Below are 244,336 nucleotides of genomic sequence, written 5' to 3'. Positions count from 1 at the left end.
AAACAAATGACTTGGGGGAGAAAGATGGAAGTGGGTGCAAGGCAAACAGCAAGCAGATGGAAAAACAGTCTGTTTCAGCCCAACGCGTTGTTTGGAAATAGGGTCACGGGTCTTCAGAGGAACCCATGAGCACCAGCTGACTTTTTCATCACAGCCACACACTGATAGACACACACACACACACACACACACACACACATACTTCTTAGACTCTGCCTTAGGGCAGTGCTGATACACAAACACTCTTTGTCCTCTCTCCTTTTGAACAAGCAATTTCTTCTCCTCTACTGCTCTGATCTGGCTAACTTTTACCCATCCTTAAACACTTAGTTCAAGCAACCCTGCCTTCTCTGGGTCACTCCCCCATTCCTCCCACCCTCACTCAAACGGTGCCACATACCCCTCCTCCGTGTTCCCACACAACTCGGATGTCGTGCTCTACAAAGTGCCTTTCGTACTGCACAGCAGTTGGCGGTCTCCCCTCAAGGGACCATAAGCTGCTCGAGGACAGGGACCTCATCTGTCCTCTTTATATCCCAGTACCGAACACTGGGCCTGCAACACGTTAGTGACTATGTGAGTTCATCCATTGAGAGGATGATCACGGAGCATCTGCTTTGTGCTAGCCACGTACGAGCTCCTGGAGGCACAGCAGTGGGCGAGATACAGACAGTCCCTACCCTCATGGTACTTGTAGCCTATCAAGGGACCTTGACACTCCAAAAGCATCTCTGCAGAAATGATATTTAACATGATGGCTGAATGTCAGATCAGTCTGATATATATAAATCATTTCCTATCCTGCAGTATTGTCCTACTTCCGTTTAAAATAGACTCGAGGAGAAACACTGATTAGGATTAGCGTTTCCTTAGGTAAGCTAAATCGTACAAAGATTGCTAACAGAGAGACAACATAGACAAACTGGCCTGAGGCTGGTTACTAGCAACACCTAAAAAGACTGGCATTATATTCCTACAGTAGAATAAAGACAGTCACAGCCAAACCCTACTTAACTGAATTCTGCTAATTTTGAATCTGTGAATTACTTAGAAATTTGGCTGACCTATACTTTGACACTGCATTCAGAGAATTAGACTTCCCGAGAAAACTAATAATAACAAACCCGTATATAGCTCTTCAAAGTTTATGTCTTTCACACACAACATCTGGTCTGATAATGAGACTGTAGCAATTTCCACCTTTGGGATCTTTACCTGTGAGTTTTAGCCACTCTCAGTAGGATGTAGTAAAGAATCTGAAGTTTGATGAATCACTGCCCGATATGAAGTGAGTAACTCGGCCATGACTCAGGTACGAACACTCACTTCAGGTGATGTTCCAGGCACTGGCTCCACTGTCACACCATTCACAGGGACTCCACAGGTTCTGGTTTGAAATATTAAGTTTTTACTAAAATGTAGACCCCTGCCTTTAAGAATAGAGCTGAGGAATCTTAATTCACACTTCTTTTATCTCACCAGGTCCAGATCTTTAGGAAAAATACCTCTTCAACATAAGAGTAGCAGAATGTTAAAACAGACTTTTCAGCTGAGACACCAAGGCAATAGCTATTTGATTCCAAAGGAATTTTCAAGATAGACCACCCTACAGGAATCTTTCAGTGGATATCTAAAAAATTGGTAGCATGGCTCTTAAAAACCCTTTACCCATATTAAAAGTATAAAAGGAGCAAATTGTGGAAAAAGGAGAAGAATTTGTAGCAAAATTTTCTTGCAGAAAATTGTGCTGTGATTCTCTCTCCTACCCCCCTTAGGGCAGTGGAGGGTACTTCTCCCTTTATATCAGGTGAAGAAAGAAGAAACACAGTGAACTGGTGCCTGATTCCCACCTGGAAAAACCCCAAGCCAGAGAAGGGCTGGCATCAGATCTGGAAGTGAGATAAGGATAGTGGGGGTGTAGGGGAGTGGCTGCTCGGGGTGGCCATGCTCCCAGAGAGTGTCAGAACAGAGGATGCTTGAGCATTCTGAAGAACCACTGTGGCCCTCTCAGTAGAGAGCCTGCCTGGAGCCATATTGGACCTGGCCCCAGAGGACCACATGAAGGAAGGAAAGACAGCAGAAGACAAGAGTCTATATGGAGCAAACCCCTGAAAAACCAGAGAAAGAACTGGCCAACCTGTGGAAAACATCACAGGAAAGGCAGCCCAGTGTTCCCAGGGGCTGCCTCCAAAGAACCTGGGAAGAGTCCCATGAAAGAAACCGTCAGCCAGAAACATCTGCCAGACCCAGAGCTGTAAAGTCATCTTCCAAGTCTATCAGTCAAATAAGAACTTTCCTGCAGTGCTGTACCAAGCCATATTGGAGCCTGCGGCCATAGGAAAAATCTGCACCCCTATATACACTTATCAAATTATCCTCCCATATGTTGAACCAAGTGGAAAAGTTAATAAAGATTTTACAATCTAAAAACAGGATGACATATGAAGTCCTGGGTTGCCCAGTCTGTTCTCCCACCATTGTAAACCCTCATAAACATACTCACTGGGGGACACGATGACCCGGTGGCCCTTGAACTACAAGCTGATGATTAGAAACACTGTTCCCATTGCACAATAACTCAAGGTCATAAAACAAACAAAAAACGACAGCCTGTCTTTATTTACATTTTTGGTGTGCTGTTTCATGCTGGATTTTTTGCATTCAGTTTTTTAAAACATTGCATTAATATTTACCTTGATTACTGATGCCCTTTAAATTTTGCACCTGAGGCAAGCACCTTCCTTCCAACCCTGCTTTCCAGCTGTTTTTCTTCTTTTTTCACCCCTTCAACCTCTGAGAACCCAGAAATCTTGGTTATTTAGCAAGTTGAAGGGGAGGGGTGGAAGCATAAAGTGAAGAAGGATTTCCATCTACAGATGGTCTTAGCTAGAGGAGAGAAACAGTGGAAAGCCAAAATAAAGATGCAGTCTCTGATTACTTTCCCTTAAGATTTTCTTATTCAATGTACAGGTCATGTGAAGTTACATACCAGCTTCAAAACAAAATCACACAGATGCCTGGAAGGTGGGACTTTAATTGGGGATGGATAGAGAAACCTCCAGCATGATATAGTGAAAGAACTTGGGATTTGAAGTCAAAGGCCACGGTTCTACTCCTGCCTCCTTTACACATAAGTTTGGGAAAATACTATGGTAGTCTCAGCACCTCATCTATAAGTTCAGTGAATGTTATTGAAAACTTTCAGTATGCTAGGAAGACATGATTAAATCTTTGGGGGAGACATAGGCAAACAGCCAATCGCTTTCTATTCAATAAGCCTTATGGTAGAGCTATCTGCTGGGTGTTTCTGCAACGGAGCCCAGAGGTAGAGCAACCTTCCCACCTAGGGAGCTTAGGAAGGTGACAGCAGAGCTAAGTAGAGCAGAAAAAATAGAGATGGGTCACGTGAAGCTACAGGAAAAGAATGCCTCAGCCAGAGGGAACTGCATACATAAAAGCACAGAGGAGAGCGGAATCTAAAAGAGCCAAACTCGGGACTTCCCTGGTGGTCCAGCGGTTGAGTCCATCTTGCAACACAGGTGATGCCAGTTTGATCTCTGGTCAGAGAACTAGGATCCCGCATGTCACAGGGCAACTAAGCCCGTGCGCCACAACTAGAGAGAAGCCCGTGAGTCGCAACTAAGACCTGACGCAGCCAATAAACAAAGAAACAAACAAACAAACAAATAAATAAATAAAATAGGCAAACTCATAGAAGCAGAGAGTAGATGGTGGTGGCCAGGGACTGAGGGAGAGAAAAATGGGGAGCTGGTGGTTAAGGGGCACAAAGTTTCAGTTAGATGAGATGAGATCTTGCAGATTGTTCTGGAGATCTAATGTACAGCATTGTGACTAGAGTCAACAATACCGTATTGTTGATTTGCTAAGAGGGAAAATCTTACGTGTTTTCACCAAAAAAACCCAAAAAACAAAAAACAAACAAAACAGAGAGAGAGAGAAAAGAACAGGAAAATGGTAACTATGTGAGGTGATGAATATGTTAATTAGCTTGATTGCAGCAATTATTGCCCAACGTAAACATATATCAAAGCAGCAAGTTGTACACCTTAAATATATACAATTTTTGTTTGTCAATTATTCCTCAGTAAAGATGGGGGTGGGAGAGCCTGAAGGAGAACCAAAGTATCATCCCCGGTTTTATGTTCAGATTTGATGAGACATTCTAGCTAAATCTCACACACAGAAGGTGCCACAGAATGTTAATTATCCTCCTCATTACTTCTGTCCTGTTGTTACTATATATCTGCCGGCCAAGAACCCAGGCTGCTAAGGACATTGGTGCTGGTTACACTCTGTACACTAGGGTGTGCCTTTCACATACTGTAGTTTTTATGAATGGCGGGCCCTGGAATTGTGCAGCCAAAGACAGTGGTCCTGCCAAGATTTTATTTCAAGGATAAAGTCTTAAAAGCTTCCTATGTCTTTAAGAGCATGGTAAAATATGTAGGCTTACATCTCTTAGGAGTAAAACTTTATAGTCCTCTCGGATCTTTGATCTTCCCAGCAAAAAATTTATAAAATCTAGGCAATGGGCCTCAGGATCCTCAGGGTCAAAGCTGCCTCTGGCATGGAGGGGGTAAGGTGATGAAAAGACAGGTAATACCCAGCAGGTGAGAAACACTAATTAACAGGAAGCCTTTGGATCAGGATTTCTCCTGTGAACATAGCTCAGCCTGTGCAGACAGAACCTGCCCATCCTGACCATGGTCTATTTGAGTTGAACAGGACCTATAAAGCAGAATGCCACAACATGTGAATGTGGCCTGTCCAAGGGTGGCTGCCAACCCAGAGGACACAGGGTCTGGAATGTTTGGCATTGTCTTCATCTGATCTCTTACCCACCAAATGCAATTGTCCAGAAATGAAAGACAGGGCCTAAGAAAAAGCTTTAGTACAATTTCTGGGCCAGTATTGTGGAACCTTGCCTTAGGTGGAAACAATCGCACTTCCTCAGTTAATCATGGTAAGCCCACACAGTGACATATTACATTAAAATCTTAAATAATTATGAAGACTCTAGAGACAGAAAATTCTTGCAATGTAAAGTAAGACCATCATAAGGTATACAAAATGTCAGGTACACCATGATTATAATTGGATAAAAATGTGTATGTATCCGGCTAAGGGCCAAACGGAATCTCAAACTAAAAATGATTCTAGTAGGTTGCTAATAGGTATAGGGTTTCTTTTGGGGGTGATGAAAATTTTCTAAAATTAGATTGTGGTGATGGTTGCATGACTCTGAATATACTAAAAACCACTGAATTGTACATTTAAATGGGTGAGTTTTATTGAATGTAGATTATATCTCAATAAAGCTGTCGTTTTTTTTTTTTCAAAAGTACTTGCATACAAAAAAATTTTTTTTCAGCGAGGTAAGATTATGAGTCTTCCTCCTTTAAAAAAAGTGGTTTTTTTGGAAATGGTTTTTTTGGGGAAACGTTAACAGGAATAACATGTAAATAAGAAGGAGCAAGTCACTCCTCTTTTCTCCAGCTTTCCAGTCTACTTCCAGGGTCCCTTGTTGGCGAAGCCTAACAGGGAGCCAGGAGACAAAGGAGACATGTGGTTTGCAAAGTCTCAGGCCCAGCATCACAGAGCAAAGAGTGGATTTTGAGCTAGAAGACAATAACCTAAAAATCAGTACAAATGCCCTTCAGCAAAAGAAGGGGGAATCTTAGAGAAAATCATAGAATCAATAAGTAACAGAAAGTCCATGGGACTTCCCTGGTGGTCCAGTGGTAAAGAATCCACCTTACAATGCAGGGGATGCAGGTTCAATCCCTGGTCAGGGAACTAAGATCCCACATGCTGTGGGGCAACTAAGCCCGTGTGCCATAACTACTGAGCTCACGGGCCTCAGCTAGAGCCCGCATGCCACAAACCTCAGAGCTCAAGTGCCCTGGAGCCTGCTCGCCACAACTAGAGAAGAGAAAACCAGCATGCCACAACTAGAGAGAAGCCCGCGTGACGCAAAGAAATATTCGCATGCCTCAACGAAGATCCCGCGTGCCGCAACTAAGACCTGACCCAGCCCAAAATAAATTAAATAAGTAAATAATAATAAATCTTTAAAAATAAATAAATAAATAACAGAAAGCCCAGAAATTGATAAAAATTGATTTTTTAAAAAGTTGGTAAATTTAAATATAACTACTAATGGTAACTTACAAATAACTAATTTCTTTGTGTTTAAGAAAGACAACTTAAAGCTGTTCAAAAATTAGAAGATGGAGGAGGATATCTTATGGTTAAACTGTGCAAGATCTGTATTGTTTTGGGAGAAGGATAAGAATACTGAATAACTCTAGACATTGTTAAAATAATATATATTAACTATGTATTTTAACAGTGTGGTGCTGGCATAAAGACAGACATACAGACCAACATAATAGAATAGATAGCCCAGAAATAAATCCTTGCATATGTGGTCAAATGATTTTTGACAAGGATACCAAGACCATTCAATGGGGAAAGGACAGTCTTTTCAACAAATGGTATAGGGAAAACTGGATAGCCACATGCAAAAGAGTGAAGTTGGACTCTTACCTTACACCATATATAAAAATTAACTCAGAATGGATTAAAGACCTAAACATAAGAGTGAAAACTATAACACTTTAAGGAAAAGACACAGGAGGAATGCTTCTTGATATTAAATTTGACCATGATTTCTTGGAATGACACCAAAGCACAGGCAACAAAAGTGAAAATAGATAAACAGGACTGCATCAAGATTAAAAACTTCTGTGCATTAAAAGACACAGAGTAAAAAGTCAACCCACAGAATGGGAGAAAATACAAACCAAATATCTGTTAAAGGGTTAATATCCAGAATATATAAAGAACTCCTACAACCGAACAACAAAAACAAAAACCCCCAAGCAACATGATTAAAACATGGGCAAAGGACTTAAATAGACATTTCTCAAAAAAAAGATATACAGGACTTCCCTGGTGGTGCAGTGGTTAAGAATCCACTTGCCAATGCAGGGCACACATGTTCGAGCCCTGGTCCGGGAAGATCCCACATGCCGCGGAGCAACTAAGCCCGTGCGCCACAACTACTGAGCCTGCGCTCTGGAGCCCGTGAGCCACAGCTATTGAAGCCCGCGTGCTGCAACTACTGAAGCCCATGCACCTAGAGCCCGTGCTGCGCAACAAGAGAAGCCACCGCAACGAGAGGCCCACGCACCGCAACGAAGAGTAGCCCCCGCTCGCCGCAACTAGACAAAGCCCGCGCGCAGCAACGAAGACCCAAGGCAGCCAAAAAAAAAAAAAAAAGATATACAAATGCCAACAAGGACATGAAAAGATGCCCAACATCACTAGTCATTAGGGAAATGCAAATCAAAACCACAATGCGATACCATCTCATACCCATTAGGATGACCACTACTACTACAAAAAAAATTTCTTGGCGAGGGTGGGGAGAAATTGGAACCCTTGTGCACCGTTGGTGGGAATGTAAAATGGTGCAGCCAAAACAGCATGGTGGTTCCTCAAATAAATAAATAAAATAACCCAACAATTCCACTTTAGGATACATACCCCAAAGAGTTGAAAGCAAGGTCTTGAAGAGACACTTGTACACCCATATTCATAGCAGCATTATTCACAGTAGCCAAAAGGTAGAAGCAACCCAAATGTCCATTTACCACTGATGGAGGAATAGATAAGCAAAATGTGGTCTATATGTACAAAAGGAATATTATTCAGCCTTAAAAATGAAGGAAATGTTGTCACATGCTACAACATGGATGAACCTTGAGGACATTATGCTAAATGAAATCAGCCAGTCACAAAAGGACAAATATTGCATGATTCCACTTACATCAGATCCTAGAGTAGTTGAATTCATAGAGACAGAAAGTAGAATGGTGGTCGCCAGGGGTTGGGGGCAGGCGGAGAATGGAGAGTTAGTATTTAATGGGTATAGAGTTTAAGCTGAGAAAGATGAAAAAGTTCTGATAATGGTTGCACAACAGTGTGAATGTATTTAATGTCACTGAACTGTACACTTAAAAATAGTTAAGATGGTAAATTTATGTGTATTTTACCACACTTTTTAAAAAATGAATGAATGAATGGTAGAAACTATTTGTAATGCATAAAATCAACAAAGAATTAACATTCCAATTATACAGTGTGCCCCTAAAAATTAATGAGGTAGTGATAAATAACCCAGTAGAAAAAATAGGCATAATGTATAAATAGCACTTCACAGAAGAGAAAAACACTGACAGACTTTTCTGTTTACCTAATAGCCATTCACCTCTTCTTCCTCATTAACAGAGCCCAGATTTCGTCCCAGGTAGCAATGTTTCCAGCTAAAAATATTCACTGTCTACAATTTTCTCGCATATTGAAGAGGCCATGTGACACAGTTCTGGCCATGAAGAAAAAAATGAAAGTGCTGAGGATTTCTGGAAAAGTTTTTCATTATTGATACAGCTAATGCCCTTTCTTCCTTCCTCTTGCTTAAATGTGTGTCCAAAGCATGGAGATGCAGCAGCTGTATTGTGTCTAACAGGAAACCATCATGGGGACACAGGCCAAAACACCAAAGTGTGGGAAGACGGAGAAGCCTGGACCCAGTGAATTCACTGCACCAAACCTGGACTACCTACCTATCCCCCAATTTCTTGTGATTTGAGACAAATAATCCTCCATCTATTTAACAACCACACTGAAGTTTTTGATTACTTGCAGGTGAAAGTATTCCTGACTGATTATGACTTTTATCAGAAATGAGAAACCACAAGAGTAAGAAAACTAAATTGTGGAATTGGCTGAGCGGAAGTAGGTCAGAGAGTACCAAGGAATCAATCATTTCAGGCTGAAAAGGTGGTGAAATTTGATATGTGGTAATGAAATATCTGGGCAGAATATCATCTGTCATACCTTGTCATATAATGTGCAGTCTACAAAGTACTATGGGAAAAAAATTAGCAAAGTAAAGGAGATAAGGGAGTTCTACAGATGGGAGCTGCTTTTATATGAGTTGGTCAAAAAGGCTACTGTGATAATGTGAAAGGTAGGCAGGGACCTCAAGGAAGTGAGAGAGAGAGCCATGAGGCTACCTGGATGACACTGTCCAAGCTGTGGGAATAGGAGGGGTATCACTGGAGTGTTCCTGGAAGACTAAGGAGACAAAGAAAAGGAGGATAGTAAAAAATGATGTAGAGGGGTGTGTCGTAGGGGAGGGGAGTGAGAGCATGGAAGGCCTTGGGGCCACTGTAAGGACTCTGAGTGTGCTGGAAACCAAATGCCTTGCCACTTTCAGCAAAGGATCTCTAAAAGAGGAGTGAACTGAGACTCAAGTTAGCGGGATGCAAACACAGAGGCAAGGGAATGTGGAAAACTTCAGGGCTAAGAGGGGCTCTGTCTGCAGACGCCGGAAGTCCTGGTGTTGGGATACTTGTGAGGCTGAAAACGTCAACTGCTTCAATACCTCACCCTGCGGTCCAAGCCAGCAGGGCTGTGAAGCAACAGGCCAGCAGGGCAGAAGGCTGGGAGCCCAGAACTTTACCCAGTACCTTCACACTTAATAATTCTTTGCCAGACAAGACTTCCCTGGTGACGCAGTGGTTGAGAATCCGCCTGCCAATACAGGGCACACGGGTTCGAGCCCTGGTCCGGGAAGATCTCAAATGCCGCAGAGCAACTAAGCCCGTGCGCCACAACTACTGAAGCCCGCGTGCCTGGAGCCCGTGCTCCGCAACAAGAGAAGCCACCGCAATGAGAAGCCCGTGCACAGCAATGAAGAGTAGCCCCCGCTCACCGCAACTAGAGAAAGCCTGTGCACAGCAACGAAGACCCAACACAGCCAAAAATCAATCAATCAATCAATCAATCAATTTATTAAAAAAAAAAATTCTTTGCCAGACAAAGAAGGAATGCCCGTGGAAGAAGATGGGATTAAGGGTGTTGTTTTCCTGCCTTTGCTTAAAAAGTGCCACAAGCCTGGGGCCGTTAAATTCTGGGAGTGGGGGGACTGACAGAGCACAAAGGCTGGCCTGAGAGCCAAAAATTCTCAGGCTCAAAGACTCTCTAGAAAAAAGTCTTGACTGTGGTTACTTGCACATAGAATTAATTGGAAATAGATCATCCAAAAACCTACTAGGTTTAGGAGAGGACTGTGATGATTGAAAAACAAAACAAAACACAAAGCATGGTAACAGCCTATGGCTGTTGAACTCTAAAGCAATCTCTGGGTCCCCAAGTAGTACCAGGAAGAAGAGAAGGGCATTATCTCCAAAGATGGAGGGAGACACAGGTTTACCCCAGGGAGAAGACTAGGGGCTGCCAGAGTGGCACATTAAGGAACTTACTTCTCTATCAGGGCAGGGAGTCCTCACTGCTCCTGTCCAGTAGGATTCAGTAATTGTCTAGCAGGATTTGATATTTTCTAAAGGTTGGTAACTGCTGTAATTTCCCATTTTCCCCTTTCTCTAAGTGGGAGTTTTATTGCCATTATCCTGGTCTTCTCACCACTGTATATTAGGTATCCTGGACACAAGCAATTTGTCGTTAAGCTTGCGGGTTGCAGGACTACCAGAGCCATGTTCATACGTGATGGAGAGGATGGTACTCCTTCAGAGATCTGGGGTGTCAAGCTGGACACAGTCTGTGGATGAGACTTTGTGGTTGTCTCCCTTAGGGGGAGGCAAATGTGCCTCTCCACCAAAAGGGAAGAAGGGCGTGTACAGAGAGATGTGAGGTAGCAATCAGAGGAAGTCTGACCCTGTCTCAACCTCTAACTCCTTATCTCTTGCCTGATGTACTATAGAGGCTCTGGTCTTCCTTGATGTTAGGGTGGCCATTGAAGGGGAGAAGAAATCATTTTTCCTCTACCCTTCTAGACTCTTGACTGAGGCTCCCCTGTAATAAAGAGACATTAATGGGAGAAAAACGAATTTAATTACATGTGTATGCATGGGAGTCCCATAAAGATATGAGGCTCAAAGAAGCGACCAGAGGAGGATGCCTTTATACCTTGTAAATAAAGAAACAATAAATCTGTAAAGAATTGACAAGACAAAGGCGTTTGAGCTAGTGGTAAAATGGTGAAGAAGTAACAATGTTTCTTTATACAGCCTTCTTGGCCCTAAATTCCCTATCTCTAGTGATAAGGATGCCTTTCTACCCTCCTGCTACAAGGAGTGTACTTTTCACATGGGAGATTTTTCTTCTGCTTTCGGGGGGTCAAAGGAGGGTCAGAGTGACCTTTTTGCACTGGCTGTTTCTCAAGTATCTTTAATTCAAAATAATATGCCATAGTGTCTAATTTGGGGTGACATACTCTGAACCCCTACACCATGTAACTAAGATTTGACTGAAATATAAGTAGGAATCCACTGGGGACTTTAGAAAGGTTTTTGCTTTCTTGATACATGCTTCCTGTTCCTCTTTCTTCCACTCTAGAGTCCAGACTTAAAGCTGGAGGTGGAACAGCCATCTAGCTCCCAACCACGTGCAACAAGATCAGGACAAAAGCCAACATACTAGCAATGCTGGGGAAGAAAGGGATAGAAGAAAACACAAGGAAAAAAAGAAAGAAAGGGCAAGCTAAGCCTGAGTCCTAAATGGCTATTAAACAGATGTACCAGCCCAGGATACCTTACCCGTGAACTTGTTTTATGAAAAACACAACAACAACGATAAATATACATGTTTAAACCTAGTAAATCTGTATGTTTAACACGAATAATCAGGGAAATGTAAATGAAAATGGTGAGATACCCTTTTATGTTCATCAGATAGGCAGAACGTGTAACATCTGATATGAAGTGTTGGCAAGGAAATGGAGAAACGCGGACATTCATACATTGCTGGTAAAGGGTACATTGGTGCAATCACTTTGGAGAGCAACTTGGAAGAAGCTAGTACAGTTGAAGATGGGCATAACAATTCCAATTCTAGATATAAATTCCAATCCTAGACCCTTGATATTTAGTGTATGGTCTGTGGAGTACAAGAATCCCTTGCACTTGTGCACAGGAGGCATAGAAAAGCATATTCCTTGCAGTGTTGTTTGTAACAGAAGAAAAAAAGGGAGAGGGGAGATGTCTATCAACAAAAGGATAAACAGATAAATGTTGTTATACTCATATGACAATTAAAATGCATGTACTAGAGCTTCATAAATCAACATGTATAAATCTCAAAAAGATACTGTTTACCTAAAAAAAGCAAGTTACAAGGTAATAAATATAGTATATCATCATTTATATAAATTTTTTTAAACTGTAAAATGATTATTTTGTTTATGAATATTTATATATATGAAATACAAGTACAAAAATGCATGATTGTAATAAACATGAATTCAGGGTAGTGGTTACCTCTGGAGAAGGGAGGAAAGTAACAGCCTAGGGGGTTCAACTATGTTTTTATTTATTTTTTAATGTAAATTTGAAGCAAAAAGTAAAATGGTAACATTTGATAAAGCTTGGTTATGGGTGCCCTTGTGATTTTATTATTCTATTTTTCTCTGTGTTGGTAGTATTTCACGATTTTCAAAGAAAAGAAAGAAAGGAAAAGAGATTCAAAGCAAATACTAGAACAAGAGCAAGATACCGTCAAAAAGAAAACTAGACACAGGTTGTCAAATGGAAAGAAACATACTGATTGGGAGAAGGACAATCATAGGCTTCAAATGCTGCTGCTTTAAATGCTGCCGAAGTACTGCAAATCACTGTCTGCCTTCCAGTTAATCAACCCAGTCTCTTTCTGTGATTTGCTAGGTCAGAGAGATGAAGAAAGGCCTTTTGATGCTAAACTTATTTAAGCCCCAAAATACTTGAGGCATGAACATGCCTAGGGGGCGGTGGGGGTTATAGATTCAATTCTCTATTTAACAAACTTGATAACTAACATTTATTTCATGCCCATTATGTTCCAGGCACCATGCTAAGAACTTCGTATGGATTATCTCATTCCACCTTCGCAACACCCTTATGTGATAGATAGTATAATTACTCCTTATATCACAAATGAGGAAACCAAGCTAGTCACAGGTATGTGATAGAGCTGTGATTTATACCTGAGCAGTTTTGCCGCCAGAGGCCTCATTTTATCCACCTTGCAACATGCCAGGTGCTGTTAGATGCTGAGGGTACAGGACTCCATAGACTTGCAAGCAATAGACAACTTTATTGACATCCAATTCTATTCCATGCATTCCTGCTTGTTCAATGCAGTAGTTACATAAAGATTTTTTTGGGGGGCCATGACGCACAGCTTGCAGGATCTTAGTTCCCTGACCAGGGACTGAACCCGCGCCCTCGGCAGCGAAAGTGTGGAGTCCTAACCACTGGACCGCCAGGGAATTCCCGTACATAAAGTTTTAAAATGTGCAAAGAAATGCCATAATATTTAACAATGCACATGTAGTGATAGAACAAAGAAGTGCAATGAAATGAACTTCATTTAAGTTAAAGTTTCTCTTCTCCCACAGGTGGAAGGTTGCTGTGAAAAAAGGTGACCCTGGGTGACTCCTGTTTTTCCACTTTGTCCTATTTTGCTCCCTACTCAATTAGATGTGGTTTGTGGCCCCTCCAAGGTTGGGGTAAGAAGGAGGAAGGGAAAAGTGGTAAAAGACAAGAGAGATCTTACGTAGTACTGTAACTAGCATCTTAATGTATAACAATCTAGTTCACATTAGTACCAACTTAATTTCAATTGTATATGAAAAACTTTGCTCCTATAAGCTCCATTCCCTTCCTGCTCCTTTGTGCTATTACTGTCATACAATATACATTGTATGTGCATCAACACAGATTTATAATTGTTGCTTTATGTATCTGTTTTTAAATCAGGGGAAATAAAGAATTACAAGCAAAAAATACATTCATATTGCTTTTAATATTTACCTATGCAGTTACTTTTACCACTGCACTTTACTTCTTCACATGAATTCAAGTTACTCTCTAGTATCTTTTTATTTCAGCTTGAAGGACTCTCTTTAGTGTTTCTTATAAGGGCAGGTCTGCTAGCAATAAATTCTCTCCATTTTTGCTTATCTAGGAACGTCTTATTTCTCCTTTATCTTTGAAAGATAGGTTTTTTGGTTGTTGTTGTTTGTTTGGGTATAGAATTCTTTTTTTAAAAATAAATTTATTTATTTATTTATTTTTGGCTGCGTTGGGTCTTCGTTGCTGCGTGCAGGCTTTCTCTAGTTGCGACGAACGGGGGCTACTCTTAGTTGCGGTACGCGGGCTTCTCATTGTGGTGGCTTCTCTTGTTGCGGAGCATGGGCTCTAGGTGCACGGGCTTCAGTAGTTGTGGTGCACGGGCTCTAGAGCACAGACTCAGTAGTTGTGGCTCAGTAGTTGTGGTACACAGGCTTAGTTGCTCCGCAGCATGGGAGATCTTCCCAGATCAGGGATCGAACCCATGTCCCCTGCATTGGCAGGCAGATTCTTAACCACTGCGCCACCAGGGAAGTCCCTGTTTGGGTATAGAATTCTTAATTGACAGTATTTTTCTTTCAGCCTTTTGAATATGTGATCCCAATGCCTTCTGGCCTCCATAGTTTCTATGAGAAATCAAATAATCTTATGGAAGATCCCTTGTATGTGATGAGTCACTTTGCTCTTGTTGCTTTCAAGATTCTCTGGGGACTTCCCTGGTGACACAGTGGTTAAGAATCCTCCTGCCAATGCAGGAGACACAGGTTTGAGCCCTGGTCCAAGAAGATCTCACATGCCACAGAGCAACTAAGCTCGTGTGCCATAACTACTGAAGCCCACGCGCCTACAGTCTGTGCTCTGCAACAAGAGAAGCCACTGCGATGAGAAGCCCACGCACCACAACAAAGAGTAGCCCCCACTCACCACAACTAGCGAAAGCCCGCGCACAGCAACAAAGATCTAACGCAGCAATAAATAAATAAATATTCTCTTTGTCTAACTTTTGATAGTTTGATTATGATGTGTCGAGGTCTGACTCTCTTCTTGTTTATCCTACTTGGAGTTTGTTGAACTTCCTGGATGTGTATAATAATGTCTGACATCAAATTTGGGAAGTTCAGGACTATTATGTTATTTTCAAATCCTCTTTCTGCCCTTTCTCTGACTCTTTGTCTGAGAGTCCCATTAGGCATATGTTGGTACACTTAATGATGTCCTACAGTCTCTAGTGCTGTCTTCATTTTTCTTCATTCTTTTTTTTTTTTTTCCTTTCTGTTCCTCACACTGGATAATCTCTCTAACTTTAAAATTCACTGATTCTTTTTTCTGCATGTTCAAATCTACTGTTGAGCTCTTCAAGTTAAATTTTCATTTCAGTTAGTGTACTTTTATCTCCAGGATTGCTACTTGTACATTATTGTTAACTATAGTTTACATTAGGTATCCAGAACTTATTCATCTTATAACTAAAATTTTGTACTTTTTGATTAATATCTGCCCTTTTCCAATCTATTCTTTTATGGCTAGATAAGTCTGTGTTCTAAAAACTTTGTTTAACCACAAGTCACAAAGATATTCTCCTATCTTTTAGATGCTTTATAGTTTTAGCTTTTATGTTTAGGTTTATGACTAATTCAGCATTAATTTTTATGTATGATGTGAGATAGTTGTTAAGGATTTTCTATATTGATATCCAGTTGTTCTAGCATAATTTGTTGAAAAGATTTTCCTTTCCTCATTGGATTGCTTTGACATCTTTGTTGAAAATCGAATGATTATATGTGTGTCTGTTTCTGGGATTTTTCTTCAGTTCTATTCATCTATTAGTTGATCCCTATAACAGTACTATGCCGCCTTGATTATTTTACATTTATTGTAAATACTGAATTCAAGTAATGTTAGTCCTCCAACTTTGTTCTTATTTTGCAAGATTGCTTTAGATATTCTAGGCCATTTCTGCTTCCATACAAATTTTACTTCTTTTTTTGTTTGTTTGTTTATTTGTTTGTTTTGACAGCACCATGAGGCATGTGAGATCTTAGTTCCCTGACCAGGGATCGAACCCGTGCCTCCTGCATTGGTAGCGTGGAGTCTTAACCACTGGACTGCCAAGGAAGTCCCCATACAAATTTTAGAATGAGCCTTTCAGTTAAAAAAAAAAAAAGTCTAGTGGACTTATGATTGAGACTGCATTGAATCTATAGATGTATTAACAATATTGAATCAGCCAATCCATGTGATTAGGAAAAGCCCAATCCTCCTCAGGTGTGTCCCTCCTTTACATTCACACTACTACCATGCTCACAACACTTCTGACACCAGATGCGTGGGGTTTTTTCTCACATCAAGCGATTTTCTGTGACACCAGTTGGGTGTCCTACAATTTAACTCAATTCTTATACTATTCACCTGGAGTTAGCAACAGATCCCACAAGTTAAGGGCTCATTATCATGAGACTGCCCCCACTCAGCTGCCAACTGCTAGTAGGTCCCCAGGTTACCAACAACTTCCGGCTAACTTGGCTACAGTTCAGAGGTTCCCATGATCTCCTCCCCCTTGGATTCGATTATTTGCTAGAACAGCTCACAGAATTCAGGTAAATACTTGCTTACATTTACCTGTTTATTGTATAATAAGGGATAATGTAAAGGATACAGATGAACATCCAGATGAAGAGATACACAGGGCAAGGTTTGGGAGGGTCCCAAACACGGGAGCTTCTGTCCCTGTGGAATGGGGATCTGTCACCTTCCCAGTACGTGGATGTGTTCACCAATGTAGAAGCTTTACCAACCCCATACTGTTGGGATTTTAATGGAGGCTTCATCATGTAGGCATGGTCAATTATTAACTCCATTTTCAGCCCCTCTCCCCTCTCTTAGAGAATGAGGGAGTGGGGCTGAAAATTCTAAGCTTCTAATCATGGCTTGGTCTTTCTGGTGACCAGCCCTGATCCAGGATCGTCCAGGAGCCCATCCAGAGTCACCTCATTAGAACAAAAGACACTCCTATCACCCAGGAAATTCCAACGGATTCAGAAGCCCTGTGTCAGGAACTGGGGTCAGAGACCAAGTATTAGAACAAAAGATGCTCCCAGTGCTCTTATCACTTGGAAATTACAAGAGTTTTAGAATCTCCATGCCAGGAACTGGGGTCAAAGATTAAATGTAAGAACAAAAGATTCTTCTAGCATCCCTATCAACAAGGGTTGCAGGAACCCTGTGTCAGGGACGAGGGATAGAGACCAATATATATATTCCTTATTATTTTATACCATGAAGAAGGTATATTTCATCATTTATTTAGATTTTACTTAATTTCTCTTGGCAATGTTTAATAATTGTTAGTGTAGTTACATGTCTTTTGTTAAATTTATTTCTAAGTATTTATGTTTTCTAAAATTATTATAAATGGAGTGTTTTTTCATTTTCCAACTTTTTGCTATGGTATATAAATATACCACTGATTTTTATGTATAACCTTATATCCTGGGACCTTGCTAAATTCACTTAATAGTCGTGGTGGTTGCTTTGTGGAATCCATAGGATTTTCCTCACATTCAGTCATATTATCTGCAAATAGAGACACTGACTTGACACTTTATATCCCATCAATATAGCAATCACTTCTAAATTTATATCTCTAGTATGACCTCTTCCCTGGGCTCCAGACTTGCATATATACCAATTCTTAACATTCTCCCTAGTCATTTTTTATTTTGCAATGTTTTTAGGTAAAATTTTATGATATAACATTTACCATTTTAAAGTGTGCAATTCAGTGGTTTTCAGCATATTCACAAGGTTATGCAATCATCACCATTATCTATCTCCAGAACATTTTTTTCACTCCAAAAAGATACCTTGTCTACCCATTAGTAGACATTCCCCATTCTTCTTCCCCTCAACTACTGGCAACCACTAATCCTTCTGTCTCTACATATTTACCTATTCTGGACATGTTATATAAATGGAATCATACAATATGCAGCCTTTTAAGACTGCCTTCTCTCACTTAGCATAATGCTTTCTTGGTTCATCCATGTTGAAACATGGATCAGTACTACATTCCTTTAAATGGCTGAATAATATTCCATTGTAAGAGTATATAACATTTTGTTTATCCATTCATCAGTTGATGAATATTTGGATTGTTTTCTGGCTATTATAAAAATAATACTGCTATGGACATCCATGCACAAGTTTTCACATGAACATATGTTTTCGATTTTTTTTTTTTTTGGCCGCACCGTGCTGCATGTGGGATCTTAGTTCCCCCACCAGGGATCAAACCTGGGCCCCCTGCAGTGGAAGCGCGGAGACTTGACCACTGGACCACCAGGGAAGTCCCAACATATGTTTTCAATTATCTTGGGTATAAACCTAGAAGTAGAATTGCTGGGTCATATGGTAAACTTATTAGAAAGTTTATAGATTTGTTATTTGGTTTAGAACAAAGTTGTTACCAAATTCAACCTACTTATCTACTGATAAGGATTTTAATTTAAAAATTAAACTCTTTGACAACAAAATAAGAAGAACCAAACACTATTCCCCACAGTACTCTGAGACAAGACACCTTGGTAACTGTGGAAACATTTTCTTTCTCAGTATAAGTTTGACTGCACTTTCCCCCCAAGGTAAAGAGTACTCTTAGCAAGGTACATATGCTTAAGTGAACACATCTATTTGTTAAAGGCATGAGCATTTATTTTAAAAGTTTCACTCTGAGTTCACAAATGACAACGAAGATAATTATACTTAACTCATATGTATTTCTCATGTTTCTCTCCATTATTTTCCGTCTGCTGTATAATTGCCTACTTTGCCTATTTTGTGGCTTTTTAAATTTTATTTTTATTATTATTATTTAAATATTTATTTATTTAGGCTGTGCCTGGTCTTAGATGCAGCACGCGGGATCCTCGCTGCACCATGCGTGATCTTTAAATGTGGCATGCGGACTCTTAGTTGCGGCACGCGTACGGGATCTAGTTCCCCGACCAGGGATTGAACCTGGGCCCCCTGCATTGGGAGCACGGAGTCTTACCCACTGGACCACTAAGGAAGTCCCATGGCTTTAAAAAATTTTTTTAATTTTGTTTATTTATTTTTGGCCTCGCCACATGGCATGAGGGACCTTAGTTCCCCGACCAGGGATCAAACCCGTGCCCCCTGCAGTGGAAGTGTGGAGCCCTAACCACTGGACTCCCAGGGAATTCCCTTTGTGGCTTTTTTTTAAAGTTTCTTTGAGATTTCTTCTGGGGAAAAATACTGTCCCTCTTCATCATCAAAGACAATTGGGAGATGTATGATGCTTTTTTTAAAAATTAATTAATTTATTTGGTTGCTCCTGGTCATAGTTGCGGCAGGTGGGCTCCTTAGTTGTGGCATGAGAACTCTGAGTTGCGGCACGCATGTGGGATATAGTTCCCCGACCAGGGATCGGACCCAGGCCCCCTGCATTGGGAGCGAGGAGTCTTAGCCACCAGGGAAGTCCCTGCATGATGCTTTATAACTTCAAGTACTCTCTTTTAATAACATAAAACACATTTCTAATAAATAATAATATTAATAAACTTTTATGAGTCTAATTAGGGACAAATAAAGGGAATAAAAATATACAAGATTAGGAATGAGATAGAAGACATACCAGAGATAGAGTGATTAAAAGAATTCTAAGAGAATACCATATACAGCTTTACGTCAATACGTTTGAAAACTGGGGATAAATAGATGATTTCCTATATAAACAAAACCTACCCAAGAAAGATGATAAACATGAACAGAACAATAACTGTAGATGGAATTTGAAAAGTGTTGAACTCTAACGTTGTAAATTGTACCAGAACCCGATGCGTTCCTAGCTGATTTTTATCTATTCTTTAAAGAGCATAAAATTTCAATGTGATTTAAACTATTCTAAGCTATTAATGAAAAGATAGGAACCCCAGTAGTTCATTTTACAAAGTCAGCGAACTTTAAATCTAAACTGGATAAAGACAATACAAAAAACAGGAAACTGTAGACCAGTCTCATTCATGAGTACAGACATACATTTCCAAGTTTATAAAGTTAGTTGCATGGTTCCAAACAATTACATTTAATCCAGTAATGTAATCAAGTATTTTAGAGGTGGTTCAATAATAAGAATTTTTTCAGTATAATCCATTTTATCAACAAATTTAAGGAGAAAAACTATATAATCATGTCAATAGGTGCTGAAAAGATTTTTGATAAAATCCAGTAGCTATTCCTAATAAAAATTCTACATAAAATAGGAGGAAACCCTTCATACAATAGACTATTTACTAAAGCCCAATAGAAAGTATCCTAAATAGCAAAATACCAAAACCATTTCATTAAAATCAATAAGTACTCAGGGATGCTATGTCAGTATTATTAAACATTGTCTTGGACAGTCTAGTACATTCAGTGAGACAGGAAAAATGGTATAAATATTAGGAGAAAAGGAGATAAAACTCAAGAGATACAGGTAAAAGAAAAGAAAACTAAGATAAGATGCCTGAAGACAAGATCAATATATAGGAGTTAATAGCTTTCCTCTTTTTTAAAAAAAATAAATTTATTTATTTTATTTATTTATTTTTGGTTGCATTGGGTCTTCGTTGCTGCGTGTGGGCTTTCTCTAGTTGCGGCGAGCGGGGGCTACTCTTAGTTGTGGTACACGGGCTTCTCATTGTGGTGGCTTCTCTTGTTGTGGAGCACAGGCTCTAGGCACGCGGGCTTCAGTAGTTGTGGTGCGTGGGCTCAGTAGTTGTGGCTCGCGGGCTCTAGAACACAGGCTCAGTAATTGTGGCGCACTGGCTTTGTTGCTCCACAGCATGTGGGATCATTCCGGACCAGGGCTCGAACCTGTGTCCCCTGCATTGGCAGGCAGATTCTTAACCACTGTGCCACCAGGGAAGCCCTGGCTTTCCTCTTTTAATAAGCATTTAGAAAAGGAAATGAGGTTAAAAATGCTACTCGGGCTTCCCTGGTGGCGCAGTGGTTGAGAATCCGCCTGCCAACTCAGGGTACACGGGTTCGAGCCCTAGTCAGGGAGGATCCCACGTGCCGCGGAGCAACTGGACCCGTGCGCCACGGCTACTGAGCCTGCGCTCTGGAGCCCGCGGGCCACGACTACTGGGCCCGCGTGCTGCAGCTGCTGGGTCCCGTGCGCCTGGAGCCCGTGTTCCGCAACAAGAGAGGCCACCGCGACGAGGGGCCCACGCACCGCAGCGAGGAGTGGCCCCCGCTCGCCGCAACCGGAGGGAGCCCATGCGCAGCAACGAAGACCCAACGCAGCCAAAATAAATAAATTAATTAATTTAAAAAAAAAACTAAAAAAAAAAAGACACCTGTTGTTTGAATTAAATCTCTTACATTTATTAAAAAAAAAATGCTACTCACAATAGGAGAAAAACATATAAATTACTTAGAGATAAATTTGACAAGAAAAGCACAGCACTTAAATGAAGAAAATAATAACATCTTATTTCAGAACATAAAGCACACGCTGAACAAAAGGAAAAGCATTCATGTTCTTGGATGAGGACATTAATATTAAAAAAGTCAATTTTCTCAAAACAATGTATAAATTTAATAAAATTTCAATTACTACTCTAATAGGGTATGGATGTAGGTTGGAATTAGATAAAATACCTGTAAAGGTTATATAGAAAAATAAATGACTGAGTATAGCAAAATAAACAGTGAAGGAAGACTTAGCAGATATTAGAACACACTGAAAAGTCACTGTTATCAAATCATTACAGAACTCTAAATTAGACAAACATATCAATGGAACGGAATAAGAATCCAGAAAGAGATTTCAGCATATATGTGAAAAGTAATATGTGATAAAGGTGGGTGGAATCACTGTAGGAAAGATGAATTATATAATAAATGGTGCTAGCACAACTAGCTATTGTGATAGATATAAAAAAATACAGATGGATAAAATGGATGGATGAAATACTTAAAAATCAATCAAACAAACAAAATCTTTGAGGGAAAAAATCTAGGAAAAATATATATTTAATCAACAAGTAGAAGGCACTGGAAAGCCAGAAGGTATAAAAGAAAAAAAAAAAGACAAATATGACTCTAAAAAATTTTAAACTTTTGTATGAATAAATACGGAAGAGATATCATAATTTAAACTAATAGACAACAGATTCAGAGAAAATATTTATAATACAGAAGAGGATAAATATTCAATAACGATAATAATGAGCTCTTACAAACTAAGGCAGGAGTAAGAAACTAGTAGAAAATTAGGCAAAAGATATGAACAGATAATTCATAAAAGAAAAAAAATGTAATAACCAATAGACACATAAAAATACTGTATCAGGGAAATATAAATTAAAGTAACTATGAGATATCACTTTAAATCTATTTTTAAAAAAATTTTTGAAGTGATAATGTCTAGTATTGGCAAGAATGTGGGGAGGAGATTCTCCTATATTGTTGGTGGAAATAGGAAGTATTGGAGCCTTTTTGTGAAACAGTTGGCAGTATCTATTCAAATTACATTTATTTGTACATTTTTCAAGCCACACCTGCTTTTTTTTTTTTTTGCTGCGTCACACAGTTTGTGGGGATCTCAGTTCCCTGACCAGGGATCGGACCCATGCCATGGCAGTTGACTTTGAGGGATTACCAGGTATTTTTAGTATTATTGAGTAAGAAAAGTAAGATGTCTAGTGTGGTCAATTTGTCACCAAGTGACCAATTGGTCTCCTCAATAAACGGTGCAGTACCAAGGGCTCAGCCTTGGTCTCTGTGGCTGGCAGGATGGCAGCAGTAGCTAGAGCCACCTTGGCAAGTGGGAGGCCAGGCTGGGGGGCCATGAGTAACCTCAGTGTCTGCTCCCACAGCCAATTTGCTCATGTGCCCATTGTGCCAGCACTGGGATGTCTTATGACATAGGCTGGCTGACATCAACTGGCCTAACCATTTTGTCTCTTTGGTTGTTTAATGCCTTATCCACGGTGGATGCTTTCTGGTGGACGTTAACATTTGATATAAAGATTTGCTCACTGGTGCCAACTCTCATAGTCTACTCACAAGGCTTTTCCCTAGATTTCCTTGTACAGAACTGTCAGTCTCTTCCTTCTAGGCCCCTGATCATTGACCACGGCCCAAGAATCTGCATATATTCTTCTCTTGGCCCACTTCTCCTTCCGTAAAGTGCGTGACCAGTTGTTCAACTCATAGTCCAACTCATAGGGAAGTTCAGATCATAGGGAAGATTTTCCCTACCTACTATTGTTCAAGGCCATCCCTAAAAGTGGACATAATGCAGCCATAATCATATTCAGTTTTCACCCATGTACCTAGTTAACACATCTGTGACCCACGTTTGGCCTTTTCCCTCCTCCTTTAGCTGGTTTTAGAGGACCTCCCATGACAAGGCAGTCGTAAGTATGAGTGAGGAAAGAGGTACCTGTGCATCTGTGGTGGGTGACAAGGAGGTCTAGGTTCCCTGTTCTGCCCTCTGGTCCTACTTGATTTCACTCTTTTGATGGATTGCTGCTGGGCCCATCTGACCTTATAACTTGGCAGGTCTGACAAAACCCCTAATGAGCATTTCTGGACCCACGGCCCCTTAACTCCCCATAGTCTAATATTCTGTCTCTATCAGGGCCCAGTGATATGCCAGCAAATGTTTCTCAAAGGTGTGTAATTCTCTTCTTCAGATGGCATGGCCTCACTCCAGAATGGTCAGCTCTGTGATTCTCCCACTGGAGCTTGCTCCATACTGAACAGATTTAACTTTTTACAGATTTACCTCAAAACTCAGGTATGGGGACTTCCCTGGTGGCACAGTGGTTAAGAATCCACCTGCCAATGCAGGGGACACGGGCTCGAGCCCTGGTCTGGGAAGATCCCACATGCCGCAGAGCAACTAAGCCCATGTGCCACAACTACTGAGCCTGCGCTCTAGAGCCCGCAAGCCACAACTACTGAAGCCCGCGCACCTAGAGCCCGTGCTCTGCAACAAGAGAAGTCACCGCAATGAGAAGCCCATGCACCGCAATGAAGAGCACCCCCCGCTTGCTGCAACTAGAGAAAGCCCGTGCGCAGCAACGAATACCCAACGCAGCCAAAAATAAAATAATTAATTAAAAAAACAAGAAACAAAAAAAAACCCTCAGGTATGAGTGAGAGCTGTGGGAATGGAGAACAATTTAAATAATAGATAATATACTATTATGAGAATCGCTCTATTCAACACTGGTTCATGTTCCTTGATCCATCTACAAGGCACTCCAATCCCTCATGTAAATGGGCTGCTGGCAGGCATGTCCCACCAGTCCTCCAAATACACTTGGATCTGGAACACTGCTGAGACTCCAGCTGGGTCCCTGCTATAAGAGAACATAACAATATCTGGCAAGAGTGTATAAACTAAGCAATCCAAATTCCCAGATATTATCAGACCAAATGAATAAAATGAGGATATATTAACTCAAAACTCAAAATCACAATGGTTTGGGTCCCTACCAGTTTGATAGTTTGAAACCTCAGCAGCCCATTTAAGGCAGCCTATAATTATTTCTGGGAACCTGCAAAAGGGATGCTTCCCAGGATCAGACAGCCACCTTGCCCAATTCCAGGGGGTACAATTGACATTGTATCCTGGGTGAACGTCACTCCCTGGAGCACAACTGAGATTCACAGTAAGTAAAATGTGAACAGTGTCCCTGGAATGGTGTAGCATTGACCCTGTGCCTTTCAGGTGTTCACAAACCAACTCCCACTCAGGACCTACTATGTTCTTCCTCTTCTGCTTCAGGTGCCCCTGGCCACTGTTGACTGTCCTTGACATTGCCTGAAGGAGAACCACTGATACTAATGTTGAGGACACCCTTCGCAGGCTCCCCACTACTCATGCCAAGGATGCAGCCCCTTAATAATCCCAGCCCAATTGTTTGCACATTTCCAGATCAGGCCTGGGTTCTGTGCAGATATGAGGAGAAAGGCCTGCTCCCTACATCCACGGTACTTTGCTTCTCAGGTGCTCAAGCCCAAACCTTATGAAGTCTCTCACCAAAGTGTGCCATCAGCTTCCCCTCTCCATTCATTTTTCATCTCCTGCAAGCAACTCTCAACATTATCCCCTACCAAAAGTTTGCCTTAGCCATGGAATAAGCAACTGGTTTTGGGTAATCTGCCTCAATGCATAATACATCAACATCTCCATATGCCTTCTCCAACCTCCATCCAAAAGGACAAAGAAGCATATATCTAAATCAGAACACCTAATATCTGTGGTTATTTAATGGTGATTGTATGTGTGTATGTATGTATGCATGTATGTATTTAGAGGAAAAAGGGACTGGGTACTTGCTTTATATCTAGACCCATTCTAGAAATAAAACTTTGTAACTTTTAAATTTTAAAAATCTTTAATTTACTGAGTATATTTAACATTTCCAAACTATTTTCCTATGATCTATTTTCCCACAGAGAATAATTAAATAAACCACATCCAAAGATGTGCAATTAACTCTACGCTGAAAACTTGACAATGAAATAAGTCTTCAGGGACAGAGAAAGGAAAACTGGTTTTACACCTTCCATAACTTCAAGTTTCCAACATCCAGCAAGGCCAAATTACAAGGACAAGTGTCTTGAGGAAAACTATAATGGCCTTGAAGAAATTGTTCCTGTTCCACATTATCAAGAAAATTGTAATATTGTTTATAGCTCACAAACACCTCGTAACTGGCAGGTCAATTCAACAAAGGGCATAAATAGATACATTCAGACTTAGTCAAAATAAGCTAGTTAAGAAGATGGATGATCCTCACTTTGGATACTTCAGTACTTAGCCATGCCAATTCTTTTGGCGAAAGGCTTTTATTTTATTTATTTATAAATTTATTTATTTATTTATTTGTTTATTTATTTATTTTATTTTTGGCTGCATTGAGCCTTCGTTGCTGCTCTGGTTGCGGCGAGCGGGGGCTACTCTCTGTTGTGATGCGCGGGCTTCTCACTGCGGTGGCTTCTCTTGTTGTGGAGCACGGGTTCTAGGCTCGCGGGCTTCAGTACTTGCAGAGGCAGGCTCAGTAGTTGTGGCTCGTGGGCTCTAGAGCGCAGGCTCAGTAGTTGTGGCACATGGGCTTAGCTGCTCTGCGGCATGTGGGATCTTCCCAGACCAGGGCTCAAACCCGTGTCCCCTGCATTGGCAGGTGGATTCTTAAACACTGCGCCACCAGGGAAGCCCCATAGCAAAAGGTTTTAAATTTCTTCATTGTGTCAGTTTTGCCTTTAACTTGTTCATTTTTAGCTGAGACCTCTCTAAGCATCCTTCCATATAGGGTTGGGAGTTCCAACCTCGATCTATATATTTTAAAACTTCTAAAGGTAGAGTAAAATTATGAAGCTGCTGTCTGCATTTATCAGCATCCTGTAACCCAATAGCGGTAAAATTCAGCTTCTGGTTGAGTCCAGCCTGGTTGTCTGCCACCACTACAGCTCTGCTCCCTCTGACAGTCTCCTGCTTATAAGTTTTATGGCAGTTTTAACTGTATTTTCTCTTCAGTGTTTCAAAAATCTTTGGGCCTAGTCTCATCCAGAGCAATCCACCACACTTATAGTATGTTTCAAAGGTATCAAACAGCATGAAATGCAAATATGATAAAATATTCAACCTTCTCATTAAAGTAACAGTGTTCTTGGCACCTTAATTTCCTAACATCTAACTTCTTTCATTCTTTTAGCAACTAATAACATTTCCTAGAGAGTGAATTATTGTCCTGTACAAAATCATGGAAGATATACTTGTATTCATACAAGAAAAATTCTTATATGAAAAGTGCTACCTACAAAACCACACTAATTCTGAACAGTGTGAAAGGGTCTGAATAATTAGGATATTTGCTTCCCAAAGCAATAATGTTAAATTTGGCTTAAATTATCTAATATTGAGGCGTTAAAATAAAAGTGCCGAGAAGTGATCATGGCAGATGCTGAAATCAGAAACCAGGAGTAAAAAAGACAGCTAAAAATTTATCAGAGTAATAAATAAAAGAATTTTAAAAGAGAAAAATCCAGATTTTTCAGGGGAGGACACCTAAAATGGAAAAGATGTGAAGGTGAAGAGACATACATTTACCAATCTATTGTTAAAATACTTCAGAAGTAGCTGAATTCAATTACTTAAAAAGGATTACAGAAATCAACTCAAAGATTTGTTATATCTACATCAGAGAAAAAAGTATGTATTTAGTAATTATATTTAAATTAAAAAGTCAAAAGGTGGTGCCATCAATTGAGATTTTTAAAAAATATACAGGATGAGCAGCTGTTGAAGCAGAACGTGGGATTGTAGAGCTCAGTTTGGTACTTGTGGAGTTTGCAGTGTCTATGACACACTCAAGTGAAGACATCTAGTAGGTAGTTGGATAAAGAAGGTTGAGGCCAGGTGGAGATACCTACACTGTGATATAGATGTAGAAGTCATCATTGCAAATAAAACCAATGGAATTGATAAGAGGATAAAATGAGTTCCATGAGAAAAAAAATTGGCAGAATATGGAAGCCCGGGTTATACCTACAGTTAAATTGCAGATGGTGAAAGCTGACCCCAAAAAGGAAACCAAGAAAGAACTGACCTTTTATGAGGAGTACTGGAAATGTGTGGAGTCATGGAATCTAAGGCAATAGAGATTTTTTTTTTATAAAGTATTTTTTTAAATTTTTATTTATTTTATTTTTGGCTGCGTTGGGTCTTTGTTGCTGCGCATGGGCTTTTCTCTGGTTGTGGTGAGCGGGGGCTACTCTTCACTGCGGTGCACAGGCTTCTCATTGTAGTGGCTTCTCTTGTTATGGAGCACGGGCTCTAGGCACACAGGCTTCAGAAGTTGTGGCACACGGGCTCAGTAGTTGTGGCACATGGGCTTAGTTGCTCCGCGACATGTGGGGTCTTCCCAGCCCAGGGCTCAAACCCGTGTCCCCTGCATTGGCAGGCGGGTTCTTAACCACTGTGCCACCAGGGAAGCGTGCAATAGAGATTTTTGAGAAAAAGGAGACAGCCAACAGTATCAATGTGTAAATGAGGAGCGGCACTTCATACTGTGAGGTAGGGAAGGTGATGAGAATGAATAAAAATGCATAGCAGTTCCCACTTGGGGGAAACTAAAGAGTTCATGCCTTAAAGCCTCTATTTTCTCTGTGAAGTAGGAAGCAAGATCCCGTAGAAAGGTTTCTATACCCAAGAATCAAAGACAAAAGCAAAACACAGATTTGAAAATCAGCATTAGAGACATTAAATACCAAAAAACAGTAATAGAAGTGCTGATGTCTCTAACGTTGGGTACTATTAGAGATTTGCTTTTTAACTATCTACTGTATACGAGGCTCTTCCAGAGCAATGGTAAGTGTTAAAACAAACAAACCAAAATCTAAGACTCTCATTATTGTTCAGATTACATAAAAGCCTAGTGCAGTGTTTGGCACCAAGTAGGTATGCAGTAAGTATTTGTGGAGTGAATGAATAAATGAAGATACGAACTATGAGACATCATAAAAATATCTTAAGAACAAGAAAATACTAGGACAGGTTTTGCTGCAAATATTTAAAATAAAAAATATGTACGGGTTTCCCTGGTGGCGCAGTGGTTAAGAATCCGCCTGCCAATGCAGGGGACACAGGTTCGAGCCCTGGTCCGGGAAGATCCCACATGCTGTGGAGCAACTAAGCCCGTGCGCCACAACTACTGAGCCTGCGCTCTAGAGCCCGCGAGCCACAACTACTGAAGCCCGTGTGCCACAACTACTGAAGCCCGCGCGCCTAGAGCCTGTGCTCTGCAACAAGAGAAGCCACCACAATGAGAAGCCTGCGCCCCACAACAAAGAGTAGCCCCCGCTCGCTGCAACTAGAGAAAGCCCGCGTGCAGCAGCAAAGACCCAATGCAGCCAAAAATTAAATAAATTAATAAATAAATAAATTTAAAAAAATATATATGTACTCCAAACACACACTTAGATTAACATAACAACATTTAGGTGAGAGAAAATTCTCACTTGATAGGTAGAGATATATTATAGGGTCTTATTAAAACCTGAGCAAGATACAGCAGAACTTTGTTTCATGACTCTTATTGTCTATAAATTATGATACAAAATGGTTTAATTCCAGTGTATCAGAAAATAAAAAGTATTATCAAACTAGATTTATCAGGAATAATCTTAGGCAGGTAATGTAAGAAGGTAAAACTTAATGTAATATTAATAGATGCCTTACCAGTTTTTCATTGCCTGAAAAAAAATTCCTTTGGAAACTTACCACAATGTTTTATTATACCATAGGTACATATTACTTTTATATAGAAAATGTTTCTTCCAACATCTTTGGAAAAATTTCAAATGTACAGAAAAGTTAAAAGAATAGTATTACAAACACATTACTATATCCGTCTAGGTTCCCCCTTTTCTTTATCTCTATCTCCATTTTTTTCTGAGCCATTTTAAAATAAGTTGCAGATATAATGACATTTCAGCCCTAAACACTTCACCACTCATCTCATAGGAATAAGAATATTAACATTAATTAAATTAATTAACTTAATTCACAATTACTATTTAACATACAGCCCATATTTAAATTTTCCCAACTGTCCCCAAAATATCTCTTATAGTTTATTTTCTTATCCGGGATTCAGTTAAGTTTCATGTACTGCATTTGGTTGTTGTATCTCTTTACTCTGTTTTAAACTAGAATAGTCCTCTGCCCTTGACTTTTTTTTGTTTTTCACAATATTGAATTCTTAAAGAGTTAGAGTCGGTTGTCTTATATAACGTCCCACGTTCTGGATTTGATTGTCTCCTCATGATTACATTCAGGTTAAACATATTTGGGCCCAAATACTACATAGACTATGTACTGCATCAGGACTTACATAATGCTGAAGTGTTCCCCTATTGGTGGTGCTAAATTTTATTACTTGGTTAATACAGTGGCTGCCAGATCTCTCCACTGTAAATATACACTTCCCCTTTATAATTAGTAAGAGGTCTGTGCGGTGGTGTTATGAAACCATGAGACGGTCCTGTTCCCCAACAGTCTTTTACCCAATAATAGTTTTAGCAATTATTCATGGTCCTGACTTGGAATAATGATTACACTGCTGGTTGCAAAATGGTAATTTTTCTAATTCTATCATATCCTTGCTCTTGCATATACCAAGGCACATCCTGTGCAAGCTCATTTTATACATTTACTTCCCTAGATCTGGATCAACCATTTCTTAAAGCCCGTGTTACTTTTCGTGGAGAATGCCCTTTCAAAACCAAGATCCAGGCACCAGATATACTTACTACTACTCCTAGGCACTTCTTTCAGCGGGCAGAGCTAAGAACCTATGAATCTACATCTATATCTATATCTATATCTATATAGACTACATATAAACATAAGTATTTATATATTGTACTATTTATTATTTATATTATTTTTAATATATTAAAATATATAATTATATATTTATATAGTGTATATATTAAAATAATTATAATTATTATATAGTATATATTTTTAATACATTAAAATAATATATTAAAATAATATATGAATATTATTCATATTATTTTAATATATTAAAATATATAATATTATATATAATATAATAATACATTATTATATATAATATTATTTATTATTTATAATATTATTTATAATACTGCTATTGGGTTGGCCAAAAAGTTCGTTCGGCTTTTTCTGTTTAAAAAAATATTATATATCTACATAAGTATATACATAATTCTTAAGTACTTATATATATATATACACACACACACACATAAGTAGTTATGTAGTATACACATATATTCTACATAGGTATAGCCATAGACACAAATATATAGATTATATACTTATAAGTATATACTGTTGACTTCTTTTGTTTTCTTTTTGGCCGTATGGCATGGCATGCAGAACTTCCCAGACTAGGGATCAAACCCGTGCCCCCTGCAGGGGAAGTGCAGAATCTTAACCACTGGACCACCAGGGAAGTCCCTACAGTTGACTCTTGAACAATGCAGGGGTTAGGGGCACTGACCCGCCTCGCAGTTGAAAATCCATGTATAACTTACAGTTAGTCCGCTGTATACACAGTTCCTCCGTATACGCAGTTCTGCATCTGTGGATTCAACCAACCTCGGATCATGTAGTACTGTAGTATTTACTATTGAAAAAGACCTATGTATAAGCAGACCCATGCAGCTCCAACCTGTGTTATTCAAGGGACAACTGTATACACTTTTATAGCATATGTACTTATATAGTACATGCGTGTTCTTAACGCAATATATATACTTACTAGTATGTATTTTCCTAATTGTATCATTCCTTCTCTGTATATTAACTAGCATATATTCTTTTAAAAATTATACAGTATGTCTGTGTGTGTGTTTGTGTGTGTGTGTATATTTATAGTATGTGTATATATACATATATTTTTCCCCCTAAATCTTATGTTAATACTGCTACTTCCAATTCAAATCCAACACCACAGGGTTCTTCTTCAACTTCCCCTGTTCCATATGTATTTCTACTTTTTCCACAGAAAGAACCCCGATTCCCAATATCAACATATGTACTCATTTGCTCTATGCCACAATAATGACAAATTGTTGCAGAATTACAAAACCAAGATGACTACCAATAATAAATCTAAATAAAGTTGAAGATTTATTTGTAGTTAATTTTGCTTTTAGCATCTATTCCAGTCAGTATGTAATCAGAAGCAGAAGCCCTAGGAAATGTAAATAACAAGGAATTTACTATAGGGATTTGATCTTCTGCAGTTGTGGAGGTGTTTAAGCAGTCTCTGTGAGGCCAGTGTTTCTGGGTCTGCTGCTGGAACCTGTGAGGAGGGACTGCAGTGTAAGTCAGACGCTCACTACCTGAGGTTCTCATGGCAACTCCAGTGATGGGGGTCCTGCAGGAGACGCCAGCGCCCGCCACCACAGTTAAAAGCCCACTCCACCGAAATGGTATTGCTTATTGTCAGCTCTGTCTTACGGAAGGGAGTCACCACAGAGCTCGAAGAGTTACCCTCACACATCCGTTTCTTACATCTTTGGTGAAGGGAGTGTGTTTTGGACACTTTCATGGGATATATTTAAGGAGATGGTGAGCAGGTCTTACAGGATGGAAGAGGATTCTGGGAAACAAGTCCAGTTTAGCTAATATAACACAGTGTAAATCCACCATAGTCTACAGTCAGAAAACTATATTCAGAAGCTACTTGAATTAACCATTTTCTCTGTGTAGTTATGTTATCAATTTGATGTACAATTAGGTTCATTTGGTTAGATTTTACTTTTTCATTTATTTACATGTCTCATAAAGTAAAACTATATTAGAAGGTATACTCAGAGAAGTCTCACTCCCACACTATCTCCTCCACCCTGCTCTGACCCATCCCTTATCAGGTACTATTTTCACTATATAGATATAGTTTTCCATATACATATATATATATATGGAAAACTACACCTTGCAATAAAAGCAAACTTAAAAAATTTAATACCCCAAATTACCAAATTCACAAAGAATATTTCAAAGAACTCTGTATCTTATTAACACACCAAAGGATAGTATAAGCAAGATGTTATAAGATGAAATAACATATTGATATAAACATCCTTTGGTAAATGTTATAAATATAATATCTAACAAATTTTGTGAATTAAAAAGCAAGGTCTTCCTTCAAGAATTAAAGTCTGAGAAATGTGAGTTCAGTGGAAGAGATGTCCAATGCTAAAAAGACTGAAAATCTAGACTTGATACAATAGCATTTTATTTAAAAAACAACAAAGGTTTTTTTGTTGACTGTAACCTTCATATGTATCAATAATGTGTGCTTATATGATTTTTAATTATATTAACAGAAGCATGGTTCCTAGGTTATTGCAATGAGAGATTCTATTCTTTGTTGGTTGGATCAAATCTGGAACAGTGTTTAACTCATGGGACCACGTTTTAACAGGAACATTGAAAAAAGTACGCAGAAAGATGAGAAAATGCTTTGAGAGAACTCCCTTCAAATATTTGAAAGCAGTTACACAGAATAAGAAACAAACTCATCTTGTGTTCCTCTATAAGGCGAAACTCAGATCAGAATATAGATGTCATAAAGAGGAGGATTTCAAGTTAACTTCAGAAAAAAAAAGTCACAGTTGAATGTACTGTATTAGTGAGGTCCCTACCACTAAAGTATTTGGTAGAGTTTAAAATTCCACAGAGGAGATTCCAAGTATCTCCCAGTGGGAAGATTGTAGGAAATCAACTCTATGATTCTGTTTTCCATTCACACCTAAATAGCTTCTGAGAGTAGCCCACTATTAAACAATATAGAATGTGTTATTTGTAATGATGACCTTGATTCATAAAGAAAATATTAAACTGTGATTAGCTCTACAGCATTGAACATGGTTGGAGCTATAGAAGCTTCCTAGCGGCTGCTTACCTGTTTTCGAGCAGTTGACCAATTCGTGTGGGATCAGACCTGGCTGGGCAAGTCTGGCTGATGGGTGGGACTATCCAGTGTCTACAGAATGCAGGATTCAGGTTAGAAACACCAGTCGGAAATAAACTTATCTCCAGGGAAGAGAGGGTCAGGCCTATCAGCAAGGCTTTGTAACAGTGTCTCAGCCATCATCTGGAGCAATGTTCGGAGTAGCGCTTCTCACCTAGATTTGTTTTCCAGCTTCCTGTGAATACATGAATGCCCTAGGGGAAAAGGGGATGCTGAGAAAAAGCTAAAAGAACTGTGTTGACTAAAATGTCTGTAAGACTTTAAAATGCAAGATAAGACTGCTTTGATGCCCATGTGGCATGCTATAACACAAAAGGGAGGTGTTATTCCTGTTTCTGCTCAACACAAACTGGCTTGGCTCATTAGAGGCTCCAAGAACACAGTGCCACTGTTTTGTGTAGAGGGTTTCAGCACATCAACACTACCAAATCCCATCAGCATTGGGATCTGGGGGGAAATGCCCAAGAGGAGAGAGTTAGGATGTGTCCAATAGCCAAGGACCTGCATTTAGTTTTGCAGGCAGTGGGGGCCTCAGAATCTAAAGAAAGAAGGTAAGGCCTTCTTCAGTACCATACTGAGATATGTCTTGGTGATTCTCAGTAATAAAAGGGGGAGAGTTCAACTGTAGAATCCCCTTGGGAGAAGGTGAGGATAAGCAGCCATTTCTACAGAGTAGCTAGTTCATTACTCTAAACACAATCTGTCTGTACATTAAATATGTCTGTAAATTCTTTGACACGTCTTTCATTGAGAGGTGGGTTCTATAGTCTCTCTCCATGAATTTGGGCTGGACTTTGTGACTTACCTGTATCCAATAAAATACAGCAGAAGTGATGCTGTGTGACTTAGGAAGCTAGGTCATGAAATGCAATACAGCTTCCACCTTGCTTACAGGAACCCTAGTATATGGAGCCCTCAGCCGCCTTGTTACAAGTCTGACCACCCTGAGGCAGCCATGCTAGGAGGAAGCTCAGGCCACGTGAAGAGAGTATTTAGGCATCCTGGCTGACTGCCTTACCTGAGGTCCCAGCTTCAACCACCTGACATATGAGGAAATCAGCCTCCAGGTGATTCCAGACCCCCATGACTGAGACACCTCCAGGCATTCAGTCTTCTCAGCTGAGGTCACAGACATCATGGAGCAGAAATAAGCCATGTCTGCTATGCTTTGTCTGAATTCTAACCAAGAGGGTAACTTTATATTTCACAAAGGGCAAACCTATAATGTTTGATCCTCACAATGATACAGATAGATAGGACTGGCATTATGACTCCTCTCGTTTTACAGATTGAAACAACAAACAGGTATTTGTGCTTACCAGCCTTGAGATTATATAGCCAAGATGTGGCGTGGTGACACTAAAATCCTGATCTTTGGAGTCCAAAGTTTATGCTTTCTCTGTATTTTCCCATGTGGATCCTGTGGGTCTTTAGAATGGCCTAGGGAAATCAGTAAGATATATCCAGAATTTGAAGACGAAGTCAGAAAATGTTTTATTTATTTATTTGGCTGCGCCAAGTCTTAGTTGAGGCATGCAGGATCTTCGTTGGAGCACGTGGGCTCTTAGTTGCGGCATGTGGGATCTAGTTCCCCGACCAGGGATGGAACCCGTGCCCCCTGCATTGGGAGTGCAGAGTCTTAATCACTGGACCACCAGGGAAGTCCCCAGAAAATGATGAATAAATGAAAGCTAACAAGAATCAATATTAAATTGATGAGATCAGCCATCCTGTGGAGAAAAAATATCACGTAAAATATTGTGGCTGATAAAGAAAACTATACTTGTGGATATTGAAGAATCCTTGCATCCTTGGGATAAATCCCTATAAAATAGATAACTAATAAGAACACAGGGAACTGTGTATAGCACAGGGAACTCTACTCAATACTCTGTAATGGCCTATATGGGAAAAGAATCTAAAAAAAAAAAAAAAGAGTGGATATATGTATACGTATAACTGATTCACTTTGCTGTATACCTGAGGCTAACACAACATTGTAAATCGACTATACACCAATAAAAATTAAAAAAAAAAAGAAGGCTATACTTTAAAATGAAACCAATGGAATAAAAATCTTAGGAGTTTTAAATGTTATGAAGAAGTGTTATAATGATATAATATTTCTAGGGGCTGATTTTTAGAAAATGAAATAGGACTGTTAGAGAATAAAAAAAACTCTGCTAATTGTATTTCTGATGGTATCAAGGGGAAAAGGTGCCATGACTGGCTGCTGGTTCTATGTTTGTCTGCTTAGATTTCCTTATAGTAAAGAAGGGTGCTTCAGACTAGTATAGCTTGATGACATTATCCCTTAGGATAATCTTCATTTACACTACTTTTGTCAAGCCACCTTTTGATTTAAATTTAGTGTCTCAAGGAGACTTCTGTACTTGGAAGGGAAAGTACAAAGAAGCTAACAAAGCATACCATGCTCATTCTATAGGTGGTATTTTGTATTTTTCAATGTAGGGTAATATTAATATTCTGATTAAACAAACAGTCTCATACACAACTCCTTACCTTGGGAGTAAGGATCTGCTCCTGGGCTCATGGTAACTTTATCCATACACAGACATTCTGCTTCAGAGGTCAGTAGGACGGCTTTCTATCTCCTGAATCATGGTGAATAGAAGAAGGTCACTGGTGACTTTCCCCCTATGGGTAGTACACTTAAAGCTTCTCATGACTTGATGTTTACGTTACTTTGTGATTAACTGCACACCATCTGGAGCTCACAGTAACTTCCACTGTTTCTCACTCCTATTTCTCCCTTCCTTAAATTTTTTCCCTTTCATATTCCCCTTTCCTTTCACATACATGTGTTTTTAATAATAAATTGGGTTTCTTTAATTCCATTCTGTAATTGGGCCTCTCAAAGGTAATTTACCTCTCTTCTCTTGTTTTCATGCATATTTGGCATAAAGAATTCCTTGGAATATTGTTTATGAGCAGGACAAAAGTATTTAAAATATTTTGAATGATTTTCTTAAAAATAAAAATGATTCAAGTTTGGATGCTTCAAATGTCTAGAATGCTCCATGCCTTGTGCAGGCCCTAGCACATAGAAAGCGACCTTTGACATTTGTTGAATGAAGCTGGAAAAAGAAAAATAGACTAAACATTTTATTCCTGAACGATGAAGCAAAAAAAAAAAAAAGCTTTTAGACTTCCATTTAGACCCACTTTAACAGGCCATATCGTTTAATGAAAAGGATCCAAGCATCATTCTCGTAACTTGGCTTTTCCTACATATATATATATATATATATATTTTTTAAATAAATTTATTTATTTATTTTTGGCTGTGTTGGGTCTTCGTTTCTGTGCGAGGGCTTTCTCTAGTTGCGGCGAGCGGGGGCCACTCTTCATCGCGGTGCGCGGGCCTCTCACTATCGCAGCCTCTCTTGTTGCGGAGCACAGGCTCCAGACGCGCAGGCTCAGTAGTTGCGGCTCACGGGCCCAGTTGCTCCGCGGCATGTGGGATCCTCCCAGACCAGGGCTCGAACCCGTGTCCCCTGCATTGGCAGGCAGATTCTCAACCACTGTGCCACCCGGGAAGCCCCCTAAATATATTTCTATTAAATTCTGCCTGACTGTTGCAACCTCGGGGTTTCAAGTCTTATTTTTATGACACGGAGACGTTCGTTATAATGGAAATAACACAAGTAGTATGGGCTTCCCGTCTTTCTCCCTCTAGGATTTCAACTTCTTCTCGAACACCATCCTCCTCTTCTAGTAAATCCTACATTACAGAACAGGCTTAGGACGGAGGAGAAGAGAATTAATCGGAGCCATGGAAACGGCCGAGCGGAGGAAACGTGTGAGCAGGGGGGTGGGCAGGCGGGGAACGTACCATCCCCTGACGACGGCGCCAGGGCGCTCCGAGGATCACGTCACGCACCTCAGGTGACGTCACGACCGTGACACGCGGGTGACGCCGTTGCCGCGGCGACTTCCAGTCGTCTCCGCCCCCTGCCCCCGCCCCCCGCCTAGCGTCCTTCCCCCAATCCCCTCAGGCTCAGCTGTGCAGGGGGCAGCAGGCCGGTTCCCGAGGTGGCCCAGGCGCCCTCCCGCCGCCGGCGCCGCCCGGGCCGTCCCTCCCCGCCGCCCCCCGCCCTCCGCCTCCGCCTCCCCCCGCCCTCCGCCTCCCTTCCCCCTCCCCGCCCAGCAGCGGTCGCTGGGGCCAGGCTCTCGGTTATAAGATGGCGGCGCTGAGCGGCGGCGGCGGCGGCGCGGAGCAGGGCCAGGCTCTGTTCAACGGGGACATGGAGCCCGAGGCCGGCGCCGCGGCCTCTTCGGCTGCGGACCCGGCCATTCCCGAGGAGGTGAGTGCCGGCGCGCCCTGCACCCCTCCCGTCTCGGGGCTCGGCTGGCTGGTGTTTATTTTGGGGAGAGAGGTGGCGGTGGGGGCTCTGGTGCCCTCAGCCACCTTCCCTTCTGGGCGCTGCGGGCTGGGAGACGGGCATTCCCCTCCTGTGCCTCTCCGTCATGCAGCTCTTCGCTACGTAAACACACACAATGGCCCACGGGGGTTTCCCTGGCCCGCATTTGGGGCTTGAGGGATTCGGGCAGCGGTGGTGGAGCAGGAGGCTATCAATAGGGGGCGAGACTCAGGGTTGGTCCGAGAAGGTCACGGCTGGCTGAAGGTAGCCAGCCTCGCGTCTGCTGGATGTTTTCTTTATTTTGGGTTGGGGGCGGGGGAGGCTGGCGGCGGCATCTGGGTGGAAGATGTCGGTCAGTAGCCGGGGCCGGGACCCCAGCCAGAGTTAGCGTTGTATGTAATTATTACACGGTCACGGTGATGATGGGGCGATCATTCCCTCTCTACTCTCCCTGACTCTGCCTCTTTTCAGGCCGCTGCCCTCCCATACACTTCTCTACTTGTTAGGGGAGATTGCTCTTCACCTGTTTTAACCAGCGGATGGTCTTTACTTTTTCAACCCTAAATGCCACTGTTTCCGTTCTTTCTCCCATCCCGGTCTCAGGCCCCCGATTCCTAATGTTTGTCAGTATTCTGTCGCCGACCGGTAACCCCCATGCCAGTTCCATCTGCCGCCCCGCTCCTTTGCCAGTGGTCGGACCTGCCTGCCTTCTAACCTCAGCTTCTACTTAAGACCATTTTTGCACCTCTCTTATCTTAGTCCTGTTGAGGCCTTCTAGTTCATTTCACCGCTCGCTAACGTTGTTATCGTCACAAATCCTTCTGAACGCTTTGGAGCTACTTACTTTCTGAATCGTGAAGCTGTCAAGATTCCGTCAGGTTTCACTTGCACTTCCATTGTGCATCCACACCTCTTTGTTTATTCCTACCCTTTTTTTTTTTTTTTTAATAGGTGTGATTGATTTCTTTCCGTTGTCTTCCTTTTTGTCCCAATTTTTTTCTTTTACTTTTTCGTCTTTAGTCCTTGCTTCTCTCATACATTATTTAGCCTCTTATCACCTTGTCAAATGACTTTATTTACATTTTGGTTTTTGTTACGTAAAATTTATTACATTTAGTGTTTGGTATTGTATTACATAAAATAATACACTTTATTGTACTTTACAAATAATGAGATAATATATGGTATAATAACTGTGCTTTACAATTATTGATTAGATAATGTGACTGGCTCCGTTGACTTTGCTCAAAGTTCTTTCCTTCCTACTACAGTACTTACATTTTGTTTCCCAATTCTCATAACGTCTCGTTCTTCTGTCAATGCAGTTCTTTTTCCTGCTTCATCATCTTTACTTTGGAAATTCATTAGATATGGTTGCTCTATTCAGTATCAGTTTGTTCACAATAATATTTGTTTTCCATTCTCTTATACCACTTCCATCTATGCCCAAGATGTGTTCTGTACCATCATTTGATCTCATCTAAATTTCTCATGTATACATACATATATATATCTTTTATGAATATATATATCTTTTACACCACTTTCCGCTTACTTTTCTGTTTGCATTTCTGCTCAGATCAGTTTCCTCTAATATCTGTTCATTTCCCCCAACTTCTTGGATTTTAAGGATAGCACTCTTTCCTTCTTCCATTTCCTAGTTTATTCTGTTTTCCTTGTCCCCAGTTGCCATTCATTCTGCCTTGTTTCCTGGCTTTTGGTACTTACTTGCTGAAGCTTCCTCTTGTCTTCCCCACACCTCCACATTCCTTCTTATTTATAAACAGCTTTGTTCCGTTGACATGGAAATTTATTTTTAGGATACATTGTTTTTAATGGATAAATACTAGGGGTCACATCTGCTGTCTATTTTTTCCATGAATCGGATATGCCTTTGTCTTACTCTGCACAGGTGCCTCTAGGCTTGCTTTACTCTGTAGTGCATGTGTGGCTTTATTGAATTGTATCTAGAAGAATGGGTAAATTAATGGGCATGGGTTATGAAATCGTAATTCTCTGATTATAATTGTTTTCGTTGAGAACTTTGTTTCAGAGTTATTAGAACAGTTTGTAATGATATAGAGAAGCCTTTTGTTAAGTACAATGTCCGCTACCTTATTTGAAAGGGCCAGATTATTTGAGCTCTACTCTCTGAAGATTCTGATTCAGTAGGTGAGAGCTAGGGCCATGAGTTTCTGTATTTGGCACACTTCCTGGGCAGTTATCATGTATCAATAGTTGAGAACCTCTAGGCTAGATGAATTTAAACCTCAAGTTTAAATTGGCAATAACTGGAAAGCATATTAGTATCTCTTGAAACCAGAAGGATACTCAACTAATTTTAATTACTTAGAAGTGTTTCCCACTGCCTCCTCCACCCAGGTTTTAATGGTTAATGATGAATAGTAGTTTTTCCTCCATATTTTCTTACAGGAACTTATAATAAATGTATTTGACTGGGGGAGGGGGGAGTAAAGGGTTAAAAATGAATCTCTTTCTAATATAGATATCAGTGTTATGGATGGTAGAATAAGTTACTCCAAGAAATAATTTTAAGTTTGAAGTTGGTATCTGTTTATCCACTGGAAACTGAAATGTACTGTGGTCTTTTAATTGAACTGTCTTCTATGCACTTAAAGAGATATAATTGTCAAGTGCATGGAAAGAAATGAAAAAAATGTGTCTAAAGAATTACCTTACTTGAAAATACAGGTTTTAAAAAGTTTCTCAGAGTAAAAGCACATTTATTATTGAAAAATTAGAAAAATGTAAGTACAAAAAGTTCTAGAAAATTATCTGTAATCTTGCCACTAAGATATAATTACTATAAACATTTTAGTTTATATCCATATACTCCTTTTTTATGCTTGTGTAATGTATGTGGTTTTGTAATATTTTTAAACTTAGCGAGGTAGTAAAACATTTTACTTATCAGATACACTGTGATTTTAACAATTTTTTTATATTAGGTTGTTTCTAATTTTTTTTATTCTTGTTATCAAACATCTTGAACACAGAATGTAGATTTAGTTTTTATTTTTATTTTTTTTATTTTTTTATTTTTTTTTTTTAGATTTAGTTTTTAAAATTACGTTGGGAAGTGAACAAATTTTAAGTCCTGTATTTGTAAGTATTACTTTGTAGATGCTCAAAATAGAATATTCTGGTAAATGACAGGAGCTTATTAAATATTTATCAAATAAATGTGCTTATACTTTCGGCATTAAACGTTTACTTCTGACCATTTATATTTCCCTGATGTTACTTTCTTTCTGTGACAATATGGTATAATAAGGGACAATGTGACCATATGGTATAAAAATACATTTATTTAAAAAAATGTGTTATGCCAGGGTGTGATGTTTATTAACTGTTCTTCTTGTATTTCTGTAGAAGGGTGCCTCTTACAATTAAAATTGTATTGTTTTCAAGATCTCTTATCACCAATCTTAGTTAAGCTGTGTAATTATAATAATGCATCGACTAAGTAGTATTCTGGGATGGAATATCCTTTATAATGAGGTCCACTGTATTAAAACACATCTTTATGAATCACGCCAAGCCAGGTTGGATTACATCATGCTTTTAAAAAGTGGTAGGCCCACTAAACTTTGTGTTTCTGCAGTTCTGGCTATTGCTGTTAATACTTGTTAAGATACATTCGAAGGTGGACAAAACATGCCTGTTAGGTAAAACCATAAAATAACTGTGTGTCTTTGGTGTTTCTAGCGTTCCCTTTCTGTAGTCTTTCTCTCTTATCATTTAATAAACTCCCTCTTTTAGGCATCTGCTCACCTCTTCCTTTATTTAGAAATTTTTCTGATATCAGTCACTTATATATGCTGACTATTAAAGGAATTGATTGTCAGTAAACGGATTAAGAAAGGAACGTTGGAACTGAGTACTTGAATCCTTGAATGTAGTAGAACCCGAAAGCAAACTTGATTTAATTGTATTTAGATAATAGGCCAGAAAAATTATATTAAGATAACAGGCTAGAGAAGTCTGATTTATCTTGATTCCCTGTCTCTGGCTTTCCTGTTTAGGAAGCTGATCAGGTCTTAACAACTGGAAACCTATGTTCTGTGAATGGTAGGGAAGAAAGGGAGGGAGCAGGCTACATTGCTTTGTTAGCATTTTCTAAGACTTGATGCTTACCTTGTTAAAGAATGAGACAGCTCTTAAGTGTTCTTCGTGTTTCTCCAACCATAAAGCTGTTTTTCTCCTTTAGAAATGCAAACGTGCATTTTTTTAATTTGACATCTTGATATTAATTTAGCTGAGTACTTAGTGAACATTTTGTGTCATAATCCTCTTTTATGAAATTCAGTATGTTCCTATGCTTCCTATATTTCTGCCTCAAATTATCTTTGAAATAAGCTTTATAGTCAGTGGCTCTTACTGGATTTTGTCTTCCTCAAAAGTTGAATTGTTTTAAGTCCTTTACTCATTCTCTTTGTCCAGTTCATCTACATTGGTTATTCTGTAAAGTCAGGATCAGCAATAGTTATACAACTTCTGAATTCAAAATGGATGAGCCTGTTGAGGAGCTTTTCTGTTTCGTAAGCAGCGCTTTTGTAGCCATAATGTTGTAGATACTTAATATAAGAACCAAAATCTAGCCTCATTTCTTCCATTCCTTCCTTAAATATTTGGTGGAGAGACATTGACATGTTCTGGGAGGTAGTTTTTATTTTTCAGCTTTCTTTTGTCTACCAACCCAATTTGCTGTTATGCATAATTAGCAGGGTAGTCAGAAGAAACTCTTTAATACAGCCTCCACCCTAACAGTAAGCAGTTATTTTTTTTTCCCCTCTACCCTCTGAGATTATTTTGGTTTCCATGTTTTCTCTTGGTCTTAAAAAACTATTATTCTTGTTCCTTCCCATATCAGGACTATGCTTATAGAGGGAAAGTGATGCTCAATAACATTACATTTCTTTCTGGGTCCTGGGAATGCCCTTGATAAAGAATATAAAAATTGCTCGGAACTCAATTAACTTTATATCTTCTGGAAGCTCTGTAACATCAAATGAAACATCATTTTCATTCTTGTAATGTAGCTGCAGTTATTGACAGCACTTTGGGAACAAATGTACCGTAGGGCGGTGGTTTTCCAATTACTATAGCGCTCTAGCACCGTTTTTAAAAAACACGTTAGCACTGTAAGAAATACAGATTTTGAGTTGCTCTAATACCTATATACATGAAGCAGTTTTTGTCTGTTTTGTACATTTTTTTAATTCTCATTTGGCACATACATACTCAGATAGTGAAAGAGTTAATGTGTACAAAACAGAGAATATAGCCAATATTTTATAGTAACTTTATTTATTTATCTTAATTTTTTTATTTTTGGCTGTGTTGGGTCTTCATTGCTGCGCGCGGGCTTTCTCTAGGTGCGGCGAGCAGGGGCTACTCTTCGTTTCGCGCGGGCTTCTCACTGCGGTGGCTTCTCTTGTTGCGGAGCACGGGCTCTAGGCGCACGGGCTTCAGTAGTTGTGGCTCGTGGGCTCTAGAGCACAGGCTCAGTAGTTGTGGTGCATAGGCTTAGTTGCTCTGCGGCATGTGGGATCTTCCCAGACCAGAGCTCGAACCCGTGTGCCCTGCATAGGCAGGCGGATTCTTAACCACTGCGCCACCAGGGAAGCCCTCTAGTAACTTTAAATGGAGTAAAATCTGTAAAATTTTTGCATCACTATGTTGTACACCTGAAACTAATATAATATTGTAAATCAACTATACCTTAGTTAAAAAAAATTTTTTTTAAATAATTAGTGAATGAAACCCTATTAGATATGGTACACTCTGATTTTTCTATACCATTCAGTTCTCTTTTTTTTAAAGCTACTCATAAAATCAATTTATTAAATTGACAACCACCTAGTTGCAACAGACAGTTGGAAAAACACTGTTTTGAGGCTATCAAGGACTTTCTTCAGAGGTTACCTGAAGTCTCTATTTAGTCCCACTACACCTTAATTGTTGAAGTTCTTCATTTATCTGCATTACATGTTGGTTTCCTTGAAGAAAAAAAAAAAGGCTTAATGGCTGTAAAAATTTTAGAGCTACTGTGTATGGAAGGGAGATTTGTGCTGACATGAATCTTCCTAAATGTAATAATCTGTGTAGAAAATTTCAACAACTTGTGTTTAAGGCAGTGGTCAGCAGACTTGTGTAAAGGGTCAAGTGGTAAATATTTTAGTTATTGTGGGTCTAACTGCTCTGTCTCTGTCACAAGGACTGAACAGACTCAAAAATGGTATTGCAGCGTAAAAGCAGCTAATAGACAATATGTAAATGAATGAGTGTGACTGTGTTCCAATAAAACTTATTTATGGACACTGAAATTTGAATGTGTCATGAAATATTCTTTTTTTTTTTTTCATTTAAAGATGTAAAAACCATTCTTTGTTTGTGAGCTGTACAAAAAACAGGTGGTGGACCATATTTAGTTCATGGGCCAAAGTTTTCAGACTCCTGGTCTAGGGGAGACTAAGTATATCATATTTGAGGTTCTGAAATTAAGGTGTGGGTTAGAGTTCTATAGAAAGTTCATAACCGCTTTTTAAAAATCGGGTTTATTGGGATATAATTTACACATACTATAATGTACCATTTTAAACACACAGTTTGATGAGTTTTGACAAATGTATATAGTCATGTAACTACTGCCACAATCAAGAGATAGAACTTTTGATGGAAAAGTTCCCCAGTTCCTCTTTGCATTCATTTTCCTCCCCACCCCACCTCCAGCCCCTGGCAAACACTGGTCTGATCTCTAGCTTTGCCTTTTCTAGAAAGTGATATACATGAAATCATACAGTATGTGGTCTTATGTATTTGGCTTCTTTCATTTAGTTTGATATTTTTGAGATTCACCCATGTTGTTGCATGTATCAGTAATTAGTTTCTGTTTATTGCTTAGTAGTATCGTGTGGATGTAGCATGACTTATTTCTACATTTACCAGTTGATGAGTAGTAGGGTTCTTTCTAGTTTTCAGCAGTTATTAAGGTTGCTATAAATGTTTGGGTTCGGGTTTTGTGTGGACACTCGTTTTTATTTCTCTTGAGTAAGGACCTAGAGTTTGGACTGATGGGTCGTATGGTAAGTCTATATTGATATTTAACTTTATAAGAAAGTGCCAAACTTTTCTAAAGCAATAGAAACCATTTTGCATTGCCACCCACAATGAATGAGAGTTCCAAACTCTATCCTTGTCATGTCAGTCTTGTTAGTTTTAACCATTCTAGTATGTATGCAGTATTGTGGTTTTAATTTGCATTTTCCTAATGACTAATGATGTTGGACATCTGTATATATGCTTATTTACTACCCATATATTTTCTTTGGTGCAGTATTCATTCACATCTTTTTATTCTGTATTTACCTTCTTATTATGGAGTTGTAAGAGTACTATATATATACTCTAGATACAAGTTCTTTGTATCAGATATGTGTTTTGCACATGCCTCCCAGTCTATGGCTTGTCTTTTCATTTTCCTAAGTGTCCTTTGAAGAGTAGAAGTTTTATTTTTGATGAAATCCAATTTATCAATTTTTTCTTTTAGGTTTCAGGCTTTTTTTGTCCTACCCAGTATATCTTTGCCTAACTTAAGGTCATAAAAATTTCTCCCATGTTTTCTTCTAGAAGTTTTACAGTTTTAGCTTTTACATTTAGGTCTGTCATCCATTTGGAGTTATTTTTTATATGTATTGTGAGGTAAGGGTTAAGGTTTGTTCATTCTTTTTTGTATGGATGTCCAGTTGTTTCACCTTTTTTGAAGAGACTAACCTTTTTCTGTTGAATTACCTTGGCACTTTTATTGAAATCAGTTGATTATGTTTGTGAGTTTTATACTCTGTTTTATTGACGTATATGTCTCTTCTTTGGCTGGTACCACACTGTCTTGATTGCTTTATAGTTCAGTCATTTTTTTTTAATTTTAATATTTGTTTATTTATTTATTTATTTGGTTGTGCTGCGTCTTGGTTGCGGCAGGCGGGCTCCTTAGTTGTAGCTCACTAGCTCCTTAGTTGCGACATGTGGGGTCCTTAGTTTTGGCATGCGAACTCTTAGTTGCAGCATGCATGTGGGATTTAGTTCCCTGACCAGGGATCGAACCCGGGACCCCTGCATTGGGAGCTCGGAGTCTTATCCGCTGCGCCACCAGGGAAGTCCCTATGGTTCAGTCTTAAAATTAGGTAGATCCAGTTCATAGGATTTTTAGAACTTTAAAATTTGATTTTTAAAATTTTTTGTGCTATTGTCTTTTGAAAGGACAGGGTTCATAATTTGCTTCCAGTTCTCAAAGGTGTCTTCTACTCAAAAAAAACTTAAGACTCACTGTGGTATATAGTTAACACACCCCTATCTTGAATCATTTGGTGGAGAGGTTGTGAAAAGTGGCAGGTAAAGAAACATGTTTCATCCAAAATTAATTTTTTTATAAGAAATGAAGGCGATATCCTAATAGGTGGCACCAAAAAGTCAATAATGTCTTTTTTTGTCATCATATTTCAAAAATGTTAACTGTAATCAAGATACGTTTAGGTGAAAGTGAATATGCTAAGATATTTATTCACCAAAAAAGACATGGAAAATGTCAATCAGGTGGTGGGGGATACTAGTTTATAATACTAGCTGTGTCATTTTCCATCTTCAGCATGAGTTTTTCCATTTGAAACCTATGTCATGTTCTGTGATGTTCCAGAATTAGCACCTTTATTACGCTTAGAGGCATCATTAAATTGTTGTTACTAAGGATAAGCATATGATGGTTGTTGGTCATATTTCTGCCTTTTTCATTTGGACCCATAGGACCCTTTACCTTATTTTAAATTACAATGGTAGTAGCTTTTCACTGCTTAGCCTGGAGGGCTTCCCTACAATATAAAATGATATTTCTAGTTATGATTTTTGCTTAAGAATTATGAACATGTTTCCTGATTTTTTTGTTTTTTAAGTTTCCTTATGAAGGAAGGAAGACTTAAGTCTTAAAAATGAGCATAAGTCTTGAATATCTGACAAGTACAGAGTCATGTGACAATTGGGAAGGTATATACTGTTCAGGCTTTCGTTCATGTTGTAAGTAGTAGTATTCTAATTGTATTTGGCTACCTTGCAAATTTGGAAATGGCACTTACAGGGAGAGAGAACCATAACATTTTGGAGACTATTTTCAACTGTTGTTCCAAAATTAGTGTGTTTAAAAAAAAGTATGCATCTCCTTATTGTAAAAGATGCCTTGTGTTTAAATTAAGAAATACTCTACTCTTGTTTTACGTTTTTTCTTTCACTAAATATATAACCTTTAAGTTAATAACACCAGAAAAATTTGACTTTTTATTTCCAGAACAGCTTAAATTAAATAAAATTTTAGGATGCTTTGAATTAGTCACTTACCTTTAAACAGGTAAGTATTTTGAAACAGTTTAAAATACTGCTTGGGGTTGTTCCTCCATTGACCTAGGATTTTTAAACTGTATTTGCTACATTACAGAACTTATTTTGCAAAGTAAATTTCTTTTTTTTTTTAATTAATTTATTTTTGGCAGCATTGGGTCTTTGTTGCGGTGCGCGGGCTTCTCATTGCGGTGGCTTGTTATTGCGGAGCATGGGCTCTAGGCGCGCGGGCTTTAGAGCGCAGGCTCGTAGTTGTGGCTCACGGGCTTAGTTGCTCCGCGGAATGTAGGATATTCCCAGACCAGGACTCGAACCTGTGTCCCCTACATTGGCAGGCAGATTCTTAACCACTGTGCCACCAGGGAAGCCCACAAAGTAAATTTCTGTTTGAGTTTATAGATGTGCTCTATTAAAGGGGATCACTAGGTCCAGCAGTAACATTGTAAATAGTTATTAGAACCTCTGTTTTTTGTTTGTTTGTTTTGTTTTGTCACCTTGGATCTAATCCCATTTTGTCTGTTTTAAAGTTTATACTCTCTACTTAGAAATCCGTCTGTAGCATGGAGGGAAAAAACCCCAACAGTTACTAATTTGAGAATTTTATTTTTAAAGTGTTCTTATTAGCATAATTTCTGGTAATGTTGTATGAAGGTAATTTAATTCCCATTTATTATTTTTTTAAAATCCTATCTTTTCTATGAATCCCAAACAATTATTGCCTTTGTAGCTTTTTTTTACTATAAAAAGTTAAAGAACTATTGTGAATTATTCCTAAATAACTCAGAATTCATTTCTTACACATTATATTACTGTATTTCCATGGGAATGGTGTCAGAGAACTTCAGATAGGAAAGACATTATGATTCAGTGTAGTCCTTACATTCCTGTTTTACAACCACTGAAAGTGTTCATTTCATCTTAGTTTTTACATGCTTTCTTCTAAGATTTGAAATATTCTACCCATATATTTTTCCTGCACATGTCTTCTCATGTTAACAATAAATTACACAATCTTAAGTTTCATTATACATAAGAATTTAGTTCAGTGTAACTTCTGATAACTCTATTGCAGATGATTTTTCTACTACTGAGTTTGGCACTTAATTTAAGTTTCTATATGAATTTATGAATCAAACTTTTGGTTATTGGTTATCATGGATGGCTATTTGAGAGAAAAGTTTAGTCATAAAGTCATAACTATTCTATGTCATAGCCATTCATATGCTGCTTGCTTTTCACTGGTAACTCTTGATCCTTCTCCTCCTGCTGCTAGGTTAAGTAAGATAAAGACTAAGAATTTAATACTCTAGTTAAGGTATTAGTGGTATTGATGATTTACACAAGAAGATGCTGAGAGAGATATTCTGATTGAGTGATATTAAGAGAGAAGAGGAGGGGAAGTGAAGATAGTGAAGACTTTTCCTATAAAGGGAAAAGAGAAATGGGGCCATAGGTAGTGAAGGAGATGGGGTCAAGGCATTTTTTTTGATGAAAAAAATAAGGGCATGTATTGTAAGAATGAACCATTAGGGAGTAAAAATGTGATTTCAGGAGAGAGAGAGAAGAATTGCTGGAGCAATGTCTGAAGAGGCAAAAGGGAGAGGGATTTGGTGTACAAGTGGAAGGGTTGGCTCTCAGTAGGAGCATAGACACTTTATCTTTGATAATAAGTGGTAAGGGAGAATATGTGGAATAGTGATGCTGATAGGTAGATAGATGTGATGCTGGGGATCTGTACATGTTCTCTTCCAGTCGCTTCATTTTTTTTTTCGGTGAAGTAAGACTCAAGGTTATCAGTGAAGAGTAAGTCCTGGGGATATGGTGTTGTAAGGAGAAAGATGAAGGTGTTAAAAGTTGTTAGGGAGCATGTGAGAGTGAATGGACTAGGAACAAATAGTGAAATTGATAGGCAATATTAGGTTATGTTACTTAATATTTTACTTGCTGAGGTGCAGACAGCATTGTGGGCCTCCTAACTTGTCCTCAGGTCAAAGTTCATTGTAACTTGCCAAAGCAATTTAATAATTGATACAAGTCATTCTCATTTTGACTCACAAACATAGAAGCATTGGGAAATAGAACATGAATTATTACTTCTTCATGAAGTATCTGCCATTATCCTGCTATGAATGTAAGCTAAATTTGGAGAGGTCTGGTTGCTAATTTTCTTTTTAAAGATAATTCTTTCTTTATTGAAATTTTTTTGAATATTTATTGTTTTGTCTATGTAGAATAGCATCCCCACCATTGTAGTCTAATTTTTATACTGTATAGTGAAGCAATTGCTATCCTGTTATTTTCTTTTAAAAACTCTCCAAATTTGACCTGTCTTTGCTCATGCTTTTCCTGCTGCCTGAAATATAGATTCCTTCCCCGTACCCATTCCCCAAACCTTTCAGACTTAGTTCACTTATTGTAGGAAGCCTTCCTTATTAACCTCTTTCCAAGACCTAGTTAGGTGCTTCTACTTTGTGCTTTTATAGCATCCTGAGGTATACCTATATCATTTTACTTTCTACATTGTGTTATAGGTTTTTTGTTGGTATCCGTCTACTCCCTCTAGACCAGCACTGTTCAGTCAAAATATCTGTCATGATGGAAATGTTCCCTGCTGTCCAGTATGTCCACATGTGGCTATGTGTACTCAAAATGTGTATAGTAGGACTGAGGAACTGGCTTTTAAATTTTATTTGATTTAAATTAATTTAAATTTAGTCACACTTAGCTAGTGGCTACCTTGATCAGTACAGTTCTAGACCTTTTAAAAGTCAAGGCTTACTTATTTACAAAACAGAAATAGAGTCACAGACATAGAAAACAAACTTATGGTCACCAAAGGGGAAAAGAGAGGGGGAGGGAGGGAGAAATTAGGAGTTTGGGATTAACAGATACACACTACTGTATATAAAATAGATAAACAACAAGGACCTACTGTATAGCACAGGGAACTATATTCAATATCTTGTAATAACCTATAATGGAAAAGAATCTGGAAAATAATGTATATATATTATGTATATGTATACACATACACACATAACTGAATCACTTTGCTGTGTACTCGAAACTAAGACATTGTAAATCAGCTATACTTCAGTAAAATAGATAAGTAGTCAAGGCTCGTGTGGGATTCATGTTTATTTTCTCATTGCTTACCAAGAGTACTTAATCCTACTTAAATGATTGCATTCTTTTTCAGTGCTCTTAGTCCAGATAGTTCTCACTCACCTGGAATGTGGCAGTTTTCTTCTCTAGACTTTTGTTCTTAACCACAGCTTTCCAGTTTGTTTTCAGAATTATTTTGAAGCCCTGAGTTCTTCAGTCCTGTAAAACTAGGGTTTTTTTGGTTTTGTTTTCCTCTTTAGAAATGAACACCTGGGTGCTGTAAGGTTACCTCGGAGACTTTCTCAGGGGTGGGGAGTGTGGCAAGGAAGAGCTCAGTGAAAGGTTTGGGGGGTTAAGGAGGCAGTTTCTGCTGCAGCCAAAGTAGTTACACTTCGTAAGTTAATGTATTGGAATTGTGCTTAAGATTTCTTTTGGAGGGAAAAAAAGACTTGTAAAAGGTAAGAACACTCTTAACTGAGTATGAGGACATGCACGTGGCATTATGTAATTAAGTGTCAGAGCGGGTGATGGAGAACAATAAATGCAGGAGGAATTCAGACATGGAAGGTTATTATAGGCTAATAAGGTCTTGATGGAAGTTAGTGTTTAACCTAGGCAGGTAGAAGGAAGGAAAACGGATGTAATAGGCAGTGGGAATAGAATTTGAAAAAAATTAGAGATGGAGATACATAAGGTAGTTTTGTTGAAGGAACAGAACAATCTGAGTATAGTTGGCCTTTATACCTCTCCTTGTTTGGTCACTAGATGTGGGCTGCAGTTGAGGTAGACCTTGAAGGAGGTGACATTTGGAGGCTGTCTGCTGACTGTACTCACAGCTGGGCAGCAATTCCTTCCATGAAGGGAGAGCTTGGTGGTGCATCTCTGTGTTTTCTATAGCCAGAGGGTTTGCATGTGGGCAGTTCTTCCCCAGAGGAAAGGTTTTAAATACTTGGAGGTGTTTTGGTTTTTACAAAGATGGGGGAAAAGGGTACTTACTAGCATTTAATGAGCAAGGACCAGGGAAGTCAGCCATCCCACAGTGTTCCAGACAGTCTGCACATTTAAAAATTTTTCAAATAAGCACATGACTTAGAATGAGTTGCTGGACTTTGATGTAGGGGAAAAAAGTGATCGTAATGATCTGAGCTTAGAAACTAACTTTGTTTTATGTATGAGGCATTATTTTCATAGAGTACACCAGAAGCTTCAGGAATTCAGTTGTCACGTAAATTGGAGGAATATTAAAGTTTTCAATCAGAACTTTATCAAGAGTTCTTTACCACTTCAGAAAATCACATAATTGATGGCAGTGCCACTCGTACAGTAATTGATGACTCAAACACTCTTCCCCTCAGTCTACAGTTGTAACCACCACAGTCACAGTGATTCTGTGTATAGATGCAAGCACCTGATGCCCTCATTATGTTGTTTATTATAGTAATTGCTTTCACATTTTGAAGTAAATATTATTTATTATAAATTAATTTCTTTCATAGGATTGAAAGCACAATTAGGAAATTATATTGACTTTTAAAGTTGTGCTTATGTACATTATCACTGAATTTCAAGAAGTATTACAAAATGGTTGTTATAAAAGGGGGAAATTGACTTGTTTTCAGTAATGGTGGATTGGGTTATTTGGACAAACTCTTTTGATAAAAACAACTAAAAATCTTGGAAACATTATTTTTAAAAATCTTAAAGCATGAAGAGCTGAAAAGATAGTGGAGAGTTGCCAGGCCAAATTATAGAAAAAAAGCAGAAACCCGAAGAAATAAGTAGATGATGAAGTAGCTTTTGCCCTAGGGGCAGTTGCCAGTCTGTTTGAATTTGGGCTTTAGTTTTGGTGGACTTCGTGGGGGTGAAGAGGACAGAATTCAAGGCCTAGAGTTCATCCAGAATGAGAGTCAAAAAGAGAACAACTCCATTTGAAGATGGTACCCAAGAACTTCATCATTAGGTTAAGGGTGAAAGAGAACTGTCTACCAATTCCAATATCTAGGGGATTGTAGGGTTGATTGGAGCAGGGCAAGAAAAGGGAAATTAATTAAAATAAACTTTTCAAGTTGTGACCATAGTTTTAGCCCTCACACTGATTGGCAGTTAGATTTGTCCTGCCTGGGTGATCCAGGCACCCTTTTATTATGGTTCCTGTTTCCGACTGGTAGTACTCCCAAGGTCTGGCAGAAGGAAAGGCAAATCATCTGTAGAGAAAGTCCTCTTCATTCTGAGGGAATTGCCACCAGTAATGTTTCAGGGACAAAGAACAGTACATTGCCACAAGTAACCAAGCATAGTTTAAAAAAAAAAAAAACCAAAATTATATGAAATATGATGTAGAATTCAAGTAATATAGTTAAGATTTGGGTAGTTTTAAAATTGAAATATAATTGATATATAACTGTGGTTTTTCTTTATGTACATATACCTCGAGGTAAGTTTTTTATTTTTTAAATTTTTCATAAATTTATTTGTTTATTTATTTATGGCTGCATTGGGTCTTCATTGCTGCGCACGGGCTTTCTCTAATTGCGGTGAGTGGGGGCTACTCTTCGTTGCGGTGCACGGGCTTCTCATTGCAGTGGCTTCTCTTGTTGCGGAGCATGGGCTCTAGGCACCCGGGCTTCAGTAGTTGTGGCACATGGGCTCAGTAGTTGTGTCTCGCAGGCTCCAGAGCGGAGGCTCGGTAGTTGTGGCACACGGGCTTACTTGCTCTGTGGCATGTGGGATCTTCCCGGACCAGGGATCGAACCCGTGTCCCCTGCATTGGCAGGCAGATTCTTAACCACTGAGCCACCAGGGAAGTCCCTCGAGGTAAGTTTTTTAAAAAGAAAAATATAGTAACATGCATGGAAATGGCACTGTGAATAAGAACTACAGAGCATAAATGGATCCACAAAATTCTCAGATATCGCAAATTTCGGAGTTAAAACAGTTGCTTTTTGTTACGTTTAAAGAATTAAAGACATATTTGAAGACGAGCAGGGAACGAGCGATAAAAACCAAATAGAAATTTCAGAAACGAAACTATGCCAAATATACCTAAGGGGAAAATTTAACAAATTATGCCTAGCTGAAGAAAGAATTAGTTACCTGGAAGGTAAGGCAGAAGAAACGTTCCGGAATGCACCACTGAGAGTCAAAGATATGGAAAATATTGGAGAGGTTAAGTGGCGTGCAAGACAGAGTGAGATCTAACATAATTAAATCAGAGCTCCAGAAAGTGAAGAAAGAGATTGATACCGAGGTAATATTTGTAAAGTAATTTCTGGCTGAAAAATTTCTAGTTTTGATGAGAAACCAGTTGATAGATTTAAGAAACTCAGTGAATTTCTAACAGTATAAATAAAAAGCAGTCTGCACCCAGACAGATCACATAGTGAAACGGCATAAACCCAAATACGAAGAGAAAAACCTTAGAAGCAGCCAGAGGAAGAATTTCTTTCAAAGGAGCAGCCGTGGACTGACAGCTGACTTCTCAACAGAAAATCATGTATATTGTCAAAATAACTGCCAGTTTATGCTTATAAAGTCTATACTTAAAAAAAAAATACCCCTCAAGGATGAGGGTAAAATAAACATCTAGTTGAACAAAATCCATCAGCCCTTTGTAAAGAAAATTGAAGGGAATTTAGTTTTCTACTTTAGGCAGAAAGATTCCAAATAAAGGTCTGAGGTATAAGATGGAATGAAGAGTAAAGAGAGTGACAGATACGTGGATGTGTTGAATTAAACATTGTATAAAATATTAGTAAGGCCTTAATTAAAATATATGACAAAAGAAGGCTGTGTTCTGAGATCTTCTGTTTTCTGGGAGAAAGACAGTGTATTAATTGACTTGACTGATAATTGCATGTTTTAATTTCTAGGCTAAATATGAGTCTAAAAACTAGACTTATAACTCCTAGGAGAGGAGAAACATGGAATAAAAAAAAATTTATCCCAAAGAAAGCAAGAAAGGTAACAAAAAGCAGGTAGGACAAGTAGCACAAAGTAAGATGGGTAGATTTAAATCTGAACATAGCACCAATTATATTAAGTACTAAATGAATTTAATGCTTCACTTAAAAGCCGAAGATTGTTAGACCAAATTAAAAAAAAAATTAGTTATGTGGGTTTTATCTGGGACCTAAGTAAAAGTTGTAGTAAGATAAATCATGCATATTTTAACAAAGTGAATATGGTACGGTTATATTAATATCAGACAAAGTAGACATTAAGGCAGAAAGCATTATTGGCAATCAGGAGAGTCCCTTCAAAATGTAAAGTGAGCGATTCACTAGGAAGATTTAATAATCTTAATCATATAGGATAGCCAGAAATATAGCTTCAGAATACATATAGCAAAAATTAACAAAACTACAAGAAGTAGACAGATTTGTAGTCTTAATGGGATGTTTTTAAACATTTCTCTCGTTACTTGATATAAGAAGCAGACAGGTTAGGTAGGATTTAAAATATTTGAACAACGCAATGAATGAACTTAACCCAGCTGATGTATGGAACCTATTGCACGCAGTGGTAGAAGACTACACATCATTTTCAGGCACATATGGATATTTGTGGGGAAAATTATATACTAGGTCTAAAACAACTTTCAACAAATTTCAAAAGATTGAAATAAAAGAGCATCTTTTCTTTCCATAATGCATTTTTATTAAAAATTGTCAGTAGGGTAATTTTAAAAGCATCATGTGTTTATAAATTGTGTAACTACTTTGAATTAATCCATGCATCAAGGAAGAAATCACAATGGAAATTAGAAAGTACCTTGAACTGGATGAATACAAAATTTTGATGTCAAGTTGTGTAATTTGATCAATCTCAGATCATTTAAAACGGGATAATCAGACGTTATGTCCCTCACATGTAAAGGATCTTGACCAAAAAAAAAGTAGGAAATACCCAGCACCAGGCTATGAAAGATTCTTGATTGGAAAAAAAAAGATTGCGTCTCATAAAATCTTTAGATCAAACCTCTAGATCTAACTGGCTTATGGGAAATACAGGAACAAGGTAAGTGACCCATGAGAAAGCAATCAACCAAATCCAGAAAGTGGGACTTCCTACAGTATACATGACGTTTTTTCCTAACAAATCAATGTCATAGTAAAGGAAAGAAGGACAGGGAAAAGGAAAAGGAAAGGATAGATAGGTGTACTATTAGAATAAAAGTTTTGATAACTATAACAGTCACTCCCCCCAATGGAAACAAAATTAAAAAGTTATAGAATGCAGCTAAATAGTGCATGGAGAGGAATTCAGAGTCTTAAATGTGTACAACTACGAAATAAGAAATTTCATTAATTGTCAACTTCAATATCCATTTATCACAGGAATTTAATTTTGACAAACACCTGGAAAATAAAGGAGGAAACAAATAATGCAGAGGAGAGTCATACAGTAGAAAACATTATCAAAGCCAGAATTGATTTTTTAAAAAGAGGAATGGATAAATCTCGAATGAATAGTGATCAAGAAAAAAAGTCATAGAATAACCAAGAGCAAGGAGCAAAAAAGAAGGGGGCTCGGGGGGAACATCATTACATACCCTAAAGACATTTTAAAAGATCATAAGACAGAATTATGAATGGCTTTAAGCCAACTAATTAGAAAACTTAACAGAAATGGACAAATTCTTGGAAAAATAACACCAAAGCTGACTCTTAGAATATTCAGAAAACTCGAAAGTAGTATCACAGCTTAAAACCAGTAGTCAAGGGAGTCCAGTGGTTGGGACTTCGTCTTCCAGTGCAGGGGGTGCAGGTTCAGTCCGTGGTCGGGGAGCTAAGATCCCACATGCCTCGCGGCCAAAAAACCAAAAAACATAAAACAGAAGCTATATTGTAACAAATTCAATAAAGACTTTAAAAATGGTTCACATAAAAAAAAAATCTTAAAAAAAAAAAAAAACAGTAGTCAAAGCTTTCCCCCAAAGAAAACTAGTAATTCTGCCATTCATTCAAGGAAGAAAATTTCTGTCTTGCATATGTTCTTCCGGAGACGAGGGAGAGAGAAAATGTTCTCAACTTCTTCAAAGTTAGCACAACTTTGATTCCAAAGCAAGACAAGAAGAAATGATAAAAGAAAATTACCAGGTTACTTTCATTCATGAACACGGATGTAAAATTTCTAAGCAAGATATTAGGATATCTGTCTATCTAAATAAAACAAGATTGCATTATGACCAAGTTGGATTTATCCTAGGAATGTAAGATTTAATGCCAGAAAAATAAATTTATGTTTGTGTTGCCATCTTAACAGGTTAGAAGAGAAGAAACATATGATCTGCTGAGTAGTTGCAAACAGTGCTTGATAAAATTGAGCATTCATTAGTCATAAAACCTGAGACAAATCTAATGTGATAGGGGGTCTGGGCAAGATGGCGGAAGAGTAAGACGCGGAGATCACCTTCCTCCCCACAGGTACATCAGAAATACATCTACACGTGGAACTGCTCCTATAGAACACCCACTGAACGCTGGCAGACGATGTCAGACATCCCAAAAGGCAAGAAACTCCCCACGTACCTGGGTAGGGCAAAAGAAAAAAGAAATAACAGAGACAAAAGAATAGGGACGGGACCTGCACCAGTGGGAGGGAGCTGTGAAGAAGGAAAGGTGTCCACACACTAGGAAGCCCCTTCGCGGGCGGAGACTGCGGGTGGCGGAGGGGGGAAGCTTCGGAGCCACGGAGGAGAGCGCAGCCACAGGGGTGCGGAGAGCAAAGCGGAGAGATTCCTGCATGGAGGATCGGTGCCGACCAGCACTCACCAGCCCGAGAGGCTTGTCTGCTCACCCGCCGGGGCGGGCGGGGGCTGGGAGCTGAGGCTCGAGCTTCGGAGGTCGGATCCCAGGGAGAGGACTGGGGTTGGCTGCGTGAACACAGCCTGAAGGGGGTAAGTGCACCACAGCTAGCTGGGAGGGAGTCCGGGAAAAGGTCTGGAGCTGCTGAACAGGCAAGAGACTTTTTCTTGCCTCTTTGTTTCCTGGTGCGCGAGGAGAGGGGAGTCAGAGCGCCGCCTAAACGAGCTCCAGAGACCGGCGCGAGCCGCAGCTATCAGCGCGGACCCCAGAGACGGGCATGAGACGCTAAGGCTGCTGCTGCCGCCACCAAGAAGCCTGTGTGCGAGCACAGGTCACTATCCACACCGCGCCTCCCGGGAGCCTGTGCAGCCCGCCACTGCCAGCGTCGCGTGATCCAGGGACAACTTCCCTGGGAGAACGCGCGGTGCGCCTCAGGTTGGTGCAACGTCACGCCGGCCTCTGCCGCCTCAGGCTCGCCCCGCATCTGTACCCCTCCCTCCCCCCGGCCTGAGTGAGCCAGAGCCCCCGAAGCAGCTGCTCCTTTAACCCCGTCCTGTGTGAGCGAAGAACAGACGCCCTCAGGCGACCTACACGCAGAGGCGGGTCCAAATCCAAAGCTGAACCCCGGGAGCTGTGCGAACAAAGAAGAGAAAGGGAAATCTCTCCCAGCAGCCTCAGAAGCAGCGGATTAAAGCTCCACAACCAACTTGATGTACCTGCATCTGTTGAATACCTGAACAGACAATGAATCATCCCAAATTGAGGAGGTGGACTTTGGGAGCAGGATATATTATTTTTTCCCCTTTTCCTCTTTTTGTGAGTGTGTATGTGTATGCTTCTGTCTGAGATTTTGTCTGTATAGCTTTGCTTTCACCATTTGTCCTAGGGTTCTGTCCGTCCATTTTTTTTTTTTTTACTTAAAAATTTTTTTTTTCTTAATAATTTTTTTCTTATTTTTTATTTTAAAAAAATTTAAAATTTTATTTTAAAAAATTAAAATTTTTTTCTTAATAATTTTTTATTTTTTATTTTATTTTATTTTATTTTATCCTCTTTTTTTCTTTCTTTCTATTTTTTCTCCCTTTTATTCTGAGCCGTGTGGATGAAAGGCTCTTGGTGCTCCAGCCAGGCATCAGGGCTGTGCCTCTGAGGTGGGAGAGCCAACTTCAGGACACTGGTCCACAAGAGACCTCCCAGCGCCACGTAATACCAAACGGCGAAAATCTCTCAGAGATCTCCATCTCAACACCAAGACCCAGCTTCACTCAACGACCAGCAAGCTACAGTGCTGGACACCCTATGCCAAACAACTAGCAAGACAGGAACACAGCCCCATCCATTAGCAGAGAGGCTGCCTAAAATCATAATAAGGCTACAAACACCCCAAAACACACCACCAGACGTGGATGTGCCCACCAGAAAGACAAGATCCAGCCTTATCCACCAGAACACAGGCACTAGTCCCCTCCACCAGGAAGCCTACACAACCCACTGAACCAACCTTAGCCACTGGGGACAGATACCAAAAACAACAGGAACTACGAACCTGCAGCCTGTGAAAAGGAGACCCCAAACACAGTAAGATAAGCAAAATGAGAAGACAGAAAGACACACAGCAGATGAAAGAGCAAGGTAAAAACACACCAGACCTAACAAATGAAGAGGAAATAGGCAGTCTACCTGAAAAAGAAGTCAGAATAATGATAGTAAAGATGATCCAAAATCTTGGAAATAGAATAGACAAAATGCAAGAAACATTTAACAAGGACGTAGAAGAACTACAGAGGAACCAAGCAACGATGAAAAACACAATAAATGAAATTAAAAATACTCTAGAAGGGATCAATAGCAGAATAACTGAGGCAGAAGAACGGGTAAGTGACCTGGAAGATAAAATAGTGGAAATAACTACTGCAGAGCAGAATAAAGAAAAAAGAATGAAAAGAACTGAGGACAGTCTCAGAGACCTCTGGGACAACATTAAACGCACCAACATTCGAATTATAGGGGTCCCAGAAGAAGAAGAGAAAAAGAAAGGGACTGAGAAAATATTTGAAGAGATTATAGTTGAAAACTTCCCTAATATGGGAAAGGAAATAGTTAATCAAGTCCTGGAAGCACAGAGAGTCCCATACAGGATAAATCCAAGGAGAAACATGCCAAGACACATATTAATCAAACTATCAAAAATTAAATGTAAAGAAAACATATTAAAAGCAGCAAGGGAAAAACAACAAATAACACACAAGGGAACCCCCATAAGGTTAACAGCTGATCTTTCAGCAGAAACTCTGCAAGCCAGAAGGGAGTGGCAGGATATACTTAAAGTGATGAAGGAGAAAAACCTACAACCAAGGTTACTCTTCCCAGCAAGGATCTCATTCAGATTTGATGGAGAAATTAAAACCTTTACAGACAAGCAAAAGCTGAGAGAGTTCAGCACCACCAAACCAGCGCTACAACAAATGCTAAAGGATACTCTAAGTGGGAAACACAAGAGAAGAAAAGGACCTACAAAAACAAACCCAAAACAATTAAGAAAATGGTCATAGGAACATACATATTGATAATTACCTTAAATGTAAATGGATTAAATGCTGTCATCAAAAGACACAGACTGGCTGAATGGATACAAAAACAAGACCCATATATATGCTGTCTACAAGAGACCCACTTCAGACTTAGGGACACATACAGACTGAAAGTGAGGGGATGGAAAAAGATAGTCCATGCAAATGGAAATCAAAAGAAAGCTGGAGTAGCAATTCTCATATCAGACAAAATAGACTTTAAAATAAAGACTATTACAAGAGACAAAGAAGGACAGTATATAATGATCAAGGGATCGATCCAAGAGGAAGGTATAACAATTGTAAATATTTATGCACCCAACATAGGAGCACCTCAATACATAAGGCAAATACTAACAGCCATAAAAGGGGAAATCGACAGCAACACAATCATAGTAGGGGACTTTAACACCCCACTTTCACCAATGGACAGATCATCCAAAATGAAAATAAATACGGAAACACAAGCTTTAAATGATACATTAAACAAGATGGAGTTAATATTTATAGGACATTCCACCCAAAAACAACAGAATACACATTTTTCTCAAGTGCTCATGGAACATTCTCCAGGATAGATCATATCTTGGGTCACAAATCAAGCCTTGGTAAATTTAAGAAAATTGAAATCGTATCAAGTATCTTTTCTGACCACAACGCTATGAGACTAGATATCAATTACAGGAAAAGGTCTGTAAAAAATACAAACACATGGAGGCTACACAATACACTACTTAATAACGAAGTGATCACTGAAGAAATCAAAGGGGAAATCAAAAAATACCTAGAAACAAATGACAATGGAGACACGACGACCCAAAACATATGGGATGCAGTAAAAGCAGTTCTAAGAGGGAAGTTTATAGCAGTACAAGCCTACATCAAGAAACAGGAAACATCTCGAATAAACAACCTAACCTTGCACCTAAAGCAATTAGAGAAAGAAGAACAAAAAACCCCCAAAGCTAGTAGAAGGAAAGAAATCATAAAGATCAGATCAGAAATAAATGAAAAAGAAATGAAGGAGACAATAGCAAAGATCAATAAAACTAAAAGCTGGTTCTTTGAGAAGATAAACAAAATTGATAAACCATTAGCCAGACTCATCAAGAGAAAAAGGGAGAAGACTCAAATCAATGGAATTAGAAATGAAAAAGGAGAAGTAACCACTGACACTGCAGAAATACAACTGATCATGAGAGATTACTACAAGCAACTCTATGCCAATAAAATGGACAACCTGGAAGAAATGGACAGATTCTTAGAAATGCACAACCTGCCGAGACTGAACCAGGAAGAAATAGAAAATATGAACAGACCAATCACAAGAAATGAAATTGAAACTGTGATTAAAAATCTTCCAACACACAAAAGCCCAGGACCAGATGGCTTCACAGGCGAATTCTATCAAACATTTAGAGAAGAGCTAACACCTGTCCTTCTCAAACTCTTCCAAAATATTGCAGAGGGAGGAACACTCCGTAACTCATTCTACGAGGCCACCATCACTCTGATACCAAAACCAGACAAAGATGTCACAAAGAAAACTACAGGCCAATATCACTGATGAACATAGATGCAAAAATCCTCAACAAAATACTAGCAAACAGAATCCACCAGCACATTAAAAGGATCATACACCATGATCAAGTGGGGTTTATTGCAGGAATGCAAGGATTCTTCAATATACGCAAATCAATCATGATACACCATATTAACAAATTGAAGGAGAAAAACCATATGATCATCTCAATAGATGCAGAGAAAGCTTTTGACAAAATTCAACACCCATTTATGATAAAAGCCCTGCAGAAAGTAGGCATAGAGGGAACTTTCCTCAACATAATGAAGGCCATATATGACAAACCCACAGCCAACATTGTCCTCAATGGCGAAAAACTGAAACCATTTCCACTAAGATCAGGAACAAGACAAGGTTGCCCACTCTCACCACTATTATTCAACATAGTTTTGGAAGTGTTAGCCACAGCAATCAGAGAAGAAAAAGAAATAAAAGGAATCCAAATCGGAAAAGAAGAAGTAAAGCTGTCACTGTTTGCAGATGACATGATACTATACATAGAGAATCCTAAAGATGCTACCAGAAAACTACTAGAGCTAATCAATGAATTTGGTAAAGTAGCAGGATACAAAATTAATGCACAGAAATCTCTTGCATTCCTATATACTAATGATGAAAAATCTGAAAGTGAAATTAAGAAAACACTCCCATTTACCACTGCAACAAAAAGAATAAAATATCTAGGAATAAACCTACCTAAGGAGACAAAAGACCTGTATGCAGAAAATTATAAGACACTGATGAAAGAAATTAAAGATGATACAAATAGATGGAGAGATATACCATGTTCTTGGACTGGAAGAATCAACATTGTGAAAATGACTCTACTACCCAAAGCAATCTACAGATTCAATGCAATCCCTATCAAACTACCACTGGCATTTTTCACAGAACTAGAACAAAAAATTTCACAATTTGTATGGAAACACAGAAGACCCCGAATAGCCAAAGCAATCTTGAGAACGAAAAATGGAGCTGGAGGAATCAGGCTCCCTGACTTCAGACTATATTACAAAGCTACAGTAATCAAGACAGTTTGGTACTGGCACAAAAACAGAAACATAGATCAATGGAACAGGATAGAAAGCCCAGAGATAAGCCCACGTACATATGGTCACCTTTGATAAAGGACGCAAGCATATACAGTGGAGAAAAGACAGCTTCTTCAATAAGTGGTGCTGGGAACACTGGACGGCTACGTGTAGAAGTATGAAATCAGAACACTCCCTAACACCATACACAAAAATAAACTCAAAATGGATTAAAGACCTAAATGTAAGGCCAGACACTATCAAACTCTTAGAGGAAAACATAGGCAGAACACTCTATGACATAAATCACAGCAAGATCCTTTTTGACCCAGCTCCTAGAGAAATGGAAATAAAAACACAAATAAACAAATGGGACCTAATGAAACTTCAAAGCTTTTGCACAGCAAAGGAAACCATAAACAAGATGAAAAGACAACCCTCAGAATGGGAGAAAATATTTGCAAATGAAGCAGCTGACAAAGGATTAATTTCCAAGATTTACAAGCAGCTCATGCAGGTCAATAACAAAAAAGTAAACAACCCAATGCAAAAATGGGCAGAAGACCTAAATAGACATTTCTCCAAAGAAGAGATACAGATTACCAACAAACACATGAAAGAATGCTCAACATCATTAATCAGTAGAGAAATGCAAATCAAAACTACAATGAGATATCATCTCACACCGGTCAGAATGGCCATCATCAAAAAATCTAGAAACAATAAATGCTGGAGTGGGTGTGGAGAAAAGGGAACACTCTTGCACTGTTGATGGGAATGTAAATTGATACAGCCACTATGGTGAACAGTATGGAGGTTCCTTAAAAAACTAAAAATAGAACTACCATACGACCCAGCAATCCCACTACTGGGCATATACCCTGAGAAAACCATAATTCAAATAGAGTCATGTACCAAAATGTTCATTGCAGCTCTATTTACAATAGCCAGGACATGGAAGCAACCTAGGTGTCCATCAACAGATGAATGGATAAAGAAGATGTGGCACATATATACAATGGACTATTACTCAGCCATAAAAAGAAACGAAATGGAGTTATTTGTAGTGAGGTGGATGGAGTTAGAGTCTGTCATACAGAGTGAAGTAAGTCAGAAAGAGAAAAACAAATACAGTATGCTAACACATATATATGGAATCTAAGGGAAAAAAAAAAAAGGTCATGAAGAACCTAGTGGCAAGACGGGAATAAAGACACAGACCTACTAGAGAATGGACTTGAGGATATGGGGAGGGGAAAGGGTAAGATGTGACAAAGAGAGAGAGTGGCATGGACATGTATACACTACCAAACGTAAAATAGATAGCTAGTGGGAAGCAACCGCATAGCACAGGGAGATCAGCTCTGTGCTTTGTGACCACCTAGAGGTGTGGGATAGGGAGAGTGGGAGGGAGGGAGATGCAAGAGGGAAGAGATATGGGATCATATGTATAGGTATAACTGATTCACTTTGTTATAAAGCAGAAACTAACACACCATTGTAAAGCAATTATACTCCAATAAAGATGTTAAAAAAAAATTCTAATGTGATAAAGGGTATCTACTTCAAAAAAAATCAAGTTTCATAATTAATGTTGAAATATTGAAAGCTTTCTCTCTGAGATTGGGAGAGAGACAAGATTGTCCATTATAACTACTTCTAGTCAAAGTTATACTAAAAGTCGTGACCTTCACTAAAACAAGAAAAAGAAATTTTAAAAACCTGAGAATTGGAAAGGAAGAAATAAAACTATCACTATTCACAGACTTAACATGAGTATGTATTTAGAAAATCTAAAAATATCTGCAAATTGTTAAAAACTATAAGAGTTTAACAAGATTGCTGATTAGGAAAATGAAAGATCATTTTTATTACTATATTCTAGCAAATAGGAAAGGAAAATCTAAAACAGTATAATTTTACAATAGAATAGAAAATATGTACTCAGAAATAAGTCTAAAAAACAGTCTAAGACTTATAGGAGCCTTGTTGAAATAAATTATAGAAGACCTACTGTTAGGAGCAAAATACCATGTATTTATATGGATTGATAGACTTGATATTGCATAGATATTATTCTCCCCAAATGGATTTATATATTTAATACAGTTCCAATCAAAACATTAGTAGGGTTTTTGTTTGTTTCGGTGGAACTTAAAAAACTGGTTCTAAAATTATATGGAAAATCCAAAAAGGGCCAAAGTAGCCAATACACTCTCAAAGAAGGCAATATGGGAGGACTAACTTTTCCAGTTTTTGAGACATTACAAAGTATAGTAATTAAGACATTGTCATCAGTAGTCTAGTGATAGATGGAGGACCAGTGGAACAAAACAGAATAAAACCTATATTTATAGGTTACTTGATATATGACAGATAGATGTTGGAAATTAGAAAAGAATGCCCTTTTCAATAAATCGTGCTGGAAAAATAAATTTGGATTTTTACCTCACAGTATTCACAAATTCTGGGTAGATTAAATGCATGGATGTGAAATGCAAAAATATAAAGATTTTAGAAGATAATATGAGAACATGTTTTTATTTGGAAGGTTTTAGAGCTTTTTTTTTTTAATTTGGGAGCTAAAGTTACATTTTTCATTAAATTTAAGATGTAATTGGTTCTTAGATTCACCATTATTTTTGCATTTCTGAAATAAAATATTGCTAGTTAACCATGATATGCTATTGATTGTAAAATGCATCCCAATTTTCACTTTTTCAAAATGCTTTAACATCTTACAAATGATGAAGTTCAGTGCATTTCCTGAACTCCCTCCCATCAAATGTGGATGCAGTTTAGGTTCTTTCAGTTAGATGAATTCCCACAATTTGGAAGCCAGATTGGACAGGGAAGCTTTCTTTTTGCTGCTGTTCTGGCTGGTTAGCAGAGTTGTGAAATCTGAGTAAATAGAAGCAGTTGAGGTGTCTGGACTGGGCATTCCTGTGTTTACAAGCTTCATGGATATGTAGAGGCAGTAGTAGCAAACAGTTTTTGGACCTTTGACTTGCAGTGTATCCTTTAACTCCTTAGTCCAGTGGCTGCTCCTTATTCCCAGTCCTTCCATATGTTGAATGATAGGCATCTTAGTCCTTGTATTTAATGCTTTACTGGTTGCAATATCTAAATGATATGTATTTTTTTCTTTTCTGCATTGGGTCCTGATTAATGAATTTTTATTGGCTCAAGGAATCATTTAATGTTTAATGTTTTAAAAATTTGTGTTAGCATATACATAACATAGTATTTGTCATTATAACCACTCATAAGTATATAATTCAGTGGCATTCAAAATACTGTATCACCATCATCATTATCTATACCTCCAATTTTTCAGCATCCCCAACAAAAACTACCCATTAAAAAATAATTCCTTCATTCTCCCTTTCCCAACCCCTGGTAACCTCCATACTACTTTATGTCTTTATGGATTTGCCTATTCTAGGTACCTCATATAAGTGAAATCGTACATTATTTGTCATTCTGTGCCTGTCTTATTTCACTAAGCTTAATGTTTTCAAGGTCCATCCTTGTGGTGACATATATCAAAAAAAAACGCCAAATTGTTTTCCTACCAGCATTCCATTTACATTCTCACCAACAACGAGGATTCCAATTTCTCCACATCCTGTAAGCATTGGTGGTTCAGTGGTAGAATTCTTGCCTGCCAATTTTTCCACATCCTTACCAACATTTGCTGTTTTTCTTTTTTTTAATCGCGGCATGTGGGATCTTAGTTCCCTGACTAGGGATCAAACCCATGCCCCCTGCAGTGGAAGTGTGGATTCTTAACCACTGTATCCAAAGGATTATTTACGTTTAGAATTAGATGATAATGCATCTAAGGACTAAGCATATTATTGTGCCCAGCACATAGAAGGTACTCAATAAATGGTAGTTCTTTTCCTTGTGATAGTTTATACTTTATATTAATTGATTATATTTATTCATTCTTTTGTTTAAAGTTTAAAAATATTGAGCTGCCTTGTGCTGATTGCTAGGTGCTGTGATATAGAAATGAATGATAGTCCCTGTCCTTTAGAGGTTTATAGTCTAGTGGTAGAAGCAGACAAATAAATCAAGAATTAAAGACAGTATACTATGTTTAAAGTGTGCCCCAGGTGCAGAGGAATCACAGAAGAGGAGCATATAATCCAAAATGGTTGCGGGGGATAGAGGACAGAAAGATTTTCTAGAAAAGGAGATACTTAAACTGCATTCTAAATATGTAAGATGTATAAGACCTTTATAAAGACAAGTAATTAAACTTTATTTAGAGACATAAAGGAAGACCTAAATTAATGGAGTTACATACCATATACTGAGGATGGATTGGAAGACTGAATGGTAAAACTGTCAGTTTTTCTCAGATTGATCAGTAACTTTATTGAAATCCACACCTCTGTAGGTTTTTCTGTGGAACTTGACAACTTGATTAACAGTTTCTATTGAAGTAAAAAGAGGCAAGAATTGCCATGATATCCTTAAAGAACAGTAAGATGAGACAACTTCTTTAATCCATTTTTTCAGTCAACAAATTTGAATGCTTGCTATACGTGAGGCACTGCTGGGCCCTGGTTATTACCTTGGTGAATATGACATGTGGCTCCCACCAAAGGTCACATTCAAATTCACTTCTAGAGATATCTGGGGGTTTTAACAGACCACTTCCTAAAATATCAGATGAGTGCCAGGACTACCAACAAACTTATCACTCTAATTTTAGTATCTGATTTTTATATTTAAAAATTTTCTTCGTTGTATATGTTTTTTGTTTATATTTCCTTTTATTAATTTCTTTTAATGGTAGAAAGCCTAGAAGTAGACAGGTTTTTTTAAAATAGATCTTTAAGAATGTCAGTTGGATTACAGTCTTGTTAGAGAGGCAGGAGAGGATGGGGATCTGCTGCTGAGTGATGTCCAGAGCAGTTACCTGACCTTGGGGAGCAAGGGAGAATGACTTTGAGGGTTCCACAGGCATGGGTTTTGAGGCCTAACCAGCGGGGTGTCTTAGGAGCCTATAAGAAGAAAAGGGAAGATGAATAACAAAATGACAGGTGATACTATATAAGTAGAGGTTGCTAATGAATTTTATATGCTTTTATGGGGGTAGGTGGGTGGATGCATGCTTAATGGTAAATTAGTTGCTTATTGTATTAAATAAATGAAGCTGTACCCCCACCTCTTAATATGCATAAAAATTAATTACTAGTGGATTGAAGGTTAAATACAAAAAGACAAACTCAGAAAGCTTTTTAGAAGAGGGGACATACTTTTATGAGCTCAAGGCAGGGAAGGATTTCTTAAGACTGAAAAACACCATAAAAATTGATGAAGTTTTGACTATATTAAGAATAGAAACCCTGTTGAGATCCCTGTAAGAGGCTAAAAGGCAAGGCACAGATGGAAGATATCTGCAAGACAAGCAGTAGCTACCTGCTGCTGTGTAATAAACTATCCCTAAAGTTAGCAGCTGAAAACAACAAACATTTATCTCTCTGTTTCTGTGGGTCAGGAATCTGAGAGCAACCTAGCTTGGTGGTTCTTGCTCAGGGTCTCTCATGAGGCTGCAGTCAAGGTGTCAGCCGGGCCTGCAGTTATCTCAAGGCTGGACTGAGGGAGGACCTAATTCTGTGATCCCTCATGTGCATGTTGCAAGCCTCAGGAGATCCACTTCCAAATTCACTCACATGGGCCTCTTTATAGGGCCACCTCACAACATGGCAGCTGGCTTTTCCCAGAATGAAAGATCCAGAAGAGAGTGAGACTTTCTAAGGTGGAAGCCACAGTCTTTTTTTTTTTTTAAATCTGTATTCCCTGTGCTGATCAATATATCCTTGTAGCTTATTTATTTTATACATAGTAGTTTGTACCTCTTAATCCCCTACCTCTATTTTGACCCCCCACCTTCACTCTCCCCACTGGTAACCATGAGTCTGTTTTCTAATTTCTGTGACTCTGTTTCTGTTTTGTTATATTTTTTCACTTGTTTTATTTCTTAGATCCCACATATGTGGTAACAGAGTATTTGTCTTTCTCTGTCTAACTTATTTCACTAAGCATGATACCCTCCAAGTACATCTGTATTGTTGCAGATGGCAAAATTTCATTCTTTTTTATGGCTGAGTAGTATTCCATTGTATATCTATCTATAGATATCTGTAGATATCTATATTTATAGATATAGATATACCACATCTTCTTTACCATTCGTCTGTTGATGGACACTTAGGTTGACGGTCTTCTTAAAACTTAATCTTAAAAGTCACATCCCATCACTTCTGCCATATTCTATTAAGTAGCAACTCAGTAAGCCCAGCCCACACTCAAGGAGGGGAGGTTGTACAAGGGCATGAATACCAAGAGGTGAGAATCATTGGGGCCATTTTAGAAGTTACATACCACAACATATAATGAATGGACAACTGTTATGAATCACTAAGATAAAGAACACCAAGTAGAAAAAGGGCAAAAAAGTCTGAGAAGGCATTTGATGATAAAAGAAATTTAAATGACTAGTTAACATATGAAAAGATCGTTATTCTCATTCACAGTTAGGAGAATAGAAATTAAAACCACAAGAGACCATTTTATAGACTAAATTGACAGAAATAAATATGTGACAGCATCAAGCATTGGTAAGGATATGGAGCAGTGGGAGCTCTTCCACTGCTGGTAGGAGTGTGAATTGGAAGAACCACTTTGGAAATTAATAGTTTTCTACAACCTGCAATACTACTCCTAGGCAGTTAACCTAGACCAGTGGTTGTGAGACTTGAGTGTGTATCAGAATCACCTGGAAGGCTTCTGAAGCCAGATGGCTGGGCCCACCCCCAGAGTTTCTGATTCAGTAGGAATGGGGTGGAGCCTGGTAATTTGTATTACTATCAAGTTCCCAGGTGATGCTGGTGTTGCTGGCTCAGGAATCATACTTTGAGAACCAACCATTGTCCTAGAGAAATGTGTCAATATGTGGACTAGGAAGCTTATGTATAGAAGAATGTTCATAGCAGCATTACTCCTGTTAACCCCGAAATACACAGACACAAAATTCAGATGTCCATCAGTAGTGGATTGGATAAATAAATCATGGTATATTCACTTATGGAATAAAAATATTGTTCAGATAGATTAGAAAAAACCACAGACGGCTCCTTCATCAATCGGTATGAATCTCCCAAACATAATTTAGTCAAACATTAGAAAATCACAAAAGGCTACATGCAACATGATTCTATTCAAAAACAGTTCGAAAACAAATGGAATTAACTATATTGTTCAGGAATGCAAATTATAGATACTAGAATTATAAGGAAAATCAAGGGAATAATCACAAAAATAAAGTGATAGTGATAATTTTAGGGATGACAAAGTGGATGTGATTGAGGAGGACGCATGGATGCTTTTAAGATACTAGCGGTGCTCTGTTTTTTGGGTTGTGATTATGTAAGGTTTGCTTTAATTTACAGTTATTCTTTAAACTATAGATATGTTTTGTAAACTCTTCTCTACATAATTTTATAATAAAAGAAAAAATTTAACTTTAATTTCTATCCCTGATTATTACTGGTGTTGAGTATGTTTTTATATGTTTATTTGCCTTTGGATTTTTTCTTTTTGAATTATTTGTGGACATCTTCTGCCCATTTATGTATTGTGCTTATTTTGTTTTTAAAATTTATTTTTAAGTGTTTTGTTTTTAAAATTTATTTTTAAGTGTTCTATTTTATATTATGGATATTATTTTTAATCTATTATGTGTCAAAAATATTTTCTTCCAAGCTTTTGTTATGAAGAAGTTTGTTGTTATTGTTTATGTGGTCAAACTTATCCATCTTTTCCTTTTTTTTTGCTTTCTTGTCTAGAAATCTTCCTGTACCCAGGATTTAAAAAGATATTACCTTATTTTGTCTTTTGATAAATTTAAAGTTTTTAAAATTTTTGTAGGTATTTAAGTGGTCTGGTATTTATTATGTGAAGATATGAAGATATTTGGGGGGATATAATTATCCAAACACCATTTGCATACATGTGAGTGGTCTTTTTTCCTCTTTCTGTTTTGTGACGCCATCTCTAATATATACCAGCTTTCCGTGGGTCTGTTTCTGGGCTATCTCTTGATTTGTTTGTCTGTAATAGCACTAGGTCTGCACTGCTACTTTATACTGTATCTTGCATTTTGATAATGCCAGTCTCTTCTCTTTGTTCATTTTGTACAAACATATGCTCATTTACTCTTCCATGTGACTATTAGAATCAGGTTGTCAAGTTCTATAAAAAGTCCTACTGGGATTTTGATAGTGATTGTATCAAATTTATATATTAATATAGGGACATATATATTAGATATTTACAAATTGAGTTTTCCCATTCATGAACATGGTCTTTATCTTCATTTATTTAGGTCCATTATTTCCTTAGATAAATGTTTATAGTTTTCTATATAATATTCTCATACTTTGGGGAATGGGGGATTAGTTTTATTCCTGAGAATCTTTTGTGCTTTTGCAAATGGGATAAAAAAAAAAACTTATTGTTTGGTATGTAAGGAACCTATTGTTTCTTTTGTACGTTGATTTTTGTATCTGGTTCTTATAGAACTCTTGTTACTTCTCAAGTTCATCAGTGGATTGTCCTGGATTTTTAAGTGACAATCATATGTACGAGTAATGATTATTTTATTTTTTTCCTTTCCCATGCTTATGTCTTTTTTTTTTTTTTTTCTTGTTCTAGTACACTGCCTAGGGCGTTCCATACAATATTTGATAGTTGTAGTGATCTGTATCACTATATCTTTATTTCTCCTGTCTTTAATGGGAATGCTTCTATATGCTTGGTGATTGAATTTCTAGTTTGAGAGGTTTGTGTTTTTGTTTTTTTTATTACCATAAATGGGTATTGAATTTTGTCAGATATTTTTTCCTACATCTGTTGAGGTGATTGTATGGGTTTTTTTCTTTCTTCTACTAATGTAAGTAATTATATACGCAGACATCCTAGTTTTGAGAAACTCATTATTACTTATGGAATACATTTTATCACAGTGTGTGTTCTTTTAATTTGTTGTTGAATTCCATTTGCTAATACAGGTTTTTACTTAGGGCTTTTCCATCTGTGTTTATAAATAAGATTAGTCTGTAGCTCTCTTGTGCTGTTCTACCCAGTTTTGGTATCAGGATTATTTGTGTTGTTAGAAAGAGCTGATTAGTTTTCTCGGATTTTTCATGGTCTTGAACAGTTTTTATACCAAACCAGAGAAAATGTTTCTTGAAATAACTTAAAATAAAATGGTTAAGGTTTTATCATTGCTTTTGATTCCCTGATTTAACTAACCTTCTCAATTAACCAACTATTTGACTTTATTACATTGAATAAAGGGGCTTCTCTTGCACCCACTTCAGTATTACAATTGTGATGATTTACTTTGTAGAGTTGGGATTACAGTTTCTCTCAGCACCTTACTTTTCTGGTCATCTAAACTCATAGCTGAATTATTAGACAAAAAGTTTTCAAACTTTCTCTTTTGGAATGGCCATTTACTCTCTCAGAACCTTAACTTCTTCCTTGCTACCCTGCAGGGTTGTGGTAGGATATTAAATTGATCAACAGTAGTTCAGACTCTCATTACTTCTTGCTGATAATTATAGCACGCTTTTAATGGGACTCTCTGCCTCTAGTACCTCTCTGACTTGTTAGTTAACCTAAACATTGTTGCCAGAGTAAACATCCTAAAATGTATGTCTAATCAGATCAAAAGCCATTTATAACAACAAAAACTGCATTTAAAAAATTATGCTATGTGCTGGCTTAGATGTAGTCTCTGCCATTAGCTGTCCTTTACAAAATTATTTTAAAAATACATATATACACATAAATTCTGAATTGTGATTATCTGCTGTGAGAGTTTGAGTATCCACTATAGATTGGGAGGAGGGTAATGAGGAAAGGCCGCTGGGAGGAAGTGAAATCTAAAGATCTTTTCTATCTGAATAAGCTGTGCTAGTTTGGAAAAGTGCTGAGCAAAGAGTTTTCCAGGAAGAAGGAATAGCATGTGAAAAGGTTTGCTGCTGGAACTCCGTTGTGGTTGAGTTTATTGAATAAGGGATGGAGAGAATAGTGCCTGATGAGGCAGGAGGTAGGCAGGAACAAAATCATTTAGGATCTTGTATTCTTTGCTAAGAAGTTTAGGTTTTATTCTGAGTCATTGGGGAGCCATTAAAGGTTTAAGCAAGGAGAATGATGTGATCAGATTTGTGTTTTAGGGATTTCACTCTGACTGTGGAGAATGGATGTGAGAGGAATGGAAGTAGGACAAAAGAAGTGGGGGAACCAGTTAGGATGCCTTTGTAAGTAGTAGTTCAGGGAGAAAGGATAATAGTTTAGAGTAATGATAGTAAACAAGGTAACACATGAAATGATTGTCTCATAAAACCATTAAAATAACCTATGAAGTAAGAGCAGAATAAGATTTGGAATAAATTGATCCAAGCCCATCTAGTAAATGGTGGTATAGAATTGAAACCAAAGGTGTTGACCATTTGGCCGTGTCTTTAAAATAAAAGCCAAACTCCACTGTTGATTTTTCAGCCTACCTTTATTACCTTTATCTCCTCCTAAACACTTATTCACTTATGCTGTAGCCAAACCAAACTATTGCAATAGTTATCATTAACATACCTTGTACCTTGATGCCACTGATTGTTTACTATGACTGGAATACTCTTACCCCATATACTTAATAAAGTTCTAACTATCCTTTAGGATCCAGGTCAAATATGAAGGCTTCCAAGTGTGCCTCCTGACACATGTTGTCCTTTTACCTTCTTTTAACCAGAGTAGTTTCTTTGTATTGTTGTAGTATGTTAATTCAGCAGATTTATGTGATGACTGTGTGCTGGGCACTATGTGTATACATTGTGGACGTTGAACAAAATCTGTGCACACATATATGTAATTATAAATTTTGAAAGGTGATATGAAGGAATAGTAAAGAGTACCTGTGGGTTATTGAGACCCTTAGAGGGTCCTTGAGGTCAAAACTATTTTCATAATACTAAGACATTATCTGCCTTTTGACTCTCATTCTCTTGTGAGTATATGGTGATGTGATGTGTGATAGTGCAGCAGATTGAATGCAGAAGATGATATGAGAATTCAGATGTCTTTTGTTAAGGTAGCTATTAATTAGTATTGTAAAAAATGCCACTTTTCATTTTCACTGTTTTTTATTGTTTTGGAAAATGTAGTTATTTTTTCATAAAAAAATAGATGATTTGTGTTAATGAGTTTGTAATTTTTTAATGAATTAGGTATAAAAATTTCTTGGATATAATTTTTAATATGAATATTGATAGCTATAACCTGCATGAATAAAGGCTGTGTGGAGTCCTCAGGAAATTTTAAGACTATAAAGGGATCTTGAAACTGGGAAGTTTAAGAATCTCTGTAATGGGGACCTGACTTAAATTGGCAGCTTCTGGAGAAGTAAAAGATATCTTATGTCTCCTTTTAAATTCTCATGTTTTTCTAAAAAGTAGAGTCTGGTTATCTCCATATCTCTAAAGCCTATAATTATTTGCATATAATGGGTATGTTGGTTAAATTTCATTGTCAAGGTCTCCTGTAGATGGTCATTCTTCATTGGATTTGTGATTTGTTTGAAGCCTTTGTTGAAATACTGTCATTTCTCATTATAAAGGAGATGGATCTGGGTTCAGATACTTCTTGTTATGAATATGGGCAAGTTACTTAACCTTGCTGAACCTTACCACTCATCGGTAAATTGGAGTACATATTATCTTACTCTGTTGTAACAGTTTAATGAGTTAATGTATGTAACCTGATTAGTAAGTGATAGTTAACCATTTTATTGCGTGCCTCTGTGCCTATTTTTATTTTACATAGCACACACATACTGGGCTTAGCTTAGTTAGTAGGGAGGTCTGTGAATAAATCAGTATATAAATTTAAAAAATCACCATTTGAGTACATATAACAGTTTATCAGGAGGGGAGAAAGCCAAAATAATCTATTGTGTGGTTATTCATCTTTTTTTAAAAAAAATAAATTTATTTATTTTGGGCTTCGTTGGGTCTTCGTTGATGCATGCGGGCTTTCTCTAGCTGCGGCGAGCAGGGGCTACTCTTCGTTGTGGTGCGCGAGCTTCTCATTGCAGTGGCTTCTCTTGTTGTGGAGCACGGGCTCTAGGCTCGCGGGCTTCAGTAGTTGTGGCACATGGGCTTCAGTAGTTGTGGCTCACGGGCTCTAGAGTGCAGGCTCAGTAGTTGTGGCACATGGGCTCAGTAGTTGTGATGCACGGGCTTAGTTGCTCCGTGGCATGTGGGATCTTCCAGGACCAGGGCTTGAACCCGTGTCCCCTGCATTGGCAGGCAGATTCTTAATCACTGCGCCACCAGGGAAGTCCCGGTTATTCATCTTTAGAAAAGGGAACTGAAACAAAATGTGGGCTTGGAATAGTTTAAGTAACTCCCTTACACTATAAGGATAGGGACAGTGCCTCACATTTACGGAATATTTGAACAGTATTAAATAGCTACAGATACTTAAGAACACATTTTAGAAGCCTTGAAAAATATGTACTATAGATTAAAGGTTAAGCCCTAAAATATCTCAGATGGCTAACTGGAAAAGTAAATAAAGGTACCCTGGAAGAAAAACAGAATGGCCCTGTGGGAATAATATGATTTGCAAGATGTAACTAAATACGATCTAGTAAGATAAGAGAACATAGGACATCCTGCCTGTGGTGGATTCCAAATTCGGTGGTTAAAATCCTAACTATATTAAAGGTAGACTTCTTAAGATAACAGTGCAGAATGTTTGCCAAGGGATGACCAGGAAATAGTTAGGAAGATCAAGTGACTGCTTTGCTTTGCTTTTCATAGCAGAAAACTATAGGAAAATTATCCTTTATAGTATCTTTTGAAGCAGATAGTTCAGTTGTGCTTAAAAATAAAAAAGAAAAAGAAATAATACTGTTTTTTCTTATATGAGATAAAAATTAAAGTTGGTTTAAGTTCTAGGTTTGGACCTAGAACTTGCTTACATTTTAAATAGAAAGGGTTGTAGACGTTCTGTTCTTTGTACAACTGTGAAGCTTTCTAGGATACGTGTGTGTGTGTGTGTGTATCCTAGATATACACACACACACAAATGTATTCATAGTATTTCTTTGTTGTTTGAAGATTTTATCAATTTAAGGTTTATTTGATTTTTCATTGATTATTGCTGTGTATTATCTCCATAGCTGTGATCTTTGAACTTATAGTCCATTAGGTTGTGATGTCATTTGTATTAAAAGCAAATAAAAAGCTATCTTGCTATTTATGTTTGCCATTTAAGTTGATGCTTATATCATGCAGTCAGTGCCAGTTAATTGAAAATGGTTAAAATGGAAAATTATTTAAGGAAAGAAGGAGATACATATTTCATTTTAATTGAAAGCATATAAATATATTCTCATATGACTATATTTTGTTATAGGGCTTAAGTATTTTGTTTGATTAATGGTACTCTGAGTGGAGTTACATGTTGTTTTTAATGCCACAACCATACCCATAATGCATTATCCACAATTTCCTGTTTTCTTTTTCTTTCCTTTCATTTATTTTTCATAATAAATTTGTTAATTAATTAATTAATTAATTATTTTTGGCTGCGTTGGGTCTTTGTTGCTGCGCGCGGGCTTTCTCTAGTTGTGGCAAGCGGGGGCTACTCTTCGTTGAGGTGCGCGGGCTTCTCATTGTGGTGGCTTCTCTTGTTGCGGAGCACAGACTCTAGGTGTGCGGGCTTCAGTAGTTGTGGCATGTGGGCTCAGTAGTTGTGCCATGTGGGCTCTAGAACGCAGGCTCAGTAGCTGTGGCACATGGGCTTAGTTACTCCACGGCATGTGGGATCTTTCCGGACCAGGGCTCGAACCCTTGTCCCCTGCATTGGCAGGCGGATTCTTAACTACTGCACCACCAGGGAAGTCCTCTTTTTATTTTAATCATCTGTGAGTTCAGTAAATAAATCGGTGGAGATTCTGGGGGAGAGATGATGGTAGTTTGGACTGGAGTGATAGAAGGGGAAGTGGTAAGTCATCTGATACAGGATATATTTCAAACATGGAGCCAAGATAATTTCCTCTTGGACTAATTTCCAAATGTATAACTTCTGAAGACAAACTGAAAAAGAGAAACCACTGCTCAGAACGGAATTTGTGTTCTGGAAGACCAAGTAAAATCTTTTTTTCTTCACATCCAAAATCCACTATTCCAGTGAGTGCCATTGGCTCTACCTTTGAAATACCTCTTGAACCAGATAACTTCTCACTATTTTCTTTGCCACCATCTTAGTCCTAGCTACTATCATCTCCCCAGTTATTGCAGTAACCTTCCAGCTGGTCTTGCCCCCTTATATTTTGTTCTCTACATAGCAGTGGGAGTGATTATTTAAAATATAATTTATATTATGTTATTCCTTTGCTTAGAAAACTACACTTAAAACAAAAGCCAAACTTTAAACTATGGTTTCAAGTTTTATGTAATCTGGCCCCCGCCAGCCTCTGTAACTTCATCTTCTATACCAGTGATTCTCAAAATGTGGTCCAGGGACAGCTGTTCAGAAGAGCCAAAAGGCCAAAACTATCTTTATAATAATAGTGGGATGATATTTACCTTTTTCTCTCTCATTCTCCTGAGTATAGAATGGATTTTCCAGATGCTGCATTATATGTATTTTTGCTACAGGTTAATGTAGAAACAGATATGAGAATCCAGCTACCCTCTGTTAAACTAGTCATTGAAGAGAATTGCAAAAATGTAAAACAGTGCCATTCTTCTCACTAAATTCTTTTTTTGTTTGTTTTGGACAGTGGACTTATTTTTTTATTAAAAAAAGCTATCTGTGTTAAACATAATGGATTTATTATTAAATTAATACTTTATCAATTTCTCAGTCTTATTTCTTAATATGGCAAATATCATTAGATACAGCCCACGTAAAAAACAGTTTTTGGGATCCTCAGTAATTTTTAAGAGTGTAGAGGGATCCTGAGAGCAAAAAATTTGAGAGCTGTTGTTTTGCACTATCTGCATTTTCTTCACATCATCTACACTGGCTTTCTTGTTCTCAGAGTACTCCAAGCATACTTGTAACGTAGGGTTTTTTTCATTAGTTGCTATTTTTTCTCTGCGTGGAGAATATTTCCCCCAGCTTTCTCACTTCATTCTCATATCTGTTCAGATGTTACCACCTCTTTGACAAGACCTTTCCTAACCACAAACTACTCTTTCTAAAAGAACCTTCTCGGGACTTCCCTGGCGGTCCAGTAGTTAAGACTCTGCACTTCCACTGCAGGGGGCATGTCTTCAATCCCTGGTCAGGGAACTAAGATCCCACACACCGGGAGGTGCGGTGTGGCCAAAAATAAATAAACAAATAAATAAATTTTAAAAATAAATAAAATAAAAGCCTTCTTCCTACTCTCTGTCTCTTACCTTGATTGAATTTTCTACAAAGCATTGATCACTGCTGGAAATTATACATTTGTTTTCTTGTTTGTTTGTTCCCCTAATAGAATGTGTACTCTATGAGGGCAGGGACTTTATTTGTTACATGCCTAAAGCCTAAAATAGTGTGTTTGGTACATAACCCGTTAATCAGTAAAAAAAGAGAAACACACAAAATGGAATTCATTAGTAAAAATGTAAGTGACTTAGAAGATAGACTCAGGAACTCTAACACGAATTAACAGATTTCTAGAAGGAAAAAAGAAGCAGAGAAGTAATAATTAATTAAATAATAGAAAACTATATCCTGAGCTGAAGAAAGACTTGAATCTGTATATTGAAAGGCAGAATAACAAGCAAAAGTTACATTTCCTGGTGAAATTACTGAGTATTAGGGATAAAGATGATCATAAGCTTCTATATAGAACAGAAAGGAAAGATAATCAGGTGAACAATGGCAACATTGAGAGAAAAATAAAGCTGTGATTAAGAATCCCATACCTGGCCAAGGTATTTTCAGACACTAAAGGAACCAAAGTATATATATCACCCCTATACACTATTTGTACATTCAAGAGAGATGATTAATAAAACTGGAAATCAACAATATCTATTGAAAACTGATCCCATATCCTTTAACATAGCTTTTAAGAAATTAAGAAACATTCTTTTAAATAAATCGTTCTCAAAGTGTGGTACCCATACCAGCAGTGGCAGCATTACCTGGGATTCTGTTTAAAAATGCAGACTCTACCTTAGACCTACTGAATCAGAAACTCCGAGCATGAGGCTCTGCAGTCTGTATTTTAACAAGCCCTCTGTGTGATTCTGATGCATATTTAAAGTGAGTTACTTGTAGACACTGTGTATTTAGGTATTTTTTCATCCCTTCTGATGATCTTTGTCTTTTAATTTGTATCTGTAGACCATTTACATTTAATATAGTTATTGATAAGTTTGGATTTAGGTTGACCAGTTTAGTAATTTGTTTTCTATTAGTTTTCTCTGTTTTTCATTACTCTGTTTCTCCTTTCCTGCCTTCTCTTAGGTTATTAAGCATTTTTTTAGTATTCCATTTTAAATTTGCCTAGTGTGGTTATTTTCTTTAATTATGTTTCTCTATAGTTTCTTTAGTGATTGTTCTAGAGATTACAATATACATACTAAAGTTTTCACTCTCTGCTTAGAATAAATTCTCTACTCCCTTAAGTGGATTATAGAAATATAGTTACCACTATATAGGTGTCTTTATCTCCGCCACCCCACCCCTTTCTGTTATTCTTGTCTTGCATATTACATTTTCCTTTATGGAAAGCCTCGTTAGGAAATGTTATAAATTTTCCTTTCAACTATTAAACATATTTAAAGAATGTAAGAAGAGAGGATTAGTGTGTTATGTTTACCCAGATATTTACCATTTCTGTTGTTTTTCATTCCTGCTCTTTCAAGTTTCCTTCTGATATCATTTCTCTTCTGTGTGAAGAATTTCTTTCAGTAATTCTTTTAGAGCAGGTCTGTTGGCAGCAAATTTTCTTAGTTTTTATTTATCTGAAGATATATTTATTTTACTTCATTGCTGAGAGATATTTTACTAGATAAAATACTAGGCTGACAGTTCTTTCAACACTTTAAAATGTTGTAGTACTTCTTTCTGCCTTCATTTTTTTTTATTATTTTAAATTTATTTGTTTTATTTATTTATTTTTGGCTGAGTTGGGCCTTTGTTGCCATGCACAGGCTTTCTCTAGTTGCGGCAAGCGGGGTCTACTCTTCGTTGCGGTACGTGGGCTTCTCATTGCCGTGGCTTCTCTTGTTGCGGAGCACAGGCTCTAGGCATGTGGGCTTCAGTAGTTATAGCACGCGGGCTCAGTAGTTGTGGCGCACGGGCTTAGTTGCTCCGCGGCATGTGGGATCTTCCCAGACCAGGGCTCGAACCCATGTCCCCTGCATTGGCAGGCGGATTCTTAACCACTATGCCACCAGGGAAGCCCTGCCTTCATGGTTTCTTTTGAGAAATCTGTAGTCATCTGAAATGTTGTTCCATTATAGTTCATGGGTCATTTTTCTCTGCTTTCAAGATAATGGCTTTGTTTTTAGTTTTCAACACTTAATGATGTGTGTGGGTGTGTATTTCTATATATTTATCCATTTGGGGATTCACTGACCTTTCTGAATCTGTAGTTTTATGCGTTTTGTCAAATTTGGGGAGATTTCAACCAGTATTTCTTCATATAATTTTTATTGCTTCACTCTCCTCTCCTTTTGGAAGTTCAGTGACACAAATGTTAGACCTATTGTTGTTGTCCCATAGAACCCCAATTTTTAAAAAAAAATTTCAATCCTTTTTCTTTCTGCTGTTAAGATTGGATAATTTCTATTGATCTGCCTTCATGTTCACTGACTCCTCTATCTTCATTCTGCTGTTGAGCCCATCCATTGAGTTCTTAAATTTCTGTTACTGTAATTTTCTGTATTCTCTTGCTTTGCTGGGACTCTCTAGTTTTCCATTTGCTTCAAGATTATTTTTGATTGCTTGTTGAAGCACTTTTATTAAAGTTGCTTAAAGTTTTTGTCAGATAACTCCAACATCTGGGTCATGTTGGGGTTTGTAACTTTTGCTTGTCTTTTCCATGTGAGTTGGAGGTTTTCCTGGTTCTTTGTATTCTGAGTAATTTTGAATTGTTTGCTGGACATTTTGAATATTATGTTAAGAGAATTAATCTGACTAGGGAATGATAGTCATATAAGTTCACAGTGAAGCTTAGAAATGCTACTGAGATATTCATCACTGCTTTTCCATGCTCAGATGTGAAGATTCACATACAGTGATGATTACTCTTCCCTTCCCTTTACCCTTCACCTCTGTCTTTCTCTCTCTTTTTCTTCTTTTTTGGTTGAATCTATGTAAATGAGATCTATTGAATATATCAAGTTTCACAAGAAGTTACCTTCTTGTGTTGAAAGTTTTGTCTTTTTTAACGTATACTTGGTAACTTGATTATGGCTACTTGAATTTATAAGGCTTATTGCTGATCAGATTTTTAAAAATCATTAACACAGGTAATTTCTGTTCATAACATGTTGAATAGAACTAGTTATATAACCTTTTGCATGATCAGAAAGGGAAATTGGATACCTCTAGCATATGGATATTTCTTTCATGTGTTTATTTTTCAGTGTTACTCAATTTGAGTCTTTTATCTGGGCTTTCCAGCCAATCTCAGAATTCATTATGCAGCTTGGATTAGATGGGCATGTTTGTAGCCAGATACATTTTTTCCTAGTTTTCATGCCATCTACAGGGAACCTGTTCTTCTGGTGTTCTTCAGCCAATGGACACTGAAACCAAATTCTTCTTTTAAATATATTATTTGGCACAAACAGTGTTGGTCAGAACAGAAACTTAACTCAATCCAGCTTAATCAAAAAAAGGGAAATTTATGGGAAGTATACTAACTAGTTGAGCTGCAGGAATCAGTCAAGGCAGGACCTTAGGTTGTCAAACATCAGTGGTATTCTATTTTCCACCTTTCTTTGCTTGTTTCTAAATATTTGCTCCTTTTTTTCTTTGGAGATAGGTTTCCCCCCATGGTGGGGAGCATGGCTGTAAGTAGCCCTAGATTCATTTGCTTCCACTTACGTGACTGTAGTCAAATGTATATAGCTAAGAACGTATAGTCACACATATATAGTCAGGAAAGATAAATTTCAGGAAAATTCCTGGGAAAATATTTAATTGTTTATGACTGGAATCATTTGCCCATAATACCCAATTGCCCAGTCTGGTGGGTTGAAGTACGCGATTGGTCCATCTTGTATAACACGTCCTTCCCGTGGCCAGGTGGCAGTGTCTATTATCAGAAGTAAGGTGTTATAGAATTATTATGGATCTCAAGGAACACCCTAATTTATATTTATAATTTCTTCTTTATAGATAGCCGTTTTACTTCCTAATTTTTCCTCTTTTATCACTGGGAGAAGAGAACAACATTAAATTTCAAATCTTTCAGTTTCCTGGCCAAATATTGGAATTTAAAATTATATCCCAGATTTCTTATGATTGTACTGTTTGTTTCTATATGAATCAGCTTAAGTATGTGCTAATCAGTGTGTTTGGGGCTTACAGTTTTTGTTCACATTAAAGACTTTAGGGGAAAAATACCTAGTTCCCTATTTGACTGAATTGTGTGGGTAATGGAAGAAAAGAATGTTCTAGCAGAAGGGTCAGCGTATTCAAAGACCCTTAAAATGTGGATAGTGTTTGATAGATGTAATGTGTTTCTTCATTTCTTCCATGGCATCTAGTAATCATTCTTTCTAAGCCAAAGTCTCAGACTGTTTTCTACAGTTTTCTTGTATCTATGGATTTCTAGATAAATTAGCCTTCCCTGGTAGTCATTTGTGCGCCTTACCCACATCCAGCTTTCCTATTCCGATCACACAGAAGGCCACGTGACTAGTTCTATTCATTGTGCTATGAACAGATATGACCTGTGTCATCTCATGTCCTATGTCTAATTGCCAGTGTCAGGCCCTCCAGAGTTTTTTTTTCTATCCAGCCTGGTGATTGGCATTTTTAAAAATAGTGACTGCTGCTCTATCAACCTGCATCCTGTGTGACTGCAATAAACAGGGCTTCCCTGCCTGCCTGAAATGGACATATAGCATGAATGAAAACTAAACCTTTTTTGTTTTAAGGCAAAGAGACTGCGGAGTGTAATGTAGCCTTCCTGGCTGGCACACCTTCCCTGGAAAATGGCCCATTGATGGAACTTCTGTCATAAGCCTTTAAACATTTGATGATAACATTAGTAACTAATAATTGTATTTTCAATTACGTCTTAAGCAATCTGCTCAGTGCTTTATAAAATATCTCACTAAATTTTAGCAATTTTCCTGTGAGGATAGAACTATGATTAGGTAGGAACTTGCCCTATCTCTTCTTTTCTCTATCTACTGTCACTTCCCTGGTAATCTAATTCATTTTCGTAATTTTAAGTATCATCTGTCATTTTTCACTGAATTTAAGATACTGTTGATTGTAAGATGCATTGTTGCTTTATGTACCACCAAAAAAATAGTCTATTTTAGTGCTTATTTTCACTTAACATTTTTATTTCATACTTACTGTTGTAGCCTGTTGACTGATTGATTGAAGTATAGTTGATTTACAATTTTGTGTTAGTTTCAGGTGTACAGCAAAGTGGTATTCTTTTCCAGATTCTTTTCCGTTACAGGTTATTACAAGATACTGAATATAGTTCCCAATGCTATACAGTAGGCCCTTGTTGTTTATCTATTTTATATATAGTAGTGTGTATCTGTTAATCCCAAATTCCTAATTTATCCCTCCCCTCCAGTAACTCTAAATTTGTTTTCTATGTCTGTGAGTCTGTTTCTGTTTTGTGAATAAGTTCATTTGTATCATTTTTTAAGATTCCACATATAAGTGATATCATATGGTATTTGTCTTTCTCTGTCTGACTTCATTTAGTATGATAATCTCTAGGGCCAACTGTATTGCTGCACATGGCATTATTTCATTCTTTTTTATGGCTGAGTAATATTCCATTGTGTGTGTGTGTGTGTCTGTGTATGTGTATGTATATATATGTACACAGACACACACACGCACACATATATACCACATCTTCTTTATCCATTCATCCGTCGATGGACACTTAGGTTGCTTCCATGTTTTGGCTATTGTAAACAGTGCTGCGATGAACATTGGGGTGCATTTATCTTTTTGAATTAGAACTTTCATCTTTTCTGGATATATACCCAGTAGTGGGATTGCTGGATCATATGGTAACTCTATTTTTAGTTTTTTTAAGAAAGCTCCGTACTGTTCTCCATAGTGACTGCACCAATTTACACTCCCACCAACAGTATAGGAGGGTTCCCTTTTCTCCAAACCCTCTCCAACATTTAGTATTTGTAGACTTTTTTTTTTTTAATATTTATTGATTTATTTATTTGGCTGCATTGGGTCTTAGTTATGACACGTGGGATCTTTGTTGTGGCATGCGGGATCTTTCATTGTGGTGCATGGGCTCTTCGTTACAGCGGGCAGGCTTCTCTCTAGTTGTAGCACGTGGGCTCAGTACTTGCGGCGTGCGGGCTCTCTAGTTACAGTGCACGGGCTCTAGAGCACATGGGCTTAGTTGCCCCATGGCATGTGAGATCTTAGTTCCCCAACTGGGGATCGAACCCGCATCCCCTGCATTGGAAGGCAGATTCTTAACCACTGGACCACCAGGGAAGTCCCTTGTAGACTTTTTGATGATGGCCGTTCTAACTGGTGTGAGGTGATACCTCACTGTAGTTTTGATTTGCATTTCTCTACTAACTAGCAATGTTGAGCATCTTTTCATGTGCCTGTTGGCCATCTGTATGTCTTCTTTGGAGAAATGTCTGTTTAGGTCTTCTGCCCATTTTTTGGTTGGGTTTTTTTTTTTTTTTTTTTTTTAAATATTGAGCTGTATGAACTGTTTGTATATTTTGGAAATTAAGCCCTTGTCAGTCACATCATTTGCAGATATTTTATCCCAGATATAGCCTGTTTAGGCTTATTTGCTTTATCAATATCAAATTTATGCTTGGCATCTCTATATGTCTTTCTGCATCTATAATAACTTTTGTTTCAGTATGGAGTCATGTTATAATCTTAGTGGCAGTTAATCTCAACATACGCAATACCAACAATGCACATAACTTACTTGACTGACAACAGTGTGAATAGCCTTGACCAAATTGTACATCCTCAGGCAATGGTAACTATATCATGCCCACCACGTGGGCAGCAGCAATTTTAAGATGTCATCAATTGTAAGATTGCATTCTGTTGTTATAATGAGCATGTGTGTGTGGTGGGGGGTAGTCTCTTAGAATGAGTGAAAAACATGTTATTTCTCAACTTCCAAATTTATATCTCCAGCCCAGACATCTTATTTAATTCTAGATGTGAATACTCAGCTCCTATTTAATGTCTTTACTCTGGTTGTTTAATAGGCATGTCAGGATGTTTAAAATAAAATTCCTAATTCCACATGTTGTGCCTTTTTCTCCTATCCCCAGTGTTCCTTCTGCAGTCTTTTTGATTTGGGGCTCTTATATTCTTTGACTTAGGTTAAAAACTGCAGAGTCAAAGATGATTGCTGGGCTTCCCTGGTGGCGCAGTGGTTGAGAATCTGCCTGCCAATGCAGGGGACACGGGTTCGAGCCCTGGTCTGGGAAGATCCCACATGCCGCGGAGCAACTAGGCCCGTGAGCCACAACTACTGAGCCTGCGCGTCTGGAGCTTGTGCTCTGCAACAAGAGAGGCCGCGATAGTGAGAGGCCCGCGCACCATGATGAAAAGTGGCCCCCACTTGCCGCAACTAGAGAAAGCCCTCGCACAGAAACAAAGACCCAACACAGCCATAAATAAATAAATAAATAAAATAAATAAACCCCAAAGTTAAAAAAACCTGTCATCTTTAAAAAAAAAAAAAAAAAGATGATTGCTTTCCATCATACCCCACATTCAATTCATCAGCAAATCCTGTTGACTCCACCTTTATACTATATCCAGAATCTGACGCATTTTACCACCTCTGCCAGTATAAATTTGGTAAAAAGCACCATCATCTTTCCTTTGGCAGTCATCTCCCATCTGGTTTCTTGGCATCGACTCTTGCTCCCACTATGGTCCATTTTCAATGTAGCAGCCATTCAAAAAATCTAAGTGGTCATGTTACTTTCTTTTTAAAAAACTAATCTCTATAGATATATAGTTTACATACTATATTAATCACCCATTTAATGTGTAATTCAATGGCTTTTCACATGTTTACAGACTTGTGCAAAAACCCTCACCAAAATCAACTTTAGGATATTTTCATCACTCCAAAGAAGAAACCCACACTCTTAGCTCTCATCCCTCAATCCCTTTATTCTCCCCAGTCTTAGGCAACCAGTAGTCTAGTTTCTGCCTCTGTGGATTTCCCTATTCTGGACATTTTATGTAAATGGAAATACACAATTTGTGGTCCTTTGTAACTGGCTTCTTTCATTCAGTATTTAAGGTTTGTTCATGTTGTAGCGTATATTTTTATTGCCAAATATATACATTGAATGGATATACACCACATTTTATTTATTATCAGTTGATGAACGTTTGGATTGTTTCCCCTTTCTGGTTATTATGCATAACGCTGCTATGAACATTCATGTACAATTTTTTGTATGTTTTGTTGTATGTCACTGTTCCTCTAACACAATGTATTATCTATTGTGTCTCAAGCCACTCCAAAGCTTAGTACTTAAAACAATCACTATGAGTCTATGAGCAGTCTTACTTTGGCTAGACTATGTTTTTATGACCAGCTGGTGGTTCTAGGTAGGCTGGCTGGTCTAGGATGGCCTTGAATGGCACTTGGTTCTGTCAGGCTAGCCCACGCATGTTCTCATAGCAAGGCGGGAGTGTAAGAGCAAGCAAGTTCAGTTGTGCAGGAGGGCAAGAAGAAGTGTATATTTGCATTTTAAGCCTCTGCTTGGATCATGTTTGCTAATAACCTGTTGCCCAAAGTGAGTCACTTGGAGAAGCCAAGGGTCAGAGTGGAAAGGGGACTACAAAGTTATGACTCAGAAGGTATGTCTACAGGGAAACCATTAATTGGGGTCTTGAATGCAGTCAGCCTGTCTATCACACACACTAGTTTTGCTCCTACCTTAATACCTTTGCCTTTGTTTCCCCTCTGGTCTCCTTTTTATATAGCTGCATGGTGAGCTTGCTCCCTCATTTTCTCAGGTCTCTGTTCGTATATCATCTTATCATTGAGACCTTCAAGTCTGAGCACTGTCCAAAATTAATAGCCACCTACCTCTCTCCTGTTTCCTGGCTCTATTTTTCTTTGTAACTTTTTATCACCATCTGACATATTATGTATTCTCTTTGTTTAGTGCTTGTCTTCCCTCAACTAGAATGTATGCTCTGTGAGGTCAGGGACTTGGTTTAATTGCACTGTATTCATTGCCTAGAACCCTGCCATATAGTAGGCAATTATTAAATATTTGTTGAATGAAGAAATGAATCTACATTGAACCACTTTTACTTAAATTCAAATTTTCTCAAAAGTTCTCACCTGCCTTATGTTGGAGACTGTGTAAACGGTCAGCTGTTCTTGGTTAGAATATCTAATGATGGAATATTTCTTCTGCTTCTTATAAACACATAGACTGTGTAGTATATGAGTAGTTTTGCCACTTATTAGCCGTCTGTCCTGGGCCAGTTTTTTTTTTCATCTCTATTTTCTCATCTGTAAATTAAGGATAACAATAGTTTCAATCTCACTGAGGCGTTGGGAGGAGTTGAACAATTTAATATAAAGTGTGTAAACAGTGCCTTGTTCAACAATTACTGCATAATATTCCTGTCACCCACTTGTTATGTACATGGCACAGGGAAAATGGAACTGGAAGCTGGAGAGATCTTACATTGATGGAGAATTTGTGAGGTCTTTGAAAACTGGCAGTATATTTTTTTGGAAGTGGAAAGCACAGCAGAAATAATAGCCAGGTGATATTTTTCCAGTGTGTGTATGGTTACATTGTATTCTTAAAACATTCACATACCACGAAGTGCTCTTCACAAAATATTATGTGTTGTTCCAGGGTTTACAAAAAAAATGCCTAAAACTAGTGAGCATTCGTTTTTATTCTTGTCTCACTTGGGAGTCTTCTAAGTACTATTCTAGATATATCGGAGACAGGGTAGTTCATTACTTACACTGGATGCCTTGGGGCATGAGAACTTAATTCTCTCATGGAACCCCAGCTGAAAAAGAAAGAAAATATCTTGACTAAGGTGGCTGCTACTTCTCTGACCTCAGTTGAACCCTCTTGAATATGATTTAATAAGTCTGCTCTGAGCTTACCCAGAGTATAGAGTTTTTATATTTTCGTGCAGCCAGCACCTATAAAATACCTGCTTCTTGCCAGTATACTTAAGTGCTAGGAATAAAACAGTGATCGATGTGTTACAGATCTCAACTTTACTGAACTTACAGCCCTAATAGGCCATTATGGCCCCAGTTATTTACTTGTGACAGTGTTTTTCCACAAATCTTTGTGACAGTGATTTTAGAATTGTAGGATGTGGTGCTCAGAAGTGTTTCCCATGGTTTTGGAAAACAGAGAGTGACTTGGGATAGGAGGTTACAATGGAAGAAAATTATGACCTGGGGGTTGTACCAAAATTAATAGCAGGAAACATGATAATGTTGTTAAGATGTGTAAAAATATTTGCACCTGAAAGTCCTGAATCTGTACTGCATCTGTTTCACATGATATAAATCTGCATTTTCATCCAATTTTATTCCTACTCCAAATACAGTTCTGTTTAACTCAGTTATATGTATGTGGCAAAAATTTGATCTGTTTACTGAAGACCCTTTTGAATAGTAGTGGTGAGTAGTTGTTGAATTTTTTAAAGTTACGTAAATTTAGTGGACAATTTTATGGACAGTTTAAAATGGTTCATTTATGGTGCTGTTTTCTTTTGTGTTTTGTCGGAATCCTTGAAACGTTAGGATTTACTTGCTCTTAATCAACCAAAAAATATTTTGATCCTCTTATTCCATTTCAGATAATTTTAAATTAATTTCCAAGTTTAACTCAAAGTCAGGATATATTCTGTTACTGATTTCTTGAATACCACTTTCCTATTTTTATTTATTACTGTCTACTGGCCAAAGTAATTGTGGAACTACGATCAACAAACTCTTAAATCCTCAGCCTCTTTCTTAACCTGAAAGGTTCCAGACACCTGTCTGGCCCTTGATTATAGCCGTTCTTCAGCCTTCTCAAGTAAAACTGTTTCTTCACAACTCACAGACTTCAGGACTAAGATATTAGTAAGGAATGACTATAAGAATTAATAATATCCTTGGGGAGGGGGTGGGAGGAATTGGGAGATTGGGATTGACACATATACACTATTGATACTATGTATAAAATAGATAAGTAATGAGAACTTACTGTATAGCACAGGGAACTCTGCATAATGCACTGTGGTGACCTAAATGGGAAGGAAATCCAAAAAAGGGGATGTATGTATATGTATAGCTGATTCATTTTGCTGTACAGTAGACACTAACACAACAATGTAAAGCAACTATAGCCCAATAAAAATTAATTTAAAAAAAGAAAAATATCCTTGGCTCTCTAGTCCGCCTCCCCTTTTATGGGCGGAATAAATATTGATACCAGCTGCCCAGCGTCTCTCTGCCTGCACTCAGGCAGTTGAATGTACTGCTCTAAATTTATGCCATGAACCTCAGCAGGGCTTCAGCAGTGTCTGGCAGTGCTGCTCCTTCTTCACTTTCCCTATTAAGACTGCATTTTCACTCATGGCAAACCTCTCACAGCCCCCATTCTCATCTGTGGACTTCACCTCAAACTTTATTGAGAAATTGGATGCAGCTGTCATCATCTTCGCATCACCATATCTGCAGACCTATCTGCATTGGTCTTCATGTTCTCAGTCTTCCTTTCTCTTGTTATCAGAGACCTACCATGACAGTCTAGTCTAATTCCTCTTCTTGTGACTCAGGTTCCATCTCTTCTTACTGTCTCTAGGGCTTCCTTCCTGCAGTTAGCTTCTGTTTTCCACATCATGAATTTCTCTCTATTGGATTTTCCCTTCAGCCTACAAACATACTCTGTTATCTGCCAGCCCTGATACATATGCAAATATATGTAAATATGATGATCAAAGATGTACAGTTATATAGATTTCATCCTTCCTAGTGTCTTTTATCCACTATTTCTTGTTCCTATTCTTATCCAATAAATTATCTTCATTGAATAGTTTTTCTCCTACCTCAGTGTCTGTTTCTTCTCAACCATTTTTGTGGACTCTATTCTTTACCAATCCTCTAAATATTGGTGGGCTCTAAGGTTGAGTCTTCTTTGCCTACACTCCCTTGGAAATTTGCTTATTAAAGTACTGTGACACCCAAATGTATCTCCTGCCTCATAGCTCTTCCTGAGTGCTAAAATGCATAGCTAGCTGCCTCCTTGATCATTTAATTATCCTCTCTTGTGGGTGATATAATACTTGATTTCTTCTCCTCGAGATTCCCCACTTCAGTAAATGGCATCACCGTCCACCCTGTTACTTAGTCAAAATCTTGGGGTGAGCCTTGATTCTTATTTCTCTCTCTCACCCTTCTCCCATGTCTAATTTATTAGTGAGTTTCATTTTCCTACCTCTAAAATATATACCAGATGCACCAGTTTTTCTCCATCTCCACTGCTTCCACTTTAGTCCAAGCAATCGTCTCTTGCTTAGCCTACAACTGTAGTCTCACTGGTCTTCTCTGCATCCATTCTTGCCCTTCCTATAATCTCTTCTCCACTAAAGTGATATTTGAGGCACTATAATATATACTGCTTTGGATTTACATTGTCTAGAATTAAATTCTGACTTCATTGTTTACCAGCTTTGTGGCTTTGAGCAAAATACTTAACACCTCTGTGCCACAATATTCTCATCTATAAAATGGGATAATAATTGTCAATAATAATAAAATATCAATCAGGTTGTGTCACACACACACACACACACACACACACACCCACCCCTCCACTTTTGAAACTTTGAATTCTCCTATCTTAGAATAAAATCAAAGCTACTCACCATGGCTTTCAGGATGCTTCATAACCTGGCCCTTTGCATAATTGTTCTGACCGCTTTTTGTTATCATTCTTAATATCTTTAACTCTCTACTTTGAAACATGACTTTTTATGGAATATCTTTTTTTTGGTGGGGGAGCAACTTAGGTTTTTGTTTTGTGTTTGTTTTGTTGTATGTAAAGATAGTGCCAAATTTTTAAAAATCAGTTGATGTTTTTTCACCTGGTGAATCATTTATCTTTATAAAAGACCTACTATGTTTTCTAGTTTTGTGGGAGACTGGTAAAATTCCTAGAAGTGGAACTGCTAAGTCAAAAGGTAGGAGTGTTTTCAGAACTATAAGTCCTGTTGAGGTAAATTTTTGAGACCTTACGTGACCAAAAAGTTTCATTTACCCTCATGCTTGATTGGTAGTTTCCTGGAGGGTAAAGTTCTAGGTTCAAATCGTTTTTATTCAGGGCAATGAAAACATTACTCCATTGTCTTTTCTGTTCAAAGCTTTATTGAGATATAATTCACATATCATAGAATGCACCCATTTAAAGAGTACACTTCAGTAGTTTTTAATACATTCCCAGAGTTGTGCAATCGTTATCACAATCCATTGTAGAAAATTTTTATCACCCCAAAGAGAATCCCCCAGATAGCATTCATTCCCCATTCCCACTAACCCCCCAGCCTTAGGCAATAAGTTAATCCATTTTCTGTTTCCATTCTCTTTTCATGTTGCTGATGAAAAGTCTAATATCAATTCTAGTTATTCGGTAGGAAACATTTAGGGTTTTCTTCTCAGCTTTGAGTGTCTGAAGTTTATTCATGGAAACTAGGATTTATTCAGACATTTTTTTTTACTCATCTATCTTAGCCCTCACTGAGCATTTTCAGTCAGAATGCGGATGTTTTTCCTTAGGTCAAAATATTTTAAAATTTTTATTTCTTCTATTTTCATTCATTTAGAGTTTTTATTAAATGAATTTTGAACTTCCCAGATATGTTCTTAATATCCCAACTATTTACTTGTGTTATGCACCTCTGTTTTTTCCTTTGTTTTGCTTTGCTTTACTTTCTGGGAAGTTCCTTTAACTTTATATTGCAGATCACTGCCATGGTCTTTACCAATGCTCATTCTGTTATTTACCCCTTCTAAATTTTTTTCCCAATAATAATATTTCCATTTTCTCCTTACCCAGTCATTCTGTTTGTTCATGATCTTTCTCTTTCTTCCTGTTGGATTTTCAGTGTCTTCTTTTTTTTTTGATTGAGATATAATTGACATATAACATTATATTAGTTTCAGGTATACAACATAATGATTTGATATTTGTGTATATTGAGAAATGATCACCACAATAAGTTAGTTAACATCCATTGCCACACAAAGAATTTTTTTTACCCCTTAGGATGAGAACTTTTAAGATCTACTCTCTTAGCAACTTTCAAATATACAGTACAGTATTATTAACTATAGTCACCATGCTGTACATGTCTTGTGAATCTTTTTTTTTTTTAATTATTTATTTATGGCTGTGTTGGGTTTTCGTTTCTGTGCGAGGGCTTTCTCTAGTTGTGGCAAGCGGGGGCCACTCTTCATCGCGGTGCGCGGGCCTCTCACTATCGCGGCCTCTCTTGTTGCGGAGCACAGGCTCCAGACGTGCAGGCTCAGTAATTGTGGCTCATGGGCCCAGCTGCTCCGCGGCATGTGGGATCTTCCCAGACCAGGGCTCGAACCCGTGTCCCCTGCATTGGCAGGCAGATTCTCAACCACTGCGCCACCAGGGAAGCCCTCTTGTGAATCTTGACTGTCTATTCATACTTATGAATAAAAGACTGAGTTAATTACAGTAGAGAACTTTGTAGTTATACAGATCTAGATTTCTTTTCTAAATGGGAAGTCTGATCGTGGGTTTTCCATAAGTCTTTTGTGTTCATTGGTTGGTTTCTTTTAGGGCACAGGGATTGGAGTAGGCAGGTTTAGGGCTGCCCCAGTTACAAAAGTAAGGACAAGTTTAGTGTGGAAGGAGCTAACCAACTCACCAGGTCAATTTATTTATTTCCTTCCTTCTTTCCTTCCTTCCTTCCCTTTTCAAGCATATAGAAAATTGTAGAGAATAATATGACCATCCATGTATCCATTACCCAACTGTGTTGAATCATGTCTTTTTTCCTTCAGATTTTTAAAATATATAAGAAAATTATAGAAACAATAATCAAAGAGATCATATAGATAATCAAAGGTTACCTTTGAATCTATTCCCTGCCCTCTCTCTTTTCAGAGGTAACCATTATCCTGAATTTAGTGTTTATCATACCCATGCATGTTTCTATATTTTTGCTGTGGGTATATATCCATAAACAATGTCGGTTCCATGTTTAAAGCTGTACATGCCCTGGAATTTGCTTTTTTCACTCAGTATTGTGTTTTTGAGATGTGTTCATATTGATATATTTAGCTTTAGTTCTTCATTTTGACTTCTATCTAGTATTCCATTTCACAAATATATTGGAGTTTGCCCTTTTTTCTCTTAGGGAATATTTGACTTGGTTCCAATATTTTGCTATTATAAACATTATTGCAATGAATATGTCTTGTGCCTATGTTAATATGTAATAGCTAGATGATAGCTTAATGGCCATCTTCAACTTTACTAGATATTGCCAGTTTATTCTCAGACATTTACATTATACCTGCCTGAGAATAGAAGAGCATCTATTGCTGTACATGGTTGGTGCTGAATTTTTTGCCAGTCCCATGGGTGTGAAATGGTTTCTCATTTTAATTTTCATTTCTTTGATTACTAATGAGGTCGTTTATTTTATCATGTATTTATTGGATATTCTGAATTCTCTTCAGTGAACTCTTATTCATAAACCCTTTGCTCTGTTTTCTTTTGGATTATTTGACCTTTTCTAAAGAGATAACCAGTTACCCCAGCATTATTTATTATACACTCAATTTTGTTCCCCACTAAATTATAATGCCAACACAAACCATATGCCATGTATATAAATACCTGTGCCTACTCAGCCATAAAAAAGAATGAAATAATGCCATTTGCATCAACATGGATGGACCTAGAGATTATCATACTAAGTGAAGTAAGTCAGACAAAGACAAATATCATATGATATCACTTATATGTAGAATCTAAAAAAAAAAATGGGAGAGTAGGGGCAAGATGGCGAAGAGTAAGACGCGGAGATCACCTTCCTTCCCACAGATACAGTAGAAATACATCTACACGTGGAACTGCTCCTACACAACACCCACTGAACGCTGGCAGAAGACGTCAGACCTCCCAAAAGGCAAGAAAATCCCCACGTACTTGGGTAGGGCAAAAGAAAAAAGAAATAACAGAGACAAAAGAATAGGGACGGGACCTGCACCAGTGGGAAGGAGCCGTGAAGGAGGAAAGGTTTCCACACACTAGGAAGCCCCTTCGCGGGCGGAGACTGCGGGTGGCTGAGGGGGGAAGCTTCGGAGCCACGGAGGAGAGCACAGCCACAGGGGTGCGGAGGGCAAAGCGGAGAGATTCCCGCACGGAGGATCGGCGCCGAGCAGAACTCACCAGCCTGAGAGGCTTGTCTGCTCACCTGCCGGGGCGGGCGGGGGCTGGGAGCTGAGGCTCGGGCTTCGGTCGGATCGCAGGGAGAGGACTGGGGTTGGCGGCGTGAACACAGCCTGAAGGGGCTAGCGCACCACAGCTAGCCGGGAGGGAGCCCGAGAAAAAGTCTGCAGCTGCCGAAGAGGCAAGAGACTTTTTCTTGCCTCTTTGTTTCGCGGCGCGCAAGGAGAGGGGATTCAGAGCGCCGCTTAAACGAACTCCAGAGACGGGCGCGAGCCGCGGCTATCAGCGCGGACCCCAGAGGCGGGTGCGAGCCGCGGCTATCAGCGCAGACCCCAGAGACGCTAAGGCTGCTGCTGCCGCCACCAAAAAGCCTGTGTGCAAGCACAGGTCACTATCCACACCGCCCCTCCCGGGAGCCAGTGCAGCCCGCCACGGCCAGGCTCCCGTAATCTGGGGACAACTTCCCCGGGACAGCGCACGGTGCGCCTCAGGCTGCTGCAACGTCACGCCGGCTTCTGCCACCGCAGGCTCACCCCGCCTCCTCCGTACCGCTCCCTCCCCCCAGCCTGACTGAGCCAGAGCCCCCGAATCAGCTGCTCCTTTAACCCCGTTCTGTCTGGGCGGGGAACAGACGCCCTCAGGCGACCTACATGCAGAGGCGGGTCCAAATCCAAAGCTGAACCCCGGGAGCTGTACGAACAAAGAAGAGAAAGGGAAATTTCTCTCAGCAGCCTCAGAAGCAGCGGATTAAAGCTCCACAAACAACTTGATGTGCCTGCATCTGTTGAATACCTGAATAGACAACGAATCATCCCATATTTAGGAGGTGGACTTTGGGAGCAGGATATATTAACTTTTCCCCTTTTCCTTTTTTTGTGAGTGTATATGTGTATGCTTCTGGGTGAGATTTTGTCTGTATAGCTTTGCTCTCACCGTTAGTTCTAGGGTTAGGTCCGTCCGTTTTTGTTTTTTTTTTTACTTAAAAAAAATTTTTTTTCCCTAATAAATGTTTTCTTAATAATTTTTTCCTTATTTTCTATTTTTAAAAAATTAAAAAAAATTTTTAATAAGTTTTTTCATATTTTTCATTTTAAAAAATTAAAAAATTTTTTTCTTGTAAATTTTTTCCTTAATTTTTTTCTCATTTTTTATTATAAAAAATTAATAAATCTATTTTTAAAAATTAAAAAAAATTTTTCATAATAAATTTATTCATAATAATTTTTTTCTTATTTTTTATTATAATACCTTTATTTTATTTTATTTTATCCTCTTTCTTTCTTTCTTTCTATTTTTTTCTCCCTTTTATTCTGAGCCGTGTGGATGAAAGGCTCTTGGTGCTCCAGCCAGGCATCAGGGCTGTGCCTCTGAGGTGGGCGAGCCAACTTCAGGACACTGGTCCACAAGAGACCTCCCAGCGCCACGTAATACCAAATGGCGAAAATCTCTCAGAGATCTCCATCTCAACATCAAGACCCAGCTTCACTCAACGACCAGCAAGCTACAGTGCTGGACACCCTATGCCAAACAACTAGCAAGACAGGAACACAGCCCCATCCATTAGCAGAGAGGCTGCCTAAAATCATAATAAGGCCACAAACACCCCAAAACACACCACCAGACGTGGACGTGCCCACCAGAAAGACAAGATCCAACCTCATCCACCAGAACACAGGCACTAGTCCCCTCCACCAGGAAGCCTACACAACCCACAGAACCAACCTTAGCCACTGGGGACAGATACCAAAAACAACGGGAACTACGAACCTGCAGCCTGTGAAAAGGAGACCCCAAACACAGTAAGATAAGCAAAATGAGAAGACAAAAAAACACACAGCAGGTGAAGGAGCAGGGTCAAAACACACCAGACCTAACAAATGAAGAGGAAATAGGCAGTCTACCTGAAAAAGAATTCAGAATAATGATAGTAAAGATGATCCAAAATCTTGGAAATAGAATAGACAAAATGCAAGAAACATTTAACAAGGACGTAGAAGAACTAAAGAGGAGCCAAGCAACGATGAAAAACACAATAAATGAAATTAAAAACACTCTAGACGGGATTAATAGCAGAATAACTGAGGCAGAAGAACAGATAAGTGACCTGGAAGATAAAATAGTGGAAATAACTACTGCAGACCAGAATAAAGAAAAAAGAATGAAAAAACTGAGGACAGTCTCAGAGACCTCTGGGACAACATTAAACGCACCAACATTCGAATCATAGGGGTCCCAGAAGAAGAAGAGAAAAAGAAAGGGACTGAGAAAATATTTGAAGAGATTATAGTTGAAAACTTCCCTAATATGGGAAAGGAAATAGTTAATCAAGTCCTGGAAGCACAGAGAGTCCCATACAGGATAAATCCAAGGAGAAACACACCAAGACACATATTAATCAAACTATCAAAAATTAAATATAAAGAAAACATATTAAAAGCAGCAAGGGAAAAACAACAAATAACACACAAGGGAACCCCCATAAGGTTAACAGCTGATCTTTCAGCAGAAACTCTGCAAGCCAGAAGGGAGTGGCAGGATATACTTAAAGTGATGAAGGAGAAAAACCTACAACCAAGGTTACTCTACCCAGCAAGGATCTCATTCAGATTTGATGGAGAAATTAAAACCTTTACAGACAAGCAAAAGCTGAGAGAGTTCAGCACCACCAAACCAGCTTTACAACAAATGCTAAAGGAAGTTCTCTAGGCAAGAAACACAAGAGAAGGAAAACACCTACAATGACAAACCCAAAACATTTAAGAAAATGGGAATAGGAAAATACATATCGATAATTACCTTAAATGTAAATGGATTAAATGCTCCCACCAAAAGACACAGACTGGCTGAATGGATACAAAAACAAGACCCATATATATGCTGTCTACAAGAGACCCACTTCAGACCTAGGGACACATACAGACTGAAAGTGAGGGGATGGAAAAAGATATTCCATGCAAATGGAAATCAAAAGAAAGCTGGAGTAGCAATTCTCATATCAGACAAAATAGATTTTAAAATAAAGACTATTACAAGAGACAAAGAAGGACAGTATATAATGATCAAGGGATCGATCCAAGAGGAAGGTATAACAATTGTAAATATTTATGCACCCAACATAGGAGCACCTCAATACATAAGGCAAATACTAACAGCCATAAAAGGGGAAATCGACAGCAACACAATCATAGTAGGGGACTTTAACACCCCACTTTCACCAATGGACAGATCATCCAAAATGAAAATAAATAAGGAAACACAAGCTTTAAATGATACATTAAACAAGATGGACTTAATTGATATTTATAGGACATTCCACCCAAAAACAACAGAATACACATTTTTCTCAAGTGCTCATGGAACATTCTCCAGGATAGATCATATCTTGGGTCACAAATCAAGCCTTGGTAAATTTAAGAAAATTGAAATCGTATCAAGTATCTTTTCCGACCACAACGCTATGAGACTAGATATCAATTACAGGAAAAGATCTGTAAAAAATACAAACACATGGAGGCTACACAATACACTACTTAATAACGAAGTGATCACTGAAGAAATCAAAGGGGAAATCAAAAAATACCTAGAAACAAATGACAATGGAGACACGACGACCCAAAACCTATGGGATGCAGCAAAAGCCATTTTAAGAGGGAAGTTTATAGCAATACAAGCCTACATCAAGAAACAGGAAACATCTCGAATAAACAACCTAACCTTGCACCTAAAGCAATTAGAGAAAGAAGAACAAAAAAACCCCAAAGCTAGCAGAAGGAAAGAAATCATGAAGATCAGATCAGAAATAAATGAAAAAGAAATGAAGGAAACAATAGCAAAAATCAATGAAACTAAAAGCTGGTTCTTTGAGAAGATAAACAAAATTGATAAACCATTAGCCAGACTCATCAAGAGAAAAAGGGAGAAGATTCAAATCAATAGAATTAGAAATGAAAAAGGAGAAGTAACCACTGACACTGCAGAAATACAAACGATCATGAGAGATTACGACAAGCAACTCTATGCCAATAAAATGGACAACCTGGAAGAAATGGACAGATTCTTAGAAATGCACAACCTGCCGAGACTGAACCAGGAAGAAATAGAAAATATGAACAGACCAATCACAAGCACTGAAATGGAAACTGTGATTAAAAATCTTCCAACACACAAAAGCCCAGGACCAGATGGCTTCACAGGCGAATTCTATCAAACATTTAGAGAAGAGCTAACACCTATCCTTCTCAAACTCTTCCAAAATATTGCAGAGGGAGGAACACTCCCCAACTCATTCTACGAGGCCACCATCACCCTGATACCAAAACCAGACAAAGATGTCACAAAGAAAGAAAACTACAGGCCAATATCACTGATGAACATAGATGCAAAAATCCTGAACAAAATACTAGCAAACAGAATCCAACAGCACATTAAAAGGATTATACACCACGATCAAGTGGGGTTTATTCCAGGAATGCAAGGATTCTTCAATATATGCAAATCAATCAACGTGATACATCATATTAACAAATTGAAGGAGAAAAACCATATGATCATCTCAATAGATGCAGAGAAAGCTTTTGACAAAATTCAACACCCATTTATGATAAAAGCCCTGCAGAAAGTAGGCATAGAGGGAACTTTCCTCAACATAATGAAGGCCATATATGACAAACCCACAGCCAACATTGTCCTCAATGGTGAAAAACTGAAACCATTTCCACTAAGATCAGGAACAAGACAAGGTTGCCCACTCTCACCACTATTATTCAACATAGTTTTGGAAGTGTTAGCCACAGCAATCAGAGAAGAAAAAGAAATAAAAGGAATCCAAATCGGAAAAGAAGAAGTAAAGCTGTCACTGTTTGCAGATGACATGATACTATACATAGAGAATCCTAAAGATGCTACCAGAAAACTACTAGAGCTAATCAATGAATTTGGTAAAGTAGCAGGATACAAAATTAATGCACAGAAATCTCTTGCATTCCTATATACTAATGATGAAAAATCTGAAAGTGAAATTAAGAAAACACTTCCGTTTACCGTTGCAACAAAAAGAATAAAATATCTAGGAATAAACCTACTTAAGGAGACAAAAGACCTGTATGCAGAAAATTATAGGACACTGATGAAAGAAATTAAAGATGATACAAATAGATGGAGAGATATACCATGTTCTTGGATTGGAAGAATCAACATTGTGAAAATGACTCTGCTACCCAAAGCAATCTACAGATTCACTGCAATCCCTATCAAACTACCACTGGCATTTTTCACAGAACTAGAACAAAAAATTTCACAATTTGTATGGAAACACAAAAGACCCCGAATAGCCAAAGCAATCTTGAGAACGAAAAATGGAGCTGGAGGAATCAGGCTCCCTGACTTCAGACTATATTACAAAGCTACAGTAATCAAGACAGTTTGGTACTGGCACAAAAACAGAAATATAGATCAATGGAACAGGATAGAAAGCCCAGAGATAAGCCCACGCACATATGGTCACCTTATCTTTGATAAAGGAGGCAAGCATATACAGTGGAGAAAAGACAGCCTCTTCAATAAGTGGTGCTGGGAAAATTGGACAGGTACATGTAAAAGTATGAAATTAGAACACTCCCTGACACCATACACAAAAATAAACTCAAAATGGATTAAAGACCTAAGTGTAAGGCCAGACACTATCAAACTCTTAGAGGAAAACATAGGCAGAACACTCTATGACATAAATCACAGCAAGATCCTTTTTGACCCAGCTCCTAGAGAAATGGAAATAAAAACACAAATAAACAAATGGGACCTAATGAAACTTCAAAGCTTTTGCACAGCAAAGGAAACCATAAACAAGACCAAAAGACAGCCCTCAGAATGGGAGAAAATATTTGCAAATGAAGCAACTGACAAAGGATTAATCTCCAAGATTTACAAGCAGCGCATGCAGCTCAATAACAAAAAAACAAACAACCCAATCCAAAAATGGGCAGAAGACCTAAATAGACATTTTTCCAAAGAAGATATACAGATTGCCAACAGACACATGAAAGAATGCTCAACATCATTAATCATTAGAGAAATGCAAATCAAAACTGCAATGAGGTATCATCTCACACCGGTCAGAATGGCCATCATCAAAAAATCTAGAAACAATAAATGCTGGAGAGGGTGTGGAGAAAAGGGAACGCTCTTGCACTGTTGGTGGGAATGTAAATTGATACAGCCACTATGGAGAACAGTATGGAGGTTCCTTAAAAAACTAAAAATAGAACTACCATACGACCCAGCAATCCCACTACTGGGCATATACCCTGAGAAAACCATAATTCAGAAAGAGTCATGTACCAAAATATTCATTGCAGCTCTGTTTACAATAGCCAGGACATGGAAGCAACCTAGGTGTCCATCATCGGATGAATGGATAAAGATGTGGCACATACATACAATGGACTATTACTCAGCCATGAAAAGAAATGAAATGCAGGTGTTTGTAATGAGGTGGATGGAGTTAGAGTCTGTCATACAGAGTGAAGTAAGTCAGAAAGAGAAAAAGAAATACAGTATGCTAACACATATATATGGAATCTAAGGGGGAAAAAAAAGGTCATGAAGAACCTAGTGGCAAGACGGGAATAAAGACACAGACCTACTAGAGAATGGACTTGAGGATATGGGGAGGGGGAAGGGTGAGATGTGACAGGGTGAGAGAGTGTCATGGACATATATACACTACCAAATGTAAAATAGATAGCTAGTGGGAAGCAGCCACATAGCACAGGGAGATCAGCTCGGTGCTTTGTGACCACCTAGAGGGGTGGGATAGGGAGGGTGGGAGGGAGGGAGATGCAAGAGGGAAGAGATATGGGAACATATGTATATGTATAACTGATTCACTTTGTTATAAAGCAGAAACTAACACACCATTGTAAAGCAATTATACTTCAATAAAGATGTTTTAAAAAAAAAATACAAATGAACTTATTTACAAAACAGAAATAGACTCACAGACATAGAAAACAAACTTAGAGTTACCAGAGGGGAGAGATAAATTAGGAATTTGAGATTAACAGATAAACACTGCTATATATAAAATAGATAAACAACAAGCACTCAATGTATAGCACAGGGAACTATATTCAATATCTTGTAATCACCTATAATTGAAAAGAATCTGAAAATGTGTGTGTGTATAAAACTGAATCACTTTGCTATATACCTGAAACAGTGTAAATCAACGATACTTCAATTTTAAAAAAAATCCATGTTAAAAAAAAAATCCCTGTGCTTCTGAGTCCTTTATTCAGTCCATTTACTCTGTTTTTCTATTCCTACCATACTATTGCTTTATAAATCTTGCTGTCTGGTAACACCTTTCTTAGTTTCCTTATTATTAAAAGGCTATCATTTTACAGTGCTTCCATAAGAATTTTAGAGTTTGTCAAATTCCATGGGAAAAAAATCTCTCTTGGGAATTTCTTTATTGTACTGCACTGAATGAATTTGGGGAAAATTGAGATTGTTATGGCATTGAGTCCTCACACACACACACACACACACACACACACACACACACAATTTACGTATTTGTCAAATGAAGAGGGGGTACACACACACACATATCATAGTGTAAATGTGAAATAAAGTTTAGTGGAGAAAAGTAAGTACCAGAATACACACAATCCCCTTAGCTCTTTTATTTCCACATATTTGTGTTCTTAGGGTAGACATAACTGGAATTAATTTACCATGGAAAGAGCTCCTAGGTAATAATTGGAGCTTTGATGTTGATGAAATGGCCTTATTAGAAAGGGAAAGGATCCTGAGCTCTGTAGCTGTCCTCAGCCTCTTCTTGCATTGAGTAAACTCAGGCTGTTGAGTCAGCTTCTTGATGTGCTATAATAAGAGGGGAGGCAATTTGCCTCCAGAGTCATCTAAGTTTGTCTCTTATCAATATTCTTTTATGCACTTGTATATTATTTTGTTGTTTACACCACAAAGATCTTGCAGTCTTTTGTTAGATTTATTCCTGAATTCTTTACAGTTTTTGTTGCTGTTGTGAACGGCATCTTTTTTTAATTGGCTCTGGCTGATGCATTGGAACACTATGTAATATTTGTATCCTTGATCTTACATCCACCAGTCCCAGTCTTGCTGAACTCTTACATTAGTCTTTATAGTTAATAGTTATGAGCCCTAATGGTTTATAGAGTCTCTCGGGTTTGTCTATAGATGGCGTGTTTTCTACAAATAAATTTTTATCTCTACCAGTCCAATTCTGAAGTCTCTTTTTGTATCTTATCTCCATGCCATTAACTGTAACGTCTTGTATATCACAGCAGTGATAACAGGCACCCTTATCTTATTCCTCACCTTTCACTGTGGTATTTTGCTGCAGGTTTCATATACTTTATTAAAAGATCCCTATTTCTAACATTCAAAGATTTTTAAAATAAATGTTGACTTTTTCAAAAATATATTCACATTTTGTTACTCATTTCTAATTTAGTTGCATCATGGTAAACGAATATGGTTTGTGTGATAGCAATTTTTGTATTTATGAAAATTGCTTTGTGGCTGATATGTAGAAGTAAAAGGAAGAGTAACAAAACTTGATCAATTTCATAGACGTCAGAAAAGCAAGAAAAAGTAGCATAAGCAGAAAGCACATAATAAGATGATAGAAATAAATCAGCTACAAAAATATAAATGAACTAAATTCTCTGGTTAAAACACAGATATGTTTAAAACAAAACAAGCTAACAAAAAGAAAATCTATCTATAATTCATTTATAGGAGACACACAATGGTTGAAAGTCAAAGGATGAGAAAGGACAGTACCAGACAAGTAGTGGTAAAATACTGGTGTAGGTAGGTTAATATGAGACTTTAAGATAAAAAGCATTGTTGGGGAGAAAAAGGACCATTACTTAACATTAAGGGTAAAAGAAATTAAAAGTTTGGGTAAGAACTCAAACCTACAGAAAAGTTGAAATAATAGTACCATGAACACTTATATAAATACTATTTACACTACCTAGATTCAACAGTATGTTAACATTTTGCTCAATTTATAGCTCCTAAGGAAAAAAAAGAAATTATTTTACCTGGTCACAATATCATTATGTCTAGGAAGATTGACAGTTTCGTAATCTTATATCTAGTACCTGTTCAAATTTGCACAGTTACCCCAAGAATATCGTTTATAGCTGTTCTCCATCCCTGAACTAAGATCTTCTCTTTGTGCATGCATTAAATCAGTTGCTGTCTTTTAGTAGTTGTCTTTTAGTCTGAAGTCACCACCCACCATTTTGTTTCCCATGACATAATTTATTAAAGAAACCAGGACAGTTGTCATGGAATGACATGTTTGGGTTTGTCTGATTTCATAGCTTTGATTTTCAAAGGAAGGTAAATATCTTATAGAATGTCACATATTCCATATTTGATTATTTCATTGTGGTTCTTTTAGCATATTTTTCTTTTATTCCTTATATTTCTTCTAAACTAGAAGCTAAGTATAAAGGTTTAGATTCTATTTAAATGTTTTGCACGTATACTTCGTGGGTGAAAAATAATGTGTTATTTATGTTGCATCACATTAAGAGGCACTTGTCAAGTTGTCACACTGTTAATGATTCTAAGCCACATCTCTCCTTGTAAAGGTGTATGTTTCCCTTTGTCTTTAATCTGGGGGAAAATACTTTGGCACTATGCTAGTATCCTGTTCATCAACTTTTCACCTAATGGTTTTAGCATCCTGTCCTTTCCTGAATCAATTATTTTATATTAGCTGGCATTCTTTTGTAAAGAGGAGCTTCTTGGGACTTCCCTGGTGGCGCAGTGGTTAAGAATCCGCCTGCCAATGCAGGGGACACGAGTTCGAGCCCTGGTCCGGGAAGATCCTACATGCCGCGGAGCAGCTAAGCCCGTGCACCACAACTACTGAGGCTGCGCTCTGGAGCCCGCATGCCACAACCACTGAAGCCCGCATGTCTAGATCGCATGCTCCGCAACAAGAGAAGCCACTGCAATGAGAAGCCCGCGCACCACAACAAAGAATAGCCCCCACTTGCTGCAACTAGAGAAAAGCCCGCTCACAGCAACGAAGACCCAACACAGCCAAAAATCAATCAGTTAATTAATTAATTTAAAAAACCCACACATACGCGCTGTTTACTTATTAAAAAAAAAAGAAGAGCCTCTTATATCAAATGAGAATAACTATGATTTTTCCCCAAAAGTCAGGATAAATGCATAATTCTTTTCCATTAATATTTAATTTTCTAAAGATGTCACAGTTACCTAAAGTCTCCCATCAAACACTATTTTTATGGGCTAGTGAATTTTTATTTTTTAAATGTATGCAGTCTATTATAGTTAATTGTAGTCTTTACTCTTTTTGCTGAAAACCTCCCAACCAGTAGGAGTCCCTTCAGGCTAGCTCCTGTGTTGTTTTCACATCTGTCCAACACAACAAGATGTTCCAGAACTCCTCTTCTTGAATAATAGATGGACCTTAAAATGCTTTAGTGCTGGCCATTTCTCCCATTATTCTCCCATGAATAAAACATGTTTCTGATCTCAAAGTTGTAGTCATTGTTTTAGTTGTTATTTTATATAGTCTATGCTTATTTATATATACTGTCATATTTATAGTTTCTAGATTCCCCATTTGTATTAGTTTCCTATGGCTGCAATAGCAAATTGCCACAAACTTGGGTTACAACAGCACAAATTTATCCTCTTAGCAAGTCTGAAATAGGTTTCACTAGGCCAAAACTAAGGTGTCAGAAAGGCTGTGCTCTCTCTAGAGCAATTTCCTTGCCTTTTCTAGCTTCTAGCGTTGCATTTCTTGACTCATGGCCCCTTCTTCCAACTTCAAGGCCAGCAGTGTAGCATCTTCAAATCTCTCTGGTAGGTCTCCTATTGCCTAATGCTCTGTAGTAAAATCTCCCTCCAGTTCCATTTTATAAGGATGTGATTACACTTAGGGCCCACCCAGATAATCCAGGATAATCTCCCTAACTCAAGATACTTAATTACATCTGCACAGTTCTTTTTGTCATATAAGGTACCATTTATAGGTTCTGGGTTTCAGGATGTATACATCTTGGGGGATGTTAATTAGCCTGCCATACTGTTCTTTTATATTATTCTGGGTTCAGTTTCCTTCTTCTAGGTTGTTAGCTATTTTCTTTTAGCACCTTGAAGTCAATTCATTATCCTCTGGCTTCTTTTACTGTTCTTAGGAGTATGACATCAGTCTAATTTATCTTTCTTTTCTTTCTGGTTGACTTTAAGAACTTTTATGCATTTTCACTTCAACCTGGATGGTTGTGGATTTAGTTTTATCTGTCATGGCCAGGACTCATTTTGCTACTCTTGAGTATTTTTGATTTCCAACTGTTTTGGAAAATTACAGCCATCTTCACTTCAAATATCTCTCCCATTTTCTGTTTACCTCTGCATTTACTAATTCTGTTCTTTATGTCTTTCATGTTTTCCTTTCATTTTTCTCTGCCTTTTGGCTAATTTTCTCTGAATCATCTTCTAGTTCTTTAATTCTCTTTTCAACTCTAATCTATTTACTTATACTGAGATTTTTTTTTAATGACTATATGATTCAAAATTCAGTCTTTGTAGTTTCTTCATGCTTCCTTTTTATATGTATGTGTTGTCTTTAAGCTTTGAGATCTTCCAGAGTTATTTCAGTAGGAACTTGCTCTTATATTTTGGTCCACAGTTTATTAGCTTTGATTTTTTTGGTCAAGCTTGATTATATCTGTATTATTTTAGAGGAATTACTCAGAATTTTTTCCGGTGAATGACAGGTGTGCTAGTTTTCTTGCTTTCAGTACCATGATTCTTTTAACAATTTTCTTGGAATTTTAGGACAAAGTCTCTTCTTTATTATTATTTATTATTTATTATCTTTGGTAATAATCATTTGTTTTTTGGCATCTATTAGACTAGTCCTGTAATTTTCTCCTTTGACCTAAAGTATTATGTTACTGGATTCCTAATGAATGACTATCCCCACATTAAAAAATACATATATAGTACTGAATTATGTTTAAGAGTTTATCTTTCCTCACAGGTTGGATTATTTTGTGGCTTTATTTTTTTGTCTTATCTTTGTCAAGGTTTGACATCTAGATTTTGCTAGCTTCATAAACTGAATTTGGAAGATTTTCTTTTTTACATATACTATCACCTATTAATAATTGATAGTATATTTCCTTAAAGGTTTGATAGAAACCAATAATTTGGATCTGATACCTTCTTATTGGGAGGAGGGGAGTCAGTGGCTGTAGTTTTTTCTGCCTTTGCTACCCTTCAATTCCTCCCATAGCAGTTTGTCTGCATTATATTTTAACTTGGCTTTTAAAAAAAAAATTCAGTCCTTTTTTGGAGAGTGGATTTTGCCATTTTTAAAGTTGCTAGAAATGATAAGCTGTTTACTAGTATTGCCTGGTTTTAATTGCTGTGTTCTACTGAAGAGATCAAAAAAGGATAGGAAATCTTCTAGTACCTTTCTTGAAGTTTTTTGTTTTTAATTCTTTCATTTCCCTTTTAGGTTGTTGTAACAGTTTTTCTTGTTTTTCCAAGAAGACATTTTAAGGCCAAAGCTTTGTGTCTACTGTTAACTTTACAGTATCTTATTCTACTTTTTAATATATCGTCAAAGTATAAATATCATCAAAGTTTTTTTTCTTACTCTTTGGGGAAAATCTGAAAGAATTTCCTCTCCCAGACTCATCTTTTCTAATTACAACTAGGGTTCTTTGTGATTTTTCTTCATTCTTTGGATATAAAGTTGCTTTTGTTTGGAAGTTAAGAAACCTGCCTTTCAGGCATTTGTGGTCAGGCCCTGCATTTTCTACCTCCAGCAAGAAAATTTAATTCTAATCAGTTCTAATCAGCTCAGCCTCCTCATTTCCCCCATGCTCTTTGCCCTCTCTAATTTTTTTTCTTTTCCCTTTCTCCTATTCTTTGGGGGAATGGTTCTCTACCCTAACTGCACATGAGTTTTATCTGTGGAGCTTTAAAAAAAAAAAAAAAGAGGACTGTACTTAATTTCCTGGACTGGAAAGAATCGCTGAACTAGGATTAATTTTTCTCTCTTATCCTATTCTGAAGACAGCTTAAATCTTAGCTCCAGCACTAATTGAATACGTGTTATGACAAAGACACACCAAGATAAGTGATGGGGGAATAAAAGATGAATAAAACATGTTTCTGATCTCAAAGTAGCTAATAGACATGAAAAACATAAGCAATTTTAGGATATCAAATTTTGACTATAAAGCAGTTCTGCCTGGGTGGTCAATGAACTCATCATAGAGGGAGTCTGTCATTTTCTGAGATGAAGAGACTGTAAGAAAAACAAGTTTTGAAGGGGCTCTGGGGGACAGATCAAAAGTTAACTTTTGAACATGTTAAGTTTGAGATGCTTATTAGTTATCTTAGTAGAGATATTCAGTAAGCAGTTGGACAAAAAGAGTCTGGAGTTGAGAGGATAGAGCTGGGTTTAAAAATTTGGGTTTCATCAATTCATATTTGGCATATAAAGCCACAAGATTAGGTAAGATCACTTGGGGAGTAAGTGTAGCTAGAGAAAAGAAGATATCTAATACTTGTTGGGGATATGAGAAATTAGCAAAGGAGTCATAAAGGAAAATATTGTAATATCTGACTATAGAAAAAATTAGAAACTTCTGTCATTTCTTCTCAAACTTTAATAAGGATCACTTTGTTAAAGTTCGGTGGGTCTGAAATGGGGCCTGACATTCTGCTACTCTAACAAACTTCCAGAAGATTATGCTGCTGGTAGTCTATGGACCATGCTTTGAGTAGCAAGACTTTCTATGACTACAGAGACATAAAGTAAAAAGGAAAGACTGAAACGTTTGTAGGAGAATAAGGATTAATACCCAGAATATCCAGAATAAAGAGTATCTATAAATGAACAAGAAAAAAATAAATGGGGAGAAAGAATACAGATAGGGAATTTTCCATAAAGAAATTAAAATGGTCAATAAACATGAAAAATGCTCAACTTTCTAGGAAATACAGATTGGAACAACAAGATCATCATTCCCCTTAAGATCAGGAAAAGTTTAAAATTTTGAAAATATCCAGTGTTGGTGGGATTGTGGGGAAAAGGGTGGACTGATACCCTAGTAGGAGGGTATCTTGGTACCTTTTTCCTTTTGGAAGATCATTTGGCATATTAACTTTTTAAATGTGCATATCCTTCAATCCAGGAATCCTTTGCCTTAGTATCTAAAAGGAAAACGTGTACCTTTGCCCAGAAAGGCATTTCAGAGCTATTCACTGAATTGTTTGAAGTTGAGAAAAATGAAATAATCTAAATGTTCTCTAGTAAGGAATTATTAAATAAATCAAGGGTCCTGAAACCCTTTGCTCACTTATTCTCCCTTGTACATTTTAAAATTGTCTCACATTTTTGGGACTTCCCTGTTGGCTCAGTGGTTAAGAATCCGCCTGCCAATGCAGGGGACACGGGTTCGAGCCCTGGTCCGGGAAGATCCCACATACCGTGGAGCAACTAAGCCTGTGCACCACAACTACTGAGCCTGTGCTCTAGAGCCCACGAGCCACAACTACTGAGTCCACGTGCCCCAACTACTGAAGCCCACGCACGAGAGCCCGTGCTCCGCAACAAGAGAAGCCACCGCAATGAGAAGTCCGTGCACCGCAATGAAGAGTAGCCCCCGCTCACCACAACTAGAGAAAGCCCGCGTGCAGCAACGAATACCCAATGCAGCCAAAAAATAAATAAATAAATGAATAAAAATTTTTTAGAAAATTGTCTCACGTTTTTTCATTATAACTTTAATAGTTTAAAAGGCCATGATTTCTAGTATATGTTAAATACATTTTGGTTACACCTTAAAATTGCAGATTCAAATCATTCAGTTTATAGAGAGTATCTATCATATACCGTACGGTAATTTGCAAAGCAGATTCTCACACCACTCAGATAAATTGAACTCATTTATCATTAAGGAAAAAAAATCTGACTTCTTATTTATCTTAAAATAAACATGTAATATGTGCCTGTATTATGACTTCTGAATTCTAGACTTCTGAATTCTCAGCTGGCTGAGACTTCTGAATTCTCAGCTGGCTGGCTGGATAAATGGATGAGGCTTGGAGCCTTCCCAAGAATGTGTTTCATTAATAAAATAAGGTCTTGCCCTTAATTTTCCCCCTTTTTTCCAAGGGATTTTCCTTCTTCTTTTGTTTGTTAGGTGCTTTGAAGTTTATACAGCTCAGAACAGTGCACCTTAGTAGGATTTGAGATGGATAAGAACTTTGCCTTTCTCTTACAAAGTGGAGAATTACAAAGTGGTAATTTTAAAAGGAGAGGAAGAAAGGAGAACTAGTTCTAAAGCAGATCAATTAGGAAGACGACAGATAGACATTGAGGATCTGGAAATTGACTCTCCTAAAATCATCCATGTCAACCTAACCTTAGGTTACCGTTGAAGTTTGAAGACCGTTGAAATAAGCAGTGTCGTAACAATATTTTGAAATGAATGTTATCTATCTATACTTACTTCAGCCATTTAAAAGGATGCTTATACAACCCTTTAAACGGAGTAAAATACATGTGTATTAACATGGAAAGAATTCTGAGGCATGTTGTTTGGTGAAAAAAGCAAGTGTTAAAAATATTTTAATATGTAATATTTATATATAGTTGTATATTTTATATATGTATATATTTATGTTTTTTACTTGAGTGAAAAGGAGACATGGAAGACTGTATATCAAACTGTAAACAGCACTTACCTTTTAGGCAGGGGGCCCAGCAATGTGGGGAAAGTGAAAAGAGATTTTCATTGCTTGTTCCTGAATACTCATGTATTACTTAAATCTTTTATAGTTGAGAATATATTGTGTTACTAGTGTAGGAAAAAATTTAAAGAAGTTTAATAATAAAAGGGAAAACCCACTATACTAAATGATCTCTAAGGTCTCTAAGCTTTAAATTTCAAGGAACACTGGCAGTTACTGCAATATTTTAATAGAAATGTTAAAATATTTCTAATTCATATTCTAAATGATTTGTATTCAAATTCTTTCAAAATATTTTTTAGGTGTGGAATATCAAACAAATGATTAAGTTGACACAGGAGCATATAGAGGCCCTACTGGACAAATTTGGTGGGGAGCATAATCCACCATCAATATATCTGGAGGTAAGCTTTTGAGTATCATATATGTAGTAATTTTGAAAAGAAGAAAATGAACTTATAAAAAAGCATTTGTACTGGTAATATTGGTTATTTTAGGGAGTGGGATTAGAAGTAGATATGGGAAGAGAGAATTAGCTTTGTCTTTATTGTACTTTTTAATCTTGTTTCACTTGTTACAATAAATATGTAGTATTTTCTAATTTGGAAAATATCAAAACTAAAGGAGAAGTTGTATATAAGCTTCAAAATATCACCCTGGTTTAAAAAAAAACAAAAACTTAGTGAAAAAAGAGAGAGAGAAAACAGTCTTTTCTGGAGGTCAGCAAACTAGTTACCGTATTAGAAAATGGGGAGAATTTTGTGAAATATCTTTTTCCCAGAACAAATCCCCACAAAATAGGTTTTTGCTTCCTTATGGGTAAAGTCTACAGTATTTAAATAGCTCAAAATTGCTTAGCCTTACTGTTTGATAGTGCCTTTAGGCTTTTGTATCAAGCCTTTAACATCATGGTAAATTTGTTGATTACTCATTGTTCTTAATCCTATGAGGTAGTAGTTACTGTTACAATCACAGCTAGGCTTTCTTGGCATTAGTTTCCTATGTAAGTCACTCAGGTTCCACAGCTAGGAAGCTGTTATGGAATCGAGGCAGTCAGGCTCCACAGCCCACACTGCTTACCACTACACTATACTGGCTGTCTCCATAAAAGCTGGCTCCAACTGTAATCACTAGTCATACTGGGAGATAACCCTAAATTACAAATGATCAGGTTACCATTTGCCTTCAAATGCCAGAGATTTTTAGGCATGGATTGACAGACTCCTAAACGAAAATTCTAATTTAGTAATCTAATTACTTTTAAAGGGTAAGTTAAATCTTCAGTATTTCAAGAGAAAGTAAGCTTGCATTTCTAAAATAAACTTGGAAGTTTGGATGTAACTGCTAATAAACTGTTCTCGTCTTCATATGGCTTATCACAGAGCACATTGCCAGTTAGTATCAGTGCTAGGACTAGAATTCATACCTCTGAATATAGTTAGTGTACTTTCTAATATCCCATGCTGTCTGTTTTACTTGTATGTGTGAGGAGAACAAGCAAAGGAGTCATAAGGAGGCAAAGTCCTGGTGAAATAGTAATTCTTTGTTAATCAGAATTAGACAACTTAACCAGCAGTTTTTCTGCCAACCATTTTGTGTCAGGAAACTTTCCCCATCCTCAGATGTAATACATTTGCATCGATCACCATGTCTCACTGTTGCAGGGATTTACTACCCCTCCACACACATACGCTTCAGGCTTTTTACTATTTGAATTACATCTAATGAGGACGGTATACAGCAGACTATACCTCATAGGTTATATCATTAGCATGTAGATTCTTACTCTCAGGGACTAACATTACACAATTTCTCTGTAGAAGGCAGTATAATATAGTGGTTAAGATGAACCATGGAGTCACACAGACCCTGTGTTTAAATTCTGGCTCTGCCTTAATTTATGCAGACAGGTTACCTAACCTCCTTATACCTCACCTCATTGGTAAAATGGGACTATATCACACATATGGTAATTTAAAGATTAAATTGAGTTTATAATTATGAGATAGCATAGTTCCTGACACATATTAAGTGCTCCGTAAATCTTTGATTCATTTGTTCAACAGATAATTTTTGAGTGCCTGCTAATACTTGTACTTGTCTAAGCTCAGGGGATATAACAAAAAACAACCACCCCACCCACCCCACCCCCCAGCCAAATCTCTGCCTTCAGATAGCTTGTATTTTAATCAGGGGAGTGGGTTACAGAAAATAAACATAGAAATAATAAAACATTGAACTTACCACCGTTTGATATACTGTGAAGAGGAGCCTGGCTGCAGATGACAGTATTCTTCCCTGAGGAAAGTTGACCAGGCCCAGGGAGAAGACTTGTGGGTATTGCTATTTGAAGGCCCTTAAGTGGGTAATCTACTGATAACCCACTGAGACCCACCATTCTCCTTTCTGTCTCTATGAATTTTACTACTGTAGAACGTCATGTAAGTGGAATTCCAACATATTTCCTGTAACTGGCTGATTTCATTTAGCATAATGCCTTCAAGCTTCATCCATGTTGAAGCATGTGTCAAAATTTTCTTCCTATTTAAGGCTGAATAATATTCCATTGTATGTATATATCACATTTTATTTATCCATTTATCTGTCGATGGCTACCCTCACTGGTTGGTTGTTTCCACCTTTTGGTTACTGTGAATAATGCTGAGTTTACTTCTTTTGGGGGCGTATACCCAGAAGTGGAATTACTGAATCATAAGACAGTTCTGTATTTAATTTTTTAAGGAATTGCCATTCTCTTTTCCATAAGCAGCTACATTTTGCATTCCCACTAACAATCCTTTATATCCTTGCCAAGACTTATTTTCTGTGTGTGTGTGTGTGTGTGTGTGTGTTTAATAATAGGCATCCTAATGAGTGTGAAGTGGTATCTCATTGTGGAAATGCAAATCTCCAACTTTGTTCTTCTTTTTCAAAATTGTTTTGGCTATTTGGGATCCCTTGAATTTCCTCATGAATTTCAGGATGGATTTTTCTGTTTCTCCAAACACATTGCCATTTTGGTAGGGATTACATTGAATCTGTAGACTGCTTTGGGTAGTATTGACATCTTAAGAGTCCTTAACTCTTAAATATGAATGGACAGTTAAGAATAACCAGATAGGGACTTCCCTGGTGGCACAGTGGTTAAGAATCCGCCTGCCAATGCAGGGGACATGGGTTCGAGCCCTGGTCCAGGAAGATCCCACATGCCATGGAGCAACTAAGCCTGTGTGTCACAACAACTGAGCCTGCGCTCTAGAGCCTGTGAGCCACAACTACTGAGCCTGCATGCCTAGAGCCCATGCTCTGCGATAAGACAAGCCACCTCAGTGAGAAGCCTGCGCACCGCAACCAAGAGTAGCCCCCGCTCACCACAACTAGAGAAAGCCCGCGCGCAGCAAGAAGACCCAACGCAGCCAAAAATAAAATAAATAAATAAATAAAATTTAAAAAAAAAAGATAAATAAATAACCAGATATTTAAAGAAAGCTGTTAACAGGAAAGATAATGGCAGAAATGGTCAAAAGGAACTCAGAAACAGTGCAGAAAACAGAAGAAAATTTGAAAATAACTATAATTAACATCAAAGATAAGAGAAAATATAGTAATCTGTTCTTATTTCATGGTTGTACCAAAGAAGCAAAAGTACTAGAGAATAAGAAAGAGCTCTTGGAAACTAAAATAGTAAATTAAAATGGCATAACAGAAAATTTAAATACATATGTGTGTGTATCTGCATGTGCATATAAACAGACAAACAAACAAATGCTATAAAGTTAAGGACATCTTCCAGAAAGTAGAAGAAAGCAAAGATGGAAAATATTAAAGGAAAGATCGGAAAAATTAGAGAATAAGTCTAGGAGATCTATAAAAATTACAAATGTTTTTAATCTGCAAATAACAAATACCAATTTGTCCAAACATGTAGGGGTTTTAATTTCCGCTCGCATAACAAGAAACATGGAGGTAAATTATTCAAAGATTGTTCTACAGCTCAAGGTTGTCAGACACTGGGGTATATTGCTGTAGTCCTTTTGGTTTTTCTGTCATAACTGCAGCACATCTGAGAATCGTACTCTAACACAACACGTCAAATCAGGAAGAAGAGATCACAGATGTTCTCTGGTGTACTGAGCCCTTTCAAGGAGGAAAACCTTCCCCCCCAAATCCCTTACAAGTCTTTACATTTCACCAACCAGAATGGGGTTATATACACCCCTACACTAGTGACTGTGCTTACGTTTCCTGAAATAAGAGGCTAAAAAGTAAAATTTTCCCAGTGTTCACAATTTGGCTTCCGATTAGTTTGTGCACTGGCAGGTAGAAGTTGTGCTATAGCATTTTGAAAGAAACCCCTTTGGTGTTTTCATACAAAGATAAATCTTTACCTATCTCTCCATTTCTTCCTTTTAGCAGAACAGAATGAAATCACTTGTATCACCATCAGAAATCCTCGTGACTTTCTTTTTTCTATGTACTAATTTATTTAAAAACGAGCTTTTAAGTTCTAGATTTTCTCTAACTGGCATATGAATAATAATTAACATTCTGTTGATTCCCTTGATGATAACTGCAGTGAAATGAACTATTGTACTCTAAAGAATTTCAGGTTTGTCTTTTCAATCTTTGGTTCCAGTCTTTTCTTTTTACCATCATACAGAGGAAGAAAAGATGAGTTTCCCCTAAAAGTCATTTCCCAGAATTTCTTATTTTTCTCCCAATTCTTCTGTATTTACTCATCCAACAAATTATTTAAATGCCTTCTGTGTGTAAGATATAATGCTAGATGCTTTGCCAGTAGTAGATTCTTCTTTCTAGACCTGATATATTGGATTCCAGAGATGAAGAGATAAAGTTTCTGGAATAACCCTACATATCTAGTGTTAACACACTGAATCTAAGCTACCACCGAATTTATATGTATGCTGGAGTCCCGTGCAGGCAGACAGATGATGACAATAAAGCTCCTAACATTTATTGAATGCTTGCTGTGCCAGGAACTGTTCTAAGCATACAGTAGGTCATTTAATCCTCAACCTGCCCTGTGAGTTATATTTAATATTCTCATTTCCATTTTATAGATGAAGAAGCTCAGGCACAGAGGGTTTTAATAATAACATGACGAGGGTTACACAACTAGTAATGGGGTAGCCAAAGTTTGAAGCCAGACATACTGAATTCAGAACCTGTGTTCTTTTTCTTTTTTTATGAGTCTTCTATAACTGCTTACATTTTCCCCACGTGTATGTCTTCTTTTTTTTTTTTCTTTTTTATCAGAGCCTGTGCTCTTAATTGCTATATCATTATTATGATGCTGACAGCCTTTCTGATCTGTAGTCTGTGTAGAACCCAGGATAATACAGAGACATTTATCAAAACAAATACTGCAATGAAAATAATACTGGGACTCCCATGGTGGTCCAGTGGTTAAGATTCTGTGCTTCTAGTACAAGGGGCACAGGTTCAATCCCTGGTCAGGGAAGTTCTGCATACCACTCAGTGTGGCCCCCCCAAAAAAAATCTGCAAAGAAAATAATACTGGAAGCTAGGTGCTTCCTTTGGAATGCAGAACAGTTCATTAATTATTACTCATGGGCAGTTTGAAAGATTTCATTGTATCTTGTAAGATTAAGTTCAAAAGAATAAATATAATGAACTCTAATGATAAAATATTTTTCTTCCACTGCCTTTTCCCATTATGTTTTAATTAAGTACGTCCTTAATTTTCTTCCCATTTTTATTTTTTTATTTATTATTTTTTTAAAGTCTTTATTGAATTTGTTACAATATTGCTTCTGTTGTTTATGTTCTGGTTTTTTGGCCGTGAGGCATGTGGGATCTTAGCTCCCCCACCAGGGATTGAACCCAAACCCCCTGCATTGGGAGGTGACGTCTTAATCACTGGACTGCCAGGGAAGTCCCCATCTTCCCATTTTTAATTGGGAAATAATTCATATACCATAAGATTCACTTTTTTAAAGTGTACAATTGCATAGTATATAGCATATGCACAGAATTGTACAGTCATCACCACCATCTAATTCCAAAACATTTTCATCACCTCAAAAAGAAACCCTTTACCCATTGGCAGTTGTTCTCTCCAGCCCCTGGCAACCACTGATCTACTTTCTAAATCTATGGATTTGCCTATTTGGACATTTCGTGTAAATGGAATCATACACAATGTGGCCTTTTGTGACAGGCTGCTTTCACCTTAGCAGAATGTTTTCAAAATTCAACCATGTTGTAGCATGTAGCATTCATTGTAGCATTTATTCCTTTTTATGGCTAGTATTTTATCGTGTGGATATGTCACATTTTGTTTATCCATTAATCAACTGATGGACATTTAGGTTGTTTCCACTTTTGGGCTATCATGAATAAAGCTGCTATGAACATTCATGTACAAGTTTTTGTGGTAGGCATATGTTTTCAGTTCTTTTAGTTATGTACCTAGGGATGGAATTGCTGTGTCCTTTGGTAACTCTGTGTTTTAACTTTTTGAGGAACTACCAGACTGTTTTCCGAAGTGGCTGCACCATTTTACATTCCCACAAGCAATGTGTGAGGGTTCCAGTTCCTATACCTCATCACCAACACTTGTTATTTTCCATTTTGTTATTATTATTGCCATCCTAGTAGGTGTGAATTGGCATCTCATTGTGGTATTTTGATTTGTAATTCTTTGGTGACTAATGATATTAAGCATCTTTTTCATGTGCTTATTAGCCATTTGTATATCTTCTTGGGAAAAATGTCTATTCAAGTCCTTTGCCCATTTAAAAAACTGGGTTGTCTTTTTATGACTTAGTTGTAAGAGTTCTTTATATATTCTTGGTAAGAAATCCTTATCAGATATGATTTGCAAATATTTTCTCCCATTCTGTGGGATGTCTTTTTTTGACTCTTTTGATAGTGTCTTTTGAAGCACAAAAGCTTTAATTTTGATGAAGTCGAGTTTATCTACTTTTTCTTTGGTTGCAGTGTTTTGGTGTGTCATCTGAGAAACCATTGCCTAATCCAGGGTCATTGATGATTTACTTCTATGTTTTCTTCTAAGAGTTTTTTAGTTTTAGCTCTTACTTTTAAGTGTATGATACACTTTGAATTAATTTTGTAATATGATGTTAGGTAGTAGTCCAACTTCATTCTTCTGCATGCAGATATTCAGTTGTACCAGTAACATTGTCTAAAACCAGTTAACCATAAATGTAAGGCTTTTTTTCTGGACTCTCAATCTATTGTGTTTTTTTATATGTGTATCAGTATCATATGTTTTGATTACTATAGCTTTATAGTAACTTTTGAAATCAGGAAATGTAAATCTCCAAACTCTGTTCTTTTTCAAGATTGTTTTGGTTATTCCAAGTACTTTGTACTTCTGTGTGAATTTTAAGATCAGCTTGTCCATTTCTGCAAAAAAAAAGCCAGCTGGGATTTTGATAAGGATTGCATTGAATCTGTAGATCAATTTGAGGAGTATTTTCATCTTAATAATATTGTGTTCTTACATTCTTTTTTAAGTTCAAAAATAAATGAACTATACTTCAGTTTGAAAAAAGACTCCATTAAATGAATGAATAAATAAATAAATAAATAAATAAATAACATGAGCTGTGCCCTCAACTACCTTATAGTTTAGTAGAGTCATGTTGAGAACTCAGCGAAGTAATACAGTAATAATGATAAGAACTAGTACCAGTTATTACTACTAATAAAAGTATTTATTGGGTTTTTGCTGTAATAGCTTCCTTTGCTAGTATTATTTCACTTAATGCTCACAAAGTTTTTTCACAAATGATTTTTTAAAAAGCCATATAAAGAAGAGTGTGGTAATACTCCAAAGGAGGTGAAAAGAAAATACCGCTTTTGGATTTTTATCAAGCAGACCTTTGAAATAAACTTTGAAAAATAAGTAGGATTTTGATGAGAAGGAATGGGGTTTTGGAAAAGCTGCCTCCTGAAGAAATATCTGGTTTCTGCAGCTTCTTGAAGCACCAAAGGAATTTTGTTGATAGTGGTAATGGTGCTTGAGGTGTATGTTTATGTGGGAGGACTTGCTCAAGTTTGCAGGGTAAGAAAACAGAGAAAAAGGGAAAGTTGGAAGATATGAGAGAAAATGGAGATAATGATGAACCAAGGCCTCTACAGAAGAGGCTCTAAACACCCAGTGTTAACACTAAATTGAGAGGAAAAGAAGGATGGGGAAAGATGGGGAGAATTGATTGGACAAAGAAAGAAGAGGAAGCTTTTATTTGATGGCTTTGATCTTCAGAGTAAATTTGAAGGTAATGCTATTTTCTTGAGTGAATTAAAGGTTGGGGGATGAAGTTAGGATCCAGAGAAGCATAAGAAAGGTGGGAGTAAGTATTGTGAGAAATGTAATATGAATTAAAAATAAGTACAGGGGCTTCCCTGATGGCACAGTGGTTAAGAATCCGCCTGCCAATGCAGTGGACACGGGTTCGAGCCCTGGTCTGGAAAGATCCCACAGGCCGTGGAGCAACTAAGCCCGTGCGCCACAACTACTGAGCCTGCGCTCTAAAGCCCAGGAGCCACAACTACTGAGCCTGTGTGCTACAACTACTGAAGCCCGCGCGCCTAGAGCCTGTGCTCTGCAGCAAGAGAAGCCACCGCAATGAGAAGCCCGCGTGCTGCAATGAAGAGTAGCCCTCGCTCACCGCAACTAGAGAAAGCCCGCGCGTAGCAACGAAGACCCAACGCAGCCAAAAATAAATTAATTAATTAATTTTAAAAAATTAAATAAATAAGTACAAATTTTCATATAGTAGTGTGAAAGACTAATTTCCATGAATTGATAATGGAACCAGTTGGCCTTGTTTTATTATTTTCTTCAGTAATGTGTGGTAACCTGAGAGAAAGAATGGAGTAATTGAATGATAGAATTTACCCAAAGTTGGTATTTGACAAGCAAGTTGGTAAAAGAATAAGAATTAACCAGACAATCTAAGATGTTACCATTGGCATTGTTGAAATGGTGAGCCACAAAGTATGGGAAGTAAAACAGCAAAGAAATCTGAAAACCATTAAGGGATTAATGTTGACAATGAACAGATTAGTGTGGTAGTGAGGATGAAATTTAAGACAGTGGGATAAGTGTGTGTGCATCGGGGTATGGGAGGTTCCCAGTTGAGATCTTGTCATCATTTGGAACTCTTTGGTAAAGAACTGTTTGTATCTCTGGATCTTGAAGGTAGAGTAGAAACAAATGCCTTTATAGATACGAGGTTTAGAGAACTTCAAGGCAGGAGTGTTGTAAGAGTAATCAGCATCCACACAGAATGCAGCAAGGATAATGGGGTGAAATGAGTCAAGCCAGGTACAAAACAAGGTAGGCAAGTACCTTGGTAGATTGCAGCTATGAGGATGGAGAGAGGTAGAATAAGTAAATGTTTTGTACTTAAGGAAGAGTTATTGATAAATGCAGTGAAATAATAGATTGTAATCCACAGTGGAGGGAACAATATATTTTCAAAAATTAAGGCTAGTATTTTAATAAAGAAATAACATTCAGAAAATTTGTTTACATTTATTACTTCTCCTAAGCCTAACTTTGTGTAGTAAACGTACTTGCCCAGGTGACAGTAAATAAGAATATTTGATCTACGCAAGGAGGAATTTTTGTCTCCCAGGCTGCATGTACATAATCTTCAAAGTGTAAGAATTGTGTTAGTCTTCATTTTTGTGGTTTGAGTCCCAAACTCTACTAGGTACATGTGTGCTCAATATGTATTTATCGAATGATCGAAATCTCAATAAGTGGATCATACTGAAAAAGATTCCCTTAAGTAATTAGCCCATCGAACTGAAAGCTAAATAGAAATACAGCTCAGAAAATTTTGGACTGATTTGGTTATAATGCCTGAGATGCTGTGAAACATTTCAGGGTCAGCGTTGGACAACTATTAGATTGTAGTGGAGAGGGCATTTTGGTGTAGTTTACTTTTCAGTAGCTCATTTTAGTATTTTCCCTCCCCAACCCCCCAAAAATTATATGGTAGGATCAAGCATATCAGGTGTGGTGGCCTATATTGAAATGAAATTTCTCCTTTATTCTCCTCTACCTTAGATAATTCTCCCTTGCTTATAGAATGAAGTTCAGGCTTCATAACATAATATATACATTCTCTGCAAGCTGGTCCCTTACCCACTTTTCCAGTCTTATTATTTGTGTTCCTGTTCTTCACTTAAATTTCACAAACATCTATTGATCCCTTGATATGTCCCAGGTATTGTATGACGTTCAGCTATGCTAGTCCATAGTTTTCCTCTATGTCTTAAAATTTCTTACCTCCTTACTCTGTTACAAAATTTCTCCTGTGCTACACAGTACTCTCTTCTCCTCACTTAACTCCATCTATCTAAATGCTAACCTTTTAAGACCCCCCCTCTTTCCTTACTCTTATCTTGTATCAAGAACGTTCTTTGTTTATTTCTCATGTACAATACTTGCACAAATAAAAATGCATCCATCTGCTTCTTTGTAGCCCAATAAGTGATGGGAAATGCCATTTTTAAAAATCTTTGATTCTTTTAAATCTTTTTAAATCTTTGTAGCCTTTCATAAATCTTTATAGTGTTGCATCTATTTGGGGTGGTAAGGAGACATGGTGGATTATAGTGTGGGGGAAGGTGATTACTACTGCCTCAAAGAACCATGGACACATACATTCCAATTCATTCCATCTCTTTATTTTCAGTATCATTTTGTTTCCAAGATTCTGCCTACTTTTAGAATATGATATCTTATGTGATCATTTGACCTTGTAGCTTTAGTAAAATGAAACTTCCAGAAAGATACCCTGATGGATAATGGCCTCAAAATTTCTTGACTGCAGGGTGTAAACTACCTTTTCAAACAAAATTCTATTCTCTAAGCAGTATTTGATGGGAAAAGGGAGGTCATAAGATATCCATAGTGAGTAAAAGAAGGTATTTTAACTAATAGCTGTTTCAGAAAAAAAAGTGGCAGTTATACATCCTCTAATCCCTGTTGAGGAGATTTTGGTGGTAATGGTGAGATGTGACACTGTGTACCTTAGTCTTGTGTTTTGACAGCTCTCTCTAACACCTCATATCCTTTGCAACCTCTCTCTCAGTTCTTTAGAGAGAGAGAGGCAGAGAGAAGTATGAAACCTTATATGCCTACAACTTTTCTGGAAAAAAAATTAATAGAGAGGGTATTTATCTGTGATGTATTAGTATTTTATCTTATGTTAGATATGTAGTTTGGAAGATAAATTGATTTGGCCAGAAAATTGCAAATACTGGTTTTTTAAAATTAATATTCATGGCTATTATAGACATATATATGTGTGTGTGTGTCAGTTTCTAGATGTAGTGTCTTATAACAAAATATTTATCAATTTAAAGGTAAAAGTACTAATTTACAATACTTCCAGCACTTATTTTGTAATTTATAATACAGAATCGTGTTAGCTAGATTATAAAGAGATTATAATCAAAGACTTAAATTTCATATTTCCTTTTGTTACTGTCAGGAAAAAGTCCAGATTCAATGTAAGTCTACTTTATTTTATAGGCCTATGAAGAATACACCAGCAAGCTAGATGCCCTCCAACAAAGAGAACAACAGTTATTGGAATCCCTGGGGAATGGAACTGATTTTTCTGTTTCTAGCTCTGCATCAACAGACACCGTTACATCTTCTTCCTCTTCTAGCCTTTCAGTGCTGCCTTCATCTCTTTCAGTTTTTCAAAATCCCACAGATGTGTCACGGAGCAACCCCAAGTCACCACAAAAACCTATCGTTAGAGTCTTCCTGCCCAATAAACAGAGGACAGTGGTGAGTCAACTTTAATATCATCATTGCTTTTTCTTTGTATTTTTCAGAAAGACTAGTTGTTGAAAATGAAATGTGATACCCAGTGGTCATGCAAATGTAAGCATCCATTTCAAACAAGAATGGAAAAGACATAATTATTTGGTGCCTAAGTCTGTGTTCCTTAACTGGAACAAATTGCATTGTTTTTAGTGTTGGATTTGACATTTATACCTGTCTGTCAAACTTGAACCACACTCAAGTCTGAGTACTAGTGCCAGGGCTCCAAATAAAGGTTAAAGTTTCCCTTGTGAATTCTTAACTATAGACCTGTTCTTATCATAGCATGTGGGGTTCATAATTATATTATCTGCATTATTCAGGAATTCTTAACCCAAGAAATTAGCAACTGGTCCTGAAGTGGTAATAGCATTCAGGCACTGGGCAGAAACAAATGCAAACCCTCCCGTAGCCCATATAGGTCTCATGGAATTCAGAATGCCTCAATGACAAGGTCAAAATCACAAGTTATAATATGCAAGGAAACAGTCTACCATCAGTGCATTAGAAGACTTAAAAATAGCAAGATTAGATTCCTAAGAAGGAACCAAATAGAATTTCTAGGTGGCCTTAAAATTTAAAACTCAGTGGATGAGTCATCATCTCTGAAGTATTGCTGAAAATGATTGTGTTGAATGTTAAGCTTCTGGACTTTCCATTTTATAAGAAACACGGGATAAAGGGAAAAGTTAAGCACCATGAGGAAGCAATTAGACAAATCCAGAAGGTGGACATTCTATAAGACAAACAGCCTGGACTCAGTGTCATGGAGGATAAAAGGTTGGGGGTTATTCTACACTGAATAAGACTAAAGAGACAAAACAAACAAATGCATTGTGTGATCCTGGTTTGGGACCAGGGTGGGGAAGAGCTGTAGAAGTCCTTCTTGAGATAGGAAATGTTGAGTGTTGATTGAATATAATATGTTCTTATGGAATTATTAGTTTTCTTAAGCGTGACAATAGAGATATTTTTATGTAGGAGAATGTCTTTATTCTTAGGAAATACATGCTTAAATATTTAGGGGTAAATTGTCATGATGCCTGCAACCCCCCTCCCGCCCCTTTTTTGAAATGAAACTTACATATAGTAAAGTGTACAAACCTCAAGTGTACAGCTCAGTGACTTTCTACATGTGTAAGTGCCATGCAGACCAAGATATAGAACATTTCTAATGTGAGTGTTCTCTTGTGCTCCCTCAATTCAGTGACCACCTTCAAGAGTAACCACTATTCTGAATTCTATCTCAATCAGTCAATTTAGAACTTTCAAATGGTATGATGGAAACAAAATGTTAAAGAGAGAAAACAAATATGAAAAAATAATTTTAGGATCTGAGAGAACTTGGATGTTAATTGTACCACTCCTTCTAATTTTCTGTGTTTGAAATTTTTCATAGTAGAGTTGGAAAAACTCAAAGAACATAGGACAAAAGAAAAATAGAAAGTTAAAAAGAAACAGTTGCCACTAGGAAAAAAAACTAATGAACATATTCATGCTGATTTGAGGACGTAGCAAAGGTTTAGAAAAGAACATTCATAAGGTTTTTAACTTTTTTATTTAGGAAACTTATTTATATGGAAAAGTATAAAGGACAATATATTAAATACCTGTGTTTAGTCACCTACGATGAACAAGTATTAATGTTTGTAATATTTGCTTCATATTACACACACACACACACACACATATATATAACATATATCTATACATACGTACATACATATATATATTTAGGTCCCTCTTACCTGTCCCATTCCCTTCCCAAACATCCTTCATCCCACCTTGTCCCCCAAGAAGTAGCCACTATGATAAATGTGGGGTACGTTCAATCGATATTTTTATATTTTACTACATGGATATGTACCTATAAGCATTTTTTTAAATTTATAAAATAGTATGATACTGTATGTAATGTTCAACATCTTGTCCTTTTTATTCAAAATTATAATTTCAAGGTATACATATGTATGTGTTGATACATATAGGTCTGATTCTTTTCAATTTAACATAGTTTATCCTGACAGACATCTAGGTTATGTTCAGTTTTTTTGTTATTACTAACAGTGCTAAAATATGAACATCTTTATACAGGACTCTTTGTCTACAAATAATGGGGTATTTCCAAGTTGCAGACCTGTAAGTGGATCTCTCAATGGGAAATGCAGATTTGGTTCAAAGGCTGTAAATACCAGGTGTCTGAAAAAAATATCTAAAACTACTAACTTAATTTTAACATCTGTGGGGAGGAAGCTCTCAAAGCAGCTTATCTTTTTTGGTTTCCTCAGTGTCTAACAATTAGTAGGTGTTCTATAAGTATTTTTGAAAGATTGAGGCTTTGGGTTTACCGTAGCCTGAGATTTGTAAATAAATATCTGCTGATTGGTATTAACCCTGATTGTATCTAACATAATGAAAAGAAGGACAGTGGGAACAGATAGGGCAATGTTGGATCCTTCAAAATCATGCCTTGGTTGTGTGATAATTAAAGCAAGAAATGTTTATGGAATGGAAGAGATAAGGAGAAGCTAAACAAGCTGTCCTTGTTTTAGCCAGTTTGAGGAAAAACATGTAAAGAGCACAAAAACGTGTAGGAAACTCTAACTCTCTTACTAGCACAAGTAAGTAGTTTTAATGGTATAGATTGAGTAAAGGGACATCATTAGAGTAAATGCTAGAACCCCAGGGAATACCCTCCCTCTCCCTTTATTTTTAGCAAAAGCAAAGCAGAAACCTCTAAGATCTGCAAGTGATGAAAGAGTTACACATTCCATCCTTTTGTGGACAAGAAGAATATCTGTTGCATAGTGGTTTACAGTTTGCAAAAATGTTGCCCCATACTCTCATTTGATCCTCATAGTAACTTTGTGAGGCAGAGTACTATATGGAGCAGTATTAACTCATGTTGATATTTAAAATACTGTGTTTAATTTTAATAAAATAGCTGTGAAGTCTGGGACATTCTTGACTCCTCATAAATTCTATTAACTTTTGCCACAGTGAAAGGACTTAATCTGTTGCTAGATAAGTTTTCCCCCTTGGAGGTCTAATGAGGTAATTGATTAAATTTAGTTTTGGGTTTCAATTTAATTGGGACCAGCAATTTAGGAGTAAAAGACCTACCACCTTTATAAAATCTTGTGATCACTTGTTCTTTGTCAGTTAAATACAACTTGACCAGGAGGCATACTTAATTCTAAAATGGCTTTCACCTTAGGAAGTTTTGGTAGTATATATAGTCAGCCTCTTTTTACTTTAAAAAGACCATGTTATAAGCAGATCATATTAAATTTTTCCTTTTATTATATTGTGAATTGGTTTAACAGTCTATAATAATAAACTATATTATGACTGGTTTAACAGTCCTAAAAAAGGACTTGACATCAAGATAAATTATGATAAAATCAGGAAGCTATAAATTTAGGTTTATTTTAAAAACCCATATATCAGCATGTATAATCTGTGCCAATTTATACAAGGAGATCTCAGTGTATCATGAAGTTCACTTAAAGCATGTAATAAAGTCTGCATTGTAAAGAATTTAAAGTACCAAATTAATCTACTAGCTCAGATAATAAAACATGTAGCAATTGTGATGGCCACCTGAATTTTGATGGCCACTCCTTTAAGAAGGAGTTCTTAAGGTTTTAAGAGAACATTTTATATGGAAAATTTTAAACATACACAAAAGTAGGGTAGTGTGGTGGACCATCATGAATCCATTGATAAAAGATGATTTATATTCACTTTAAAAACTGGTATGTTAAAGTTTAGACTGATACATTTTGTTTTGGTCGAAATTTTCCTTTGGCAAATACTCAGATGATTACATTGACTATACAACTTTGTTTGTTAAGGTAGGATGCTTGTTTTTAAATTATTTTAGAGAAAAGTTATTGCTGCTTTGACAGCCTAATCAGGGACATTTAATTTTGTAATTTGGAGAAGAGGCATTAACCTGGTTCTTTTGAAAATATCTTTTTAGTCTTTTCAGCCTTAAAATTTGAGGCAGTGCTCCCCTTCCCCTTTTCCTTTTTGAATAGGTAATTCCTTCATGTGGTATTTACATCAGGAAATCTTGTTTCCACCTCTACCTCTATACATCCAGTTTCCCCTGTACCTTTTAGGTAACTTTTTATTTGGGTGGGTGTGTGGGTGTGTGTGTTTTCTGGGTTTCTTTATGTAGCAAGAAGAAAATAGAAAGATATATTCTTATTTCTCCACTCCTCTTCATACACACAAGGCATCATACTGTATATATCATTCTGTATTTTGCTTTTAATGTTTATGTAGGCCATCCTGGAAATTTTCCATTTCCACATATAGCATGCTTAAATATTCTTTTTTATAGCTATAGATTCCATTGTATAGATGTACTATAGTTTACCAGTTATATTATGGTATACCAAAAGTAGGCTTCCTTGATCAAAAAGAAATTTACATTTGTAATTTTGATAAGAAACTTTCAAATTTTGCTTCACAGGTTTTGCTTAGTCTTGCACTGCTATCAGCAGTGCATGAGATGCCTGTTTACCATAGCCTCATCAACAGAGTATGTTGTCAAACTTTTGTATTTTTGCCAATGTGATAAATGAAAGATATTTTGGCAAGTTTGAGTTTGCTTTTCTCTGAGGTTGAACACCTTTTCATAAGTTTGAAGGCCGTTTATATTTCTGTTTTCCTGAACTGTCTTTCATGTCCTTTGCCCGTTGATCCTGATCTCAATTTTTCAGGAGCTCTTTATATATCATGAAGATTATATGCCTCTTATGTAAGTTGGAAATATTTTTTTCCCAGTTTGCATTTGTCTTTTGACTTTGCTTATATAGTCGTCCCTCAGTATCTGCAGGGGATTGGTTCCAGGACCCCCTGAAGATACCAAAATCCTTGGATGCTCAAGTCCCTTATATAAAATGGCATAGTATTTGCATATAACCTATGCACATCCTCCTGTATACTTTAAATCATCTCTAGATTACTTATAGTAGGCAAGTTTAAGTTTTGCTTTTTTGGAACTTTCTGGAATTTTTTTCTGAATATTTTTGATCCTCAGTTGGTTGAATCCACGGATGTGGCACCCATGATATGGAGGGCTGACTGTAGTATGTTGTGTGTGTTTTGCCATCTAAAAAGTTCTTAGTTATGTGTAGGTGAATTTAACATTTTTCTTTTATGGCTTCCAGACTTTGCATCATAGATTTATAGACCTTCTTCACTTGAGGTTATAAAAGAGCTTGCCATGTGTTTCTTCCAGTTCTTTTATGGTTTGTCCCCTCCTTCCTTCAACATTTAAATATTTGATCCATTTGGAATTTACCCTAGTATACAGTATGTAGTATGGGTGAACCTTTTTTTCCTAGATTGGTTCCAGTAGTTCCAACATCAGTTATTTAAAAGTTCATCTTTATGCTATTTCAGATGCTGCCTTTATTTTATTTTGATTTTCTTTATGTGTTGGAGTCTGCTTTGGTCTTTCTGTTTTATTCTGTTGGTCTGTCAGTCTGTTGAACAGGTATCATGAAGGAACAAAAATCAGCCTACAGAAGTGAATGAAGGACTGATAGGTGACTTTCCCTTGGTGATAAGAGTGGAAAACCAAATTTTTGCCTACTGATGAAACATATATACACCTTGGAATCAACCTGTTCAGAGAAGCATAAGGGAGCATAGCTATATTAGAAGATGGCATTACAGGAGTGCATGAGGGGAATTACCAAAGGAACTGAAAGGTTGATAGCCCCAGCCCATTGATGACCTCGTATGCCATATTAAGGAATTTGAATTTTGTCCTATAAATAACTGGAAAATTTTGAGAAGACTAATGAAATGTAAGGTTATATCTTAGAATGGGATTCTAAATCTGAGTTCAGTGGACTCCTCAGCAGTCCATATATAGGCTTGAAATTTTATGTTCCAGAGAGAGTATCTAAGGCTTTCATCAGGTTCTCAGAAGTATTTGACACACACACATGTTAAGAATACCTTCTTTAGAAAGATTTCACTGATAACATGGGGACAGGATAGATCGGATGGGGTTTAAAACTAAAGATAAGGTTGCCAATCAAGAAGTTTTTGCTTTAGAGTAGGCAGAATATGAGTTGCAGAGGGAAAAAGTAAGCTTTCCCTTCTGTTCATTATTTCTGGAAGGTATGGCCAGTTCTCACGATTTGCAGTAGTTATGTTCTATACATTCCCTGCAAACACTGAATTAGTGAATACTGAACCATTGCTCCTAGGAGAAATGCAGGATTACTGTTATAAATGAGCCAAAGATGGCCTCTTTATATTGGCCCCTAGATTGTTTATTTCTTCACAGCCGACTGGAGTCCATTAGCTTAAAAGTCACCTGGCACTTGTCTACAGTGTGAGAGCTAGAAAAAGAAGGCAGTGTCACCTTGATTAACCTCAGCTGGGAAAGTATGCCTTGAGCAACTCAAATTTTTCAGTCCTCTGCGCATGTCTGCAAAAGCACTGCAAGTATTGATTTTGGGGTTACAAATAAATTTTAGCAAACAGACAAATTTGCAAATGCAGAGTCTATGAATAAAGAGGATCAACTGTACCAATCCAGTCTCTTGAATATTTCCAATGACGAACCTACTCCCTCATGGTAAACTTTTCCCTTGCTGGATAGTTTTAACGGTTATATTGAGCTAAAATCTGCCTCCTGTGTTTTCTAATCTTAGGTCCTAATTTGGCTTTCTGGATTGTTCCCCTTCAATATACTGTTTAGATTCAGCTGTCTTATATTCATTTTCACTCCATTTTTCCCCCTCTAGCATAAGTTTCCCAATTTCTTTGGAAACTTTTGGTTTGCTAAGTACTTTAGTGATTTAAAAGAATGAAACCTTTAATTTTGTTATTAACTAACATTTCCTCTGTCTGCGCTCCCCTCCCCCCATAAAGACTGACCAACCTGAACTCCCATTGCTTCACTTTAGTCTACACTGTGTTTGTCAGTCCTTTTTCAGTTTTAAATTATTTGGATTAATATCTGGGGAGATGGGTCACTGGCAGAAAAAACCAGGATAGAGATAACTTCAAATATACAGAAAGATTCTTATCTCTATTTTCAGTGCCTCTTTTCTCCCTGCTCCTAGTGTCATCTCTACTTCTCCTTAGGTTAGCTTCATTCTGTAGCCGGGTTTTCTCAGTGTACTAGGGAAGATGGCCATTAGGGACTCCAGATTTCTATCCTCTTGGAACACTTTAACTACAGTAGAAACAGAAACTTCTCTCACCCAGTGTCCATCTATCAGTTAAGGAAAGAACTCTGGTACTGTTTGGATCATATATCTAGCCCTGTATTAGGGATATGGGAAACTGATTAGCCAGCTTATGTCATGTGTAGCCAGAAAAGTAGTGACCCTTGTGATTGATGGCCTCTCCAGAACCATGTGGTTTTTAGGGAAGGGTGGGTTCCCAGAGGAAATAAAAGTGCTAAACAACTAAACAGCAAATATCAGCTATACACATTAAGACAAGTATTTTCTTCTGCTATGTTTAGGATCAGTAAGACATCTCTTAGGGACCATCATTATGATTGAAGGATTAGAGTTTTCAGCTTTGAACAATGTTGGATCAAAATTGATCTTGCTTTAAATGTTGACATCTATTATTTCTCAGCGGTGAGCACATAGGGATCTGTAGTATTTTCTGTTCTTTTATATGTTTAAGATATTTTGTAATTTTAATTAAAAACTAAAAATAAATTTTGCTTTGATTTAAGTTGGTGAGTAATAATAGATACTTGAGTCATAATTTCCCATTAATATTAAGTTAGTGAAATAATTTTCTGACAGAGTAATCCACATGACATTTTAAAGGTATTATAAAGGTAAATTATTGTTTTCCAATGATGTGAAGAATATATAATTTATTTCCTTTACCTCATAGCATATGTTTATGATACCATAGGTACCTGCAAGGTGTGGAGTTACAGTCCGGGACAGCCTGAAGAAAGCACTGATGATGAGAGGTCTAATCCCAGAGTGCTGCGCTGTTTACAGAATTCAGGATGGGTATGGTTTGTATGTGATGTGAAACTTTGTTTAAAAAAGGAAAAAGAAACCTCAGACATGAAATTTTGGGGTTTTCTGTAAGATCTTTACCCAAACCTAGGGTATTGAAAATCAACTTCAGGAAAAAAATATTAATACTAAGTTAATTAGCCTAAAGAAATCTTGTAGGCCCTTTGAGGAGTTAACATTAGATAATTCTTGTGATGATAGTGTTTGTTACTCTGATCAAATGACTTTGTTTAGGGTTTGAGATTCTTAAAATTTTTGAACTATTTTTTATGTGTCTTATTTGAATAATGGACTCTTTCCCACTCCTTTATTTTTAATATAAACTCATAGTTTCACAAAAGACTTACCAAAATTAACATTTTATATTGAACTATTTTTCAGAAAGCATCTAAAATTGTGCCGTGAGTCCCCCAACCCCAATTTTGAGTCCCGTTTTTTTAAAACAAAAAAAAAAGTCTTCTTTTTGGGGCATATTGTCCCTTGAGTACTCTTTTTCTTTGAATGGGTAGGTAAATCCGTACCTGTGATTTTTTTTTTTTTTTTTTGGACCCCAGGAACAATCCATTTTCTGCTGTTGTAGGTCTTTTCTGGAGCTGACTTGAAGAAAAGAGTACATCTCTTTACCCTGCTGTTTGTCCAAGAGTGATACATTTATTTGGGGTAAACTTAAAAATTAATTTATTGCCATTTAAATTTCTAACGATGGAAGACCAGGGAGCCAAAACTCCCTCACCATTACTAGCCCCTCAATAACCAATTTTCATATCTTCAGCATGAGGTTTATGAAGATCTTTAGGTATGATAACCAAGAAAGGCTGTGTCTACACTTTTCAGAGAGAAGAAACCAATTGGCTGGGACACTGATATTTCCTGGCTTACTGGAGAGGAATTGCATGTAGAAGTGTTGGAGAATGTTCCACTTACAACACACAACTTTGTATGTACCTTTATATATTTTTTAATGTCAGAAATCTTCAAGTTCTTGTGAATGAATTTTTATAGAGAATATGAAGTATGGATGAATAATTTTGGCATTGATATTTTACCTAAGTTGAAAATCAGTTCTGTTATTTAAAAAAAAAACACATATTTAAAGAGTTTTGTTTTAATCATTATACTTTATTTTTAATTTAAAAAAGTAATAACATATATGTATGTATACAATTGACTCACTTTGTTATACACCTGAAACTAACACAACATTGTAAATCAACTATATTTCAATTAAAAAAAAATTTTTTTAAAAAGTAATAGATATTCATTATTGAAAGAAAATTCTTAAAAATTTGAGTGGTACAAAAGTATATCAAGTAAAAACGTGAAAATACCCTACCAGAGGTAAACAGTTGTTAATTGATTATTGTGTAGTCTTCCAAAGTCTTTCTATATATAAAACATGTGTCTGTGAACCCAAAGTTTTCTCCTTTCTTTTTTTTCTTCCTTCCCTTTCCTTCATTATTTTCCATTTTTTCCTTTTTTTAAAACTAAAAAATGGAATCATGTTTTGTATGATATTCTTCATTTTTTTTTTTAAGTTAAACAAAGCATCATGGGCATCTTTCCATGTCAGTACACCTAGCTTTATAATGATTGCATAATAGTCCATAAGAATATAAATTCGGTATATTTAACCATCTCTCTTAATAGACATTTAAGTTTTTAAGGAATCTGTTATATACATGGTAAATAGACTCTTCCTGCATACATCTTGACACACTTGTGTAAATGTTTCTGAAAGATAGACTAATGGAAGTGGAATAGCTCTCCTTGAGGACTGAAGAAAGATAGATGTTAAAGCTCTCCTTCAGTACTTCTCCCTTTATCTGGTTTTTGCATTTGCCAGAACCTAGCCTAAGCTAAGTGTCACCAGCATGAGGCCTGGAACAGTGGAACCTCTCTACCTCAGAGATAAGGTAGAGGGTACAGTTCCAGAGCTTGAGAACCTGTCCTCTAAAAGAGTAGGCAGGAGCCAAGATTAGAGTGATCTGTAAGGCAGGAATGCACTTCTTACTTTTCTATATATGGAATTTGGACCACAGTTTATTTTTCTAGATGGATAGTTATTGCTACCCTTTTGGCATCAAGTGTTTTCCCTTGTGCCTTGTTGATTAGTACAGCTGGGCTCTTTTGATTTCCTGGGGGTGTTAGTGTTTTGGAGGCTCCATTAGAGGTGAATAATGAGATCAGGTTTGTGCTTCAATAGATAAGGTATCTTTTGGACGAGTGTAAGATACACCTGATGCCAATCAGATTTACTGTATAGCAGATAGTTTTGTAATGATGATATAAGGAGTTCACTACTATCGACTTTTTTTTTTAAACCTGTAGAATTTTGAGAGGATAAATCTTAAGATTTTTTTATTTAAGTTTTTAGGAATTAAAAAAAAAAGTACTCTTTTTCTTATTCTTCTTAATTAGAAATTGGATATGAGGAGGTAAAAGAAGATCTAAGTTACTAACCTTAAGCAGTGCCTCAGGAAGGTCCTTGCCACAAGAGGGTAATGAAAGCAAACTGCATGTTAGTTGCAGAGTATGGAAATCTTCAGAACACAGTTGGAGAGCTGCCAGTTAATATTTATTGAGATCTTTTCATTTGCCAATATTTTGTCTGATCTGGGGATATAACAATAAGAAAACAGTATCCCTGCCTTAGAGTAGAGAGACAGATGATTTAATTAAAAATTTTCATAAGCACTCTTAATTACCGTGTATGTTTCAAGTGCTATAGATACACAGAGTAGAGATTCCTAACCTGGCCTTTGAGGAGTCAGGAAGTTTTCCCAAAGGAAGAAATATGAAAGCTAAGGCCTGATGGATGAGGGAAGAGCAGATGAAGGGTGAAGGGAAGAGTACTCTAGACAGGGACTTCCCTGGTGGCGCAGTGGTTAAGAATCCGCCTGCCAGTACAGGGGACACGGGTTTGAGCCCTGGTCCGGGAAGATCCCGCATGTTGCGGAGCAGCTAAGCCTGTGCACCACAACTACTGAGCCTGCGCTCTTGAGCCCGTGCTCTGCAGCAAGAGAAGCCCACGCACTGCAACGAAGAGTAGCCCCCGCTCGCCACCACTAGAGAAAGCCCACGTGCAGCAACAAAGACCCAAAACAGCCATAAATAAATAAATAAATATTAAAAAAAAGAGTACTCTAGACAGAGGGAACAGCAAGAAAGCATGAAAGCATGTTACCTTTTCAGTTTTGAAAGAAGTTCAGAATGGATGATACAAAGTTGGAGAGGCGGCTGTTAGAGTGTAGCGCGTATATGGGTGGAGTAAGCTCGCGAGAGTCCTTGTAAGCTATGTTAAAGATTTAGACTTTTCCCTAAAATCATTGGAAATTTAATGATTATAATAGGCAGGGGAGCAGTGTGATTAGATTTGTGTTTTCGAGTGATTGCTCTTAATGTCATAGAGAGGCAAGAGTAAGCCTGTGTTCTGCTTAGAAAGGGAAAGAAATCCTCTCCCTGCTTCTCTGGGCTGGCTTTTGTTGACTACTGGAGGAAGGCTGCTTATGCCTCCTGGTTTCATAGTCTGTTATCAAAGTGATTCCTTCAGTATATGCCTGCATCCCAGGAATCCTTGGGAACTGGCAGAGGGCAGGGAAGGTAGAGAACCAAGATTAAAAACAGATGCCATGTGTCCAGACCTTCCCATTTTCTATAGGCACTAAAGTTAATGTCTTCCCTCAGACAGCCCCACACCTTACAAATTAATGCATGCAAATTGCCTGTTCTATGGCCCCCACGAGTTTACCATCCATGTCTTGAATTCCAAAATAAGCATAAGTTGTGGCCCAAAAGAAAAGATATACCTTCCTGTGCCCACCTTTATTGACAAAGGTATATTCACAGATAGAGGTATATGTCACTTACTCAATTTTTTTTTTTTTTTTTTAAAGATTTATTTTATTATTTATTGATTGATTGATTGCTATGTTGGGTCTTCGTTTCTGTGCTAGGGCTTTCTCTAGTTGCGGCAAGCGGGAGCCACTCTTCATCGCGGTGCGCGGGCCTCTCACTATCGTGGCCTCTCTTGTTGCGGAGCACAGGCTCCAGACGCGCAGGCTCAGTAGTTGTGGCTCACGGGCCTAGTTGCTCCGCGGCACGTGGGATCTTCCCAGACCAAGGCTCGAACCCGTGTCCCCTGCATTGGCAGGCAGATTCTCAACCACTGCGCCACCAGGGAAGCCCTCACTTACTCAATTTATGCTCAAATGCATACCCACATTTTCTCCTGCTCAGGTGTTTTTCTCTCCTTTCTGCTTTCCTCCCTCCTGCCCTCCTTCCTTCTCTCTCTTTTTTTCCCCCTTTCTTTACATACAGAAACAACCAGTTACACAGAGTTTTCACATATAAGTCAGTGACAGGAAGAAAGACTGCAACTGAGTAGATTAAAGAAGCAAGAGAAATTAGGGCTTCATGAAAGTCCGCAGATTATTAGGCGATTGAGAGTATGAGTAGTTAGCAAAAAGGATAAAGTGACTATAAAATGCTGATTCCTGTGAATACGTTTTGTATTTTTCTGTGCTCTAATGTCCAGAGATTATGCTAGCAATATAAAAAGATGCTTGCTTTAGTAAATAGTAGCCACATAAATATTAAAGAAGATTTTCTAATTGCTTTTAAATCCAGAGACAAATGGAAAAGGAACAAAGCTAAAAACAGTCAGTTGTTTTCTTAAATCCCCTAGAAAGTGATACATAGACAAAAAGGTGAAGAAAACAAGAGCTACTCTTAAAACTATCTAAATGTTCTCAAAAAGCCAGAATGGATGATGTGCCAAGATATCATTTTCTTGATGAAGCATCATTTTTAATAACATTTTATCCTGTTAAATATGTGTTTATTGAAAAGAGTTTGATAAAGTGGGTGTTGAAATCAATTTAATGGATCGTGAAAAGCATTTACATGCAGTAGAATGGATTAGAAAATTCTGATATGCATTATGTATAGTTAGGGTAATATTATTATATGAATACAGGTGTGTCCTGGATCATGATGTATTTTTCTTACTATTGTGTGTGATTAATGCTGTCTGAAAAACTGAGATGAATTGAGAATATACAACAAAGAACAAAGGACAAAATAGAGTCACCCATGCTCTCATCACTCTCAAATAGCCATTGTTAACATTTTATTATTTGTTTATCCTTTTTATGTTTTCTGCTTCTTATATATACAAACCAAACAGTTTAAAACAATTTCTGGTTTTGTTCATTATCAAGATAGAGCTTCCCTGGCACAGTTCTGTTTATGTGACCCATGTTTGGCTTCTGACATGGAGTTCTTACATGTTGCCTTTTAAGTTTCACATAGAGGAATGTTCACAGATACATTTAGGTGTTCTAATCCTCTAACAAACTGATAATTTGTTAAAAGTAGTTCTTACCTTCTTTTAGGTGATTTCCCTGTCCCTTGTCCTAAGTTAGCAAGTTTAGGTAGGGTTGATCTGATTTTCATATAATTATAAACTAGTTTTTTTCTATAATAAATTCTTTTTTACATTTTAATCAAAGTATATTACATTTTAATCAAATGTATATAGTTTTTAAGATAGTGCAGAGGGGTTTACAAAAAAAATCATCTGTTGCCCTATCCCTTGTTAGCCTCTAATGCCACTCTCCAGAGGAAATCATTCTTGTTTTTTTCTTTTTTTTTTGTTTATTAGGTCCCATTTGTTTATTTTTGTTTTTATTTCCATTACTCTAGGAGGTGGATCAAAAAAGATCTTGCTGTGATTTATGTCAAAGAGTGTTCTTCCTATGTTTTCCTCTAAGAGTTTTATAGTGTCCAGTCTTACATTTAGGTCTCTAATCCATTTTGAGTTTATTTTTGTGTATGGTGTTAGGGAGTGTTCTGATTTCATTCTTTTACATGTAGCCGTCCAGTTTTCCCAGCACCACTTACTGAAGAGACTGTCTTTTCTCCATTGTATATCCTTGCCTCCTTTGTCGTAGATTAGTTGACCACAGGTGTGTGGGTTTATCTCTGGGCTTTCTATCCTGTTCCACTGATCTATATTTCTGTTTTTGTGCCAGTACCATGTTGTCTTGATTACTGTAGCTTTGTAGTATAGTCTGAAGTCAGGGAGTCTGATTCCTCCAGCTCCGTTTTTTTCCCTCAAAACTGCTTTGGCTATTCAGGGTCTTTTGTGTCTCCATACAAATTTTAAGATTTTTTGTTCTAGTTCCGTAAAAAATGCCATTGGTAATTTGATAGGGATCGCATTGAATCTGTAGATTGCTTTGGGTAGTATAGTCATTTTCACAATATTGATTCTTCCAGTCCAAGAACATGGTATATCTCTCCATCTGTTGGTATCATCTTTAATTTCTTTCATCAGTGTCTTATAGTTTTCTGCATACAGGTCTTTTGTCTCCCTAGGTAGGTTTATTCCTAGGTATTTTATTCTTTTTGTTGCAGTGGTAAATGGGAGAGTTTCCTTAATTTCTCTTTCAGATTTGTCATCATTAGTGTATAGGAATGCAAGAGATTTCTGTGCATTAATTTTGTATCCTGCAACTTTACCAAATTCATTGATTAGCTCTAGTAGTTTTCTGGTGGCAGTTTTAGGATTCTCTATGTATAGTATCATGTCATCTGCAAACAGTGACAGTTTTACTTCTTCTTTTCCAATTTGTATTCCTTTTATTTCTTTTTCTTCTCTGATTGCTGTGGCCAGGACTTCCAAAACTATGTTGAATAATAGTGGTGAGAGTGGACATCCTTGTCTTGTGCCTGATCTTAGAGGAAATGCTTTCCATTTTTCACCATTGAGAATGATGTTTGCTGTGGGTTTGTTGTATATGGCCTTTATTATGTTGAGGTAGGTTCCCTCTATGCCCACTTTCTGGAGAGTTTTTATCATAAACGGGTGTTGAATTTTGTCAAAAGCTTTTTCTGCATCTCAATAGATGATCATATGGTTTTTATTCTTGAATTTGTTAATATGGTGTATCACATTGATTGATTTGTGCATATTGAAGAATCCTTGCATCCCTGGCATAAATCCCACTTGATCATGGTGTATGATCCTTTTAATGTGTTGTTGGGTTCTGTTTGCTAGTATTTTGTTGAGGATTTTTGCATCTATATTCATCAGTGATACTGGTCTGTAATTTTCTTTTTTTGTAGTATCTTTGTCTGGTTTTGGTGTCAGGGTGATGGTGGCCTCATAGAATGAGTTTGGGAGTGTTCCTTCCTCTACAGTTTTTTGGAAGAGTTTGAGAAGGATGGGTGTTAGCTCTTCTCTAAATGTTTGATAGAATTCACCTGTGAAGCCATCTGGTCCTGGGCTTCTGTTTGTTGGAAGATTTTTAATCACAGTTTCAATTTCAGTGCTTGTGATTGGTCTGTTCATATTTTCTATTTCTTCCTGGTTCAGTCTTGGAAGGTTATATCTTTCTAAGAATTTGTCCATTTCTTCCAGGTTGTCCATTTTATTGGCATAGAGTTGCTTGTAGTAGTCTCTTAGGATGCTTGGTATTTCTGCGGTGTCTGTTGTAACTTCTTTTTCATTTCTAATATTATTGATTTGAGTCCTCTCCCTCTTTTTCTTGATGAGTCTGGCTAATGGTTTATCACTTTTGTTTATCTTCTCAAAGAACCAGCTTTTAGTTTTATTGATCTTTGCTATTGTTTTCTTTGTTTCTATTTCATTTATTTCTGCTCTGATCTTTATGATTTCTTTCCTTCTGCTAACTTTGGGTTTTGTTTGTTCTTCTTTCTCTAGTTCCTTTAGGTGTAAGGTTACATTGTTTATTTGAGATTTTTCTTGTTTCTTGAGGTAGACTTGAATAGCTATAAACTTCCCTCTTAGAACTGCTTTTGCTGCATCCCATAGGTTTTGGATCGTTGTGTTTTCATTGTCATTTGTCTCTAGGTATTTTTTTGATCTCCTCTGTGATTTCTTCAGTGATCTCTTGGTTATTTAGTAACGTATTGTTTAACCTCCATGTGTTTGTGTTTTTTATGTTTTTTTCCCTGTAATTGATTTCTAATCTCATAGCATTATGGTCAGAAAAGATGCTTGATATGATTTCAATTATCTTAAATTTACTGAGGCTTGATTTGTGACCCAAGATGTGATCTCTCCTGGAGAATGTTCTGTGCACACTTGAGAAGAAAGTGTAATCTGCTGTTTTTGGATGGAATGTCCTATAAATATCAATTAAATCTATCTGGTCTATTGTGTCATTTAAAGCTTCTGTTTCCTTATTTATTTTCATTTTGGATGATCTGTCCATTGGTGTAAGTGAGGTGTTAAAGTCCCCCCCTATTATTATGTTACTGTCGATTTCCTCTTTTATAGCTGTTAGCAGTTGCCTTATGTATTGAGGTGCTCCTATGTTGGGTGCATATATATTTATAATTGTTATATCTTCTTCTTGGATTGATCCCTTGATCATTACGTAGTGTCCTTCCTTGTCTATTGTAACATTCTTTATTTTAAAATCTATTTTATCTGATATGAGTATTGCTACTCCAGCTTTCTTTTGATTTCCATTTGCATGGAATATCTTTTTCCATCCCCCACTTTGAATGTGTTCCTAGTTCTGAAGTGGGTCTTTTGTAGACAGCATATATATGGGTCTTATTTTTGTATCCATTCAGCAAGCCTGTGTCTTTTGGTTGGAGCATTTAATCCATTCACGTTTCAGGTAATTATCGATATGTATGTTCCTATTACCATTTTCTTAATTGTTTTGGGTTTGTTTTGTAGGTCCTTTTCTTCTCTTGTGTTTCCCACTTAGGGAAGTTCCTTTAGCATTTGTTGTAGAGCTGGTTTGGTGGTGCTGAATTCTCTTAGCTTTCGCTTGTCTGTAAAGCTTTTGATTTCTCCATCAAATCTGAATGAGATCCTTGCCAGGTACAGTAATCTTGGTTGTAGGTTCTTCCCTTTCATCATTTTAAGTATATCATGCCACTCCCTTCTGACTTGTAGAGTTTCTGCTGAGAAATCAGCTGTTAACCTTGTGGGAGTTCCCTTGTATGTTATTTGTCGTTTTTCCCTTGCTGCTTTCAATAAATTTTTTTGTCTTTAATTTTTGCCAATTTGATTACTATGTGTCTTGATGTGTTTCTCCTTGGGTTTATCCTGTATGGGACTCTCTGAGCTTCCTGGACTTGGGTGGCTATTTCCTTTCCCATGGTAGGGAAGTTTTCAGCTGTAATCTCTTCAGATATTTTCTCGGGTCCTTTCTCTCTCTCTTCTCCTTCTGGGACCCCTATGATGCGAATGTTGTTGCATTTAATGTTGTCCCAGAGGTCTCTTAGGCTGTTTTCATTTCTTTTCATGCTTTTTTCTTTATTCTGTTCTGCAGCAGTGAATTCCAGCATTCTGTCTTCCAGGTCACTTATCTGTTCTTCTGCCTCAGTTATTCTGCTGTTGATTCCTTCTAGTGTATTTTTCATTTCAGTTATTGTATTGTTCATCTCTGTTTGTTTGTTCTTTAATTCTTCTAGGTCTTTGTTAAACATTTCTTACATCTTCTCAATCTTTGCCTCCATTCTTTTTCTGAGGTCCTGGATCATCTTCACTATCATTATTCTGAATTCTTTTCCTGGAAGGTTGAGGTCCTGGATCATCTTTTTGATCCTGGTCTGAGGTCCTGGATCATCTTCAGTATCATTATTTCTGAGGTCCTGGATCATCTTCACTATCATTATTCTGAATTCTTTTTCTGGAAGGTTGCCTATCTCCACTTCATTTAGTTGTTTTTCTGGGGTTTTATCTTGTTCCTTCATTTGGTGCATAGCCCTCTGCCTTTTCATCTTGTCTGTCTTTCTGTGAATATGGTTTTTGTTCCACAGGCTGCAGGATTGTAGTTCTTCTTGCTTCCGCTGTCTGCCCTCTGGTGGATGAGGCTATCTGAGAGGAAATCATTCTTAACTTTCAATGGTTTCTGTTTCAACCTCTTCTCGTGATTATTTTCATATTACCAAATAATAACTTTAAGCCACAGTTTCTTTCTTTATCAGTTTTAGACATTTACTTATGGCCAGTTCCATAGGGAATTAGATCATTTGTAACATTACAACCTTCCTCCTCTTTTCTCTCTTCCTCTGAAGCATTTTTGTTTTTTGTGGGTTTTTTGGTTCCTCCATTGCATACCTTTGTAACTTTAAGTATGCCATTGTTTCTTGTTCTGTCAACACCAATAAGCATCTGTTAACTCCTTTCTTTGTAGAGTTATTGAAGAGTACCCTTATTCTGTCTTTCACCTCTGTTTCTTCCTTCTCCTGTCCTCTCTGCTTTTACTTTTATGTAGTAAAGCTTGATATTATTTAGTCTTTTATTTATTTCCCATCTTCTTGACTTCTGAGTTTAATTGGTTAGTGGGTGGGAGATAAATACATGTAGTCCATCTGTTAGCTTGAATCCACTGGTTTTCATTTTAGTATCTTAGTGTTTAAGTCAGTTCTCATGATGTAAGCATATTAAAGATTTGTTATTTTAATCAAGAGTAAATAAGTTTATTTCTACAAAGATTCTTACTAGTTTTTGAAATCCTCTACGATGTTTTACTTTGCAGGTACGGAAAACTTTTTTCACCTTAGCATTTTGTGACTTCTGTCGAAAGCTGCTTTTCCAGGGGTTCCGCTGTCAAACATGTGGTTATAAATTTCACCAGCGTTGTAGTACAGAGGTTCCACTGATGTGTGTTAATTATGACCAACTTGAGTAAGTAATCAAAAAATTTTTCTTTTCTGTCTTCCACTTTACATTTAACTTTTCTTATTGTGAAACTAGTATGTCTTGGAGTCTGTGGAAGTTTTCTGTACAGAAGAGTTGTTACAGGGAACTTTTTGAAGTGTGGCTAGAGAGTAATATGTAGTATAGCCAGTACTTCTCTCTCAAATTATAATTCTGGTTTGCTGTACATTTCATTTATGTTTTATATTCTCTTTTAATTAATAAAGATCCCTTGCCCATAGAAATCACTTTTAGATGGTTTTTGGGTGTTTCAATTAAATTAACCATTATATTTTTGGACCGCAGGTTGGGGAATCTGGTTCTGTCAGCTATTTTGTAAATTAAGTGCTCTCTCTCTCAAAGTTAGTGTGCCTGTCTGTCTGTCTCTCTCTCCCTCCCTCCCCGCCCCTTCTCTTCCTCCCTCTCTTCCCCCTAGTCCCTCTCTTCCCCCTACTCCCTCTCTCAATAGATTGAGTCTATTTTAATCTTTTTTTGTGTTGTTACTGCTGCTAGTAAAGTCTTATTACTTTTTTTGATTACTTGAGTAGAGGGAATTCAACTCTGTACTTTAAAGTATATCATAATGATATAACCTAATTTTTAGCAGTAGATACATTTTCTTCTAATTCCTTAACCATAAAGCATGAGTTTTCCACTCTACTATGTAGAAATTTGCTGTATAGAGCAATTAGTTTTAGATTCTGAGCTTGCCTTTGAAAGTACAATATAATTTTTTACAATAAGCCTTTAGACAAAAATACAACTAATTGAATTTAACAATCCTTCCTGAAAATGGAATTTGATCTCAGACATTTTTGTTAATTCTTTAAGGTATTCTGGTATATGAAGCTTCTGGGTTTTGCACAAGTTAGGTTTGTTTTTGTTTTGTTTTTGTTTTTGCCTCACAGTTTGCTGTTTGTCTCCAAGTTCTTTGAACACCACCCAATACCACAGGAGGAGGCCTCCTTAGCAGAGACTACCCTTACGTCTGGATCATCCCCTTCTGCACCCCCCTCCGATTCTATTGGGTATGATTTGATTCCTGCTGTTCAGTGACATGCTATTTGAGCTGATTTCTTTGGAACTTTTGGTTAATTATAAACCTTTCCAACATTTGGATTGTTAAATTAAGGATTTTTTTTTTTTCAGGTAACTTTATCACACCAGTCAGCTAATTTACATACATTTGGTACAGATACACAGGGTTAAAGCTGACATAGACTGTTTTAGGACCATCCTTGAAAAAAATCAAGCAACAGATAATTTAGAGTCCCTGCCTTGTGCTCATTGCTTTATTTTTAATATCAGATATAGAAGTATATGATTTCCATTTAGAAAAGTAACATTAACATATGAGATAGTGGCCAATGATTTAAAAATAATATATAATTATAATCTATAATTTATGATATATTATTTTAAACTGTGTGATAAATATTATCATGTTTACAGGAGAAGAGAGAATAGTGAGAGAGGGTAGTCAACATTTAATCAAGAAAGTGGGATTTGAACTAGACCGTAAAGAATTCTAGAATCTGAATGAGCATAGGAAATAAAAGCATGGTGATGGTGGGGGCACGGGGGCAAGGGGAGAAGGGAGGTACAAGCAGCATATCTTCATCTTCTAGTATACCCATTTTCTTTAGATTTGCTAATAAAATTTATTAGATTTAATCCAGGTTCTTGTTTTTCTTACTTAAAGACCAATGTCCTTTGCATACATATTTCTGACTTATTGTGTACTACATGTTGCTGTCATAGTTTTAATTCAGTAAGTTTCAAGAATGACTTGCTGTCACTACACCAGATCAGTTGTGTTAATTAGACTACCCTATTCAGTTGTAGTAAATTCAGGCTTTTTCCACTTTTAAGTTCTAACTTAAAGTATGTTACTGCTTTGAGACTTTAAATCACCTCTAAGTAGTGTTTAAAAAGTCAGTGTACTTTCCAAAACTTTTTAAAAGCTAATATTGTCACTTTTACGTTATTTTTACCTGCTCCCAAAATCCCTTGCCATCGGCTTTTATTGGCTGTCTAAAGCAGAAATAAAGACAGCTTTGTCACAAACTAAAAATTTCTCAATTATCAGAATAAAAAGGACCAGTAGAACATGCTAATTTTCTTAAAGGCTAGTTCCGTCAGCCTTACCTATAATTCTCATTGGGCTTATAGCAGTTTTTTAAAGTACATAATATTTTATTATTTTTATTTCCCTTCTAAGTGGATTCATTTAGATAAAGTCAAAATTTCTTTCCCCACCCTTAAAAGTGTGCTTCAAAGAAGCACAGATTCTTGGTTCAGATTCTATTAACATATTTTATTTAGAAGCTTTTTGTCACTATTTGGCTTCTTTGGCTCTTTCAACCTTTATCTAGTCCTTTTCTACTGTATTTTCTTCTCATTCCTCTCTAAACCCTCTCCCGTCTTAAAAATGTCTTTTTATTCCCTCAACATTGTCTTTCTGGCTGTCTTATTAACCACTAGATAATGCTGGTTAGTTACAGAGTTCGCATAAGATGGGGTGCAACGATAACCAGTCTCTGAAGAGAGGCTGTTAGCACTGAGTCATTCATTGGTCCTGATGGAGCTCACTAAGGCAGTCACACCTCGTCAATCAAGTGACACTCATTTCTTAGCTCCCTAGGATATTCCTTCTGAGGGGCACAGACTTCTCACAGGTGTTTACAATCTATTCTCAAAACTTTAATGTGCTCTGTGAGTGCCAGGTTCATTTTGGGAGCAGTGAGATATCATAGACTTTGTTATTTATCCACAGTACCAAAATAGGTCACTCTGTCACCTATTTTGATGGTTTCATCAAAAAGCAGTTTTTACAAATATTTACTTTAATGCTTAATATATTATTTTCCTATGTGTCTTGTATCGATTATTGGGCATGGTAAACATTTCAAAATATGAGCGATTGACACTCTGAGAATCATCTTTTGAATTTGGAAATGATCTTTTGCTATTATTGTTCAGGATTTTAATTCAACTCTTGTATAAAGCAATAGGTATATCTTTTAGGTCCTGAAAAACACATGTATGTTTTTAAAAGATTTATAATTTCCTAATATTGATACTTCCCATAAAAATTTCATTTTAGTAACTTCAACTATCAAGAAATGGCAAAGGTAGAAAAATTGGCAGACATTATTCAGTCAGTGCCTACCTAGAGCATTTTTGTATAACTTTAAAGGACAAGAGTTTCTTCAGCTGATTAACAACAGGTAATTTTTAGCCATTTGTAGATTTCTCTGGAGTTTTCTGGATAAGAATCAGTGTTCTTATCATTGATACTCCCTGGAGCCTCTGCTTGAGCAAAGCAGCTTTGTCAGTGTTAGTTGCAAGCACATATTAGTTTTTTAAACTAACACTTTTAAAAGCCATTACTGCTGGATTTTTAATGCTTTATTTTAAAGATTTTATTTGAGAATATGAAAACAAGAAAATCTTTATATCATCCATTTTTCTATGTTATTATCTCTATAAAGTTGCTCTGAATCTTATCTTCCAATCACTTGATTTTTCCAGGCCCCCAATTCTCACCAGTCCGTCTCCTTCAAAATCCATTCCAATTCCACAGCCTTTCCGACCAGATGAAGATCATCGAAATCAGTTTGGACAACGAGACCGGTCTTCATCAGCTCCAAATGTGCATATAAACACCATAGAACCTGTCAATATTGATGTAAGTATCCAGCTGTGCTCGAACTTAGAAAATTCAAATGTGTTTCTTTATTTTTTCTGCTACATTTATAATATAGATCAGAAATAAGTGCCATCTTTCATTTATCACATTTATTATAAGTGATAGACTTTTCATGAATTACAAATCAGAAAAGCCTTTTCATCTTCTCTGATGGCATAAAATATTTAGCTGGCACCAAATTATAGAGTTATTCTCATTTTTTTCCTTATGACACCATCTCTGTAAAAGTCTTATCTTCATTTATTTAACAGATAATCCACTTGACCATTTTGGGGTAAAGAAAAAAATAAGAATACACTTGCATATTTCCTATTGAGATCAATTTGAAATCTTTACCTAAATTTCGAAAAGTTTAACTTTGAGTTAAATAACCCTTAAGGACTAATCATTACTTTATGTACTTCTCATGCAAAGCTACCTTTTACCTTCTTTACTTTCTTGAGTATACCATTGGATTCCATCTCTACACAAGTCAATTATTTTAGTCTCCTTCTGGGGCTGGTCACTCTTGAATTATTTTACTTTCCCGGTTTATCTTATACACTATAAGTTAATTATGTACATTAGTGTCACTTCTTCGATTTGACCTTAACTCCTGGACAGCAGAAACCATTCCTAATATAGTTCCCTAACATAGGAACTATTAGGTGTTAGTTGGCACCTAACATAAGAAGTCATCAAAAAGTATTTGTATTAGTAAAAGGGTTAGAAGACAAAGCAGAGGTCTGTTTCCCATAATATAGACCAGGGATCAACAAACTCTAAAAGGGCCACATAGTAAATATTTTAGGCTTGTGCGTCATATGATCTCTAATGACAGCTGTTGAACTCTGCCAGTGTAGTGTGAAAACAGCCATAGATAATACATTTTTAAACAAATAGGTGAGGCTTTATTCCAGTATAACTTTAGTAAAGCAGGTGGCCAGCCCATTGTATTTTGCCAGTCCCTGATATAGACAAAAGAGAAGGAAGAGATGAGAAAAAAGATGAGATACGCAGGATCAACCTAAAAGGACTGGTTCATTCAACTATCAATACATCATCTCAGTAACTGAGTTACTGAAGAGAATAAAGAGCCCTTGCTGTCTGAGCTGTGGTGGGGTTGGGATCACTTCTCCCAGAATTTGTACTTTAGAATAAAAAATGTGGGTTATCCTCAGTCTCTGTCTGTAATAAGCAACAAAACAAAAAAGCCACCAAATTTTTTGCCTTGGAAAGTAATTATATTTATAAAGGAATTTGAAACTGTTTCCCCATGTAAGCAGGATACTGAAGTTACTGAGGGGTCATGTGTATGGTAGAGGACAAGAGTTGTTCTCATTATACCGGCATTCCTTATGTGAGTCCTCATAAGGTTGAGTAAAGAAGCAAAAATTATCCTAACAGGAAAATAATCACTAATTAACAGACTCCCTTATTATTAGTCTCCACTCACATATCCCTCCCCATTTAATACCAGCTTGCATTCCGGCCCTTTTCCATCACTATCCAACATTTCAGTGAAAACATAAAGCAGATTGATTGTGAATCTGACAACAAAAAAAAAGATTTTAAGGATTTTATGAAGACAGTGAAAAAGTCACTTGGTAGAACTACTCAAATCTTATAAAGTCATTGAGAAATAAGGGTACAGCAGAATTAAATTAGTCCAGTTAACAGTAAAAGAGAGAAAGTCTATAAGGATGACAAGACAATAGGCTTTTCAAGCGAAAATGATTTAAATATCATAGGATTGATGGAGGCCTTTGAGGGATTGATGAAGTCCTTTAAAATTTTTATAAAAATGATTGTGATGTAAAAGATGAATATGAAATTAAGAATTTCAATTTGTGCTGTCATAAGTTTGATATTATTACCAATGAAAACTTGATTTTTTCTGTATTAATTCTAAGGATTAGCATACTGTTGAAATTATAACTTAAAGTTTTGTTGAATGTAAAAGAAAATAAACTTTTTATAAATCTTAATTTCATTTTTCAAGATACATTCCCAAGTCAGACTTTCTTCCTATTTTTTACTATGAAATTTTTTCTCTATTTTTATTGGATTCATTTAAAGTAGCCTTTTCTTAATATCAATTTTTCTCAACTAATAAGGTCTTCTTCTATCTGGCTAGACCTGAATACAAAGGAAGAAAAAATAGAGAGGGAAATATGGAAATAAGGAGATTGTGTGAAATAAGAAATCACATCTTATTTCTAGGTTAGATCTATTGTCAGTATGTTCAAAGTTGTTACCTTTGTATTTACTTTCAAAACTGACGTTCTTTTAGACTATTTCTCTTTATGTCTTAGTGTTATTAAGTTTCTCCTATTCTCTTAGGCTTGAACATTAGGAGTGTCATCTTTATATCTTGCTTTTTCATCTTCCCCTATAAGCAAATAGTCATAAGGTATCACCTTTCCTTTTGATATACGTCTCAAATTTGTTATTACTACCACCATTTGGGCCCATATTTCTTCACTTGAACTACTTATTACATTAACCTCCTAAATAGATTTCCTGCCATTGATTTCTCTCTGCCCATTTCCATTTTTTATTGCTATTATCAGAATAATTTTTATAAGACCTCTATCATCATCTGTTCCTTTGTTCCAAAACTTTCATTTACTTCCCATTGAAAAATATAAACCTTTTAGCATTTCATTCAGTTTCAGTCATTTCATTCAATTTCAGTCATTATTTGTCATTTATTATTCCAGTAAACCAGATTTAATATTTACCCTGGGATAGGCACTGTGTCAGAATAAGGAATTAAGATGAATTAGCACAGTCTTTGCCCTCAAGGAGGTCACAGTCTAATGGAAATGGATGAATCAACCATATAAATAAATAAACACAAAATATACAGTGATAGTTTATAGAAGGGGATGATAAACCCTACCTGGTTAAATCTAGTAATGTTTAGCAGAGAAGGGACAACATTTAAGCCAGACTGTAGAAGATGAATAGGAAGGAGTCGGAGTTTATTCAGTGCACTAGGTGGGGGTTTTAAGAAGGAAGGGCATTTGTTACGGAAATGGTATGTGCAGAAATATAGAAGTACCTTTATGTGGGTTGTAATGAATAGTTGGTATTGTAGGAGTTTAGGGTTCAGGAGAAGGGTGGGGAATGGTAGAGGATGAAACTAAGTAGGTAGAGTCCACACTGAAAGACATTATGTTATCACTCTGAGGTCACTATAGTAGTTGGTAATAGGGGGTCCGATAAATTGAGTGGGAAAGAAAGTGATCAGCTCTTTACTTTAGAAAGTTCTTTTGAATTAGTGAGAGATTTGATAGGCACGATTGTTAGGATGGATACTGTAAATGGCTACTGTTAATGCTTACTATGTGCTAGGTACTGTACTAAGTACTTTACATAAATTTTCTTATTCTGTCCTCACAAACACTTGTGAGTTAAGTAGTAGTATTATCCTTATTTTACTGTTAAGAAAATTAGATGTAGAGATATCAAGAAACTTACCCCAGATCACACAGGTGATAAATGATTGAAATGGGGTAAAACCTGGTCTTTCTTTCTTATCTCAATCACTGTTCTATATAGTAGTAGAGGAGAGAAGTGAAAGAGATGAGAGGTAACAAAAGATAATGCCTAGGGACTTCCCTGGTGGCTCAGTGGTTAAGAATCCGCCTGCCAATGCAGGGGACATGGGTTCGATCCCTGGTCTGGGAAGATCCCTCATGCCGCGGAGCAGCTAAGCCTGTGCTCTAGAGCCCACAAGCCACAACTACTGAGCCCGCGTGCCACAACTACTGAAGCCCACGCGCCTAGAGCCCGTGCTCTGCAACAAGAGAAGCCACCGCAGTGAGAAGCCCGTGCACTGCAACAAAGAGTAGCCCCCTCTCACCGCAACTAGAGAAAGCCTGCGCACAGCAAAGAAGACCCAACACAGCCAAAAATAAATAAATAAGAAATGGTAATTAAAAAAAAAAAAGATAATGCCTAGAGTTGTCTGGCTTAGGTGAATAGATAGTATTTATTCTATCCATTAAGATAGGAAATGCCAAAGGAAGAAGAACAGGGTTTGTAGAAATGAAAATGTTAACTTTTATTTTGGGCATCTTGACTTTAAGATGTCTGTGGGACTTTCCTTGTTTAGAAGTCCAGTAGCAGTTGAAATAAGGACCTTGAGTAGAGATACAGATTTAGAAATAGACTATTTTTGTCAGTTAAAGTCATGGATGTAAGTGATATTACTCAAAGACTATGTGTAAACTGATAAGAGGGTAGACATGCAACCCCAGTAAACATTAACATTTGAGATACAGGCAGAGACTGTCATTCTCTGTCTCCATTTTAGGCTTCTCTTCCTAACTTTAGCTTCAAATAAGTAAGAGAAAGTAGTGTTGCAGAAGCCAAAGGGAGAAAAGGGGACTTCAAGAATGCTTAAGTAGTTGATGGCAGTTGCCATTGAGACTCAAATGAGATAAGGACTGGAAATGGCTATTGAATTGGGCAATTACATTGTCATTTTTACTTCATTGAGAGCTGTTTTAGAGGACTATTGGAGGATAGCAAAACCAGTTAAAGATGTGGGATTAAGTGCCAATTTTGAGAAGCTTGGCTATAAAGGAATGATGAAAGGGCCATAGATTGAAGCAGAGACTTGAGCATATTTGTAACTTCAGGGGAAGAAGCAAGTGAAGAGAGAGGTTAAAAAATAACAAGAAAGAATAACTGAGGTAGTAAAATTCCTTGAACTTGGAAGTGATGTTCCTCAGAGGCTATGAGGAATTAAAGATGAACATAGCTAGCTCCGCAGCTCTTTACAGGCAGTATGACCATGGGCAGATGACTTAACCTTGAGGCCTATAGTGTCTACCCCTTGTAGTGATTTGAAAATGCTTATTGTTCTTGGCACAAAATAAGAATTCAAAAATTATAGCTAATATAATTATACAAATGTTTGTAGATATAGAGGCAGAACAGAATGTTCTTTGATAGTTTCTGTTTTCTCTGTCATGCTAAAAAAGGGAAGAGATATAAGTAAGAAAGGAACCCCATAGGAGATTGGCAAAAAGTTTGAAATAGCCAGTATTGGAATACTAGAAGATCCTATTTAACCTAGGTCACATAGATAAAGATTGTCAAGGAGCTTTAAGAACATATTTGAGATTGGAAAATATAAGTTTATGGTGGTTATTAGCAGTAGGTTGTCTAGAAGACTTTTTTTTTTTTTTTGCTGCGCCTGTCAGCTTGCAGGATCTTAGTTCCCCGACCAGGGATTGAACCCGGGCCACGGCAGTGGAAGTGCGGAGTCCTAACCACTGGACCACCAGGGAAGTCCCCCTCTGCTTTTCTTTTCTGCATTCCTGTCTACCCCTCAAACCCCAACACTTAGATCATCTTCTTCAAATGCTTCACCAGTGGCCAAGTTCTATAGTTATTTATTTATCCTTTGAACTTACGTAGCATGAAGAATCTTTTCACCCATACTATTTATTTGGCAATTAACTAAGCAACTTTGGCACCTTTTTTATTGTTTTCTTAAGCTCTTATTCTTATATCACATAATTTCTGTGTGTGTATATCTTTCTTACACTTAGATTATAAGCTCTCAAGAACACAAAGTTAGTGAGACCACCATGATTTTTTATATTTATTGATAGTCACACAACCCCTAACATTTAGCATCTTATTTGGAGATATGAGTATTTGTTGATTATTCTGTAGAAAATGTTAAAGGCTTTATATAATACACTGAACATGACAGAAATACCATCTGTAAAGAATGTGCTCTTTGTTTTAGCCTATAAACGAAAAGCTGCCTATTTGCAAAGAGACTTTGAGCTTATTTAGAGACCTCATATTTAAGTTATACTGGGTAGATTAAGTTCTGTCTGTCAGGGTCCAAATTGCATTGCATTGCCAGTAGGCTCTTCACCCACTGCCCTGCCCCACCACGTTGTCTGTTGTAAAAAGCTGTATTTTAATAATAAAGACAAATTTTTTTTCCCCTTCTAGTGTGTCCTTACACATTTATATTTTTATAATTGTGTCAGTGTACATTTAATTTTGTATTCTTTTTTATTGTAAACATGTTTCATGAGTCAAGCTTCATAATTGTTTTAGTAGCTACATAATACTTACTAAATTGATGCACTATAATTTAGTTAACCAATATGTCAATATGCCTAAAATAGGGAAATAAATTCTGGTTTTTTAGTATAATGGATAATGTTGCACTAAACATCTTTGTGCATATCATTTTTTCTTCTGAATTATTTCCTTAGGAAAAATTCCCAGAAGTGGAATTACAGGATCAAAGGGTATGAACATTTTATGGCTCTTAATATGTGCCAGTAGAATTTTTTTTAAGAATTAATGCAGCCATTGGTTTTGAATGGCCTGAAATGGATTTCAACATTTCGTCAGGACTAATAATCCCTTCAATCTAGGGTTAGGTTGGCGAGTGCTTCAAATTTTTTATTTTATCATGTTCACTAGCTAATTCCATATTCTTTCTGTTTCGTGAAGTAATTTATAAGGCAGGTATTATTTTGAATTAACCTTTCTGTGAATGCTTAGTGGAAAATAAAATGTTATTACTTTCTTACCATATGCTTTGATTAAATATACATTACTATTTATTTGTAGGACTTGATTAGAGACCAAGGGTTTCGTAGTGATGGAGGTAAGTAGTGATTTCAATTAAAAAAAAAAATCAGGGAAAAATGCAATTGCTTTGCTGCTTGTCTCCTTTATATTTGCTTCTTTCATGAAACACAGACACAGAGAAAAATGTGCAGAGAAAAACCAAAAATTGTTTGCTTTTCTTTAGTATTTATCATTTATCTCTAATAAAATTTTAACTAATTCATAGCCGGAGAAAAAGGACATAAAAGGGAGTCTTAAATGTACTGTCTACAGTTTTTTAGATGTTGTCAAGGAGAGATCCTTAATTATTTTACCCACTTTATTCCTAACCACCTCCACTAATACTTAAAGATTGAGCTTACAACCAGTTAAAACTTGACTCCCTACATCATTCTTGGGGAGAATCCCTGGGGTTGCCTGCTACAACTTGTCAGTTTGTTAGACATTGTCAGCCACTTCCCTTCAGCTTTCTAGAAGGCTTTGGAATATATACTTTATAGCATGGACCCCTAATAGAAAAGCCTAGTTCCCCTTTTACTAGTCCAGTAAATAAAATAAGCAAATGAGAAACTGAATTGAGATTTCTTACAGAATTTTCATCAGATGTTCACTCTAGCACACAGTGAAAATTGGGAGCATAGCAAAACATTACTTTAGAAAATACTTTTTAAGTAAGATTTTACCCCCATAAGATTTTTCTAAGAGATGGTGTTTGAAACTATCTTGACGTTTTCTTCCAGGTGGTCCTTTATGCTTACCTCTTCAGCTGTCTTCTATTTAATAAGGAAGCCCTACAATACCTGCATATCTTGTTTAGAGTTGGTCTCTTCACTGTGACCTACTTTATATTCAAAATATCTAAGCCCAGACTCAAAGATACTTTATGTTGAATAAACATTGAGTAAACCATCTTTTGTTGTAATATTTATATATACCTGTGGACCTACCAAAATAATAAGCCTGCGTTATGTACTCTGGACTTAGTATTTACTATAGCACATAGTTATAAAAGTTTTTTTTTTTTTTCCTGTTTGTTATTCCATGAACCCACCAATTAATGTTGCTTCCAGTTTGACTTTCATATGTCTTAATAGCTGTGGCTTTTGATAATTTTGCCCAATACATCCAGCATTTAAATGTTGCCATCATGTTAGCATCACAGAGTTAACTTAGTCAGAAAAATTGCCTGCTTAGTACCAAAAATCAAATGCCATTTCTTATCCTTTTTGTGAATCACTTTATAAAGAATCATTGGAATTTTATGAAAATAAGCAGATTTTTTAGACATCCAGAATTATTTTGTGAAGCAGGCTTCAACTCATTTATTCCCCGTGACTTCTTTCATTTCTTCTGTGTGTCTGTCTTCCTGTGTTTGCCTGCCCCTCTCTTTTTCTTCTAACAGCCCCTTTGAACCAGCTGATGCGCTGTCTTCGGAAATACCAATCCCGGACTCCCAGTCCCCTCCTACACTCTGTCCCCAGTGAAATAGTGTTTGATTTTGAGCCTGGCCCAGTGTTCAGAGGTAGTTGGGCTCTTCTTTCTTGTTTTCACCCAAAGCAAACTAAATATAAACAACAGATACTGTTTGTGCCTCACCCTCACAGTGTGTGTTTGTAAGTGTGAGAGTTTTCAGTACTAAATTTCTGCTTGGCCTGGCTGGAATGCCCTGAATGTGCTTCTCACACATACTCACCACCACAAGCTTCCTGTATGCTGTCTGTCATAAATTTTTAAAAGCAAGAAAATTCTGAGCTGAGATTTCCATCTTGTTTTTTGTTATATTACTTACTTTTTGGTCTTGATAATTTCTTAAACTCAGTGGGTGACAGTAAATAATGTGGGGAGGGGCTTCTTCAAGCTGAATTTATTTTACTTTAATCCATTTAGGTGATAACCTTGATGGCTGCTAATAATGGTTATCAATTTTTTTGGTTTTTAAAAAAAGTGGAAATCCCTATTATGAGTTCTTACTAGACTTTTCGCTTTATTTTTCTGTAATATGTGTCCTTTTTTTTAAAACGTAGGACATGTATATTTTATATCAAAGGTAGGGAACTTAAAGATTTGTAATATATTTGGGGTATTTTAGCACACTTCAGAAAATTAGGATTTATACTTTCAGTTATGCCCTCATGTGAGGAAAAAGTTAGCAGTATAATTTCACTCACATTTTATCTTTCCATCCTTTAATTATTGGTTAAACTGATTTTTAAAAATTTAAGTCAAAATTTAGATGGGTTTCTTGCTGTAAATATTTTTAATGAATTATATTTACTGGCTTTTGCTAGTCAGTGTCTTTTAACTTATTCTGAATGTAATGGTGGCATTTCAGATTTTTGCTCTCTCAGCCCAACTTTCTCAGAAAATCCATGGAATGGGCTGGAAGTTATAGAGTACTGAGTAGTGTAATTAAAGTAAGTGATACAATACAGCACTGAGTAGATCAGAATTGTGAAGCCTGGGTAAGCAGTTAAGGCTTTATGATGTTGAAAATTATCAGTGGAAGGCAGAATGTGGATTGTGCTCTAATTAATAGACATTCCAGTTACCATTTTCTTTTAGAAAATTGCATGTGAGGTCATGGAAATTCCACATGATGACATATGTGGTGTAGTAATGAGAAAAGTTCTACACAGTTTTAACATTTAAATGTTGCCATTAGTATTCTGATCCTTGTTCTTTGAAAGATAGTGACTTTTTAACTAGAGAATAGTTATCTACTTTTTTAAAAAATTGAAGTCTTTTTGTTCTGTATGTGCAAACATTACCTGACATCTCAGTCCTACTTAGCTATACTCAGGCCCCACTAGGAGTCATTGCCCTGAACCCCTCTGAACCAGGTGCTTTCTGTACATGAATTGGGATTTTTGCTCAATCAGCATTTGGAAAAATATCCATCAGAAAGGTATGCAACCCTGCCAACTGAGTCCATTTTCAAAGAGTGTACCCCTTGGACTCATTTGGCTGATAGAATTTTTCCATTTGTAGTAACTTGGCTGAGAGGCCATAGCACTTACCTTGCCCTCATTTTATAGGCAGAGATTTTTCAGAAAGTCTTGAGAAACCTGCTTGGCTTTGTTTGCATTAACTTTGTTATGCAGGTAAAATTCATCTTTGTTTAGCAAAATAAGCCTCCAGGAACCAATGAAAGTGACCAGTATCTCTCACTCTTAAATAGTATAGTATGTAGTATAGGATTTTTAAAAATTTTAGTGGCTAATATGAAAGAGCCAGGTAATGTCAACATTATGGCCGTTATTAGAATATGTTTCCATTTGGGGAATTTCTATCTTTTTTTTTTATTGATAAGCTGTTAAGGTAACATAATTTAAAGTTTATTTTTTATATTCACTTTTAAGTTGATTTTGCTTCTTGTTTTTTGATCAAAGAAAAAACTTGGGAGTATTTTTTAGTGTTTATCTCTTATTTTAAAAAGATTATTTTTCTCCTAGACTCTGCACCAATAAACAAAGTATATATCTGTAATCAGACGTTTTAAAGGTCATGAAATTGACCAGAAAGCTAAAAGTATAAAACTAAAAGAAATTATAGTTTTTTAATTTAAAGCTAGTCACAAATTGAGGCTCCTTTTTTGCCTGTCCTTTCCAAATGGTCTGTATTAGAACATATACTGCATTTTAAAAATAAGTCTAAATCTCCCTCTACCCTCTGCCCCCAATAAGCTAATGTACTTGATCCTCCTTTAATAGATACATTTTCCTTTCACTAACTTAGGATCAACCACAGGTTTATCTGCCACGCCCCCTGCCTCATTACCTGGCTCACTCACTAATGTGAAAGCATTACAGAAATCTCCAGGACCTCAGCGAGAAAGGAAGTCATCTTCATCCTCAGAAGACAGGAATCGAATGGTGAGAGTATATGATATCTTTTTTCCTCTAAGTTCTGTCTTCTTAGAAGTCATAGGCAAATGTATTGTCACCTTTTAGATATATGATATATAGTGGCATATATGTCCATATTTGACACAGAATTCCCATAATCAAATAAATTTAAGAGCTGATAGTTTTTCACTTAAAAACAAAACACAACACTCATTTTTGCTCTCAACTCTAATATAATTGAGTAAAAGGCAGTTTTGGAAGAGCAGGAATAGTGTTCTGTTTCTAAACTATGGAAAGAGAGTAAGCTAGTATTTTAGGAGGCATGATTAGGCATGTATGTTCTAAAGAGTTGGTCTGAAATACAAATATCTACCAAAGGACATTCTTCCCTAATGAAAAATTGACTGTCTGCTGTAAATTAAATCTATATTAAAAACTAATCATTTTAGCAATAGTATATGTTGGATATGTGGGTCCTTTATCATCCCAAAGTGATTGTATATGTTGATAATTTTTTTTGAGAGAGATTGGGTCAGATAAGATATATGAGGAAATTTAGCACTGACTGGGAGAAAGTAATTAGATTATCAACAGCCATAGTACGTTAACTTAACTTTTTGGCCTTTGGAGCCAAAACTAGTCACAAACGTATAGCACTTATCTTGCTCCTAGTAGTCTTCCAAATGATAAAAAAGCCGCTTTATTTTATTGATTTTAATAATAAAATTTAATAACAGTAACATTTCTGCTCATACCCAATAAATAATTTTTATTTTTTAATAAACTATTTCCACCCTAATACTGACTTAGGTCTTAAACTTAAGTTCTATATTGTAAGAATCATCCTTCTATTATTCCTCTAGAGTATGGGTTTTTTTTGTTGTTTTTTCCAAAGTTCTTGCTCTCTTCCTAACTTATGTCCCTTTCAGGAATAGGGAAATGTACTTAGTGTGAAGCATAAGATTTTCCTTTTTTGTTTGCCTTGGCTTGACTTTTGCACTATTTTTATCAAGAAAACACTTGGTAGACGGGATTCAAGTGACGATTGGGAGATTCCTGATGGGCAGATCACGGTGGGACAAAGAATTGGATCCGGGTCATTTGGGACAGTCTACAAGGGAAAGTGGCATGGTATGTATGTAATACAGTGACCTTGTCACAAATTATAATAATAGAATATAATAACTTTTATAAAAAAATATCAAAGGGAGTATTCACTGTTTGCATCATTAAGGTAATTTTGATCAGATGCAAGAGTCCTCCAAAGGTTTATAACAGAAATTATGGGAAATAAAAACTGGATTCACAGCAGCCAGAAGTTTAATCATTATACTACAGTAATAATTTTTAAAGATGATAATCCTCCAGATGAGCTAGTCCCCAAGATTTGTTTTTATTTTTATAAGTCTTTCTGCTGGTAATTTTATTTGTATTATAAACCACAAGTAAACATACAAAAAGAGTACTTACCGAAGGAAAGACTGGGCAGTAAACATATAAAAAATGTTCAGTCTCACTAGTTGTGAAAGAATTACAAATTCAAAAAATAGAAATCATTATTGCCTCTCAAATGACTTATCTTTCTTTGAAAAGATAATCAAATGGACAAAGTTTTTTTTTTTAATTGATTATATTTAGAGTTGTGATTGTAATGCTGCTGGTGGAAACATAAATTGCTATGAATTTTCTGGACGGCAGTTTGGCAATATATATATAGAGCCAACAATTCCATTTGTAGAACAGGAACAAACATGTGTATGCAAGTATATTCATTAGAGATTTGATATTAATGAAAAATGGAAATAACTTAAGTGCTCATTAATAGAGGAAGGAGTAAATAAATTGATAACCTCCATATATGATTATATAGAAATTAAAATGGTATGGTAGATGTCTATTTTATGGAAAGGTGTATGTGGTATATTTTAAAAGCAGCATGTATAATATCCCATATTATGATGCTACATATAAATATATATAACATAATTTTTTAGATGACCATCAGTATTTTAGTATATATCTTTTTAGGTTGCCTTTTTCATATGTATTTATAAATATTTATACTGCATACATATAAAAGCCTAGTAGGGTATACATCAGTAGGTTAATAACAATGGTCATTTCAGAGTGACATGATTATGGGAGATTTTAATTTTATTCCTTTTGCTTTCAAAATGTTTAATTTTTTAATTTTAAGTTTGATTTTTTTTTTACTATAAGCACTTTATTTGATAATCAGGAAAAATCAGTAAGTTAGTTTAATTATATTGAAATATACATGCAAAAAAGTACACATAAGTGTACAAGTAGCTAAAATTTCACAAAGTCAACACACTGTTCAATAAACAGGACATTACCAGCACTCTAGAAGTCTTCTTTATGCCCTCTGCCCCCAAGGGTAACCACTGTCCTGACCTAAACAGAAATAATACAGGATGTACTCCTTTGTATCTGGTCCTTTTTACTCAATATTGTTTATAAGATTCATCTATATTATTGTATGTAGTTGTAGGTTATTCATTCTCTATATAGTGTTCATTGTGTGACTGTAGCATGACTATCTACTGTGTGATGAACATTTGAATAGTTTCCAGTTTGGGGTGATTATGGATGCTGCTTCTATGAGTATTCTTAGTACCTGTCGTTTGGTGAACACATGTGTCCAAGTTGGTTGGTATATACCTAGGAAATAATTGTGGGGCCCGTAGTAGGTACTGCCAACAGTGTTTCAAGTGGTTGTACCAATTTATACACCCTTTGGCAACGTGTAAGAATTGTACCTGTTTCACATACAGTTTTGTGTTTTTTAAATAATTTTCCTAAGTAAAAAGCAACAGGTGATCCATGGATTTGAAAAGGTGTTAAATACTCTGATAAAGAAGTCTGCAGTTTTCTATTTCAGCCAAGTTCCATTGGGCCTGTCAACTGCAGTTTTAACATTCAGTTAGTGAATGTGTCTAATTTAGTTTTGTTAAATAACTAGGAAAATATCATGGGTGTTTAATTGGTTAAACTAAATTTCCAGGGGAAAAATGAGATTGGCTGTTTTTTTGGATTGGTATTTTGAAATACTAGTATAGGAATATTATTGTTAGTTTAGTTTTTATCCTTAGAAAATTAATGCAGTTTAAGAAGTTAAGGTATAATTTATTTGCAGTTTTATAATGGTATATTTTTAAGGCCGTGGTAATTAGTGAAAATACCCTAGATTTTTTTATATTTTTAAATTTTAAAAATTGGAATGACATTTGGAATGGCAATTACCTTTTAGGTGATGTGGCAGTGAAAATGTTGAATGTGACAGCACCCACACCTCAGCAGTTACAGGCCTTCAAAAATGAAGTAGGAGTACTCAGGTGAGCTTGTGTGAATCACGTTTTCCAGAGAAGTTATCTTGATCAACTTGTGTTTTCCAGTGGTAGCCACTGTTAGCTTTACAGATTTACTTAAAATGAATAAAACAAAGTTTGTCTGAGTATATTTTGTCTTTAACTGTATTCTTTTAAGTGGTATGCAATATTATATGGTACAGCTTATAGAAATAGTAATCCTAGAGTGAATTAATGGAAATATAGTGTTCTGATCACGAGAAGTAATACTTCCACTTATGGAGACAATGCTCTCAAAATTCTAAGCTTATCAGAACACATTTAGAGATTGTATCAAGCCCTGGAACTTGAGGAAAATTAACAAACTAGAATGTGTCCAGGCAAGGACAACTTAGATGGGGAGGATTCTGGAACTATAACTTAGGGAGAAAATAGTCAACAGAACTGAGAATATTTGGGTCCATAGAAGGCTGTTACGTTCAAGAGGGTATAAACTTACTCTGTTTCATTGCAGAGAGCAGAACAGGGAATCCAGTGGCGGAAGTTGTAGGAAAATGATTTTTTCTCAACCTAAACTTTTACTAATACTAGAACCACTTTAAAAGAAAAAAAAGAGGGGACTTCCCTGGTGGTCCAGTGGTTAGGACTGCGAACTTCCACTGCAGGGGGCACAGGTTCGATCCCTGGTTGAGGAACTAAGATCCCACATGCCGTGCAGCACAACCAAAAAAATTTAAAAAAGAAAGAAAGAAAAAGAGTAGCGGGAACAGGCTACAGTCTCAGTGATAAACTTCCCATAATTGAAGGTATTTAAGGAATCTCTAGTTGCCTGTCTATGAGGTATACTAAAAAAGATGTTTATGAAAAGGGTAGGATGTTAGACTAGACAATTCCTAAAGTCTCATCTAAATTTATCCTTCTGTTGGCTTTTTTAAAAATACCTTTTTCTGACAACATCTTATTAATAAGTAGACTGCTTCGGCCCTCTTTTTTAACATTTGCTAAAGTTTATCAACATTTACTATTTACTGTCACATTTCTTTTTACAGGAAAACTCGACATGTGAATATCCTACTCTTCATGGGTTATTCAACAAAGCCACAACTGGCTATTGTTACCCAGTGGTGTGAGGGCTCCAGCTTATATCATCATCTCCACATCATTGAGACCAAATTCGAGATGATCAAACTTATAGATATTGCACGGCAGACTGCACAGGGCATGGAGTAAGTTCCATTCTGTTAAATCTCTTGTAAGTTACTTTTGAAGACCATTGAGGACAGTTTAAAGGTTTTAGCTATTATTCTTTTGACTTACATCTTCAGTTACTGTCCAGCAGCATGTAGACACTTCTAACTAATGGCTAGCAATATGATATTAAGAAACAAAATAGTCTCTCGCTGGTATAGTCTTCAAAACATATATCAAATATTTGATAATAAATATGTGACTACAAATTTATGTTTAGCATGCTGTAATTTAGCTAAGCAATAAGGGCTCAAAAGACAAAAATAGGCCAAAAAAAAAAACCCACTAAAAAGTCATTAACAGTTATTGAAGTATATAAAATGATTGTTAGTTATCCTTTCAAATTATTTTTTCCATGTACCCATATTTTCTATTGCAAAATGATCATCTGCGTGAAATAAAGTAAAAGTAAAGCAAAATGAAAGTCCACATTTTGATCCTTTTTGAGGATTTCAAGTTGACTTGTTCATATCCATTGAATTTTGCTGTGTAATTTAAAAGATAAAAAGTTACTCTATAAAATTTATCATGAGCCAAAATAGGAAACTGACTATGAAGGATAAATTTTGCATGCAAGTACAAATAAACAGGTAAATCAAAAGGTAAAATTAAATAAATTTTGAAAGCAGTTAGATGAAAAAATTTGAGTAAAATATGTTTGAAAGTTCCATAGGTAGTTTAAAAATATGCATGTGTCTTAAGTTAATTTAACATTTTATAGTCTACAAATGGCTTTCACATGCATAGGCAATTATGTCATTTAATCTTCATAATGTTATGAAGTAGATATTTTTATTTTATGTTTACAGATAAGGAAACTGAGGCTTCTAAATGACTTGTCTAGACTCCACATTTAATAAGCAGCAGCAAAGGTGTTTAACTCAGAATTTTTGACTCCCAAACCATTATTCTTTCCCCGTAACCACTATAACCACTATACTGCTTTTACATTATAAAATTAGAATAAAAAAGGTAAAAGAGTATACGTGTACTAATGCCGAAAACTGTGACTCAGGATCATTTATGGCAAATAAGCATAGAACCAAGACTCAAAACCAGATCTAGCTGTTAAATCTTACCACTGTCCTACCCTCTCTGTCTCAAAACTAGACAATATATCTGTAATTTAGATTGTTTATAAACCTGTATTCAGCCAAAATCCTTATTGCAGCAAATTATTACCTTATTCAATAACATTACCACTTATCCAGTAGACTTAAAAACAATCCCACCTCTGAATCTGAATCTGAATCTGTTCAAATCTGAAAGATTATATTAAAATCTTGCAAAGAGGGACTTCCCTGGTGGCACAGTGGTTAAGAATCCGCCTGCCAATGCAGGAGACACGGGTTTGAGCCCTGTTCTGGGAGGATCCCACATGCCGCGGAGCAACTAAGCCTATGGGCCACAGCTACTGAGCCTGCGCTCTAGAGCCCGCGAGCCACAACTACTGAGCCCACGTGCCGCAACTAGTGAAGGCCGCGCACCTAGAGCCTGCACGCCGCAACAAGACAAGCCACCACAATGAGAAGCCCGTGCACCGCAACGAAGAGTAGCCCCTGCTCGCGGCAACTAGAGAAAGCCCGCACGCACAGCAATGAAGACCCAACGCAGCCAATTAATTAATTAATTAATTAATTTTAAAAAAAATCTTGCAAAGAGTAAACCTTGGCCAGAATGGTAAACATTGAGAGAGAAACAAAGCTTGTTCTGCTCCCACCCCACCAGTCTCTTTGCTGTTTCTTCAGCAGGCCAAGCATGCTCTTTCCTCAGGGCCTTTGTACTTGTTATTTTCTTTTGGGGATAAGTACTCATGACACAAATATTCATAGAGCTTCTCTCTTATGTCTCTGTTCAAATGTTGCCTTTTAAAGGAAGCCTTCTCTGATCACCTTATATAACATTTTCCTGCCCCACTCTGTCACTCTATACCCCATTCTTGTTTTTAACACCCAATTCCATATAACATATTTGTTTATTGTCTGTCATCCCCACTAGAATACAAGCTGTACAAGAGCAGGGGTCTTGTTTTGTTCATTGTTTTATCTCTAATGCCTAGAACAAGGCCTGGCCTATGATAGATACATATTACAAAAATTTAAAAACAACTGCATATTATTGATAGGTTTACCTTCCAGAAGAGAAAGCAGTCACATCCTTGTCATACCAAAACTGAGAAATGTCAAGAAAAGGAAAAATAGTCAAAGAAGTAATAAAAGAATAACAGAAGGGAAAATGCTTTTGCTATACACAGAGGCAACAGAGAATAGTATTAAAAATTGTTTTAGAAACAGTAATGAGGCAGTGAAGTGCCAGTGTCGATTAAGGTAAGAAGTGACAGGAGAGAAGAACACTATCAACTTGGAATCGTTCTGTGGTCTGGGGAATAGTTAGTTAAGAGGCAATATTTTCCCCTTACTTTACAGTTTGGGATCGATAAGTATAAAGTTTTACAGTCAATTAATTTCTCTAAAATACTTTGCTTACATTTTTAAGTAACACTTACTATATGATGAGTATGTCTGGCTATGAATGTAGATCATCCCGTCAGTTTATCCTATATTTTAATAGCTGAAAAAGTATTAATTATAAAATGTAAGCCTTCTAACAGATTATATTTTTTATTACCAGCTTAAATTTAACCAAAGAAGATACAATTCCCTTTGGTTCTTTATAAGACAATATATACAACTGGGGTTAAATGTACCAACACATCTTTAGTTTCTGAAGGCTTTGGCAGATTGCAAATCCTCTTATTAAAGTGGCTATGTGATTTTCAGGTTAAGGTGACAGGTTTTTGCTCTCTTGAAACACCACCAAAACTATAATAATGAAAATTGTTTTGAACCATGAACATATAAAGATGGAGAAAACAGAGAGGAAGAAAAGAATAGCAGTAACATTTTAGAAGCTAGAAAGCAGATGGAGAAGTGATAATGGACATAGTACACCCAAAAAAACTAAATTATTAACTGACTGTGGAAAAATGGAAACCAACCTGATTTGTACCACAGAATTCTCAAGTCTCAAGAATTGGCACTGTGAGGTTATCTCTGGAGGAGGAAGAGTACATAAATGAAAAGGCCTGTCTGAAATGTTTCTCTAAATCCCTTCTCCTGCTCTGTGCTACTGGGTAGATACCCCATCCCTACCCTGGCAGTACACTGGAAATGTATTCTCTGGAGAGGGGAGAAACTCTCTGGACCCAGGACATAGGGGGAAATTGGCGGGGGATGGGGGGGGTGAGTGACTGCTTACTGAGTGATGAACAGAGAGTTCCCCAGTACTCTCTTTTCATTTGCTTCCCGGACTGCTGGCAGCCAAACCTTCCCCTTCAGGCAGGAGATTGGAAGAGTTTTGTCTGAGGAATCTTATCAGCCAAGAGTAAAGACCCAAAGGTAGTGATATCAGGGATTCCACCTAGATGGGAGTACATGGGAGTTCAAAAACAAGAAGCCCATCTGTATGCTCAAAGCTTTCCGTAGCCTTTTAGTCTCAATCTGAGTAAAGACAAATTATCTCTCAATTACCAGACATCAGAGGGAAAGTCTCTGATGCCAGTGAGAGAGAACAAATGGGGGAAAAGGCAACTAGGAATAAACAAACACAATGCAAGAAGAGATGCCCACTCCCCCAAAAAAACCCTATCAGTTTTCTCAGAGATAAAAGAAGATTTTCTATCTATGAAACAAGAACAGATGCTTTATAAGGAACATTCAGATAACAATTTAAAATGTTAAAATGCTGATATTTACAGTACACTGGAAATTACTTTCCTTGCAATTATTAAACTTTTAAATGTCGGGTTCCTCTTCCCTTGTCTTCCACCATCATTTCACAAAGAACAGAACAGGCTAGATGTAGCTGACCAGTAACTCCATAGACTATTTAAATAGCTGCTTAATGATGTACTTCTGCACAGCCCTCATTTCAAAATAGTCTGCCCCCTGTATGATTTCCAGATGCTGCTGAAAGTGATCTTTTCTACTTTGCAAAATTGACTCTAAAGTCAACAGGGTATAAGCAGAATAAGAGCATCCTATCTCATTGTATAAAGTACGAAGGTCACAGTCATTCATAAGATAAAAACTTTAGTAATTAGGAAGGTTGAATCATTGGGACTTTCAAATATGTCACCTTTATTGGATTATAGAATATAAGCACATGGTGAATGAGTGACATTTCTCCTGTGTGGTTCTGTTCTCTCTCTTCAGTAAAAGATCATTTCTGATTCCTAGGTTAACTTTAAGAGAGCAGAGCTATTCTAGTGGTAGATAATTAAAGACTCACTCTTAGGAATCAGGGTTCATGTAGTATGTTTATCATCTTCTCACCTGATAGTCATTGATTCAGCCTAAGGGCCAGGGTATTTTAAAGAATAATGTTAACTAAAGAAATTTCAGGGCTCGTCAGTCTATCGTGCTGTTTCTTTGCAGGACTTTTCATTTCAGTCTAATATTTGTTTATAATTTTAAATTTAGCTTTATTAGAAAATTGACTAAATGTTAAATCAAGGAGGCACAAAGAAAAGGTTCTGGTCTGTTGTTTACTCACAGGAGTGTTATATTCTGTATATAAGGTGATTAAAAATAATTTGGGGATAAATCCTCACAATTTACTTTTTAAAATAATGAAGCGTATGCCTCCTTTTACTCATAAGTAAACCTAGTTACAGGAAAGATAGAAGGATGAATTGAAGCTGAGAAGATGGTGAACGTGTATTAATGATTGAAAATAATTATAATTAATTGAAGTATTATTATAGCAAATGTCATTTTCTGGTAGATAAAAACAGTAATTGAGAGGAGGATGCTGATAATCACAAACAATGCAAATTAAAAGTACACTATGTTTTACCCACTGGAATTGGCAAAATTCCTAAATTCTGGCAAAGTTAAGTGTTGATAAAGGTTAGGGGAATTGCTTACTGGGACACCCCTGATGCAACCAACCACCCTGGGGACATTTTGGAAGTATCTGTTGAAAGGTAAAGTGTCTGGTCTACTCCCAAGAAACGCCAGCTTTTGTTCCAAGAGATGTGTTTAGGAAGAGATGTATTACAGGAAAATATATAATAGTGGAAAATTGGAAGCATAAGTGTCCATTAGTAGAGGACTGATAAAGTTTGGCACATATGTGCAGGGAAAGAATATATAGCAGAAATGAATAATATATGTATCAACATCAGCTTTACAATATGTCCAATGAGAAAAGCAAGCTGTAGCATGAGACCACTTAAAATTTTAAAAACAAAACATTACATATATATTTTTTAAGTCTTACATATATGTATGTAGAAGTATTAAAGCAAAGATTAGAAGGTATATGCCAAGCTCAGTAGTTGTTGTCTCCAGGAATGGCAAAAAGGGGTCAAGATGGGGATAGTTATCAAGGAGAGAGGGGCTTTAGCTTTACCTATATAAAATTCTTGTGGTTTCTGGCTTTTAATTAAAAAGATTCTACAGTTGTGTTTTACTTTCACAACCTTTTTACAGGTATAAATTTTTTAAAAAGACAGGAGGCAAATGTGTAAAAATTTAACAGGGTTAAGTATGGTGAGAATAAGTGATTTCTACATTAGCCTTTGTTGCAGTTTTTCTTAATTTCAAAATATAAGGCATTAATAAGGAAATACATAATCATTATAGAAAATTTAGAAAATGTAAACATAAATAAGCACCAATACTCCACTGAGAGAGAAGTACCATTAGTGTTTTGATGTGTAGTATTGTGTATCTTTTCAGAATTCTGTATTTTAATACTGTATACAGTGGTTTGTTAACTAAAGAAATTTTAGTCATTTTAAATATGGAATTTTAAATATGGAATCATTTTAAATATGGAATCACACTGGTTTTACCTTTTTTTTTTACTTGCTCTTATTTTAGACATCTTTACTGATCAATAAATATTATGTTCTGACTCCAGCTCTGATACTACTAGTAACTCACTCTTTTTTTTATACCAACTATGTTTTGTGGTTTTTTATATACAGTGATATATTTAGCAATTACATAATACTTTGTGCCAGACACTGTTCTGTGTACTTTATATATACTATCTCAATTAATCCTCAACAACCCTGTGAGGTAGATCCTATTATTATCCCCTACTTACTGATGGAGAAACTACAGTTTAAAAGGCCAAGTGACTTGCCGCAAGCCTTTTGGCTTCAGAGTGTATTTCCTTAAACTCTACACTGTTCTGCTTCTTCAGTTTAGTCAATCCTTTCAACACCTCACGTGGGCCCTTAATGCCATGCAGCAATCATACTTTCCCTTCCCTGGTTTTTTGCTCTTCCTCTCTCGTAGACACTGTCATACTTCCTTTATCCTCAGTTCTCCAACACCTCTGTAGTATCAACTGTCAGCTGATAACCTTGCTTGCCATTTCATTAAGAAAATTAGAAGCACCCACCACAATATCTACCTACCTACCTACATTCATGCTCAGTTTTTCTGTTTTATCACTAAGAGTAAAAGCCAATCCTTCAATTTTGTGCACTAGATTCCATCCCCTTTCTCTTACTCACTGACATCTTTTGAGTGGCTCTCTCCTGTACATCATCAGATTTTCCTTTTCTACTGGATTTTCTCCCATTTTAAAACATCTTTCTTATCATGCACATTTGGAAGAATGTTGACAATTGTTGAACCTAGGTAGAGGGCACCAGGGTATTTATTGTACTCTTCTTTTAATTTTTCTCTATGATTAAAAATTTTCATAATAAAAAAGTTGTGGCGGTCCCTTCCTTGATCCCACTTCCTTCTGAAGCTATCACCTCATTCCTCGTGTTTCTTTTATAGTAAAACTTCTCAACAGAGTTGTTGATACGCACTCTCTAATTTTCTTCCCTCCCCTGTTGTCTTGGACTCCACTCCAATCAGGCTTTTTTGCCCCTGACACTTCACTGAAATATCTCTGAATAAGATAATTACCATGTTGCTAGATCCAAGGGTTAAATAGTCAGTCCTCAATCTTTTTGACCCATCAGAAATATATAATGCATTTGATCACACTCTTTTTCATGAAACCTCTTCTTAATCCTTTAAACTCTACCACCTGGGAGCCTTTTCAAGTGACACATTTTAGGCACCACCCTAGATCTCCTGAATTGAAGACTACATTTTAACAAGATCCCTAAGTGATTTGTATGCATACTAAAGTTTGAGAAGCACTACTTTAAATCATATTCTCCTGATTTTCCTTCTCCTTACTATCTGTTCCTTCTCAGCTAGTTCTTTTTCAGCTCCTTAACCTCTCTAAATATTGGAATAGTCCAGGGATTATGTTCCTTTGGTAATCTCGTCCAGTTTCATGAGTTAAAATACCATTTAATTACCTTTTCTATTCCAGTCTCCAGCCAGTTCATTTCCTCTGAACTCCAGACTGTCATATCTAACTGTGTGCTCAACATCGCTTGATTGTCTAATGGACATCTCAAATTTAACATGTCTAATTCTGAGGTCCTGATCTTTTTCCTCAAGCCTGCCCTTCCGACAGTCTTTTCATCTCAGTAACTGGCAACTCTGTTCTTAGGCTGCTTATGCCTGGCATTTTGTACTTAATTTTTGACTCCTTTCTTTTTCTCATACCATACAACCAATCTATTAATCAACTCCTGTTAGCTCTATCTTTAAAGTGTATCTAGACTCTTACAACTTCTCATCACCTATTCTGCTATCACCCTGATTCAAGCCACAGTTATCTCTTGGCTGCATGAGTGCCTTGCTTCCACCCTTACGCACCTTCAGTTTGCTCTCAGCACAGCAGCCAGAGGGGTCCTTTGAAGACTTCGGTCAGATTATGTTGCTCTTCTGCTCCTCCAGTGTCTTCACATTTCATGCAGAAAGGAAGCCAAAGTCCTTATAATAGTCCTTGTAATGCGACGACCACCACAACCCTCCCTCCCCCACTGCCTACTTTACTACCTCTCTCAGCTCATTCACTACTCTTCTCCCTCTTGCTCTTTCTGTTCCAAGCCAGTTTGCCTTCTTTGCCATTCTTAGAACATGGGAAGTACACACCTGCTGTAGGACTTTGCCCTTGCTAGTCCCTCTGCCTGCTGTGTTCTTATCCCGTATCTGCATGACTCCCTCCCCTCCTTTGAATCTTTACCCAAAGTGTCCTTTGAAAAGAGGCCCTCCCTGGCCTAAAATTACAACCCCCTACAACTTAGCATTTTCTGTCTCCCACCTATAGAATACAGTATATTCTACTCATGCATCTTTTTTATTTTCTATCTTCTATACTAAAATGCAAGCCCCTTGAGGGTAGGGATTTTCTGCCTTATCTCCAAGACTTAGAACAGTTGTTGCTTAGCACATGGTGGGCTTTCAATAAATATGTGTTAAATAAATGAAAGAAAGAACCTATGAAGGTGAACATAATTATTATCTCCATTTTACAGGTTAGGAATCCAAAGCTTAGAGAAATTATGTCATGTACCCAAGGTCGTATGGCTAGTAAGTGATACAGTTGGAATTCAAAGTGAAATCTGTACACTCAAAACCCATGCCGTTCCCACTATGCCTCTCTGGTCATGTCACTTAGGTCCTCTGGGCTCTGGTTTTCCCATCAGCATAAGTGGAATTATTGCCTTTTTGCTTGCCTCACAAAGAAACACAAAGGTTATAAAACCAAGTGATGTAAAAATATCCTGAGAACTTGAAAATGCTTTACGTGTACAAGAGGGTGATAGTAATTCTTTGTTTTCTTATAGAAGTTTTACAGTTTTTGCTTTTAGTTTTAGTTCTTCAACCCACTTCAAATTGGTATGAGGTAAGGGTTGAAGGTTTTTTTTCCTCATACGGGTATCCAATTGTCCCAGCAACATTTGTTCAAATATCTATCCTTTCCCACATTGAGCTGTCTTGCTCTTATAAATAAACAAATATCATGCTTCTGATCTTATGTATTTGGGCTTATGAATGTTTGAAGTGAACTTAAAAAGAGAGAATAGTATAGTTTTTGCTATTCCATCAATATCATGATATTCCATGTTTATAATACATTCTCATTTATTCTCTTCAGGCCAGTGTTGTACTTAAGAAACTATGATGAGAATATTTTCCAAAGAGGGATTATACCCTCTCTAATGCAGGTCCCAGCTAGGAAACAAAAAAGACATACAAATATCATATTCATGGACTAGAAAACTCAATATTGTTAAGATGTCTGTTCTTTCCAAATTGATCTATAGAATCTATAGGTTCAGTGCAGTCCCAGTCAAAGTCTCAGCAGGATTTTTTGTAGAAATTCACAAGTTGATCCTAAAGTGTATATGGAAATGCAGTGGCTAGAACAGTCAAGACAGTTTTGAAAAAGAACAAAGTTGAAGGACATTTAGTGTGAGATTTCAAAACTTGCTATAAAGCCACAGTAATCAAGACACTGTGATACTGGCATAAGGATAGACGTGTGAGTCAACAAAACAGGAAAGAAAGCCTACAAATATATCTATTATGTCTATGGTCAGTTGTCTTTTTTTTTTTTTAACCAAGATGCTAGGGCAATTCATGGAGAAAGGATAGTCCTTTCAACAAATGTTGCTGGGACAACTGTATATCCATATAGGATAAATAAATAGCCCTTTCCTGATACAAGGCATGAATATTCATTCAAAATGGATCACAGACCTAAGACTAAATGCTCAACATCTAAAACTTCTAGAAGAAACATAGGAGAAAATCACTGTAGCCCAAAGATAGGCAAAGATTTCTTAGGACACAAAAATTAAGAACCGTAGAAGAAAAAATTCGTAAATTGGACTTCATCAAAATTCAAAACTTTTGCTTTTCGAAAGACATTGTTAAGAAAATGAAAAGACAAGCCACAGTCTTGAAGAAAATGTTTGCAAGATACATTATCTGGTGAAAGAATTGTATCCAAAGCATATATAGAACTCTTACAACTCAGTAAGTAATAAGACAAACTACCCAATGAAAAAATGGGCAAAAGGTTGGAGTAATTTATTAAATAATATAAAAGAATGGCAAATAAGCAATGCAAAGATGTTCAATATGTTAGGCATTAAAATAGACAAGGTTCCACTGCGCACCCGCTAGAATGCTTATAATCAAAGCCAACAATACCAGGTTTATTAGCAAGGATGCAGAGTAACCAGAATTCTTATACATTGCTGATGAGGATCTTAAATGGTACAACCACTTTGGCAGTTTCTTTTAAAATTAAAATTAAAAATACCATATGAGCAATTCTAATCCTACTGATTTCCCCAAAAGAAATGAAAACAAGTCAACAACAAAGATTTGTGCATGAATGTTTATAGTATGTTATTCATAATTGCCAAAGAACACAACAACCCAAATGTCTGACAGGTAACTGGGTAAGTTGTGGTATATCTGTACACTTTTAATACTGCATGCAGCCAGTGTGTGAATCTCAGGATCATGCTGAGCAAAAGAATCCATATGTTTTTGTTTATGTGAAATTCTAGAAAAGGCAAAACTAATCGCTAGTGACAGAAATCATTATCAATGGTTGCCTGAGCCTAGGGTGGGTGTTATTAATTGCAGAAATGTGTGAAGAAACTTCTAGGGGTGATGGATATCCATCTTGATTGTGGTTGGTCTTTAGACAAGCGTATATATATGTGTTTGTGAAAAACTCTTTAAACTGTGCATAAAAATTGGGTGCATTTTGTGTTGTATACTAGTTATACCTCTCAATAAATTTGATTTTTTTAACGCGAGAGAAACTGAAAAATCTAAGTAAAAATAGAATTTAGGCCACTATAGAGCACAACTGAAAAATGTGTGAACTCCATGTATTAAGGATTTTAATTATTTTAAAGTGGTAAATGATTACTGACTACGCAGGAGTAGCAGAATGGCATTCCCTTCAGTCTTGCTCACTTTCCACATTGTGATTATGAGGGCTTGGAGGGCAACAAAGTAGAAGGGAGACCAGAATTTGAAACTGTATTTGGATAAAATAACACCTTGTCACCACCGTCACACATACCGGTCCAGTCAACTGCTAAATTCTCTATTGGTGTCAGAGGAGAGGTTTAGCTTGCTGTGTGAAGACTGATGAACTTTTTTGAAATTGTGTAGCATTAGATGAAAGAGGACTGAAGTGCTAATGTCTGTGTAGGCCAGTCATTTGGTTTTAGAAATAGTTGAAAATACAAGAAAATAGCAGCAAACTTGAGTGAGAGATACTTGAGGCTTTTATAAATAGACTAGACTGGTAAATGCCTGCGCCTACAGATGGTGTAGGCATAGTATTTGAATTTCAGCAAGGTATTTGAATAATATCTCTCATGATATTCTTGAGGATAAGATGGAGATATGTAACAAACATGAAGAATTTAACTAGGTTCATAACTGTATTATTGTCATACCTGAAGCTCTTAAGCTAGGAGATTTTTGTCCTCTTGAATATGACTGCGTATTTACAGATAACTTAGATGAGGGCGTCATTAGCATGCTGATCTTTTATAACTTATTTTTTAGTGAAAACTAAAATTTTAATAAGCTGAAATTATAGGTCATGTCTACAAAATATGAAATCTTATCCAAGTCCAAAAAAGAGAAGTATACAAATGTAGGATGGGGGAAATGGTTTTGTAGGAGCAATGCAAGAACAACAACTCTCTAGGGTTGTAACTGAATATAATTTTAATAGGAGTCAGTAGAGTGACTGTGGCTGCCATAATAATAATGGCTGACGCAATAAACTTTTTTTCCCGCTGTAAGGAAGATGAAGATGAATTTGGGTTTTGGTTTTGTTTTTTCTGTTTTTTGAGATTCCAAATGTAAGTGAGATCATATACAGTATTTGTCTTTCTCTGACTTATTTCACTTAGCATAATGCCCTCGAGATCCATCCATGTTGTCATAAATGACAGGATTTCCTTCTTTTTTTTATGGCTTATTCCTGTGTGTATGTATGTGTGTATTACATTTTCTTTATCCATTCATGGACGCTTAGGTTGTTTCCATGTCTTGGTTGTTGTGAATAATGCTGCAGTGAACATGAGAGTGCAGATAACTCTTTGAGATCCTGATTTAAATTTTTTTGGATATATATATACCCAAAAGTGGGATTGCTACATCATATGGTAATTCTGTTTCTAATTTTTTGAGGAACCTGCAGTCTGTTTTCCATAGCAGCTGCACTGCAGTATGGAAAATGCATACTGCATAAGTATTCCCTTTAAGTGCATAAGTATTCCCTTTACTCCTCGCCAACACTTGGTATTTCTTGTCTTTTTGATAATAGCCATTCTAACAGATATGAGGTGATATCTCATTGTGGTTTTGATTTGCATTTCCTTGGTGATTAGTGATGTTGAACACCTTTTCATGTATGTACCTGTTGGCCATTTGTATGTCTTCTTTGGGAAAATGTCTATTTTTAAAACTAGATTGGGTTTTTTGCTACTGAGTTGTATGAGTTCTTTATATTTTTTGGGTATCCCCTTATCAGATATATGATTTGCAAATATTTTCTCCCATTTGGTAGGTTGCCTTTTCATCTTGTTGGTGGTTTCCTGTGCTGTGCAGAAGCTTTTTAGTTTGATGTAGTCCCACTTGTTTGTTTTTGCTTTTGTTGCCTTTACTTTTGGTGTCAGACCCAAACAACTTGTCATCAAGTCCAATGTCAAGGAGCTTACTGCCTATGTTTTCTTCTAGGAGTTTTATGGTTTCAGGTCTTACATTTAAGGGGAGGATGAAGATGAGAATCTCACTCTAGTTTGTGTTGATCAGATCAAACCTAGAGCATTGTATTTCCTTTCGGGGCATCATATTATGGTCTAAAAAGAATGTTGAAAAGCTGAATCTTGGATAAGACCTTGGAAGAAGCAGTGTAGAGAACAAATTTTACTGGATGATTTGCCAGCTTTAAGATTAAATTGAGTCTGTAGATGGACACTTTTTCTTTTACAAGGAAGGAGACTCCTAGCAGAAACCTATCAAGAGAATGATATTTAGTTTATAGCATGTTTTTTCTTTCCTGCTACTTTTATAAACTTATAAGGTTTTCCTTAACATCTTCGAAAGGTAAGAAGGAAGTCCAATTTAATTGTCCTATGTAATGGATAGACTTTTGCATCATCTGTAGCAAAGTCAGTTTATTCTTGTTCCCATCCTTACCCTCAACCAGTTATGTGGTTTTTGGCGTCCTCCGTTGTAACTGGTTGGTGCTTAGGAAATTATGGTTTAGTGTCAGCCTATATAGAATTATTTAGGGTAGTAATTACTCTGGAATATTATGTAGGGATTGAGGTATGATACCTATCCCATTTTTCCAGCTGGGGACTTTAAGTCTCTTTTCTTTCCACCCTTCCATTATATAGACCTGGATTTCTGTTCTTTTGCTGCTTTTGTTATAGAAGTGTTACAGAAAGAGTTTATTAAATGAGATATAAGTTAGTAAGGCAATTTCTAAACAATAGAGGATTACACAAGAATAAAGTAGTGTTATTTCAAGTTGCAGCTATATGCAACTTTGGCCTATAATAGATTTATGCTGTTTATGGTTATATCACTAGCTCAGCCATCATATTTATATCTTGTTAATTATCTAGTACTTTCCTGGTCAGAAATTTTCTCTCTTCAACCCTCTAGTTACATTTCTGTCTACCTTATTCTTGCTGTATTTCTTTGCATCAGATTTGTTGAAAGGATTGACACTATCCATCAAGAAATACCTTTATCTTCCCATCTTATAACTTCATCATGCCTCCATATTTTCATGTATACCATCCATTTGTTGTTGTTATTGTTGTTTTTAATTTCAAAGGAGACAGAATGTCTTTTCAAAGACCAACACGTTATCTGTGCACTAAATACCAGACTGAAACACTGAGCTCCACCGCCAGCACCATCACCTGTCCCCTTTTCTTTCTAATGAGGATAAGGTTTCCCCATCTTGGAACAGCTTTTGATTGAGACTCATTTTTCTCCATCTGTTTTTTACCTTTGTTTGTCACTGCAGAACTTTTTAAGCAAATGAGACCTATGACATCATGTTTTTTTTCAATGGAAGAGTGACAGTGTGATGTAGTATATCAAATGCTAGGCCTAAAATATCATAACAACAAGATAAGTTCAGATTGTGATAAATGCTGTGAAGGAAGTAAACAGTATCATGTAAGAGTAATTGGAGGAGAAGGAATTACTTGTATAAACAAGTAATTTTAAATGAAAATTTGGTCTGAGAAAAAATTTCAAGATCTTGATCTCTGGATGAGAAAATTTAATTGAAGATGAGAAAGCATAGATAATAAACTTAATTATTTGCAAATCTTCCATTTTTAACAGTGTTCATTACATAATTTTGATTATATCATTTGAATTTTAAAGTTTTACTTTAAGGCAAAATTTATTTCCTAACAGTCATTGTTAGATTTCAGAAGTCTCATATGTCTGTTCTTTCCAGTATTAAATGAAGAAAAATAACCTTGACTAGGACATTATATGCATCTCATTGTAGTTGATTCAACAGATATGTATTGAATACCTGCCACATGCCAGGCACTGTACTAGGCACTGGGGATAAACAGAAATAAACTAGACACAGCTCTTTCCCTCAATAAACTCAACTAAGACAGTTTTTAGGGGTAACAGATGATTTAAACTTATCATTGACTTTGAAATAGATTCACTGTGTCCATTACATTAGAAAGTTAGCTCCTCACTAGTTTTAAGAAGGTATTTTAAGAATATATAATTCTACTTTTAAAAATGGTTTTATTTTATCAAATGGAGTTTACATTCCAAATAGAAAGTGAACATAGGCAGGTGAAAAAAATACATGAATCAAACTGTTAAAATAATTACTACATAACTGAACAGGGGAAAGAAAGATCACTTGTGGTTGAGTCTTGGGAAAGCTTCACCTAGGAGTCATAATGTATATTGAATCTTAAAGAATAAGTATGATTCAGTAGAGAATAGAATGAAAGCTAATATGGTGTGAGAGGGGAGCATTGGTCACAGAGGTGGGATTAAATACCAAGGTATACTTAAAGGACCTGGATAAATAGGCTTGACTGGAGTGGAAGGTTTGTATTGGTAAACAGTAAAAGATAAAGCAAAGTCTTTCAATAGAAAAGATTTTGGTTGTACCATAATAGTAATATGGTCCTAAAATCCTTAGTTCACTTGCAGTCTATTTTACTATTTCTTATTTAAAGGGGTTATGTACAGTTTGCAGTTGTATCATGATTCTAAATAAATCTTTATTTACACCCCTAAATGTGTTCTATAGATACTGAGGCCAGAGTCTTTAGCTCTACTCAGGTTAAAATGATGTTTTGTTTTTCAGTTACTTACACGCCAAGTCAATCATCCACAGAGACCTCAAGAGTAATAGTATCCTTCCTGAATTTGTCTGCGAAGTTTGAAAACATCCTGACCTTTTCTCCTGCATTTTATCTTCACATTATGTAAAAACAGTTTTCATGCTAAGTTCAATAATACACTGTAAAGGGAATTAATAAATGGGTTTACACAAGAGTATAGTAGTACAAGGTACTACAACCTGCTTTTGGTTTTTGAACAATTGACCATTACAAAAAAACCTATCAAGTCATTATGATAGTAGGACTCTTTGATTGCTTGTTTATGTTCTATAAGCACCACAAAATGCATAGTTTTGTAGCTATCTACTAGTTTCTTTCAGTGCTCTGACCTTGCTCAGTGGTAGTTGAGATGTAACTGAAGTCTCTACATTATATAACAATGAGGTGAGAAAAACGTAACGTTTCTTCTTCCATAAGCCCAGATTAAGATCCTGTCTGCCAGTTGCCTGCCTTCATTCCAGTGAAGAGCCTTTACAGCTTTCCCAGCAGTGCCAGAAAGATATTTGGGCCTACATTACTAAAATCTAATGGGAAAGTTTCAGTGTCTCCCATAAACTTAGGAAAACATCTCACCTCATCCTACCACATTTCAAGCACCAAATATCTTAAAAGCAGGTCACAGAGTCAAAATAACACTAATTATTTTTAAAACATATTTATTAACTTTAAAAGGAAATATGAAGTACTATACTTCTTTAAAGAATATCATAATGTATAGAATTATAGAAATTAGATCTCTTACCTAAATTTTTCATAATGGTTGCTTTGATAGGAAAATGAGATCTGTTGTTTTCCTTTACTTACTACACCTCAGATATTTTTCTTCATGAAGACCTCACAGTAAAAATAGGTGATTTTGGTCTAGCCACAGTGAAATCTCGATGGAGTGGGTCCCATCAATTTGAACAGTTGTCTGGATCCATTTTGTGGATGGTAAGAATTGAGGCTATTTCTCCATTAATTAAATTTTTGGACCCTGAGATGCTGTTGAGTTATTAGAAAGTCACTGAAGATTTCAACTATAGTATTTTCATAGTTCTCAGTATTCACAAAAATCAATGTTGATCTTATTTTATATATAAATAGATTTTAACTTTTTTCTTTATCTTTAAAAAGAATATTATGAAACCAGTTTCAGTATATTTCAAACAAAAAGTGTATTTTATAAACACTGTTTAAATTTTATTCAGATTGTCTCTTTAAAATATTTTGTGTTCAGAATGTTCTGTGTATCCTGTTTCAAAAAAAAAAGTATGCAATTTAAGCAGGTGTGATCTGCAGCCATTATTAAGGTTTCAATAAAAGAATTACTCCCTTTAAGAGAGAGGCTGTTTCACAATCTTATTTAAGCCAAAATTGGAAAGTTACTTTCTTTAGACTAGAAAGAACCATATAATTATGGGCAGCTGGGAAAGGAAAGACAAAAAGAAAAATGAAAGGTAGATTTTTAACACTGTCAGTTTTGTGTGCCCTGCATAGCTCTTTCTTTCTCTTTCTTTATTCCTATTTCTGCTTTGCGGAAAATAAGAAAGAGAAGTTATACGAGAAGGGAACCAAAACTTCTGTGCAGTTACTTTCAACAGGCTGTGAAAAGGGCAGCATAGGATCATTTTCTTAAGCCAGCCATTCTCTGGAGGGTCCTTAAGACCCTTTCAGAGGTCCCCAAGGTCGTCCTGTGTGAAACTAGATTTTTCTTCATATTCTTCAACACATCACAGCAGATTGAATGCATAAGCAAATATGTGACTCTAGCTGGCTGCTGTTAAACCAGTCAAAAAGAATTGCAGGGACTTCCCTGGTGGTCCAGTGGTTAAGACTCCACGCTTCCACTGCAGCGGATACCGGATCAATCCCTGGTCGGGGAACTAAGATCCCATATGCCGCGCGCAGCGTGGCAAAATAAAAAAGAATTGCAGTACTATTCTTCTCACTAAACTTTGTTTTTGAAAATACAGTTACTTTTCATTAAAAAATGGGTGATCTATGGTAACATCTAATGACTGTTTTGTTATTTAAATTAATAAATATTTTAACAGTTTCTCAGTTAAGTTTTAATATGATGAATATCCACAGGTATAATCCACATAAACAGAAGCTTCTTGGGGTTGTCCATAATTTTTAAGACTGAAAAAGAGTCCTGAGACCAAAAAGTTTGAGAACATCTGCTTCAAGCTGAATACAGGGTGTCCCAAAACTCTTAGTGCAGCTTTAAGCTTTAAATAACTGAATCTGCAGTAAGACTTTGGGACACCCTGCTGGAAATAGAAAAGCTGCAAGGGCTTTCAAAGCCACATTTGCCTGAATTCCCTGAACTTATCTGTAGCAGTTCCATAGAGAGAATTCCAAGGTAGGATTCTGAATTAGTCAAGATACGCCTAGGGTTAAATTTGGCCATGATTTCTTGTAATAATAACTGGCATTAGAGTGGCAAGGTGGGAAGGGGGTGGCATTGGACTTGGAGTCAGAAGGTCTGTACTCTCGTGCTCTGTTTGACTCTTAACTTGCATGTTTCTTGACCTCCTCCAAGTCTCTCCATCTTTAACATTGGGTTGAACTAGTGGATTTTGAATGCATTTTCTCAGGTTTAGTAATTAGAGTTAGCTATATTTTTTTCTTCAATATATGTTTGTTTTAATAAATTATTATAAACAAGAAGCTAATTAATAGTTGTAATCTGGATCTCAGATACCTTTAAGGCATATACCTTGTAACAAAGATAACAATGTATCCTAAGGGGGAGAGAAATTGCAAAACCTACAATTATAAAGAAACAGTTGTTACATGTTTTAATGGTGTGTTTATTTTAACTAGTGCCGGGGAAAGTTAGGCTCAGTCAAGTCTCCAGATTTGTCCTTTTCCAAAAACCTTGGTTTATACAGTTTTGTACACTATTATACATGAAGGTTTACATTCTCTTTTAATTTCTTTTTTGTTGATACCTGGGTAGATGGGTTCATCCTTTATTCCATCAAGCTGCGTTTTAAGACAAGAGATTAGTCAGTAGTACACTTAATTGTTGAGTAAAATCCTTTTGGGTTGATATTGCCTTCAGAAACAAATATGGTATATCCATAGACTAGGAGAGAAGAGTTTGTTCAGAACCAAAGGTTATGTAATTCTCTGAATTATTTACAATAGTATTCTCAACCTTGCTTTATTTATATCTTAAAGAAGAAAGAAACTTCTGTGAAAATTTTTACAAATTACTAAATTGAAGATAAATCATGTGTTTCTTATAAATAGATCCCATACGACCTTTCATCAAACCATCTACCAACAACAGTGAGGAAAAACTAAATTTTAAAAGGGTAGTTCTTACACTGTCCCTCACAGAAATTGTGTTCTGGCTTTGAAAATTATGTCTGTATCATAACCAGCCTCTTATATTCTGGCTTGTTCATTACATCACAGTTGTATGTGGTTTATTTTGCGCTGTACTACCAAGAGCAGTTATCAATAAAAAATATGACAAAAGCAAATAGATACAACCTTCTTCACTGCACGCTCCCCCAATCCTTTACTCTCATCTGGATCTCCCACACATCTTTCATCAGTGGTTCTCAACCTTGGTTGGACATTAAAGTCATCTGGGGAACTATAAAAACTCACAGTTGAAGCTGTTCCCATCCCCAGACTCTGATGGTATATTATTGGGCTAGAATGTAGTCTGGATGTTGAGAGGTTAAAGGCTGCACAGGTGAGTCTGTTTTGCAGGTGAGGCTGGATGCTGTTACTGCCTGCCTTGTGAGATAGCCTGACCTGCCTTACCCTGACCAATAACCAAGAATCTTGTCCCAGGTCTTTCATTTTTGCAGTTAGTCCTGGTTTTGGTATCAAATTAATGTTTTCATGAAGTTTTATTAATACCCTGCAGTTTCTCTAATTTCTTCCAAATGAAACAATACAGAAGATGCAAGGTGAAAGAACTCCTTTAAGCTAATATTTAATCAACCGTTTATTGTATTTCATGTAAACAGCTAATAAGAAATCTAGCTATAGAATACAGTGACTGAAATGTGTGAAAATGTAACAAATATGATTAGGTCTGTATCTTTGCCCAAGAAGCAGCAGCCAAAAGATTCTTTATACCATCTTCTACTAAATCTACCTATTGTCTATTGCTTTTGTTAATAAAGCATCCATAGCATATTTATATCGCTTTTGGAGGCAAGAAAGGAGTTTGAGTTTATCAGTCTTGAAATTTTACCATTATTGTCTAAGGTGCCCTGAGATAAGGAGAATCATTTGTACCAGTGAGAAAACTTAAATTCTAAGGTGATTACCATAGTGGTTGTGCTACTTCCAAACATCTCATAACAACAGGTCTAGTATTTCTTTCCTGAATCAGGAATGGAAGGTAGGAACTCACTCTTGATAGGGTAAGTCATGGGAAAAATTCAAATGGCAGTGATGGTATTTTGTGCAGAAAGAGGGCAGCTGATAAAATTATAAAATCTTAATAATGTATATGGAATCTCAGCTAGTACTGCCTCTCTCAGAGTTTACAGAGCATTTTTTAAAATTTATCTTTCATAATCAGTTTTATTTCTTTGGCCATAAATAAGAGAATTGATTACATATTACATGGGTTATTTAATGATAAAAGCATTGTTCTGGGAATTATAATAGTTTGGTTTTCAGTCTTTATTCAGTTAATGTGAAGAATAAACAAGAATATTTTTCTTTTTATGTTCTACCAGGCACCAGAAGTAATCAGAATGCAAGATAAAAACCCATATAGCTTTCAGTCAGATGTATATGCATTTGGGATTGTTCTGTATGAATTGATGACCGGACAGTTACCTTATTCAAACATCAACAACAGGGACCAGGTAAATATTTACCATCTCTTGAGGTTCATTTTTACTGTTTGTAGAAAGGCTCCAATTCATTGTAGAAAAGAGGTATTGGATCCTGGGTAAGCATGAAGGATAGATCTCTTGATCTTTGTCACCAGTTTTAGAACCTTTTGTATACTTTTGGCAGTGATAGCAGCATGTAAGGCCTTTCCTGGAAATACCATGCTTAAGTCTTGTAGTGGAGTGAAACTCCTGATCTTCTGTCTAGAAACTAGAGATGCAATAACGATTATACCTCATGCCTCTTGACCATGGCACAGTTAGAAGAATGAGCTCTGCTGCTACAGCATCTGGGCTTATCCCTTTTGCTCTATCACAGATTGTGCTATCTGAGCCAGGTACTCAGCTCTGAAGTTCTTTACATCAAATCCTTTTGAAATTATTAAGATTTCTCCATACTTCTTAAATTTTTAAAACTAGGTAAATGAAAGGACTGTTACATCATGCTTTCATTTTTCTGTGGTGAGAATTCAAGTAGGAGGGAATTTTTTACTTCTCTCTTCCGAAAAGTTCCTGTTCTCTGTTCCTTACCTTCCAAAGTATCAACATAGCCTCGTGCAGCTCTTTGCCTTTTCGATCCCAGCCATATTAAATTCACCTAGTCTTTTAATACTGGCCAAGAAAAATGAATTGTCTTTACTGAAATTACCTCATATACCTCAACATTTTAAAAGTGCGTGTGTGTGTGTATGTGTAGAGAGAGAGATTGCAGCAATTACACTGTTAATATATTAGAAAACAATAGTTGACCATATAAACTGTGATTAAATAATATTTATACGTTATACTGTGATGCACATGTGAATCACCTGGATAATTTGTTTAAAAAATGGAGATGCTGAAGTAGATTCTGATTCAGTGGGGTGGGTCCAGGCATCTGCATTTTTAATAAGTTTGCCAATTGTTTCTGATACATACCAAAGTTGAGAATCACCAGTGTAAAGAATCTTCAAAAGCGTGAATGTTTTATGTGTTTGATCATAACCTCCCAACCTAATGAAATGACAGTTTTTAATGTATAAATATATTACTTCATTTAGTAGTGTTTTGGTCAACAGTTCAACTCTCAGTCTTTTTGGTGATACTAAAGCTTTCTGAAGCTACTGAGTAGCTTTCTCACTAAGAACTTATAACTATCATGTGATATCAGAGAAGTAATCTAAGTTGTCATATACTTTGCATATGCTTATTGAATCACCATATGGCCCTTACCCAACAGTGGTCTTGATTCTCTATTTTGAGAATTTTAAAAATGACTGCCTTTCTACATAAGTCAGCATAAAACTAATTTTTTAAATTGCTGTTTGGTCTTTCTAACTACTTTCATAGCTTTAGAATGTTTGATTATAGCTTTAAGTGTTAAAAAGAAATCTATGACCTGGCTTCTAATGATCTGATCTTTTAAGCCTCCATGAAACTTCGATTCAGGATGGACCAAGATAGCAGCTAAAGAACATAATTGAAACATTGCACTTAGTGTACTTGTGACAGATCCTAGATCACTGAGATGATTGATTTGATGATGGCAGTCTGAAGAACAAGATTGTCTCTAATTTAGCAGCTTCATGTGCTCTGCCTTTTACAGTCTTATTAACTCAGCCATACAGCACAATACCCCATGCCGTGTTTAATTTTCCTATGCATTCTGTTCTTCTAGAGGAATTACGAGGGAATTTTAGTTTAGTTTTAGTTGATTTATCATAGAGACTACAAATAATAAAAATTTATGAACCTAAGATCTGAATGAAATCCATGTCAGTAAATAAGTTTATTTTAATAAAATAATAAAGTTATATTATGGAAATAAGCAGTAGTGTCTCCAAAATATGGAAAAAGCCTCCCAGAGTTCTGCACTCATCCACTTCTTGGCATTTTAGGTCCTTTGTCCTCCATGGGAGTATAATAAATGATGTGGCAAGGGCTTACTCTCCATGAGAGAAGTAAGTGAGTGACCAACAGAAGGGTAAGGGCTTTACTAGTTAATTCTTTCTGGTAGTATAGTTAGAGCCTTCTGGAATATGCCAGTCTGAAACCAAGTATTTGATGAAGAAAAAGGATATGAAAGAATTATATACTCTTCCCATCATCCCCATTCTACTTCATTACCTTCTAGTCTGCTTTCTTCAAGTGGCGCTTTCCATGGAACTCCCTCTTTTGAATCAGTAACTCTAGTCATCTTCCGTGAAGTAACCCCCAGGCACTGTTCCATCCATCTCCTTGATTTGATTTTTCTTTCTCTCATACTTTGATCTCCATGGCTCTCAGATTGGACTTCTATTTGAAAATCTAGGAATATTCTTTTTTTTCCGTGGGAGATGGGACAGCTGCTTCATTACCATATAATATGGTAATGACCCATGCCCCTACACTCTCACCCCCCATAGTCTGAGGTGGCAGGTTTTGCCTGTAAATTCAAGGCAGGACTCTGGTAAAGCAGTGTGATGTAATGGCAGACCTTGGACTCATGACCTGCATGACCTGGCCACTGTACCTCTCTAGGTATCTTTTTTTTTCAATTATTAAAAATAAGAGAATGAACTAAAGAATTCCTTACAGTTACAAAGATTGAGTTCTTTCCTAAAACAGGTTTCTTAGCTCCTTGAGGGATGACCATCCCTATGTTACTTTGCAGAGTAGCATGACTTTTTACTTCACTTACCCTAGTGCCGAAAGTCTGGGAAATTGCTTTGTCATTTTTTCCCCCTCTTTATCATTCTGTTTTGCTCTCTTTCAGTGCAGCTTCTTTACTAAATTGGGATTAATAATGTGCTCAATTAAGCTAGGTATATTGGCTTTTTTTTAATTGGAGCAGACGTGCTGTGTCATCTTAGAATAAAATAACAGATAACATTTATTATTTCACGTGAATTCCAGTTATCATTGTTATAACAAACCACCTAAAACATAGTGGCTTAGACAAATTATAAATCTGCAATTTGGGCTTCTCTCAGCGTGGAAGGTTTTTCTCTATTTCACATGGTATTATTGGCTGTGGTAGATTCACTGGGTGTTAAAGGATCTACTTCCAAAAATGGCTCGATCACATACCTGAGAAGGTATGTGACCAGTTAGCCGTCAGCTGGAAGCTTAATCTTGGCCAAGGGCCAGGGGCCTCAATTCTCGACGTGGGTCTTTCTGTGACGACTTTTTCACAAGAACCTTGGACTTTCTCACAGTATGGTGGCTGGGTTCTAAGCACAAGATCTCAAGGAGACAGAAAATGATAATAAGTACCAGTGTCTTATCAACATGCAAATTATTTTATTATAATAAAAAAATTTTGATATCTACTGTCTGCAAACGCTGTGAGATATAGAAGGATGCAAAGGTGAATAAAACACAGGCTGTGCTCTCAGTTCTGTTGAGGCAGTGCAGGCAGTGCAGGGGGTGATGTTGAGGACGAGCAGACCTGTGCTCCAGTAACACAGAGGAGTGAATGAAGGGGTAGGGATACCAGCAGTGCGGCTGTAGATTGAGAATGAAAATAACCAGTCCCAGAATTTCAAACTGAGCTATTGATTTTGTAGTATAAGTGCCACTTGAATTTTCTATCCATGAATTACATCCAGGAAAGACCTTTCCTTTAAGCTTAAATAGTTGCAAAGAATGTAATTTCCAGTGTATTATATTGACATTTCAAAAAAAAAAAGAAAAGCATTATATCATTCTTTTAAATGTACCAGATAAAATCTAAATGTCATACTGATTTGATTCTTACCATCATCACTTGTTTAAAAAATAAAAAACCTCTTCATTAATTTTTGGAATTTTACTTGGCTCTTTTTTTGTCTCTAAATTATTTGTATCCTACTTCCTCCATAGAATTTTTTCCCTAATGTAACATTTTTATGCTCTAAACCCTTTTATTGATCATTCAGATTATATCTCTGCAACAAAAAAATGTGCTTAAATTTAGAATTAAAAAAATTTTTCCCAGTGACTTTAGGCTCTGTTAACTTTTTTAGTTCCAAATTATGCTATTAATAATTACTAAATATATAACTGATGAAAATAACATGAGTTTTGATATAAAGAAACAGGTAAAATTTTATTGGAAATGTGTTTCTTAATGAGCAACATGGGGCTTTTATTTTCTCTTCAGTTCATTTATTTGTGAAAAATATGACTTTTGCTAGGATAAGCTGGGACTTAGCATCAGTCCTTCTCCTAGTTTTATTTTTAAAGAAGTAAGTGCTGAGGAATAGTGTTCAAATAAATAAGAATATGGGAAAGTCAGGAGTTTTGTTATAACCACATGCAGAGTTCAGCAGACCACCTTCAGGTTCAGTAATTCATGAAGTCTTATAGAACTCACTGAAAATTGTTAATACTCACGTTATGGTTTATTAAAGCAAAAGGATACAGATTAAAATCAACCATGGGAAGAGGCACATAGGGCAGAATCCAGGAGAGTTTCACATATGGAACTTCCAGTGGAATTGTGGCCAGCACTAAATTCTCCTGGCAGTCATGCGTGACAACATGCAGGAAGTATTGCCGACCAGGGAAATTCACTGGAGGCTTGAGTTATTGTTGGGCCTCAGTCACATAGATAACAATTGACCACCTCTGTTGTTGACCTTAGTTTTTAGCCCCTACAGAGGTCAAGCTGATACCATATAACTTAAAGCCCCCTCTGTAGAATCACATTGATAACATAGACTATCTGACATGACCTTAGACTCCCAGATAAACAAAGGCACTCTTACCAGGCAGGACATTCCAAGGGCTTAGGGATTACCTCCCAGGAGCCAAAGGCAAAGGCCAGCCCTCTCTTTGGGCAAGATTAATTCTTTACCGTAACCATATCACTGCTTATTTGAACTCATTTCTATAGCATACCAAAAATTATATAATAACTTGTCATTTAAAATTATTTTAACAATCAGCTGACAATTCAGTTAATTTTGCTGAAAGCAAAGAATTGGAAACCAACTGTCTTGCAAAGGGATTTGCTACCCATTCATTAGAGTCCAGTTAGACCAATATTTGGAAGCGTCCCTTTGGTACCCTCAGCAGTGTTACACCCTGACGCAGTGTGCACGGTAGTTAAATTCCATATAGGTAAAAGGTGTGCCTTTTGTAAAGTGGGAGAAGGGCAGTTGTGACAGAGGAGATGGAAAGGAGGTTAAACTTTACACCTTCACTTTAGTGGTGCTTGGGCAAATCAGCTTATAGTTAAATAAGGGTTATTACAGCACCAAACAAGAAATAACATAAAATAGGATATCAAACTTGACTGTTCTTAAAATTTATCAGTTCTACCCTGTAACCGGGGATCTCTGACTGGCTCTCTCCACCTTAGCCTCTAGTCTGTCCCTATTGAACCTATTCCCTCTAAGATCAAAACGCCTCTCTCTTCCGTGACACCTAAGACTGCTAACATCTGTCTCTGCCCACTTCAAAAGAACCACAAGTCAGAAAATTAGAAATGTAAGAAATCAGAAAAATTATAAATCTCTGTACCCAGGGAAGACAGGCTTTTTACTTTATTAAACATAAGATTTTAGTTCCCAGTAGCTTTACCTTCCCTCGGGAGGAGGCTCTGATTCTCAGACTTATATAACTAAATGCCCCATTAGAGATTCCTCAACAAAAGAATTTAAGATTCAGATGCCAAAACAACTGTTAAAAAGGTTAACTATTTTGGTTGAGTAGAAGAGGCACGACCCCGATCTGTGTTTCGGAATGATTACTATCAGTGGGAAAATGGATTGGATAAGGGGAGACTGGAAGCATGCGGAGCAGTTAGGAGACCTTTGCAGCAGTCCAGGCGCCACGAAGATTTCACCTTGCAGCACATTAAGTATTGATTCCCCACAGTCTATGGTATACAGGAATCAGGATACTAGTAGCATTGTGTTTTTTAACTTTCTATTGAAGTGTAACGTACATACAGGAAAGTACATGTCATAAGTGCACAGCTTGTTGAATTTTCAATGTTTATATATTTTTCCGCTTATCTACAAGGTTATATGATCTGCCTTTTTTTTCCTTCCCAGATAATTTTTATGGTGGGACGAGGATATCTATCTCCAGATCTCAGTAAGGTACGGAGTAACTGTCCAAAAGCCATGAAGAGATTAATGGCAGAGTGCCTAAAAAAGAAAAGAGATGAGAGACCACTCTTTCCCCAAGTAAGAAAAAGCTTTATGTTACCTAGAAGGACAGACTAATATTCTGATGCAGATTTTTAAGCACTTTTTAGAGCACAGTTTGTATTTTACGGATTTGGATTCCATGTGATTATGTGCAGACTCCAGATAAGTAAACACATAAAGGTGATTTTATAAAGGTTGAACAGTGGTACACCTAAAAACTTAGGATCCCAATACAAAATATTCAGAAAGATTTTGCTTTTGTCTAGCAGTTCTCAAACTTTTTGGTCTCAGAACTGTTTTCTACACTTAAAAATTGTTGAAGAACCCCAAAGACCTTCTGTTTATGTAAGTAGTAATTCCCATTTTAGAAATTAAAAATACGTTTTTTTAATATTTATTTATAAATTTATTTAAACATAATAAAACCATTACATGTTAAATAATGTTTTTATGAAAAATAATTATATTTTCCCAAACAAAAAATATTTAGAGAAAAGTGGCATTGTTTTAGACTTTTCGCAAATCTCTGCAAAGAGAAGATAGCTGGATTCTCTGCTTTGCATTCATTATGTTGCAATATCTTACATTATATAGCCTCTGAAAACTCCACTTAACACTTGTAAAATAATGACAGTAAAAAAGGCAAATAATATCTTAGTGCTAGTATAAAAATAGTTTTTCTACAGACTACACTTTGTGCACTGCTACCTTTACTCTTCTTGAAGGTAAAATAAACAGGTTGCAAGCATCCCTTTAACGTTAGGTTTTTTTGAGGGGCATTTTTACCTGGGGCAAAAAGAAAAGGCAACTGTTGGTACTGTCTGCCGTTCTCTGATTCTTGGAAACTTTCCATTGTTTTTTATCTTTTCAAGTTGGAAGGCTAAAGCCCTCAATTTAATAATCTTTCATAAGCCTCATGAACTGGAACTAAGTACCTGAACAGTCTTAGAAAGTTTAGCTGTAGTAGATATTGTAATATAAATTCGGTGTTTTATAGTGCCTAGAAAATCATGATAGCGCTGTATAAATCTGTCCCGATGAGTCAGTACAGTTTTCCGGTGGGAAGTGCTGACTCCCATAACTCAGCTACCATAATTTACTGACGTGGTCCTTTGTGAACGCTATCAGTCCTAGCTCAGTTTCTTAGAAGTCAGTGTTACAGGAATGTGTGAATCTTTTATCCCTATCTAAAGAATTAAAGATAGAACTTATGCTTTTAACAAGTCTCTCAGGGGCTTGTCCCAGAGCAGGGAGGGGAGGCTGAATGACTGCATGGGTAGTTATATGTTTTACATATTGGAATTCTGCGTTACTATTCCTTTGAGGAAGAGTTGGGTTTTTTTAACCCAGAAAACCACTGGTTTAAGACCATCAAAGTAAACGACCGGTATTGTTGGCCATTGTGAGCAGAACTCTGCACCATGTTCTCGTTTCACATCCCAGGTGCTAGGGTTTCCTATTTAACATGGTTGATGTACATTAATAATGCAGATTATATCCTTAGGCTCACTTTTCAAATGGTATTAAAAGGGACAAAATGGTCATATTTCTTAATATAAGTAATATTTTATTCTTTTCATGGTATCAGAAAATGAAATACATATATGAGTATTCCAGATTATTAAAGGCTGCCCCTTTTATTTTTAAATTTTCATTACAGGATGTCTCTTCACACCATACACAAACATAAATTTCAGATGGCTAAAGGTTTATATGTAAAAAACAAAACTATAAAATAACAAATCATTTTTATAACCTTAAGGTAGGAAAGGCTCTCCTAAGCAAGAGGCAGAATCCAGAAGTTATAAAGGAAAAGGTTAGCAGGTATGACTACATTAAACATTTTTAAATTTCTATATAGTAAAAATAATATTGAAAGAAAAACACTGAGAAAAATAATTGTAGCATGTATAATAAAGAGTGTTTATGTTATACAGAGGACTCCTACAAATCCATAAGTAAAAGGTAATCAAAAGAAAATCAACAAAGAATATGCACTGGTGATTCACAAAAGAAGTACAAATGCTGAATGAACTTAAGCACAGGATGTTAGGAATAATAACATCAGTGATAATCAGTAAAATGCAAAGTCACAACTGTGAAATACATTTTGATTTTGTCTCTGAGATTGACAATATCCAGCATTGGGAACAATGTTGGGAAGTAAGGAAGGAATGTTGGTAAGAATGTAAATTGGTTTGACCTTTTTTGAAAGGACTTGGTAGACGCCATAAACTTAAAATACATATACCTTTTGCTCTGGTAATTCCACTTCTGAAAATCTATGCTATATGCTACAGAATCTGCCCCCACAGGTATCCAGATAAAGACTGTTAACTGTAATTGGAAAAATTAAAGACATAAAGATCAAGATACCTCTCTGTAGATGGCTTGGATGTCAGTGAGGGAAAAAGAAAGCAATGCAGAAAAATGTGTACTGTGGTACCACTTTAAATGGTGGTGAGGGAGGGGATGGGCTCTGTTTTCATATGTGCATGTTTATGCATAGGAAAGGTCCAGAAGAAAGTATAGACTCTTTAACAGTGGTTACCCCTGGAAGGTAGGATTCATACTTTTCTGTATTATTTGAATTTTTATTTGTGTGTTATGCTTATAATTTTAAAAATTTTGTAACATTGCTTCTTTGCCTTCTTATACTAATCATTATACAGATTACAGTTTAACTTTAAAAGAATTTTTGGTAGCTGAGAAAAGTAAAAATAATAGTAGTATATAATGTGTATAATACTACTATATAGTATATAATCATAGTAGTAGTAATAATGGCTGCTAAAGTTTTATTGAGTACTTACTATATACCAGGCATTGTGCCAAGCCCTTTATATGTATGTTTCATGCATTATCATACTGTATGCCTTCAAGAGTCATAACCTGTTTCTTTGTACCTTAAAAATGTGCTGTATTTCTACATTTTGTGCATTGGTGTCTACTTGTAGAGTTTTCCTGTCTTTTCTTTCACTTATGGGTATTCATCTGTCACTTCTCACTCCTGTGGCGCTGGCTTTCTGGGTCATTGGGGCCCTGTTTTTAATTATGTGTGTGTAAGACATTTCCCATTACTAAATTTCTTTAAAGAATAAGTTGCTCTAATGGTTCTGTTTATGAAGGTATATAGTGCTTTAGTTATTTATGCTCCATCTTCTTCCCAAAAGGGACTTGTGGTCTGTGAGAAATAGGTATATAATTGGTTTTAAACTTTTTTATTATTTACTGTTTCAAGGCTGGCAAATGATCTAAAATTATAAAATGTAAAGAAATACTAACTATGGGTTACTTTTCCCACTCAGTTTATAGAGAGTAAAGCTGTAATAGTTTGGTAATTTTCTCTTCTTTTTAAGGAAAAGTATCAGTTTCTTTAGTATTTTCCAGGCATTTGGGATAATAGTGAAAACAATGTATTATAAGATTTCATATGCTTTCTTGTAGAGTATAATGGGACTCTTAAAAAGATTAACACCACCTAGATTTTCATCATTCTTTCTTTTTTTCCTTTTTTTCTTTTTTTAGATTCTCGCCTCTATTGAGCTGCTGGCCCGCTCATTGCCAAAAATTCACCGCAGTGCATCCGAACCCTCTTTGAATCGGGCTGGCTTCCAAACAGAGGATTTTAGTCTGTATGCTTGTGCTTCTCCAAAAACACCCATCCAGGCAGGGGGATATGGTGCGTTTCCTGTCCACTTAACAAACTAAATGAGTGACAGAGTGTAGGATGGTAGGGACAAAGGAAAGTGAACATTATGTTTGCTTACATATTTGTTAAATTGAATAGGATATTCTTTTTTTTTTAAGGTGAACAAAAGAACATGTATGTTTTTAAAGACTGGATATAATTGTTTTGCCAATCTAAAATTCATACTTAGCATTAGATTTTCAACATCGAAGGGTTTTTGAAGTTCTCAGACATTGCTGAAAATTCACAGTACCTTTTCCAGAGGTTTTACTTCCCGTTCCAAGTTTCTTTTGTTTACTTGGTTATTCTAATTATTAAACTTTCCTCACTCACCTTTTGCTGTTAGCTGTCCCGCGTCCATTAGGGGCTCCAAGAACAACGCTGCACCTGTGTGTGTGATGGCAGGTGGGAAGCTGACAGTAGGTTAGGCTGTGTTAGTGAAGGTAAACTGAACAGGTCTAATTAGAAGTCACTAAAATTGAATAAGCTTATTTTTATTCTTAATATTTTTTCTTATAACTATTTCTTTTTGTTAATACAGTTTGGAAAATATAGTTGTCCTTTATTCCCTTAGAGCAGTATAAATTATGGGTGCAGGTAACCAGAGATATTGCTGAGTGGCATGTTTGACATGAGTAACATGGTTTAACTTTGGATTTTTAGTTAATATTTCTTTATATATTAAGGATGTCTTACACAGTGCAGAAGTCGAATTTCCTTACAAATGCATTGTCTCCTCTTCCTTCCAAAAGGTTCCACAGAATTCTGTGGAATTCTGTAGTTTGTTTTGTTCTTCTTTTAGATAACTGTGGTTGCCAAACAACCAGGTAATGGATTTTTAAAAAATTATTATTATTTTAGGTTATACTCACCTCTCATGATGCATATTAGCAATGACTTATCCATGTGTCTCATAAAATATCTGTCCTCCTTATTATGAATGTATGAATTGTTTTTTTTAATTCCACGGTGTGTGTGTGTGTATATATATATATATATATATATATATATATATATACGTTTAGCACTTTCTAATGCTTACACTTTCTTATGTAGAAAATAACTGTAATGTGGCAGTCAGTATATTCTTACTGTGAACCAGAATCTTACCGGGAATCAAAAGTGAAAGAAGCAGCATTGCTGTCATCAAAGAAATCACCATCTCTACTTCAGAGTCAGCCTAGGGACCAAAGCCAGCCTCTTAAATACATCTTCATTTACTCAGTTTGGAGCTGTGATGATATTAAATATAACTGACAGTTCCAGGGTTATTCAGTGATAAGTTTGGCATACCTTGTGCCCCTCATTTGGGTATCTTAAGATAAATAATGCCATTCATGTTTTTAGAAATCAATTCATGACTTTGAATGTAGGAAGAGTAGTGAAAAAGAATGTTTATTGTATTTTAAAAAATGAGAATAAGAAAGTCATAAAAGAATGTGACTTATTCAGAAACATCAAAGTGTGTGATTTCTAAATCTTCCAGTGCCGCTAAAGATGTGATTATTAGTAACTATTAGATTGGGTTTTGTTTGTTCACAAATTGAATAACAAGCATGTAGCTAACAAAGTTTTTACAAATTGACTTGGTCTGTGGAATGCTCAAAGGTTTGGGCATTTTGAGGCACAAGAGTCAAAGGATCTTTTTATTGAAGAGCTCTTTCATAATTCCTCAGCATACTTTCTTCACTTTTATCTTCCTTTCTTTGTTCACTCTCTTTTTTTCCCCCCCGCAACACTACCCACACTAAATACTACCCAGCTCCCCACATCTGCATTTGACACTTTTCCTTCCTTTCTTTACCAGTCTCCTTTGCCAGAGGGCATTTGCTAAACTCTTAGAACTGCTCAGAAAACTCATTATACCAGGGGTCCCCAACCCCTGGGCCGCACAGCAGGAGGTGAGTGGCAGGCAAGCGAGCGAAGCTTCATCTGTATTTACAGCTGCTTCCCATCGCTCACATTACCTCCTGAGCTCCACCTCCTGTCGGCATTATGGTGAATTGTATAATTATTTCATTATATATTACAATGTAATAATAATAGAAATAAAGTGCACAATAAATGTAATGCGCTTGAATCATCCTGAAACCATTCCCCCGACCCCGTCCGTGGAAAAATTGTCTTCCACAAAACCGGTCCCTGGTGCCAAAAAGGTTGGGGACCACTGCATTATACCATCCCATTGACATTTGATCATGCCTTCAAAGGACTGCATAGTAATTCTCTTCCTTCCAAATTGGGCCCACTGGAAATGTTATTGGGAGAACATTCAAAATAGAGCAGGTGAAATATATAAATAACATGGATCTGGAGAAGTAGAAAGCATTAGAATGATACATGGTAGTTTCCCTTTCTGTTGTTGCTGTTTGTCTGTTTGATACTGAGTTTTAGATGTATTCTCCAAATAAGAAAAACATTATTTTCCTAACCATATGTAGAGTTAATCTTTTTGACTAAGGAATTGAAACAGAAGGACATTCATTCTCTTGCAACTGATGGCTTCTTTCCTAAAACCTGAAGCCTCAGATATTTTCATTAAAGTTGATATCCTTCTTCAGAAGGCAGCCTTTTTATAAAATTTGTTTTACATTTTAAAAGTTTTACTAGTCAGTGATGAGGAATGAGGTTTGTCTTCTTGGTTTTAAGTAGTTTAGGGATCACAGCATTTAACTCAAATACTTCAGGTTTGTTTGTTTTCAGATATTACAGGATTGTACCAACCATTTAAATACTAAACCAGCAGTTAAAGTCATTCTCTCTAAAATAGTGACTATTTAACACACTTGCTTATTAAATGGCCTTTCTCTCAAGTGGATCACTCGCAATTTAAGGACATGATCTGCCCTTTTTTTTTTTTAAGTGTTATGAAGAGTATTTCATGACTAAAACATTTTGTCAGTTATAGTCTTATTTGAGAATTACTGAACATTTCTATGGTACTTTTTCTTTTACTAAATATTTCATCTCTCCTGTGATCATTTCTCTAAGAATTTTAAGAAGTCCAGTGTGTCTCTGCCAGAATGTTTCTCATCCTTTAGAAACTGCCTGAAAGGTCACCACAAAGAAAGAATGGAACTTACTCTAGTTTCAAATGACTGCCCCCCTACATCTAAGACAGGGATTTATTTATGTACAAAATAACGTGTTAGATTTTTCACAGCATATTTAATCTTTAAGGAATTTTTTATCAAATTATATGTGTAACAGCCACTGAAATACATTTAATTCTAGAATTAAGGGTGATTACTTAGTAATATCATAAAACTAGTTAATCAAGTCCTTAGCTTTCAAATAAACAAAGCATGATATTTGAGGTGTCTGAAATCTTGGGATCTTCCCAAGTGTTCTCTTCCCCGTTCCTAAATAAAGTCAAATGGAAAATAGAGCTTAGGTTATCCTTAGCCAAAAAGGAGGTTATTTAAAAAGTTTCATTTTGGCCTCTGATTGATTTTTTGGTTAATAATTAAATTATTTTAAAGTCAGAATATCTAGATGTTTCACTTCAAATAACTTCACACAAGCAGAGTTGGCTCTTACCTCAAATAAAATAGGGTAGGAGTTGGGATAGTAGAGATTTCCTGATATGCAAGAAGGAATAAGCAAGAAAAAAAAATTTTTTTTTCCAATAGCAGATCCATCTCCTGTTACCCCTGTCTTTTCCTTAAATTTTCTGTGATTTCAGGGACATATGTAGAAGGAGTTTTATTTTATTGATCTCTAAACTATGAGTCCTTTTTGTCTTTTTTTTTTTTACCCCCCCTGGACCCGAAGTCTGATTATGAAAAGAACCACATTCCATTAGAAGCAGTAGACTCTGGTAGCATGATCCTTAGTGTTTGCTTTATTGGTATTTGATGTGGAGTTTGTTGGCAAGAGTTTGTGCTTTGGGGGGTTGTTTTGTGTGTTTGTATTTTTAAGGCTAATATTTAAGTTTGTAGAGAACACTGCAATGAAATGGAGTGTCTAATTGTAATAATGAGTAGGAAACATCTGAAGATTTTTTTAAGTTATTTTTAACATGGTATATAAGATTTGGGCTTAGAGTTTATCATTTTCTGATATTTTCTCACTTAATAGATGAATTCTAGCCATTTTTTATAAAGATTTCTGTTAAGCAAATCCTGTTTTCACATTGGCTTCCTTTAAGGGGTTTTAGGTTCTGTTAGATACAGTGACTACTCATAAAGACTGTTGAAAATTGCTTTTAAAAAATGTATTAAAATACTTCTGAAAAAAATAGCAACCATAAAACCATAAGCAAAGGTAGTAAGGATGTTTATGTATTTCTAGAGTCTCTGTTAACATAATAGCCTCCTATGATTATGCTCTAAATGTTTTACTCTCCAAGGTCTTAGTAATTTTACTTTTTTTTTTTTCTTCCAATCAGTGCCAATTTCCCCAGTTCTTTTAACTTTAAATATGAAGGGTAATAAATCTTTTACCCTTCCTTGATCTTTTGACTCAAAATACCTTGGTTAATTGTTTGTTAAAAGGAATCCTTAGATGGAAAGAGATAGTTTCACTATCTGCAGTCCAATTAGTAGTTGTATTCAGAACAGGAAAGCAAATTATTAATTATTGAAAATCATTTAGGGGGTCTGTTAATTGTTAAGACCTTGGACTTTGGAGTCAGCACCCGGCTTTACATTCCAACTCTGCCATTTTCTGGCTGTGAGATTTCTGGCAAGTTACTTAAAATCCCAGCTTGCTCCTCTATAAATTAAAGAGAAGTAATAGTACCTGCTTCATAGAGTTATTATGAGGATCAGATGCAAATGTGTATAGTGTTGAGTGAGGCATCTGGTATACTATAATAGACACTCGAGTAGTTGCTAATATTATCAGCATACAATCTGAGGGTTCAGTCAGCCAGTCATTAGCAATCCGTTGTTTGTTGAAACATGCCAGTGTTCTCTAATACACCAGTTGAAATCGAATAGCGATCAGAAAACAGATAGATTATTCCTCAGTTAAACAGTGTATTCATATAAGTGATTGCTTGGATCCTCATCAGAAGCTCTATTATGGAAAAATGACGTTAAGGCTCACTAAATTCTGATAGCTGTCAGTTATCAACCAACCCCCAGAAATTAACTGTGGTGTATTTAATAAGAGGAACTCTAGTTTGAAGTAGAAGCTGTGGACAAAATAGTAGGTGAAAAATAATGGCACGAAGCCCCCAGATTCAGTAAGCTAAAAGAGTGTAGTACCTCAAAGGGTCTTTGTGGTTAAAAAAATTTTTATGCTGAGAATAATGTTCATTGACATGTGCCTATAGGTAATTTTTTGGTAGTTTAAAAGGTGAAATGAACTACAAATGGGAGAGGTCTGAACTTTCTTTCCTTCATTCAAATGTGTGATGTGGACAGATCATTTGACCTGTGAATTTTATCTTTTACAAAATGAGAATAATTCCTGCTTCTTCCTTCCTAATAGTGGCATTATAATAATGAAAATGAGTTGATAATTTAGGGGGAAAGTGTTCTACAAATCAGCCTTACTATTTTACCATCAGTTACTGAGAAATTTTTTTCATTGGAACTGTTTCAGCTTGATTAGAATCATAGCATGTAAAACCCACCTGGGAAATTGTCTACAGACTTAATATCCTATATAAGTTGTCTTCTTTCATGGTTTCAGCCGTTTTTGCTTTTAAATTAGTGATGTCGTTGCTAGATTTGTAACATATAGCTAGTCACCTTTCAGTGAGGTTTCCATGAGGCTTTTCTGTGTCTCTAGGTTATTTGAGATAACTTTTTTAAAATTAGCTCTTGTCCTCCCTCTACAGGAGAATTTGCAGCCTTCAAGTAGCCACACCATCATGACAGCATCTACTCTTATTTAAGTCTTGTGTTCGTACAATTTGTTAACATCAAAACACAGTTCTGTTCCTTAACTCTTTTTAAAGATAAAAATTTTCAATGCATAAGCTGGTGTGGAACAGAATGGAATTTCCCATCCAACAAAAGAGGGAAGAATGTTTTAGGAACTAGAATTCTCTGCTGCCAGTGTTTCTTCTTCAACACAAATACCACGTGCATACAAGTCTGCCCACTCCCAGGAAGAAAGAGGAGAGACCCTGAGTTCTGACCTTTTGATGGTCAGGCATGATGGAAAGAAACTGCTGCTACAGCTTGGGAGATTTGCTCTGGAAAGTCTGCCAGTCAACTTTGCCCTTCTAACCACCAGATCAATATGTGGCTGATCATCTGATGGGGCAGTTGCAATCACCAAGCCTCGTTCTCTTTCCTGTTCTGGGATTTTGTTGTGGAGCTCTTTCCCCTAGCCACCACTGGTTAATTTCTGAGGGATGGAACAAAAATGCAGCATGCCCTTCCTGTATGGTGCATGTTCAGTCCTTGATAAATTTTCACCAAAATGAAGCTATTTTATTTAAATGGAGGGTGAGAGATGAGGAGGTAGGTTTTGGTGTAGAGGAAAAGGGAATGCTGCATCTTTTTCCTGACCTGCTGGGTCTCTGGCCTTTGTTTCCTCGCTCACGCAGGCTCTGCCTGGCGGGCAGACTGGAAGCTCTGGCGCACATTGCCTTGTTTTCCCATTGGGTCCAGCAATGAAGACGAGTGTTTGGGGATTTTTTTTCTCCATGATGTAGCAAGTTCTCAGGAAAATACAATTGATATCTTCCTCCTAAGCTCTTCCAGTCACCAAGTACTTATGTGGCTACTTTGTCCTGGGCACAAAATGCCTGTATCTAATTAAAAGCCTACAAAACTGCTTGATAACAGTTTTGAATGTGAGACATTTATGTAATTTAAATGTAAGGTACAAGTTTTAATTTCTGTATTTCTTCTATTATATTTTTATTAAAAAGAAAATAATTTTCAGATTTAATTGAATTGGAATAAAATAATACTTCCCACTAGAATGATATATCCTGGAAAATTGTATTTTTGTTATATAAACAACTTTTAAAGAAAGATCATTATCCTTTTCTCTACCTAAATATATGGGGAGTCTTAGCATAATGACAAATATTTATAATTTTTAAATTAATGGTACTTGCTGGATCCACACTAACATCTTTACTAATATCTCATTGTTTCTTCCAACTAACTCCTGCACTACATCCTACATTTTCTTTCTAGTCTTTGATCTAGCATATGCAACCTCAAATAAAAATGGTGGTGTCTCCATTCATTCTCCTCCTTCCTTTTTTCCCAAGCCTGGTCTTCAAAAGGTTGGTTAACTTTGGCAGCCGAGTCCCCCAGGCAGAGAATAGAGCAATTTTAGGTGTATTGGGACTGAGGGAGGATGTGAAAAGCCTAACATCAGTTGTTTTTATAGAAAGAACTGCTGTGGTGGTAAGAACCTTGTTCCTTATCTTTATAAATGGGGAATATAACCTAGTCATAACTTCCCTTGACCTTTACTAAAGTGTGGTATAAATCACAGTAGTAGCAAAGAAAGTGACTCTGGATGTATTAATGGCAAATACCCCCCTTATCATGAATCCGGACTCTGTTATCAAGATTTGGGAATGTAAATCAAATGTACCTAGCCCAACCAAGCTATATAGTGAAGGACCTGAAAGAAATTAGACAGGACCTATAAAATAAATCAGGGAATTAGAAATTACTTCAAGTTTTCAAATTGTAAATTGCCCCGCTATTTTTCAGCCTACTAAAGCTTACTGTCATTAGATGATTTCTTGCTACGTTACCTATATTCAGAGGAAGGCCTGTTGAAAATTCCATGGACTTGTAAAAGATTGTCCCAGTAAAATGGGAAATAATCCTCAAGTTATTAACGAGTTTGAAAAGCAGTGTGTTAAGTCTTTCGTGAGCAGAGCAGTATCTTACAAAATTGAGAAATTGCAAAAATGAAAATGATTTGTGCTGATTTGAAGAGCATCTTGTGTGCATAATGCTGCCTCTCTTTTAAAAGCATTGTTTATTTTTCTTTTTAAATATGTCCCCATAGATGCTTTTGAACATGCTTGTGTTACCTTTTCCAAGATTGGAGAGACCTGGGCTTGAACAGTAGGCATGTCCTGCCGGAGCGTCTAGTGCAGGACTCCCTCCCTGAGCACGGCAGGAGCCAGCGCAGGAGCTAGTTATGGAGGGAGCTTAGCACTGGCATTTTCAAAACAGAATTCAAGGTGATACACTGTTTTCTTCCCTTTCTTTTTAGAATAGATTGCTATCTCATTTGAAAAATCTCATTTCTTAAATGAAGCTGTGCCCAGAAGCCAGGCTCAGGGTATTCTTGAGAGATTTGTATAGAGCCCTTAAAAAATAAAAATTTTAGCATTTCCCTTTTCTTCCTTTTCTCCATTAAATACTTTTTCTCTAGTTTACAAATGGCATGGAAAAGGAATTTCCCCTGAGTTTTACATGCTTATTTTGATGCTTAGACTACAGATAGACTTGAGCTCCTAAGAAAATACAAGGAAAGAACTCCTTGTTTGTTGTGCAGTGCACTTTATGAGTAGTTTGTATTGATATTATGTGGCTGCTTTACTGACGAGCTTGTAAGGCTGTACTTATCTGTCTTTCCTGTAAGGCGGCTGCAGTGCCTTCTGTAGTGTATTTTATTTTGGATAAGGAGAGGTGACACCTGAAAAATTTCAGAGCAACCATAAAAGATTGTTTTAAAGTATGTAGTATTCCTGATGGACTTTTTCATCATTAAACTAGTCTAGGGTCTAAACTTTTACCACTGAAATAATATTGACCAAAAAGTAATTTATAAAAGGGATTTGTGAATAGAAAATCCACTGTAATCATTTGTACTTAAGTGCACTCTTAAAAGAAGATTCTGTCTCGCTGTCAAATTCTGGTTCCTTGACATCCAATCCCTGGTTGTGTTTGCGATCTGGTAGGACATGCTGAGGCAAGCTAGAAGATAAAATCCCATATACTTTAGTATACGTGTTATATTTATGTCAGTGTTGGAGAAGGAAGAGCAGTTACTTAGTAATAAAGATCCGAGACTTCAACACTGTCAACCTGAAACTTTGTAAATATTTCCTAAATTCTTGTTTGGTGCGGTCACAGCTCTTTATCACACAGTGTTATCCTTTACTCATCAGGCAATTTTGGAACTGCTGCACGCCCCTCTTCAGATCTCACCTGCCCCTCCCGTACATTCACCTCTCCAGCCTTGTGCACACCTCATTTAGCTTTACTTTGAAACACATTGCAGGGTTCAGGTGACCTCTTCAAAAACTACCTCCTCAGAATGAGGTAATGAATAGTTATTTATTTTAAAATATGAAAAGTCAGGAGCTCTAAAACATGAAGATGATTTAAGATTTTAACTTTTATGTGTACTTGTATTTGAGCATTCTCATTTTGTCCTAAAGGGCATTATACATTTAAGCAGTAATACTGAAAAATGTAGCTCAGAGTATCTGAATGTTGTTGAAAGTGGTGCCAGAATCTGTTTAGGGGTACGTTTCAGAATTTTTAACCTTATATCGGTTGCATGAAATTAAATAGTTAATGGTAACACTTCACTAACAGTGATATAATTTTAATTTTTGGTAGGCTTAGCAAGACAGTACATCTTCATAATGAGTTAGCCGCAGCTTCGTCACATGCACAGATGCTCCTGTAGAGAGACTGCCCAGTTAAGAGGGTAGAATGATGACCCATTTTGCAAGATTCTCTTCTTTGTCCAAATTGGCATTCTTTGTGCTAGAATATCAGCACTTTGAGACTAGCGATTTCAACCATTAGACTATTAAAAAGCAAAACAAACCAAAAAACCATAGCCAGACATGGAAAGTTTACTGTGAGTATAAACAGCAAATAGCTTACAGGTCATACATTGAAATGGTGTAGGTAAGGCTCTAGAAAAATACCTTGACAATTTGCCAAATGATCTTACTGTGCCTTCATGATGCAATAAAAAAAGCTAAAATTTTAGCAGAAATCAGTGATTTGTGAAGAGAGCAGCCACCCTGGTCTAACTCAGCTGTGTTAATATTTTTTAGCGTGCAATTTAGACTGCAAAGATAAATGCACTTAAGAGTTTATAGCCAAAATCATGTTTAAAAAAATGAGAAGACACACAGGTAAATTTTCAGTGAACAAAATTATTTTTTTAAAGCACATAATCCCTAGTATAGTCAGATATATTTATCACATAGAGCAAATAGGTTGAAATCATAATTCAGTGACATTTCTAGAGAAACTTTTTCTACTCCCATAGGTTCTTCAAAGCATGGAACTTTTATATAACAGGAATGTTTGACAGACATTTTAAGAAATTGCTATAGTTTAGGGTTGAAGTACTATATGCTGGGCAGCAGTCATATGTATTAACTAGTGAAAAAGGTGAAATTAACATATAGGACAGAATTTGATTTTCTCAGTTCCCAGAGTACTGCTGCCAACCTAGACACTGATTTTCCAGAGTTTGAAATATAAACTTGCCTCTCAGGATTTGTTTGGAAATAAGTGGGACTGTCTTGCTAATGCTGTTCAAGGTGCTCTGGGGGCCAGGTGGAATCTCCAGGGGCTCCTCTATGAGGGGACATATGGCTGGCGGGTGTGAACTGGACACATTCCATGGTGTGCTTCTAGTATCTTGATTCCTCGCCACCCCCAAGAAAGGCTTCAGCAAGTTCTCTAGACGTTTCACTAAGGAGTATTACTAATGCCCATAGGTTGTTGAGCACCCGAGGGGTGCAGTAGCATCTCTGCCTGATTGTATATTGGCCCCCAGAGGAGAATGAAGTGGCCAGTGTACTCATATTCCATGTTGCTAGCTCTGGTAAATTGAAAATACTGGTAAGATTTTTGTTTTATTAGTACACTAGAGAGTAAGCTTTGTTTTGTTGTTTGAAGATAATCAATTTTCACTTCTGTTTGGGAAAACATTTAAATTGAATTTCAGTCCTAAATTTCGCCAGTTGTGGTAATTAACAGTTTCTGTCAGGTGTTTTTAAGGTAGAAGAGGACAGAAACATAAGTCCTAAAATCTTAAATTAAGGTAACAGTGGTTTATTTTAGAACGCTTAGGGGTGGTTAGTCTCTACCTCAAAAAATTGATTGAGTGTATCTTTTATTTCAGTATCCACAATTTCAACTGTTGTTCTTGTAATACATTTTTTTAACCTTTTGACCCCCTTTACCCAACTGTTAACTTAGTCTTATTAATTACTAAATCAGTTTCATTAAAATGTTTAATTTTATTTAGCAGTTTTGACTAATTACAATGATATAACCAGTTGTGCATGAGGACACAGCCAGTGAGTGTATCTGGGTTTTTTTGTGATGCTTTTTTTTCTTAAGAATTCTGTAGATTGAAGTACTCTTTGAAAACAAAGAACTAAAATACGTTTATTCATGTTAGCATAAAAAAAAATGATTTGTGCAAACCATCGGCTTCTCCTGGCAGGCTGAGCACATTGTCCAGCGCCCACGAGTGGCTGGTTCTCATCACAGAATCTATGTAGGGCATCGGGCATGAAATTCACTGAAGAGATAGAGCAGAGGAAGTGTTCTGTTTACAGGAGTGGAGATAGGGCTTATGAGTAAGTTGCTTAGTAAGTTGGTTTTGTTTTGAGAATTATTGTGTTACATTTGTGTGTTAAGCTTTTTTTAACCCACTTGTGTTTTGGTGGAGTATGTGTTACATAAGAGGAAACGTCAGACTAGCATAAGCAACAAAGCTCACAGTCTAGGCACAGGTGTAGACAAAATGGACCAAAATGGGAGGGGGGAGGGTATGGGAGTAAGTCTAGGGGTAGGGAAGAATTGATGTGAGGGTGGGAAATAAACTATAATTACCTGAAATAAAATGTAAGAGTGCAATAAGTGTGCTTTTTATTCTAAGCTGTGAACGGGTTTTTTAAAAAATCATTCCTTCCTAATACATTTGCCTGTGTTCTGTAGCTGATTAAAACCAGCTATGTAAACATATAATGCCTTTTTATTCATGTTAATTACCAACATCAATGGCTAACCTTTATGTCTTATTTATCTTCATGTTATGTTAGTTTACATACAGGGGTGTGTATGTGTGTGTATGCTGTAAATTTTCCCTCCTTCATTTGAAAACGCCTTTGTTGGGTCCTCTGTGTTTCCTTTGGCCATGCCACAGGTTATAGTCTCAGCTTGGCCTTCATATCGCCTGATTTGAAGGACTCTATCACAGTGACATAGCTCATTCATTTGTTGTACACTCTGACCCTTTCCTCACTCAGCAATTGCTGTTCCTTCTAAAATAGGAGTGTACAACTATGAGGAGATTGAAATTAACTGTTTAACATATGTCCCTTTGAATTCTATTTAGTAGTTATGATTGCTCTTTGGTTTGGACCAAGAAAAAGGAAATCCGCCCCCCCACCTTTCACTGATTTCTCGGTTTGAGGACAATTCTTCTATAAGAGAGAGGAAAGGGAAATCCTTCATGTTTTAACTGCAGTGAGTTAATGGCCCCTGGTTTACTCCAAACCTTATGGCGATTCACATTCACATTCCTCTCCTCTCTTGCTGCCAGAGGTTTGGGTTTAGTTCACTTCAGTTCCGCTCAAGCATTGAAAAGGTTCTCATGGAGTCTGGGGTGTGCCCAGTGAAAAGATGGGGACTTTTTAATTGTCCACAGACCTCTCTATATCTGCTTTGCAAAAATTACAAAGGAGTAACTATTTTTAAAGCTTATTTTTCAATTCATAAAAAAAGACATTTATTTTCAGTCAAACGGATGATGTTTCCCTCTTGTCCCTTCATCCTCAGTGTTTGCTTGAATTTTTTTTTTTCAATTCTTCCCCATCCCCGCTTCTTGATACTTTGGGTTCTCTTTCCTGCTCAGGTCCTTTCATTTGTACTTCGGAGTTTTTCTCATGTAAATTTGTACAATGGAAAATATTGTTCAGTTTGGATAGAAAGCATGGAGAATTAAAAAAAAAGATAGCTGAAATTCAGATTGAAGAAATTTATTTCTGTGTAAAGTTATTTAAAAACTCTGTACTATATAAAAGGCAAAAAAGTTCTATGTACTTGATGTGAATATGCGAATACCGCTATAATAAAGATTGACTGCATGGAGAAGTCTTTATCATTTTTCTAGCACTGTCACATTCAATAATGGAAGTAGGGCTTTTGACAGTCAGTTCTATCAGGCAGTGGAGGGACTAAGAAGTGTACATTGTTTCCAGTTACTGCTTGGTGGGCAGAGGTACTTACATGAGAAATATTTTTAAAGTAAATTGTCAAGATGAATACCTAGTACATCGCACCGGCTACACTCTTGTAGTAGAGAGTTTTTTGTCTGGTGTTGGTGATGATCCTCAAGCATTTTATGATGCTGTGATCTGACTGTTCCCCTCCAGTGGCTCAAATGAAGTGTGTGCTGTAATAGAGTCGTTTAAGTAGTAGTCTGTAGAAGCGCCCTCTTCTGAACTTTGGTATCTTTCAAACTTTTTGACACAACTTCCAGTAATACATTTTCTATAGGAACACAGTACACACAAATACATGTATTTGAAACTATGCACTCCTGTTTTACACTTCCTTTTTTTTTTTTAATGCTGGCTACCTTCCCCAATGAGTTGATTTTATGCCCTTGATTTCATAAAGCTTGAAAGACACCTAGAATATCATCAAGGCTATGTCATATTACCAGGCAGTTTCCAGAAGAGAGGTAAACAATTTTAAGACTTTACCTGGAAACCCTATGTCTGAGAAAAATATAAACAGAAAAGTCTTCAAGATGGTACATATTTGAGGAATCTGGTTTCTGGTCTTCGTGCCTCTCCAGCGAATCATAAAATGCTGTTGAGACAAGTATTTTCTCTGAACTGCAGTTTTCTCATCTGAAAAATGTAATTCTGTAAGAATTCAAGAAACTCATTTTTAAATAACCTTCATACATGATTACAGTAGGGTAATTGTGGATTCACTTCTTAATGCATTATTCTATAAGTTTTCCTTAAAATTTAGTCCAGAATTATGAATCCTTTAATTATTGTGATAAAATTCTATTATAAAGAACCCTACCATACTAGCTCTTCTGAAATTTTATCAGGGGCTGTGGTAATTGGGCCTACTGTCTGGGCTCTGTAGTTCTCCTAGGCTCGTAAAATGTTAGAGCCAAAAGAGTTCTTAAAGATTACACGGTTTAGGGACTTCCCTGGCAGTCCAGTGGTTAGGACTCTGCACTTCCACTGCAGGGGGCCCAGGTTCGATCCCTGGTTGGGGAACTAAGATCCCGCAAGCTGCGAAGCACGGCCAAAAAAAAGTTTATATATGGTTCAGCCTTAAAGATTTCATGGTCCCCTCATCAGCTACTGAATATGAATCCCCAGGGATGACCTCCCTAGGCTCACGTAGCCAGGACTCAGTCAGGACTTTTGCTTCCAAGATCACTACTATGCATTTTATATATACTGTATGTATAAAATTTCGTTGTGGTTGTGATGATGGCTATAGTGAAATTTGGATAGAAATAGGTGTTGACTCCATGACATTTCTGTAGTTAGAAATGGATATTGTGCCAGGTGGATTCCACTTGCTCCTTCCGTCTTCTCCAGTCAGGCAAGCCCACTGCTCATGTAGGTGATAAAAGGTAAAGGCCCAGTTGCTGAGGCAGGTCAATACCAGCTCAGGCAGCTCCCGTTTCCTCCACTGTACACTGATGTCCTGCTGAAGCTCCTGATGAGATTGGTGGCAAAAGGTACCCGGGTCAACCTCTTCTACAGAATAGTTCTAGAGGCAAGTGGAACCAAGATGACTTCTGTACCTTCCCAGAACATGCACAACAGGTGTTCCTTACACAGTACCTCCCTGGTCTCATAACTTTATTAGGTAATCAATTGTGTTGTTTACACTCAAGTTTCCATAGGAAACTTAGTAAACTTACAAATTTGTGTGTTAAAATTTGACACTTGATATTCTCTGTTGCCATCAATAATTCTTTCACTGCCTACCTTTCCATTTATGAAGGTGTATCTGTCCATCTACCAGGCTACACACTAAAACTGACTTAGAATGTACTTTTAGCTACTCAATAGGAAGGAAGAAAAGGTCATCCTCAATGTCTTGTTTTAGGCAGAGGAGAGGGGTGGTACTGCATCTGCTGAAATAATCTGTTTACAGTTTATCTCCATATGGAGGCTTTTCTATAAAAATCAAACCAGGATTCAAGGGTCACTATAAACTTAGCTTAGACCCAATGGTCTAGAAATAATAGTTGCTTCCATTCCTTCATGCCAGATGTAGTTTTGAGGGCTTTATGTGCTAACTCATTTAATCTATTTAATCCATTTTACAAATGAGGATATTGAGGCACAGTTCAAGTAAGTAGTCTGCCCGAACTCACAGCAAGTAAATAAATGGAAGAGCTATGAGTCAGACCAAGCAAGTTTGGCTCCAGAGCCTGAGTTCTTCAAGCACTGTGCCAGTTTTTCAAACTGCAGGTTGAAACCCATTAGTGGGTAGTAAGATCAGCCTCAACCATTTTTTAAAATGTAGAATAGAATATAAAAGAAAATGTAACAGATAAGTTTTCATAAAACTTTTGTATTATTTATGTATGTACGTATACATACACACACACACTAGGTCACAATGTAAAATTGTTTCTTAGAGTAGGTAGGTCATGATCAAAAAGCTTTACACCATCTACCTCACTCAGACCTACAGCCAGACAACCAGGATTTGAACCTCAGTTCTGTTAACTTGTAGCTTGGGCAAGTTAGTGACCTATCTATCTACAGCTCAACTTACTCATCTATAAAATGGAAAGAACGTGAGGAGGGTGGAGGCCTATTCCTTGGGCCGGGACAATTTCTGCATCAGCGCAAACTGATTTCACAGCCCAGGTATGGAAAAGAGGATCCAGCATGTGGAGGCCACACTGGCCAATTTTAGAAGACTGCTAGTTTTAAAGTTATCTTTTAATTCAAGTCAAGCAACTCTGATTGGTTTCTAAGGAAAAAGCTAATGGGATTATCCTACTTGAGTTCACTGTTACAGATTGTATTCCTTCCCAAAACAACTTTCATCGATTGGGGCGGGGGGCGTGGGCAGGGCTTGGCAGCAGTGGAGAACAACAAAAAAATGAAACCTAAAAAGTACACAGAGATCTAATGGTCTTTTAAAGACCATAACTATTTATCAGGTGAGACGGCACACTCTTACACAGGTGAGTAAACACAAAACCAAGGAGCGCCTCAGACACCGTGTGCAACAGGCTCAGGACTGCTGGAGCTGGCAGCGGGGAGGGTGAAACTGTTCCACTCAGCTTTTGATGCCATTATGCCCACTCTGACACCTAGGGAGAGCCAAAGGGGGGGGGGTGAAAAACCTAAGAACTAGGAACTCGAATTGGACCACCCCCTGCCTAGAGCCTGTCAGAAGCTTTCTCACTGCATTTAACATAAAATCTAAACCCGCAACCATGACCTATTAATCTCATCTAGTCCCACCCTCTCCTCCCGTGCTGGAACCCCACTGGACTTTCTGTCCCTTAAACATGGTGACCTTGGTCCCTCCCTAGACCTTGGTTATTGCTATTCCTTGTCCCTGGGGCACTCTTCCTTCAGACCCCGCACAGCTGGTTCCTGCTACTTGTTCAGGTTTCAGCTCAAATGTCTTCCCCGCCCACCGAAAAGATAGCATCAACCATCTCTAGCACCCAGTGTCATTTCCGTCACAGCAATTAGTAAATCTCACTTATCTACTCGTCTGTCTTCCCTTCCTAAAATCTACGCTCTCATCTGTCTTGTTTAGCATGGTATTCCCAACACCTAGGTAGTCAAAAGCCTAAATTAAAAATATGAATAGTTATGCTTCTGGGCAAGTCATTAAGCCACTCTACTGCATATTTTTATCTGTAGATAGAAGAAAATTCTGTCCTACCTCCTCTCAGAATTGTGATGCTACAGAAGGTTGAAAAGTACTTTGAAACAAATTTTTGAAAAACTGCATCATCCTATTTCACCCTTATCTCGCATTCCTCTGGCCCCTAAGAATTCCTAGTTAGACGTGTGTCTTAAGAGTTCCACAAATGGTGACTCAACACAATGCCCAGCCCACAAGAGATACATAAACACAACAGAAGAGTTCCACAAATGGTGACTCAACACAATGCCCAGCCCACAAGAGATACATAAACACAACAGATGGACCACACCGACTTCTAACCTCTGTATACTTGGGCAAGAATACACTAGCAGTAGAGAAATGGCAAGAGTTTCACATAAACTGTCAGTGTACATACGACTAAGACGTCGGCCAAGGAGGTGGGCAGTATGGCACTGTAGTTAAGCGTGGGGTCAGATCTAATGTCATCACTCAACAGTGTGTGACCCTAAGCAAGTTACTTCATTTCCTTGAACCTCGGTGTCCTGATAAATGGCACTAGGGCTTATCTATCGACACCATGGGGTACCCAAGAAGACCCACCAAAAGGGCTATAACCAGTTAGCACAGCAGTTGGGAGCACAGGAAATAATCCATAAAGGGTGGTTGTCACGATCAGAAATATCCATAACTCAGTTCCTCATTCTTGACCAAAACACTTTAATTTACAACTTAATATACAATATGATGTCTGTAACTTCTTGAAATTCTCACCTGGCTCCTGCAAGGAAACAAAAGTGAAAAGCTTTAAGAACTTTTACTTTCAATAATTCAAATCCATCATTCTTGTTCATTCAATTATTCAAGCATTCATTGAGCATCAGTCATGTGAGTAGCCTTGCAGAAGAGTCAAATCACCCTGCAGATTTCTCAAAGGGTTTACAGTCTAGCCATTAAAATGTTAATGACTGTGTACAGGAATACTGGAAAATGTGTAAGAAGATAGGAAGAGGCTAGTGCTGGCAGACCCGTTAACACTGGGGAAACAAGAGGCCTGGTAAGGACCTTGTAAGGCCTGGTAAGGACTCTTGTCCATAGGAAAGCCAGCGACAGGAAACGAGCTATAAAACAGCTTCACTGTTTGCCCCACCACCACCCGCCCCCATATACACAAAACTGCTGTAATTTTCGTGTCAATAAGCTACTTCGAATTAAAATAACAGCAATACTAGTAGTATGATTTAATGGGAACACTTAACCGTCTCTTAATGCTTCCTATCCTTTAAAACAATTTCCAAGGTATTTTGAATGATGGCAATTATTAATGTGCAATGGTTAATTTTTTTGTTTTACATTTTTATTGAGGTGTAATTAAAATTGAAATGCGCAGATATTAAAGGTCTAGTTCAACGAATTCTGACAACTGTATGTACCCACGTAACCCCAACCCCCCACCCTACCTCTATAGATGAGTATCACCAGTTCGCAGACTTCATATAAATGGAATCATTCATTATTAGTGCTTTTAAGTGACTCACTCTTTTTGCTTAATATGATGATTTTGAGATTTACCTAAATGACTGTCTTGTAACTTGTTATTTTTAATTGCTGAATTATTACTCAATTGAATGAATATACTGTAATATGTTTATCCATTCTCTCACTGATGTACAATTAGGTCTAGTTTGGAGATACTAAGAAAAAAATTGCTATGAAAAATTTTGTACGGATGGCCATATATTTTCATTTCTCGTGACTAAATGCCTAGGAATAAAGTCGCTGAATCCTAGGATATACGTGTTTAACTTCATTAGAAACTGCCAAATAATTCTACAAAATTGCTGTACCTTTTTACATTCTTACTGGCAAATATTCCAGCTGCTCCATATTGTCATCAACATTTAAAGTTGTCAGTCTTTCTAGTGGGTACAAGTGATATCTTACTGTAGTTTTAATTTGCATTTCCCTGGTGATTAATGATGTTAAGGGCCTTTTTTCATGTGATTATTGGCCATTCATATATCTTCTTTTGTGAAGTATCTGCTCAAGGCTTTTGCCCATTTTTCAATTGGGTTGTTCATCTAATTTTTGTTGATTATAGAGGTTCTTTACATATACTAGATACAAGCCCTTTGTTGGATATATATGCTGTATCTTTTCCCAATTAGTGGCTTGTATATTTATTTCCTTAATGGTGTCTTTTGATAGCAGAAATTTTTGATTAGGCTAAATCAAATTTATCAAGTTTTTTTTTATATCAGTGCTTTTGTGTTTTCTCCAAAAGTTTTTTGTGTGCCTTAAGATTATGAAGATACTCTCTTGTGCTTTCTTTTAGAAGCTTTAAGAGTTTGGGTTTTATTTTTAGGTCTATTATCCATGCAGTGATTAATTTAAAATCACGTTAAATGAGAATGTCTTAATCCCTGAGGGATTTGTGAGGAAAGGAACTCCTCCTAGTATCTTCCTTTTTAAAGAAAAACTCTGACTTCCTGATTTGGAAAATGAAAGGGCCACAACCTTTTACTGTTTAAACAGTTAATTCCATGCAATTCCATATTGTAACATTCCCATATGCTCGAATTTTCCATTAAAACGCTGAGCGTAGAGCACTGTATTTTTGCAACTACAAACAAGCTCCGTATCTATCTTGTCCATCACTTTAAGCCCTGTGCATTGTTGGTGCTTAAAAAGTCTTTGATCAATAGATAGATAAATGGGACCCTAAACTGTAACATAGCTTAGGAAAAAATAATTTTTTAAAACATGAAAAGGAAGATGAGACTAAAAGTGTATATGGGGAAAAGGGGGCAGAATGACAGCAAATGTGAAAATACCAAAGGCAGAGATTAGACATGATGTGTTAATTGTTCTTCATGCTGTTATAAAATGCACTGTTTCTTCGAGACCATCATAGGTGCAAAGTCAAAACATGTTTACTGACAAAAGTTAAATATAACTTTAAAAAGAAACTTGGGGTATACCCACTTGGAAAGAGCTGAGTCTACATTTTCAGTCTTCATCATCAGGAAGGATACCTAATTCTTCATCCGTCCATTGGGAAGGATCTGGATATGGAAAGTGACCCTAATGACAACCAATAAAAAAAAAAGTTCAAGAATCTATACTTCACGCAACTAAAAGAATCTACACTCCACGCAACTAAAAGAATCTACACTCCATACAACTGGTTACATTTTAAAAGAAATCTTGAAAAAAAATGTGATTAAAAAAAAAAATCCTTGACATACCACAGGAGCAAATTCTACTTCAACTATCTGATGGTCCAGCTATTCTTCAATCTGCTCAAAATGAGCTGTGGCCTGAATTTTAAAAGCCTGGCCACTTTGGAGCTACTGGCCTGAGCCAGCATTTGAGTACGTGTTTGTGACGGAGCGTGGGCAGTACGGAGACAACAGATTTCAAAGATACCCGGTGTCACAACAATCTCTTGACTACCTGACAAAACATAAGGTCTCAAACTGTCCTGTCATTCCTGCTGGGAGATTTGGAAGCCCCAGGTGGACTCATTCCTTGTCGATCCTGATCTAGGGCATATCCGGCTGCATCACTATCTCATGCCTGACAGCCACACAATAATCCTGACAGCTGACCTACAGTGAGATAAAGGTGTCTGTGTGCTGCCACAGACACCATGCAGCTCCTTACTGGGTGACAAGGGCACAGAGAAATTGTAAGAGAAGTGGGATGTTAATCAACCTGATGCTTCTAGAACTCACGGTATAAATTTAAGATTTTTCCCTATCCTAAAAAAAAAAAAAAAAAAATTTACTAAAATTCAAAGGATTCTGGATCAATAAGCATGGATTTCAATGGCTTAAAGGTGTAATTTCCTAGAGAATAGCATCTGTGCATATGTGATTAAAAGCTCCTTTGAGGCCAATGACATGTTAGAAAGTCACCAGTAACTAATTTCCCTCCTGAGGGAAATTAGCCCACATCCATCCCACCTCAACCTGGCTGCCTTGGGCCTCTGGACAGACTAAATAACATTTACCATTTAAAGGCATTTAACTGTGAAACTTAACCTGCTGATGAACCCCTACCCTAGCTTGGAAAGTAAGAGAATTAGCTTCTATAGTCTCCCTTCCAAATATGGCCACCAAACAGAAACCGTAAGACATGGGCCACCTACATGTATCAATACATCCCTGAGTGGAAAAGGTCAGAGACAACATGTTTCATAAAATAAAAGGATTCCTGCATATACATAAGGACAACGTGGTGAAGAGATACATCCAGGTTGAAAAACAGTCTACAAACAGAAAAAAGAAACAAGCTAAGCTATTAAGAGATCTTCCCTCCCCACACCCAAAGAAGGACAAGAATTATTCTCCTGCACTTACCAGCACGGCGTCTGAGTCATGCCAAAAGCGCCAGAGAATCCAGAACCACATGGTTGCACTGAAGAACTCTGCCTTGATCACCTGGGATCTGGTCAGCTGGGGAAACTGTCTGTACTGGGGCTCGATATGCACACCTCCACCAGCACTACATGACAAAACGAAAATGTTAAGCAGCTTGCTATATCTTCAAAGTATGAACTCATCCAAAACTTTGAGTTACATCCAGAAACTAAACCTTTCTCATCTCCTCCACGAAATACAGAACGGCAATGCTCCACAATCCCTCGAAATACTCCTTTTTCATAAGCTTGCTTTAAACTTGTGCAGCAGCAAAAACTGGCCTGAATTGACAAGAGGCTAATTGTGATTTTCATTTAGTGAATATTCATGTATTTTACACCAGAAATATGAATGTGCTGATTATGGGGTATGGGCCCCAAGGGTTTTGATTAAGGAATCATAAACCTGTAGTAGTAAGTCACTAGCTTATCCAGGAAAACAAATCAAATTTATTTTGTCTGGTTAGCCATCTACTTCAAAGGCAAATTATGTCCTCTGCTCTATTACAATCTTTATTAAAAGACCACTTTATGGAAAAGAGGACTCAGCAGATCCTTTTTAATAAGCCAAAAGCACTGAACAAAGCAAAGAGTCTTAAACAGTAAGTTTGAACAAGTTTTTCTGGTTTTTGTGTTTTCATTTAGATACTGTTGACAAGGTGTGGAATATAATCCATACGAGCTATACTCATTTTATTCAGTTGGACTGTAATTATTACAGGTTGAATCTAATTCAAATAATAGAATTTGTACTTAATGGGGCTACTTTCAAGTCCTATTCAGCAGCTATAGGTATGCTATTACATACAAATGGATATAGAAAATTTAAAGAGAGGGACTTCCCTGGTGGAGCAGTGGTTAAGAATCCACCTGCCAATGCAGGAGACACAGGTTCAAACCCTGGTCTGGGAAGATCCCACATGCCGCGGAGCAACTAAGCCCGTGCGCCACAACTACTGAGCCTGTGCTCTAGAGACCACGAGCCACAACGACTGAGCCCACGTGCCACAACTACTGAAGCCCATACGCCTAGAGCCCGTGCTCCGCAACAAGAGAAGCCACTGCAATGAGAAGCCTGCACACCATAATGAAGAGTAGCCCCCGCTCGCCACAACTAGACGAAGCCCGCGCACAGCAACAAAGACCCAACACAGCCAAAAATAAAAATAAATAAGTAAAAAACAAGCTTCCATCAAGCATCACTGCTTTACACCATACTGCTTCTGTATGCCAATTATATTTAACAGTATCTATTCAGGATCTATCTGCATATAGACTACGTTATATAAATAAACCATGGGGGTGGGAATTCAATATATTGTAACAACAGGCTTCCTCTTTGATAGGTTTTGGATACAGTCTAGTAATAAGTACCCATCAGTTAAACTCATTTAAAATAAGATTTGAGAATTATAGTTTAAACCCATTCCCAGAAACTCTCCACATTTAATTACTGCTAGAGTGACATGTTTTAACTATGACTTGAAATAAGTGGGTCACTGACTGCAAGGTGGAAATCTTTTTGAACAAAGATTTGAAACACTGCAATTAGAGAAAAGGAATGGATGACATAACAATTGCCATGATTAAGGAATATAAAGATTCCACAGATACCTAATGTTATGTTCCAAGACAGGTTAACTGCACTATGGCAAACTAGACAAGCTGAACAACCCTCCAAATTGAAACAACTACAATACTAGTTGAGATTTTTTTTTTAATTTTTAATAAATCATTGACCAGACACAAAAGAAAGGAATCTACCAAGGGCAAAACCCAAGTTAAAACAAGACCTGGAAACTACATGAGCGCTGAAGCTGGCCTTCGCCCTGAGGGTTTCTGCTGTTCCCCAGACTCTGTGACCCTCTACCTGGACAGCTGTGGGAGACAGGAGAAGCCTGGGGCCCACCCAAGATAAGGAGTCTAATTACTAGACCCCTGAAGAAAACTGCAGCCCCATGATATAAGAGTGAATGGGACATAAACCTGCCATGAAGAAGGGAACAGGAATTTGTTACCAGTAGCCAGTCCTCAGGTGGGTTTGCACCCAAATTCACACTACCTGGGTTTTGGACCTTATGGTCCAAGAGAACCTCAACCCAAGAATTTAAAGTGGTCTTGGATTCGCTGAACCCTTGAGAAGCAAGACCTCAAAGAATTCTGACAGATAAAAGTTCCAGGAAAAGTTCACAGTCAAAAATTACAAGGAAATAAGACACTATGCGTGAGAATCAGCAAAACAACAGACAGCAGTATCAAATATACAAGACTTGAAAAATGGATAATTACAATTTATAATAGAGAAAACAAGTTATTTTTAAATAAAAGTTTGAAATTAAGAGCAAGGAACAAGAAACTATAAAGATCAAGTTTGAAACAACAGAATTTCTAGAAATAAAATGTAATCATTTGAAATAAAAAGGATTAAAGCCAGGATTAGACACAGGTAAAAAATATGAAAAGAGGTTAGAAGGATGAGAAAACCCAACATATGCCTAATTCGTGTCCTATAAGAAGAAAACAATGGGGAAGAAACAATATCCAAAGAAATAATGGCTGTTCCAACCCAGGATTTTTAAGTGTCAAGTTTAAAAAAAAAAAAAAAAAAGAAAGAAAAAAGAAAGCACCATAACTCTCCGTGAAAGTGACCTTTTTAAAACATAAACCAAGGATGAATTGGGAGATTGGGATTGACATATATACACTAATATGTATAAAATAGATAACTAATAAGAACCTGCTGTATAAAAAATAAATTCAAAAAAAAAAAAGGAAATGCAATAAAAAAAGTGTAAAAAAATAAAACATAAACCAGATCATATTACTTTCCTGCTTAAAGCCTCCAACAGCCTGCCATCATTCTTAGAATAAGGCCTCGTCCTACAAGGCCCACCCTAATCTGGGCCCTGCTTGTCTCTCTACCACTGTCCCCTCACCAGCTTGCTTGCCCATTATCAGCACTCAGAACCTTTCCACTTGCTGTCTCCTTCTTCTGAGAAGCTCTTCCTGGCATTTTTGCATGGCTGACTACTCATCACTTAGGTCTTAGTTCAAATCAAACTCTCAGGCCTGCATTCCCACATCATCCTAGGTATAATAACCCACCCACCACCCCCAGACACTCTCTAGATTAATCCCGTTTTATTTCCTTCATGCCACTTAATAGTACCTAAACATGTTCTTTTCTACTTGTTGTGTCCTCTCTCCAGAATGTAAGCTCCATTATCTTTCTTGTATTCTGCTCTATCCCCAGCACCTAGAAAGACTCTCCAGAAAACCTACTGGCTTAAGTATTCACATACTGTGAAATATGGTGTGTTACGGAAGTACCAAGACCTCGGTGAAGAGGAACACCCCCTAGTCTTCCCATGCAGGTCAAGGGCTATTGTTGGTGGCTCTCCATCTCTGTCCTTGCTCAGGTCACACATGCCTTTTCCTTCTCACCACCCCACACCTGTCCCAGCTCCGTATCCTTAATAGACACATGGCTTTAGGCAAGTCACTCCTTTAATTTTCCTGGTCTCAGTTCCCTAATAATAACAGTTAAACAATACTTGTATGATCCTTAGTAGGCACCAGCAGCTCTCTTAAAACATTTTAGAGATTTGTTATTCATTTATTTACCTGGAAGTCAACATTATTATCCCCATTATATGGGTGAGAAAACTGAGTTATTAAGAGATCATGAAACTTCTCCAAGCTCACACAGCAAGAGTGTGGCAGAGATGAGATTTGAACAGAGGCACTCTGGGGGCTGAATCCTGCTTTTAACCACTATTCTGCACTGCCTCTTGGTAAAGTGTAGATCATGGTCTAAGGGGCCTGGCCCATTACTTGGAGAAATCCAATGTACTATCTTCAGTCCTGCTCTTACTGAACCTCTCTGCACTACCAACTCCTTTTTGGTAGACGTGCCCTCCCTTGGCATCCCAGCACTATGCTCTCCAGTCGGTTTCTTGGGCTACATCATGGGTGACTCTGCTTTTGCTCACTCTCTAAATTCTGGTGTTGCAAAGGTGAACTCTATAGTATGGGGCTTTGGGTGATAATAATATGTCAGTGTAGGCTCATCAACTGTAACAAATGTACCGCTCAGGTTGGGGATGTTGATTATGGAGAAAGCTATGTGGGTCAGGGGATTTATGGGAAATCTCGGTACCTTACACTCAATTTTTATGTGAACTTAAAACTGCTCTAAAAAATACTTTAAAAAAGAAAAGTTCCGATATTGCCCAAGCATCCACTTTTGGCTCTCTTCTCTTCCCACCCTTCGGCACTCTCTATGGGTGACTGCCTCCACGCCCGTGCCTTGAAGAACTAATTCTCTAGTCTGCAACCACAATAATTTTTCAGAATTAAAATCTGGCCGCATGACGTCTGATTAAAACCTCTCAACGACCAGTTATCGCCTGTGTTCGAAACCCCTGAGCCAGGAATGAGGACTCTCTACCATTCCTTCCCTACGTCCCAAGGTCTCCTGTCTCACCTTGCCTCGAACTTGACGCTTCAAACTACACCGTACAGGTGATTTCCTCTGCCCGCAACGCCCTCGCCTCCCCAACTCCTGCTCTCGCTTCCAGATTAGCTCCAGCCGTCTCCACGTTCAATTGTCAACTTCCCAAGGGCAGGCTCCCGCTGGGGCAGGGCCCGCCCGAAACACACTTCAACCTGCCGAGCGAGCAGAGCTCCCCCGGCCCACGTCCCCCCTCTCCCGGTCCCCTGGGTCACGCCGTCAGACTACGAGTCCCAGCATGCCTCGGGGTGGAGGTCGCTGCAGACCCGGATCTGCCCGTGGTGCTCGGCGTCAAGGTGAGGGCGTCCGGAAGACTGGCACTTTTCGTTAGATGCAGGCGAAGCCCCCACCGCAGGCAATACTCACTGACGGACTCCAGCGCCTCCAGCCGCCCGCGCGCGGCGGCCCCTGAAGAAGTGGGCTCCAACGCGCGCTAAAGGCGCTAGACGCGTCAAAGCCGACATGCCAGCCCGCGTTCGGACAGCAATCCCCAGGCCGCTCCGCCGCTTCACGTCACTTCCCTTGGATCCCCGCCCAGTGACGTCATGGCGTCGCCCCGCCCATCTCCCGGAGGGGGATGTACGGAGGCGGGCGGGGAAGCAGGAGTTCCCGCCTCCAATTAGCGTCGGAGGCCCTTCCCAGCTGTGAGGACCATGGGACCGCTAGCTGAGCTCGCCCTCCGCACGGAGGGACCCGGCTCGCCGTGGCTTTGATGGTCAGTAGACGCCTCTGAAAGGCGAATGGTGTAGACGGCCCTGGAGAGCTCGGCTAGGTGGAGCCCCCGGATGGGCGTGCCGCGCCTCGGCGCTCCGCTTCAGGAGCCCCTCTTCGTTTCGCGGGCGTAAGAAACTTAACCCTGAAACTGAGCTCGCTCCTCCTTACCGTTGCTTATCTAGATGCTGTTCCCGACCTGGACCCGCCTCCCTGCCTGCTCTCTTGAATTAACTACCCTTCCAGACTCTGTTAGGCGGCCACATCCTTTCTGAAACAGTATGTCCTTCCCAAAGCTAGTCCACTGTACTCTTCTTTCCTGCAAAGGCTCAACGGTTTCTTTAAAGTCTTCATGGTTGTATTGTTCTGCAAACTTGAACTTGATTACCAACCCGCAGCCAGTGGTTCCCAAATGTCAGCACCTGGGCTGGTGGTATCAGAATCCCCTGAGGAGCCCGACCCCAGATACTACGTCTGGAGTAGGGCCAAGGAATCTGCGTTTTAGCAGGCCTCCAATTTATGCCTCCTTGATTCTGAGCCAGCCCTGGATTCTTGGCTTTTGTCTCTTAATATTGCCTTCTATTAAGTCCTGGACGAACTCCAAACTTCTCTAGACACCCCTCCCCCCAGTCCCCAAATTCTTTTCTTCTTTTTTAAATTAATTTATTTATTTTTGGCTGCGTTGGATCTTCATTGCTGCGCGCGGGCTTTCTCTAGCTGCAGCGAGCAGGGGCTGCTCTTTGTTGAGGTGCACGGGCTTCTCTTGTTGCGGAGCACGGGCTCTAGGCACGTGGGCTCAGTAGTTGTGGCTCGCGGGCTCTAGAGCGCAGGCTCAGTAGTTGTGGCGCACGGGCTTAATTGCTCCGCGGCATGTAGGATCTTCCCGGACCAGGGCTCGAACCCGTGTCCCCTGCATTGGCAGACGGACTCCCAACCACTGCGCCACCAGGGAAGTTCCGACACATTCTTAAGGTCCCCACTTATGGGTTATAGTTTTCCTAAGAACTTCCAGATTTGATTAAATTATAAACCTAACCTGCCAGCCTCACACCTTGGAGATTTCGATTTGAAATGGATCACCTGCCAAGCACTGAAGACTTCACACTGAGTCATAAGCATGAAAAATAGGAAACTTATGGAGAGAAATGTAGACCTGAATTTAGGGATTTGAGTGCATTGAATATAACTGACACTACTTCTGTGGCAAGATATGGGCCTCCATGTGCCCTGTAACTGGAAACCTCTCTCCCTGGAGAGAGGCTTACATAAAGCTATGATTACTATGATGCCCTTCTGAAGAACTTATTGATTGACCTCTGGCCCTGTAGGACTCATGCTCCCCCCACCCTTGCCTTTTCCTGCCCTCCTAACTTCTAAGTATATAAATTATAGGAAAGAATTTACTATTTTCTGGGTGCAAGTTGACTTCCCAGCTGACATGCAATAGTGTGGCTTTCTCTGGGCTACCATTCACCGCTTACCCTTCCTAGTGACATATACAAATCACTAAGATAGGAAGTTCATGAATTGGGAGGACAGGGCTTTCCATCCTTCCTAAGGGAGCTCTCTGCCCATATTATACAGCTGCCTGCCTTGCTCCCAGGAAAGAACAATGCTGTGATTCCTAGGCCACCAAAAAAAAAAAAAAAAAGCAGCGTAAACACACAAAAAAGCATAGAACTTGAGTCTGAAGATCTGGAGTTCAAACCTCAGCTCTGCCAACGATTAGCTCTATGAATTTGGACAAGTCACTTCTCCAAGCCTCAGTGCCCTTCATCAGCCATTTAACAGAGTACCTGGCCCACAGCGTGTGCTCAGCAATTTTTTATTACTTTGTTAATACTTTCCTTTCCTGGTAGCAAAAGCATTTCAGGTAAACTAAAATTCATTTACCCTCCCCTTCTTGCTGAATTACAAAATAAAAAGTTTTAACTTTAATGCTGGCTTGTATTTAAAGCAATATTGTTCTATAGACCATTTGTGGGGTCCTTAGCTCTAATGTTTTGCATCACAAATTCTGATTTTTTGCTATAAAAAGTTTAGGGTCCCAATCAGTAAACTATTTTGACTATGTAACAGCGACGCATATTTGTTTTGCAGACATGCTCTAAAAACTCCAAGGGCAAATATCCCTGACTGCCTTTTGCAGGTTGCATGACGACCCTCTTTTTGGTTCTCAGATAAGCACACTATTTGAATGGATGTATTTTAGAAGGTGAGAGAAAGGATGCCAAGCCCAGACACTGAGCTCTCAGCTTCGACATGCAAATCAGACTCCCAGTCAAATTTTAACAAACTGTGAGGACAGACTCTAAATGGCCTAACATTATAGCATCTAACCCCAAATCAAAAATCTATCCCACAGCTAGAAATAGAGAACACAGCAGGGGGATGAGGAAGGAAAAATAAAAAACTTGTTTACACAACTTCATGTTTATTTAATTTTCTACTTTTTTTTTTTTTTTTTGGTTTTTGGTTTTGGGGGGTTTTTTTTGGCCTTGCTGCAAGGCTTGTGGGATCTCAGTTCCCTGACCAGGGATTGAACCCGGGCCACAGCAATGAAAGCGCCGAGTCCTAACCACTGACCGCCAGGGAAGTCCCTAATTTTCTACTTTTAAAGGCTTGCTTGATCTCCCTTTCCCTATAAGCCTTGTAAAGAAGAAAGGAACTTATCTTTCCAGTGGTTTTAGTAACACAGAAATGAACCTTGTTCTTTCTACTTTAGTGGGATTGAGCTGTGATCTTCCTTCCGGGAGATGACCTTCTGGCCACTTTATCTACTTATACCCAAGAAGTAGCCTTTTCTCCTTATGAAGATGAACATATAAATCAAGTTTAGCATTTTTAAGATACTTATTTTAAAAATCAGCAAATTATCTGTATTAAAGCACAACCATTAACCATTTTTCTCCTCTTCAATCCAGCCTGTGTTCGTTTTCTGTTGCTGCTGTAATGGCTCCTGAGGAACTGAGGCCCTCGGTCAAACAGCCCACAAGAAACTACATGAGTGAGCATCAAACCCACCTCAGTGGAGCCCCAAGATGCCTGCAGGCGTGCAAGACTAAGAAGAGGACCGGCTGAGCTGCATCCACATTTCTGACCTGCAGAGACTATGAGGTAACAAGCATAGTCGTATTAAACTGCTACATTTGGGGGTAGTTTGTATGCAGTGATAGGTAACTAATACATGTCACAGTGGGTTGATGGAATCCATTGGCTTTAAAGGAAGGCTCAGTGGTGCTGGTGTTCGCTCAGGGAGACACCTGCTCTGTGTCAGTGCCCCCTTCTCTCGCCCCACAGGGTAAGTGTATGTGCCTTTGGCACAAGGGCCGAATGTCTGGCTGGCTTGCCCATGAGGAGGGAGCTGAACAGGGCTACCTGGAGCCCCCCAGCACCTCACTGCCTGATTCGAATGCCCTCCCCTCAAGACTTGGAAGGTACAAACAACATCTCCACCCCTCTGAAAAAAAAAACTGCACCAAAGGAATCTCTATCCAACTAAACCTTAGCTGTTCCCTAAAAGACACAACCTTTATCCTTAAGAAGGAAAGAATGAAAGGATCTAGTCCTGTGGTCAGAGCAGGACTTTTAGAGAGCAGGGAGGCTTGAGCTTCCACTCACTGTCTAGAGCCGTGGTCTCCAAAACAAGCAGGAGAATCCACTGGAATGTGGGGAAAATAATATTTTTATCACAAACAAGAAATTAAGCTTTCCCGATATCCACTCTACATGCTGACCCTGCGACCCTCTACGTCCATGTGGGCCAGACACATGTCAGAGCAGCTTTGAGAGAATAGTCCGTAGATGAGCCCAGTGCAGAGGGCGGCAGTGGCCGCCACCCCTTCCTTCGCTGCTGGAGTGTCACTGGGTGCTACCGTGGATTTCCAGTCCTGGTTAACAGGATGTACTTATTATATTATCTATATATTAATATTAACCGAAATTAACCCTGGGCAAATGCACAAGGGCCTGAACATTGCTCAGAAAAACCAGAATCTAAATGCTAATATGTGAGTGCAGGGGATCTTTAAGAAGAACGGCAGAGCTGATTCTGTTCCTATCTCTAGTATGTCACATTAACCATTAATCATTGTGGTTTTTTTCCTTTTACCTTATAATACAACTTAGCAAGAGGTTGGCAAAAAATATTTTAAATTGTCGAGAGGATAATTTGAGATACGGTGAAACTTGCCCTAAGTGAAGGCTGTGCCTCCAGAGATTGGCTAGTGATGGTAGCACCTGTATAAAACTTATAAATTATATATGTGCACGTATATATAAATATATGCAACTTTTTACCAATAGGGCACATAATCAAAACATTTGAAACAAAACAAACAAACAAAAAACACAAAATACTGTGGTGAATTCCCTGGTGGTCCAGTGGTTAGGACTCTGTGCTTTCACTGCCGAGGGCCCGGGTTCAGTCCCCGGTCAGGGAACTAAGATACCGCAAGCAGTGCACCAAAAAAAACAAAAAACAAAAATCATTTGGAAGCCATGGGTCTACAGGAGTCTATGACATTTTCTAACCTAGATATCAGAGTCTGGAAATAACCAGCAGGACCCACCTGATCCGGGAGTATAGAGGGTTAAGATGAGAAGAGAGAAAAACCAGAAAACAAAGTAAGTTTATTCGTCCTCCTTCAGAGAACATTTTCCCTGAAATAGAGTCTCCCTGACACCAGGCCCAGCTTCCACGACTGAACTGAGAGGACCTTCTTTCCCTTTACTTCCCCAACTAACCCAAAGCTTTTAAAACAGATGCCTGAAACCAAACTGGAGTGAAAAGCAGTGGCAGGTCTTCCACAATCCCAATTCTAGAATGTTCAAGCTGCCACAGGAGAGGCTGTTGGGAGTGGCCTCCAGCTGAGATGAAGCACCCACTGCTGCAGTCAGTGGGAGGTCGCTAGTCCTTGCAGAAGGAAGGGCTTTGCTGCCTCCAGGATGTCCAGTTTAGGGTCCAGTGAGCGGCCAAGCCCCTCCAACACCATGATGGCAAACACAATTGAGGCAAAGTTGCTCTCAAGCTTTACCTGAAACAGAAAAACAGTGGTTCTTTCCGAAGCCCATTGATATACAGAGTGTCCTGGGTAACATGTCACCGTCCACTCCCGGCCTCGTCTACCTGCCCATGTGATTTTTATCATCTACCTAACATTCTTTTCCCTACCCAGTCATTTTTCCCACCATCTCATCTACTCACCCAACCCCCCACCTACTAGAAATATTAAGGAAAATATAGGGGATGCAGTGTGTACAGCTCTTCTCTAGGGGAAGTGTGTAAGTGTGTGAATGACTTAAAAATACTAAAGTGAATAGTTTACAGCTACACCGGGAACCAGAAATCTAAATAAGGGTCATTCTTCAAAATCCACAGTAGTCTTTTTGAGACCAAGCACAACCGGCTTTGCTCAAATACAGCAGAGTTTCTTCCCCTTTGGAGCCAGGTTAATAGTAATAACAAATTACGTGGATTACCCAATTAATTCTCAAAAGTACTCTCATTATCTCCATTCAGTAGATAAGGAAGCTAAGGCTCAGGGTGGCTCAGGTGGTGACTTGCTCAAGGCCTCTGGGTGAGGAAGAGTAGAGCCAGGATTTAAACCTAGAACAAGAATCTCTTTTCAGGTGGACAGAAGGTCAGGCAATGGAAGGCTGACTCATGGGGAAATAATCTTTGTTAAAAGTAAAGGGGACTTCCCTGGTGGCGCAGTGGTTAAGAATCTGCCTGCCAATGCAGGGGACACGGGTTCGAGCCCTGGTCCGGGAAGACCCCACATGCCACGGAGCAACTAAATCTGTGTGCCACAACTACTGAGCCTGCACTCTAAAGCCCGTGAGCCACAACTACTGAGCCCACGTGACACAACTACTGAAGCCCAAGCGCTTAGAGCCCGTGCTCCTCAACAAGAGAAGCCCGCGCGCCGCAATGAAGAGTAGCCCCCTCGCCGCAAGTAGAGAAAGCCCACGCCAGCAACAAAGACCCAATGCAGCCATAAATAAATATTTAAATATTTTAAAATAAATAAATAAATAAGGGGTATTTGTCTCAGTTAAGGCCCAAAAACTTGTCTGGGGAGTCAGATGGCTGATCAGGAGAAAGAGGCATGTTACAAATGCACACTCATCGTGGGAATGTAAAATTGTGCAGGCTATGGAAGACAGTATGGAGCTTCCCCAAAAACTAAAAAAATACCATTTGTAAATCAACTGTACTTCAATTTAAAAGAAACTGTGATCTAGCAATCACACTTCTGCGTAAATATCCAAAAAGAATTGAAAGCAGGATCTCAAAGAGATATTCACACACCTGTGTTCATTGCAGCATTGTTCTTAGTAGCCAAGAGGTAGAAGTGGCCCAAATGTCCATCAAAGGATGAACGAATAAAGAAAATACGGTATATACATACAATGGAATATTATTGAGTCTTTAAAAAAAAGGCAATCCTATCACCTGCTACAAAGTGCATGAACCTCAAGAACATTACATCAAGTGAAATAAGCTGGTCACAAAAGGACAAATACCATATGATTCTACTTATATGAGAAATCTAGAGTCATCAAAATCATGGACACAGAAAGTGGAACAGTGGTTGCCAGGGGCTGCGGGGAGAGAGACATGGGGAGTTTTTGTTCAGTAGATACAGAGTTTTAGTTTTGCAAGATGAGAAAATTCTAGAGCTCTAGAGATCTGTTACACAACTATGTGAATGTGGTTGACACTGCTGAGCTGTGCACTTGGAGATGGGTAGGGGTAAATTTTATATTATTTTTTTAACCACAATTTAAAATGTTTTGAATTGTTTTAAATTAAGTGCCTGGTGAAGCACTTGAATAGAGTGGCTGTACTCAATCGGCCCTCTCTCTGCTGTCCTGTCCTGAGAATCACAATGACAACAGCAAACATCTAAAGCGCTGGTAACCGTTGTGTCCCACGCAGTGTGTGAGGAAGGCTGTGTGCCAATGGGCGCACCAGAGGCTGGAGAACAAAGCAGCTGGGAGTGGGGCCCCGCGGTCGGGCTGCGGGCACGGGTTCGGGCACTACCATGGGGGCCACCTGGGGGGGGCGAGTTGCTCGGTGCCGGCCTTGAGGAATGTTGCGGGGATTAAATCAGATACTAATAAATGTTACACAGCTAAATTAGATGTGTAGAGGGGAGTCACGGCACACCGCTACCGTTGTCACGGCCTCATCCGGCCCTCCCAGCGGCCCCGGGGAGACTTGGAGAGACTTGAGCAGGTCAGAGCTGGTGGGTGCAGAGCTGGCTGTGAGCCTCATCCTCCGGCTCCCCGTCCCGTGCAACTGAACTCCCAGGAGTGTGTGTTCATTCCCAGTTCTCTCCAAGCCAGCCCCCTAGCAATGATTAAAGCTTTCCCCAATCCTGAGGTGATATTTAAGTCATTTTTAAAATGGAACCTGTCAAAAGTTTTGGAAAGCATAAAGTTTTTCACCAAAAACCCCACCAATGTGGGATCACAACATGACCAAGGAAAGATCTTGCCGGACGTCAAGAAACAGAAACAGCACTCTTCACCACAGGGATCGGTGCATGCAACGTTTTCAAAAACGAGCTCTCACATAAGAAAAGTACCTGTCACCACCCTGAGGCCACCCGCCTTCCCCAGAGCCCTCCCCTCCTGCCTGACTAGAGGGCGAGCTCTCCACCCAGGCCTCACCTTGTGAGTCATCAGCAACTTAAAGACATTCGAGAGAAGGATGGAAACTTGAAGCTGGAAAACAGAATAAAGAGTCTGCAGAGGCTGCAGAGCCCCCGGGAACCCCTTCTCCCTTGCCGGCCCCATCCCACGTCCACACACACGCACACACGCACGCACGCACACACACACACCAGTGAGCAGAAACAGACTGCCTGACAAATCCCAGAAAGGACTGCACGCACGCAAGCCCAACTTCCGCCTCACAGCTGAGTTCAAAGACCCCTCGGAAGGACCAGCCTGGAGGCCTCTACCCCCGCACTCCTGGCACACACAGACATCACATGGGAATAAATAAGACAGGCAGCGCCGGGGGCCAGCTGCCGCTCCTCACTGCCAGTGGGCCACCTCTTGTTCTGACTCGCTCCAGCTAGTGTGGACTTGGGAATGAACTTGGGAAGAAAACTCAGGTTTGTCAGAACTGTGTGCAGCATACCAAGTGGGCTCTGCTGCAGGTCTAAATAGAGGACGTGAACATTCGGTATGTCCTCTGTCTGCTCAGGGGCCTCAGTCCTCCCTCGCCCCACCCCCAGGCTCCGCTGAGCTCCACGGAGATAAAGCAGCAGAACAGCTGACCCCCAGTCTGGGCAGGGCAGGTATGCAGCACTACATATGTCACCATCCCAGCAGCCACCCAGGAGAGCCTGGTCAAGGAGCCACTCTTGAAAGCCAGGATTCCAGAGGGCCACCTCACACCTCAAAGATGTGGGCAGAGGAAAAGGTTTGTTCTTTATCTGCCTTAAAACCCAAGCCCCTCAAGACCTCCCCCCATGAAGAGGTCTCCCTTAGACCTGTGGTTTGCTGTGTCCAAGGGCAAGGTAACTAAACACCCCAAGGCCCCTGCCCCTGGAGTGGCCTGCTTACCTTTTCCAGGGTGATGGTGTTCTTCCTGGCCTGGGTCACCAGCCTGGCCATCTCAGCCTTAAATCCCTCCACATCCTTGCACTCACTGGCCCGGGCATGATGCAGGATGAGCTCAGCCACTCTTTGGCCCTGGAAGACGCAAAAGAAGAAAACTTGGTAGAGTCAAGAGGGCACAAAACTAGATGCTCTGCCCAAACTTCTTCATATCCTAGTTGTTTCCACCCCAGATTTTCTACCACCCTGCTTTTGGCCACCCATCCTTTTTTAGCTTTACCTCCCCGCCCCGCCATACCTGGTAAACAGTCAAGGTCTTTTGCAGCTTGTCTTGGGCAGTGGGGCCCCACCTATACTCAGCACAGTCAAGGAAAGCAGCTGCACTGTCTCCTTTGCCTCCAAGGCCACCCAGGCCCAGCAGCAAAGCCAGTGCCTGCTACGTGGCACTGCCGACCAACCCGCCTGCCCCAGAGCCACCAGGACCTGCCGCCAGGCTGGACCAGCCACACCATCCTCGAGGGCGGTCTTCCCGCCCGAACAGAATTCCCTACTCACGGCTGACCCGGCCTCTGTGCTCCAGCCGTCTCGCTCCTCCTCCACCCAGGAAGCCCCTGATCAAAGCCTCCATGGTCTCCCCAGCACCCACGCAGCCCCGGCGGTCACAGCCCAGGAGCCAAGCTCCTCCTCCTCGGCCGTGACCTTCTTCTTCTGCCCAAACCTGTGCAGAGGAGCACCTCCCGCCCCCTCACCCGCCACTGCACCTCAGTGTTGAACCTCGGCCCGGGAGATGCTTTCCAACTGGCTCAGGCTCAAGCCTCTGGTCTGCCCCCTCAGAAGCCTCCTAAGCAGGGGTTCCTCTGAATTTTGCCTTTTCCTCCAGCTTTCTCTTTCCCAGAGTCTTTCTTGCTGGAGAATTCACTGTCACCCTTGATGTGGCACTTTACGTTGACTCAGTAGAGGCTTTGCTGAGTCCCTTTTGCTAAATAATAATTCTCAACCACTGGAGCCCCTCAGAGGCACGGGGTGAGGGGTTAAAACCACTTATGTCCCGTCCCCCCACGCCAATCAGGTGTCTTCCCACACCTGGAGAATAAGTTCCCTGAGCTGCTGCTTCTCACCAGCCCCACCTTCTCGCAGCAAATGGCACAGACCAGGGCGGCTGTTATTCAGTCAAGAAGCTAGCGTTCCCAGGGCCCAACTGTACACTTACTGCGGAAGGAAGAGAGGCCACCAGAACAACAGCATTTGGGAAGGAGGCGTGCCTTCCCATCATTCCAAACCATGAGCCGCTCGAACAGGCCCGTTCTGACTTACAGAGCCTTAGGCAGCTTCATTTCCCTGCTTCTCTTCCTTCTCCCTCCTTCCTCTCTCTGCTCCACCCATTTCCATCAGGAGCACCCTTGGCAAACACAGGCATTTACAAGAATGACAAACGCTGAGTAGCCCCAAGGTTCCCAGGGGCCTAAAAAATTCAGCCCCAACTCCTGAGGGCCCGGCAGGTCTCACCTGCCCCATCACCACGGCCATGAAGACTTCCCGGAAGTTCCTCAGGTCGGCAGCCTGCAGCTCGGCCACAATGCCGGCGTCCAGAAGCACCAGGCACAGCGGGCACCGGGCAGGCGTCACAGCCACCGCCAGTGCGTCACAGACATCTACCTGCTGAGGCTGCGCCTCTTGGCTCTTGGGAAGACCGTCGGCGCCCTGGACCAGGATGTTCCCAGGGTGAAGGTCCGCATGGACAAAGTTGTCCACAAATATCTGGGAAGAGATCAGAGCTACTCTAGGCTAAGTCAACCTGACCATCCCATCACCACGAGGCCACATGTGGAAAAGCTTCCAGGGTGACGGCGAGTTCCCGATGATGAATTACAAGGCAGAGAGGTGTGCGTTTTATAAAGCCTCAGGGCTTGATATCGTTGATTCAGAATTTGTACAGGGACAAGCCAGGTTGATGTTTTCAAGAGAAAGTTTATTTTCAAAGTAAAGAGCATTAAAAATGATCATAGGGGAACATGATCAAAGACCAAACCGCATTTCAAGAGACTTATTTTTACTCTATGAGTTGAGCAATTAATATTCAAATTAAAAATTATCTAGTCATTGTTGACAGATTTTCCCCAAACCTCTCAGTTCTTAAAATTCATGTAACTTCCTTTCTTTAAAAATATTTCATAAATCAGACTTCACCTCCATTACCTCCATCCGTCCACATAATGAAGTCTAAACAGTGATCCTGACAACCGTACTGGCACGTGGAATCGGGGAGGCTGGGAGAAATGGCTTTGAACCTGCTAAGCAGGAAAGAAAGCCCCAGGGACTGTGATGGAGGGAAAGTCAGGCGTGACTTTGTGGAACAGGAATCTGCCTGCTGTGAAAGATCAGAGAAACCACCAGCAATCCTTCTATGAGGGGAAGGAGAGACCCGGGGCAGAGGTACAGAACAGCTGCTGCTGGAGGGGCTCCTGGGGGACTCCTTCCGGCCAACACAGAGCCCTTCCTCTACTGGATGCAGGCCGAAGACCCCATCCCTCATGGTGGTCATGGCAGCAGGTCACAGAGGGACCCTTCTAGTCCAGATCCTGGCTCTGCTGGAGGTAAGGGAGGCTGCTATCCTGGTGAAAATCCCGGGAACTGAGGGAGCCGGGGCCTGCACACCTGTAGGATACTGTCACCAAAGGCTAGCTGACCCCCGACCCTGGGACAGAACCTCCTGGCACCTTGCTGTTAGCTGAGCCCCCAGGGTCCTTGATCCCACAAGCTGGAAGCCCCCCGTGATCTCCCGACTCCTGAGCGCTGCTCAGCACTGCTTCTCCCCTAGCTACTCCCCCCTGCACCCTCCCCTCTGGCCCACGGTGCGCCTCGGAGCCCTGTTACCGGGGACAAAGTTCTCTCCCCACTGAGCTTCCACTGCGCTGACGGTGGAAACCCAGCTCACCAGCAACAACCCCACTTCTCCAGGAGCCCCTTGGGTGAGGGCTACCTATTCTCGATACCCACGCACCCCAGGGCTGGAGGTGAAGTCAGAGCCACTCAACCACCACCCCCCCTCACCCTGAGCCCTCTCCAGGAGTGTCTGGCTTACAGCCTCCTGTGCTGTCCACCTGCACCACACCACCGTCCGGCTCAGAACGCCCATTCTCACCTCCGCCCCACTTCTGCCACCTGCCTGGCCCTCACGGCTCCACCTTGGTTACCTGGTTTCTTTCCTCCTACTCTCTGACCACATGCCTGGTTCCTTCCTACCCCGATTCTGCACCCCCAGACCTGGGCACTCGTCCTCACTATGCATCCTAGACCAGCCGTCTCTGCCTCGACCACTCTCTTCTGTGCCAACCACCAGGAAGACCTCAGACCCTCGACAATCTCAGTATCTTCTTTTTTTTTTTTTTTTTTAATTTATTTATTTTTACTTATTATTTTTGGCTGTGTTCGGTCTTTGTTGCCGTGCGCGGGCTTTCTCTAGTTGCAGCAAGCGGGGGCTACTCTTCGTTGTGGTGCGCGGGCTTCTCATTGCGGTGGCTTCTCTTGTTGCAGAGCACAGGCTCTAGAGCGCGCGGGCTTCAGTAGATGTGGCGCGTGGGATCAGTAGTTGTGGCTCGTGGGCTCTAGAGCGCAGGCTCAGTAGTTGTGGCTCACGGGCTTAGTTGCTCCGCGGCATGTGGGATCTTCCCGGACCAGGGCTTGAACCCGTGTCACCTGCATTGGCAGGCGGATTCTTAACCACTGCGCCACCAGGGAAGCCTGCGTATCTTCTTTCTTTGCTCCTACACGTGAGCTGCTAACAATGCTGGGTTCCTGCTGTTACTACTAGTGATGAAATAACTGATAATTGCTTTGGGCTCACTGTAGCCTTTTTTGAGTGTCAACTCATTAATAATTATTGTCAGGCCATCCTCTCCAAGGAGACAGCTAGACTTCCTTCACATCCTGGAAGAGATGGCACCACTTCCTGAACAAATCCTGGGGCTGGGACGGCCCATCCTAAATGACCCTCGGGTACCCGTACTTAACCCACTTATTTAGCATCGCCTGTCTTCCCACTGAACAGGAATGTTCCCTGAACATTGTTGTCATGTCTCTTTTGCTCACAACTGTAAATCCAGCACTTAATTCAGTGCGTGGCACGTAGCAGGTGCTCAACAAATACTTGCTGAAGGAATGAATGAAATAGCATGTAACACCCGAGGTTGTCTTTGGCTGTTTGTCTAAACTGTAGGCAAGTCGGGCGGGGCCTGGGTCTCCCTCCGCAGTCTTGCACAGAGACACAGCGCATGACACGGAGAAAGTGCTCAACAGAAAGCTGTAGAAGAAGGCGCGTTTGGGTCAGCTCGGCTATCTCTAGAGCTGACCCTCTCCAGCCAGTGGCCGGTTGCTTGGCCGAGCAGGGTCCCACGCCTCCCACACACAATTCCACCGCGTGCCAGCTAAGCGCCCGCCCTGCCGTGAACTCACCATCTTCAGGAGCATGTTGATCCCCAGCCGCGCAATCTTCCTCTTCACGTCCACGGGAATCCCTGCTTGCTGGTAACTAGACACAGGCACACTCTCCTGGGGGAAGATAGGGGAGAGAACAGCTTTAGCCTGCACAGCCCGCGACTGCCCCGCTCCTCATCTCCACGGGGACACACCCGCACGGCCTTCCCACTGATTGGGAAGTGACCCGGAGAGGTTTTCCTTTCTTAGAGCCCCTATGAATCTGTTACCCACAAGATAATTTTAACCTATTTACACTTCCCTTCTACAATACGTATCAACAAGTCCCATAGGTTTACTAGGGAGGAAATCCATTGACTGCCACCCACAGGTAAGAGGCTTTGCTGTCAGGGTGAGCTTGTTTCTGGTCAAGAATCAGCCAATAGGGACATGAATGAGCTCTGTGACCTCACTGGAGGGAAAAGAAAAGGAAGAGAGAAGAAAGGGGAGCCAGTCAGTACGCATTTCGCATTTCGTATAGGTTATTTAATTGTCAAAGCAGCCTATTGAGATAGATCTTGTTATCCCTAATTAACAAATAAAAGAACTAAAGCCCAGAGAGTTTAAGTAACTTGCTCAAAGTCACACAACTAGTAACAGTGGGTCATTCAGGTCACTCCTCTGGATCTCATTACCATCTTTACAAAGGAGACTGAACCAGGAGACAGCTAAGGCCATGACAGGAATACTTGCTGAGCACTTCCGCTGTGCAGTCTCTGTGCAGAGGGCATTTTGCATTCAATGTGTCATGGACTTTTGGGACAACCCTACGAGGCAGGAAGGGTTGCCTGCTGTTGTACAGGAGGGAACTGAAGCCAGCCAGCAAATACAGTGGCAGAGCAGACTTCCAAATCCAGAAAGTCTGAGGCCAGGGCCAGGCTCTCAGCCACCTTGCTACACTGCTTTCCACCCTCAGGCGTATCCAAACCCCTCTCAGTTTTACAGGCAGTAATCACATGCTCTCTTGGCTTTTGTCTTTTCCAACTCAGGCCTTCCTGTGAAGGGGAGACGACCTGACTGAGCAAAAGGCGCGGCCAGGGTAAGCTCTCAGTCTTACTTCATACGTTTCCACCAAGACATCCCTGGTGACAAAGGGACGCAGAGGGGTGGGGAATTTGACAGAGTTCACATTCAGGAAGTTGCATTGGAAGTGTTCTAGATTCCGAGCTTCATAACGCAGGTCGATCTACAGGGAAATGGAGAGAAGAGGTGAGGGAAGGGGTAGTCTGGGCCCAGGGACAGCAAAATCTGAACCCCCCCAAGAGCTAGCAAGTCCCGCGATTCACCTGCCTTCCCCCCCTACTCTCCTGCAGAACTCCCAAGAAACTCAGGCTGCCCCAGAAGTCTCGAGCCCCATCCCTACCCCACGACGTGAACTCCAAGCTGCAGACAGCAGACACGCTGGAGGACTTGTCTAAACTGAATTTACATTCACCCTGCCCCCAGTCACCTGTGAGTCACTGCAGATTACACCTTCTCTCTTACCCTCCACACCCATGAGAGACTCAGTGCCATCAACTCTGCAGCCCTCACCACTCTCAGATCTGTTCCCCTTTTCCATCCCACTGTTCCTCCCATGGTGACTCAAAACCAGTCACCTGAACCCTAACAGAGGTGTCCTAGTTGGGCCCCCTGTCCCCCGTCTTCCCTCTCTCCATTCCGTGTGCTGGTGTCCCCCCACCCCACCTGCAGGATGGAGTCTGCATTCATTAGGATGACGTCCAAGGTGGACCATGGTTTGGCCCCTGCTTCTCTCTCCAGGTCCATCTCTTGGGGCGCCTCCTCCTTCCTCTACTGCCCAAAACTCCAGCTGCACCCAAGCTGCAGAGTGCTGAACATCTCAGCCTGCCAGACGCCTCCCCTCTCAGTGCCTTGTTTACTCCCCCTGACTGGAATGTTCTTCCCTCATTTGGGCCAACTGCAAACACTCCCCTTTGGAGAATCAGCGCAAGCCTAGGGAGCCTGGACCCTCAGGGTGGAATGACCACTTCCCCTCTCGAGCCTCAGCTGAACCCGACTGAACCTGTAGGGACTCCTATTGTAACTCGTGCTTTTTCTCCAAATATTTCACATCAGCCCTCCTCCTCCTACTATATATTCCTTGAGGACAGGAAAACCTCACTTGTTTTCTTAGTTCACCAGCTTCTAACACAGTTCTTAATACATGTTACATGAATTTATAAATGAACATACACCCCCTACATACACCCAGACTCTAAGATTTCAAGGCTGGGAACGTGATCGGACCACTGAGAGAGCTACAGCTGGTAGGAAGAGTTGATTTTTGAGACAAATGGGGTGCGCTATAGAGGTCTGAGCTTCAAGTGATGGGATCCCATGATGCCTATCAGACTTCTCAAAGGGGAACTGAAGCTCAGGTGGGTGGTAGAACTGAGAGTGATTAATGCCAAGACGGGTGTCAGAAAAGAAGTTATTTTTCTCTGTTTCAATTTTCTTTTATTATCGAAACTACACAACTCCATAGCATAAAGCAAAGCTTTCTAAACGTTAAAACGCATTCCTGGGGCTTAAAACCCTAAATCAGAGGACATAAATGAAGACTTGGCACACTGCTTCTGAAAGCCTGCCAATTTCTGTGCCAACCGCCAGGAAGCCAGCACAGATGCCTCCTTGGAGCCCTGAGAGCCTCCAGCATGTTTACCAAGTCTGGCTACTTAAACGGGTGTCCCAAGGGCCCTGGACAAGGAGGAGGTCTTTGTCTACTCATTAAGCCCCAGAAACAAAGCAAAACAAAGGCACAGTGTGTGACTTAGCTAATTCTTCTTCTCCTTCTGGAGTTCGGCCATTGATTGTGGCACAGATAATGCTATATGTTCCACCAGACTCATTTCATTTTCATCCCAGTCACTAAGGAAGACCGCCGTCCCCAAGCTCCTTTGTAGTTACACTGGGCCCCTGTGATTAAAGCTCTGACCTGTAGACTGGGAAGAAGTGATATATATCACTTCCAGACCTGGCCACAGAATCCTTTACATGACCCTCCGTGGTCTCCCTCCCCATTCCACACTGACCCCAGATGACAAATTTGGGAGGAAACTGGGTCCCTGAATAACTATGGAGTAGAGCTCCCACTCACTCCCTCAGTTCACCTGCATGGAGTTTTCATATAAGCAAAAAATAACATTGTTGCATTAAGTCACTGAGATTTGGATATTCTTTGTTATATCAGCTAGCATCACCGATCCTGACTAATATACTACATTAGCCACAACACACTGGGAAAATACTCATCCATTCAGCATTTACTAAGCAGCTGCTAATGGCAAAAACTGTTGTGTGCTATTTACAACTGAGGGAAAGAGAATTCACCTGTTGCACCATGAGCTTCTCAAATTCCTCCACAATCTCAGGCAAGCTGAGCCACTTGATTCCTGGCAAAAGTGCAAGGACTCGGCTGCCCATCTTCATCAGCAGCAGGTCCATCTGCACCTGAGCAAGCAGGCCAGGGTGCAACACCTGCCAAAAAGAGGTACAGTGAGACAGGAGGGATCAATCAGGAGGGCAAGTTCACCCAGCCAGGGCTGGGTCCCACCGTCAAAGGAGAGTCAGCAGGCTTCTCATCAGAGCAAAGGGGAAGCAGTCCCAATGCCCAGGATGCTCCTGCCTTCCTCCCTTTGTGTCTTCCTGAGGAGACTCAGAGGGCAGCTCCCCTGCATGGCACTCAGCTTTGCTGGGAAGAATAGGTGGGCTTCTCCTTCCAAATACATTAAGTTTAGATCAGTGACTCCTAAACATTAGCGAGCATAAAAGTCACCGTGGGTTGCTTGGTGAAAATGTGGACTCCCAGATCTCCTCCAAGACCTACTGAATCAGGGACTTCCCTGGTGGTCTAGCGGTTAAGACTCCACGCTCCCAAGGCAGGGGGCCCGGGTTTGATCCCTGATCAGGGAACTAGATCCCACATGCTGCAACTAAGAGCCTACATGCTGCAACTAAGACCCAGCGCAGCCAAATAAATAAATAAATAAATATTATAAAAAAGAAAAAGATGTACTGAATCAGACTGGCTGGAAGGGGAGCTGGGAATCTGCATTTTACTGAGTGTACAGGTAGCTGAGTCAGGTGGTCCAAAGCCTGCAAAATACTGCTCTAGAGCCACAGAACTACAGAGATGGGATGGAAAGAGTTCAAACTCCAGTTCTGCAACCCATTTCCTGTACGAAACTGGACAAGCTGCGCAACTTCTCTCAGCCTCCTGTTCTATCATTTAAAACATGCAGATAGGGGACTTCCCTGGTGGTCCAGTGGTTAAGACTCTATGCTTCCAATGCAGGGGGGCGCCGGTTCGATCCCTGGTTAGGGAACCAAGATCCCACATGCTGCATGGAATGGCCAAAACAAACAAAAAAAACCCATGCAGACAATAGCCCCTACCTCCACCTCAAATCCTTTTAGGAATAAAGTGGAGTATAAATAAAGATATAAGAAAAACAAATGCCTATCTCGGGCATCTAATAAAGATTAAACAATGCATCTGACGTGACGGGCATGTTTCCTGGTATACAGCAGGCATCCACTCCTTTTGTATCCCACAGAGCAGAGGGACCAGTGTTTTGGACCAGTGTTTCCTAAATGTGCCTAATGATGAGAATCATTTGCAGCATTTATAAAAAGCCAGGCCCAGGCTCTTCGCTTGGAAAGTATGACTCAGTATGTCTGAGTGAGGCACCCTTGGGAGGGTTTTATCTGAGGGGGTAAAAGAGAGCACCGGGGTATTTGCTACTAGCATCTGCCAGTTCTCCTGGGGACGTGCTGAACAGGGGTGGAAAGGTGTGGAGAGAAGAGCTGATGGAGCCCAGCAAGGGGTGATTGGAAATAAAGAGAGAAGGAAGCCACTTCTGTAAAATGAATGCCACCCTCTTGGGCTCACCACAGCACACCTAACACAGTCTGTCTCCGATCTGTCCTGACCCCAGAGCAGGAGGTCAGCTGAATGGTGGGTCCTCCACCCACAGCGGCAGCCAACTCCAAACCCTCTTCATTTTCCTCTTTCAGACCATTCACATCACCACTCCTTCAAGCCAAGAAATCAAACAGCTTGCGCATCATAGGCACTCAGAGAATGGTCAAGCTAAAATAAATCAATGGAAGGCAATGTGGGATGACTTGCAAACGGGGACTTCCTGATCTGGGCAGCTCCGTGGAGTCGGTGAGATTTTAGAGATGGGAAGGGCCTGGCTGCAAACATCGGAACACTTACTTTCACGGCCACGGGGATGAGGTGATCTGGTTGTGGTCCATGGGGGAGTCCCGAAGCCTGAGACAAGACTGCATTTGATCCAACCAGGTCAGCTTTAGGGAAGAGCAGCCTTTCTAGAAATGACTGGTCGGCAAGACTTCCGTGAGGCCTCCACGCCTTCCCCAAGTGTCCAGGGAGCTCTCCCAGCCCCTGGACTTTCCCAGCTTCCGAAGAAAGCTGCAGTCTGGAGACCGTGGCCAGTCTCCGGATGCTGTCATTCTCCAGGAAGGCAGGATTGGCACGTGCTTTGTACACTTGGGCCACGCAGCCGGAACCCACAGGCTCCTGCTTCTCAAAGCAAAGGACCCTCCCCCAGTCCTCTCCGAAGGCCTGCCGTAGGAAGTGTTCAGTGTGGGTCCAAGGATGGGGCGTTACCTGGACGTGCAGCTTGGAGAACTGCGCACAGAAAGCCTCTGAGAAGAGATCACGCCGGGTGCTGGCCCACTGGCCGAGTTTGATGTACGTTGGCCCGGAGGTCTCGGTGGCTTTCAGAAGCAGGTGGAGCCAGAGCCTGGAGACACTGGGAGCCAGGTAGGTGAGGGGGTAGAGTAGAAGGAGGGGGAAGAATTTCACCAAGAGCGCCCCCGCCCGGAGCCAGATCCGCAAGTGCAGAAGGAGGCAGCCTAGCCGCCGCTCCGGGGGGACTGTCTCCAGTGGCCCGTTTTCAGCCAGGTCACTCCAACTGGTCCTTTGCCGACACAAGCTCTCAGGGGCCCCCTTGCCAATGTCCTCAGAGGCTGAGATGAGTTTGGGCAAAGTGCCAAGCAGAAGCCAACAAAGTCTAGCCTTGCGACAGCACCCAGAGGGTCTCAGAAGGCCGAAGTCCTTTCTGAGCTCCAAGCCCCTTAGGTGCGACAAGCAGACCCTGACAGAGAAGCGCCAGGGGGTCACCATGCTCTCCCAGAGGTCGCGGTCCAGGCTGCCTGCCTCCACTTAAGGAGCACCCATTTTCGTTCCTTCTTTCCGCAAGGCTGGCCTGAGTCGGGGCCCCAGCTGAGTATTCCACTTGAAAGCGAGGCAGCTGTGAGACGCGGGGCGCTCAGACCTCGCCTCGCATGTGCAGCCTCTGCTGGGTCCTGCTGCGAGTCCCGCCTCCGCAGGGCCGCCCAGCCCCGCGGGCCCGCAACCCTGCCCCGCCTCCGCCGCAGGAGGGCTGGCGCATCTGTCCCCGCTCCCTCCCGGGTACCTCGCCGGGACCTGAGGCCCGAGGGCTTTCAGAACTGAGCGCCGGAAGGGCCAAGCCAGGCCCAGGTCGGGGAGGTGACCCGCGCGAGGTGGCCGCGCGGGTGGAGACAGAGCCGGGCGGCCGCAGGGTCACCGCGCACGCCGGCCGGCGCGCGGAGGGGCTGCGCGGGGTGGGACTGGGGCGACCGTGCGGAGGGCCGCGGCGCCGAGAGCCCGGGTGGGGGTGAGGAAGGGCCAGGCGGGGCGAGGCGTGGAGAGCTGGGGCGGGGGGCGGGGGCAGTGCGGAAGGCCGAGGACCCGGGCACTGAGTATGGGGTGGGGAGGAGTCGGGCGGGGTTGTAGAGAGCCGAGTCCCCGCGCGCGGTGGGGGTCCGGGCGCCAAGGGCGTGGAAGGGGCGCGGAGGGCCGGGGATCGGAGGGCCGGGGATCAGAGGGTCGGGGATCGGGGCGCCGAGGGCCGAGGATCGGGGCGCCGAGGGCCGGGGATCGGAGGGTCGGAGATCGGGGCGCCGAGGGCCGAGGATCCGGGCGCCGAGGGCCGGGGATCGGGGCGCCGAGGGCCGGGGATCGGGGCGCCGAGGGCCGGGGATCGGGCCGCGGAGGACCGGGAGTCCGGGCGCGGAGGACCCGGAATCCGGGCGCAGAGGGCCGGGGATCCGGACGTGGAGGCCGCGCGATCCGCGTCTTCCGGGACCGCCCGCCCGCAGGCTCGGGGACCGCCCCTTAAAGCCGACGCGAGCCGGACTGCGGCCCAGGCTCACCCGGCCCTCGCGTCTTGGAGTCCCAGAAATAGAATTAACCCAAAACGCCAACGCGCCCTCCACGCCCCCTCTCCCCGCTGCGCGTCTGTCTCTCCACTGACATCCTTAGCTTTCCTTACAAAGAGCGCGGAAACGCGGAAACGCTGGGTGAACTGAAAGTCGGTTCCTGAACACGGGTCTGGTTTTCAACTGAGCAGGAAGGGAGGGGGGGAGGTGAGGGCGGGGGTTGGGAGTGTTGTCCTTGGATGGCTGGAGTCCCTGGCTGCCCCGATTTGGGGAACGTGTTTGGACCTTGGGGAGTGGCTCCGGAAAGAATATTCATTCATTCAACCAATACTTATTAAGCCCCAGTATTTCTTAAACTCAGTCCAGTATTTATCGAGGCTCAATAATATCTATCGTGCTAGGTCCTGGGGACAAGGAGACACATACTGACCTTACAGACTCATCACTTATGAGGAAGACCCCACGGTGAAGGAAATGAAGAAGGGGGAGACATAAGATGGCAGCTACTTGGAAGAGGAAAGGAGAGCCTTGGTGGTGGGAGGGTGTTCGGTCTCAGAAAGAATAAAGCCCCCAGATGGAAGGTATTTGGTGTGAGGTTTTGGGGGAGTTTGTTTTTTTAACCTTGAAGAACCAAAGGAAGGTCAGCTACCTCTAGAGAGCAAAGAAGAGCAGAACAGAGCTTGGAAATCAGCCAACACAGCCAGGGAGGGCCCAGTGGTCTTATGCTCTGCTCTTTGGGGCTTAGGAGGCTGCCCTGTGCTGGGGTACCACAGTCACCTCTACATACATGACCCTTTATCTCCACGAGGGTGACAGGCTTCCACAGAAGTCTGCCAGGGCCTCACTAGTGGAAGGGCCCTGGGGAGGGAAACAAGGTCGTGGCCCATGCCTGCTCCTGGAAGTGTGACTGCCACTCACAGCCTAAGGAGTGCTGGAAATGTGGGAACTCCTGCACTGCTAACTAATAATCCATATCCCATTTCCGCAAGATGCGGCAGACCCTTTTAAAGTTCCCTAGACAGAAGTCATACCTACCACCACTGGTTTCAAATATGGCCAGCTATTAATTATGCCCTCCCAGCTTCCTCTGATTTATTTATCCACTCTGTCCCAAAGGTGTAAAATATTCTTGTATGACTCTGATTCACCAAAGGGCTTATTGAGGACTTAATCTGAAACCAGAGTCTCTGGGTTCTAGCCCCCTAATTAAGAAGTAACCACATGAGTGGACACCTCTATGTGCTGCGGGAAGATGGCCGAACAGGTGACCAAGTCGGTGCTGTTCGTGTGTCTGGGTTACCAAAGAAGACTTTGCCACATTTGATGATATGCTATGTATGGATGACAGCAACCTGAGAAATTTGAATAGAAAAAGTAATCAAGTTAAAAACTGCAGAGCGAAAATTGAACTACTTGGGAGCTATGATCCACAAAAGCAACTCATTATTGAATATCCCTATTATGGCAACGACGCTGACTTTGAGACCATTTACCAGCAGTGTGTGTGGTTCTGCAGAGCCTTCCTGGAGAAGGGTCGCTGACCCGGGTCCAGTCCTTTCACGGCCCAGGCTCATCCCCACAGGCCCACGTTCTCCGTTGAGTGTCACAGTGTCACCATTTCCTAGCCAAGGCCACGGCCCCTTCTTCAGTTGACTCACTGTTTCTTTTTTTTTTTCTTTTTGGCTGCGTTGGGTCTTTGTTGCTGCACGCGGGCTTTCTCTAGTTGTGGCGAGCGGGGGCTATTCTTCGTCATGGTGCACAGGCTTCTCATTGCAGTGGCTTCTCTTGTTGCGGAGCACGGGCTCTAGGTGCGTGGGCTTCAGTAGTTGTGGCTCGTGGGCTCAGTAGTTGTGGCTCGTGGGCCCTACAGCGCAGGCTCAGTAGTTGTGGCACACGGGCTTAGTTGCTCCACAGCATGTGGGATCTTCCCGGACCAGGGATCGAACCCGTGTCCCCTGCATTGGCAGGCAGATTCCTAACCACTGTGCCACCAGGGAAAGCCCCGACTCACTGTTTCTTACCTTAAAAAATAATTGTGGATGGAAATCAGTTGTGTTTGGCCGAAGAACAAATAAAAATTTTTGATTCAAACCAACAAAAAAAAAGAGGTAACCACATGACCTCAGGCGGTCTCTCTGGGCCTCTGTTTCTCCTTAAGCGAATCGGGGAGGGGAGTCTGACCAAAGCTATACAAATTCTCTAGACTTACATCTATGATTCTGGCAATTAGTATCTTTAACAGTAGTTAAGGGACTTCCCTGGTGGTCCAGTGGTAAATAATCTGCTTTACAATGCAGGGGACACGGGTTCGATCCCTGGTCAGGGAACTAAGATCCCACATGCCGCAGGGCAACTAAGCCTGCGGACCACAACTACTGAGCTTGCATGCCTCAACGACAGAGCCTGCGTGCCGCAAACTACAGAGCCCACATGCCCTGGAGCCTGCACACCACAACTAGAGAGAAGCCCACGTGCCGCAACGAAGATCCCGCGTGCCGCAACTAAGACCCAACGCAGCCAAAACTAAATTAAATAAATAAATAGTCTTGGGGAAAAGAAAACAGTAGTTAAGAACAAAATTCTGGAGCTAAGTAAGCCTGGCTTCAGTTCTTGGTTCTTTGTAACCTGTATAACCTTAGGGGCACGTTACCTCGCCTTTTGGAGCCTCTATTCCTCACTTGTCAGATGGAGGTAAGAACAGAACCTGCCTCTCAGGCTGTTGAAAGCAGTGAGTCAAAACTGTACATGAAAAAAGAAAAAAACTGTACATGACGTGCATAACACCAGGTGTCACTAAATGTTAGCAAATATTGTCATTTATATTATCTAGATAAATAAAAGTTCTGTTTCACAAATTTGGAGGAAACATCGTGGAAGGTCTGACTTCAGCCCTTTGTGGCATCCTAGAAATTCACCTAAAGTGGTGGCTCTCAAACTTTAGCACCCATCAGAATCACCTGAAGGCTGGGCCCATCTCCAGTGTCTGATTCTGTAGGTCTGGAGTGGAGCCTGAGAATTGACAATTCTAACAGGTTCCCATATGCTGCTGCTGGTCCTGGGAACACAGTTTGGGAACCATTGACCTTGTGGTGGTGGCGATGCTGGTGGTGCTGATGGTGATAAAGGTGCACCATCTCAAGGAGTTAACAGTCACCCAAACAGGTGAAGCTGAGGGATTCCTGGGGCCCATGTGGATTTCGATTAGGAGAACAAAGTTTTACATATGAAGACACCATGGACAGCAAAATCAAACAGTGATATCAAATATGAACCCTAAATCAAAAATTGTAAGGGCAGCCTTTAAAAATTAGAGTTGTTGATTTGTAGTCAAGCTGCTTCTCACACGGGTAACTCTATGTAATATTTCGTGATTAGTAACAGCAGGAATGTATTTAGAATGATTAATGAATTAAGAGACTGAATATACAAACAGACACTGGCCAGACCATATATGACGACAGAACTCTGACCCGTAGCCTCGGCAGCAATGGGCCCCGAATAGTCAGGACTTGGTCCCTGACTGCAGCTTCTCTAATTTTCGCCCCCCACTATCAACTCAGGACCAATCAGAGAAAGCCAAATAGCCTCTCCAAGCCAATCACATGCGATGCCCTGGCCTCCAGCCTCCCCGTGCCAACAACCTCCAATTCAGGGCACCTGAAGCCTTTTCTTTTTTCTCTGTAAACCTTTTCTGCTAGCATTTGATTCTCCACTTGTACTTGAGTCTCTGCCAAATGCAACTGATTGTAACTGACTCCCTTGCTATAGAAAGCTCTGAATAAATAGCCTCTATTTGTTCTCATTTGGGTGGTCTTCGTTTATTTCCACAGAATCTTCACAGTGGTAAGCCCGTTAATAATCAACAGTTTCCAGTTCTTGGAAATGTTCCTGCTGGTATTAACTCTAGTACCACTAGGTGGCACCAATCGCTTGTGAAGTGCATCCAAATCTTCTGCAGAATGGGAGGGGGAAAGAGAGGCCAAGACCCACCTGGCTGTGCTGATTTTTTCGCTTGAGCCAAATGACTGTGATTTTAGCATCTCCCACGTCACATTGTTACATAACAGATGTGATGCAGAGCAAGTATTTATTCAAGATCCTGGAGAAGGGGTTGGGGATGGGGACTTGGCTGGTTCTGGGGTTTTCAACCTCTGCACTTTTGACCTCTGGGGCAGGATAGTTCTTTGTTGTGTGTTGTGGGGGGAGCAGAAGCTGTCCCAGGATGTTTACCAGTATCTCTGGCCTCTACCCACTCAGTGCCAGAAGCACCCCCCTTTCCCAACTGTGACGATAAAACATGTCTTCAGGGACTTCCCTTGTGGTGCAGTGGATAAGACACCACGTTCCCAATGCAGGGGGCCTGGGTTCGATCCCTGGTCAGGGAACTAGATCCCACATGCATGCTGCAACTAAGAGTTCGCATGCCGCCACTAAGGAGCCCACGTGCTGCAACTAAGGAGCCTGCGAGCCGAAACTAAGACCCGGTACAACCAAATAAATAAATAATATGTCTTCAAACATTGCCAGATGTCCCCTGGGGAACAAAGTTGTCCCTAGGTGAGGACTACTTCTTGTGGAGGACAGTTCTCTGCTGAGACCCTTTCAGCATCCTGCTCCCCTCCCCCATCACACATGCTCACTTTCTTCAGAATAGATACCGGGAAGGGACACCCCTGCATACCCCTTCCACAGCCTCCACTTCATCCCCACCTTGGGCAGGCTCTACACCAGTGTGTCTCCAGTGGGGACTTGAGCCACCTCCACCAAAAACACCTGGGGTAGCTGTAAAACTGCAGATTCCCGGGCCCCATCCCAGTCTCCCTGCATTAGGATCCCTTTGGGGAAGAGTAGAATCTGCTTTTCCCCCCACAAGCCCAAGGGGATTATCAGGGAAGGAAAAAGTTTGAGAAGCACCGACCCCACCCTACCCCTAGGTCCTGCTTGGTACACTTAGCCTGCAATTAGCTCCTCAGGGAGTTGGACCCTGGCATGAAAATGCTGTCTCTGGGCCACCCACATACATCTACTCCCTAAGCCGGTAGAGTAGAAATATCAGAAATCATACTGGAAAAGAACACACTAAGGGAGAAGGCCCCTGCCCCTGCCCGGCCTGCTGCAGTGATTTTCCATCCCTTCCTCCCTCACGTCGGGCCCTCCCCAGCCCCTCCCTTTCTCTTTTCTTCGCTTTAGCTGAATTGTCTCCATTACCTCTTCTCTTGAGATTTCTCCTCCTCTGGTTCCCACCTTCTGGTTTCCTGGATGGTTGCCGCAGCTCTACCCTGGTGCAGGTGCTGCCCCTGTGCTGACGCCGCGTGGCCTGGGCAGGTCCCCAGTGCCCGTCTGTGAGGCCCCTTCCAGCTCTGCCCCTGCAATGCCCACCGCGCTGCGTACAGCCTGCTGCTGCCGGTCCTGTAACCAGGTCCTCCCTCCGTGTGCAAGCGGGGCAGATGAGGACGGTAGCTCCTGACCAGCGGTCCCAACAGCAAAGGTGGGAAGGGGTCGTCTGGGGTCATCCCAGCTCTGGCACTGATTCGTGGTGGCCTTGGGCAAGGCACCTAGCTCTTCTTGGCAGTTGCTTCATTGGTAAAAGAGGCTGCTATTAGAACCTACCTCCTGGGTGATCTCTGGGAAGCCTTGACACTCCCTGGCACCCGCTCAGGCACACAGGCACACCCGCTCAGCAGACTGAGAGCGAGCACAGGCAGCTGCTTTGTGCTTTCTCCGCCTACCTGAGAGGGTGGGGACTGGGAGGGACCTGAGGGCCATCGCGCCCCATCTCTCCAGGAGCCCGAGACCCACAAACAGGAGTTGCCTTGCCCAAGGTGGTGCTGCCATCTGGGGCAGTCAGAAGCCACCTGGCTTGCCTTCGGCCAATATATATATTTTTTAAGGTGATGATGTACAGTTGATTTACAGTATTGCATCTTTGGCCAATATTTTGATTTTGATTTGATTTGATCTGAGACATATAGGAAGTGGATCAGATATTAGGGCCTTCCAGAAATATGTTCCCCCCCCGCAAGGTGTGCCCTCTGAGAGGCAGCACAGTGACTTACAGCCATTTGGAGGTCTGAAGGCTGAGATCAGGGTCTGGGTGGGTGTTAGCAGAGGGGCGAGCTGGCAGGCTTTAAGCCCATGAGGTGTGGTGCCCAGATCCTAACGTGTGATGAAAATGTTTGAAGGGGATTCTTGCCGCCCCCTCATGTCTGAGGAGATTGCCTAGTTGGTCGGGAAGTAGAGGGGAAGGCTGTGAGAAGCAAGAGGTGGAAGCCTTGTGTCCTCAGCAGGGTCCAGAGCCGGTCCGACTGCCCTCCTGTGTTCCGAAATCACAGTGCACAGGAAGCGCGAGACCTGGTTAAACACAGAAATTCGTGCCTCTAAAAGAGTATCTCAGTCACCATCCTCTAGTTCCTTTCCCTGAAGTTTAACTGGATCTTCCAGAAGGAACAGAGGAGAATATAAGCGTAGAGGGTACTGGGCATTGCAGGTATGATAGTTGAGACTTTGCCTAATGGGGAAAGATGCAGGCCTTCCATGACTTGGTTCTCTCTTTTTGTCATAGACACACTAATCCTGGTAAAGTTATGAACGCTTTAACTCTGTGGAAAAAAAAAAAAACATGACCCTTCAAAGTAAGCTAGGGGCATAGGAGTGAAACAGGTGGTGCTTATGCAAAAATTACAGATTATTGTGATATTTGCCAATTCGGTGATTCTTTGAGATTTCCAGTGGTACCCTGACAAATGTCAGTGGTGATCAACAAACGCCACCTTCTCCACGGCACCCCCTAAAGGGCCCCCACAGCTTCCAATCTCCCAGCCCCAGCACAGGAGGTAGAAGTTAGGAGAGCATCAATTGGGGCAGGGTGGAGGGCAGCAAAGACAGGCCCTTCGAAGCTAGGGGAGGATGTCAGAGCACCAGGGCCCTCAGTCTGGGCTCTGCTCACCCCTTCCCCTGGGTGGCCTCCACTTCCCCTGCCCCATACTTCCCCTCCCATCCCACACCTCCTGGATGACATCTGATTGGGACCGAGAACAAACCCAGCCTGGGTTTGAGGTTTGGGTGGGATGCTTGGCTTGGTTTTATTTCCTCAGAGGGAGGCAGCTGGGGGTTGTGGTGGGACTGGCGGGAGGTCGCATCCAGCTGCCTCTAGGCTGGGGAGAACGAGCCACGGATGCAACGCGAGTAGCATGGAATGAGAACGGCAGGAGGGAGATGGCTTCCTGGGGAGGAAAGGAGTAGGATGCCTGCGAAAGACTGAGGCAGCCCTGCCGCCAGCCCAGATGGCTCCGTGGGCTTAGGCCCATTCTCAAGGGATGAGAAGAATCTTCACCAAAGGCATGTCAAGGTGAGGCTGTGGACTTTCCCTGCCCCTAAAATAGGTTCCTTCCTTGCTCTACCTTATCCAAATGTCACGGCCCCAAACATAGATAAATGATTCCTCTCCCCATCCAGGCTTCTAGATAAAATAATAATAATTTAAAAAAATAACCAAACTTCTCATCTATCATCTACTGTGTGTATAACTTTCAACTACGCGCTGGCAGGCCAATGGCCTTGAGAAAGAAGTTCCTGCCGGGCAAGGAGTCGAAAAGGAATGGGTCACAGTGACCCAAGCAAGGGGTACCCAGTCTCTGGGGAGCGGTGTCAGAGATGCCTGTGGCTTCCAGAGCAGGGAGCATACCCAGGACAAGGGTTGAATGCTTATCCAGAAACCACCCTCCAGAGTGACTGGCGCTGGGCAGAGCCCTTGCTCTCAGGCAACTTGGTGTGACAAAAAGGCCTGGGCCCGTGTGACCTCAAATAAGTCACATAACCTCTTAAAACTTGGCTTTCCCACCCATAAAATGGTAGGGGTGATAGGTAATTGCCCAGGAATGTGGAGTGGATCAGGTGCCATGACAGAGGTGAAGTACCTGGAACTGAAAAGACACTCAGGATGTGTTTAGCATCCCAAAGGAATTTAAGTGGACGTTAAACAATTTGGGGGAGAGTAGACGTTCAAAGGCTCCTTCTCAGGCTCTCTCCTCCTCTTATTCAGACTAGCCTCCTTTCCCTGGTCCCGCAGTTCTCCTTCATTTGACTTATGGTGCGGGCTCTGTGCTGCTAGCCACGCTCTGGCAGAAGGCCCTGGACCTAGAAGGGTTGGGGGGAGGGGGAAGCTCAACTCAGAAGGGAGAAGAAACACTGCCTGCTGCCCTCCTCCCTCCTTGAACCTTTGCTCCTGCAAAGAAAAGAGATTAGGAAAAGAATAACAAACAGGAGCTGAGGGAGCGCGCCCGCCATAGGCCAGTCCAGGTACTACACCCTTTACTTGAAGATCTGCTTTAATCCCCACACCATGAGGTCGGTTATAACCGCTTTTTCCACCATACGGAT

The 244,336-nt window shown here is 38.7% G+C and overlaps 3 protein-coding genes and 1 long non-coding RNA gene across 9 annotated transcripts; 2 read left to right on the top strand and 2 right to left on the bottom strand.

Moving 5' to 3' along the window:
• Positions 1-37,518: 37,518 nt before the first annotated feature.
• Positions 37,519-199,400, top strand: BRAF (B-Raf proto-oncogene, serine/threonine kinase). Of its 4 annotated transcripts, none has more exons than XM_061198827.1 (19): positions 37,519-37,827; positions 110,268-110,369; positions 121,529-121,792; positions 129,746-129,849; positions 130,693-130,795; positions 140,388-140,536; positions 141,457-141,576; positions 144,083-144,239; positions 150,861-150,897; positions 154,596-154,732; positions 155,719-155,836; positions 157,977-158,061; positions 159,084-159,260; positions 174,583-174,629; positions 175,434-175,552; positions 179,320-179,451; positions 185,481-185,615; positions 189,108-189,261; positions 197,250-199,400. In XM_061198827.1, exons 1-19 carry the CDS (start codon positions 37,705-37,707, stop codon positions 197,345-197,347), a joined length of 2,361 nt encoding a protein of 786 aa, XP_061054810.1. In that variant the 5' UTR covers positions 37,519-37,704; the 3' UTR covers positions 197,348-199,400. The 4 variants fall into 4 exon arrangements, with proteins under 4 accessions (XP_061054810.1, XP_061054808.1, XP_061054807.1 ...); XM_061198825.1 differs by lacking the exon at positions 197,250-199,400 and adding an exon at positions 195,062-196,054; XM_061198824.1 differs by lacking the exon at positions 197,250-199,400 and having other exon boundaries at positions 189,108-189,968.
• Positions 199,401-206,751: 7,351 nt separating this feature from the next.
• Positions 206,752-215,508, bottom strand: NDUFB2 (NADH:ubiquinone oxidoreductase subunit B2). The gene is made up of 4 exons (XM_061198105.1): positions 215,351-215,508; positions 210,413-210,557; positions 209,034-209,132; positions 206,752-206,829 (listed from the first exon to the last, which is right to left on the bottom strand). Exons 1-3 carry the CDS (start codon positions 215,446-215,448, stop codon positions 209,058-209,060), a joined length of 318 nt encoding a protein of 105 aa, XP_061054088.1. The 5' UTR covers positions 215,449-215,508; the 3' UTR covers positions 206,752-206,829; positions 209,034-209,057.
• A 3,116-nt stretch (positions 215,509-218,624) lies between these two features.
• Positions 218,625-230,191, top strand: LOC133096927 (uncharacterized). Its single transcript, XR_009701899.1, has 3 exons — positions 218,625-218,812; positions 229,735-229,784; positions 230,059-230,191. It is a non-coding gene; the product is annotated as an uncharacterized LOC133096927 (long non-coding RNA).
• Positions 220,309-235,859, bottom strand: ADCK2 (aarF domain containing kinase 2). 3 transcript variants are annotated; one of them, XM_061198821.1, is made up of 8 exons: positions 233,967-235,859; positions 232,076-232,222; positions 229,803-229,931; positions 228,725-228,820; positions 225,779-226,030; positions 224,279-224,407; positions 223,376-223,429; positions 220,309-220,731 (listed from the first exon to the last, which is right to left on the bottom strand). In XM_061198821.1, the coding sequence occupies exons 1-8, from the start codon at positions 234,897-234,899 to the stop codon at positions 220,591-220,593; spliced, it is 1,881 nt and encodes a 626-aa protein (XP_061054804.1). In that variant the 5' UTR covers positions 234,900-235,859; the 3' UTR covers positions 220,309-220,590. The 3 variants fall into 3 exon arrangements, with proteins under 3 accessions (XP_061054804.1, XP_061054805.1, XP_061054806.1); XM_061198822.1 differs by having other exon boundaries at positions 225,929-226,030; positions 233,967-234,900; XM_061198823.1 differs by lacking the exon at positions 225,779-226,030.
• Between the last annotated feature and the right edge of the window lie 8,477 nt (positions 235,860-244,336).

This window comes from Eubalaena glacialis, chromosome 8, assembly GCF_028564815.1.
Source record: "Eubalaena glacialis isolate mEubGla1 chromosome 8, mEubGla1.1.hap2.+ XY, whole genome shotgun sequence".
In the NCBI taxonomy this organism is placed as follows: domain Eukaryota; kingdom Metazoa; phylum Chordata; class Mammalia; order Artiodactyla; family Balaenidae; genus Eubalaena; species Eubalaena glacialis.
This window is presented reverse-complemented; position numbering and strand designations above follow the sequence as displayed.

Bases quoted from the DNA above. Each gene is read 5' to 3' on its own strand.
- NDUFB2 (XM_061198105.1), bottom strand. From the start codon at position 215,448: ATGTCGGCTTTGACGCGTCTAGCGCCTTTAGCGCGCGTTGGAGCCCAC. The intron at 210,558-215,350 runs GTGAGTATTGCC...TTTGTCATGTAG, and splicing joins GGAGGCGCTGGAGTCCGTCA to TGCTGGTGGAGGTGTGCATA. The intron at 209,133-210,412 runs GTAAGTGCAGGA...GGTTGTCATTAG, and splicing joins ATGACTCAGACGCCGTGCTG to GGTCACTTTCCATATCCAGA.
- ADCK2 (XM_061198821.1), bottom strand. From the start codon at position 234,899: ATGGTGACCCCCTGGCGCTTCTCTGTCAGGGTCTGCTTGTCGCACCTA. The intron at 226,031-228,724 runs GTGAGTTCACGG...ATCTCTTCCCAG, and splicing joins TCAACATGCTCCTGAAGATG to ATATTTGTGGACAACTTTGT. The intron at 224,408-225,778 runs GTGAGACCTGCC...TGCGTCTTCCAG, and splicing joins TGGCCGTGGTGATGGGGCAG to GGCCAAAGAGTGGCTGAGCT.
- BRAF (XM_061198827.1), top strand. From the start codon at position 37,705: ATGGCGGCGCTGAGCGGCGGCGGCGGCGGCGCGGAGCAGGGCCAGGCT. The intron at 158,062-159,083 runs GTGAGCTTGTGT...TTCTTTTTACAG, and splicing joins AATGAAGTAGGAGTACTCAG to GAAAACTCGACATGTGAATA. The intron at 174,630-175,433 runs GTATCCTTCCTG...ACTACACCTCAG, and splicing joins CAGAGACCTCAAGAGTAATA to ATATTTTTCTTCATGAAGAC.